The sequence below is a fragment of the Pseudonaja textilis genome, chromosome Z (assembly GCF_049901715.1).
Source record: "Pseudonaja textilis isolate UNSWEBS1 chromosome Z, rPseTex1.2, whole genome shotgun sequence".
NCBI lineage: Eukaryota > Metazoa > Chordata > Lepidosauria > Squamata > Elapidae > Pseudonaja > Pseudonaja textilis.
The window spans coordinates 103,769,121-104,057,478 of record NC_142008.1 but is presented as its reverse complement, the minus strand read 5'-3'; the positions used below and the strand labels follow the sequence as shown (position 1 = coordinate 104,057,478).

Sequence of the window (288,358 nt, the reverse complement as noted above, 5' to 3'; positions counted from 1 at the left end):
CCTTTATACATACAATGTTCTTGGCAGTAGAACAAATACTGCCTGCCAAGTCTGAAATGATAACCAGAAGAATTAATCACTAAAGCTTCCAACGCAGACCACAAGAAACAAAACACACCAAAGCCTGACAGAAAAGTAAAACTTTGTCCCGTACAGAGTTTCCAGAGAAAACACACCCACTTTTATCCCCTGTGGGGTGTGTCTCAATGAGTCAGCTCACTCTCTGATTCGCCCACACCTCCTACATTGCAGCTCACACCACTTCCTGTGACGCTGCCTAGGATCAAGCCAACATTCGTCCACTTGATCCCCTGTCAGAGGTTGCTCCGATATGCCCTCCTCCTCCTGATTAATCTCAGGCTGTCCCTCTCGGCTATCTGCTGAAACCTGAGGCATCATCAGGGAGGAAGGCATTGCCGAAGAGGAAGGTCCTGTGGAGGAAGGCATTCCCAATTCCTCCTCCTCATCTTCCGAGTCCTCCTCCTCTAACAACGCAGGCTCAGGAATCGGAGCCACAACATGTATATATGTATATATTTATATATGTATATGTGTATGGTATTCAGCTTTGTCCAGATATATTCCCACATCATTATAGTTGTGCTTTTAAAGTTGTAGCAACGTTTCAGCAGAATCTCATCTGCCATCATCAGGCTTCTGTATAGTGTTCGTCTGTGAGTCAGACTTTCATAGCCGTTTCTGTTTTAAATTTGGTGCTAGCCTATGCTGTGCCAGAGTGGTTTTTTCTTCATCCTGATTGGTTGGGAGTCTTGGTCTGTGTTTATTGGTCTTGGAATTTGCTGTGTTCTGCTTGATTGGTGTTTCTAATATCTTCTGTCAGTTTTGTAGCTTTTCTTGTCTTGATTGGCTGGCAACATTGTGTTTCCTGGATTGGAGTCTTTTAGTGCAGCTTGGCTCCAAGTAAACGGACGGCTACCATACATTAGGGAGCTAGGTTTCATCTGTGTGCCTGGTTGGGGTGTGTTTGAGCTGGAGGTATCAGAGGGAGTCTGTCTGTGCCCAGGTGTTTGCCTGGCTTGTGGTGTGGAGATTTTTTTGTTTGAGAGTTCAGGCTTCCAGATAATTGACAGTCTGGTGGAGTCATCTCTTCGATTCATGCTTTCTGGTCTTTTTTCAATCTCTATGGCTTCTCTGATAATTCTGTAGCTGGGATTTTCTATAGTGGCTAGGATTTGGTGCCATTAAAGTTGATGCTATAACCTATGGCTTTCATGTGTTGGACTAGTGAGGAAGTATGTTCCAGCTTTTTTATTGCATTTTTGTGTTCATCTAGGCAGGTACTGAAGTCTCCTGTGCATCATGCCCTGCCACATACATTGGACAGACCAATAGAAGAATAAGTACCCGCCTAGATGAACACAACTGAACAGAGACAACTTTTTAACAATTGGTATTTTAATATCCTTGAACTATTCACTTAAGAAGTAGGAATTACTTGCCCAACCTTATCTTCAAGCTAAGCGGGGTCAGGTCTGGTTAATGTTTAGGAAGAGGATCATCAGAAGATCAAAATGCTGTATACTGGATTCTGAAATAAAATACACAATATATACACTAAAGTAGGCAATGACATTCAAGGGCATATGATATATTGTTGCCAAGGAAATTGCATATATGCAATTTTGATTTCGATGAAGTCAGTGCGACATACACACTTAATTCTCCTATATCCCATTTTCTCCATAATAGTGACTCTGTGAAATTAATGGGGCTGAAAGAGAGTGACTAGCCAAAAATCTCCTACCTGACATTCATATCTAAGGGAGAACTAGAACTTAGAGTTTCCTAGTTTTTAACTAAGCCCCATAAGCAGTTGAAATGCAGCCACTGAAAAGAAGTAATTGTTCAACCCATGAAGCTATATGACATTAAATATTAGGACCATTGGAAATGGAAAGCGAAATTGTTAAAAAGAAACACTGAAAACCAAAAGAGGAGATGATGGCAAATTTATAGCTTATTTGTCGATTTCACAACAGAAAGGCTGTATTTGTTCATAGTGTTTGCAATGATATGTATAAATTCCACTTCCTTATCTTGCAAATAAGATCAATTTCTTAGCAAAGCTGCAGTGTTTGCTTTCTATGTCAAAATAATGACTTTGCTTTTTCTTTATGTGTTCAAGATGCCAAGGAATGGAGTTCCTCATTGCAGAATTACCCCTTGTGAAATGGGTTGGATAGTGCTTAATTTTCCAAATGTGAACCAATGATCTTCAGAGTGAGATAAAATTTAAACTAGGGATTCCTTGACTGCAATACACGTAATTCATGATTTATAACTTTCATTCAGTGACTATTTGAAATTACCATGGCAATGAACAAAAGGATTTACAATCCCTGCCTAAAGGTCCAACCATTGCAGTCCCATAGAGATGTGATCAGAATTTGTGTGCTTGGAAGCACAAACCATCTTTAGGAGCACTGCAATTCCTCAACAGAACTACTTTGGGCATCTTAGGAGAACAGGCAAAGGATTGGAGGCCCTTTATCTTTTAGACCAAGTTTTTTTCCATTTAAGCAACTTTAAGAGGTATGTGTCAAACCTGAAGCTGACTTGATCGAAGTGATTTTGCAGCTTCATTGTTGCCATACTGAAGCTGAGGGATAGGATGGGGGGATTTGAAACAGACGGGATTCTGTAGCCAAAACAAAATAATTTCTCTTGGGAACCAAGGACATTCTCATACCTGGTCGGAGGAAGGCAGAATGATGCTACCCAGTTGCCAGACCACATCCTGATGGGACCATGTGACTGATTGTTTTGAGAAAGTAGAAAATCTTTTACTTTTAATTAAGTGAAAACCACGGGGGCTTTCAGAGTCGGTTTTCATCATATGTGCTAATATATTTCCAATAAAGCTATTCTTTGAGGAATCTACTGGCTTTGGAGTTTTGCTTGATATGGATTCATTACTTGGAATCTTGCCAGTATGGACTTCAACTCCCAGAATTTCCCAATGAGGCTTGAAATCCACATATCTTAACACAGGGATCACCAGTCCCTAGGCTGTGGCCCGCTACCAGGCTGTGGCTTTTTTATAACAGGGCAATGTGAGTGGCAAACCAGAACACACATGTACACAGTTCACCTTACTCACTCACACAACCCAGTTACCCCATCCACTAGACCACCAAACTGCAAAGGTAGTCTGCTATCTGCTGTCTTAATGTTCCCAAGATAGAGAAACACTTTTTCTGATTAAACTTTGTATAATTCTTGTTTTGAAGAACTCAAATCCTGTCACAGCAGTTTGGTTTTCAGTCAGATCCAGCTCCTCAGTTTTGCTATATTGTAATGGTTCCCCACTGTCGCATCTTGCTGGTAACCTTCTTCAGGGATGAGGGAGACAAATGATGCCATGTAACAGATATTGTTTTCTTAGTCCTATTTCTTTTGCTGTATTCTACAGAAGTAATTGGCATGATCTTTTTGTGCCTCTTTTTGTATTGAGAATTTCACATGAATATTGCACCTGTTGTTAGCAAATTTGCTTCACTTCCCTACTTCTACTTCTGTCATATGATTGTCCCTGTTACAGAAACTAAATGGTTGCAATAGACATTAGGAGCAGCTGCATCTTCAACTAGGCATAATCATGCTAACATTATATTGCCTGAAGTAAATATGCCCCTTTTTCTTTTTTCATGAGGACTTCACAATGCCCATTTCATCATTTGGCACCTTAGTCTGCCTTTGTCCAATCACAATATCTATCTATCTATCTATCTATCTATCTATCTATCTATCTATCTATGGGTTAACAAAATATACTACACCAAAATTAAACATACCACATTTTGGTTTACTACGATGCATAATTCCAATATAAATATGTAATTATAGTTAATGTAGCTGGGCTACTGTGTTTCATACAGAATGTACAAAATGTAGTGGAACAATGGCAGCACAACTGAACAGTTGAAGTTACACATATTTGGTTGTGCATATTCAGGCTATAGTACCCAATATTTTGGCTTTCAGGGCACCCTCTACTACCAACAAACAGTAGCATTGTTAACTGGGCACTTTGATATACAGGGAAGGGAAGGGATAAAATAAAAAGAAAAGTTGGAAAGGAAAAGAAATGTGGAGATAGTTCAAAAATCAAGTAAAAAGACAGAAAGGTATGTAGAAGAAAGAAAGAAAGAAAGAAAGAAAGAAAGAAAGAAAGAAAGAAAGAAAGAAAGAAAGAAAGAAAGAAAGAAAGAAAGAAAGATAGATAGATAGATAGATAGATAGATAGATAGATAGATAGATAGATAGATAGATAGATAGATAGATAGATCTTGTGGCTATTCTGGTTGATCTTGTGACAAAGTATTGTTCCATAAATAATTGTGTCATTGTTCCATAAAAACATTTCATACAAGATTATTCTGAAATAAGTTTTTTTTAAAAAAATAATAATTTTCTTGGTTTTTAAAGACAAAAACAAACAAAACTTAAAAAACATCTTTCATAAATATACAAGCAGTGTGTCGGTTGGTTTACCAATTTTTTTGTGCATCCATTTCATAGTCTCAATTACAGTTACATTGCATGATAACTCATGTTATCAATCAAAAATTAAATACCCTAGTATCACTATTAAACAATCATTTGACTATAATTTTATTCATTCATACTTTGCGAGATAACTATAATTTACTTAGTTTATTTTATAACAATTCATATTATCCTACCAAATCTATCCTACAAACATTTTATAGATATGATATATATAAAAAAAGAAATATATCTTTATATATTCATTATTTTAAAAAAATTCTAGATATTCTATTATTGTATTTTATCATCTAACCATTGATAGAAAAGGTCCCAAATTTTATAAAATGGTTTATCCTCTTGTTCTCTAATTTCAAATGTCAATCTGCTCATTTCAGCACATTCCAATATTTTCTTAATGATTTCCTCCTGCGATAGTATTTTCTCATTTTTCCAACTTTTAGCAAATACAATCCTAACCGCTGTTAATACTTTTACAATCAGGTATTTCAAATCTTTACTATATGTGTCAGGTAAAATTCCCAATAAAAAAATTTCTGGTTTCAAATTTATGTGTTTCTTTATCATTTTTTCCAACCACATGCGGATTTTAGTCCAATATTTTCTAGCGTCCTCGCAAGTCCACCACATATGGTAATATGAACCAGGTATCTGATGACATTTCCAACATTTTTCGGATTGATTCTTGAACATTCTTGCTATTCTTGTCGGGGGGAAATGCCACCTGTAAAACATCTTATACAAATTTTCTTTATATGCTGTTGACATTGTTATTTTATAATTTTGAGACCACAATTTTTGCCATTTCTCTAAATCAATCCCATATCCAAAATTCTTCCCCCAAGCAATCATAGCTTCTTTAACTTGTTCTTCCTCTAGTTTAATTTCCAATAAATAACCATATAATTTTTTAATCACCTTTTCATCAGTACCTGTCAAAATCTTATCTAAATCAGTCAATTTATCATACAATCCTTCTGTTTTAGAATCCTCATCATACCTTGAGTGTATTTGCGCATATGAAAACCAATTCATCTTTATACCTTGTTCCTCTAAATTTTGCATTGATTTAAGTTCACCCTTTTCATCCAATATTTCCCCATATCTAACTGTTTGTTCCTTCTTGTATATTATAGGATAGGAAAATGCTTCAATAGTTGATAACCAAACTGGAATTTTCAAATAACATTGTCTTTTAATCTTCTCCCAGTTTAACCACAAAGACTCCTGTATATGATGTCTTCTAAAATAGCCCTGTGTTTTAGTTCCCTTATACCATAAAAAAGCATGCCAGCCCAACAACAAATCATGTCCTTCTAGTGTCAACAATCTAGTCTTTCTTAATGTTATCCATTCCTTGGCCCACATCAAATTTGCAGCTTGATAGTACAACTCCCAATTAGGCAAACCAAATCCTCCTCTAATTCTAGCATCTTGTAAAAGTTTTAACTTTATTCTCACTTTCTTACCTTGCCATACATACTTCAACGCAATTTTATTTAAATCTTCAAAATAGTCTTTTCCAAGCCTAATTGGTATTGTTTGAAACAAATATAAGATTCTCAGTAGGATATTCATCTTGATTGTTGAGGTTCTCCCTATTAATGACAATTGTAAGTTCTCCCATTTCATCAAGTCTAACACGCTATCTGTTTAAGTTTAATATAATTGTTCTCTTTTAATGTACTACATCTTGATGTCAGATGTATCCCCAAATACTTAACCTTATTCGTAACTTGAATTTTCAACAGGTCTGTCAGTTCTTCTCTTTGTCTTAATAACATATTCTTTGTCAAGATCTTTGTTTTATCTTTGTTTATTTTCAAACCAGCCACCTCACCATATGACTTTATGTTTTCCAATAATTTTGGAGCTGTGTCTAAGGGGTCTTCCAAAATAAAGGCCAAATCATCCACAAAGGCTTTCAATTTAAATTCTTCCTTTTTAATTTTCATTCCTTTTATACTTTTATCATCTCTAATATTTCTGTTCAACACTTCCAAAATTAATACAAATACCAAAGGTGATAGTGGGCATCCTTGTATTGTACCTTTTCTTATATTGATATAATCTGTAAATTCTCCCTCTATCATTACCTTTGCCATTTGCTTATAGTATATGGCTTCTATTGCTTGAATAAATTTTCTGGCGAAACCCATCTGTTCCAGTAATAATAACATAAATCTCCAATTCACATTATCAAATGGCTTTTGTGCATCTAAGAATATCAAAGCCATTGGCTTTTCAGGATGTGCCTCATAATATTCCAAAGTGTCCAGAATTACTCTCATATTGTCTTTGATTTGTCTCTTTGGCAGAAATCCATTTTGATCTGGATGAATAAAGTTATTTAAGTATTTTTTAAGTCTTTCTGCCAAAATTGAAGCAAAGATTTTATAGTCTGCATTTAGTAAAGAAATAGGTCTATAATTCTTAATTTGCAATGGATCAGCCTCTTCTTTTGGAATAAGTGTAATATAAGCTTCTGACCATGTTTTAGGTATCATCTTCTTTGACATAACTTCATTCATGACTTCTAGCAATGGAAGGCTCAGCGATTCTTGTAGTGTTTTATAAAATTCTGCCAGAAGCCCATCTGGACCTGGTGCTTTTCCATTATTTTGCTTCTTAAGTGCTTCAGTTAATTCCATCATTGTTATATTACTTTCTAACATTTCTTCAGTCTTTTTAGGTATCTTAGGTAGATTAGCATTCTGTAAGTACTGTTTGACTCTTTCCTCATCAATATTCTCTTGTTTGTATAGTTGCTCATAGAAGTCTCGAATAATTTCCTTTTTCTCTTTGTTGCCATAACAAATTTGGCCTTGGTCATCTATTAACTGTAATATTTTCCTTGATTCTTTCTCCTTTCTCAGTTTGTATGCTAACCATCTACCTGGTTTATTTGCATCTTCAAAGTAGTTCTGTTTAACACTTCTAATTTTCTGTGCCAATTCTTCTTTCTCTATTTGACCCATTTTATGTTTAATTATATCCATTTTTAGTTTGATGTCTTTTTTCTGTGGCATTTTCTGTAGTTCTTTTTCAAGTCTTTTATGCTCATCTTCTAAAACTTTAGTAGCTTGCCTTTTCCTAGTGTTCTTTTTCCTTATATAGTCTATTATCAAGCCTCTAGCATATGCCTTCATTGTGTCCCAGACATTCTGAATTGAAGTATCTTCTTTTTTATTTTCTCTGAAGAAAAAGGCCAATTCTTTCTCCATCCATTGTGTAAAGTCTTTTTCCTTTAAAATAGTATTATTTAACGTCCATCTCGATCATCTTTTTTGTCCTTTCCATTTAATTGTCATTGGATTGTGGTCTTCCCAAGTACTTGTTTCAATGTTTGTTTCTTGAATGTTAGGTATTAGTTCTGTTGAGGTCCAAATCATATCTATTCTGGACCATGATGAATGTCTATTTGAGTAAAAAGTATATTGTTTGATTTTAGCATTTCTTTCTCCCCATATATCTTTTAAATTTAATTCATCTATCATTTTAAAAAAGGATTTAGGGAGAGTCTTTCTGTTTTGTTTTGTTGTTGTTGCTGTATAGTCCAGTTTATTATCTACAATTCCATTGAAATCTCCCATTATAACTATATTAACATAGTCCAGTCCGATTATTTTCATATGTAATTTTTTTGTAAAATTCTTCTTATTTATCATTCGGGGCATAAATTGCAATCAAGAGTGTTTTCATATTATTGTCCATTATTGTCACCATTAATACTCTTCCATCTTCATCAGTATGGATCAATTTTGCTGGGATAGTCTCTTTAATGTATAAAACCACTCCTCTTTTCTTACATTGAGTCAAAGAAGTGAATATTTTCCCTAATTTTGGCTGTACCAACAATTGTTCATATTGTTTTTTTAATATGTACTTCTTGTAGACAAATTATATCAAATTTTAATTTCTCTAATTTATGAAAAATTTTCCTTCTTTTAACAGCTGAGTTAAGTCCATTTATATTCATTGTAATCAGTTTTTTCTCTTCCATAGTTATATTTTGTATTTAGGTTTGGCAGCTCTTGTAGATCTTGGTTCACGTTGTTCTTGGATCTCCACCTGTCCAACTACTGCGCCTTCTTCTTTTTCAGTCCCTATTTGGTCCTCTTGAAATTCAATTAGTGAAATCTCTTTTTCTGCCTCTTCCTCTCTCCTTCCAAAAAATTCTGCGTAAAATAATTCTGCTTTCTCAATTGAATCAATTCTGTGTCTCCATTCTTGTCATGTAAACATTAGTCCTTCTGGAATCAGCCATCTATAATTCACTTCTTTTTTCAATAACATTTTAGTCAAGAATCGATATTCTCTTGTCATCTCTCTCACTCTTCTAGGTATTTGTTTTAAGACCACAATCTCTTTGCCTTTGTATTTCAACGTTTTCTCTCTTGCCACTTGTAATATTTGTGTTTTAATGGCTTTTTTTGTAAATCTGATATGAACTTCTCTTGGTAGATTATTTCTCATCGCATATCTTGTAAAAACTCGGTATACCTCATCTACTCCATCCATCATCTTCTCCTCTGTTATTTCCAAAGCTTCAGCCAATATTTCTATCATTATCACAGCTAGATTTTGTCCTTTTTCTTCCTCTATATTTTGAAATCTGAGATAGAATTCTGATCTGTCCATCTCCCACTTCTGCATCCCACTTTTATCTTGTTCAACCACTGTTAATCTACTGTCAATGCTTCCAATCTTCTCATCTCTTTGTTTATCTTCTTCAATTTTTTGGAATCTCTCATTGTATTTCACCATCATTTGTTGAATATTTTCAATTTTTTCATCAGTCTTCCCTGTTCTTTGTTCGATGTTCTCTGTTCTTTGTTCAATATTCTCTGTTCTTTGTTCAATGTTCTCTGTTCTTTGTTCAATATTCTCTATTCTCTTTTCAATGGTGTCTGATTTTATTTTGAGATCTTGGATTCCTTGCATAATCATCTGTAAGGTCACTTTTTCTTGTTCTTTATCTTGCTTTAACATTGTCTGAATTAAACATTGTCCTCCAGCTGGTGGGGAGGCGGAAGTAGAAGTTGAAGCACCAGAAGGTATGAGTTTCCTACTCATTTTGAACATCGAAATCTTCAAATTCAAGTAGCCAATTATAATCCAAAATGGAAGATAAAGGTGGTAGAAAGTAAAAGGCCCAATAGTAGTGGGGGGAAAAAAGGAAAGAAAAATTCTTCAGGTTCTTCTGAACCTTAATCCAATTATGAAATGATCAATTGTAATCCAAGATAAAAAATAAAAATAAGAGGAAGAAAAAAAACCGCAACAATAATTAAAAAAAAGATGAGAGAAAAATTTCTTCAGGTTCTTCACACCTTAATACAATTGAGAGGTCTCCAAAATAAAAATTAAAAAACCATAAAAATAAACCAAAAATACGGATGGAAGAGGCAAAAATCTCAATGAGAAAAGAAAAAAGAAAAATTCTGAGGCGTTCCCTTTAAAATAAAAAGCAAAAGTAAAAATGTTACAAAAATAAAGATTTTTTTTTTAAAAAAAGGGAAAGAAGTACAGTAGAGCTGGTAAGGAGGGGTAACACAACTAAATAAAAAATAAAAAGAACACACTGCGCTTTGTTTAATTATCCAAGGCTCTTATTAAAACTCTCTTCTCCACAAGCTTCAAAGCCAAACTTCAATTGTTGATAGAAGTCCAGAAGAACACCTGTAATAACACTGTCCAATATTCTTCCCTCCATCTTATCAAGTTACAATGTCCTTGAAAGAGGAGTCTTTCACAATTCTCTCAACTTCAACTAAAATATTTTCATCGCTATCAACATAGTAGGAGCTTTTAATTATCATCTTTGTTATAATTGTTTTTACAGCTATCATCATAGTTGGAGCTTTTATTTGTTTATTAATAAGCTGCCCATCACACTGATGAAGCAACTCTTCTATATTCTATGTTTTGGTCATATTTTCCTCTCACCCTCATTTTGGGTGTATTACAGAGGGCCTTTTATATTCTGTTCATGCTTTATTCCCCAGTTTATTGCCTCTATTCTTTTTAGAATTGTATTAGTTTGTTTTTAATTGTACATCACCAGAGTTGTTTCTGAGTTGGGTAGACTATATATAGAATAAATATACTCACATTTGCAATTTATTTATACACTATAATTCTGCAATTAGTTTTACACTGTATAAGCATGTCATCATTTCTCAAAGATTAGTTCATCTGCTATATCTTGCAAGACCCTTATCATATTAATGAGCCTCGGTGGCATAATGGTTAGAGTGCTATACTTCAGGCCACTTCTGCAGACTACTGGCTGCCTGCAATTTGGCAGTTCAAATCCCACCAGGCTCAAGGTTGACTCAGCCTTCCATTCTTCTGAGGTGGATAAAATGAGGACTCAGATTCTTGGGAGCAATATGTTGTCTCTGTAAACTGCTTAGAGAGGGATGTAAAGTACTATAAAGCGATATATAAGTCTAAGTGCCATTGCTATTAGTAACCATTTCTTTGGTAACTGAACACACAGTGTATTCATATATGCCGACTGTGTATCAAGAGTGGTGATATAGAACATCAATAAAAAGTAAAAGATGTGGAACAGGGAATCTCAGACTGTTCTCAAATCTCCACTCTAATAGCAATTGTTTGGGATGAAGAGAATCAATGTTGCATATGGACACCCTGCTATATGCAGTACTATGCATTTTTATTTTGTTTATGATATAAGCTTCTTCCAAGTCCATATTAAATGAGATGGCAGAAAAAGCAAATATTTAGATTAAAAACAAATAGGCCCTTTTATCAATCTCCTTTGGTTGTAAAATGTACTAGGTACATGGCTCACTCAGGAATTCTGGGAGTTGAAGTCCATAAATGATAAAAGAGCCAAGTTTCCCTACCCCTGTACTAGATTAATTAATGATTAATGTTTCTCCTTCAAATAAACATACCCTTTCTTCATGTGATTGCTCTGTAAATAAAATTGGTAGGGGTGCCAAATATTTGCCTTCATTTTCTGCAAATGAAGAGGCAAATGTCCCATATTGCGATAAGCTTTCTAAATGGATGCCTTCCAATGATCTTATTTGTATCAGTGCAGTAATTCCATTTCTTAAATGCATTGTAGGACCGTTACAGCACACCAGAAATTCCAATTTGACATCCCTTCAGTAGATGATTGGAAAGACACAAGCCTTCCCATCGGAATTCCCTTCATATTCTATAGATACGGGGCACACAAAAATCAAGTTGAGAGATCTTATATATAGTGCTCATTACATCTGATAGTTTAGCCATTTAATTTGATCAGCAAAGCACTGATTGATCATGGATGATTTTCCTTCAGCCCTTCAAAGTGATAACATAGTCCTGCCTCACACAAACACCACTTTATTCAAGAAAAGTTAAATTAAGAAACCGTGGCATAGTTATCCAGTGCAGATTTGACACTGAATCTCACCACCTCTTCTCAATATTCCAAGTTCTATTGCTTTGTTCCAGGACAATCAATTTCTAGAAAAAGAAGAATTCATAAATATTTCATTCTTTGGATTCCATCAATCCATAAACCATGGAAAATCAAATTCCAGATGTAGCAAACCATGGATTTGCAGAACTCTGCAGGAATCACTAGTATATTTAAAGAAATTTTTTTTTGGGGGGGGGGGTCTTTTTTTTCTCCTCCCCCCTGTATCTCTGCCTCCTTCTGCTGCTTGGACAGATAATCAACTCGCCTGCGCTGCGCAGGCCAAACAGCCAACAAAGGGATTGCTGGGCTGCAGCTGCTGCCGGACACTGTCGACCTCTGTGTACTCACCACCTCTTGTGTGCACACCATGGGATGGGGCATCCAGCTGGCTGATCACCTTGATATCATGTTTGTGTTTCTTTAAAAATAAGCCCTAATGTTTATTTTGAAGCCCCCAAAAATATAATCCCCCCAAAAAATAAAATACAAGAATATAAAATAATATAAGAAATATAAGAGAAAACATGGTACTAATAGATCAAATACTTTCATGGACATATACTTTCCATTTACTATGCCTGTTATAATTAGTGGTTGTGGCATACCATTGTAAGCCATCAGAAATTAAAGACATAAGAGGAAAGAAACTCTAGCTAAATTTAATTTACACCAACAATATTTACTACAGCTTCCTTTCTTTGCTTTCCTACATCATAGATTAATATGTGTATTGACTTTTGTTTTTTTACATTTGTCATCTTCCTCTTTCTGAGAACTTCAGCCAATTCTAACCATCCTAATGAATATATGGTGTAATTGGCCTCAACGTTAAGACTTTTATCTATTTCCCAACTCTATGTCAAGTCATATAGACAGCAAGAAGGCTCTTATACTAATAGTGTAACACCTGTGAGCAGACATCTGTCTGTTGGTGACAATATAGTAGGGGCAGATCCCTAAAACAAAGGGAAGGTTATTAGAGTTGTATCTGTGTTCTGTGAATTAGAAGTGCTAATGAATCAGGGAGAGTTGTAAAGAAGATTCCATGAGGACAGAGGAATCTGCAACAACAAAGGTACAGAAAGATGATTTCTGTAGAAACACTGGCTGACAGAAAAAAAGTGATCTATTTGGAAGGATTAATCAGAAAGTTAGTGCCTTTTTCTTTCCTTTTCTCCCTTTACACTATATTTCTTTTCTTTTCCCCTCTCTCTCTTCTTAGTTTTCTACTACTTTTTTATTTTTCTTTGTATTTTTTATTTTGAAAAAACAATAAAATCATTACATATACGTGTTTCCCCAAAAATAAGACCAGGTCTTATTTTCTTCCCCCTCCCACCCCAAAAGCACTAGGGCATATTTTCAGGGGGTGTCTTCTACTTGCTCATGATGGGGCAGGAGGCTGTGTGGTGCTCCAGTGCCACCATGAGATGGGGGAGGCATGGAAGATAAGGAGAAAAGCTATCTTTTAATTGTTAATGCAGAGCAACTGGTAGAAAAATACAGATTTCACTTCTTCTCTCCAACACTGATGTTTATATGTAAATCAGGCGCTGAAGAAATAACATACTTACACTTAACTTTGTACATCGCTAGTATCATTCAAACTACCTATTAAATGGCTATGAATATATAGTACTGAGCAATATATGATCAACATGATTTAACTTTTTTGAAAATAAGAATCAGGATAGTTTTAAAAAACAGTACTCTTTCTAGTGGCAACATAACTCTTTGAAAGCTGGAAACTGAGGACAAAAAAGCACTAAAAAGCCTGAATGTGGTTGTGGATTAGGTATTAAAATTGTCTATTATAATTCAGGGTATCTCCTCCCAATTCCCATAGTAGAGGGAGGTAGAACCCTGAAGGAAGTTGGAAAAAAATGGTTGGAAGGAAACATTTAAAGGAAACATTTTAAAAAACTTTCTCCATTTATCTTGATTAATGCAGAACTAAAGAGCTTTACTTGGAAGTGAAGGTGCATGAAACTTTCAATCATTAATTTGCTCTGAAGATAAATACAATGCTTCAAGCAAATATTGGGAAAGAAGGACACACCTTAACTTAGCCTTGTCCCATACTGATGTCAGCTGAGCCGTCACCCAGTTTAAGACAACTCTCTGCAATTGGGCAGCTTTAGCCAGTTTGTCAGTTGTTCAGTCTAGATTACCTAACGCTGCCACTATACAATTCTCCTGCATGCCAGGAAAGCAATTCTCAATTTACTTTCTGTAGGTGGGTCTTATTGAATAAATGTACTTTTTGGAAAATTTAATAGTTAAAGCATTAGAATGAACACCTATGCACACACATCAACAATTTTTCCTCTAGACTAAAGGAAAAAATCTTTTCTCATCTGTTCCCAACTCCAATTTCCTATGTGTAATTGATACTCTCTAAATACTGCAGTAATACAATGGCTAGAGCATTTGCTTTGCATGCTAAAGACGCCTGATTGAACAGAGGAAATTTTTAGTAATTTTTATTTCCCTGAGCTATCTCCTTTTTAAAAAAAGTCAACATTTTATAACTTCCATTATCAGTTGAGAGAGAAGTCTAATCCTAGTCTTAACCCACCATTTCCCATTCCAAGACCTCCATTCAATCCCCATCTTACTCTATTCCTGCTATGGCTCTTATTCACCAAGCCACTCTGGTTCAATTTCCTTGTTAGTCTTTTTATACCTCCTTTTTTAAAGCAAAGTTTTTTCTTAATAAACTATTCTGTGCAGCTTTTTTGCTCTTGGATAAACCTTTGGAAAATGTTTGACTAAAATGCACTACAGTACTCCAAATGTTGTATCAGTATTCCCCATGTTATTACCGGTCACCTAATCCTAGTTAATTACTTCATATTAAGATATTATCCTTGTATCAGTCAGAGTTTTTTATTTAGCATATTATTTAATTCCTTGAAATATGTCCCCAAATACTCAAACAACAAATTAGGATTAGGAAAGATGATATAAAGTATTGTAAAGTTCAGCTATAACTTAAGATCACACTGCACCAAAAATGAACTTAAGCAGAGGCTTTGAAGAACAAAATCTAACTTTTATTGATCAATAAAAGAGTAAGACCTCTCATCTCATACACACAGATATGTGAGGAAAGTTACAAAGCATATAAGCAAAAGTAACTCTTCTTATACCTTAAGATTCTTTTAGAAGTAGAGTAATTACATTGTAATTACATCTTTCCTGCAAAAAGACAAATGTCCTCCTGGCACTTGTTTATCTTTCAGTATCCTTTCTTCTATTGTCTGTTAATCGATCACAACTGACCATTTAAAAGGGCTATTAACAGCATACTTCAAAAGGTGTATATTGCTCCAGATGTAGGGAGTTACGTTCCCAGGGAGTACGTTTAGTTCAGATTGATTTAGATAGAATAATCATGTGTCTTCATCTGAGAGAGATGTAACTAATTGCAGGCATGTGTTATTATTAGTTTTACAACATCAGTGAAAGGTTAAAGAAATATTTTCTACAACAGCAAGATAAGAAATGCCTATAGAGATAAATACTTCTACATTTATAAGAAAACAACTGCCTAACATCAAGATAAGACATGCCTATAGAGTAACTCTCTGCTCTCTCTATATTTTTTTATTTCTTTCCTGTATTTATTACCCTAACAGAATTTATTGTATATATGTTTTCCTCTACAAGTCAAAAGAAACCAGAGAAGTAATTATTAAAATGTCAAAAGGAAAGATAAAGATGCACACAAAGCAATCAGATCCACTTCTGATGACTACATCCATGCAATTATCTAAACATAAATGTTACATAAATGTTTTGCTATAGCCTTATTCTATTATGGGTGGGGGGAGGTGTTTTTTTTCTTGATTTTCCACTCTTACTAACAATGCTGGAATACATAGGCAGGCCTGCTGCAGGGACTTCTCCACTTAGTATCGAAGATCAGATCTGTTAAATGCTACCACCTACTGTACACTTAATGCATGATGATGCAAAGCAAGAAAGCAGTGTTTGAAAGATTCCTTTCAAAACCATCAAACTTATGCAACTAACTAACAACTTATGCAAAATGGACATAGTAGAAGATGGGAGAAAGCTCTTTCTTCTATGCAATTTTTTAGCATTTTTCTTTCTCCCATCTTCTACTATGTCCATTTTGCATAAGTTGTTAGTGATTTTCCTGTGGATTTAAGCAGCAAAATATAAATATTGGACATAAAAATAAAGATGTTACTAAGGCATAAATTTATGGATAACTACTATCATTCCTTATATTCATTTACATATTCATTGTGTTAAGTACCACTGAATCTGGATCAATTCATGACACTTTACAATGCAAAAGCCATACTTGAACTTTCCTTGATATTTATTTCAATTTATGCTCCTAATAACACTCACCAATGCCAGCCTGGATTCAGAAAAACGGTACCATTAATGGTTAACTTCTTGTTATTTGTAGGAGATAAGAAATTATATACACATCTACTCTGATCAGATAATATTAGTTATGAGTCAAGACAAATTAAGGGTCAAGAGTTAGGATAAAATAAAATGAAAACTTCAGTAGCTAATTCAGGTAGTCCTCAATTTATGATAGTAATGGAGCCTGCACATTGCAGTTACAAGTCATGATAGTCATTAAGGGAGGAGTGCACATGATCACCTTGCTTAATTACCTCAATCCATGCTCTTCCTGATGTGGTCATTAAGTGGCATAGAGTGCCTCAGATAGGGAAGGCCCTAGGAGGACTAACACAGGCCTAGAACCACAATTGAGGGACAAATAATACGGTTATTTGTTAACTAATATAGTTACTTTGTACTTTAATCTGATTTATATTCTTTTTTTAAAGTGATGTTCAAGATTTATTAGCTTTTAATATTCCTAAACTGATAAACAAGCTGGAGACTAGTTCCTGATAAGAAAAGTTTGTTAGTACAAATTGGGGTCTGACTTATCTCTTTTGTGAACCCTAAACAACCTTTCTCCTTACATTTTATTCTCCTTCCGACCTTATTTTAAGAAACATGTATGTTATTATCCTGTCCAATCAACTATCCTCTTTCAGATTTCTTTATTATGTTAACTATAAAAAATGATGTAAGCTAAAGATCGGGACCCCTTTGAGAGGAATCCCTTTTATCTGAATATTCTGATAAATTGTAGTAAAAAGATCTTCCTGTCTTGGTTTGCCTCATTGGAAAAATATGCTCACCAAGGCACAAGCCTGGAAAAAACATATTTGGCCTTCACAATGCAGCTCCAGCCCAATGCATAAGTGGCCTGCCACCCCCACACGCTGTACTTGGCTTCCTGCCTTGCTGGATCCCCAAAGACCTTTCTCACCCCATTGGGTCCCATACTGTCCCATCATAGTTTGGCCCACTTACATTTTACACAGATTTCCTTCAGGAAGCAGCTGCTCCCCCACACAACTTTCTTACATGAAGGCCACATGGCACCATTCCAGAAGTGGGTATCATTTTGGAAGCGCTGCAATAAACTATGGTCACTCCAAAATGACACTCACTTGTGGCACAGCACCACGTGGCCTCTGTTCACTACTCAGGCCAAGGGATAGATCAGCCAGCTGTCTTTCCCAAAGGTCAGTTACTCTATGTAGGAAGGCTGCATGACAGAGAGCAGCTGCTTTCCAAAGGAAATCAGCAGAAAAAGTAAGTGGACCAAGCTGTGGTAAGGGTGGGGGGAAGGATATGAGACTCTGCCAGATTGGAAGCAGGCCCCAAAACTGCAAGGACTTAGCAAAGTGAGAAACAGGCCCAAATATTGACAAAAGATAAGTGAGCAGATTGCTGCAGCATATCTGCACTCAGTATGGGCAGGTGGACTGCCAAGCACTCAATGTTTGTTCACAAGGCCACTGTAGTGGATGTAATTTTGGGCGGAGATTGTAAGTTTCTTTCTTCATTTTGAACAGTTCTTGAACATCAGGTTCCTGAGGGATACCTGTAGGCCTGAGTTTAATCAAAGTCAAGATAACTATTGCAACTACTTCTCTTTAGTTCTGATACCAAATTCAACTGGTGCCCCAGGCCAACAGGATAGTAACTGTGACACAAAGCAACACAAAGACATTTCTCAGCCTTATTTAGGATATCAAGTATCCGTTTTCAATCAAACCCAGTAACATTTTATTTTAGAAGTTTTCTTTAGGCGTATGTATGTGTTGAAAGGATTGCAAATGCCTTTCTTCCAAGGGTCCTTTTTTCCTGCTGGGAGTGCTTTCAGAGTAAGGACACAGACAGAGACAGCTATTTGAAAGCAAGTTTGCTTTAATTTTCAGGAAGGCAAGAGATAGCAAGAAGTCTGCGTTCCCGGGGCTAGCCAGCCTTGTGTAATAAACTCCTGATTTTTATACCTTTCCTCCTTTTGTGTGAGTGCTTAAATCCTGTCAGGGGGGGTTGTCTCCATTTCCGTCAGAGGGTAAACTCTGCGGGGTGGTTTGATTGGATTATTAGTTTCATTTCCCATATTTGTTTAGTGGCAATCTCCTGTCTGCTATCGGTCTTTTGTCTTATTTGTTTTGCTGATTTGGCATGGCCCTTTGTTTGTAAGGGATTTTGGTCCTAGCTTTAATTACCTGGCTTTTGTCTAGGGGGCTTCTTTCAATACCTTTTATCAAATCTCTTTTCCTATGCAAGTTTGCTTTTATGGCTAGCCTGATGTTCCCCTCGCATTTTTCCTACTTGGATGTCACCCCTGCCCTGGTGAAGTTCCCTTTCCACATATGTATGTATGTATGTTTGTCTGTCTGTCTGTCTGCGTGGGAAATTAGCACCCACCCCTCTCCTAGAAAATTGAAATAGCCTAGGAAATATTAAAAAGGCAGAATATTTCCTCTAAAAAGAGTAGAAACTCAAAAGCAGAAACTCACCCCAGAAGCAGAATCTTACCCCCACCTTCATTAATGGGTGGGCCATTAAGGCCTGGGCCAGAATACTTTACATAACAAGGAACTCCAGGTAAAGCTATAGCAATTGCCAAAAGCTCTTTTAAGGGCATAAATCATCCAGCAAGGCTAGATCAAGCCTGGAACTCAGGACAGCCTACAGAGTTGCCCCTGGGAGTCTGACAACCAATGGGATACATTTCTTACACAGGAACAGGAAACAATAAGGTGGGGCCCAACAAAGGATATAAAACCTAGGGACTCTCAGCAACTCAGCCCTTCTGGGCCTTCTCCTCTCACCCTTTTTATTTATCTCTTCCCTTTCACTCTGGAGCTCCAGGCCATGTGGTCCTGTCCACCATTAAACTTCCAAGCAGCCTCCATGTTTCCAGTGTTTTTTTCCCCACTTGGAACTGAACCCAGAAGGATATTTCTTTCAACAATTGGCACCCAAGAAGATGGGACTCCAAGCTAACCTAACCAATGGACCAGGCCCAGGTAAGATTCCCTTGCTGGCAAACAGACCCATTAAGTCCGTGAGTTTTCCTGGACCTTGGCCATTTGGAAAAAGGGTTTTAAAGGGGTTTTGAGTGTTGAACTCAAAGGTTGCTTGGAAGGAAGGTGAGTACCTCTAAATTTTAATTTTAAAGCATGGAAAAACGTGAGAAAGAGATCTTTCTTCCTCTGTGTGTTCTACCAAGAGAGCTAATATCAATTATATTACTGTTTATAACAATTATATGCTATTAATTTAATCAAGTTAATGTATCTTGCTTATATCACTGATCCTTTCATATATTTCCCTCTTTTTTCCTGTTTTTGTCTGCTGGCCATTGATGAGTCCCAAGGGAAAAAAAATCAGTTTCTTCCTTTTCCTTAATTGTAAGTGTTAGCTTAGTCTAATCACATCTTCATCAATTGGGATTTCTTCACTTTTCCATTGTTGTGCAAATACTATTCTCCCTGCAGTCAATACATGTAAAATACATTCCCTTTGTTATATCTGTCTGGTAGTACCGTGTTTCTCACAAAATAAGGCCGGGCCTTATTTTTTTTTTACCCCTAAAAAAACGGCGAGGCCGTCTTTTGGGGGGGGTGACTTAACTCCCCCCCCTTGCATTCTCGGGTGGGCAGGAGGCAACAGCTTGGATATTGACCTCAGCATTGGTGGGGCACTTCGTATCAGGACACCTTCCGTCACCGTTGCTTTCTCTTCTCCCTTGCTGCCATGGTGTTTAACACCACGGTGTTTGGCGCAGCCACGTGTGGCCAGCCAGGGCTCCTCCCTGCAACCAGAGCCCGGCGGAGACACTCAGCTTCAGGCACTCCTGTCTCTGCCTTCCCTTTGCCTCTGAAGGTAAAGCCAATTATTTTAAAAACGACACCCTACTACAACAAAGCCTCCCCTGCCTGAGAGGGCAGCCCAACCCCATGTGGGGAGGTGAATCTCCCAGGGCCGCAGCACAGGATGGGCCCACCCCGGGAGAAGCGCCCAGCCACCATCCCTGCCTGGCGCTGGGCAGAGCGCGAAGAGCTTCTCCTGGGGTGCCCAGCGCAGCTGACAGGCAAGCCCTCCTTCCTGGCAGCAGAGCTCTCACCAAGGCAGCGAGCGCCTCCCCGCTGGACCCTCTGCTCATCCTGCCAGGGGCACTCCAGAGCCATGCGGGCTGGGCAGAGCCAGGAAAGCGAACCGCGGATGCGCGCCCGCCTGCCAAGCAAAAGAGCCGGGCCGACCTGAGCTTGGCTTCCTTCCCAAGTCCCTCCAGCGAGAACCCGAAGGTGCCACTGAGAGAGGCTGCCTGAGGCAGTGATAGCACCCACCCATCCATGGACAGGGAGGTGAGGTGATGGCAGCGCTGCTTCCCTGGCCGTCGGAGAGAGCCCGAAGCCCCACATCCTTTCCACCCCTCGCCCAGCCCGTCACCATCCCCACGCATCTCCAAATGTGCCGGCAGCTCCAAACGCTGCAGCAGAATGGGCATCAGGCAGAGGCGCTGACTCAGCAGGGCTCAGCTCGGAGGAGGACGCGGCGCAGGCCGTCGCCTTGCCTCTCTGTCCATGGATGGGTGGGCGCTTTCACTGCCTCGGGCAGCCTCTCCTGGTTTAGCCTCCATGTTTCCAGTGGTTTTTTCCCCACTTGGAACTGAACCCAGGAGGATATTTCTTTCAACATATGTATGTATAAATTTCATTCTTTTTAAAGACTTTTTCTCCCTCGGCAAGCTCACATAGGATCAGGAGCCTTTGTTGGTGGAGCTTCATTTCATTTCTTGACTAAGGAACCCATGAGCCTTTCCTACGCTTGACTCAAGGAAAGACTGGGAAGAAGCTGCCGCTGTTCCTCCAATTGCACGGAGAAAGTGGGTCTCACACCTCTGCTCGCTTCCCCAACCACTCATTCGCAGATCCACTGTAAAAGTGAGGCCACCTTATTCTGGGCTGGCAAGGAGTTTCCGGTCAGTGGCATCAGGACCATGAAGAAGAAAAGAAGCAGAAAAGATGCACTGAAGTGTTGGCGGCCCATCTTGCATCCAGAAGGTTGGAGAATACTCTGGAGTGTTACTCTGCTGGCTTTTTATGCCTCCTCGAAGTGGTGGGTCTGACTTGAAATGAGCCCACTGTCCACCTTGGTCTGAGGATTGCATAAGTTTTCCGTGAAACACAGAAGAAGGACAGAAGGGGCGAAACGATTCCTGGGTTGGCGAGTTAGGCTGAATCCCTCCTGATGGATGCTAGTGAGATTTTTTCCAGATGTTTTGGGAAAGAGGAAGAGCAACGCGAATATGCATGCCATTTTCCAACCGTTTCTGGAACTTCTGGGAGGAACTCTTCCAGTGTTGCTCCCCTTAATCAACCAGTAAAAGAGCAAACTGCCTACCTTCCACAATTGCTTCTTTTCATCTATTAAGTTGTTTTTCCCCAATCCATACTATAATCAATTATGTGCCTATGTGTAGATTTTGTCTCTTTTTCCTTAATTGTTAATTTTGTTAATGAAAAATTCCTTCCAAAGTTACTTTGCAGAAGAGAACTCTGAAAGCTTTTCATGGTTTGTGTATGCTATTCTTACAATTAGAAGGAAAGCCAGAGGGAGCTTCCATTAAGCTAGAAGTACCATTGTCACAGCTAAGAAGAAAATCAAGTGCAACTGAGTTTTACCTTTCTACCTCATGGCTAATTTTTTTCCCCAGTCTCTAACAAGGCTGTCTACTTTCTAGTAAGCAATTCAAGTGAAGTCAATTAGTGTTTCATTATGTGCCATCAAGTTGTTTTCATCTCCTAGAAACCAAATGGATTTTTGGCATGACACTGAGTTCAGATACATGCAGTGATTCCGACTGATTGTCTGATCTTGGACTGATGAATAAACAGTTGGAAAGGAACTATGGAACACTGTTGTCTATATTATAACTGCAGCAAGATTACTGTATACACAAAGAGGGGGAAATTGGGCAATACCTACGACAGAAGAATGATGGATGAAGGTGATAGAAATTGTTGAAATGGCTAAATTGATTTGTTTGATGAGAGAAAAGACATCTACATTTACTAGTAACTGGGAACTTATTTATTTCCTGCTTTTATTATTTTTTGTAAATAATTCAAGGCAGCAATCATACCCAACTCCACTTCCTCCTCCTATTTTCTCCACAACAAGCACCCTGTGAGGAGAGTTGGTTTAGAGAGAGTGAAAGGCTCAAAGTCACCTAGCTGACTTTCATGCTCAAAAATGGGACTAGAATTCAGTTTCCTAGCTTGATACCTTAGTCACACTATTTAAAAAAGGAAAAGGAAACTTATGACTTATGGTTTTGATTATTAGCAGGGTGGGCTGTAGAAAAGATTGCCAAGATGTAACTTGAGAAAGATAAATATAATTGTGCTTATAGCTACTGTGAAGATTGGAAGCCATATCTTTATATTGCATGTTGCTTTATATAGCAATAGCATTTAGACTTATATACCACTTTATAGTGCTTTACAGCCCTCTCTAAGTTTTTTACAGAGTCAGCATATTGCCCCCAACAATTTGGGTCCTCATTTTACCCACATTGGAAGGATGGAAGGCTGAGTCAACCTTGAGCCTGGTGGAATTTGAACTGCCAAATTGTAGGCATCTGGCTGCAGAAGTAGCTTGTAGTATTGCACTCTAACCACTGTACCACAGTATGTTTGTTTTCTTCTCTTTTTTCTTCTCCTTTTTCCTTTATGTAGTTTTAGATTTTTCTTTTATCTTTATTGTTTATTTTATTTTAGTTTGCATTATTTCTTATCACTGTTGTCAAAGCTGTCAATAAATGTATGTGTGTCTATTTTATATGCTGTTTATCTCACTGTTGAAGCAACTTTATATTGTACATAAAGATTTTCTCCATGAAATCTTCTATCTCTGATCTGTTTTTTACAAGTCACCCAATGATGTATTCATTAGCAGGGTAACTGAATCCACTCACCTTGCTTCTGGTCATCCTCTTTCCTTTCACCTTTTCCAGAGACCTGTGTCTTCATATAATGTGTTTGGAATAGTTTATTTATTTACAACATTTAGAAACCCACTCATCTCCCCCATAGAGCAACTCGGTAGTGTACAAATGGACATAAATTAAACAATGATATATGTAAATATTATAATAGAAAACAGTCAAAAACAAGAATAAAATAATTAAAATTTAAAAGGCAGAGAGGGTCTTTGGGGCACCAGTTTTATGATTGTATGCTGTTCTATGGGCTCCAAGTGAACTGGCAGGGTCAGGTCTTTAGACATTCTTTTATTTATAAATGTTTATATATTTATACATTTATGAAATATTTAATTCATATATTTATTACATTTCTACACCATCCATCTCACTTAAGTGACTCTCACTGTTTACTACAACATAATAATTCAGTATAATCATCTAAATAAAAGCACAGATTAAAAATAGGATTAAGAACAAGTTAAAACTTGCAAGTTAAAAGTAAGAAATCAGAGTTAAAATTTTAGAATACTTAAGTTTCAGCCAGCTCCAGTGTTGCATCATACTCTTAGATCTTAATAGTCTTCTGGAAAAGCAGAAGAAGTGAGTGCTTGCTTCACCTCTGAGGTTGAGATGTTCTAAAGAGTTAGGGTACATACCAAGGTATCCTCAAATGCAGAAGTCCAAACCATCATATAGTAAATTCTTGATAACTCTGAATTCTTACTTACATAGGGAAATTTTTCCCAAGTAACCCAAAAATATTTCAGTTAAGCTATTCACTTTTCCAATGAAGCTTCTCTGTTTTTCACAGTTTACACCAATGTATATTAACCAAAAATTATAAGTCATGGGGGAGGGGAGAGAAAAAGCTGTATTTCCTTACTACCACTAACAACATACCAGTGAAGTTTCTGATATACTATGAAGGCTCAAACTCCCCTTAAACTCTTTTGCATAATCAAAGGTTTAGAAAGTTGTTGTGTTTTTAAAATAATTAAATATCTAGCAATATGCTGGAGTAAAAACATACTTTGTGAATCATTAAAGAAATGTAGAGAAGATACACACATAACCACATCAGTAGGGAGATATCAAGTATAAAGAGTTTAATTTTAAGAGTTATATCTATTTTATAAGTGAAGCTAGAAGGCGATTAATCAAAGTCTAACTCAGAACCCTATGCTCAGGCATTTAGTCTCATGTCAGCACTATTTTTCATATAACTAAAAGCCTAAAAACTAAAATGTTATTAGTGCTGATGTAAATCATCCACAGACATCAAGATCCAAGTGAAATACAGATCAGTGGCTTCTAAAAGATTTCACTTGTGGTATTAATGAAAATAAACTAGAACCAGAAGTAGATGGGTTAAATCCTGCTGCCAAATTAAAATACAGTAGAAATCATGGATGTCCAAGATATTGGTTGAATGATTTTGTAATCTGGAAAGAGAGGCAAATTGATCAGTCAGAGTTATGTATATACTCACATCTAACAGATAATAGACTAGTAAAGCAAGGGAGGCTAGTGATGTATCCCATAAACATTCCAAATGGCAAAGTTCTACCTTGCAAGTAAAAGACATTCTAGAATAAATCATTAACACCAGATGTGCATATTATAGAGTTGAGCAAAACAGGAAGAAATTTTCACAAGGATCCTTGGTAATTAAGTGTTGAAAGTTTTCATGAGTTGTTTTAATATAATATCCTGGTGACCCTCCCCATCCCCCCAATAACTGGGGAAAGGGGGCTAACAGGAAATAGAGCATGATGTGTTTAGAGAGAAATGTTTAAATATATGCATCTTTAGTGATATGAGCATAGAAATGTTTAAATACAGTATACCAGAGTTATATATCTTATGGTGCAAAACCAAACATTTTCATTTTTATTATTTAATTGATGGGGTGGGCCTTTAGTTTTGGTAGGGGGATTGTTTATAAAAATGGCATTTACTGATCTCTAGAAAAGCCAATATGAAACGTCTCTTCCCTCACTTTCTTATTTGTGTTGCATTGAAGCATTTAAAACATGGCATCTTTAAATGTAGTCCCAGTGTTCTACCACTATTTTTCAAATAGTCCCTTCCTTCTAGAAAAGGAAAGGAGCCTTGCCTACTTGCCCTTCCCCTGACACTGAGTGCCCCTTCTGCCCACAGCATTATTTCTGAGGTCTGTGGATGACTTTCTGTATTTTCTGTCCTTACATTGCATGGACCAGGGATGTCAAACTCAAGTCCTGGGGGCTCGATCTGGCCCACAAGGTGCTTCAATCTGGCCTGCGTGGCTACCCTGGAAATAGCGAAGGACCAGTTCCTGCAGGTCCAAGCTCCGTTTTTGCTGGCAGAGGGTTGCAGGAGGCCATCATAGCCACCCAAGCAACATTTTCGCTGGCAGAGCACTCGGGCCCCTGACATATAGTGAAGTCGAGCTGGCCATGCCCACTCAGCTCCCAAGTTTAAACACAACCCCAATGCGGCCCTCAATGAAATCGAGTTTGACACCCCTGGCATAGAGCTTGTGAAGTTTCCTTGTGAATGCCGTATTAATATTTAGAGTGTACCAGGTTGGGTTAACAAGTTCTGCCACATTTACCCTTCTGTGTGTTAAATGTACAAATGGAATTTTTTAATAATGGTTTTCATACAGAGGGCAACCTGCAAGCCAAATAGGATAGAAATGTCTACGGTGATTAGAATTTTCAGTTTGAAGAAAAGAAGATGTATAAAAATAACCCATGCTAGAGAAACTGGGAAAAGTTGATGTTTTTTCTCCTTGTCTCTCTCCATGCTACAGCTTGGATTAATCCACTGAAATCAAAACCTGAAGATTCAATACCAATCAAACGAAATTCATCTTATGTTGTATACATCTAAACTGGGATTTGCTACCAATTAAGCAGTTTTTATAGGAACTAGAAAAAGTCATGAAGGATCAGCTATCAATGTCCATCAGTTTGCCAGGCTATTTAGAGCTCCTGAATTTAAAGCAACTTTAATACTTCAAATACTACTGCTAGGAATCTTTGTCCCTTGCCAAGGATGGGAATTTTCTGAATATTCTGCTATTATGTGATACATATTGCCAGACACAATATTACTATTATGTGATCAGATCAGATTGTTGGACTGACTGGCCCACTGGCCTGTCTAACAGGGCTTTTCTTACACCTATTGAACAAGAGTAAAATAAGAAATCCTTTGTATCTACCTAAGTGACAAATTATTAGTTACTTGTTTCAGTCTTCATGGATCTTCACTTGGTAAATCTGTTAAGTGAAAAATAAAATTTGTGTGAAAAGAAGAGAAAGGAAAAGCATAGAAACAAAACTGTCCCATTAGGGAAGTGAGCAATAAACAATTATAAATGTATCTTCCCAGTTTTTATGTAGGAAGCCTTTTGCACTCATCAACTTTCTGTTCTTACCTGAAGGCTCACAGTACCTCCACTTGTGATCTGTATTATAATTGGCAGTGAGGGAGCACCAGAGTTTCCAGCCTGAGGTACCATCAGTTGTACACTCTGAGTAAAGCTTTTTTTTGTAAGCAAAAGGGAAAAAACAAGGCTCTTTTGATTGCATATCTTCTCAGAAAATTATTGAAGACAAATGCATGTGTGAAAGAAAGAGAAAAAGCATAAGATCAAACTCTAAAAGCAGAGGAATGCAGTTCCAGTTATACTATATTCACTTAAAGCTGTGCAGTACTTGATGGCAAAAATATACTGTGGAGAATATGAAGCACAAATGTAATTCCCATTCACAACTTCTTAAACATTTTTTTTCTTTAGAATTTTACAGCAACTGCCAAAGGAAGGTGCAATCTTGGAAAAAGTTGTGACTGCTTTAAGGAGATATAGGTGGGTAGTTTGTATCTCAAAAATCCTATTAACTTTCAACTTCAAAGTGCTGCACAACCGCCTTAGTGATTTTTTTTCCTCATGATCAACAAGAAACAAAATTTAAAATTCAGACTTTATTAACTTCATTTCATCTATCTTCTATTTCCTTTTAACAACATACACAACACACCCACAAAGTAATAACAAAATGGAGATCTTAATATTAAGTAATTAGTTCAAGACTGAAACTATTAACATTAGCTAAAACTTTGATATGAAATGCAGTGGTTCTTCTTTATCTTACGCTCAATGTTGCCTGAAAAGTTAAATAATAATATACAGTATTTGCTTGTAACATTGACATTCTAAATGGCAATTAATATTCATAAAAAGTTTATATTTCTCTTTTGTGGAATCAATAAGCAGAAGGTATGAGGTGGTGATACTAGAATTGAAACTGGCCTGAAGTACAAGGACTCACTTGTAGCTCTCATTGTCTAGCAGCCAAGTCAACATCAGAGACTGGCAATATTTGCCAAGTCTTTGGCATACTAGGAGTGCCACTGTTACATTTCTTAATATTACTTTTTGTTCACCTATTATCTCAGAATATCAGACTAAATGTGTTATTATAAAGGCTTGGGACATAGCAATCCTTAAATTCTTAAATACACTTTGAAAGGATATAGTGAAGATGAATGATTGTGTAAATCACTTGTGTAAAGAGAAAATGCAGCTGCATAAAATATTGAACCAATGGTCTTTTGGTTTCAGAATCAACTCCAAGGTAGCTTACTTCCAAATAAATGTAAATAAAATTGTGCTGTGTTCCTATACCCAACCATTTGTCACCATCTGGGTATCTAGGAGCTACCTGCCTTTTTTCTTGTTTAAACGTGTATCAGCACAGAAACTCCATTTCATGTCCACATCAAAATTCTCTGTAGTGGCACACCAAAATCTCCCATTCTTCTCATTCTTCTCATCCTCATCAATGCAAGTGGTAACTTCCTCTCCTTTATAGTTGAAAGGGAAGACACAAGGCTGGCCATTGGAGTTCCCACCATATTCTGTTGAATGTAGGGAAAATAAAGCAACACTGGGAGAGAATTTGGTTCAGTTGTTCAAGAAAAAGAAACACAGCAAGAACTTAGAACTCTGGGTTGGAACTTTATATTGCATCATAAGAGTATCACTCTGGAACATTTTCATTGAGCAGAGAAGCTCCAAGAACAGAAGAGTACTTGGAATATGCCACCATGACCTCACGAAAAAGAAAAGGCCTCCCTTCTTACAAGTTTGGGAAAGGGATTAAAGGAAAAATCATTATTTAATATGTCAATTCATATGTCTACCCAATTCATACTTATGTTTTCAGGTGGCTAAGCTAATTCATTAAAAAAGCCACAACAAACAAGAAATGAACAGCAAAAAACAATATAAATATAAAAAGTGCTTGAGGCTTATAATCCAACAAACCCAAGAAACACATTAAACAGGCCATCTGATATCCCATGCCATCCAGTACAGATCTTTCACACTTTGCAAAAATCAGACTTTCTGGGGAAGAATGGCACACTGAAATGTCTCTGCAAAAAGTGGAGCTGGTGGCTGCAACTGATTATTGCAACTGATGACTTTACTGTGATTAAACTGGCTCTTCAATAATTCCTCTAACACCAAGAGAGGATTTGAGATCACCCACAAGTGCTCCAGGCAATTGCTTCTCACTCTCTTACCTTGAAAGGAGCATGATTTCCACTTGCTGTCATTATCATAGTTTGGGGTTGTGGCACACCATAGCTGATTGTATAAAGCCCCCTCTGTGGTGCAGGAATAATAGGATTTGTTCCTGTATATGAAGGGAAAACTGCAAGGGGCAGGATCTAGAGAGGAAACCCAGCAAAGAGGAAGAAGCATTGATTGAAACAATATAAGGAAAGAGTTGATGTGACAATTAAGGATGAAGAGGGATTAATTTCATTCTGTAGGCTGAAATATTCTTTTCACGTATAAAGGAAAATAATCAAATGTTCAAATTATGTACATAATATACATTAGGAGCAAAATAGCAAGTAATATAAATAAAGGAATAGAAATCACATTACTTTCATATTGTAGCATGGAAGTGAGAAATACAACACTGAAGCAGCATTTTCCAAAGGGATATTTTTGAACAAGAAACCAACATATAATAACATGGAAGTGCAGATTTGTTTATTGACAAGTTCAGTACCCAAGGCCAGAAAAGTCTAAACAAGGGGGGATCGGAAACCTTAATAGATTTATTCAGATTTTTATCTTTATTTAATTGCCACATGACAATTACAAATACTCATTAATTATGAGATAGCCATAATGATATCACTCTAATTGATAAGGTTAACCTTGCCACTTTCCTATGGAGAGAAAACCAAAAGCCTAAAATTCTGTAATTGTTATTTAGTCACTACTTTAACATCTTCCATTCCTAGTGTTTACTCTTGCAATCTAGTAATTAGCTTTTTCACTTGTTAGCATATTGTTACCTTAATGCATTTGAATTCCAAGCACTTGACTTGCTTTCTGCTGAATTGCAGTATTGTTATTTGAATACTATATACAACTTAGGCCCAAAGTTGGACCCCTCAAATTTTCTTCTTCTGCACATAGAAAAGCAGCTATAAAAATAGGTAATCACTGGAACCAAAGCATATGAAGAATGGAGATTTAATAATAGGAAGATGATATATAATAAATGGATTTTTTTTACTACAACTCCTACAACCAAGAGATGGGTTGTTTCTTGACTATTAAACTATTCTTCTTCCCAAAGCTTGCCCTTTCTTCACAAAAGTTGGGTTCAAGTTACATCCGTACTTTGTCTGGTTATTTCCATTATTTGTTTTGCTTACCTGAAGGCTCACAGTATGTCCACATAGGCTCAAAATCAAAATTACTTGAAATAGAACACCAAAGCCTTCCGTCAGATCTTCCATCTATTGTACAAGTTGAATAAAGATTATTTTCAAAGATAAAAGGAAAGATGCATGGACTAGTAGGATAATTTGCATCAAGTCCTAGAAGAAGGAAATAAAAGGAGAATGATCATTTGCCATACTATTAAAGTTCATCAAGTAATAGAGTTAATATTTTTTTAAGTGTAACCCTCAGCATATCTACTCCATAAACCCTGAAAGTCTGTCAGTACTATGGATAATGGCATGCAAGGTTATATCCTATACCATTAATTATATTAAGGAAAATTTGAGATTAATGGGAAAAATATTTATTTTTAGCTGAACCAGGACCTTAATTGCTCTATACCCTTCTATTTTACACTGCACAACTATCTTGTGCAGTAATCGCCAACTGGTGGGCCGGGGACCACTGGTCCACAATAAAATTTTGGTGGTCCACAGAGAAATGTCCCCCCCAAAGCACTCCCCCCAAAGCAATTAATCCAGGTTGTGTGAGAACACAAGGCTGCACCGCCCACATGGCCCATCCACTGGCTGGCCTCTACGGTCAGCCAAGTTACCTTGAGTAGAGCCACATGAGCTGGAACTAGAAGGTAAGACCAATGGTGGGGGAGGGAAATCTGCCCCGAGGTGGCTTGCTGACATTGGTGGGAAAGTCGGTCCATATTCCAGAGCTGCAGTAGTCACAAGGCTGGCCCTTTGGTCATCCCAAAGCAGCTCCTCCAGTCCATGGCAGGCCAGTGCACTTGGGTGGAGGAGCAGCTGCTCTGGGATGACCAAAGGGCCAGTCCTGTGACTACTGAAGCTCTGGAATGTGGGACCGATTTTCCCACCAATGTCAGCAAGCCACTGTCAGTCAAAATTCATATTAGTGGTCCGCGGGATTTAAAATTACAAGTTTGGTAGTCCCTGAGGTCCAAAAGGTTGGTGACCCCTGATCTAGTGAATAAGGGATTATAAAATTCTATCTCCCAAAATAATTAAATCTACTTTACCTTTGATTTGCTTTATTATATATAGAAATAGTTGTACTTTTGATCTGTTCTATTTTATATACAATTTTCTGTTCTATTTTATATGCAAATTCCTAACAGTTGATGCTCAGAACAAACCAAAAAAGGGATATTCTGTATAAAAACTTTTAAGTTATTATAAACCATGACTTCTAATCTAATAGTCCTCAATTTCACTTACTGGTATCAGCACAGTAGCTCCATTTCTTATCCTTATCATAGTCCCCTGTTGTAGAACACCAGAATGGTCCTTTACGGTCAGATTTGCCTGCACAGGTGTAGTAAACATGACTCATATAAAGAAAGGGGAAGACACAGGGTTTTCCTCCTGAATTGCCTCCATACTCTAGGCAAAGAGAAGAGCAATATGTAAATAGATATTAGAGCAATGTATAAATATAAATAGAGATATTGCTGTCTTTATCTAGGACCGGCGTGAGCAACTAAAGTTCTCCAGATAGACTACTATCCCCACAGTCCCATGACATTGGCTGTGCTACTTGGGACAAATGGGTGTTTGAATCATGGAAACTTGGATTGCAGAGAAGTGTTTTTTCTAATACTGAGATTGTCACCAACATAATAAAGCATAATCTAAAATGAAAAGGTCAGAGAAAAAGCTAAATATTACATATAAATATAGTGAATTGCAAATAGAATACCCAACCCTGAAGTGTTTCCATCCCTTTGCGAATCCCATTGAAGACAACCTATGATTCTCTTCACATCTGCCAGAAATATATTATAAGTCAATCAATGCTCCCTTACTAACTGTTAATGGGACAATACAGAAAAAAATTCACTCTAGAAATATCAGGCAAGATGGTATATTTGGGTGTAAAATGCAGCAAAGAGATTTTTCTTGCATCTCTAATGATGTCTAACGGTCATTTGCATTTCTTACAGGCCAGATTTGTATACCTGTATAAACGGGATATCTCTTACTAACACTGGCATGTTAACATTGTTGAGAACCTGCCAGTATAGTCATGGGATTATAGGAAATTCTGTGATACAAACTAGAATTCTGCATACTTTAAAAATGATTTGAAAGATGTGCTTCAGAATGTGTATGAATAGACCTTGTGGCTGCTCTGAGCAATGAAAACATTGCCCAGCATTATGGAGAGAGTGGCTGATAGAAAGTGTTGTGTGGCCTTTCTTTTACATTTTCCCACTAGCCGTACTTCCTGCATACAAGAAAAGTGGCTCTGGGTTTGGGGTTTTTTGGCCCATAGAGAATTGCCACCCCAAACAGAACCTGTATGCAATCTGGGGGTTCTCCTGTACTCATAACTCCTGTTCAAAGAGCAGGTGGCAGTCATGGACAGGAGGACCTTTCCACAGCTGCAGGTTGTGTGCCAGTTATGTCCTTTCTTGGACTGACAAACCCTACTCACAGTCACTCATGTTCTAGTCACATCACATCTTTTTGACTATTGCAATGCACTCTACTAGGGGCTGCCCTTGAAGAGCATTCAGAAGCTCCAGTTTATGCAAACTGCAGTGGCCCACATGGTTTTATGCAGACCTTGGTGTACATATGTACTCCTCCCCAGCAGGAGTTGCATTGGTTGTTGATTTTCTTCCAAGTACAATTCAAGGTGCTGGTTGTTTAAAGCCCTTCATGGCTTAGGAGCAGGTTATCTAAGGGACCATCTCTTGCTGGTCACATCTATCTGACCCACTGAAGTGGGGAGGCAAGGTATCCCATCAGGTCTCCATGGTGGCTCCCTTTGTCTGGAACATCATTCCCCAGAGATTAGAATGGCCCGAACTCTAACACTCTTTTGGAAAGCATGGAAGATCTGGTTCTGCTAGTAGGTCTGGGGAACCAAGAGCAGGATGGAGCTCATTAAATGGTTGGTGTGATGTGTTGTCACTGCGGTACGGTGTGTGGTGGTTATTATATTATTTTATTAATTTATTATTTGGTTATTTTCTTTTATTAGTTTTATTTTTATATATATGATGTTTTATACCTCTTTAAGCCACTTTGAGTCACCATATGTGAATAGGTGGCAATATAAATGTTATAATAAGAATAATTATTATTAATCACATATATCATTCACAAGGCAATCCATGAAGCAGATGTGACATAAAATTAAAGAATTTGGGCAAGGATCCACAACATGAAAGAAAACAGCAGAAATTATGCAAGACCATAAAACTTCACAAGATTTTAGTATTCCCAAGACTTGTCATGTGAAGGCTCCAAAATTTTCCTTGATTTCTCAGAACATTCTAAAAATGTCTCTATGTTGCAGAGGGGAAAGAAGTTTCTGCTCCATTTTTTGTGGTTCAACCCTACCTTGCACTAATTGCAGCAGGTCAGAGTATCAAATTTAATTCAAGGACTTTCTAATATAGCTCCGAGAATGGGAGTTTGTGCAATAAGTGGTGTAGTATATAATTCCACATTTCCTAGCCAGCATACCTGTGGGACATATGAAAGGGGAATGCATATATCTGTAGTCCCAACACTTATGAAGAACCCATGTTTGAGAAGATTACATTCATCCAAAATTGCTGAATGTAGTATGGGATACCAGTTGTACTTCTTACCAGTAACAGCACATTGTTTCCACAGGCGTTTTTCATCATAGTTATCAGTTAATGCACACCAGGATATATCGTTGCTGGAACCATCTGTGGTACACGAAGGATAATATTTTCCCTCATAAAAAAATGGGAAAACACATGGTAGAGATGGTGCTGAAAAGAAAGAAAAAAAGGAAAAAGAAAACTGGACCTCTTTGAAGAAAATAGTGGTTAAAAATAAAGAAGAATGGGATGTTCAGTTCCACAAATTTGTCCTGGGAGACTAAGGAATTCTCAGGCTAACAGGCCCATGGGCCATCTTTTGGCAAAGGTTTTTGACTTGGGTCAGAAAAAATTAGAAGCAGGCGTGGCTTATGTTTGTCATCTTGAATTATTTAGAAAAATAATAATAGTGTGATGAAAATAAAATAAATAAAAATGTTTATAAGGGCCATCAATTGTTGTTCAACTGCACCACCATCTATAATGCATTTCCCACACCAGGATATCTTAAGAATATCCTGTGCTTGATGCTTATCCCGACTTTTTTATTAGAACTGATATAAGTTTATGTATTTCTTTAAAATTCTTTAAAGCAACCGTATCTTTTCCCAGAAACATTTCCCAGAAACCAAATTGAAACATTAAAAACAGAGCATTGACCAAACTGACTAGAATTATCTCTGATCGACAAGAAGGTTAAGCAAAAAATTCACTTTCCACATTAGATTTTCTTTATATACACATGCAGTACATGTATATTTATATTTGCGTTAATGAGATAAACAGAATTTAAAAGCAAGAGCAATTATGAGAGATTTTAGTCCTTACTTTTGAGACCCATAAGTAATGAGGTGAAAACCCATGTGTACATAAGGAACACTACAGAAAAGGGCATTTTCACTCTTGGTCAAGGAATCTGACAGATGTGGAAAAAATTCATTATACTCATTCTTTCTATAAGATCTGCTTAGCCACATCTTCTTCTGAAAACTGCAAAAGAAAGTGATGTTCAAACACTGTTTCAATTGGAAAATGAACAAATATCAAACATGTTAGCCCTTAGAACAACATGAAATTACTGCTCCTACATTCAGCCATGTGCAGTTAGCACGGTTAATTCAGTAAAAGCAGAGCAATGAGTATCCCAAGGATTGGCAAATTGTCAGAGGGCCAGGGTGGCAGCCGGCTACTTTTTATATGTAAGCTTCACAGGCAGAATTCCACCAGTGGAATATTTTGCAGTCTGCAGAAATTCAAACTTAAAAAGGGACCTCTTAAAATTACTGCAGATCAAATTTTTGCTACAGGGATGAGAAATTAGCTTAATAACTCCCAAAGAAAGGATCAGCCATGGTAGATTACCACATTCCCTCGGGGATCTGGGTAGCATACTTCCCAGAACTATATGGAAGTATGCTACCCATACTTCCATATAGTTCCTATACTATATGGATACTTCTTATGGAAGTAGAAGCCCTATCTTAATATAGAAACTCTGCCAATATGGATAGCAGTAACAGAAATCAAAACTTTTTGCCCAACTAAGATCAGCAAAGACCAAGAAGACCTAATCTCACCACATACCATTAAAAACAACTTGGACTTCTATTGCTTCTCTCTATACCTGTATTGACAACTATGACTGAACATCCCAGGACACACAATAATTGTCCCTCTATATATAAAAGAGAAAAGAGATAATCTTGCCAATTAGCCTGCCCAACACAACCAACAAACTTTATTTACATATAAAGAAAAGTCCAGGATTGATTGGAACAAGAAAACATACTTACCAAAGAGTAAGCTGAATTGGTTTTGATATTTTTTCATTTCTTATATAATTTTACTTTGTAATGTTTTTAAATTCCTTCTATCACACCTTCTTTGGTCTTTTACCATAATAAAGGTTGATTTAATCAGCTTAGTACAAACAACAAAGACATTCACAATATTTTTTAAAATTAATCACATTTATAATCTCATTAGCCTTTTGTGAATCACATTTCTTAGCTCACATTGCATTGGAAAAAAATGTTACATTTCTTTAAACACAGATAAATTCTTTTGGTTGCTTTGTAAATTACAATTCATTAATAACATCTGGAAGTGCTCTGGAGTCTGGACCCATGTACCCAATGCTGGTGGGGGAGTGCATTTGCTTTTAGGAATATATCTTGTTTACTTGTGTGATAAAGAAGGTTTGGGCTGGTTTTTTCAAAATCTTTTCTGTGCAATTCCTCACCCTTTAAAATAACCGATCAAACTCTGTGCCAGAAGTTGTTAAGCATTTCTGCTATCTAACTTGCAGACTCAGTCCAGGAAGATAATAACAATGACCAGAGATCATTTTAATAGATGCATGGAGTCTCTCATGCATACCCTCCATCTGCCTAGGGCTGACTGTCCAAACAATGCTTGCAGGGAAAGTGCAGGGAGTGAGGTATATAATCAGTTAATAATTCTGAAGGCCTTGTATGAAATCTGATGGAGTTAGCAAAGCTAAAGGAGTTAGCAAAGTTATATAACTCAAACTTCTACTTTAGTTTCACTTAGAACACTTATACTTATGATTTATGTTAAAAATTGATTCATTCTGAAAATCTAGTTTCCAGACAACAAACACTGAAAATCTTTGCCTGGTGTGAATTTATTGGTGATAGTATAACACAGGAACCCCAACTTGGTCACCTGTATGTGTTATAGTGACAGATTTCATATATCACAATATACCGTATTTTCTTTAATTATGACATGAAGAATAAAATACAATTTGTGGGACTGGACAACATTTTAATCTACCACTATAATTGAATGTACACATTATTTTTATTTAAGGTACAGTGAAGTTATTATTATAGTTTAACACAATAGATGAAATCTGTCTTGTCTGCAGTTTAAAAATCTTGTGGCTCATGTTGCAACCTACAGAGAAGTCAAGGAATCTAGTGGCTACACCAGAAATAAGTTCTAAATCTGGTTAGCGATAAATCTTGTTTTGTTTTTGTGGCTTAGTATGTTATGTGTATTCATTTTGTTATTAATGTTTTTAATTAATATATTAAATTTCAATTCATTTTACCATTTGTATCCCAAACATAGGTTAATTTAGCAACAAGGTTAAGCATACTGTATACAACCAGCATATGACCTTCAACCAAACATATATTCTCCCAACCTACTCATAAGCCTATCATATAGAGAAGAGTCAAAACAAAGAATAGTTCTTAGTATAAAAGGTGGGTTCTAATAAAAAAATATTCAGATTTGATATGCTTATGGACATTTGAGGGAACTCACTTTTCTGTTAGGTTTTAAACTTGGGAAGTTCTCCATCTGCTTCTAACTGTCCAACTGACCCTTAGAATTCTGCTATCCAATCAGATGTCTGGCTTGCAAAATGAGCCAATCCTGTGCTAACTTAAAAGCCAGTTATCAATCTACATGTTATGGTATCTTCTCTCAGGCTGCTGCTTGTCAGGCTGAAGCTTCTTGTGGGATATCTTTATGTGTTTTTTGTGTTGTTGGCTAGATGCCCCCCCCCCTTTTTTTTTTTGCTTTCCTTGTTTCTTATTTATGTGATATTTTGGTCAGTTTTTCTTTGAGTCTCCTAGAGTTGTTCTGGAGTCAGACAGTACCTGGATCAAATAAATTAAGATATACATGACACATTACAATGTAGACATTTGGAATATGGTTTCCGGGGGAAAAGTAAGAGACTAAAAATAACAGATGAAGTAATTTAAATGATATACACAATGATCTTCTCTCATGTTGAAGCCTGGAACAAATATTTAAATAGCACTGGGGTGTGGGGAGAGAGAATGAGTGGTGTACGTATATCAAAAGTTCATCTGAACTTTGGATTTCCGGATGCTCTCCAACCATTGATATTTGCTTGTGCAATTGTGTGGTTTCTGGGTAAGAATTCAAAACAAAGAATAAATTGTGGAAATTTTGATGCTCTCCAAACTTTGTTGTTAGCTTATAAATTTTCATTACCAAACTAGAGGACATCATTATTACACAATCACACAAGCAAGCATCTGGGCTCAGAGATTGTTAAGAACTCCAAAAATCAGCTTGGGGCTACAGATAATGTTTTCTCTTTGGGGGAATACATTATTTTTTCTCTTTCCCCCCTTCAAGTTTGATCTCATGCAATAATATTTTTTATTCTAAAATTTCTCTTCTGACTCTCTGAATCAACAGTTAATTTAATATAGCCCATTTGGTACATTGATGAAATATTGCATTTTTCTGTATCTTGTACAGAGGTGGAGAGAATTTCCTGCCTACTCTTGAAAAGGAAAAAAAATGGTAAGAATTATTTGACTTCATTGTAAATTTCTTCTTGACCACCAAATGGGAATGTAGACTGCTTTACTTGGGTCTGGTCAGTTGCAGGTAATCTTGGAACATTTGAATTAAATTGATTAAATTGTTCACAATAGTTTCAAAGGGATTTATCATTGGAGAAACACTCTGGTCAATCCTGAGAGACTTTGCAAAAAACATCATAGCAAGGGGGAAGATGCTAACTTTGCTTAAAGCATTGCTAGATTAAGTGTCTCTCTTCAGGGGGAAGGAATGTGCTCTGTTGCTTTGGAGACAGCTCTGGCCAGAGGAATGTTTATTACCGTGGCCTCTTTATTGCCTCTTCGAAGCAGCCGAGAGCAGAAGAAAGGTGAAGCCTTTCCTTTTAGCAATACAGGCAAGATTTCTGAAACTTTCTCATTGCGTTTGGAAAGGGTTTGTAATTGCATGAATACAGGGATGGATGAGAGATACTCGGTCCCTCCCTTGCTTTTACAAATTAGTTCTTTCCAGTTAGGAGTTGTAATTTGAGACACAACACTTCTTTTGCTGAAGAGAAAAGGAAGGGGAATTAGCCCCTTCCTGAAACTACGATGTATCTTAATCAGTTGTAAAGGCTTTGTCTCCCTTCCAGATGAGCATAGCAGAATCGGCTTTCTGTTTCCATTTAAAAACACAAACAAGAGTTCTCAAACTTTCCAACTGAGGTTTGATTATCTTTTGAGAACTGGGAAATTTCTAACTCTCCTTTTTATACAAATAGAGTCTCTGAGATAGCAGGAAGATAAATTGAGCAGAGAAGAGGAGGGTGGGTGGGTAGAAAGATCTCTTTGTTTGTAGCATGTGGGGAACTCCAGCCCCTCCCAACATCCGATGCTCACAGAGAGAGAGAGATGGGACATGCAGGTTTATATTAACGTTGCATATTCACTCCTGGCTTCAATATTTCTTCGCTTTATCATAAATCCAAATTATACAGTTTTATAGAGATGGGTTTCAGAATGATCTTTTATTTTTCTGTATCTTGTACAGAGGTGGATTCATAAACTGTACAGATGCAGAGAGATAACTCAACAAGACGTCCATAACAAAGAACATTTATTGGTTCATCGGGTATCCTCATAACTCACGTTTGTGATGAAGTTCTTCTTTTATGACCAATCCTTTGTATATCTGCCTTGTAAGTAAAAGATGGTTATCTCCTAACCCATCTCATAGCGGTAGAAAGGCTGCTATCAGTTCATGAGTCCAGGCAAGAATGGAGGGAAACCTCCCCCAACCCCTCAAGGGTCAATTTAGTGACCAATCAGGATTACAGATGTGGCCACATGACATGAACTACATTTCCCAGGATACCTTTAACTACATTTACCATGATGCATTCCCTTAAGGGGACAGCTCATAATTCCTAAGTAACTATCCAATTCCCATAGACTGGCTGGGACAGCACATGCATCATTGTGCTTTTTCTCAGAATTTCTGGTTTTGCTGATCTTTTCCCATTGAGCATCCTTTTTCCCCACAGAAAATCAAATAACATTTACAATTTCACATCCTGAATTGATTTATCACACAAAGGAAAACAAATAGAAACAGCTGCTCTTGATCTCCCTTGGTCATCAGTGAAAAACAGGAGTATTAAAGTATTCTCACCTCAAATAATCAGTATAATAGTGCTTGAACTTGCTTTTTTCCTTCTCCTTTCTTATCTCTTTCTTTAATCCTGTGCTGTGCCCTTTCAGAGTATTGTTGCTGAAGAAGAAATACTTCTACTAACTAGTTCCTCTAAGCCAGTGGTTTCCAAAGTGGGTGGTGGGATGCCTTAGGGGGCATTGAGAGGCAAGAGGGCTGGCAGGGGGATGCTAAGAGGTGGCAGGGGAGCGCTGGCGATGAATGGCAGGGCACAATTCAGGGGTGAGAAAAAATCCCGCCGCTGCCACATTCAAGGCAAGGTCCTGCAGGATCATCCCATTGACTTGCACGCTCTGGTGCAATGAGCTCTACCCCCTGAATGCAGCATTGGGAAAGGAGAGCAAAGTCAGAGCGGCTTTGCTCTCCCTTTCAAATATCCCACCACCACTGTGTTTGGGGCGGCGGGGCAGGACCCTGAATGCAGCATTGGGAATAGGAGAGCAAAGAAAGAGTGGCTTTTCTCTCCTTTTCAAATATCCTGCCGCCGCTGTGTTTGGGGCGGCCTTTGCTCTCCTTCTCAAACATCCCATGGTGCCCCAAATGCAGCATTGGGAATAGGAGAGCAAAGCCTTTTCAAACATCCCACCACCATGTTCGAGGTGGCGGGGCAGCACCCCGAATGCAGCATTGGCAAAGGAGAGCAAAGCCTCCTCCTTTTCAAATATCCCACCACTGTGTTCAGGGTGGTAGGACGGTGCCCCGAATGCAGCATTGGGAATAGGAGAGCAAAGCCTTTTCAAACATCCGCTGTGTTGGGGGCGGCAGGGAAGTGCCCTAAATGCAGCATTGGGAAAAGAGAGCAAAGCCAGAGTGGCTTTGCTCTCCTTTTCAAATATCCCACCACTGTATTCAGGGTGGCAGGACAGTGCCCCGAATGCAGCATTGGGAATAGGAGAGCAAAGCCTTTTCAAACATCCCACCACCGTGTTTGGGGCTGGCTTTGCTCTCCTTTTCAGACATCCCACAGCCACTGTGTTCCACCCCATTGAGCCCCTTGCACCGGAGGCACCTGCCCAAGCAAGTCCCAATGGAGCGGTGCACAAAGTCAGTGGGGTGAGCCTGAGAGAGGGAAAGAGAGAGGAAAGAGAGAGAGAAAGAAATAGAGAAGGAAGAAGAGAAAGAGAAAAAGAAATAAAGAAAAGGGGACAAAGAAAGAGGGGGGAATGGAAGGAAGGACAGAAAGGAAAAAAAATAAAGAAGGAGGGAGGGGGAAGGGAGGGAGGAGAAAGATAATGAGATATCTATTCTAGTCCAATCACCTGCTCCAGCAGGGTTAGAAGGAGTGTGTGCGTCTATGTGTTCTCCTTGTAATTTACCAGTACATTTTGGTTTTGCCTTCTTCAGAATTGGCACTGTAATACATTGGGGAAAAGTAATTTTATAGGGTGGAGATCTGGTCCAATGGATCCTGTTTAAAGCCTCAACAAAATGTGAGAGCTTCCTGATCATCTTGGCCATGTTTTGTCCACAAAACCTTTAATTAATAGAAGCCAAAGATGTTTCAATGTGCTGGCAAAGATGCCGGCAAAGATGTTTCAATGTGGAAAAGGGCCTCTAAACTAGGCCTCATTTCAATCTGATGCATCATCTCTCTCTCTCTCTCTCTCTCTCTCTCCCTCCCCCCTCCATGCCCCCCTTTCTTTGTCCCTTTTTCTTTCTTTCCCTTTTGTCTTTCTTCCTTCTCTTTCTCTCTTTTCTCTCTCTCTCTTTCCCTCTCCCAGGCTCACACCATTGATTTGGTGCACCGCTCCACTTGGACTTGCTTGGGCAGGTCCCTCCAGTGCAGCGGGCTCAATGGGGTGGACCTGTGGGGCCGGCACCTAGAACTGCTCTTATATGAGGTTGGTTTTTTTTTTGCCTGAACAGCTTGAGGCTAAATTGTTTTACATAACTGGATAAACTCTTAGCACTCAAGCACCATTTTTAAGAACAGCATTTTTATTTAACATGTGATCTTTGCAATCCATACTCTACAGAACTTAATTTTAATTTAGTTGATCCATGGCCCCTTTTAATTCTTTTTTCCTATGCTTGAAAACATGTTGGTTCAATTCTCCAAAGCATACTTTGACTCTAATATTTTCCCCTCACACAGGCTTTCCCTAAATCCAAATAGTATCATTTCCAAAGTTAAATCATTTGCAGTTCTGTTGGCCCGTGAGCCTTGAGTTTGACACTCAGCTGGGTTCCTTTGTCGCAGTATCCCATCCTCATCGCCAGTGTTGTGTCACGGGAAAGAGACTCTGAGACCCAGTTGACTTTTTCCTTATTTATTTTCTTCTAGGATTAAGCAATGGAGAAACCGTGGCAGCCTTTCATATAGCTGGCTGCTTGTGGCTCACGGCCAATGACAGCTCTTCAAATCTCCCACCGCCATGGACCAACCAACCATAGGTAAGAATGCAAATATATAACACCTCCCATGTTCTGTTTTGTGTGTGTGTGTGTGTTCCTGAGCCTTAGCAGAGTTTTAGGGGAGCAAAAAATCCCCTCCAGAGACTCTTCTGAGGCGAGAAAGCTTCCAAAATGGAGCTTGGAAGGGTGCTGCGTGCCCCTCCCATGCTCTGGTTTTTTCCTTCCTGACCCTCAGAGAAGCCTTAGGGAAGCAAAAATGCCTCCCCCCTCCCCCAGAGTCTCCTCTGAGGCTAGGAAGCTCCCAAAAATGGGTGGGGGTGGCAAAAAAGCAAAAAAAAAGTCACACCCACCCAGTCACATAGCCATGTCCACCAAGCCATGCCCACAGAACCGGTAGTAAAAAAATTTGAATCCCACCACTGTGGACTACCCAGTATACCCAGACTTTCTATCAACTTAAACAGGCATTAATGACACTGCTGGCTTTGGGCTTGCCTAGTTTAGAGAAACCCTTTTCTCTTTCTATAAATAAGCAAAAAGAAATCATGAATAGATCTTTAATTCTAAAATTAGGAAGGTGGGAATGCCCTGTGACATGTTTCAAAACAGTTAGACACTATTGCCTTTGGTTGGCCAGCCTGCCTGAGGGCACGTGCTGCCATCACCATTCTGATTGAGATTTGTCTTGGTGTCATAATTGGGGTCCAGCACACTGAGGCACTTATCTAGAAGCCTAATTTGGCCAACACTTTCAAATCTGTACAATCAATTTCCATCAAAAATACTTAAAAGCTCCTTTTGTTTCTTGAACAGTGGTCATCCCTTGTCCAGATGGACTGTTTCCTTCAGAAAATAAAATGTTGTTACATGGAAGTCCTGATCAAAAGTCTTTTAGTGATGTGAAGAAAACAGATTTCTTGTAAACAAAGATGTGGCATTTCTGAGCTTCTCTAAAAAATACTTGTAATTAACAAATTCTTACCTCATCCGCACCTATTAAACTACTTCCTTCATAACAAAGAATAGATAAATAATCATTTGATGACCTACTTCCCATATTTAAAACTACTTTAAGAACTAAAGCAGAACATTATCTAAGAACCTATCTTCCTACTTAAAAGTAGTATAGGGAGCCCCCACTCCCAGAGGATGAAATATTTTGGGGAATATTAAAAGAGAAAGAATATTATATTTCCCCTAAAGGAAAAATGGAGAAACATGCTCTTAGAGGCAGAAAGCACCCCCAGTCTTCCTGCATAGTGAAACAGTCTCAGAAAGATGCCTGAAGTCTTTAGAGGTGCATATTTTGTGGCCATTAAGAAAGACTGAGCCAATCTATTAAAAAACAGAACATCTTCAGCTCCAGTTGACGGGATTAAGAATTTACATTCACCTACCCAAATTCTAAGAACAGGACATGATCTTTAAGACATAATAGGATTATCCTACCACCATTAGAATAGCAAAAGATACAAAGCTCACTATATTGCACAAACCCCTAGACCAGTTGAGCACGTGGCAACAAAGACTGAGTGAGACGAAATGGCCAGAAACAACTTGCCACCCGCAGCGTTCAACCCAACAACCGAAGACTGGGAATCATACGTCGACCGATTCCTCGTGTTCCTAGAAGGGACCGACCTCCATGAAATATCAGAAAATAGAAAGAGAGCCATTTTCCTCACCCATTGTGGTCCCACAATATTCAAAATGGCAAAGGCATTAGCGGCACCCACCGATGTAAAGACAATGGCTTGGTCAGATTTAGAGAAATTATTGTGAACTCATTACACACCAACCGTTTCATGCCTCATCAAAAGGCACAAATTTTATCAGTGCGATTAGAAAGAAGACAAGAGTATCAGAGATTTTGTCACAGCACTAAGAGACATTGGCGGAGCATGTGAATTTCTAAACATGGATGAAGCCATGAGGGACTGAGTGGTCCTGGGATTACACTACAGGGCCAATTACTAACAAGACCCAAGATAACACTAAAGGAGGTGATAGAAGAAGCTACCACAGCTGAAGTCACACAGAAATCGGTGGCTACCATGCAACAAATGAATAAAATACCAACGGAAACCAAAAAAGCCACAAATCAAACACACAATAAGACACCAACAGAAACTCAAAAAGACACCACCACAACACACCACGAAAACATCGAGTCCCCATCAGAAGACAAAGAGGATGAAGAAGAGGTAAATCAACTCCGGTCAGAAAAGGGCAGATGGGAGAGGAATAAAAAAAAGTCAGAATTTCATTGTGCAGGGTGCGGGGGAAACCATCCATGTTCCAAATGCCATTTCTTCGATGCTATTTGCAGATATTGTGAATGGCGGGGACATAGAGCAAGGGCATGTCGAAAAAGAAATAACTATGGCCCTAGACAAAGATGGAACACCCCCACCCCCCCACCCCCAGAGAGAGGGAAAGGCAAACAGGGAGCCCTTGGAGTCAAGAGAACAGAAACAAGTGAGGAAAAGAAATAAACAACAGAAAAGAGGAAACACACCAAACAGTGGTGTGGGCACTGGGCACTCCAGTACAACCAATTCAAAAAGGTACATGTACAAGTCACCATAGAAGGCCAGCCATGCAAGGTGGAAGTGGACTCAGGCTTGTATTTATCAGTTGGTATCATGGAATACCATAAAAGGACTAATACCTGATATAAATAAGGGAGAACTCAAAATACAAAAGCTCACACTAAAGGACTACCAGGGAAACAGAATTCCTGCAGTAGGTACTGGACATTTCAAAATTAAATTCAAAGAACACACTAAAATTCTCCCACTAACGATAGTTGACTGGGACCGACCGAGCCTATCGGGACTCGAATGGTTTGCACCATTAGGAATAAAAGCTACCTGCCCTTTTCCCTTTTTTGGTTGTTTTTTTAAGTCTTAAATTCTCCATTCTCTTTCCCCCCTTTTCCCTTTCTTCCCCAGATAGAGTTACTTGTTCATTAAAGATGGATTCTTCTTTGTCCCAATCTTCTTGTTGTGCAGTCTTTCCTTGTTGTTTCTCATAGTTGCAGATCACCATTTCTAAGAATTGAAAAATGGAGCCAAAGGAGCCCTTCCCTTCTTGTGTCTCTTCTTTATATTTTTTAAATTCCATTTTCAGTTCATCCAAAGATAAAGCCATTGTAGAATTTTTTAAACAACCACCCAATTGTTTTTAGTCATTCAAATATAATATCCAAATATCCCAAAGTCACCAAGCAATCCAAATACACACAAGCTCTTTCTTTTTACACTTTCTTCTTTTTCACTTTCTCTTCCTGGGGTTACTATTTAGTTACAAAGTTCCAGTTAAAATGTATCTTTTAGAAGTCTTATTGAGATTTAACTTTAGATTCTTTTAAAGTCCAGGCAGTCTCCTCCTTCCAAATCCTGCCCTTATTCTTTTCCTCTCCCTTCCTACTTATAAAAAAAAAAAGGATTTTTTTAGTATCCAGAAATCTTTATTGTCCCTTTGGCATTTAATTATATTTTCAGCTTGATTATTGGTGCCAAAGTGGATTTTTCCAATTTCTTATTCAGCTCTCTTTGTTGTCAATGTGAGGAAGGAGAGTGAAGAAAAAAAACTTTCCCTTTTCACTTTCTTTTGCTGCTTCCAACTCTTCTTTGGGAGCAATATTATCTTTTATAAAATTTAAATTCCAGGGTACCTTAGTTGTTGCTTTTTATCCCAGTCAGCCAAAACTTTCACTTCTTATCTTCCTCCTGCACTTTCTTTTCTGGTTGAGTGCTTCTTTGAGGTGGCCATTTCTGATCACCACTCCTACCACCTTCGGGAAAGGGAGTTTGACCAGCTGAGGAGGAGAGATGCGGTTCTCCTTGACCCTGCTGGCGATCTCCCCCATCTTCACCACCTCTACGGGGTGGCTTAGCTCCCAAGCCAGCTGGCTCAGGGCGCTCCAGTGGCGAGCCTAGGCAGAAACCGTGCACGATCACGGATTCCTGCCTGTCGCCGAAGCCCTGCAAACCAGAAGTCAATTTGAAAAGTGGATATAATGTTGGAAAGCAACAGAAAAGGGGAATACAGAAGAGGGAAATGGAGGTGGAGAGACCGGGGGGGTAAAAAGGAGAGAGAGAAGAAGAAAGGGAAGAAGGAAAGGAAGAGAAGTTACAAAGGTTTGGAGCAAGATGTAAAGAAACAGGACTTATTCAGAGATAATGAAAAGGTGAAAAGGTGAAATGAAATAATAATGAAAATATTTGAAAAATAATGAAAAGGTGAAAAGGTGAAAATCTAACTGAAAAAGGGATTCTGTGAAGGTACATATGATGGTATTGTTATATTTGTAATAGAAATAATGTTAAAAAATTGGAAACAACATATGATTAAAAAGAGGGATAAAATAGTTAGAGTTCATGACCCTTATCAGCAACCCAGGGGTGGGATTCAAATTTTTTAACAACCGGTTCTGTGGGCGTGGCTTAGGAGGTAGGTGTGGCTTGGTGGTCATGTGACTGGGTGGATGTGGCTTGGTGGTCATGTGACTGGCTGGACATGGCCAATTCAATATCATCCACATCGAGGCACTCATCTCCTTGCTTGGCCTCTCATGACTGTGGGGATGCTGTAACAGTCATAAGTGTGAAAAACAGTCATGTCACTTTTTTCAGTGCCATTGTAACTTTGAATGGTCACTCCACACAAGCAAAGTATCAGCAAAGAAGGTGAAAAAAACTCCAGAGAAGTTCCTGAGACAGGAAGTCTAGTCCTGCCAAGAATGTAATAAGGGTTAATGGAGAGACAGTTTCTGTAAGCAACACCAGAATGTTTCCTTCCTGCCTTCCTTACAGGATTAGGCCAGTAATTTCTTCTAACAACCGGTTCTCCAAATTGCTTAGAATGTTAACCAGTTCTAGCGAATAGGTGTGAACTGGTAGAATCCCACCCCTGCAGCAACCCCATCTTTCATGCAAGAGGATTAAGATTTCTGCTTGTAAACAAATGGGAATACACAGGGAGAAGAAACTGGAAAGAAACCATAAAACAATTCTCTAAGGTACACTATATCCTCTTAAGCATTTGTTGTAAAATTATTGGATAATGACCAGTGGTCATCTTGACAAAGGCTCATATAAATAGAGCTGTCTTTTCCCCTCCAATCATTATTTGTCCTAAAAATGCAGAAGTTGAATCTACTGTTTATTTCAACTGCCGAACACAGTACAAATCCAATTTGACAAGCCATTCTGAGTTTTAGGAAACCAATTAAGACTGGACTATTCCGTCAAACATAGGAGAGCATGCTGTGTTTGACAATTCGATAGGAAGTAACACAGGTTTGTGTAGATTTTTTTTTCTTTTTGCAAGATGTTTGATACCTTATTAATGTAAGGTGAGAATTTGATACTTTATTTGTCTGAAGGAATTAAGTAAGGAAGGAGAGAGGAAAGGAGAGAGGGAGGGAGAAGGGAGAGGGAGGGAGGGAGCGGGTGAGGAGGGAAAAGAGGAATGCATTAAAAGGCCCATCACTTCCATGAGATAATTAAGAAGGTATGAGAAAGGATATGTTTTAAATCCCCCTTGACTACACCTTCTTTCCAGAAGTATAAAGTTTTGAAACCTATGCTGTCATCAGCAGCTCAGTCACACAATCCTCCCTAGTTAATAATAATTATGTAATGGTTTCAAATTAGGGACTAATTATTATGACTTGTTAAATGTAAAAACTTCCATTAGGGGAGGTTCCTTGGGGGACAGACAGTGAAAGTGTTTACATGGCCGTACAGCTGCAATTTGTGCAACTGACCTTTAGCTATTTCTTTTTATAGATGGGGATTGTGATGAGTACTGCTACACTCCTTAGAGAAAGAGCTAACTTTGGAAAAGAAATGCAAGATAAACATCCACTTAACTCTGGGAAAAGAGAAGAAATGAGAAAGAAATTCAAGATAACACCACCTTGACTGTCTTTAGTATAAGAAGAGGCAGTGGGAAAACGTCAGGCTTTCAAGATTCTGCTATTAAGCCCCATAACAACAGAATCCCCAAGTAATCCTTATGATGTCTGCTTTCTGGTCTAAAATATATTAAGGAATGCATATGTTTTCCTGCTTACCATCACATGACAATTACAACAAAAAATAATAATTCTGCCAGAGAGTTACAGAAAATTTTTATTTCCAGATCTAGAATTCATCAAAGCAAGGAAAAGTCAACTTCTTGATCCTGGAAGTTGAAAAATTCCAGCAAGGCCTGATGATCATCTGGTCTACCTTTGAGGACATGAGCTGAAAAATACAAAGGAATATTCAGTCAGTCTGTGTGTCATTGTAATGCAGGGGTCTTCAAACTTGACAGCTTTAAGATTTGTGGACTTCAACTCCCAGAATTTCTCCTCTAGTTGTGTTACCTCAGGAATTCTGGGAGTTGATGTCCAATAGTCTTAAACTTGCAAAGTTTGAAGACCCTGTAATGTGTCAATTCTATACAGAGTTCACTCTGGAAGATAGAAGACTGGCTAATTCAGGACAGAGGAATAAACTAAAATTCTTTAACATTTCATATGCAAGACAAAATATACCTTTTTTCAATGAAATGTACTGTAAAGTCATATTCTCAAGTCTAGGGGCAGAAAATGAGGTTCCATTTGGAAGTTGTCAGATGAAATCCTTGGCATTTTCAATGAAAGAATCCAAAACAGCTCATCTCAGCCAGGATATACTTTGACCAGGAGATTTCTGCTCATAACTATGAATTATTAATGGTCAGAATACCATTGATGATACAATTAAAGCAATTGCATACACTCATGGAGTTTTTCATTTGGTTCCTTCACTGCATTAAATTCCTATTAAAAACAGTGTTTCATAATTGTTTATCTCTTGTTCCTCTATCAATACTACATTAATAATATGAAACCACTATGTAGCATCTACATTTCCCAAGTCAATCTTTACCAGTCTTTTATAAGAAAGGTATATAAGGAGAAGGGAGAAGTTCAAAACCAAAGTCATGATCAGTATATTATAAGCACAGTATATTAGTAGAATATAGCTCTTCTAGCCTGATCAGTCCTCAAAGGTGAACTGGAGGAAGAATGGAAGGAGTCTGGCTTGTTCAAATATGGGAATTAGCTAATCAGCCAATGAAGACCAAGGCAAAGGAAGCATAAAATAGATTGGATGTCTTTCTGCTTTAGTAACAATGCTAAAAAGTCATAGCAAGAAGATGCTCTAGATTTTCCATAGGAAATACATGCAATCTCAGGAGCATTGTTTCTGTAATCCTGCTTTAATTTTTTAAAAAAATGCCATGAGGAAATTGATTTCAAAACATAGGTGCTATCCAAATGAATGGTACATTTATTTTCCACTTTAGACCTACAGCAGTGATGGCAAACCTTTTGGGCCCCGAGTGCCCAAAGCGCACACATATCCAAAAGACAAGGTATCCCCCCATGCATGTGCTCCCCATGCACACATATGCAGCCCTCCATGCATCTGCACATCCCCCTGCATGTTTCCCCACTCCCATGCATGTGCCCCACTCCTGCACATACACAGCAGAGACCCAAAGGCCAGCTGGTCGGTGGGAGGCACACGCACATACACAGCGTAGCGGAGCTGGGGCAATGGCACATGTGCCCACAGAGAGAGCTCTGCATGCCACCTATGGCATGTATGCCATAGGTTCACCACCACGGACCTATGGTATCAAACCCACAAACATAGCAGGATATTCATGGATAAAAAGTACATCTCCAACAGGTAGAAAATCAGCTGACAACAAAAAGCAATAAATGAGTAATGTCAGAAATTGCTGAAATGAAGATAACTCTGGTCCCACCCTTGTCCATTCCCACCTAATGAAAACTTTCTCCATCCCCACCTGAAATTATTCTGTCCAATTCAGCACAGAAGCCAACTATGACTGGTATCAGCATTGCCGGTCAGCGAACACCATCGTTCATTATCAGCACGCCCATCGCTGGTACAGTTGTCATATAACTGCCCACGAAAGATAAAAGGAAAGACACAGTCCGCTTCTAAATGACAAGAAGAATAAAATATAGAAGAGGCTTTTTTTTTTTAAAAAAAATTCTTGATCTACATAACTTCTTCCTATACAAAATGAAGAATTCAAACAACATAACATTTTTTAAAAAAATCATTTCCAAAATGTGGAAGCTACAAATCAAAAATAAAAACTAGCATAATTCAACTTTCTTTCACTCTTCTTACATTTGCCCACTTGTACTGATGGTCAGTTCAAATCACAAAATATTTGATATATGATGATACAGGTAATTCTTGATTTATGACTGGTCTTTTAGCAGATATTCAAAATTACAATGGCCCTCCCTAAAGATATTTACAACCCAGATATGAAGATCCAACAGCTATTACCACTACCACCAACTGCAGTAATGTGACCTATGTCAAGTGGTTGGCCACCACTTCACATTTGCAGATGTTTGCAGCATATTGCAGTCACATGACCACATTTTACAATGTTTTTGCAAAAAAATGGCATTTACTTCTGGTTTTCACCAAAATTGATCCATAGCAAACAATCTGATTAACAATCATGGCATTTGTTTAATGATCAAAGCAAAAGAGGTCATAAAATTGGATTGTGTATGTGAGTGACCCTCTATACAATTGTCATGACTTATCACTGTGATGGGAAAGCTCAGGTTCATAGGTTGAGGAGTACCAATATCTAAATGTGGAGTATTCATTTGAACTCTAAAAAATGAAGTGGAGAAATGTCTTACATTTAATTGCATAAAAAGCAATGCAACTTCTGTATTTAAAAAAAACCATATATTGCAAGTAAAATTTAAGGAAAAGGGAAGATATAATGAAAATGATTTGATTGTGTGAAAAGGAAATGAAGAATACATGCAGGAAAGTGAAAGTGTAGATTTAAAATATGATGGGAAGTGCTAAAATTGGCAGTGAGTATAAATGAAAATAAAAATAGATAAATACTGGTGGAATGGTATTAGGTAATGTGGAATCTGTTGGGAAAAAATAACATTTTTATTTTTAAAAAAGCAAGTATATATAAAAGTATGTTTTATTTTTTGATTATAGAAAGTTACACTTGGATATAGCAAGAACAGTATAAAAATAATTTCCTAGCATAGCCCTTTGGCTCACCATTGCATAATCTCCATTTCAAACCACTCTTGTAGTCCGGAGTGGTAGCACACCAAGTTTTTCCTTCATTGTGATCCATAGTGGTACAGCTTTCATATGATTTTCCTTTATAGGTGAAAGGAAAAACACAGCCTGTTTCTGAATTTAAAAACAAAACAAAAGAGAAAGGAGCAATCAGTATTTATTTGAATTCAGTCTTCACTTTAATAAATCACACGAGTTGTGCCTAAATGCAGCTTTAAAAACTGATTAATATTCTGAATTATTTATAGAAAATCCTGTTTTAGTCCAGATTGAGGATCATTTGCCACTAATGTAACCACACAAATGGAGGAATTTAAATATATATTTTATTCCATGACTTTGAAATGTTTATTTTGACATGAAATGTATTTTGTGTTTCTGTTTTTAACAAATTGCTCTGGAATATCCAAGAAGTGTATATGCAACATATAGCTTAAATTTCTATCTAAATATTAATGCATAAAATGTGTAGATTATATCACTTCATGCATTAATTTACAGAACTGTAGAGGTTATTTGTGGCAAGTGAGGAACTAAAAAGCAACACAGCTTCATATAACAAACTTTTTAGTCTTGATTAATCTTATTTTGGTCACTCAGGAGTGCAATTTAACCAGTATAACAATCGGTTTGGTGAGCATGTGTGCACAGTCCGCATTTTAAAAAGCTAATTCTTACCTTCAACTCCAGCTGAAAAAAACAGCTAAGGCGCAGCAAACCACTGTGCTGCATGATTCAGCTTGCTCTAACAAAAAGACATAAAGCACAGGAAAGGGCAGGGGTGGGCAGGCGGGCCCACTTGCTTGTCAGAGTGAACTGGTTTGGAGCCAGCTGATCCTCAGAACAAGGAGTTTGCCTGAATCGGTCCAAACCAGGAGAATTCTGCCCCTGTGGTCACCTAATGGTGGAACATCTAATGCAGCTATGCAAAATAGAAATAGCATACCTAGAACTCCAAGTCAACATGGTCCCAGTGGGCAGTAGTTCTGGCCCACTGTGGATCATTATATCTGGATGGTTTTAGCCTGGGAAAGTTTCCTTACACCCATAGTATTTTTTTCAGGTTCAGACTCACTGCTCATCATCTGCTGTATGGTGCTGGTACTGGGCTTCATTTCAGGATATTTATAAAGGTCACGGAAGGTCTTGAATAACTTAAAACAGGGGTGTCAAACTCAAGGCCCATGGCTCGAATCTGGCCTGTGAGGTGCTTAGATCTGGCCCAAAGAGCTGCTCTGGAAACAACAAAGGCCTGGCCTGCAGTGCCTCTGCCAGTGAATATTCTGGCCCTCCCAAGCTCTGTTTTCACTGGCAGAGGGTTGCAGGAGGCTTTACAGCTGAAAATGCAGCTCAGGAGCCCATTTTCATTGGCAGTGCGCTGGGGCCACCACAGGCACCTCTGACATGAGTGACATTGAGCTGGCCATGCCCACCCTGTCCATGCATACCCTGGCCTCCCAAGGCCAAACACAACCCGGATGTGGCCCTCAATGAAACTGAGTTTGACTTAAAACATTATTCAGTGTGTTAACAATCTAACTTCACCTAGTTCTTCTTATCAATGTGAAATAATTGTTGCAGTCAAACTACAGGTTGGTCCTTTATTTCTTCATTCATGCCATACTAGAAAGTAGTGGTTGAAATGTGTTTTTCATCACCCTTCCTGCCACTGAGAGATGTCAGAATTTCAAAAATAAAAGTTTTGCATTATGTTTTTTATAAAACGGTGGTGAGATGTTGATTGAGCATATTACAGCAATATTCTCAAAATACATTGTTTTACTAAACCCACTTCACAAATTATAGTTAAGAATATTTGGTAAAGATGGCATAATGTGATTTTTTCTCCTGTATTTTCATTCTGAACTTGGGGCATGCAAGCACTGGCTATCTCCAAATAAATGAAAACAGAATTTAGAAAACAGGAGAAAAAAATAAGTATCACTTCACAAATGATATAAGCAAGAAATGTAATTACTGTATGAAAACAAAATTACTTCGTCCAAAATCAAATTCTCAGTGTTTTTGAATGAATATGAACTAGAATTCTCACGGGTGAAAATCAATCAATGCAAAAGGTTGCTTCACTTCACCATTCCCTTTTCATTCTCTTACTTGTGATAGTACAAAAAGTCAGTCTCTTATCTACATCGTAGTTCTCAGTGATGGCACACCAGAGTTTTCCATCTTCTCGTCCATCTCTTGTACAGCTGTTGTAGCTCTTACCATTATAAATGAATGGAAAGACACATTTGTGAGTTTCCTCAGTTGTGCCTGGCCCTGAATTGAAAAAAAAAGAAGTAAAAGAAGGGTGAAAAAGCAAAATTCAAGAGAAAGATGTGCAAAATGTAGGAACTAATGAAAATGAAAGCTGCAACAAAGTGCCTTCCATTATTTAACTTTAGAATCTTTGTCATTCAGGTTTTTCAAAAATATGTCTCTTTCTTTTAGGCCAAATAAAACACCTCCATTATTCTTTTTGTACCTGTGTCATTGCAGCACATCCATTTTTTATCCACATCATAGTTGCTAGTAGTGGCACACCACTTCTTCCCATCCCTCATGCCATTACTGATGCATGTGCTATAGGAATTGCCATTATAGATGAATGGGAAAACACAAATTGGACCGTCTATCTCTGGATCTGGATCTGGATTTTAAAAGACCACAATGGAAAAATATTCATTGGATTTGAAGGAATAACATAAAATTGTGAGCGTTGCATACAGAGAATAAAATACTGTATCAAACAGTGAAAACACAAAATCTAAAGGAAAAATCACACCTAATTTTGCTGTAATTTTAGCTAACTGTTAGGCCAGAAATACTTTGATTTCAGCTTTCCAATAGTGTTAACGCTTTGGAATTGGTGCTTCCTAAGAGATCAGAATCCTTGAATGGCAGTACCTCTAGTCTTTTCTTTCTTCTCCAAAGCAAAAATGTATTAATTTTGGAAAAGATAAAAAGAGACAATAAAGAAAGTTCTCACCAGCAAACAACCTGGGTGCCTTTCTTGCAAAGAGGTTCAAAAAATTATTCCTCCCTTAGAATCATGCTGTGTATATTTTGCTAATTAGAGAAGCAGACCTTCATCCTAATTACCTACTGTAAGAAGGATCTCTAAAGTAAAAGAAATCAGATAAAGGTCCATCCAAAAATCTGCTGTGGTTTGATTTTTATGCATTTAATAAAGATATATCCTACTTTCACTTAGCAACTCAAAGTCTGTAGGAAGCATTCGTTGCCTATTTTCCTCCACAACAATCCTATGAAATAGGTTGAACCGAAAGAGAATGAACAATCCAAAATCACTCAGGAAAGTTCCATGACTGATGATGATCTAGACAGAATATAATCTCCTTGTTTCCAGTCTAGCAGTTTAACCACCACACTATACTGTCTCAAAAAACAAACAAACCAAGACCTACTGCCACCTACTGTCCGGAGGGATAGTTTTAAGAAACCATTTTTAAATTGTTTAAAAGTATTATTATATTTCCATTTTATAATTGTTGATGTTGCCTATAAACTAGTATTATAAGTTTATGTCCAGAAAACTGGTTGTTGTTGCAATTAGCAGTAGTAGTATTTTGCTACGGCTACTGCTTCTGTCCTACCTGTGATATTACAGTAGGTCCATTTCTTATCTACATCATAGTTGCTAGTAGTTGCACACCAGCATCTTCCATTTCTCATGCCATCTGCAGTACATGTTGTATATAATTTATCTTTGTAGATGAATGGGAAGACACATGTTGGATCTTCAACATTTGGATCTGGCCCTAATGAAAAAAAATCCATACAAATATTTGAAAAACACAAAAAATATCCTTGTTTTATTATGCTCCCTATACTAAAGACATGATAGCAGACTCTACATCTGCCTTTATTGAAGGGCAGTAGACACAACCCCCAACTGGAATGTACCTCATCTCTTGTAAAAGCAACCTGCTTTGATAGCCATCATGTTTGTTAAGAATAAACTATGCATGGACAAAAATAAATTTTATACAGGACTCCTTCCATATCAGGTGTATGCCAACTAGCACCTCCAGATATCTTGGGTTCTAATTCTCACAATCTCTTTCCATTGGTTATTAATCAAGCTGTGAGATTGATGGTACATGAAATTCAAAATATTTGAAGGGCATCGAGTTGCATACTCCTATCTTAAGCCCTATCATGTAAAGCAGATATGATTATAGTTCCTGCATAGTGCCCTAGCATTTCCTTCTCCATTTCCTATACTTCCAAAATACCAGAAACTTTCTAAAAGGAATCCATGGAATCAGAGATTAGAATTTATTTGTCAAAATCCTATCTAGCAAGGGAGAAGCCTGACATATACACATCCAGCCACTTTTTCCAATGAATGACATTTAATCCATTTCTCATGAGATCACCTGATTCCTCTGAACAGAACCTCCACATTTTGTCAATATTATAGTTACTGCTGGTGGCACACCAGTATCTTCCATCACTCCGGCCATTTGTGGTACAGCCAGTATAAACCTGGTTCTTGAAGACAAATGGAAAGACGCACGGTAGACTTTCCACATTCTCATCAGGCCCTGACAATAAAAACGAATTCATAGTTATTGCAAAACTCTCTCCAGTATATTCTTTCCTTGTTTGTGGAGATTCTCAATCATCCAGGTCATGATTGTCTCAAAGGTGCCTCTTTTCAAGAGGCAACTGGGCTTTCTGGATTTTCTTTGAAGATATTTCACTTCTCATCCAAGAAGCTTCTTCAGCTGTGACTGAATGGTGGGGAATGGAAGGATTTATACTCCTTGCAGACAGCTGGTTATTTGCATTCTTTTAGTGGGTTGTTAAGGTTACCTGGAGGTTTATTTGTGTCATCAGGATCACCTGAGTGGTGCAAATTGGTGTGGAACCTTCTTGGAACTGTTGAAACAATGGTGTTGTAGATTCGAGATACATGATATTGTATCCCTCCCCCTCAATTTTGACATAAATGGCCTCTTTAACCCCTCTTTCAAACCAGCGGTCCTCTCTGTCCAAAATATAGACTTCGCTTATTTTCTTTGCTTATTTTCAGAAATAGAAGTTCTTCTCTTTTTTAGTGTCTTAATTATAGTTACTTTACGCAACAATGCTTTACCACAATCCCTAGAGCATGGTCATGCAAATTCCATCAGTTCAAGACCCACACTTGTACAGCTTGTTAAGAATACACCCCAAAGTACAAACTCTATTATCTGAAGGGGCTACAAATATATTTGTAATACTTTAAGTATTTGCAATTTAAGATACTCAGTCTTTCCATGAGAACCTTCCATATCAAAATACAATCATAAAATGGATGCTGCCACATTTTATACACTCCTGTTCAGATGGTAATATAGCTATATATAATGTATAATCACATTAGGAAATGATGTGTTTTCCAAGGGTGAAGGATTGCAAGCAGTAGTGCATTTCTGATGTTAATATCTCTGTCACACAAGAAAGCCAAGCAAATTAGTATGTAACATTCCTAAATTAACATAAAAATTAATGCTGACTTTTCTTTGCATTTACTGAATATTCCTACATATTTTTAGTTTAAAAAAATTAAAATCTTCTTTGAAAATGCATATTTGAAAGAAAAATCATATCAATTGTATTTTGAGGTAAAAACACCTGTTCTAAAATGCATATTTAAATATATACCAGGTTGATATACAGTATCTGGCATGTAAGTGCACACACATAAAATTATCTATTTGTTCTTTCTTACCCCATAGAAGCATAGCACAAAAATTTTGGGAAGTCTGCATGAGAAAAGAACCGTACTCTTTTTTGAGTATGCATAGGGGACTCAAGATGATGGAAATATTCAGTCAGTCAAAGTTCTGGGGATGATTTACATGCACACAGGCATTGGACATACTGTCTGGTTTTTTTTTTGCTTCCTACAGATGCTTCACTCTCCTTCTATATCTGACCTTCTTCACAGCTCCTTTTATTCTCCTTGACAATTACTGTATAAAAACTAATCTTATTTATTCATTCTCCAATCTTTACATTGTATTTGAACATCTTATGAAGTCATTTGATGTTCTTTTCCTACCTGTGTCATTACAATATACCCATTTTTTATCCACATCATAATTGTTGGTGGTAGAACACCAGAATTTCCCATTACTCATGCCTTCATTAGTGCATGTACTGTAGACCTTTTCCTTGAAGATGAATGGAAATACACATGATGGGCTTTGTATCGTTGTATCTGGCCCTGGATTTTAAACAAAAATAAAAAAACCAAGTGAATACAAGGATATGTGATCCATTCTTATCAATAATGAATGCCAATTTAGATTTCATAAAAAGTCATAAATAAAACAAAAGTAAATCTCTATAATTGAAATAGTCTGCTCACACGCTTTCAAGCATTCATTTTTCTCCTTTATTTCTACCTCAAGCGCAGTAAGTAATAGCTTAAGTAAGTATTAATTGTGCTGTTGCTGGGACTGGAAGGAACCTAGAAAAGATGTCCTTTGTGGATCACATCCTTCCATCCATCCATCTTCTGGCTATTCTTTTTTCATTTTTATTATTCCATTTATCCAAAAGGGGGAAAACAACAAGAAGAAATACATTTATTCAATCATTTGATGAATAGAAATTATGTGGAACAAAATTTGAATACTTTGTTCTGTAGGTGTTCCGGGAACATATCTGTTATTCATTCTTAGCGATGCCACCTTACATATTATCAAAATGTTATATTAGATGCCATTTTTTTCTTTTCTTTTTTTGTAAAAGTTTTATTTGGGTTTTAAAGCATCATTTTTTGAGAACAGCATCTCCATACAGACATAATCTCAGTTACATATTCATCTTATGTATTCAATTTCATATCATTTTTTGAGTCCATCTTTTCTTAAACTCTCAGAGCAGAAAGACACATATATTACATTGTGTCATGCTTCTATCTATGGAGTTATAACTGACCTCATCAACCCCTCCTTGAAGGAGAGATTTCTCTATTTTTATCCAGTATATATCCTGTGGGATGTTTTCAGTTACACTGATTATAGGAGGCACTATGTTACTCATTTTTATCCTTAATAGAATCAGATATTGATAGACAGATATTATTCTATAATTTGTTGGTGGTGTTAAAATTAGTTCCCCATCCTTGGTTCAAGGTGACATTCTGATGGAGTAACAGGGACATTTTGTATTGTATTTGTATTTTGTATTTGACATTATGCCTACCTTTGGGGTTCACTGACATTTCCATTCTGTTTGGTTGACAATGTGTTCTATGTACAGTATGTAGGTATCTTGCCACATGTAAAATTCAACCAAACCATACACACTCAAAGTTACATCTTTGACTCTTTCTTGCTCTCCTTCTCTCCTGCCACATTCCTATGGACATCTACTGAGGGATAGTTGAAAATGAGCAAGCCTTTATTACAATGAGCTTCAGATCCTTAGGAGTTCTTATAGAAGCTATAGAAAGACACTAATGATGGATAATTATCTCTTGATAGACAGGAGCAGCATCAAAGACATCATTCCATTTTCTAGTTTACATATAGAATGTTCAAAACCATGCTTCAACTATCCCTTGGTCATTCAATTCAAACGTATTCCCTCATATATTTTATTATGACCTTCTATTTTCTTCTTGTAGCATTTAACTTTTTTACCTAAATCTTGGCAGAGCTTCAGTTTCCTATCAACATCATAATTCTGTGTTGTTGCACACCAGAATTTCCCATCTCTTCTCCCATCTGCAGTACAATTTCTGTAAAGCTTTCCCTGATAGATGAATGGGAAAATGCATGGTGGACTTTCCATGATCTCATCAGGCCCTGATATTTAAGAATACAAAAGAAGAAGAAAATTAATCAGAATTATCCTTACAACAAAGTAACTGCTGACCCAAGAATTCAATCATCTGAAGATAGAAGAATGTACACTAAAGCACGTAGTCATTCCATTCATGCAGTGGATTTATTAAGAGAGATCACATGCAGGTACCCCATTTGGACTTCTTTTGTTTTCTTGAAAAGTTTGGATGGAAGTTTGTATCCTCTTTCTAGAGGTCCTTTACTGTATATATAGATGGGAGTAAGAATTAGTTAGAACTATAGAAGATAATATTGGTAGCTCAAGGCTGAATTGTGGAGTCCTTGGTGCCCTCTGAACTTGGTTGCTGCTAGCAGTGATGATTTTACCTAGTTTGGTAATTAAAAGTCTGCAAGAAAACAACCAACCTCAGAGAGGACTGCACATTTCTGAGCAATATACAGAATCTCAATTTATCCCACACACTCAATAAATATATCATGACATGCATGCATAAACAAGATGCAGTGACTTCTACTATGTGCTTCTTTCTCTCCAATACCTATAGCCTTGTTTAATATAAAAATTATTTCAGCTTTTTGCCTGATATTTGCTCAGTTTTATATAATTTAATTCACTTTCGATGAAACAAGAAATGATAAATCACTGTAAAACACAATATTCTGACACAACTGTTTCCATAACAAACCACAAAGTTGTAAAAATGACTACACATGAGAAATGTGAAAATCATATAGAGTGCCATGTTGATGTACTATTATCACAATATCTGATGTAAGCATGCAATGCACTGACATGACAGTGACATCACTCATGTGTTTTCATCCCTCCTCATTATAAAAATGTTGATGCCCTGAAATAATGGAACTAGGAACATAAAATGCCACTTCATATTTCATGTATTAGTTCCTTTTTGGGCAACACAGAAATGATTAGAGTCATTTCCTTGAATATTTCTGAGTATTTCATTATTCATGTTCTTCATTTCTTGAGGAATATACTTTGAGTTGTGAAGAAAACAAAGCCCCACACTTAAAGGTTTTTAAAAATATCTCTTTCCCCTAGAAAACATTTACTAAAACAGAACTTTCATTCTGTGCTACAAATTCTCCAGACAGAAAATAGCTCCTCAGTTTGTAAAATTTGAGTTGTCTCATAAGATTTTGGAAGTCCCTCAGAAAGACACTGTAAAGGAAGTATCTGATTTTAATAGAAAAATGGCATGTATGTACAGACTATTTTTGTAATTTGTGTCCAGCGCGTAATTGGAGAGAAAGTTTACATTTAAGGATGTACTTGGGTGCTTGATATTGTTGTGAATGACTATTTTAATTTAAAATTGGATATGGTTTGCTATAAAACTGGGGCATCTTAATATTTCAACATAGGCAAATGCTATCATCAGTGTTTCATTTTATCCTTATGAAATTCCATACACAAAAAAAGCTTTTGCTTCTATTTCTGCACCATTTGATTCTCATCAACTTAAGATTGACTCAGCTTTCCATCCTTCTGAGATCAGTAAAATGAAGACCAGACTGTTGGGGGGCAATATGCCGACTCTGTAAACTGCTTAGAGAGCCCAGTAAAGCACTGTGAAGCAGTATATAAGTCTAGGTAGTATTGCTATTCTTCCTACCTGAAGGCTCACAGTAAGTCCATTGCAGGTCTGAATTATAGTTTTGAGTGAGGGAGCACCAAGGTGTCTTGCCAAACATCCCATCTGTTGTGCACGTGAAGTAGAAATTTTGGTTGTACAAAAAAGGAAAGGCGCACATTTCTTTGGGATCAGCATCTGAACAGAATATATGAGATAAAATTCGTAAAACCGCAGGTCATTCAATTCCACTGATGTGGGTTTTTTTTTAAAAAAAATGATTTACATTGTAGAACCAAAATATAGTTAGTTTATAGATTCAAATCTCATGCATGAGGTGCATTAGAAATTTTTTTTGATACATTGTGAAAGTAAACTTTAAATAAGAAAGCAAAGCAACTATTCACATATAGTAAGAGGAATCAGTTAATGTACTGTATATGCAGTAGGTAGTCCTTCATTTATGGCCTGTTCACTTAGCAACCGTTCAAAGTTAAAATGGACACCAAAAAAGCTACTTATGCCCCCCCTCCACGGTCACATGACTGCATTTTGGACACTTAGCAACCAGCCTGCACTCATGGCCATTTGCGGCATCCCACAGTCATGTAGCCATGATTTACAATGTTTTTGCTGGATTTTGCTATTTAGTTCCAATTTCCAGTAAAAAACATTCCATAGCAAACAGTAGGTTCACTTAACAAGGGTGACATGCAATTTAGGACTGCCACATTTAATGAACACTGTAAAAAAAGTTATGGAATGGAAGGGAAGGGAATGGAAGGGAACAGAACAGAACAGAACAGAACTGAACTGAATAGAGAGTTGGAAGGGACCTTGGAGGTCTTCTAGTCCAACCCCCTGCTTAGGCAGGAAATTTTATACCAATTCAGACAAATTATTATCCAGTCTCTTCTTAAAAAGAGATGATGGAGCATTTATAACTTCTGGAGAGAAGTTGTTCCATTGATTAATTGTTCTAACTGTCAGGAAATTTCTCCTTAGTTCTACAGTAGGTTGCTTCTCGCCTTGATTAGTTTCCACCCATTGCTTCTTGTCCTGCCCTCTGGTGCTTTGGAAAATAGTTCAACTCCCTCTTCTTTGTGACAACCCCTTAGATATTGGAACACTGCTATCATGTCACCCCTAGTCCTTCTTTTCATCAAACTAGATATACCCACTTCCAGCAACCATTCTTTATACGTTCTTTATATATCAGGCACAATCATAGGGTAACCCACAATCACCATCCTGATTTATTATTTTAATAGTGGCTCATTTACAGTCGTAAATGAATGACTATTTTCAGTGGTGGGATTCAAAAAAATTTTTACTACCGGTTCTGTGGGCTGGCTTGGTGGGCATGGCAGGGGAAGGTTACTGCAAAATCCTATTCTCTCCCCACCCCACTAACCTGCTTTCCAGGTCTGTTCTCCTATGCAGAGCAACAAAAGAAGACCCAGCCAATCAGCTGGGACTCAGGAGGCAGAGGATAGGTGGGGATGGGGCCAGTCACAGGTGGTATTTGCCAGTTCTCTGAACTACTCAAAATTTCAACTACTGGTTCTCCAGAACTGGTCAGAACCTGCTGAATACCACCTCTGACTATTTTTATTTGCTTGTTGCTGTGAAGTTAATTGGGCTCAATATATTGAATATAGAAACAACTACAGGTATGGCATTTGAATCTACTGCTGGTTGCCAGATACTGATTGTGTTCATTTTCTCCAATGATAACAGCACAGTATGATAAATGATAAATGCCCAAAGTAAATAAAAGCCCAAACTGGGACCTAGTAGTCTTGAATGGAGAATATGAATGCCCAACATTACAATGGTTTCTCCAAATCTTGGTAGATCTGTTTCAGCCAAAAGCATCAATTTGGAGGCCAACTCTATGAAAGTATAAAATAGCTGTATTAAGATAAAAGTTCAATAGTAGTAAGTAAGTAGTAAGCAACAAACTTTAGCCATACTTCTTTGGAGAACAGGGCTGTCTATCCCAGAATATCTGCCCTGGAACTCCTAAATGAGGACTGCACATATGACACCCCTTAGCCAATTGTGGGCTTCAGGTCCTTTGTTCCTGATTCTCTAGAGGCCAGTTCTGGCTCTAGGTGCTAAAAATCCAATGGCTTCATTTTCTTCCATTTGTTGGTAATATGATTCAAAACTTTTAGTGAAAGTCCTAAAGTAGACTTTAAACAACTATTTAAAAGCTAAGAAATTCATAATTTTTCCATTATAAAAGAAAGACTTGAAAGAACTAGCCACATCTAGTTTGCACTCTTATCCACTGTTGTTCATGGCCACCCAAAAAGTTTGGGGTCAGCCCTAACACATCAAAAGGAGATCTTCTCAATCATGGAAGTCGTGGTTGTCCCAAAGGTGATTTTTAAAAAGGCACCTGGACTTTCTTTGTTTGTTTTGCTTCTCATCCAAGAAGCTTCTTCAGAACAGAGTCCAGAGGAGGAACAGAATATTCCAAATTCTCCAGAATGCTCCATTCCTGAAATGGTTTGTTTTTCAAATCCTGCCAAATTAGGTACTCTCATATTGGCCACACTATCTTCTTTCTCATCATCAATCACTTTGGGAAAAATTATTTCCAACATATCAGGCAAAGACCAAATGTTTAAATGCTGTGTTTGTGGTTTATTTTGGCTTTTCTTTTTTAACAATTTATTTATTTTGGCTTTTTTCCTGAAGCTCAAGAAAAGATGGGAAAGGGATAAGAACAACTCTTGGCCAGAGAGTCACACAGAGAGCTAAATAATCCATTATCTAAAGCACTACATAAACTGCAACTGATTAATATGTTTATTTTCACTGTATTTAATACAATCCATATCTGCCATATTAAATATTCAAACAAACAAACAAACCTGGTCCAGGGGCAAAATATATGAACCTGGACCTATAACTGAAGTTGTATAGTTCTGTTTCAAAAATTGTGTTAATCCTACCTGTGATAATCTGTGTTAATCCTACCTGTGATATTGCAGTACACCCATGTATTATCCAAATCAAAGTTGCTCGTAATGGCACACCACAGCTTCCTATCACTCATACCCTCTGTTGTACATGTATTATAGGAGATGCTTTTGTAGATGAATGGGAATACACAAAGCGGATTCACTATTATTAGATCAGGTTCTGTATCTTAAAAGAAAAAGGTAAAATGAAAGTAAAGTTCTGGATACCTTTCACATATGATTCTACATATGATTCTTTCTACAATTTTGTAAATAACAAACTAAAAGGCTCAAGGTCCATCCGACCCCTGAAAGAATCTAATGGTAAAGACTGCAACGATGACACCATTAAAGCCAACCTCTTTAACACATTCTTTGGCTCAGTATTTGTAAACAGCAATGGATCATGCCCAGTATTTCCTAGTTGAACCACAAACAAGTACAATGATCTAATACATATCGATTTTACAGAAGACAATGTTGAAAAAGCACTACGCAATCTAAAACCATCTCTATCAATTGGACTGGATGGAATATATTCCTTCTTCTTAAAAATGTTATCCACTGCCATAGCCGAACCTCTAAGCATAATCTTTGAAAAATCTTTCAGGACCAGCTCCAAAACTATAGTCAGAAGCCACAGTCATCCCCATCTTCAAAAAGGGAGATCGCAGCCTACTTGAAAATTACAAACCAATCTCTTTATGCTGAGTCACCCGTAAAGTCATGGAATCAATTATTAACCAATCCATCATCCTCCACTTAGAGACAAACAACCTACTCTCTAATAAACAATTTGGTTTTAGGAAAAAACTATCATGTAACCTGCAACTCTTAGACTGCAAAAACATATGGACTACGCAACTTGATCAGGGCAAAGCAATAGATGCAATCTACATAGAGTTCTGTAAAGCCTTTGATTCAGTGGTATACGACAAACTACTCCTAAAACTAAAATCTTATGGTATCTCTGGACATCTGCATAACTGGATAGAAGCATTCCTGTCAAACAGACAACAAATGGTCAAAATTGGGAGCATCCTATCAAATTCTGTACCTGTCAATAGGGGTGTCCCCCAAGGCAGTGTTCTAGGATCAACTCTTTTCATACTCTACATAAATGACCTCTGTGATCATATCAAGAGCAACTGCATTCTCTTCGCTGATGATGTAAAGCTATTCAACACCACAGACAATACTGCTACCCTTCAAAAAGACCTTGACTATGTATCAGAATGGTCAAACAAATGGCAACTTTGAATCTCAGCAAATAAATGCTCTGTCCTACATATTGGCAAAAAAAATCAGAAAATAAAATACAGGCTGAATAGTCAAGACCTTGTTGATGATCCAAACTTTTTCAAGGATCTTGGAGTACTCATTTCAAATGACCTAAGTGCTAGAGCCCACTGTAACTACATAGCCAAAAAGGCATTAAGAGTTGTTAACCTAATCTTATGTAGCTTTTTCTCTGGTAATATTACACTAATAACTAGAACATACAAAACATTTGCTAGACCAATACTCGAATACAGCTCATCAGTCTGGAACCCACATTACATATCTGATATTAACACAGTTGAGAAAGTCCAGAAATATTTCACAAGAAGAGTTTTCCACTCCTCTACTCATTGCAGAATACCTTATCCCACCAAACTCAAAATTCTAGACCTAGAAAACCTAGAACTATGCCTCCTTCGGTCCAATCTAAGCATAGTATATAAAATCATACATTGCAATGTCCTACCTGTCAATGAATACTTCAGCTTCAACCATAACAACACAAGAGCAAACAATAGATACAAACTCAAGGTTAATCGCACCAAACTTGATTGCAGGAAATACGACTTCAGCAACAGAGTGGTCAATGTCTGGAATCCTCTACCTGACTTTCTGCAAACCCCAAAACCTTTAACCTTAGACTTTCTATTGACCTCTCCCCTTTCCTAAGAGGTCTGTAGGGGGCATGCATAAGTGCACCAACGTGCCTACCGTCCCTGTCCTATTGTTTCTTTTATTTTTTTATTTTTCTTATATGTATCCATGTATTCATAACTATGTTTTTACTTATACCTATTATCTTGTAAGCAATTGACAAATAAAAAATAAATAAATAAAATGATGTGAAATGTTTAGTCATAAATACATGCGCAACAAACACAGAGTGGAAAAATATTTATCTGCTTATATCCTCAGAATAATACTATTAGAAAACAATCAGGATCTATATTCTGCAATTTCCTTCTAGATACATTTTATTTAAAAAGATTACACTATCTGAGACTTCCCAGAAAACAACAACTGAATGAAAAACTGCTGGTGACCTTCTACCCAGGGGTGGGATCTGACCAGTGTAACTACCAGTTTGGTGATTTTACGTTTTGCTGCGCACACGTGTATGACATCATCAGCTTGCTGCCTGGACAGCTGGGCAGTGCTGTGCGCGGGTACGCAGAGGTTGGAAAAGCCCTTTTTTCCTGCAGCTGTACCACACAATGCTGCTGAGGTTGAAAAAGCAGGAAATAAAGGTCAGGTAAGAGCCCAGGCAGGCATGTTGGCCAAAACAGCAGCAGACATAGAACCGGATGTATGTCTGCTGCTCTTCAGAGCTACCGGTTCTACAGAGGTGGACAGAACCAGTAAAATCCCACCCCTGCTTCTACCGCTGCACCATAAAAAGTATTTTAATTTAGTGCACCTCTGTATGGTTTGCCAATTGCACAGTGGCAGATAGGAAAGCACTCCAGAGGGTTAATGTCATTGCCTAGAAGATTATTGCCCTCTCCCCTCTTTGGAAGAGCTTTATAGCTCCCACTGCCTTAAGAAAGTTCAAAACATTCTCAAAGATCCATCTTATCCTAGGAACCCTTTTTTTGAACTATTACCATCTGGCAGACGGTACAGAATAATAAAAACAAGGACAAATAGACTGAAAAACAGCTTCTATCCCAAGGCAGTAGCTCTTTTGAATTCTACTGTATAGTGCAATATTAATGTAATATCAGGGGTTTTCAATTCAATGTATAGAATGTGAAGGATGTGTGTTTGTTTTTATTTTCATAGTCATAATGTACACTGAAGATGGTATTTAAGTTCATTGCATGAGGTGCAATGACAATAAAGTAAATTAAACTAAACTAAATTTCTGATGAAAGACCAATTTGCTTTAATAGAAACAATAGGATATACTGTATAGACATACAGATTTCCTACGACATAGTTTCCAGACATTGTAACACAGCTATGACTCTATCAAATTTTGACAAGTCTTATGTTTCAGTTAATAATATCTTTCCCCATAGTCTATCTCAGTGGTGGCTAACCTTTTCATCATCACGTGTTGAAGTGCTCCTTAATGCAATGCACACATGACCCCTCCGCCCCCTGTTTATGTGCATGCAACCACCCCTACACCATGCACCTCTGCACCTCTGCACATGACACAGCCCCATGCGCACCCTGCCCCCTGCACATGCGCATGCATCTATTTATTTTTAATTTTTATTTTATTGTATTTGTCAATTGCTTACAAGATAATAGGTATAAGTAAAAACATAGTTATGCATACATGGATACATATAAGAAAAATAATATATATATAAAAGAAACAATAGAACAGGGATGGTAGGCACATTGGTGTGCTTATGCATTTCCTAAGAGGAAAGGGGTGAGGTCAATAGTAGACAGTCTAAGGTTAACGTTTTTGGAATTTGGGGGAAAAAAACCACAGAGTCAGGTAGAGTATTCCAGACATTGACCACTCTGTTACTGAAGTCGTATTTCCTGCAATCAAGTTTGGTGCGATTAACCTTAACTGATTAACTGCATGCACGTCTCCCTCATGCATGCATGGCAGATACCCGACAATCAGCTGCACGCATGTGCAGTGGATCTGTTCCAGGCTCGTGTGCCGGGAGAAATGTCTCTGCATGCCACTTCGGCATGCGTACCGTAGATTCGCCATCATGGGTCTATGCAATTGACTTCTAGATTATTCTGTATACTTTAGTATTAGTTAAATGATCTTCAGTTTTTTTGTTAAAGAAGTTTTTCTTAAATACTGCATTCTTTGTTCAAATGTAACTTTTGTGTTCCTCCATTTCAAAGTTTATAAAATTTAACATATAGTTATCACTTCATAATTGTCATGAAGATTCTATACTATAAATAAGAAACAAATGTACGTCGTCACTACCACACCATATGCATACATACTCACACACACACACACACACACACAAAGTTCCCATCAAGCAGTTTCTATTCCATATATTTGGTAGGATAACTTTTTAAAAACTAGCCTCCATTCCTTGACCCACTGCTTGGCCCACTGCTTGAAAATCCACAGAACAAAGCATTCATTTTATTGCTTACCTGTAACATTACAATATTGCCATTTCTTATCTTTGTCATAGTTGCTACTTGTAGAACACCAGAGCTTCCCATTATCCATGTCCTCATCAGTACATACACTGTAGAACTTGCCCTTGTAGATGAATGGGAAAACACAAGTTGGATCGTCTTGCTGTGGCTCTGTTCCTATTAAATATTAAAATAAAAAGCAAATGAAGAAAGATATATGGACTTTCCAGAAGAGAAAAAGTTACTGTTGTACCTTCAGATGGCATTTGGCCATCAAATGCCAATGTACAGATATTTCAGTGGCAAAATATGGCCACTGAATATAGAGTCATTAATTCCTGCATTAAATCATGTGTTAAAATAGCTTATTTCCTTAAAGGCGATTTGGAGAAAAGATTTTGTTTCTTTTTTCCCCTTATTTTGTCTCTCTTACCCAATTCCTCTGGACAGAACTTCCATTTCTTGTCAAGATCATAGTTGATAGTAGTGGCACACCAACGTTTCCCATCACGTCGTCCCTCTGTTGTGCAGCTGAAATACAGCTTGCCATTATAGACAAATGGGAAGACACAAGATAGATTCTCCATTTTCTCTTTTGGCTCTAATGTTTAATAGTTAAAACAGAGAAAATGTATAGAGAACATCAGTTGCCCAAAGATAACAGTGCAATGTACAAATTTACAGCCTAAACTTAATGTGCAATGAAGCCAAAATTAGATGTAACAGAAAGCAAGAAGTTGTGTGTGTGTGTGTGTGTGTGTGTGTGTGTGTGTGTGTCAGAGGTGATATTCAGCAGGTTCTGACCAGTTCTGGAGAACCGGTAGCGGAAATTTTGAGTAGTTCAGAGAACCAGAAAATACCATCTCTGACTGGAGATTTTACAGTATACGTCCCCTGCCACGCCTACCAAGCCACACCTACAGAACCACTAGTAAAAAAAGTTGAATCCCACCACTGATATGTACACAGGGAACACTTAAACAACACAATGTAACTCCAAGTTAATCACACTTCTGTGAAATCAAACTGTCCACTTAGGTAGCAACACTGATTGACAATCAATTTCACATGCTGTTGTGCAAATGGAATAGACAACAGGTGGAAAGCATAGGTAGTTAGCAAGACAACCCCAATAAAGGAGTGGTTCTGCAGGTGGCAACCACAGACCACTTCTCAGTTCCTATGCTTTCTGGCTGATGGTTTGGTCACTTTTGAATGCTAGTGGTGCTTTCACTCTAGTGGTAGCATGAAACGGGGTCTACAACCCACACAAGTGGCTCAGTTAGTGCAGCTCATCCAGGATGGCACATCAATGTGAGTTGTGGCAAGAAGGTTTGCTGTGTCTGTCAGCATAGTGTCCAGAGCATGGAGGTGCTACCAGGAGACAGGCCAGTACATCAGGAGATGTGGAGGAGGCTGTAGGAGGGCAACAACCCAGCATCTGGATGGCTACCTCTGCCTTTGTGCAAGGAGGGACAGGAGGAGCACTGCCAGAGCCCTGCAAAATGACCTCCAGTGGCCACAAATGTGCATGTGGCTGCTCAAATGGTCAGAAACAGACTCCATGAGGGTGGTATGAGGGCCCGATGTCCACAGATGGGGGTTGTGCTTACAGCCCAACACCATGCAGGACATTTGGCATTTGCCAGAGAACAGCAAATTCGCCCCTGGCACCCTGTGCTCTTCACAGATGAAAGCAGCTTCACACTGAGCACATGTGACAAGGTCTGGAGATGCCGTGGAGAACGTTCTGCTGCCTGCAACATCCTCCAGCATGACCGGTTTGGCAGTGGGTCAGTAATGGTGTGGGGTGGCATTTCTTTAGGGAGCCGCACAGCCCTACATGTGCTCGCCAGAGGTAGCCTGACTGCCATTAGGTATCAAGATGAGATCCTCAGACCCCTTGCGAGACCATATGCTGGTGCAGTTGGCCCTGGGTTCCTCCAAATGCAAGACAATGTTAGACCTCATGTGGCTGGAGTGTGTTAGCAGTTCCTGCAACACAAAGGCATTTATGCTATGGACTGGCCCGCCCATTCCCCAGACCTGAATCCAATTGAGCACATCTGGAACATCATGTCTCGCTCCATCCACCAACACCACATTGCACCACAGACTATCCAGGAGTTGGGGGGTGCTTTAGTCCAGGTGTGGGAGGAGATCCCTCAGGAGACCATCCGCCACCTCATCAGAAGCATGCCCAGGCATTATAGGGAGGTCATACAGGCATGTGGTGGCCACACACACTACTGAGCCTCCTTTTGACTTGTTTTAAGGACATTGCATCAAAGTTGGATCAGCCTGTAGTGTTTTTTTCCACTTTAATTTTGAGTGTAACTCCAAATCCAGACCTCCATGGGTTACTAAATTTGATTTCCATTGATAATTTTTGTGTGAAGTTGTTGTCAGCACATTCAACTATGTAATGAACAAAGTATTTAATAAGAATATTTCATTCATTCAGATCTAGGATGTCTTATTTTTGTGTTCCCTTTATTTTTTTGATCAGTGTACATATGGACATATATACATATTACACACACACACGCGCGCGTGTGTGTGTGTGTGTGTGTGTGTGTGTGTGTGTGTGTGTATATGGGAGAAACTTATTTATATCTTTTTTCATCCAACTCCAAGACTTTGTAGATTAATCCAGTATCAGAGCATAAGTAGTGATTAGATTCCAGTAGCTAATTTTCTTCTATTTGAGTGACCATTCAAGCAGAAAACTCTCATCATCTATTTTATGTTGGAATTATCTTTCTCCATGTACTTGGGTATTGAACAAAATAAATAATTCTCTTTTTCTCCAACTTACTCCCATCTCACTTATAACTAGAAGAACTGAATGTTCATATATATGGTGCACCTCTCCTAATGACCACAATTGGGACTCACAACTCTATTGCTAAGTGATATAGTTGTTTAGAGACTAATCATATGACTAAGCTGGACTTATAATGCCAGTTCTACTGCAGTTGTTAAGCAAATCATCCACAGTCCTTAAGTGGCACACAATATACCCATGGCTTTTGTCGGCTTCTCCATTGATTCTATTTGTGGGAAGCTGAGCTGTGAACTGCAGAAATGGCAATCATGTGACCATAAGGCTCTGCAATGGTCATAAACACTCACTGGTGTTAAAGGACTCAAATGTTCATCATGTGACTGCAGGAATGCTGCAACAGTTATAAATGCAAGGATCAGTCATAAAGTTATTTTTTCAGTGCTGCTGTGACTATGAACAATTACTAAACAGGGCAGTCATTAAGTGAGATCTACCATAGATCTACTGTATAACCTCTGTAGCTGAATAATTCCTTTATACGGGCACATAAAACTTGACATCTCAAGTGCTGATCATGCAATAAATATAAAAGTCAACCAAAAAATATATGTTCCAAGAACCACAGAAACAATATGCCTGCTTTCTCATGGCCCTATGTCCAAAGTAGCAACTATAATTTCTTATATTTTTAAAAAGTCTCTTATACAAAACAGAGTGTCTGCTTCAGATTATCCATTCATTTTTTAAGATCCTGTCTTAATGTTCTACTCCTTCTCCAACCCCCGCCCCCCACTATCCAACCTCATGTAAACATAACCTCACTCAGCACAAAGAAATAGACAATAAATCCTTTGCATGCCACCATCCTACCAGAAGGTTCACAATAGGTCCATTGAAAGTCAATATCATAGTTCTTGGTAAGGGAGCACCATGGCTTCTTATTAGAAATTCCATCTGTTGTGCATGATGAATAAGACGTGTGGTTGAAGATGAAAGGAAAGACACAGGGTCCCTTAGGATTGGCATCTAATCCTGTGCAAAAACAAATATTAGTTTCCTCTTAGAAGCATATTTAAACAGAGACAAGAAAATATCCCCTTTTTTAAGGGGGGGTTGTAAATTTCATCTAGCCTACACACACACACACACACACACACACACACACACAGAGAGTATATTCAGCATATACAGTGTATACAGTATATATATATATGGGTGTGTGTATATATGTATGTATGTGTGTGTATGTGTGTGTAATATACATATACATGCATACACACACACACATATATTTATATACATCATAAAAAAGAAATCCAGGGCAGCTAAAACATTATTTGCAAAAAGAAATATATATTGTTATCTTTTTCTATCTTTTCTAAAACAGATCAAGTAACAACTCAAATATTAATATTAAGAATATCAGCAACACATCCTTTCTGGGAAAAGAACTGGAAACCGGAAGACAATTAATCCAAAACAAATGAACATTCAGTCAAAATCTTTTGTGAAAAGTCACACTTTCCCAGAATATTTTGGCTTGATACATTTAATTGGACCAAGGATTCTGCGTGGTAGTTGTCATCATAAAAAATAAAATCCTCCCATCCACCTCCACCCCCATTTCCCCAGAGTCTATAAAGAAGGAAGGAGAGGGAGCTCAATGCTGCGAATGGAAACATATTTCTCTTCTTGGCTTTACAAGTTTATATCAGCATCTGAATTAACCCAATAATTAAATCTGGTAATCAGTGCAGATTATGCAAAATGGACATCATAGGGACCAGTTCACAAATCACACTTTACTATACAATCAGAAATTTCTTATATGGATTAGAATTATGAGTGTGGAAATTAGGCCACAATTTTTCGTTTGCTTTCACTTTCAAAACTCCATGGCTAAGCAAGATCCGCTTCCCTCTGCCATTATCTTATAATCTTTTCTGCAACTTTTATATATTGAGTTTTTCTGCTCTCAAATACCAGGTTTCTATTTCCTAATAATTTTTTAATTATTCTTTGTGTCCTTCATATCTAAGGCCAGTTTCTTTCTTTCTTAAAATTTCATGCCCAACTAAATTAATCCTTGCAACTGAAATATCTAAATCATTCTCTCTCTCCAAGTTATACTGTATTCATTTTTAGTCATATTCCTTTAGCAGACGAATTTTCACACATTGCTAAATGTTTTCTAGCAGACAGTTTGTGCCTCTTAGTATTCTCTTACTCTTGAAGAAACACTTAGTCTCCCAGGCCTGAACTAATAATGAAAAGAAGCTTTTGAAATTGGAGTCTTTAAGATCTTGATCTCTTATATCCCTCTGTAACACAAATAATTACAGCATCCAATATCTTGTTCTTACTGGTGTCAGCACAATAGCTCCACTCCAGATCCTTGTCATAGTTTCTTGTGGTGGCACACCAGAATCTTCCCTTCTCCTCTTTGGTACATGTGTAGAATGTCTGGTTTTTGTAGACAAAGGGAAACACACAGGATTTGCCTCCAGAATTGCCTCCATGCTCTGAAAACATGGAAAAAATAGACGTAGATGAAAAGAAAGGTGAACAAGAGATAGTTAACAATTCTGCTTGCTTATATATTTCCTATATTCAATTCTATATCTTGTCTTTTCCATTCATCATTGTCAACTGAGTGATCTAAAGGCAAATAAATGAATTTAGACTTATGTGAAGAAAAACTGATTTAAAAAAAACAAATGGAGTTGGTTAAGATCAAATCAAGAGTGTTATAGAAAGAAACTGAAGAATTTATTCTAGTGGCTCAAGAACAAGATTTGCAAACTAACTGTACTTCACTTAATGAAGGCAAAAATTCAACATGTAATAAACAATAGCAAATGTTGTTTTTGTAGTGAAATTGATGAAACAACTGACCATTTGATCAGCTGCTGAAGCAAAATTTCACAAACTGATTACAAATAACATCATGACCAAGTTTCCAAAATTATTTATTGACAATTTTGTCAGAGCTTTGGATTCAAAGGTAGCAAAAACTATGGGGACTGTCTGGTTGAGAAGGTTTTAGAAAAATTAGTGGGTTAAGATCATATGAGACTTTAAAATCCAAACAAAGAGACATCTTACTAATAATATGCCTGATAGCACAATTATTTAAAAGGAAAAAAAATCTGGTTCATTGAATCTGCTATATTGGTGATGCTAGGATTAAGGAAAAACAGTGGAAAAAAATACAAAAACCAAGATTTGCAGATTGACGTTTACAGAAAAAGAAATCTGTTGTTATACAAATCATGAGTGGAGCACATAGAACAATACCTAAAACAGTGGTCCCCAACCTTTTTTGTACCAGGGACCAGTTTCACGCAGAAACACTTTTTCAAGGAGGGGGGGGGGAGATACACTTTTTCGGGGAGGGGGAGGAGTCCGAGTTTGGCGGTTTGCTTGCAGACGTTTCATTACCTGACTAGATAACATCTGATGTTGTTACCTAGTCGAGTAATAAAACATCTGCCAGCAAACCACCAAGTTCAGGGAGGCTCAGGACAAGTCCCTGCAGGACGGCTGAGAAGCCCCGCCTCTCAGCCCTGCCTCCCTCAGCCTTATCCCTCAGGTGTCTGCCTCGTTCCTCTCTCAGTCGCTCTCTCGCTCCTCCACCAGCCCAGGTAGAAACTGCTTCAAAGAAGCCGGCAGGGTGGCTTTCCTTTCGCGCAGCTCCTCCGAAGCGCCCGTTCACCCCCACCCGCCACCCGCGGTTCAATCCAGTGCTCCGTTCTGCCTGCCTGCCTTCATTTCTAGTTGTTTCGGAGCAGCTTCGGCTGAGTAAAAGAGGCGAATAGTTATTATTCTCAGCCAAAGCTGCTCCGAAACAACCAGAAACGAAGGCAGGCAGGCAGAACGGAGCACTGGATTGAACCGCGGGCGGCGGGGTGGGGGTGAACGGGCGCTTTGGAGGAGCTGCGCCGACAGGAAAAGCCACCCTGCCGGCTTCTTTGAAGCAGTTTCTTCCTGGGCTGGTGGAGGAGCGAGAGAGCGACTGAGAGAGGAACGAGGTGGGAGGAAACCGAAGCCACTGAGCCGGAGAGCAGGACAGGCTTTGGTTGCTTCCTCCCTCCCCTTCTTTCATTTGTGTCCTTGATCCCTGATCCCAGCAGCATTCACCGAAGGCGAAGAAAGCCGCCATTTTTATTTTATTTTTATTTTCTTTGCGGCCCGGTACCAAATGATCCACGGACCGGTACCGGTCCGCGGCCCGGTGGTTGGGGACCCCTGACCTAAAAGACTAACTCAATATCTGAAATTATTGCAATTATCATACCCAAATCCCTAATTTTACAAAAAAAAACAACAAAAAACCTTCCACCCTGCTTGGAACTACTTATATTCCTAGATACCACTTTAATAATTCTTAGGTCCTTGGTTAGAATTAAATTATTAAGTTCCCATCAGTTTTAGACAGTGAATCTTTCAATTACAAACAACAACAATAACAATAATAATAATTTGTTAAATCAGTCCGGAAGTTTCTACATTTCGGGATTTTTCAGTTAGAATATTCCACTTCTCAGACTCTTGAATTAGGACAAGATTACTTGTTTTTTAAGGCCAAATTATCCTTTGTCTCTCCTGATCTCTGTTGGATTTAGAAATTACATGAACTGACTACTTTTGGAGGATTACTCTGGCACCTTTTAGTACCTGAGATGAAAGAATGATGCTGCCTCTCCATTTATTCATAAAAGTATTACACTCAAGCAGATAATTTTTCATTCGAGTGCTGCCAATTGGGCATTTTTTCTCATCAGATCTAAGATGAGTTTAGAGAACATAGTACAGACTCCTTGGCACATACCATTGCATTTTCCAGTAATTTATGGTGCCACTGATACCAAATCCCAGCATCTGTTGTAGAGGCAACTACTTTTATCTAATGACAATGTTGTTGCTCTTCTCTCCAGCCAACTATCATGACAACACTTCAGAACACTAGGGATTAGGCCTCTGGATGAGAGGCTTACAACAGTGCCAAACAGTAGCCCTATCTTCTGTGATGTTAATGCTATATTTCATACGTTGCTTAGAAGACATGAGCCAGTTGTTCAAATTTAACCTATAAACTATTGCCCAGAGAAGAAGATAGCGGAGTTCTGGATTATCCATTTCTGATTGGATTCTGGATTACTTACCTTGAAGAACACAGGGCTTCCACAGGCCATCTGTGTCATAATTAGATGTTGTGCTGCACCAGAGCTGCTCATCAATGGCTCCATCTCTAGTGCAAGATGAATATGGCCTCCCATTAAAGACAAATGGGAAGACACAGGAAGAACCTGGAGGGAGAAAAAAAAACTATGATTGAAATGAGGAAACAATCTATTAAAGCCTCAGAATCACAGAATAATAAATAAATGGCTAAAATTCAATTAATATGTTTCTAAATTATGACAAAAACTAAGAGAGGAAAGGGCCAAACCTATATTTCTTTCTGATTAAGTGTTCAGTTAATTGGGTTCATATATGTGCATCCTGAAGTAATATTCCAAAGAAAGAATTATCCAATAACGTTGCCCAGCAAATCCTATCATTTATTTTTTTATCTTTATTTCTTACTCATCCTAAGGGATTGATTCAGTTCCTGTTTTGAGCCCCCAGTTTGGAACTGCAAATCCTAGAAAACTAAAATACATATTAAAAATGTCTGGCATTTCACTGGATGATAAAATGATACAAGAAAAGTGATTGTTCATCTGATACAAGATTTGTAGTTATCAGAGCAGGGATTTTCAGAACTGCATACATGAATTAAATTCTAGGAAGGGTCTAGGACAATTGAACATAGATGTCTTAACATGCCCATTTCTTCTCGGGCACTCCAGCACTGCTGACCCAACATGGGTATTCTTACTCAGCTGTCTCCACCAGCGCTCCTCTGCCGACAGTGTTCAGCCAGTGCTCTTCCCCCCCACCTCTTCATCCCAAGCATTTCACAGGGAGATACTTTTGGCTATATGGGTCATTTAAACGCACATCAAATCTGTACACCGAGGGGTGGGTGGTCTCAGGCTCAGGAAGGCAGGGAATGTTAGTTTGATGTGTATGCAAGGAGAGGAGAAAAACTATAGCCAAGGTAGATGATGGTCAGGGGCAGGGCCTTTTCTTTCCCAGGCTTTCAAGAGGCTGCTTCCCCCACCCCCACCCCAGCAAAATGACAAGGTTAATAACAAGCAGATCTGGCTTTACCATATGATTGCAAAATACTGCACAGTCAATATTTACTTTCAAATAATAATGAGAAAAATTGCTACTGATTCCCAGTTTATTCAAATGATAGGTCTTCAAAGGGAGAATCTTGCAATCACAGCGAGACAAGTGAAGGGGCAAAAAAGCCTGGCTAATTTTGAGTAAACGGGTTAGACACTAACCCTAACCTCCACATCAGTCCTCTCAATAGCCTTCCAGATGATTTACACATACAGAAACTCATGGGAAACTGCTAAGGCTTTCACATCCCAAAAACTTCAGCATTGGGTGAGATGCGATAGGTGAGGAAAAGCAAGTGTTTTTGCTGGTCATGGTCAAGAAGTGAAAATTAGAACCTGATCCTGCCACGCACTGGGCAAAAGGAAGGGGGAGAGGATTTCTCAAAACTAAATGAACACAAGAGAGCTTTCCCCTTTCTCCCACCTCTTTTTTTTTTAACCTCTTCTCACTCCGTCTAGATGCTGCTGGAGAGAAAGAGCAAGGAGGAAAAAGCAGGAAGGGTGTCTGTGTGTATGAGTGTATGAGTGTGAAAGAGAAAGAGAGAGACAGTTGTTGTTGTGTGGATTTTCAAGAAGTGGGACCAGTTAGATCAAGGAATGGAGGCTAGTCTTTAAAAAGCTTCATTAAACAAACAAAAGATATTTGAAGGAGAGAAAGTCATATTAGAAATGTGCATTAGAAATCCCAGCTGCATTAAGATAATGTAAGATGAGATGAGATGAAGAGAAGAGAAGAGAAGAGAAGAGAAGAGAAGAGAAGAGAAGAGAAGAGAAGAGAAGAGGAGAACTTTGTCATTTTTTTACTACAAGCATACCAACCCACATTAAAAAATGAAATTCTATTGTCTGCTCTCAAGAGAAAGTGTATACCTACCCAAACACATACATAAGACACACGTACACATGCTGTATACATCCATAAATATATACCAGAAATGTATATATAGATATTCTTAAGTTTTCGCGAAGCCTGATGATGGCAGATGAGATTCTACCAAAACGTTGCTACAACTTTAAAAGCACAACTATACTGATGTGGGAAAATACCCGAACAAAGCTGACAGTAATGCAATATAAAAGGATGGTTACCATCGTCCCTCTATAGAAAGTGGTAAGGACTAGAGTGACACAGAAAATGTAGGCACTACTGAGCCCACTTCAGTAGTTTCTCACTGTTGAGTGACCAAGCTAACCTACTCATTAGTTGCACACCCAGAAACTTGATGCTGCTAACCACCTCCACAAGGTGAATCATTAATAGACGTATATAGCTGTGCTGCCTTTACTGAATCAACAATAATTTCTTAGTTTTTCCTATGTTTAAAATGAGAGTGTTTTTGTTACACTAGATCACTAACCATCTAGTTCCTTGTGGTAAGCAAGCTCATTGTCATCTTGAATATGGCTCTCTATTGTGTATCATCTGCATACTTCACGATATGATTAGTGGTAAACCTAGCACAACAGTCATGGGTCAACAGGGTAAACAACAGCAGACTTAGGACAAAGCCACGAAGAGAACCTGTGATGAAGCAACTTGTGTTCAAAATATTAGTCCCAACTTGCCCACATTGGCCAACTTGCCTATCAATAAGAAAGTCAAGATTCTAGTTGCACAAAGGCATACCGAAGCCTAAAAGGCCCAGTTTGTCTACTAGATGCTGAAGGGTGATTGTGAACTGAAGTCAACAAACAGCATTTGCCCATAAGTATTTCTTTCTTCTAAGTGTGTCAACTTCAGATGGAGAACAGAAGAAATAGCATCCTCTGCAGAGCAATTTAGATGGTTTAAAGCGATTTAGTTAATATGCTAAACTGCCTGGAAATAGATTATTTCTTAACTTTTCCCCATCTTTTAGTCAGCATGGTAGAAGTTGACATTTCACAGACATTAAAAATCCCCAGTACAAATACTTAAAACTTCTTTTAAATCCAATTTATCAAGTAAATTTCCAATTTTTGGTCCTTAATTTGTTTTGCTAAATATAAAACTTAAAAGCCTTTCACAATATAGACCGAAACTGAATCTTGATCTAAAGGAAAGGAAAGTAAGGTGAAAGAATAGGAGAAAAATCTTATAGAAAAAAAGAAAATGCAGAGAGATTACTATTAATAACTCCATGTTATACTGCTTGATTGAAATTTGGAAACTACAGTAGTCCTCAACTTACAACAGTTTGTTTAGTGACTGTTCAAAGTTACAATGGCACTGAAAAAAATGACATGACCATTTTTCACACTTATGACCATTGTAGCATCCCCATGATCACATGGTTTACATTTGGATTCTTGATAACTGACTCACATTTATGATGGTTGCAGTGTCTCAGAATCACATGATCCCCTTTTGCGGCTTTCTAACAAGCAAAGTCAATGGGGAAAACCAGATTCGCTTAACAACTAAGTTATTAATTTAACAACTACAGTGATTCGCTTAACAAATGTGGCAAGAAAAGTCATAAAATGGGGCAAAAGTCACTTAACAAATTTCTCACTTAACAAATTTTGGGCTCAATTGTGGTCATAAGTTGAGGACTACCTGTACATTCTTCCACTCTTAATTTGAGGTCAGCATTGCCCCTTCTTAGAACACACCAATTAAGAACCAACTAAAACCATCTCAGAAATGTACTTGCCTCAATTATACAATTCTTAGCTGCAGCTGTCTGAAAAGATAACTTGAAAAATATTTCCTGTCCTTAAAGAAATGATTTCATTAGGACAAGATGACTAAAGAGGTCTAATGTGGAAGACTAGTATGTTCAATGACATGCCAATACTATTAGCCGAGAAGAAAACAGTAAGAAATGACCAGGAGTGAGAGAGGAGATGAGGAGAAAGATCAAAGACCCATAAGAAAACTGAGGAGGAGAGACTGGAAAAGTTTTCAACAGCATATATGGGATCTAACAGCAGATTGCCCAGGCTCATTCATCTTCTAAAACCCCAGTATCAGTATTACCTTTGCCAGCCAAGAGGACTGGCAGAAGATTGCAGGCAAATAGAAGGCAAAGGAGGCAGGCAACCATTGCTTCTTGTCCACCCAATAATCTGAAGTGAAAGATAAAAATGCTTCCCTCATTATATAACTGCTGTCCCACACTATCTTAAACAAAGTAAAACATTTCCTCCCTTCTGGAGGCATAAAAGCAGAACATTTTTCTCTCGCTTTCTCCCCTGCAAAGCAGCTGTGCTTATTGCCATTATCTCCAGGAACTTTCAGATCACCATGCACTGATGATCACATGAAATCATGACATGGATTGTGATTCCATAGCTGCCCAGTAATCACATTTACTCCAGCCAGTTATTCCCAAACTGAGGCTTCTAAAGATGGTTATATAGGTGATGATGGGATATTTAATCCAGCAACATCAAATATCCACAAATTGCTGTAGACAAGTTCTGATTTCAAGTTCATATTATGATCCATTAATGGAGTGTTGGAAAAGCTATATGAGGATAATTCAGACTCCTGAGAGTCTCAAGATATTGTATTTCCAAAGTCTAATCAATAGATCATCCATTGAAAAAGGGAGCTGTTCAGAGAACAAAATAGCAAAAGGTCACCTCAACTTCAGGTGCCAAGTCAACCACATCTCCCATTCAGCAGACCAAAGTGACAAATGATCTTCTGAAATTCTACTTTCTTCCTGTAGGCTGCTATTGTTTCTTGGACTCACAGCTGACTCTGGGGCTTAATGCTCCATGGAATAGTTGGAATCCTCACAACTCCGCTACTACTTAATGATAGCCAACAGCACATTAGATAGCGGTATCAAATATCTTCCCAGACCCCTTGATTTTCCATGATAGACTTTTAGAGAAAAACAGATAAGATTTAAACCTAAACAATAGATTAGACAATTAACATAATATTTCTGAAGCAAATATTGGTCAAGGACTCAACTTTGCCTTAATATAGGTCTTCCTTTTCTTTACTTTTGCATTGTTCTTCTATACATGAGTATAAAGTAAACAATATAATATTGACTACCTTAATTCTATATTGCAGATAGTTAGACATGCTTGATACAACTGTATATTTAGGGAATGGTTAAATGAAAACAGTTCTCTGGTGGCACTAACAGGGATTTTGTTCCAAGGTAGATTGTATAGTCTACATACATGCATGTACATATATGTGGATGCACCACAAACACACACTTCTAGTCTGTGAGTAACAGAAGAAATGTTTATTGATTAAATCTTACTTTAATCAAGTTTTTTAAGTATATCAAGTTATCAATCTATCTAATAGATAATTGGCCTCCCACAAAATATTTAGCTAAAATAATCTAACAACATAAGCAGAGATAGCACTTACAGGATTTCATTGGTTTTATTATCATCATTTGCATAGCAGGGTTTTGAAGGTACAGAGTCTTTAAAGACTGAATACTTGTATTTTCCATGCATCCAAGGATTAAACTCCCTGCCTCAACTCAGAAATTAAACTTTTGGGGATCCTTTTCTAAATAAATTATTTCCATGATTTGATTCCTGGTTTGATCCTTGATTGCAAATATCAGTAACAGAGCACCTTTTATTAATTTGCAAGTGATAATACTTAAAATGAAAGTGTACATTATATAACATGAAATTAGAATCAAGATCTTTTAAATCAATTAACAGGTAAAAACTGTTAGATAATTTTCCACTTTACTGAATCCTGAAAGAGAAGTGTGCAAGTACTCTCCTGGAGTCAGCGGTCCATACGGAGACCCTCTCCCTGTTTTCAGATAATGGAGCTTCTGGCAAAAAGATTATCTTCAAAAGATATCTTCTGCTTTTTGAAATAATCTTATTTAAGTTACATGCAGGGTGAAGTAATCCTTCAGAATTCTTCTGACTGTAAGTGCTGAAAATTATTAATAAAGTTTCCCAACATTTTGAAGGAAAATGAAAAATATGTAACTATATGTTAGCCATGATATAGTTTGAAAATGAAAAGACAATATACCAACTATCCTCCCTCTTTGCAAAAAGGGGGGAAATCTTATTTGTGTGGAAATTATATCAACACCCAACTATTGACTCCCTCTCTTCAAAAAGGTAAGACTTGGCTATAAGAGGTTTACCCATTTTTGCCCTTGTCCTGTGTTTCGGTTCTGAATGCAGAGATGCCAACATTAAATCATATTTCTCATTTCTGTTTTGAACTGATACATGAGTAATAAATATATTTTAATCAGACTAAGTTTTGTATATGACAATGGCTTAAAAATCAGTTGCCCAACTGTTAGGTATTTTGCTAATGAAGACTGAACAATTACTGAACAATTCCTCCACTGGCTCACAATTGTTCCGCAGTAAAAATTTTGCATCTTCTAATGGTAATTATAGTCAGCGTCATTAGGATAATACCAGGATTTTTAGATGGAGAAGGTCCTCTTCCACAGGCCAATGATATCTTGTGGTCTGCCCACAACCTATAAATTCACTCTAAATATTTTTCTGTTACGGACTGTTGTGGACTATTTTCAGTTTCCATTGATAACTTGCAACTTTCTCTATTTGATCTCCTTTACTACAATTTTTGGTAAGAGGGAGATTTTTTATATACAGACACACATTCATAGAGACAGACACACAGACACAGACACATTTATATGTATGTGTGTGCATGTTTATACATACACACAGAAAAAGACAGACACAGACACACACGTATATGTATGTATGTGTGTGTATGTATATATGTGTGTCTGGGAACACACACACACACGTGTGTGTGTGTGTGTGTGTGTGTGTGTGTGTGTATGTAGGTCTAGGTGTGTTCGAGTCTTTTCCTGTGTAAGATTAAGAGTATCTTGGCAACGTTTCAGTGAGGTCCCACTCGCCATCCTCAGGCTGGTGATTTCAGCTTCATGCCAGTGCAAGCAGTGTGTGATCAGAACTGCCATCTCTCTATAAATACTGGTGGTGGGGGCTGGTGTGCTGGGCTGGTTGGCCGCACTGCTGCCTCTTGATTGGTTGATGGAGTTGATTTTGGTATAATGGGCTGTGTGATGGCCCTGTGAGTTTTGTTGTGGAGATATCCTGGATCTTGTGCTGTAATCTCCTGGGTCATGTTTTGTAGTGATCTTTTTTCCATTAGCCTCTCATGTTTTAACAGCTTGGGTAATGGGTTGTGTGATGGGCTTGCAAGTTCTTTTGTTGTGGTATCCTGGGTCCAGCATTGTAATCTCCTGGGTCGTTTGTGTTTGATCTCTTTTCCATTAGCCTCCTGTGTTGTAACTGCTTGAGTAATGAGTTGTGTGGTGACCTTGTGAGATTTATTGTTGTGGTATCCTTGGTCTTGTGCTGTGATATCCTGGGTCATTTGCTGTTTTGCAACTTCTTGAGTTCTTGTGGTGTAATTTCCTGAGTTTTCTGATGTGATATCCTGAACAGGTGGCTGTGATGTAGCATTCTGGGTTTTAGTCTGGCTTCGAGTTTGGGGTCTGGGTCTGTGTTCCTGGCATGTGTCAGCTTGTTTGGTTTTGGGGTCAGGGGTGTGACAGCTGGTGAAGCAGCCATGGTCTGGTTTCTGGATGGTGGTTGTCCTTCATTTATAGGATGGACTTGGGCCTGGGTCTGATGAGGGGGATTGGCGGTGGTGTCCCATGTTGTTTCGTGTCTGGTGTTGGTTTTCGTGGCTGGGACTCATTTGTTGGTGATGGCTAGCTTCCAGATGTCAGGTAGGCGGGAGGTGTCATCCTATCTATTCATGTTATGGGGATGTTTCTTCCAGCACCTCTTCCAGCACCTTAAAGCCACAGGACATGAAATTAATTTTGAAGGAACCAAATTAATATCCAACACTGAATACTCCAGCAAGAGAATAATCAGGGAAGCCATCGAGATAGAGAAACACCCCCATAACATGAATAGACAGGACAACACCTCCCTCCTACCAGATATCTGGAAGCTAGCCCTCACCAACAAATGAACACAATACAGAAGCCTGATGATGGCAGATGAGATTCTGCTGAAATGTTGCTACAACTTTAAAAGTACAACTATAATGACGTGGGAAAATATCCGAACAAAGCTGAATATCATACATATAAATACCTGTGAAAACTTAAGAAAAGATATGTGTGTGTGTGTGTGTGTTACAGTTAGGTGTGTGTATGTATCTATACACACACACACATATATACATACACACAGAGTAAAGCCATAAAGGACAACAGGAAAAAATAATCCTCCCTTCAATCAATGCCAAGCAAATATACAAACCTAGCTACTTATTTCAGTGTTATATGGCAAAAAGATGGTGCTATTGAAATTATATCATTTTTACCATGTAATCCCTAGTAGAGCAGCACAGCTTGTGAAAACTGTCTTTTTAGAACTAGAAGTACACCAGGTCAGGAGCCTCCTAAACACGTAATAGATAGCAGCAGAAATGACTCTAATGCAGGAGGTAGGGCAGCTCAAGGACTTCAGTAATTTTGAAACCCTCAGATATCAACCATTTCACAATATCTCTAAATATGCTGGAACTATCTTGCTGCCCTGATGTGCTTGGTGCTTTTAAGCTAACAAAAGAAGTCTCAAGAAAAATTATGAAAGAAATGCAGCCACCTATTTTTTATAAGCAGCTTCCCCTTTCATAACCACTGTTTCTGCATTACAGTGTAATTCCATTAATCCTCTTTCAAGAACAGACAGAAATCTCAAACTAAATTGGAAAAGTGCAAACACGTAGACTTAGAGCCATCCAGATATAAAACTGGAAAAAAATACTTTGGGAGCTACAATAATTGATGGCATTCATTATAATGCATGAGTTTCCTCAAAGTTCCCTGAACAAGAATGAATTTGTAGTTGCATTAGTTGTATTGCAAGAGTTAATTTCATATCTTTTGTGATCTAGGAACAATTATACAGGAACTGCTCATAAGCGCTATGTGCTGAGAGCTCAAAGCATTAGAGACCCCACAGACCCACTTCACAGTCTGGGTCTGGATCTGTTGCTCCCCTCTGGGAGGAGTTTCGAAGTGTTTCTAGAGTCTTTGCCTGGTAAACTCGCAAGATTTGTTTCTCTTGCCATGTACATGTATGTCTGAACTAGACTGTGCTATTTCTCCATGTCATATTATATATGTGAGTATATGCATAATCTTTATTTATTTATTTTGTCATGTTTTTAAAAGCTGAATGCAATGAAATTTCATTTTAATGTATGGCGATTAGTGTACATTCCAAGTGACAATAAAACTATTCTAAGTCTAATTTCACCCAAGGCTTGCAAGAAGAAAAGTATGTACAGGTAGTCAACAAGTTACAAAGCAATGCAGTCACAAAGCATGATGTCATGTGACTATATCACTTAGCAATAGCATCCCAGCACTCCTGTTGCCATTGTTAATTGAATTGCACCCATCTTTAGCTGAGGATCTACCCCAAACCAAGCTTTGGTAGCCTTGAGCCTTCCTAGCTTCAAGCAATGATTCTTCCAAGTTAAGTCCCTCCCAAATGCCTATCACCCCCTTGCCCCAGTATCTCTGCACCCTGAAGCAGTCATAGAACTGCAGAACTCTGAGGCTGCTTGCCAAGCTGTGGCTTAGCGGTTTCTTGGCACACTGCAGCCCTGGGATTGCAAAACACCTCTGGAGCTGTAGTGCAGCATGAACCACAGATGCATCTGGAAGCTCCCCCAACTTATCTCAACAGTACAGCATGATATGAAGCCTCAGCCACCTTGGGAAATCCTGCTTCCCCAGGAACTTCCGGCTGCCTCAGGGGTTGGTCCCACTCTACCCTCTACCACCTTACATACCATGTCAATTGACCTTTGCTGTCTCCGTGCTCCTGCTACTGATGAGGCATGCTCACCCTGGCCTTGGTGCAAGGCAGCTTCTGACCACATAGACCACCTTCCCCAGATCTTATGAGGACATGCACAACCCAAAGACTCTTGGGGCAAACAGCCACCTTGCAAAGGGCCAGGCCAGACATGCTTAGTCAGGAATGGGAGCAAGAAGATAGGGAAGGTCAGCTAGAGTAGCAGAGGCTATGGAGTGCAAGAGTCCAAAGGGGCATAGATGAAAAGGAGATAGGCAGGTGGGGAGAATTAAAATTTCCCTATGGTTGTAAGTGTAGGTGGACTTGTCAAGCACTTACATTTTGATCACATAACCGTGAGGGCACCCCAATAGCCATAACTCTGGAGGCCAGTCATACGTCCTTTTGTTCAGTCCTGTTGGGACTTTGAATAGTGGCCATAATTCAAGGACTATTTGTATTGATAGGGAATATATCAGATAAAAATAATGGAAGAGCATCCATTTACCTTTTAAAAGCACGGTTGAACTTTAATATTAATTTCTAAACTACAATATAATACTTTATATCACTGTTTTGTAAGAGTCCTTATTATAATTTAAGAATAGGAATATTATAATAGAACAGAAAAACAGCAGAGGAAGAGAAGATAAATGTCAAAGCAAAAAGAAAACCTAGGGAAAAAGATAAAAATAGACATATATAGTTGGAGGTCTGACCAATATTTACTTTTAAGGAATTAAGAACATTAATTTCAACTGAATTTGATAGTGATATTAGTTTAATGCTAAAAGTCAGGTTCACAAAACCTCAACCATTGTTTTTAAGATTACAGAGCTCAAATAATAAAACACCCTTCCTCTTGGAAATTTCTTTGCTATGAACAAATGAGCACACTTTGCATTTATACTGAATTTGTAATGTAGAATTAAAGCCTAAGAACAATTTCTGCTTTATAGCAGGTTCAGTTCAAAGGAACTCAAAGTTAACTGGTTTGTTTTACTAATACCAATGGAAGCTGTTCCCTCATTTTCTTGCCATTCATTTTCAACTCACAGCTGTAGTTGGGTGGAATTTCAATCTCAATTGATTCAGAATATGTGACTGATTCGCTATATGTATAACCCTTATTCCAGTTGAAGGATTTATCTGATGAAATGCCCCATGATCCTCCAAAGATGTCAAGTATCCCTGCTGTCATACTAAAGCTGACTGTCTGAGAGTTGGACATGCCAACATCCCCGGAATGTTCAGAAATCACAGTTCCTGATAAAGTCGTAATCTTCTTCATTGCTTTATAATCTTTGTTGATGACTTTGCTGGAAGCTAATGCTATGCCTCCCTCACTGTAAGATCCCTGCTTTAGGTCCTAATTGACATTGGAGATGCGCTGAGAGAGATGGTCTTTATTAAGGATCAGGACATCATAGTATTTATACTAGTTTTCCTTGCCATTCTGACTAATGAAGAAGGCTTAATGTTCTCTGACCACCTTGCTTAATCCAAACTTATTTTTACCAACATATACTCTTATATCTGAGCAAGTATTGATGGAGTTGGATGGGACATTACCCCATGAACCCAGCCACCAGCTCAATGATTCAAAGTAATGATCATTCACCAAAATCTAGAACTGAGAAGTGGATATTCTTTGTTTCCACCTGTGTAATAGCAGTAAGGACCCCGGCTAGAACTGTAATAACCAGCTGAACAGTCTGAAATCACGCAAGGATATTCATATCAGTTAGTGTGGCTGTTCCAGTAAGACACAGCTCCACGGGGGACATAGCCAGGAAACCAAGCCTATCTCAGGGTTGCTTCATGGGAAACATCAAGGCTTTTACTGGAAGTCTCCCTCTTCTGCTGGTTCCACTGCTCCCTCTTTCATTGCTGCATTCCTAATATTGTCTGGGAGAAGAAAATGGAATAGAAACAAAGGAAATCAGCTAATATTTCATAAAGAAATGGGGATGCATGGTTCTTTTCCCAATATAATTCCTTTGAAAAATTCCAGACAAAGCATAAATATCCATACATTCTATGCACACTCTAAAATTATCCTAGTTGGACAGGGGACATTTAAATTCATCTGAATGAAGACAGATTAAAGATTGTGACTCATACAAAACAATTGTTTTGGCGTTGTATCATGCTTTCAATGCTTTATAATCCTGATGGATAACCCACACAAATGTAGAATACTTAATTGGCCAAGTGTGATTGGACACACAAGGAATTTGTCTTGGTGTAATTACTCTCAGTATACAAAAAGAAAAGGTACATTTGTTAAGAATCAAGAATCATAATGTACAACTTTTAATGATAGTCATAGGGTACAATCAACAATCAAATCATACTAGGAAACAGTCAATATAAATCATAAGGATACAAGCAACAAAGTTACAATCACAAGTGGGAGTGGATGGGTGATAAGGAGTGATGAGAAGATTAACAGTAATAGTAGCGTACACTTTGTAAATAGTTGAACAGTGTTGAGGGAATTATTTGTTTGACTGAGTGATGGCTTTTGGGAAAAAACTGTTCTTGTGTCTAGTTGTTCTGGTGTGCAGTGCTCTATAGCGTCATTTTGAGGGAAGGAGTTGAAACAGTTTATGTCCAGGATGTGTGGGGTCTGTAAATATTCTCACAGCCCTCTTTTTGACTCGTGCAATATACAGGTCCTCAACTGAAGGCAGGTGGGTAGTAATTGTTTTTCTGCAGTCCTAATTATCCTCTGAAGTCTGTGTCTATCCTGTTGGGTTGCAGAACCAAACCAGACAGTTATAGAGGTGCAGATGATAGACTCAATAATTCCTCTGTAGAACTGTATCAGCAGCTCCTTGGGCAATTTGAGCTTTCTGAGTTGACACAGAAAGAACATGCTTTGTTGTGCTTTTTTGATGATGTTTTTGATGTTAGGTGTCCATTTCAGGTCATGTGATATAGTAGAACCTAGAAATTTGAAGGTCTCTACTGTTGATACTGTTGATAAATTGCACTGAATATCCCCCCCCCCCTAGTTTGTGCAACTGAACTGTAGCAGGAAAACAAAGAATTACAATAAGATTAATGTTTTCTGGGAACAGTAGATTCCTCAGACCATTCATACTTGTGAATATCTGCAATAGATTAGAGCCAGTCTGGTGTAGTAGTTAAAGTTGCTGATCTAGAAATTAGGAGGCTGTGAGTTCTAGTTCTGCGGTAGGTATGAAAGTCACTGGGTGATTTTGGATTCTGCCCCAGCTCAGTCCACGTCAGAGAGTTGTTATGCAGAGGGGGAGATATTCACTGGCTTATTACTTACAAAATAATAAAGGTGGGATAAAACTCTAATAAATATAATATATACATAAATACATATTTGCCAATGTCAAATTCATTTTTTAATCCATCAATCTATATTTTTAAAATGAGGAGTAACAATACTATATGCTGTCTAGATTCATTTTGAATTGGGTGACTTTACAAATCTAAAATTACATTAAATTAATTTAATAACTGTAACATGTATTTCTCTTCCCAAACAAAGTCAGGTGAACAGCTCCAATCCCATTTTTTGCCACAAAAAATATTGGCTTTGCTGCCCATTTTAAAGATTGAAACATAGATAAATTATTCTACCCACATCTAGATACCACAGTTTAGGAAGTTATTTGAAAAGGATTCTTTCTAGAGGACAGTAACCAATATGCTAAGTAGCCTGGAAAGAAAAAATCTGCAGGTAAAGAGAGGAAGCATTGCATATGTTTAGACTGTTGGTAAGAAATTATCTTCAAGTATCTGGGGGATTATTACATAGAAAAGTTGAAGACACAACAGTTTTTGTATTATATGGATGTATATTTAATTTTGATATGAGAAAAAAGTCCCATTATTGAAAAATAAATAGCCTTTGAGATGATAGACTCTCCTTTGCTCAAGTTTTAAACCCATCACTAGCTCAGATATTAAAGGAGGATCTTTCCATGGTGGCGCCCATCTTAAGTACTTAGAATGTAGAATGCTTTTCACCATCATTCTCTTTAGGATTTTAAAGCTAATGTTCACATCATTGGCCAATGATTCACTGATGATCAGGAAAAGGAGGAGAGCAGAAAGTAAAAGACACATCTGAAACAAAGATCAGAAAACTGCCACCATGTAGTATTCAACTTGTCCAGACATTTAGACTTTGAATAATTCCATGACATAAAAACAGGAAGATATTTTTTATATTTAATTCCAGCATGTGAGATCTTAATGTAAAATATGTGAATTTTCTCCAGGAAGTGAACAGATTATTATAATCCCTCCATGCTGGAAGAATCTTAATTCTGAGACAGATCAATTAAATCTGAGTTCATCTTCCTCCATGAAATTTGCAAGAGTTTTCTCCTGAAAGGATCACTTCTCACTGAATCTTTCAATATTTTAAAGTAAGATTTTAAAATATTTCACAATCCGTACCTAATATCTATAAAATTGTCTATGTTTCATTCACTCCTAAATATGTGCAGTGGTTCAAGATTGCATCACTTTTGGAGAAAACATCAAGGAAAGAAATCAGTTAAGACTATTTTAAAACCAGATGTTAATGAGTTTTTGCATGAACCCCTTTGCACTGATTTCCAACTTACCTGAGAATCCATTGCAGCTTTTTGCAGAACAATTCTTTAATTCATTGCTGCTTTACTCCTTCTCTCTATTTGTATCTGTTCCAGTAGAATATACAATAGAATTTGTATATTAAAGGAGTATGTGTCTTGTTTGTCTTTTAGAGGTGGGGTGGAAAGTTGTAAAAGTATTTAGAAAATATGAAGACTTGGATGATTCATGATGATGCTATCATGTAGCTGCCTCTAGTTTCTAAAGCAAATATTTGAGCAGATTTTGCAGCTGTTGCTATAATTTGGCTTTCCCCAATATCTAAAGGCTTTGTGGAAGGCTACAGCTGGGCTTTGGTGACTTTGACTGCTCTTTGATCCTCTGAGAAATATGAATCTGTTGTTTTTAGAGAAGTCAGATAATTTAAAGTTAGACAGAAAATAACTTGCTAAATAACTTGTCTTAAAGCTTCTAAAACTTCTGCACTGTTAGCTGTTCATATTGTTCCTAAAGGTTAGAAAAATTCTGGTTCTCCAGCTTCTTAATTCTGTGTAATTTTTTTTAAAGTTAAGCAAGTCCTATGTTAGCTCTTTAAATGGGATATGCTATAACTAAAGATTCTAGGCAAGATGCTGCTGATCTCAATCTGGTGACTGTAATTGCTCTTTACATTTCATTTCTAAGTCTTTGATGTTGTTACATATACACCCTTTATCCCACCAATAATATATTTCAAGGCAAGATTTCATAGGACCCAGTTTTCTTATAAGAAGATACATAGAGATCTTGGTATATCTGTAATCTGTGTTTAGTTATAAGATGAGTGTTCACAGAATGAAGATCCAAATGGATCTTTGTTCCCCATTTAGTTTTCAGGGAAACTCCACCTTGGTCTGGGGTCGCCATCAGAATACAATCATGACAACTGATTGTCCTTTGCTACCTGTAAGGTACCTACACTCATAGGTCAGATTAGAAATATTGTTTAAAAAAGGGATCTTATGATATTATATTAACCCATGTTCTACAATAAGCCAGTTTAATATAGTGGTTAAAGCATCAGGCAAAAACAAGGACAGTGTTGGTTCTTTCTGTCTTAAGCACAAAGCTAGCTGGGTGATTATGGTTCAGTCTTCCTGTTCATCCGTAGGAAGGAGGCAATAGCAAACTATTTCTGAAATCTTAACAAGAAAACTGCAAGAACTAATCCAGGCAATCTCCAGGAGTCAAAAACTGACTTAAAAGCACACAAAAACAAAATCAAACTTGCATCAGTGGTTTGCACTTTTCCATATGTAAGGCATCCAGAAAGAATCCATGATATCAATCCTCCAAGACATTTTCTCTCCAATTGATTTATTTAGAAACAGATCTGTCATGTCAAAGGCAATTTCCCAAAGTGAATTTTTTTTGCGTGTTACACAGAATCCACCTTCTCTCCTCTCACTTCTACATTTCATAAATCATGAGAACCAATTAACTGCCACTGGAATTTCCTAATACATCACACAGAATAACCTTGAACTTTTCAACTCCTCCAACTCTCTTTAAAAAAGATATGGCAGCTGAATTTCAAAGTTGACAGGCATCCCCCCTTGAAAACTCTTCCTCCTAAAAGAAAAGAAAAAAATAGATACAGGAGTTAACACATTGTCCTTCAGCCCCTCTCCTCCCTCCATGAGGACCCTTTGGTTTGTGTGGAAAATCCTTATGGAATTGGTTAACCAATTGATCAGCACAAACATCCCAACTCTTTACCCAACTAGCATCTGAGAGGGGGTATCCTTTCCATAAGACCAAATATTGCAATCAGCCACAGTGTAATCGAGAATCGAGAATTTTTTGAATCTTATAATGTGTTTCCCCTGTACCATTAACGGTTTAGGGGGAGCGATTGGCAGTGGAGTTATCTTTGATGTAGTAGCTGGTTTTAGTAAACTACAATGGAATACTGAATGAATTTCAATATTTGAGGAAGATTTAATTGGACAGTGACTGGATTAATTATCTTTGAAATTGGGAACGGACCCAAGAATTTTGGAACCAGCTTCTTACTGTGCAGTTTCAACCTAAGATACTTGGTTGACAAATATACTTTGTCCCCTACTTTAAAAGGCAGTTGAAGGGAATCTATGCTTATCCGCCTCTTTTTTATAATTTTTTGCAGCTTCGGTCACAGATTTTTTTGATCTTCCCATCCTTTCTTTAATGAGTTCATCCATTCTGTTAGGGACATGGATGAGGGAGGTTGTCTAGGTAACTCTGGCATCAGGACAAAATCCATTCCAGTGTTGATTTGGAATGGACTTAATCCCGTGCTGCTATGTACTGCATTATTGTAAGCAACCTCTGCAAAAGGTAATAACTCAGCCCAATTTTCTTGTTGATAATTTACATAGCAACTAATGTATTGTTCAATCATGGCATTAGCCCTCTCCACTGCTCTGTCACAAGCAGGATGGAAAGCTGAGGATAAGCCTTAAGAGGAACCAATGGATTTCAGAAATTCCCTCCAAAATTTTGGGGTAAATTGTACTCCTCTGTCTGATATTATTCTATGAGGTACCTCATGTAGTCTATAGATATGTTTCACAAACAGCTTTGCAAGTTTTTTCACAGATGGAAGTCCTTTGCAGGCTATAAAATGAGCCTGTTTAGAGAATAAGTCAATTATAGTCCAAATGATCATATTCTCTTCACTCGTAGGAAATTCAACAATAAAGTCCATTGCGATCTCTTTCCAAATTTTGGTTGGTTCAGTGACTTGTTGCAGGAGGCCAGGGATTTTTCCAGTTCAGTGTCTCATTGTGGCACAAACTGAGCAACTTTTCACATAGTCCTTGACATCAGGTTTCATTTTTGGGCACCAGAACTGTCTTCTCAGTAAACGTAGGGTTTTTAGGAATCCGAAGTGGCCTTCCAGCTGGGAGCCGTGGCTACACCTTTGTACCAGTAGTCTTACGGTTGTTGCTTATTCCCTTTCCAAGCTAGTCCATCATTCACTGTCAACTCAGTTTGATGGTCCAGGAACCAAGGATCAGTCAATAGGGCCATTTTCAATTCTGCAGTCAGCTTATCTTCGAGGTGTTTGGTTGGCTTGGGCTCAAGTGGTCACCTGACCTGCTGATTGAGCATCTGAAATTAAGGCTTGTACTATTTCCTCTTGATGGCTGTCAAACTGAGGTTTTCAGGACAGAGCGTCCACCAGTAAGTTTTTTCCCTCTGGGGATATATTTAATGTTGAAATTGAATTGCTTGAAATATTGGGCCCAGCAGACTTGTTTGGGCGATAATCTCCTAGGGGTCTTTAGAGCCTTGGGGTTCTTATGATCAGTCCATACCTCAAAGGCCTTTGGTGCCCCTTCTAGAAAATGCCTCCAAATCAACAAAGCCCATCATATGATGAATGCTTCTTTCTCCCAGACCACCCACCTTCGCTCTGTGTCTGTCAGCTTTTGGGACACATAAGTGCAAGGCATCAGTCGGCCTTGAGAGTCCTTTTGCAGCAAAACAGCTGCCACTGCTACATCACTTGCATCCATTTGGACAATAAAAGGCTTGGTTGCGTCTGGGGGATGAGCTCAGCTGCGAAGGGGTGTTTTAAGGCCTCGAAAGCTTTCTGACAGTCCATAGTCCAAGCCAGGAGTTGACTTGGCTTTGGTTTGGTGGGTGACAGGCCCGCTTTTAATAGCTCTGTCAATGGGAGGGCAACTTCAGCAAAGGATGGAATGAATTGTCTATAGAAGTTGGCAAACCCCAAGAAACTTTGAAGTTGTTTTCAGGTTCTGGGGTGTTGCCAGTCCAGCACTGCTTTCACCTTTCCAGGGTCCATTTCATTCCCCAGGTTGGATATTTGGTGGCCTAAGTAGTCCAGTGACTCCTTGTGGAATTCACATTTTGAGAGTTTCACATATAATTTGGTAGCTAGAAGTTTTTTAGAACATGTAGGACCAATTGAACATGTTCTTCCATGGTTTCGCTGAAGATAAGGATGTCATCCAAATACATGAGGACCACCGTGGTAAAGGTGTGGGTATAGCACCTCATTGATGAGCTGCATAAACACTGCAGGAGCCTCCTGAAGTCCAAAAGGTATGACTTTGAATTGGAAGCTACCCAGAGGGTAGTTAAAAGCAGTTTTCCACTCATCTCCCTCTTTGATACAGACCCCATAGTAAGCTTCTTTGAGATCTAGCTTGGTGAATATTTTGCCTTTCGACAGGTGGTTCAATAAGTCATTTATAAGAGGGAGAGGATACATGTTTTTGATGCATATGGCGTTCACACCTCTAAAGTCAACACAGAATCTCAACCCGCCATCTTTCTTCTCCTTGAACAATACAGGGGCAGCTAATCTTGATTTGGCAGGCTCACTAAAACCTTGTTCCAAATTGCTGTTGATGTATTTCCTTAATTCGGTCATTTCAGCAGGCGTCATGGAATACATCTTTGGTTTTGGTAATTTCACCCCAGGCTCTAATTCTATGGCGCAATCAGTGGCTCAATGGGGAGGTAATACATTACACTCTTCTTCACGGAATGCTCAGGCAAGTCTTTGTATTGGTCGGGTACCTGGGGGTTATCTGGGAAAAGGTGGGATGCCATGGATACTGGCTCAGGCTCTGGGTTCAAGCTGACTGGTGGCTTTGTAGTGGGTGGAAGAGGGGGCAATGTGCCTGGTCCAATGAGGATTTTTCTGAATCCATACTCCCATTTGATCATTGGGGCCCATTTGTCTAACCAAGCAAGTCTCAGTATGATTGATTCTTTTTATATATATAAAATTTTTATTTGGGTTTTCACAAAACATAATACAAGTAAAATTTCTTTTTTTGAGAATAGCATGGTCCCAAGTTATCACCTCTCCATACAGATACAAATTCAATTTCATATTCATCTTTGTGTTCTATTCCATATCTTATTACTATTTTAACATTTTCTCAATATTTTTCCCTTCCCTTAGTTTTCTCAATCTTACTTTTAATTATCTCATTCCTTTCTAAATTCAATTTTATATATATATATATATATATATATATATATATATATATATATATATATATATATATCTTTTTCTAAGTTTCAAAACCTTTCTAGTCATCATATTTATACTTTTGTCTGAACTGTTTCAATTTCATATTTTCTTTTCTCATTAAACAACATTTTCCCCTGTAGTTACTAATTGGAGTATGACACGTTTGTATCTTTTAATTTTTATCCATTTCTGACCACGCTGCAACTGCCTTCAAGAAAGGGAGTAATGGCAAGCTGGGGAGGAGAGATGTGGCTCTTCTCGACCCTGCTGGCAGTCTCCCCCCTCTTCACCACCTCTGCAGGGTGGCTTAGCCCTGAAACATCTGTCTCAGGGTGGTCCAGCGGTGAGCACAAATCGAAACTGTGCACAATCACAGATTTCGGTCTGTCACCAAAGAAGCTCAAACCAGATCTCCCCAGTATGATTGATTCTGACATCTTGGGGTCCACTATGAAACATATGAGTTTGCAATGGGGCCCTAATTCCATCTTGATCAATTCTGTCATTTGTGTGGTTGGGGCCCCCTCAATTAAGGTTCTATCCATTTGCTGAAATCTGGGCATTTTAGCGGGTTAGTCTTTATGCCCAGTTGTTCAACAATGGGGAGTCCAATAAGACATCTAGAACACCCAGTATCAATGAGAGCTTCTAACTCCCCGGCCTCTCCCGTGTTTGGTACCACTAACTTGACCTTGACTGTAAAACAGTGGCCCCCAACCTTTTTTGTGCCACGGCCCGGTACCAGCATCACAAAATGATCTGCAGCCTGGTACCGGCATCAGCACGCCTGGCAAGGCGAGCCGAGTGACCGGCCAGCCAGCCATCCCCTGCTTCTCCCCGCCACCTTCAACTCCTCCTTTGTACCTTTGTCAATGGGCTTTGGGACAGCCGCTTGGCTCACTTTGCCTTGGGTGCTGAAAGAATCCTCGCGCCTTAGTTTTGTTCGAAGCCACCCCCCCTTCGATGAAACTAAGTTGCGAGGATTCCTTCAGGACCCAAACGCCGCTTTCCAACCGGAAGAGCTCACCAGAAGCACTTTCTCATCAAAACAAGATGGCGGTGCCCAGCAAACCGGCAGCCCGGTAGAAAATGTTCCATGGACCGGTACCGGTCTGGGGCCTGGTGGTTGGGGACCCCTGCTGTAAAAGGTATGATGGAATCACTCACCATTGGGTCATCTTCGCAGGTCAGGTTCTTGGGGATGTGGTGTTGGTCTGGTGGTCCGTTGCTCCCATCTGCACAGAGGGGGCTTTCCCAGCTGTGTTTGGTGAACCTTCCCCTACCAGGAGGTCTTCCTTGATTCTTCCGACCTCTAACAGGCTTCAACTGCAGAGCTTGTGGTACAGGAGCAGGGGCCAGACAGTCTGCTGTCCTATGATCAGCTTGGCCACATCGGTAACATTTCAGCATCCTATTGGGTCGGGTAAGAGCAGCTTCAGCTGGTCTGGTTGGTGGTCTCCTCACCACAATTCTCTTAGGTAGGGCTGCTGTGGGTTTCCTGTGTGGGTTGATGCTGTGATCTAAGCTGAGTAATGCGACATACCACAATTGTAAGGTCTCTGGGATTCCCCTAATTTCACAGTCCTTCTTTACTTCTTGATCAATGGCTTTTTAAAAATAATGTAAAGTCATTCTTTCAGGTCAATCCATGAGGTGGCTTGCAAGCCTTCTAAAGTCTCAAATGAATTCTGACAAAGGTCGCTTACCTTGCCTCATTTCCATTAACTTCTCTTCTTCTCTGCTATCCTGTCTGGGTTTTCAAATCTGAGTTTTAATAATTGAATAAATCCATTTACATCGTGTAATTCGGGGGCTTGTTCATTGTGTAGTTGGGCCACCCAATCTGAAGCATCCCCTTCATTCATCCCATTTGTTATGGATGTAACCAAATCGCACTCTGTGGTGTATTGATCTCCAAATTGTTCTCTATGGGATTGGATTCAAGTGAGGAAGTAATTGAAATGTTCATGGCAGCCATCGAATACAGCCTTAAAGGGTAGGCCCCCTGTATCCTGGCTGGGTGCCTCTCTGGAATAGGGGTCCCTGTGGCCTCACTGCCAGTTGGGGCTGCATTTGTGGTTGCCAGGAGGAAGATGGGTGTGGCCTGGTTCCCTGCTCGGGTGGAGGGGAAGTGGCTGCTGCCTGGGCACCCCCCCTTCAGACCAGGGCTGTGTTGGTGCTGGCTGCTATTGGCATTGAATCCACCCCTGGCCTGGATAAAATCCCCACCCTGGAGGGATACTCTCTTCAGGGGGCAAATTCCTTCTGGGAAATGAGGGGATTGCCTGGGGGGCTGCAACATACCTCTGTCAGTTGATGCTTCTTTCTGGCTTCCACCAACTGGCATCTGTATAGTCTCCTCGTTCCTCATGATTCTTGGGTAAGTGAATATGGGTGGTCTCAAGCTTTCACCCATCCAAACAGACTGTGAGACCAAACCTTTCACCTTTAAATTCTGGAACTATTGATGTAAATCTGCCCTTGATGGACTTCCAGGAATAATCTTGGGGTTGTCTTCCTGAGAGAAATCTGACCCCAATTGTCTCTCTTCCTTCCAATCTGACAGAATAGCCATATGCCTGGGGCTAGAGAAAGATTTCTCTTCAGACAGCTGGGTTACCTCTGGTTTATAACAACTACTTGAGTTGAAACGCTTCGGTATAGCTCCCAAATCTCTTTCTCCTACTGCCATCCTGAAAGCATCCATCATCTCTGTTGAGGTAATTCCCTGTTAGGAGAATGAGCGCACACAGGGAGATGTAGTGAGAGTGACCAGCACACAGATACACTGAATAGTAAAATGTAGGTTTTACTTCCAGTAAACGGTTAAGCAAAATCCAACAAGCAGTCCAAGTTATACACAGTTAAAGCAGTCAGTTTTCAGTCCAGGGATAATCCAAAATCAAAGTCCAGTATCATGCACAGTTCAGTAACAGACTTACAGTAATCCAAAAATAACGACGATCAGCAACAGTTAATAGGGAAATATTCAGGAAACAGCAAACATGAGAACATCGACCAACTAGCAACTATCAACAACAGGACTAAACAACCCAGGTTTCTGGTTCCATCTTATGGCCGTTTGAGAAACCACAACCAATTACAATTTTAGCATTCCCTTAAAGAGACAGTATTAAATGTCTATCCTGGTTTATATATTTCCAAACAACTGTTAGGTGACTAGCAATTCCTAACATTCTCCCCTTTGGGTAGGACAATATATAACATCTTACAGTTTAAGTCCATAATCCTCACAGCAAGCCTTATGCTTTACAGAGCCTTGGGCTTTTGTAAAATGATCTGCGATGTTATTTTCTGACATACAGTATTCCAGCTTAATCATCTTACTTTGCACACATTGTCTTACATTTAAATATCTTAAATCTGTGTGTTTTGTTCTTGTCTTTACAGCAAGATTTGAAACCATCTGTATTGCTGATTGGTTGTCTTCATAAACAACAATAGAATATGTTACATCAATTCCCATATCAATCAATAGTTGCTTATAATAAGCTAAATCTGTACATAATAGAGATAAACATGAGAATTCAGCCTCCATTGTTGACAAATTTAGATGTTTCTGTCGAATAGACCTCCATCCAATCAATACTTTTCCTAATAATACTACAGTACCTGATGTAGATTTACGTGTATTTATGTCTGTAGCAAAACTTGCATCGGCATATGCAATTAGACTTAAGTTCATCCTTAGGCTCCAAATATAATGCATAATGCATTGTTTGTTTCAGATATCTTAACACCTGCTTAGCAGCTTGCCAGTGCCTTTCAGTTGGCTCAGTATTAAACCTCACTAATTGGTTAACACAGTATGCTATATCTTGCCGCAACCAATTACTGAGATAAGATTAGCTACCAATCAAGGACTGATAAATATCTTTATCAAAAATAGGACTTTGTACATCCCTGTGACTAAACTCCTGGCTCTTTGGTGTCTTAGCCAGCTTACAAAGTTCCATTTTAAAATTCTTTAGTAATTGGTTAATTTTATCTGCCTGTGAGATTTTGTATCCTCCCCTAGTTTTATCTATCTTTAAACCAAGATATTGTTTAATTTCACCTAACTGTTTTATTTTAAATTTCTTTTCTAACAGTGAAATTACTTAAGTAGCTTCTTGCTCAGTTTTGGTAATTAATGCTATGTCATCAGTAAACAATAGCAACAATGAAATTACACCATTACTTTCTCTTTTGAACAAACATGGATCAGCCATGCCAGCTACAAAATCTATCTTAGTTAATTCTTTAACTATACACTGGTTCCACTCATATCCTCATTGCTTCAAGACTCTTTTTCAATCTCCAGCAATCAGTTGTATTATCTTTTTTTTAATCCAAAGTTTTCTTTAAATATATAGTGCGTTGCAACTGTGCATGCAGATATGCTGTCTCTACATCTAAATTATTTATAATGTATTTCTCCTTAGCTGCCCACACTAATGCTGCCCTTAATGTAGTAGCCTTCAGACTAGGTGCAAACACCTCATCATAGTCATTTGCTGTCTGATTGAACCTTTGTGCTACTAACTGGCTTTATGGGTAACAGTCCCATTCACACCTGTCTTTAGCTTATAAATCCATTTACACCCTATGGCATGTTCACCTGGTGGTAACCTGACATTTTCATATACCTCCAACCTTTGTAAGGATTTCAGTTCCTCATCCATTGCTTCCTGCCAAGCAGTCTGATCCTTAGCAGGATACAGTTTCAGTTCATTATAGTTATTTGGAACTGTATTCACTTGGCATGCAACACTAGCCTGATATCTATCAGGTGGTCTTGTTACATGGGTTGAACATCTTGGTAGTACAGGGCTTACTTGTCGACTCACCTGTTCCACCTGCTCCTGTTCTTCTATTTCCTCCTGTTCTTCCTTTTCAATGGCTATTCGTGGTTTACTTATTTCATCTTTAGGGACTACTCGGGTATCAATTAAAAGATCATTGTTGTATTCCTGTGCCAGTTTTTGCCACCCAACGTTTTCAAGAAATTTAGCACTAGTGCTACAGTAAACATGAGCTGTGCCTGGATCCCAAAATCTAAATGATCTATGGTTGGCCTCGTAACCTATGAAAAATAATTTTCTAGCTCTATGCTGCCCTTTCGGTCTTACTTGTGAAGGAATATGCAACCATGCTGGAACTCCAAATGTGTATAGATAACTTAAATTTGGTTTTCTGCCATGCCACCGAGTGAATGGCAATTCACCAGTTGTTGTGTTAACCACATTGTTTAAACACATGGTTGCTACACATTATGGCCTCACCCCGCAGTGTTTCAAGCAAACCTGAATCAGATAACATAGTGCAAGCTATGTCTTGTAACCTTTGCTCTCTTCATTCTACAAATGAGTTATGTTGTGATCTGTAAGGTGCAGAATGTTTATGCTCGACACCAGCCAATTTTAACATAGTTTGGAATCTATTGTTAATAAATTTAGTCCCATTATCAGTAACTAAAATCATTACCTTATGTTTCATTTTTCTCTCAGCAAACCTCAGCTAATTAAAGAAACAGTGGAATGTTTCTGTTTTGTTTTTCATTAAATAGCAGAAACTGTACCATGAGTAATGATCCATTATACTCAAAACATAGCAGGCACCTCCCAAACTGGGTTTCTTAGGACCAATTATGTCAGCACACACAACTGCTAAAGGTTCTTTGGTCTTAAACCCATTCAGTCTATTTGCTGGAGTAACCTTGCTTTTCTCCTGGCTACAGACATTACAGTTCAAGTACTTACTACAGGGTTTTAATTTTACTCCCTCTGACAATTCAGCAGTTTGTTTCAACATTTTGAAATGAATGTGCCCCAGACATCTATGCAGTAAATGTATACATTCATCATGTGGCTTAACATTATTATAAACTGAGTTAGCCATCTGCAACTGGTCATCGTGTATAATATAAATCATTCTCTAAAGTAGCAGTAACACTTTTACCCTCTTTCTCTATTATATAGTTATCTCCCCTAAAGGTTACTACATAACCAATATTAACTAAAGCCCCTACTGATAACAAATTAAATTTTAGTTTAGGTACATATAACATAGATAAATGCTCATTTACCCATGACCAATATGCAGTACCTTCACCAGATGCTTTTATCTTCCATCCATTTGCCAATGATACATGTTGCTTATTCGTGGGCAACTTTACAAACCTCTCTCTATTTTTTAGTAATGCATTGCGATGCTCCACTATCAACAACCCACAGATCATGGTTTATAGTTGAATTGCTAGACATAGCTAAATTAACATTCTTCTTAGCCTTCTGGTGATTACCAGTATTCTGTCGTTTTTCCTTCTTACAGAATTTAGCTATATGTCCTCTAGCCCCACAAGAAAAACATTTCCTAACAGTATAGGCAGTTGAAAACAAATCCTCTTCTTGTGGTTGTTCATTCCTTAGTTGGTTCCTATCCAGCTGTCTTCTTGCTTCTTCTAACAACCTTCTGGTTATGTCAGTCAATGTCAGTTTATCTCTGGGCAGAACTTCCAGTGAAGATACATAATCATCATAATTTTCATCCAGTGAGGAAAGAATGATGTAAACTTGATGTAGCTCTGAAAATATCAGTTCATTTTCATGTAGCTCTTCAAAAGTTATTTTCATGAAGTTCAAATGAGCTAACGTATCTCCACCTTTCAGAAGATGTGCTCTAAACAGTTTACATGTAAGATGTATGTGTGCACCTATCCTGTCATGAACATAAATTCTCTTCAAATTCTCCGAACACCTAGGAGCAGACTCTTCTCCACAAATATGAACTAGCTGCTGGTCACTCAGTGTTAATCCAATTATACAAAGAGCTTGTTCATTGTTCCATTTAAAGTCAGCAAGCTTCTTGGCACTGCACTTCATAGACCAGGAAACATAGTTTGTTCCATCCAACCGGGTTATCAGTGATAGCCTTGTTGAAGGGTCTTGTGCCATCTTTATCAGGACAGTAAACCACAATTAAACAGTAAACAGCTGTCTGTATATGGTATTGTGTATTCATACCAACTCTCAGTTATCTGAGCCAGGTATGGCCTGGGTCCATAACCAGTGTGGAGGTAATTTCCTGTTAGGAGAATGAGCGCACACAGGGAGATGTAGTGAGAGTGATGTTGAATAACACATGACCAGCACACAGATACACTGAATAGTAAAATGTAGGTTTTACTTCTAGTAAATGGTTAAGCAAAATCCAACAAGCAGTCCAAGTTGTACACGGTTAAAGCAGTCAGTTTTCGGTCCAGGGATAATCCAAAATCAAAAGTCCAGTATCATACACAGTTCAGTAACAGACTTATAGTAATCCAAGAATAATGACGATCAGCAACAGTCAATAGGAAAATATTCAGGAAACAGTGAACATGAGAACATCGACCAACTACCAAACAACCCAGGTTTCTGGCTCCACCCAATTACAATTTTAGCATTCCCTTAAAGAGATATTTACACATATTTACATGCATAGAGATATTTACATATTTACACACTAGCACAGCACAGCATAGCATAGCATAGCATAGCATAGCATAGCATAAGATCAGAGGTGGCATTGAGCAGGTTCTGACCAGTTCTGGAGAAGCAGTAGCAGAAATTTTGAGGAGTTGGGAGAACCGGCAAATACCATCTCTAACTGGAGATTTAACAGTATCCTTCCCCTGCCACGCCCTTCGAGCCATGCCCACAGAATCGGCAGTAAAAAAAATTGCATTCCACCACTGACAATAGAATAGAATAGAATAGAATAGAATAGAATAGAATAGAATAGAATAGAATAGTATTCTTTATTGGCCAAATGGGATTGGACACACAAGGAATTTGTCTTTGGTGCATATGCTCTCAGTATACATAAAGAAAAAATAAAATAAATTCATCAAGAATCATAAGATACAACACTTAGTGATAGTCATAGGTTACTAATAAGCAATCAAATCATCATGTATTTATACATATGAATGTATGTCGGTGAATGAGTATATTTATATGTGGTGTGCAAATATTGTGTTTTAAAATTTGATTCTATCAAATCTCTAAATTGATTTTTTATTTTTTAAATGTAATAATTTTATTAAAGAATATAAAAGTCTGTACAAAAGTAAAACTAATGCAAACTAAAAAAGAGGAGATACACAGAAAACAAAAAGGAGGAAGAAATAGAAAGTAAAGAAATTAAGAATAAAGAAAAAGAAAAATATAAAGAAATAACTTCCCCCTTCATTCCAACAAGTATAAACAATTTTAATAATTTATCACCTTTTCTTAAAATACAACAAATAATGTCTTCTCTTCATGTCCCAATTTTTGCTTTACAAAAAAATCCATGAAATATTGTCATGATGTTAGAAAAAGTCTATTCAATGTCACCAGAAATTGCAACATATCTATTTTAATCTTGTTCAAATATACACTTTAGTCTTCCTTTTACTTTTAACAATTTTAATCCTTGATTCATTCAAATAATGTCATAGAATTTAATTTCTTTTTACTTTTTAATTATTCTTTCTTATGATATCCTTCAAAATTTTAATATCTAGTTCGTAAATCCAATATAGAAAAATTATCCAGGTAATTTTTAGTTTATTTTATTAGCCAGTTTCTTTTGTATGCCAGTATTGCTTCTTTTTCCATGTCATTTTTATAGTATATCATTTGTAAATCCAGTTTCAACTCAATTTCAGTCTTATTAGATATAATTTGTTCTCCTTCCACAATGTCTTTTAGATATTAGATTTCTTTTTCTGAGCTAGCTGATTTTTTATGTCTTAAAACATATGTAGGATTCTTTAAAACCTGGAGCTAGAGATTGGGCTTTTAAAAAAACGTTTCATAATTTTTCCAATTACTGAGATAGAACAGTTTTACACCTAGCTTCCAAAGAGCCACTATTTTACTCCAGTTCCCCTCTCTATATCATTTCTGATTTGCTTAAATAAATTCTACACATTGATCATATAATTAGCACTAGAGAATATACAGTTTCAAGTGTAGCCTTCAGAGGATAAAGAGATAAATTCATACTGTTATTTCCATTTAAAATATTTTGATCTTTCCTGCTCCCAAGATTATTTATTTTCAAGGGTATTTATATCTAAAACTTTCCACTGACTCACTTTTTAATATGTATAAAATTAACTAAAGATCACTCTTATATAAAAGTTATATAACCGTGATAAGTGCAGGACAGCAAAGGTCAAATTTTAAACAACGAGAAGAGAAAAAGTTTCTCTAAGGAAAGCTAGCAAGGAAACTAACGGCTCATTGCCATTAACAATTTTTATGCTTCAGACTATTTGTTGACTTCAATTCAATCAATATATATCAGTGATGGGATTCAATTTTTTTTACTACCGGTTCTGTGGGCGTGGCTTGGTGGGCGTGGCAGGGGAAGGATACTGTAAAATCTCCAGTCAGAGGTGGTATTTGCCGGTTCTCTGAACTCCTCAAAATTTCCACTACCGGTTCTCCAGAACTGGTCAGAACCTGCTGAATACCACCTCAGATATATATATGAATATATGATATGAGCAGAGAGGGTTTGGAGATTTTAATCCTCTGTGTTATTTTTTCTTATTCTGTAGCAAGGGAATTAATAAATCTAGCCACTGCCTCAGTAGCCCAGAGGCAATGGTGTTTTTCCAAGTCTGGAATTGAAGAAAGTTTTCAAGGGAAGAGATGGGCTGGACAAGTTTACCAAATCCTTGGAAAAGTTAAAAATGGCTTTGGAGAGGAAGGTGGATTGTGAGTGATCATCCAAGCAAGTCCTGAAAACTTTCCAAACAAAATACAAATACACACACAAAGGGGGGGGGGACCTATGTTTAGCACTAGCAACCACAAAAAGGAAAAGAAGATTGGTATACAAAAAAGAAAAAAATATGATTTATTTATCAAATAAACATACAGATTCCTTCCCTGCTGGAATTCTCCTCCCCTATTACATACATACATATACTTATACACAAAAATACACACACACACATATACATACATACACACAGATTAAACTAAACATTACACTAATATTAAAATCCATCTGTTAACCATCTGTTATTGTTTTAGCACATAGAAAGTCCATAAATGGCTTCCAATCTAATAAAACTGTCTAGTCAATTGTCTCTGATCAAAACAGTTTGTTTTGCCAACTCTGCTAATTCAGTCAATTTTAAAATCCTTTCTTCAATATTCAGCATCTCGTTGAAAATATGATAGAGATCATACAAATCCAATTCCTGAGATATAGCCTTGCTGTCCTTTGGTGTGCATATAATGTATCACATAGACTAACTATCAGAATGCTAAAATTGACATAGGGTATGGAGGTGTGTAATAATTTACCAGCCAGTTAATTACTCACTATGTTGGAATCAATTGATGTTATATAAGCTATCCATAGTATTTCTTATAGCTGATGGGTATAAACAAGCTTAATAGTTTTGTTCTCTGAAGACTATATAATATGAAATATTAGAAGATAAGTCCCAAAGGTGCTTTTTCAAGAGTTAACTGGACTTTCTTGTTTTTCTTTGAAGACTTTCACTTCTTATCCAAGAAAAACAAGAAAGTCCAGTTGCCACTTGAAAAAGCATTTTTGAGATAACCATGACCTGGATGATTGAGAATCTCCATAGACATTTAGCTATGGACTTTGGATGAACTCCCCTTCAAATAGTGTGGGAGTCTGAAACTGATTTCCAGAAAAATTGCAAACTACAGAAACCATTTCTGCTTCAGTTTGAAATGCAGACAACACAAGCTCATCCCCAACAGCCTGCTCATGTGTTCAACAGAGCAAAAAACATCCTGCAAAAATCACAACTCCACAACACAGTCCTTTCAGCAGCTCCAAGAAGCTTCCACACCAGTGGTGGAATTCAAATGTTTTTTACTACCAGTTCTGTGGGCGTGGCTTGGTAGGCATGGTGTGGCTTGGTGGGTGTTGTATATAGACATTTGCATACTCATAATACTACGTTCTGATTGGACAATCACTACCGCCTAGCGATTGGTGGTTAACAACAGTTTATGATTGGCCGCCCAAATGGCGGGAGGTTTAAAATAATGCCATTGGTTGCAAACCACAAGCAGCCGCTATAAAAGAGGCTGCCGTGGCTCAAGTTTAGTTGAAGTTACTGACAGTTAAATAAAGAGCTGAACTCAACTCCGATCTCGAGTCTATCTTGTTCTGGCGATAGAACACTGGCAACGAAGGTGGGATTGAGAGGACAAAGACCGTAAACACGTGGCGAAGAGAGCCAAGAAGTCAAAGAGATGGCCGGAAATAATTCGCCACCCACACCATTCAACCCAGCCAAAGAGGACTGGGAATCATACATCGACAGGTTCCTGATGTTCCTAGAGAGTAACGAACTACAAGGAATCATGGACCAAAGGAAGAGAGCTGTATTCCTGACGCATTGCGGACCTACAATTTTTTAGATGGCCAAAGCATTGGCAAAACCGCATGATGTCAAACAGATGGCATGGCCGGACCTGAACCAGATGCTGAGAGCCCATTACACACCTGTTGTTTCCAATCTTATTCGAAGACACGAATTTTATAAATGGGATCAACGAGAAGGTGAAAGTATCGGGGATTTCGTAGCAGCACTAAGGGACATTGGAGGAGCATGCGAATTTCTCAACATGGACGAAGCCATGAGAGATCGCGTGGTTCTCGGATTGAGAGACACTACCCTCCAGAGCAAACTACTAAATCGACCCAACACCACCATAAATGAAGCCATCGCTGAGGCAACCGCAGCTGCGGCAGCGAAAAAATCTGTGGTGAAAATGAAGCAAATGAATATGGCCCACAGTCCAAGCCAGAGCAGAGAAAAGAAAGTGGAAGGTACCCAGAAACACACTACCGCAACCACCCACCATCAAGACATCGAGTCATCAACTGACTCTGAGGACGAAGACGAAGAGGTACATAGACTCCAGTCAGAACGGAACCAGTGAGAAAAAAGAGGAAGGAAACCTGATTTTCAGTGTGCTGGATTCGGAGGAAATCACCCACATTCTGAGTGCCGTTTTTTGGATGCCATCTGCAGACACTGCGAAAAACAGGGGCACATTGCAAGGGTCTGCTGAAACAAAAAGAGCTATGGTCCAAAAAGACAAGGCAGCACCCCTCCCCCCCCAGAACTAAGGAGAAGCAAACTGGAAGTCATTGGAGCTGGGAAAATAGAAGTCAGCAACTCAACGAGAAGGAAGAAACACACCAGACAATTATCATTGGGAATGCCAGAGCAACTGATGCTAAGAAGGTTCGAATAAACGTCAAAATAGAGGGAGAGCCATGTGAAATGGAAGTGGACTCCGGATCATATCTGTCAGTGGTATCATGGAACATAATAAAAAGCTTGATACCAGGCATATGACGAAAAGAACTCGAAGAGCAAAGCCTGATGTTAAAAGACTACCAAGGAAACAAGATTCCGGTAGTTGGACTGGGACATTTCAAGGTAAAATTCAAGAAACACACTGAAATTCTTCCATTGGCCATTGTTGACCGAGACCGCACCAGCCTGCTTGGTTTAGAATGGTTCACGCCTTTGGGGATCGAAGTGACAGGAATCAGCAGCATCACCAAGACAGATTGGGAAGAAAGCCTGATGAAGGAGTTCCAGGACGTATTCGATGGGATGCTAGGCAAGTACCATGGGACCCCTATCTCATTTAGCCTAAACCTGAACATAGCCCCCATCCGGCTAAAGGCCAGATGCATCCCCTTTGCGTTAAAGCCAAAAATCAATGAGCAGCTGAACAAACTCATCGCACAAGGGGTACTAGAGCGAATCGACCATGCAAGATGGGAAACCTCGATTGTAACTCTCGTGAAACCAGGTAGGTCCGTGAACATCTGTGGTGACTATAAGGCCACCCTGAACCACGCATTACAGCAGAGCGCATACCCCGTTCCAGTAGTTCAGCACCTCTTGCACTCGTTGGGAGGAGGAAAATTTTTTGCAAAGCTAGATCTCATGCAGGCATATCAACAATTGCCAGTTGATTCCGAGACAGCAGAGGCACAGACTATTGTAACACATAGGGGGGCATTTAAATGCAACAGATTGCAATTTGGTGTCAGTGTGGCCCCCGGCGTTTTCCAAAGCCTGATGGAACGCCTCCTCCAAGGACTAAAAAGGGTGGTTCCCTATTTTGATGATGTATTGATATCCTCCGGAAATAAAAAACAACCAAAGGACTGGCTAAGGGCAGTCTTGCAAAGGTTTAGAGAAGCAGGACTCAAGGTCAAAAAAGAAAAATGCCAACTTGCCACAAATCAGGTCGAGTTCCTAGGATATCTTATTGATGAAGCAGGAATCAACCCCACCAAAAAAAAAAAAATACGAGCGATAAAAGAAGCACCCAGATCCAAAAACAAAACAGACTTGCAGGCATTCTTGGGACTCATTAATTTTTATAATGTCTTTTTGCCACAGAAGGCAACTATAGTGGAACCACTGCATAGACTACTCGATAAAAAAGCCATCTGGCAATGGGGCTGACAAGAAGAAGCTGCATTCCAAAGAATTAAGGACTTAATAACATCCAAATCTGTATTAATCCAATACAGTGACACGCTACCACTGACTGTCACCTGCGACGCTTCACCATTCAGCGTAGGCGCAATACTTAGCCACACACTACCTGATGGCAGAGAGGCACGGATCACCTTTTATTCCAAAATGCTGTCAAAAGTCGAAAGAAACTACAGCCAACTGGACAGAGAAGCCTTGGCTGCTATCTCGGGGGTGAAACGTTTTCACGAATACTTTTATGGTTGGACATTTTCCTTAATTACCGACCACAAGCCACTGTTAGGAATCCTGGTAGGAGACAGAGTCACCCCCAACATCCTGTCTCCGAGGATGACAAGATGGTCAGAATTTCTTGCAGCCTACAATTACAAGCTCGTCTATTGACCAGGAAAAGCCATACCCCATGCCGACGCACTGAGCCACTCACCCCTACCAGACCATGACGACGACCCAGGTCCCACCACACGCACCCTGCAAATTGAAATAATATTGAACCTGCCCATCACCACATTGGACATTGCAAGGGAAACCACAAAAGACGCACTAATGGCCCAACTCCTGAACTGGGTAGGGAGGGGCTGGCCGGAAAACAACAAAAACGAGACTTTTAAACCGTTCAGAACCCGGCAAACTGAGCTGTCAATTGAAAAAGGATGTATATTGTGGGGGGATAGGGTTGTTGTTCCAAGAAGATTACAAGAAGACATGCTGAACATGTTACACGAGGGACACCCGGGCATAGTAAAAATGAAGTCCCTGGCCAGAAGCTACCTCTGGTGGCCAGGAATAGACAAAGACATTGAAACCTGGGTAAAAACATGTAATAAATGCCAGTCGTCGAGACGTGCCTCCCCTTTAGCACCGGTCCTTGACGGAGACACCCAGAGGCCCCTGGTCAAGGATCCACATAGACTTCGCTGGACCCACAAAGGGATATACATTTTTAATCATTGTCGATGCCTACTCGAACTGGTTGGGAGTCAGCATCATGAGTTCAACAACAACTGAAGCCGTCACTAAACAACTAAAGAAACTCTTCGCCACTCATGGATTACCAGATGTGTTAGTCTCGGACAATGGCCCACAGTTCACAGCTTTAGCTTTTGAACAATTCCTCACAGAACAAGGCATATGACATGCCCTGACAGCGCCAGCTCATCCGGCGGCAAATGGATGGGCGGAATGCATGGTTCAATACAGGAAAGAAGCATTAGAAAAACTTGAAGGGGGCGACATGCAAGACAAAATAAATACAATGCTCACAATTCAACATACGTGTACATCAACAAACAAGAGTCCAGCTGAACTTTTAATGGGCAGAAAATTGTGAACATATTTGGACAGACTACACCCTACCTACAACCCCGAGAAGCCACCAGACTCCTCCAGTAAGTACCACACGTTTATACCAGGCGACCTGGTATACGCGAAAAATCTTACTGGAGACCCATTGTGGTTACCGGCCATGATAACACAAATAACAGGCCCCCGATCATACCGATTGGAAATGACAGATGGCAGAACCTGGAAAAGGCACATAGAACAACTACGATCTCAATACCTCAAACGCAACACCGACACACCCCGAAACATAGAGCAAACTCATAAAAAACAGCCAATAAATAATAATAAAACCAGAGAGGGGGGGACCCTTAAATAATAAAGAAAAGGAAGACCCTCCTTTAACACAATTAAAAACAGCCACCAACCAGCAACAGAAAGCCCAAGAACAAATAAAAACTACTTACCAACAGATGAATTCGAAAGAAGGGAGCTGGAGGAGAACCAGGGAAGAAGCCGCCGAGCCGACTCTACCTGCCCAAGTATGCCAGAAGGGAGAGGCCAAACCAGTTCAACCAACCTAACAAAGCACGGCGGAAGCGGCATGGCTGACACACCTTTCCAGGAGGTTCCTGAGACAAGGACAGGAGAAACATCGATCCCGTCTGAACCGATTGAAGACAACACAGAGGCTGAGCTGCGCAGGTCAAGTAGGACCCACAAAAGCCCCGCCTATTTGCATGACTACATCACGTAAAGTTGGACCGTACCAAGAGGGGAGGGGTGTTGTATATAGACATTTGTATACTCGTAATACTCTGTTCCGATTGGACAATCACTACCACCTAGCGATTGGTGGTTAACAACAGTTTATGATTGGCCGCCAAAATGGTGGGAGGTTTAAAATAATGCCATTGGTTGTGAGCCGCGAGCAGCCACTATAAAAGAGGCTGCCGCGGCTCAAGTTTAGTTGAAGTTACTGACAGTTAAATAAAGAGCTCAAGTTTAGTTGAAGTTACTGACAGTTAAATAAAGAGCTGAATTCAACTCCAGTCTCAAGTCTATCTTGTTCTGGCGATAGAACAGTGGGCATGGCAGAGGAAGGATATTGTAAATTCCCCATTCCCTCCCCACCCCACTAATCTGCTTTTCAGCTATGTTCTCCCATGCAGAGCAACAAAAGAAGACCCAGCTGATCGGCTGAGACTCAGAAGGCAGAGAATAGATGGGGTGGGGCCAGTCAGAGATGGTATTTGGTGGTTCTCTGAACTACTCAAAATTTCCTCTACTGGTTCTCCAGAACTGGTCAGGACCTGCTGAATACCACCTCTGTTCCACACCCTTTTGCATTATTCAAGTGACCCTGAGGATACAGACAAACATCCAAGTGGCATCAACAACTCTCTAAAAGAATGCAAATAACCAACTGTCTTCAAAGAATATAAATTCTTCCATTCTCGACCATCCAGTCAGAGCTGAAGAAGTTTTTTGGATGAGAAGCAAAATATCTTCAAAGAAAAACAAGGAAGCCCAGTTGCCCCTTGAAAAACCTTTGAGACAACCCTGACTTGAATGATTGATAATCTCCATAGACAATTAGAAAATAAGATTCTGTTAATCTCATTCTGATACTTCCACACCATTTAGAAGAACATGGGTTGCCACATTTATCTACAATAAAGCACTTTTCCCAGGCTGAGAAAATATTTTTTGTAGGAGAGGTAAAATTGTGAACTTGAGGAAACTAAAACAATATAGCATATTTTACTATACTGTACTTTCTGTAAGGATTTCCATAATAGTTAGACTTTGCTTCTTCTGTTACTGAAGCAACCTGGAAGGTCAAGAACAAAATATGCATTTACCAGAAATCCTCTGACCCCTTACCTTGCTTCTTATAGAAATATTGTGCAAAACCATGAAATTGCTGAACTAAGGAACTAAGGAACTGGAAGTAAGCATGTTTCAGTGAATAAGGATGGGACTGGAAAATAACAGATATGTACTTCTCCTTTTTGGCATAGTTTAACATAAGAAACGCCCCGGGCTAGGCTGAGGTTATGAAATGTATAAAAGTGACACCTCAGGAAGAGCCCTGGGTTCAGAATTTGCCATGCTAATGCTCTGAACCTTGTGCACAAATAAAAACCTGTATTCTCCAACCTTTCGTGGTCTTGTGTCCTGATTTGGAAACAGGATCTGCTGCAACATTACAATATGCAGGCAGAATGGTTAACTTCTTTGTTATCTTCTTTCTTATGAAATGAAAACTCATGTTACCAGATAGAGTTTTCAAGATGTCTGCGCACATGGATGCTGCGGCTAACCGCTCCTTCTTTCAGTATATGGTGTATATGATCACAAGATCATTGGTTGCCCTCTCCCCTCTTTGGAAGAGCTTTATAGCTCCCGCTGCCTTAAGAAAGTTCAAAACATTCTCAAAGATCCATCTCATCCAGGGAACCCTTTTTTTGAACTATTACCATCTGGCAGACGGTACAGAATAATAAAAACAAGGACAAATAGACTGAAAAACAGCTTCTACCCCAGGGCAGTAGCTGTTTTGAATTCTGCTGTATAGTGCAGTATTGGTGCAGTGTCGTGGTTTTTTGGTTCAATGTGTGGAGGGTGAAGGATGTGTGTTTGTGTTTATTTTCATGCTCATGGTCATGATGTGCACTGAAGATGGTGTTTGATTTCGTTGTACGAGGTGCAATGATAATAAAGTAAACTAACTAATAGTGGCAAAAAGGAGAATAGAGCAAAAACTCAGAGTGGGGGCAGTTCCCCCTATAATAAAGCGCTGAAATGTTTGCCATTTTAGAGCGATAATAAAACCATCAGTAAAACAACAATAAAATCATAAATTATGCAGAAGATGAAAAAAAAAAGTCAACCAGAATTTTCCTAATTCTTTCCAGTAACAGGAGAAGCTTGCAATAAAATTGATTTGGTTCAGATAAAAGAAATACATATTTAATTTAAGTGCTTTAATTAAGATGATTCTACAAAACAAGCATTTTCAGAACCAGTGTGGCACTGAATGTCATTGGGTAGACAAGCGGGCTGAACTCTTTGGGCTCCAGTTGTAAGCTTATGAAAAACATCTAAATGGCTTCAGTATGAGATGGAGTGGCAAAAGAACACCTGAAATTTCTACTCAAATATTTGTTTTAGAAACTGGAGGGTTCATGAGATATATTTTCCATAAATCATTCTCAAGGTGCCACTTTATGATAATCAGAAATGGATATTCTCAATTACTTATGAAACTTGCATCACTATCCAATTAGAATTTTTCTCTTTGCAAAACAAGTCCCACCCTGTAATCCTTTAATTTTTTTTTCTTTGTAAATTATATAAATAGGACAGCAACTGCCATATCAAAAGCCTTGGACTTCTGAAAGAGATCCCAAGGTAAGTTGACTCTATTATAAATATAATTAGTAAGAGTTCAGCATTTCATGCAGGTTATCTAACATGACTTCTAGATAAATGTTGTCTTTTAGAAGAAGGGCAGATATGTGACATATGTGATTGGTGACATTTTACTGACACTTTTCAGCTTAAAATCAGTGCTTCTATTTTTGCCATGTCTTTGTAGTTTATTATTTATAGTAGACTGACACAGTGGTTTGTCTAAAAGCCATCTTCTTGATGTAAAAATTGAGCTACATTTTGTATATGATAGACCCAAAAGCAGTCTCAAATGCTCGATCTTCTTGTGCCAAGAAAGGCAAACTTCCACTCATCTTTTTCTGCTAGAGATCAAAACGGCATTTTTAAAAATTATGTTGGCCTTAGCAGCCACATCTAGTACACCTTCTGGGCTTCATCCCATTGTAGGCAACTCCTCCACTCTAATTGGCAGCAAGGTTTGTAATGGAAATACTCCCTTCGCCCGAGCACTGCAGAAGGGGGGAGGGATGAACAAATATAAAGGTGCCTCCTCCACACTATACAATTCAGTTCAATCAATTATTCATCGTAAGTTACCAGCTTGGTCTAATCATTTGGTCTATGATTTTATGTACAATTACTTAAGATGAAATTGCATTCATGACTTATTTAATGGGGAATTGTTGTCTTTAAAAGTAGCCTATGCAATGTGCATTGAATCATTTTGGTTTGATGTTCAAAAGCCTGGCACTTTTTTCCCTCATTTCTTAATATTCAAATTGACCCCTTTTTTCTAGCTCCATCCATACTTACCTCTAGCTAAATATTTTAAAAGTGTCTGTATAAAAGTTTATTCGTTGTTCTTTAATATGTAAGACAATTGTTTAAAATATAAGGGACAAAGAGGAAAAGAATTACTAAAATGGCAGTTTATTGGCAATGTTTCCAAAATCTGAAATGGTCTCCTGATTTATGTTTCAGATGCATCTACTGTTCTGCACTCTCTTCCTTTCCCTGATCATAGATGGGGCCCTGGCCAATGAAGTCAACAGTAATCTTGAACTACAGAAAAGAACAGTGAAGAAAAGTCCTCCTCAATTGGTCCCAGGTATATAATGTGAGCTTCATCCATGGACAAATTCCTTTTGTCTACAATCTCTTTTATCTTGAGTTCCTTGTTTGAAGAAGTGTATTGAGTTGATCTCATAGAAATCCTTTCTACACAATTCAAATGAAATTGCACTGCGGACAGAAGCAAGGCACACTATGATGTTCATAATTTACAACATTCCAAGATGCCCTAAATATTGCAACTAATTTTTTAAAGTTAACTTGCCCAAAATATCTTACGTGATCACCAAGTCATCACATTCTGAGTTAGCATCACACAGCTGAGGAATTCTGGTAGTTGAAATCCATATAAGTTGAATTTCCATGTACCAATACCAGGTGTAGAGCATTTGGATAAAGCAGATCTGATAGTATTTCCTATAAAGAATCTCAAATGCTGAAATCTTCAAGACTGATTGGTTAACCATTGTGTATTGGCAAGTCTCTGTTAAGAGAGAAAGAGAAAGTACAAGTGAAGTGAAGACACTGACTGCCACCTCCTCATCTAGGGTATGGATTATATATTTTATGAATTGGAGTACAAATGTGGAGCAAACAGGACAACAAATACAACCCAAAACAGAATACAAGTAATAGATTTCCAATTGTGTGTGTGCATACAAGGATCATATACAAATTCTAGCCCAGAGTATAACTTTCATCCATTAAAATTAACAGAAACCTAAAAAAATAATCTCCAAAATTGCACTAGATCAGGGGTGTCAACATCACGTTGTCATGGTGGCATCACATAACGTATTAGGACTTTTTTCCCCTTTGCTAAACCGGGTGTGAGTATGGCTAACATGTGATGCATCCAGCCCATAGGCTGCAAGTTTGACAGTCCTGCACTAGATCAATGTTTTCAAAATCTTTTGTTTTGAAAAATCTTTCCCACTTATAAAAAATTATGGAGGACCCAGAAAAGAAGGACTTTAAATATCAATTAAAATGTTTTTCATTAAAAAAAACTATATATTTTAGCAAATAAAACTAATGAGGAGAGTTGCATTGTTTAATATTTTTACAAATGATTTTTCAGTTTTGATTTTATAAACCCGTAAGTCTTGGACAAAGTAGTTTAGGAATGCATTAATGCCTATATATAAATAAATGATTTAGTAGATGAATTGGAACTATGTTAGAAACCTACAGCAATAGACCCAAAGGTGCTTTCTTTTAAAAGGCAACTAGACTTTCTTGTCTTTTGATAGAAAGCATCTTTGGGACAAATATGACCTGGATGACTGAAAATCTCCATAGACATACAGTAACAGATGTTACTCACATGGCTGAGAAAGATCTCCAGAAAATCTGCTTATATTTCTTCATTAAAATTAACTGATTGACATATTTTTCTCTCTTTTCAGATGAAACCAACAGTGGTCAAGACCAGAATGATGATATCCAACATTCTAGTAGAAATGTTAGTGTTTTCTATGAAACTACTATGAGTTGGACTTTATTCCCAGGATCTACTCCCGCTGAAGCTGTGTCTTACTGGAATAGCTATGCTGGCAGATGGGAATATCCTTGCATTGAATTGCACTGTGCTGCTGGCTACTACAGTCCCAGTAAGGGTCCTTACTGCTATTATCCATATGGAAACAAAGAATATTCCACTTCTGAGTTCTGGGTTTTGGTGAATGGACATGACTTTGAATCCCTAAGCTGGAGAGGGGGTTCATGGGGTAAAGTCCCACCCAATTCCATCAACACCTGTGCAGGCATAAGTTTATATGTTGGCAAAAATAAGTATGGATTAGGGAAGGTAGATAGTAAAAATCAAGCTTTCTTCCTTGGTTGGAATGGTAAAGAGTACTGGTATAAACACTATGATGTCCTGACCATTAATAAAGACTATCGCTCGCAGAGCATCTCCAGTGTCAGGTACTTTCTAGACCAGGGATCATTCTCTGAATCAGGCATATCCATAGTCTCTAGCAAAGTTACCAATCATGATTGTAGGACAGTAAAGAAGTCAACCACTTTATCAGGAACAGTGACCTCTGAACACACCTGGGATGTAGGCCTTTCCTTCTCTCAGGGCATAGGCTTTACAATGACAGCAGGGATACCTGAAATCTTTGGAATATCATGGGGTATTTCATCAGAGAAAACATTCAACTGGACTAAAGGTTACACACGGAGTGAATCGATCACTTACTCTGACACTGTTGAAGTTGAAGTCCCACCCAACCACAACTGTGAACTGGAAATGGGTGGCATGAAAATGAGAGCAAGTATTCCCTTCAATGCCACCGCTACTCGTTATTATCATAGTGGAGCAACCCGAATTGCCCCCATCCAAGGTACCAGTCACAATGCAGTTGTGGCTCAAGTACGAACAGTGATCAAAAGGTGTGAACCTATCCCAGATGCACTTCCGTGTAGTACACAAATCCCAGAAGTGATCTTCTAGCCAGGTTAACGATTGTGTTCTCACACACTCTCAGCCTAGTTCATGAATTAAGCTAATTAATGCATTCTCTCACTACATTGAATTTATCAAATGGGTGGGCTTGTTCAACGTATTAGCCATTTAAAAAAATTAAAATAAAGTAGCATTTTATATGAATACAGCTACTAAGTCTTTATGACTATGGCTGACATCCTGAATAAACTATACTGGAGTAAGGTAATACTGGAATTAATATCTAGTTCCTATAACCATCAAAGTTTCACTACAAAATGTAGCTGTTCTCTTTTTGTGTTCAGTTTGCATTTTCTTGTACTCCTCTTCCAATGGTTGATCTTACATTGAACTCTCATTTCTAGTGAAATGCTGCTACTGTACAAAAGTAACATTAAAAATATTTCAAAAATGGTTTAAAGGTCTGAAGTGTAGCTTCTTAATGACTCTTTCAACTGAACAATTGGATTACACAAAAATGTTAGACTGAAATAAGTTTGTGACTCAGTTTTAGACTCTGCATGTTGTACAAACCATGACATCAACTTAAGCCTCAATTATGGTTTATAGTCTTTGAGTTTAACTTTAGCCTACATTCTTTACTGAGGTAGTGGCAGTTGGGCAGAAAGTGAATGCTCTCTGTGCCATCTTGTACCCTTAAATGAAAAAAGTTTAAATCTAATACATGAATACATTTATTTGATAGATTTATATGGCTATCCATTTCAAGTTGTGAAAAGAGTAGCCCATAGTGAGATAGGCAGCAAATAGATTTAAGAAATAAATAAATATGACTCTAAGCAGCTAATAATACTAAAAATTTGAAATCTCAGTTGGGAAATTTCAAACCATATTCCCCTTCAACATAGCCTTGAGAAAGTTTTCATTACAGTATTTGGTTAACTTTGAGGCACTTTGTGGGATCCTCGTCACTAATTCTATAGTTACTACTGCAACTGGAATTAATATCCTCATGTTGATACACTGAACATATTTGTATTCTTGTACTTTGAACATATTTGTACCCACAACTCCATTCCTAATATTTTTTAAAGAAGACAATAATTCCCACCACCAACATCCATATATCACCAGAAGTTAAGCTTTTCTGAATACTTGATTAAATATTTTTTAGAATCATTTACAATGTTATATTTTTGTTCCCTGACCACCAGAGGTCAGCACAGACCCACATTTAGAAAATAACAATCTATGAAAGTTAAATTTCCTTCTCTGGCCAGGAGTCAAAGGGGAAATGAAAACATGGCACTTTTATGTAACACACACTCTCCTGGACAAGTACAATGATGTTGACCATATGAATTCACACTGTCCTGCTTTATTTGTCTTTTTTCTCTCATTTCCTAAAGCTATTTTTTTTTACAATGTCCATTCTTCCAAATAATGGATAAGGTCAGATCAAATACATTCCAAAAATATGTTTCCTAAAGCTTTTGTTTTATTTATTTTATTTGGTTTGTTAATTGCTTACAAGTTTTCTCTATGTAGTCGTTGTTGATGATGATGCTATTTGAATGCCATTGAATATTTATATTTTCTCTTCAACCTTAAGACAAAGTTGTGCACAATGTTGGATTGAATTGAATACAGGTAGTCCTCAACTTACCACCACAATTGAGCCTCAAATTCCTGTTGCTAAGTGAGATATTCATTAAATGAGTTTTGCCTCATTGTACAACTTTTTTTGCCACAGTTGTTAAGTGAATCACTGCAATTGATAAGTTAGTAACCCATAGTTGATAAGCAGTTAATAAATTAGTATGAACATAGCTTCCCTGTTGACTTTGCTTGTGAGAAAGTTGCAAGAGGGGATCAAATGACCTTGGGACACAGCAACAGTCATAAATATGAACCAGTTGCCAACGATTCTGAATTTTGATCATGTGATCATGAGGGCGCTGCAAAGGTCGTAGCTGTGAAAAACACTCATAAGTCACATTTTTCAGTGCCACTATAACTTTGAATGGTCACTAAATGAACTGCTGTAAGTTGAGGACTACCTTCGTTAGCAATCTTTGCAGTACACATCCCTTTAACTATAGAGTTAAACTTCATGGAATGATAGTTCTCTGCATATGTCCCTGGGAGTAACTGAATTCAATCAGTCTTAATACTCAGTAGGCACGAAGATTTTGCGATGCTGCCAGATCCGCCCACGTAATTTGTCGATTAACCAATTTTAAAAATCCTTACATACCCAAAGACATCAGGGCTAAGCTATGAACACAAAGCCTCTTATCTCTCCTGGGTGGCATCCTTCACTCCTATAGATTAAGATTAAGATAAATTTATTGTCATTGTACTCAGAAACCTGAGAACAACGAAATAAGGTGCTCTTTCACAACATACAACTGAACAACACCAAAAGTCATATACAAATAACAATGTAAAACAAATTAAAACAAATAACAGTTAAAAACTGTACAACCAGGATATATGTATGTTAAGACCACCAGATTCATAACTCCTATAGATACAATGAAGGCTCTGGCCACAAGCCACCTGTGCTTCAAGGGCAAGGAGAGAAGGTGGGGCTGAAGGTCAGTGGGTGGCCTTGGGCTCTTCATCACGGCCTCCCAGCCCCACCTCCCTCAAAGGTTGTTTCGTAGGGGAGGGGAGAAGAGACTGCTCTGTCGGCCATCTTGAGCTCCTGAAGAAAAAGGGGCTACACCACTAATAAAAATGCAGAACAAACCTATGCATTTTTTTTCCTCATTTTTTTAATCTCTTTTTTTTTTTCTCAACTTCCAAATAAGTGTAATAACAATCGTTCTGAACTTTTTTGGTCAATCCTGCTATCCCAAATACAGGTATTCCTCAACTTGCAACAGCTTGTTTAGTCACCATTCAAAGTTACAACAGCACTGAAAAACGTGACTTATGACTGTTTTTCACAGTTATGACCTTTGCAGCATCCTCATGATTCAAATTCAAATGCTTGGCAACTGGTTCATATTTATGACCAACGCTGTGTCCCAAGATCACAGCATGTGATCACCTTTTTGTGACCTTCTGACAAGTAAAGTCAATGAGAAAGCCAGATTCACAATTGGGTTACTACCGTGTTTCTCACAAAATAAGGCAGGACCTTATTTTTTTTTTGACCCCTGCAAAAACAGCTAGGCCTTCTTTTTGGGGTGACTTAATTCCCCCCTTGCATCCTTGGGCGGGCGGGTGGGTGGCGACGGCTTGGATGTTGACTTCGGCATTGGTGGGGCACTTTGTATCAGGAGATCTTCCGCCACCATTGCTTTCCCTTCTCCCCGTGCTGCCACGGCATTTAGAGCAACACCGCAGCATTTGGCACAGCCATGCGCAACCAGCCTGGGCTCCTCCCTGCAACCAGAGCCCAGAAGAGACACTTGGCTTCAGGCGCTCCTGTCGCCACCTTCCCTTTGCCTTCGAAGGCAAAGCCAATTCTTTTAAAAACGATGCCCTACTACCGGTATGACAAAGCCTCCCCTGCCCAAGAGGGCAGCCCAACCCCACATGGGGAGGCGTATCTCCCGGGGCCGCAGGGCAGGACCGTGCGCGGTGGAGACAATCGGAGCGCCTGCAGCTGATTGTCTCCACCAGGCTCTGGTTGCAGGGAGGAGCCGTGACTGGCCGTGCGTGGCTATGTCAAATGCTGTGCCGTTGCTCTAAACGCCGTGGCAGCAAGGGGAGAAGGGAAAGCAACAGTGGTGGAAGGTCTCCCGATACAAAGTGCCCCACCAACACCGAAGTCAACGCAGGCAGCACCATATCCGGGTATGCAACAAAAGTACTTCCTAACAGCAAGGCCCCCTCCCACTATTCCCCCCCATTTCGCATGTTTAATATAGGCCTTAATTTGGGGGGAGGGGCTTAATTTGATTTTATGCCTATAAAACCTGCTGGGACTTCCTGTTGGGGGAGGCCGTATTGTTGGAGAAACACGGTAACTGTGGTGATTCATGTAACAACTCTGTCAAGGAAGGTCATAAAGTGGGGCAAAAGTCATTTGTTAAACTTCTTTAACAACAAAAGTTTTGGGCTCAGTTGTGGTCAAGGACCACCTGTACAACTCTTTATGCATAGTAGAAAAGTCTGGTGTCATCTGTCCGTCTCAGAGTTAACAGGGCATCACCACCATGCACCAAAATTCTCTTTCATATTCTCTTCTTTTTCCCCCCCATGATCTTAGCAACACTCAAACAGAAGCAACCAAACCTTAAAGATTCAGTCTGAGGCAGGTTAAAAGTTTATGGAAAATTTCACTAGCACATTCTCCCTGAGGCAGTCCCTGGTCTTAGTATCTAACCTTGCTTTCAGTGCTATGTATTAAAAGCCAGAGATCTGTTCCTCAAAGCATCTGAGCATGTGCAGAGTGGCACTCTATTCCCTTATAGAGTAATTCCAGCCTTCCGGTCTCTGTGTACAGTTGGCATGATAGTGGGATATAATGGGACCCCTCTTCCTCTTTAGGTAAATGTATGATTCCAGTCACTCTTAAATTCTCCATCGCCACTTCACCAGATGAAATAAGAAACAACATGGCCCACGGGCACTGTGTTATTGCACACTGCCCCACGCATATTACCCAGCACAATGTGTCCACATATTGTAACTGAAGCTTAGTCACTAACTGAATCCAACCCATTGGCTAACATAAGCTTCCTTTGGGATGATGGCTGGGGAGCCTGACATTCCTCCATACTGCTTCAGCCCTATTGATTATTCTGAATTTGTACACAAAACAAAAATTCCAAGCAGGCATCTGCTGATCACCTTCTCCCTATGCAAGCTCTTTTTCCTGTTTGCAGAGACTGGTCTCCTTGGATCTGACTGTGGCCATTTCCAGGGCAGAGACACCATCCATGCCCCCCCTTTCCCCTCTTCCCACTTAGCAGATCCATCCTCACGTGGGAGAGATGGTGCCTCTCCCAACTAAGCTCTGCAAATTAAACCAGGCAGTGCAGGCTGTTGAGGCATATCTCCCATACCCAAGATCCACCCAGCCAGCCTATCTGTCTACCCCTCCCGCATGACTGGTGGGCAGGGCTGCCTCCAGCCAGAATGCTCCTCGCTCCCCTTGATCAGGGCAGATTCAAGCACACAGACCAGAAACTGCAGCATGTCACAGAGTCCCAGCCAGCCAGAAGTCCCTGCAAAAGGACAAGGCACTCCAGATGCTCCCCCAGAGGAGCCCCCCTGTGCTGAACTGAAAGCCAACTTTGAAAAATGGTGAGTGGGGCATGGAAGATATCAGCTGTGAGGTATGTGTAGATTTTTTTTTTTAACCACCTCTTCTTGGACCTGGGGAAATGCTGGTGAAGGAAAGCAAGGTGATTTGGAAAAAAGAGGCAGGTGCTTCAAGAAAAAAGTTTAGTGGGAAACTGAAACTAATTATGGGATGTCCCGATTTCCACCCCCCACCCCTTGTTTTGACCATTTTGCCATATTTCTGAGGTGAGCCACAGTGTTATTCAAGGGTAAATAGGCAGTCATTTAACATGTGGGCTTTCATGCAATTCATGGAAGATGGCTTGGATGCCTAGAGCAGAGGTGGACTGGGAGTCGGGGAGAACATGAAGGAATCCAAGCAATTTCTTGAATGTAAGTCAGGGAGATTAGTCTGGGTGCCCAAAGGCAACATTGGAAAAACCTAGCAGGAGTCCCAGGGCTAGTTTGTGATCATTGGTATCTGGTACCTTCAGAAAATGTCATATGAAAGTCCTTCTTATTATTAGCCAAACTACTAAATACATAAACTAGGTCACTGACTATTGGCACCCATTGATCATGATAAACAGGCTTGGCCTCCCAAACAGCCCCAGGACTTTGACCCCCAGTCAGAACTGCTATATACCAACTTTTTTTTTTTTTAGTTCTGGAGCACTGTAATAAGTGGTACTAAAGTCTGTCAAAAGCTCCCCCCATTTTCAAGCAGTTTTAGCAATGCTCTCCCTTAATGTGTGCCTCTTTTAACATCCATTCTCCTGATCTTCCTTTGATTAAGTATTAACCTGAAAAACCACTTTCAGGAATTCAGCTTCTTTGCTCAGAAACAATTGCATTGCAAAACTGCATCTCTTTAGACAACACGGGAATTATTGGGTGAACAAAATGCAAGGCTTTTACTTACCTTTGCTAGCAAGATAAATCCACTCATCTCACCTCATAAACCCACTGTTTAGTTTTCAAAGGAAAAGTTGATGCAAGAACAGCTACTAAACAGTTTGGAAATACCAGCAGCTGGAGTGAGCAGATGTTAGCCTGATAAACATTCTGGATGGCTGATAACTGGAAGCTCCACCTAAGAATAGAATACATGAATTTTTTTTTAAAAAAATTATAATTATCAACTGTGGTTGAACTTCTCATTTTCATGGGAATTTTCTTTAAAGAGTAGAACTAGTAAAACAACTAACTATTTTTGCCCGTAACCTACTCTTAATCTAAATTCACTGAATTAAACGAGGTGTTAAATAAATATATTGGTTTATGTTATGTAATAGAGAGCACAGGGTATAAATTATAAATTACTGAACCAATCTTAATATCCTCTTTTCTGAATCAGTTTTATGTTCACGTCCACTATATATGGTCACTTGTTTTCTGAGATGGATGGTAGTGTACGTTTTAAAAATAAATAAGTAAACATGTGACCATTCCTCTTTTATAAATATGCAATTATTTATAGTACTATCATTATATCTAACAATTTATTAACAGGATAAGATCTTACCCCAGGAAGCTTACAGTCAAGATGAGAGAAGCCATAAAGATAAAAGAAGGAAAATCCATTTTGCACTGACTAGACTGAAAATCCATTCAATCAGCTGCATTTCAGGCAAAAAAAAAAAAGAGAGATGAAAAAAAATAAGCAAATGCACACACACACAATATGTGGCTTTTATGATCAAGATAGGCCAGTATGCATTAAGGACTCTTTCCTTCTTATTTGCTAAGTGACCTGGATAAATTTGTGTAGCACATTTCATTCTTAGTACAACATCCTGCTCTGTTGTTTTTTTTAACTTCAGGAACAATCTCTCCTCTTCATATATTCCCACTTTCACTGACCCCACTTTTCCTTTTTGTGACATCACAATAATTTCATAATCTCCTATTTATTTCCATCTACCAAACTAATCCTAGCGCTCCTAGGAAGAGGATTTGGTGCTGGACCTGTCAGACATAAGGTCTTTATCATTTCCTTTTTATTTTTCCCCATGATTGGCATAAAAATAGAAAGATCCTAATCGGGGAAAGCCAGATACCCAGTGAAAAATAATAGGGACAATGCAAAGAGTTATTTTATATAGAAACACCATTGAAACAAAGATTATAAATAATCAGATTTGTATGAAATCCTATATACTCTGTATAGGCCTATATACTCAGCCCTATATACTCAGATGACTCTTACAACTAAAGCCTGCAGTGTGTCATCTGAGTTTCTTTATCCCACAAAGAAAAAAATGCAAGCCATTGTTTTGATGATACAAATACCCATTGTCATTCAGCAACTATTATTTATTTAGTGAATTTCCAACCCACCTTAATCAATCCTGGTTAGGCTACAGCATAGCTATGGTAGTACATACAACTAAAACCATAATAAAATAAAATAAGTGATACCAGCACAAAACAGAGTTCAAACGACTTCTATATTAAAATAGTTTTAATCTGTTTCCTAACTACAGAGAAAAAGGAACATTCTCACTTCTGGTGGTAAGGTAGTGCAAAAAAGGGGGCCACCACTGAAAAAGCCTGATTCTTATCCCATGGAGTTTGTAAAAAAGAATGTCCCAGACAGACCCTTTTTAGGGATTTGAATCAGCAAAAACTGTTTCCTCATATAATTCGGTGCAATGCCATGAAGGGCCTCAGAAGTGATGATTTGCACATTGTCAGATTATTTGACCAGGGATAAAATGGGACGTTATTATTTTGGGTGGCTCTTTTGGGATTTATTGATATTGTAACTGGAAAATATGACATGCTGAATTTGATTATATGTTAAGAAGTTATCATTTTACCCCTTTATAATCTTCGCTTTGATAATACTTAATTATCTTTTTTATTCGAAGTAAAGAAATTTAATGAACATTTGTCTATAAAGGATAAGTTATTTCTCTTTGTTATAATTTAGTCTATTGTTTTTGTTAGGGTAATGAAATTAGTTTATATTTGTGAATTGTGGATTTGTTTATACAGTAGTTTATAGTTAAGATTTAGAAAGTTTGAATAGGATATGTTGCGTTTAGAGTGGCTTTTTTGAAGGAAGTTATTAGTATTTGAGTACTGGGGGTTTTCACATGTAAAGAGGAATGGTTTCTCTATGTTACATTAAATTGGGTTTTTTTATTTCGTTTACATTAAGATATTGGGACTATTTTATGCTTTTAAAATAAGATTGTGTTATAGCTAAGAATTAAGATGTGGAATGTTGACTTTATGTTAATTAAGCTAAATATTTTAGAATTCTGTCTTCCTGATAAACAGATTGGAGAAGTTGCTTAATTTGATTTGCCTATTGCTAAGAGAAGGGTTTGGGGATCAAGGGTTAAGAAAGAGGACACGGAGAGATGGGGAATTATTTATACTTGTCATAAACTTTTTAGGAAGTTGCTTTTGGGGGGTTGCTTTCTTGTACCCTTTTTGTTGTTTTTAGTATGTACTTTTTTTTTGCTCTTTTAAAAACTTCTATTATGTTTGGGAGGGAAAACCAAGCAATGACTAGTACTCAGAGCTGGGCCTGAAAACAGCCAGGAACCAATTCAGCAATTTCAGGATAGGTATAATTATATTCCAATGCAGCCATCCCATCAGAATTGGGCCACCACACTTCAAAACATCTATAATGGCATCAATGCTCTGTCTCAGTTACTCTAACAGTCACTCCGTGGGAAGAGATTTCTGCTCTCTCACGTTACAATCTCAGGCCTAAGATAACACCAATCATAATTCCTCCTTGGGAGGCCTCCTTCACTGCCACTGAAGCTCTGGAGAATGGAAGACGAGGAGAAGTAGTGCCCTGGCTGTTTCCTGTTCCACCTTCTTGTTTAAGGCAGTTACATCATGCTACTGCAGCCAACACCTGACACACACACTAATCAATGCCTTCTGTGCGACTCAAATTGAGACCTTAGGACAAAATTGAGCTAACACCAAATATCTTTATCATTGATTCTACTTAAGATGAATCATAAAGAACTTTATGCTGGGTTCCCTACTACATCTGAATTTCATCCAGGGTTACTTTGAAGTCAATCCATTTTTCCTGTCTCCAGCCAAAGATTAATGATTACGGCAGCTGCAGAATAACTATTCGGCAGCCATCTTTTTCTCTGTGTTTTTGCCCCTGCTAGGCTTTATGGGGCATGGATTTTAATTTTTTAAAGATATAAATATGAAAAACATAAAAAGGGATGAGCTGCTATGCAAAACATCACTCCTTATGAGATTGGATGACTGGATAAGTAACTTATCCATGGTTCACACCATGTGTGTTGCTAAGCGTATTGTGCAAGCATATTCTGCACGTCAGCTCCATTTCCAGATCAGGAAATGAACTCCACATGAAAACTAAAACTACTTTTACTGAGATTGACTAAAATAGCAGAATCTTGAAAATTTGATTGTGCTTACCAATTGTTCCTTATTATATAGTCCACTAAAATCAGGGAGGTGTCTGCATGAGCCATTTACAAATATTATCTCTGGACAACATCATCAGCATCATCACCATCATCTAAACTTGTATGCTATCCAGTTCTCATCAATTCTGGGTATTAAAAATGATTCAGTCTTTTTTACTTAAGTAATGGTTTCTATTTATTTCTGTCAATTCATCCTTTTCACTCTTTACCCTCTTCCTTACCTCCAACTCCCTAAATTCATATCCTTCAGAGATACTGGGAGAGAAAAATTCTACCCAGCATTCCAACTCTTCGAAGAGCATCAAGTTTATGGACAAGCTTAAGGTATTCAGTTGAGAAAAAGAAGAAGATTGAGGGGAGAGCTGATATCAGCATGCAAGAACATAAAAACACGCTGGCTGGGGAATTCTGGGAATTGAAATCTACACATTTTAAGTTGCCAAAGTCAAGAAACACTAAATTAGATGATATTTGTGATCTATGATGGCTCAATTCTATGATGGTTGTGCATTTTTGTTTCTTAATATTTACAATTTATATTTATAGCTGTTCCAGTAGATCAATTCTTGTTCAAGAAAGACTGAGAATTAAATCCATCTAAATGAATCAAATCAATGAATTAAGTATTGTGTTGCCTGTGCAACATTTCCCAACAAGTAAAATGGCTGTTCTGATTTGCATCACAGGAATAATGCAGGTCAACAGGAACACTCTGAGACCTACCATCTGCTAGGTCTGAAAGAAGCATAGAAGGGAATATTAATTTTTGCTAATGAAGCTACAGGCAATTTAAATTAGCAGTGGACAATCAATTACATAACTGAGGGAGCTAAGGACACTCTGCTAAATGAAAGATGACAACAAGGAATATGAGCTGCAGGGCCCAAGATAAGCCTAGTAGTGGAATATGTTGCTTAGAGAAGTTGTGGTATATCTGAGCCTGCTCCTAAGGCCTTTTTAAGATCCTCAGAGGCAGAGTAGACACAAAATTTTTGATACGCAAAAATACAATAGACACTTCCTTCTCACTGCTTCCCACATCTGGGTATTTTTTCTGGGTGAGGTTAATGCTGATGATGCTGATGCTGATGATACATATTCAGTGCATATAGGTAAACACAAACTATTGATATATCACCAATAGAAAATAATACAAATAGCTCAGGATTGAGCTGTGGGGTCTTTGGTGCTCTCTGAGCTTGGTTTGTTTGCAGAAGTTTCATTACCCAACTAGGTAACATCATCAGTAGAATGAATGTGGAGTTTGCTCCCTGTTTATATATAATAAGTTGCCCTACCAGCAAGGCCCACTCTTACTTGCACTGATGATGTTACCTAGTTGGGCAATGAAACAGGCAAAGCTCAAATAGCACCAAGGACTCCACACTGAGATGATAGATAGATAGATAGATAGATAGATAGATAGATAGATAGATAGATAGATAGATAGATAGATAGATAGATAGATATAAAATGGTTTGCTATACTATCTTGAATAAGAGGTAAGAATCTATTAGATTTTTTTAAATGATGAATTATCCTATGAGTGAAATTATGCCAGGTCAGGTCTGCGGTAATTGATCACTCATTCTCCTTCCTCAGAAGTTGTGGATTCCCCCCCCCCCAAAAAAAAATCTCTTAAAATGATTTACATACAGGATAGATAATTTCTGGTCTTGCAGATGTTGTTGAACTTTTACAATTCAATAAAACATTTGAAACTTTTGAGTGTCAATTTAGCAATATCTGTAGGACCATAGGCTTGTGCACTACATATCTTCTTGGCAATACAGTACTGTACTCTGAAAAACATTAATTTTGGGGGGTGGGAATCTGGAAACCATGAAATCTCTAGACACATGACAAGCATAGTCTGTGTCCAACAAGAAATGAGACTTGAAAAATAATGTTCAGATTTCTAAACTATTTTACTTACTCTAATTTATGCTTATTAATCTGCCGGCCACATTTCATTGCATGCTTGAAGAAGCCTGCATGTTTGGTCGTCAAATTATGTATTAACTGGGTTTTCTTTGGGGGTAAAAAGGAAATAATACCCAGAGGTCTATGGAGAGTCTCAGTCATCCAGGTCTTGGTTGTCCCCAAAGTGCTTTTTCAAGAGGCAGCTGGACTTTCTGGTAAGTCCAGTTACGTCTTGAGAAAATCCAGTTGCCTCTTGAAAAAGAACCTTTGGGAATACCCAGAGGACTCTTTCAGCTCTGTAGTTGAAAATGAAAGAATATTTGCACCAGTGGTGGGATTCTTTTTTTTTTTACTACCGGTTCTGTAGGCTTGGTGGGCATGGCAGGGGAAGGATACTGTAAAATCTCCAGTCAAGGTGGTATTTGCCGGTTCTTCAAACTACTCAAAATTGCTGCTACTGGTTCTCCAGACCTGGACAGAACCTGCTGAATACCACCTCTGATTTGTACCATCTGCACACAGCAAGGAAAGACATCACTGAGCAGTAGAAGCTAGGATCAGAAACTTCTTGTTTCATAAGATTATATGAACATTAAATGATATACAATCTAATATATAATCACGGTTTACCCATTTGTTTGAAAAAACTGGGCATGTTAAACTGTTCTGAAGAATACAGTAAACCCTCATGTTTTTTGAATGGCTTCCATACAGTTTGTGTGTTTTCCCTCTTAAATTGTAAGAAATCACACTGCATCTTTGAACAAAATCCTTATTTTTGCAAAGATTAGCCAAGGGTACAAAGTAGTCTGGACAGCAGCATAAAGGAAAGAAGAACGGGGTGCAATTTGCAACATCTTCCTGTAGGAAATACAGAGGTTAACATGGATGTTTGAACATGACTTCAATTCAGCTTGTTTGCAGCACAGTTCTGATAAGTCAGCTTGTCACAAGCTTCCAAGGAAATGATAGGAAGTGACAAGCTGAGAAAGCCAGCAGCTCCTCCTTCTACATGGCCCCTGCCCAGCCTGTCTAATCCATTGCCAGCAGCGTATTCCTGACCCACATTTGGGCTCTCCTGCTGTGTTGCCCTGGTAACTGGCCCAATTTAAAGCAACAAGCATGCGCTGAAAGCTTGTGAGAACCCTCTGTGGGCTGTTTTACGATTGTACTGATGAAGCTTCCTGTCCGACTAATTTGGTATGTTAGCGTGGTTGCTGTACAGAGCATCTGCTTTTAGAAATGGGAATCCCCAGCCATTACGATTTTCAGAGAAAGCGGGGAAAATATGGGGTGAAAATCTCTTTGAATCTTTTATTCTAAATCTTTTCTTCTTCATTCTTTTTCTTCTTCTTGCATTTTGGCATTTGTCAAGTTCAGGCTTTTCCTGTAGTGCTTTCAAGGCAGGATCCCATGATTCTGTTGCAAAGACTGATTCTGAAGGACCATCATCAAAACTTCAAAGGTTTATAAAGAACATGAGGTAATTTCCTCCATCTTGGACTCTTTCAGAAGTGCAGGCTACAACTCTGGGAGATCAGCATTAGCTACACTAAATGGGAGAAATCTGGAGAAGGCCACCATGTAACAAATAACCAAGTTGAGAAAGACTTCCCTAGGAAAAACCAGACATTGGATCCAGCTGGCACATGCCATGGCCATCTTCATCTTCATTTATTGAGAATTGCAATCTCATTAGGGGAAGTGGGAGGCAGAAAATCACTTCCTGAACTGATAACTTTGCAGACAGGGAACAAGAAAACAGAATGCACAGCCAACTTGCAATAGTTGAGACAATTGGTTTGGAATAGTGATTAAGACACTGGCCAAGAAACTGGGGGGCTGTAGGTTTTAGGCCTCCCTTAAACATGAAAACTGACTGGATAACGTGAGTCAATCTCAGCTCAACCTACTTCACAGGGTTGTTACAGGGAAAATAAGAGGCAGGAATACATTCGCCACCTTAAAATTGTATATCAAAAAAGAAGGGATAAAAATCTATTATTATATATGCAATCATTTGAAATCACAGCTGCCACTTCTTTAAGTGACATCATATTTCATTCATACTGAGTTCTTCCCAGGAACTTGGGATGTTATAACATCAGTGTTGTACATGTGGATCAAGAGAGTAGCCTTTTGTAATTGCAGGTAGAAATGTTGTCAGTGCCTAGATTTTCTAAATGAAGTGCCATTCAAGTTTTTTGACCTGGCACCGATAACTACTAAGATCATCACAGGTGGTATATTCCATAATCTTTCTATTTGATTTTCAGATCTTAATACTTTGTGATCTTCTCTAAATCTTTGTTGTTATTGTTGTTGTTATTACTACAGTCCTTAGCAGAAACCATTTCCCTGCCAGAGCCTCCTATATAAAATTCATATCAACCTGAGCCATAAATATTTCAATCTGGCTGTCCTGAATTATCCTGAACATTGTTTGCAATGTTATTTAAACTAGGTGCAATTTTAAACAAGTAAGAAATATGAAGGAGGACTATCCTAACTATTTCCTTGTTACCACATGTGATCTATAACATGTCAACTCACTTTATTAATGTAAGAAAACATTTCAGACTGGCAATCAGAAATGAGCTATATTCACAAACTCAGGATTCAAAGCTTTTTCAGTGAGTACATCTGGAATTTGGAAATAAACCATGTTTGCTTGTTTATTTATCTGAAATGGAATATGGTTTCCTTCTTGAGGTGGGGGTTGTAGTAGAAGAACTTCAAGGTCCCTTCCATCTGTTATTAATTCATATGTTTATTAAATTTCTACAGTGCCCAACTCCAATGACTCTGGGGCAGAGGGGTGTACAAGAAGTCGAAATACATGACAATAAACTAAGATAAAGGAGCAAAAAGATGGCAAACACACACACATTACTCAAAAGGGTTTGTTAGGGGCCTGGATGAGGAAAAACCAGTTCAGAGACAACTCATGCAAGACATAATGGCTACTTATTCAAAACGCTTCTAATTCTGGGGCTGTATCTTGGTTCTCCATAGGATGGTGTTTCCCAATGGAAATAGTAGTTGAAGTTTGAGAGTCTTGTGGCTCTTGCAAGAAAAGCAGGTGAAAGCACAGCCAGGAAGATCTTCATTCAACTTTGACTGGTGCATCATTGTAGTGTTATCTTAAAATGTGAAAAGATGCTCAGTCACAGCTTTGTCATCTTTTGTATGGATTATTCTAATTTGCTTTTCCTGAAGTGCCTTTGAAGGCTACGCAGAAAATTCAACTGCCATAAAATACAGGAGCCAGGGTGATTAGGGGATGTCCTTGTTACAAGGATGACCCAATGATGGGGAGGGGGATCAATTATATTGGAAATTGGAAATATGCATTGGATGAGTAATCCCATTCTTAGAACCTGGGTGTTTTCCTGGTTTTTAACTATTATCCCAATTAATAGATGTTCCGAGTAACAGTTTTATGGTATAAAACAATTTAATATTCAGGTTGAATAGATCATCTTGTGTAAGCTAGACTCAATCAGAATGAGATCTTGGGCTTGGTGTTACTGTATGTCATACAAGTCCAACCACTGTGTTAATTATTAAATGCTGCTTACACCTGAATCCAGCCAAAAATGATTTATTCAACAAACCAAGATTGACAATGCACAAGCTCAGCCCATGTGAACATCACTGGCTTCTGCCCATTTCTCTTCAGCCATTTGCCCACTTGCCCCTCCACAACAAGCACCATAAATTACATACTTTGTTATGATGGGACATGTGGAAAATGGCAGTCTAACACCAGCAGGACGTTGGGAGCAAGACATCTGAACTATCTCCACATTGTTTAAAAGTGGCTGTGAATGGAATAACATTCTAGATTCCAACTGCAACTCTGGGGCTCTTTTATTTGAAATGCATCCACCCATAGCTAAATCAGGAAAATGGCAGGCAGGAGGAATGCAAAGCCCAGGAAGGGGCAGAGAAATAGCAGGACTCCATTGGACTGGAATCAAGCCTGAGGCACTTTTGCAGAGCCAGAAAGGAAGAATGTAGTCAGTTCCAAAAACAACACAAGAGTTTTGCTGCACAATACAGTATGTGGCTCGGTGCTTCCATCACCACAAATAACCTCGCGTGCAGACAGAAGATGTCATCTACCCTCCTTTTTTTGTTTTGAGAATATAGAATGTCCTCTACTCCGGTAATTTAAACCAGGCTAAGAAAAAATATTGGGAAAACATTTAGAAAACAGAAATTTTCAATACCATGAGACTCAAAGTCCAAAACATTTTAAAAGCATGGAATTGCCTAATCCTCTTCAAAGGTTTTTTTTTTCTTTCCTTTTCTTTCCCCTGATTTTTTTCTTCCTATCTAGGTAATATAGGATTTATATTTTGTCTATTATATAATAGGTGTTTTCCTCACAATTACACTTTTATATAATATGTACGGTAGTTTATACGTATCACATATGAATATTTTTAAAACTCTTTTATCTGCAATCAAACCATTAAAAAAAATTATTTTAAAAATTAGGTTGTTTGCCCTTAAATTTGGCTACCACCCACTGGGGTCCAAATTTTCTCAGTGGCCACTGAATAATACTGGCTTACTGTTGGAAAGTAAAGGAAGAAAATCAAAAGGGAAGAAAAGTAGAATGCATTATGGCACATAAGGACAGCTGGCTGGACCCTGAACTGGAATGTTTAACCCCTCCCCCAATTTCTTGTTGCAACTCCCATTTGTATCCGCCCCTATCCTCAAAAATTAAAATAGTTATAGAAAAGAGTTGCTGGGTTATGTCTAACATATAGGTCAAATGGTGCTTGGGGGAAAAAACAGGTTAGAGGAAGAATCAACTTCAAAAAGAGGTAAATGAAACTGTGCCCTGATGAACTGAGAATGTGTAAAATTAAGAAATTTGGGTTATTTGAAGTAGATGAAAGAAAGTGAAATCACTCCAACTAATCCGATTAATTATCTACCCCTAAAATATTCAGGTTGTATAAGGGCAGGGAATGAATACTGTAGCCTCTTGCTTCTGCTCTTTTGCACACAAAAACCAATAGTTGGAAGTTTTTTCTGGCAGGGAGACAATGTCTATGTTCATCTTTAACCACAGCTTACTCTATTTACTGAAATCTGTGATCTATGAAGCAACCAGAAAACACACTTAGTCCAACTTCTCACAGCTGATAGACGGTTCTGTTAACTGAATAGTCCTTATGACCGATTGCTTGGTGACTATTTGAAGTTATAATGGACGCACCAAAAGCTATTTATGACCTGAAAGCCATGCATGCCCACACGTGCGCACAGAGTCCCATAATTGCATTTTGGGCACTTGATAACTGGGTCAACTTTATGGCTGTTTGCAATGTCACAATTGAAATGTTGCGGTTTGTTTTTGCTGATTTTCAGCATTTACTTCCGGTTTCCAGTTTAAAAAAAAACATTGGATAAACTGATTCACTTAATGACCATAAAATTTGCTTAATGACTGCAACATTCATTTAACAACAACAGCAAAAAATGTCATATAATCAAGTCCAGTCACATAATGTCCACAGAAACTATGAACCATAATTCCAGGCTGAGTTACAATTGTTATGTTGAGGACTATCTGTAAGATCATCCAATTATATCAATTGGTCAACGGGCACCCTCTGATATTTACAGCAATGGATAGGAAAACACAGAATCCTCCAGGATAGCCTTCACATCCCAGACATCTTCTAGATCAGTGTTTTTCAAACTTGATCTTTTAAGATGAACGTCAACTCCTAGAATCATCGCGGTCTGGAGTCTGGGCAACTGAATGGAACAGAGTGTTTACTGGCCGGATGCCCTTCCTGTCACCAATGCAGAGTTTTTTTTCAGCAGACATATTCTCAGTGTGTCCAGAGAGAGAGATATCTGCCTTTACCTATGATGGAATTCACAGCCTCCTGATTGTGAGGTGAGAGCTCCACCTCTAGGCCACCTCACCATTCATGTCAACTCCTAGAATTGTTATTTAAATAATGAAAAGTAGCATTTGACTTGACTTGTTTTTTTTAATGTGTTTCTTTGTATGTCCAGCTTGCTGCCAGAGTGCCACTTGCAACGAATACAAAAATTATGTTCCCTGACCTAGAACCATATACTATCTGGTATTGCAGAATTAGTTTCAAATCCCATTTCACAGAAGAAATTCCAAAGGTTCTAAAGACTTTTTGCTTCTTCTGAATGGACTGGACCTCTGAATCTCTCCAAAAGCTTCAAGTTGTTAATACATGTTCTACATTCATTCCTCTCTTCTGCAATGGACATCATAACCATCCTAAAAACCAAAATATAGGTCATCCTCCCCTCTGTTGTTTCAGTTCAAATGTGATTCCTCCCACTACAGGACACAACTGCTCACCCATGTGTGTTATTTACAAATGAATGTGAAAAACAATGAAACATTGGACTGGTGCCATTTATTGTTTTTTCAAAGCAGAAATAATAAGTACTTCAGGAAAGGAAAAAAATAATTTAAAAAAATCTTAAGTTTCATATTAAGAACATCATATCAAGGGCTATAATCCTTATGTCACTGAGCAATACCTATAACAGGAAAAGAATAGATCTTGGGAAATCTGGAAAGATGCAATACAGGATTTCATTATTATTTTTAATTGGGCATTTATGCCTGCCTTGGGGTAATGGAAGCTACCAAGTCACTACCCTCATTGTGGGCATGGCAGGAGTGTCACACCTTTGAAAGTTGCAGGGAGAGCTTCAAGATCACCAGGTTTCTGTACTGTTGTTCAATTGTAAGAGAAACCAGCAGTATTGTCATCATTGCTTTACCACTTCTTCACCTTTGCAGCGTTAAAGAGAAGGGAGAAGAGGCATGCAAGGAACTGCTGGAGACATATCATTCCTGCTTGCGGGCACTGGGCATAGCTCACCCGAATCTAAAAAACGGTCCCTAGGTGAGTGTCCCTATATTGTTTGGACTTAGGGGTAAAAGGTTTGGTGGCAGCATTCAATGGGAACACAGCTGCAATATAGAATAGCTGGGTTATGGGGAATTCACTTAGTCAGAAAGAGGGAGTGTGCAGCAATTATTTTGGAGGAAAGGATTTCACTCTTTTCATTTTATTTAAAAGATAAAAGGCATATAGAGGTGTAGCAGTTACTGCAATGAAAATTTTATCCCTTGATTCTATTTTTAAATGCAAGCTTTCATGATATCAGAGTGCTTAACAGGGAAAACAAGCTATAGAATGGGTAGGAATATCAGAATATGGGAAGAATGAGAATCTCTGTTAGCAGGGAATTTCTGAAGATAAACAGCACTGTCACTAGTGGGGAGGTCTTAACACAGGAGACTTTCTTGACTCCACACATATTTTCTATACAGGAAGATAAAAAGAGAGGCAAAAGCTTCATCAAGTAGATTTATGCAAGACAATGTATATTAAAGACATATGGCTCCTGCAAGAGAAAACATTAGCAATCCTTAACCCAAGCTCAGATATTGACACAGGAACCCCCGCAAAACTAAAGGAGGAAATATTCTTCCTAAATAATTTGGCTGCCAAATACAGTTGCCGTGTTCAAATGATGTTATATCCAAATAAACCACATTGGGTTATGTAATGACCCAATTTGGACAACACTGGAAATCAATGGTTGGGTTCCCACTATATACTGATTATACTGATACCGGTATACTGATTACAACCACATACTCCATTTTACTCTAGTTTGTAGAGTGAATCCAATTGTTTGCAAGCAGTTCTTCCCTCACCCCACCCTTTTGTCAGAAGAACTATAGCTTGGCCCAAGGGAAGAAGCATTACATCCCATAACAGTGGAAAGGTACACCTACATTACTATATAATTTTCCTTTATTATTTTTACAGCTTCCAAATCACTGGGACCCCCAGCCAGCCTGTTTCCTTTCCTGTAGGGACTCCAGAATGCTCAACGAACAGAAAGCTCAGCACTAATGTACCATTCTCAGCAGGCACCACAGAAAGAGTTCCCAGCTTCAATAAAGCCCCTCCATTTTATTCTGACTGGACATGTTAAATTACTAAATCATTGCTCTTTATTCAGTTGGAAGTTTTCTGGTTTTCCATAAATGGCATAATGTTCCCAAATTTTTGGGACCCTCACCTTTGCCATATTTGCTTTGTGCAGTAGCACTCAAGGAAAAATAAATCCTCAGAAGAGCTTTCCATTAAACAGCCTGCTGGACCCATCCCATGATCGGGCATCCTTCAGTATCACCATTTCCACCATCCCTGGGATATCCTGGATACTGTGCTTCCAAACAATTCAGATCTCAGATGACATTCCACATTGGATCCTGGGAATCAGAAGCACCCCTCCTCCGAAAATAGTAATTAAAAATAAAGACAAGGAAAAAGAAAATCAGCCTCATTGGATCATTTGCAGAAAGTCAATAGATATCAGGTGAACAAAAATGGAAGAGATCCCAGAAATTCTTCCTTCCCGTTTGCTTTCTAGAATGAAGTTAGGTTGGGATCGTCTATATACCCCAGGGCACATAGCATATGTTTGGCAGGCCTCACAAATTCCCTTCATCTTCTGATCAGCCCCAACTCTATTTGAGCATTTCTCTGGCACAACTGTATATACCCTCTTTTGGATTCTAATAAAAGCAAAAGCGTCCCTGCTAGATCAGCCAAACTACCTCTCATCCAGCACCCTGGTTCCACAGGAGACACTCAGTTTCCTATGGCATGCCCATAGGCTGGATTCAAGAGAAATCTTCCTCTCTTTCAGTTCTTTTCTGCTCCGATGTCTCCACACAGGATTGCTGGATTTAACATCCAAATTTATAGAGGACAAATTAATTCCCTTGCAATGAAGGTCGAAGCTATCACTTTATCCTGCTGAAAGGAATCTCACAGCTTAATTTTGCGCTATATAAATAGGTGTTTTCTCAGTGCTCTCTGCTCCAAACCAAATCTGTAGGAGTATTTGCTTTAACTGACCTATCTTCTCTACAACTTACTAACTGGGCCCATAGTTTCAAACATAGGTAGAGTGTAAGATGACACTTACAATGATCTTCATATACTCCCAGACTCAAAGGGAAATGTCTAGAACCAAGGCAATCTGCCTATTTTATCACATAACATGCCCAGTTCCCAAAAGTTAACAAGTGTACAACAGAGAGACAAATGTGCAGTGTTGGGACACTTAGGACTACAGTAGTCAGGGGACAGTTTCAACTGTTCCATTTCAGGGGCAAGAGCAGATGCCAGAGGAACTCTTAGTATAAACTACAACCTTTATTACAAGAGACAAAGAATCAAATGTGGAGGCCAGCCATCCTGCCTGCCTACCTGCCTCCAGAGGCAGGGTTTTATATAAAGCTTTACTGTGAAAAGAAGTCCTTGGCCAATTCTCAATGGCAGGGATATCAGCCAAAGTACCATCTGTTGTTCCCCCTTCTCTCCCCCCCTCAACCTTGCCATCATAACCAAAAGAACATATTGAGTAGGGAATGTCACCCACTCCTGCCCTCCCCACCCCCTTCAAAAGGAAACTTCCTTAAGATCCCAAGCTATCCATATCCTCATGGAAATGGAAGCATTTTCATGGTAGAGAAAAAAGAAGAAAATATTTTACCCTATAATTTTGCCAAGTGATGCTGAAAGTCTTTTCAAATTAAAAGGGAATATAAAAGCACCACATGACTTGGTTTAACCCTCCTTTTTCCCAGATTATGCCATCCACGGTCAACCCACACAAGTTTGCAAAGCTAGGGCTCCCTGCCACAGCAGAGTTGTAATCCTAACACCAGGAGTGGCTGAAGAGCCACCCATGCTAGGGGAGGGCAAGGGAGCTGGGCACTGCTCTTCTAGTCTCGCCGTAGGTTTTTTAACCGCTCCTCCAAATCGGCATCTGCATCGGCGAGGGCTGCTGAGGCTTCAGCTTTCTTTCCTCCTGCCACACTCAGAGAACCACCCGTGGAAGGCAAATCTGCAAGGAAGAGAATGAAGTCTGCAACAACCCAATAACACCATTCCCCCATCCATTCCTAGTTCTCTCTGCCCAAGACTGGCATCAGGATTACTGGAGGTGTGAGATTCATGCAGCACACTTATCGCGGTTAGGTTAAATGTGGGCAAAATGGGCAAAGTTTCACATATCACATTATATCATTAACCTTTAATCACACTTATGGATGATCTCTGGCAAGAGCAGGATGAAGAGGGTGCATCTTTGCTCCCCTTATCTCTCAGCAACTTTTGATATTGATTATTGATCTTGGTGTTAAGGGTTGGGAGTAGGGACATGGTGTGCTAATTCTCCTTCCAGAGACCAGTTCCAGACAGAATTGAACAGTGGAAAAAAGTCTACCTTAACACTCCCTACTCCTGTTTTCACAACTAAACAAAGTGCTGGATAAGATAATTCAGCATCACGGGGCAAGGTGTCATCAGTATGCTAATGATAGCCAGTTTATATATCCATTCCTGGACAACCAAGTGATCCTGGGGGAGATCCTGTCTTCCAGTGTCAAGAAGGTGCTGTGGATCTGGATAGGGAAGAACAAGCTTCAGCTTAACCCTAGCAAGACTGAATCGCTTTGGATTTTAGGGCTTCCTGGATCCAATGTTTTTTCCAGCTTTGGTTCTAGATGGGGTTGCGGTACCTCAAACAGAACTAGTGAGAAATCAGGGTGTCCTCTTGGATTCACATCTCCAATTCAAGGAGTTAGGTGGAAGCCATGGCCAAGAAGGCTTTTAAGAAATTTGTATTAATGCACCAACTGTGCCCTTTCCTGAACCAGGAGGTTCTCTCTCAGTCACACATGCCTTGGTCACCTCCCAGATAGATTAAAAAACTTCAAGCAGAATTGCTTGTTGTTCTGAACAGATTGAACTGACTTTTGCACACATTAGAGCTACCCTAAAAGCTGCTTTTCCTGCTCTGCCTGGAGAAGCTGATTAATCTAAGGAAGTATGATAGGATGAACGGTCCAGAACCTATAAGACAGGACTGGACTTTCCATGCATGAACCAAGGTAGAAACCCATTGCACCACCATTTGAATTGGAGGGATGGAGAAAACTTGACAATTTTTAAAATAAATCTCTCTGTACTTTCAGTGTCTTCTTTCTACATAGATACCAATCTATTTTATTTTGAGTTTTTTGAGTTAAAGCAACCAGGACCACATTTTCTACCATTAATTTTACAATTAAGAAATGACATTCATTTCAAAGGGGATCACTGCATTTCTCAAGGGTTTCCATTTAACTTCAGTTAAAATGGCATTACTTAGGGCAAATTTCTGAAGTTGTAGTATTATGGTGATTAGGAAGTTACAGTGCACAAGGTTAAAGAGCCCTAGTCTTACTAGCAACATTACCACTCACCATGTATTTTTAATCTTTGTTGAAATACCTGTTTTTAAATTATGGGTTGCACAACTATTCACTGTTGAATGTTTCTCTTATTTTTATTTGTCTGTATAGAGTAACCATATCCCATCTTGTTTTAGGTGTAATAGATTTTTATGATAATATATTGTGAGCTAGCCAGTCAATTGGATATATATAATGATAATTTTACCCATCTGAGATTTACAATCTGCACTACTATTACTGTTAATCTTGTCATCACTCCTTATCACCCATCCCCTCCCACATGTGACTGTATGACTGTAACTTTGTTGCTGGTATACTTAGAGTTTATATTGACTGTTTCCTAGTATGATTGATTCCTTATTATACCCTATGACTATCATTAAGCATCGTACCTTATGATTCTCAACTCCTGACGAATGTATCTTTTATGTATACTGAGAGTATTTACACCAAGACAAATTCCTTGTGTGTCCAATCACACTTGGCAAATGAAGTGTCCAAACAGTCCAAATAGCCCCAAACAAGAATCATGTGAGCAGCCTCTTTCCTATTTGTTTGGTCATTCAATTTCTAAGGCTGCTGAACCACAAAGTGGATCAAGTGCCTCTTTCCTAATTTTCATTTCATGCAAATACTTACTTGACAGCTCATCGGTCAATGTCAGACCTAGCTCATCCAGTACCTGGGAGACAACAGCATCACTATGAATAGAAAACAAAAAAGATGAAATGCACTTGTTTGCTTGGCTAATCAATCACTTCCCTTAATTGAATCTCAATTCTTATTTCAACTTCAGGTTGAATTAACAGATTTGGCTTTACTGTGCACAAATCTGGATTTCAGGGAGGGATTTGAAAGTCAAAAGCTATCATTGGCCAGCACTTTAGATGCCAAACTTTCTCTTCAATATGCAACCCTTATGAGCTTTCTTGTCCCCAATTCTAATTACCTTTCCTCCTCATCCTCTTCATCTCCCATCGCATCATCAATAGCATCATTCATCATCTCTTCCTTCATTTCCATGATCTCTGACTGCTTTTCAAATTCCATCATGATCTTCTGAATCTGAGGCAACTTGAGCTAAAAGAAGGCAGAAAATCTCAGAAAAGGAAACAAATCATCACTTGCTTTTCACCTTTTAAAAAGGAATGGAATTATTTGATACATTTATAGCATTGCCAATCTCACAAAAAGTGACAAGAGGAGGCTTGCCAGTGGAAAAGTTAAAATCATATTGCAATTTTTTAAAAAAGAAATAAATAAGAAACATAAAACATAAAAGCCTTCCAAGACAGCAGGACAACCATCATCTGGCCCCATTTACCACTTTACAGGCTCACCACAGAACCCCAGGCTGATGGAAGAACCCTTTTCAAAGTTTTTTGGAAAATTAAGAGAGATGGGGCTAATCTCACCACATGGGAAATGATGATACAGAGGGCAAAAATTGAAGCAGAAAAGGCATGTCTCCTGGGTCCCGTCACAGAGAATTCCTTAGCAGGTGAGACCCAGAGCAAACCTCTTCTGCTAGACCTGATAGGATGGATACATGAGACTGACAAGAGACATTCCTTCATATAACCTGATCCTGTGCCAATGTAGGCATTTAAAGGTCAAAAACGATACCCTGAATTACACCCAGAAGCAAATTGCACTCTGTTCCATAAGCCATCCTAAACACCCACATAACAGTCCACACACAGCTGCATTCTGCACCAAATAAAGCTTCCAAATGCTCTTCAAGGTCAGCAGCATGTAGACTGCATTACAGAAAACTATTCTGGAAGTGATCAGAGGATGAGCAATAGTGAGTAAAGTAACATCACGACAGTAGCAGATTACTGTTACTAAGAGATTTAATGTTCATTTTTTAAAAAGGATTAATTGACCAAGCGATAGTAAGAATAGTTCAGGACAGATTGCATCCAATCTGGAGAATCCTGTTAGAAAAATAATTCAGCTGCTGAACTGAAAAAATATATGTAAACTGTTGTGATAACTTAAGTGGCACATTCTCTATATTAGTCAATTTTAAAAATGCTTCTATTCTGTATTTTCTGCCAGACATTCATAAGATATCACCATTGTCTAGTTCTTCCCATTTAGCAGTTCCAATTTCCCTTCCTTTCTGAAAAACAAACAAAATAGATTTTGCAAGTAGTCCTCATTTAGCAACCACAACTGGTTGCCAATTAACTCAGTAATTAAATGAAGTGATCGCTAATAAAACCACTATATTTATGATCTCCAGGGCTGTCTTAATGCATTGCACTTGCCCGTGGGCCCCAGGAGCAGAGGCCCCATACTAATGTACCTTGTATCATATAAATACAGCAACTGTATGGCTTACTGAGTATTATTATGTTTTTCAAGCCTCATATATTGTTCAAATGTTTATCATGTTGATTAGTTGTTGCTTCCCAGCATGTTTTTAATGTTTCAATACCGATTTTGTTGGAAGTACCAATAAAATAAATGTCAATTTTATCAACCATTTACATTTTTATTCGTGTGAGTAGTTGTCTCAGGGGCCCTAGTACACTGCTTTGCCCGGAGCCCATAATGCTGTTAAGATGGCCCTGATGATCTCACATTCATTTTCCTTTGCTTTATAAACCTGCAAAAGCAGTAAATGAGAGGACTGCAAAATATCTTCATCAGTCTTCACTGCAAATGGTCACTAAAATGAGGCAGTCGCTAAACAAGCACTACATGTAATTTCTATTCAACAACCCACACCTACTATTAAAAGAAATAGCTTTTAGAAAGCTGTCTTTTGTCAAGTCAAATTATTTGGATTCCTAGTACCAGAAGCTTAAGCAAATCGATTTGAAAATGGACCTTCTAAATGCAACCAAATGCTCGGTCAGTGAGTATTGTACAGACTCAAAGGCAGCAGTTTAAAACACTTCTGCAGCTGAACTAGTATGCAGCTTACCCACCTGTCTGTTCATGGTAGCCATGGCTTTGGTGACACCTTTCATTGCTTGAGCCATGGAGTTGTTTGATTTGAGTGTCTGTATCTTAAGGGACACGGCCTGGATGTTAGCCCGCATCATGATGAATTTCTTGACATAGCGCCTTGTTCGCACCAGATCTTTAGCCATGATTTTCACAGCGTCCTAAGATGGGAGAACCAAGTTAGAAAGCAGATATGTAGATTTTCTTCTAATGGCTTTCAAAAACTGTATTTGTCTTTTCTTTCCAAACTCACCATCTGCCCTTGCTTGGCCATTTTCTTGATGTCAGCAATGATCTTTTTCTCCTGGGTCTCCAGCTTCTGCCGCTCACGGTCCAATTCTCGCATGGCACGGTTCAGAGCCCGTTGATTTTGCTTTAGCATCTCTTCTGGGGTCTTCCGGCGCCCAAATAATAGATCCATCCTGACAGAAAATGAGTTAGCCTACAAATCTTGAGGAAAAAGATAGATGTGGAAATATAAAACAAAGGAGCAAAGTATCTTTGTATAAAAATTACAAGGTTTGGCCAATACATAAAGAGAGTCTAATTTATTAAATATAATTATTATAGACCAAAGAAACCCCCAATCAGATTACTAAAATTACACTTAGAGTTTCATGATAAATACACTGCACTTCAGAGTGAGAACAACATGGAGAATGAAGACAGAAAACAATCACTGTTCTGGGAGACAAACAATTCTCTCTGTATGTGTTACTTCTATCATTTGGCAGCAAACTTAAGCTAGAGGGTTTTTTTTGCTGCAGTTTTATATCAACTTTTCTTATTTCCTTAACTATGTATCAAAAAGTCTACAGCACTACCAGTGTTCACTGTTCAAAACCTTGTGTTATATTATATTATATTACATTGTATTTTGTACTGTATGAATTATGTTAAATTTTATTTTATTACAATTTATATCAGTGGTTCTCAATCTTTTCTTCACCACAGATCCTCTTTAAATACCTTTTTGACCATGGCCACTGATCTCTAAGACTTAACTCAAGATTTAAATCATAACATTTCTTCAAGCCTTCACAGACTCCCCTGTGACAACATTGCGCCTTCCCCCAGGGTCTGCAATCCATAGGCTGAGAATCACTGCTCTACATTAAACACTCCTTCAGTATCTGATTTACTATTCATAACTCATTGTCTTCTTCTATGTAGTTTTCTGGTGAGCACAAGTTATAAACTGAGCAAATAAAAATGATCCAAATTAAGAGAAATCATTTATTAGACAGTAGGCAGAAGAATGAGAAGACAAGTCCAGTTTAAGTTTCCTGGCTAATTCAACCAGACTTATCCAGTTATCAGATATTTTGAAATTCACTGTTATTTAGAGAACAGCCTACACTTCAGAACAACCTACACTTCAGAAGGCAATGGGTCACTAATCCATATCGGTGCCAACTCCAAAACACAATCTGAATATGTGTATATTTACTGATATTTCTATGAGAGAGATCAAAAAATGGGCAGAGCTTGCTTAGTTACAAGCAAAAAAATGAAAATGCAATCCTTCCCTAAGAAACATCTGCTGTTTCAAAGCACCTTTTCTTAAGCCAGACGCCCTCCAAAGGTATGAACATGTTAGAAAGGAATTCTTGGTGGTAGAGTCCACTCATCTATATTCAGGTTGGACAAGGACCAAACTTCCTAAAAATCTACCATATTTCTATACAAATAATTTTTGGTTAGTCTTTATGAAAGGGGCATATTTAATATCAAGATGAAACTTTTAATACAGAAACAACTTTATTATTTTCTAAAAGATTGATCTCATAAAACCATATCCTTGGTTCTGCCCCTTTCTGTCACACTTCTGTACTTTTCCTAAATTAATGGCTTCTATATGTACTGGACTCAAACCTAGAATAGAGCCATTCTACCCTAATCTAATACATTCTAATCTAAATCTAGTAAATTTGAATGATGGAACAATCCAAATGGAATTGTATTTTTAATTACTCTCACTGAGTTCTAAAGACCAGAAGTCGCAACCTTGGAAATATTGAGAACCTGCCTGTCATAAATTAGATAGCATTAGATATGGGTTAAAGAGCTTGGTTGTTTGAACTAAAATAATGTAAATATATAGATCCAACAAAAATTTGTTATAATTAATGCACTCTCTTTTCTTTCAGAAATATATTTAATATACAGTTATCTATGTAAAGGCTTTGGGTTAAGAGAGTTATAACTCTCATGATGGGGAAACTTCAGGTGTTCTAATATGGCTGAAATACAACACCCAGCATTCAGTCATCATTAGATGAGCTAGAAAAGACTAGTGAGGATTAAGCAACTTTACATCTTTGTCATACAGAATATCCACCCAAATAAGTTACTGTATAAGGCATACTAATAATAATTACTAAAGATTGTGACTTGCCAACCATACAGTCTGGAAATTCTCAAATTTTCAATTGTCTTCAGAAACTGTTTTAACAAAAAAATAAGCATCATCATTTACACATAGGATAAGCATCAGCTAACCTAACACAGACAAAACAAAGAATTATAAAGAGAATCAAACCAAATCAATTTCTCCTTGGTCCAAAATAAATTTAAACATAAGTCACAATGAAGCTGCCTTGGCTAAGAAGCTTTTGACTACAAGTATTGAGCTATGTTACTTTACTTTAACAGGCTGCAGATTCATTTTTCAGAGACAGTAGGGGCTGAGTGGCATATAAATTTAATATATTATTGTAACAAATTAGAGTATTGAAAAATATCCTTCCTTACCCAACAGATAGCATGTGCATTCAATACATCATTCCAGTCAAATACCAGTCATAAAGACATCCAATGCAACAAACAAATGGAAACCTTTACAGCAGGGGTGTGAGACGATATTTCAGGGAGTGTGAAAACTTGGGTTTAGAAGTTTCAAAATTATAGTGTATATGCATAATTATATGCAAATAATTATTTATTTTTGTAAGGGGTGCGAGAATGCACCAGAAGCGTTCTAGAGGTGCAAGGTATAGAAAAGGTTGGGACCCCATGCTTTACAGTAATCTTCCAGAACCAGCCAATACTCCAGATGTGCTCTCCTCCTCTCCCCCATCACAGGGGATGATAGGAGAGGTAGTCCGTCACAGCTGAAGGACAGACTAGAGGAGCCTACTTTATACCACGGCAAAAATAGGACAAGCAGTATAAAACGAAGAGGCAAAATCGCCTAGAGGATGCAGGTCTGTACCTAAATTATAGGGCGGTGATGGTGGGCGGCAGGGAGTACTAGCAAGGGGAAAATAGGGTGGAAAAGAAGGAAGAAAGACAAAAAAGGACTCTCTCCCCGCCTAACAATGAAAGCTTCCGAGACCCCCGCTCTGAAACTACCCCGCCCTCCGCCACTACCACAATTTACCGAGCAAAACACCGTCGCTTCACCTCGATACTTCCTCTACGCTCTTCTTCCGCCTCAGCCCACTGACGTCAGGGGAGTGGCATTTTGACGTCATGGTCACGCGGCTTGGAGAAACCAGAAGTCCTCCCTGATTTGCGCAGACTAGGAGGTGGCCCGGACCGGAAATTAAAGATAGAAGGAAGGGAAAGGAAGGATAGATTAAAGTCTTATATGCCCTTCTCGGTACTTCCGGGAAATTTTACGTGCCAACTGCGTTGAGAGATCTTTCAAAAGTACAGAGGGGTCCTCCCTCCCCGCCATGGTTTCCATAGTTTTTATTCCCAACTGTCCATCAGAGGCGAAAGTGTTAAAAAAACAACAAAAAAACAAAAAACGAGTGGAGAGGAAATGCTATTTTTAATCATATTTTTTTGTTCAGTAGTCTCCCATTTCCGATGGATGATGAGCAAACAAGGACAGCATTCATGCTAGAAAAGAAGAGTATTAGCCAGTTTGGTTTAGTGGTTACTAGGAAGAAGGCAACGAGCATTTCCGAAATCCTGCTAAGAAAACTGCAAGGACTTCTCCAGACAGCTGCCAGGAGTCAAGACTGACTTGAAAGGCACCTCCACAAAAATTATAGATAGTACTATCAATGAACTGCTTTCTGAAAGAGAATGTAGAAGCCTTGGTATTTGTCCCAGATATTCACATTGAGCATATCTTCAGTAAAAGCTTATGTAAACTGTGACATAAAGACCATATGGTACAAATCGAACTGGATCCAGACTTTTCAGAAGAATGGGATTTGGAAATGCAAGTATAGTAGTGCATGGGGATATAGGAATTTAAATGAAGTGGTCAAATCAGCTTTAATAGTAGCAATAAAAATAAAATCACGAATCAGCAAGCTTAATTTGAATTTTTAAAAATTGAATAACTTATAGACTTTTCTGACAGGCTAATATGCATTTTTTCGATAACATGGCTAATTACATCGAAATACTGGGTGACAAAATAGTAATTCAATATTACTTTTCTTTAAAAAATATTTTTTTTCACAACTGCCACCTTGAAAAATAATGGTTGGTTTATAATTGAGTTTCTATGGTTGAAGGAAAACCAAAACTCTTACGTGTTGAAGACTTGAATTATTTTTTAAAGAATGGCACCAAAAATATATAGAAAGGTTTGAAGATAGCAATTCATTCTTATTCTTCACACTTTCATACTACCAGTATTAGTCTTCAGCTTTTGTAGTTTGGAGATTTAATATCTCCAAATTCAGCAGATAAGGACAGGCAGCCTAGAATAAAAACAAATGTTAACATTTTTTCAAACTAAAATGCCAGTCCTTAGCCATAGACTGGACTAGACAACTACTGTTTTCAAATGAACCTTCCACTTCCCTTATATGGAAATGTTCCTTGTGCACCTTGCTACACATTTCTTTGTGCCTCAATTGTCTACAAAGTTGTTCCTGTCACTTTTGCATACTAATTGACATTTGATTTTTGTGACAAATACTTTTGCCACAGTATATTTATTAGATGTCAGTGCATAAAATTGGCAGTCTGCAGAGAGCTTGGCCAGGATTCTTTTGATATTGTCTTGTTCCACAAATAGTGAGATAAAATGATACGTAACCCAGTTATTTTAACCCAGCCAAATTTCATGCTAGAATTAACTATATAAAAACTGTATCAGATGGTAGCACATAGCTAATCTTCACGAAGTTTTTTTTTTTTTAAAAAAAGCTAAGCAAAAGGTAAGCAGACTTAAATGCAGGTAGTACTTGAAAACAAACTCTCGAAATTAAAAAAAAATGTAAACCACCTCCATGATGCTGTGAATGATATTATATGGATTTATTTTCTTTGGACTGAAATTTCTCTGTTAAGTATGCAAAAGGACAAGAATATTGCTTTTCAGTCATTCCTTCACTTGAGCAGAGAACAAGGTGATCAGTGGAACATTTATCATTTACGTTGTAGGTCTGCTTGATCATAGCAAAAAAGCACATCACATTGTTCTTTATTTTGGAGGAAGAAGGAAAGTAATTTAACCACTCCAACCTTGTATTCAGGTCTTATTTCCCTTGAGCTGTGTTTTAAGATTACACTTCTTAAAAAACACTGCATTAAAAATATCCTGTGCGATAGCACAATATGGTTTGGATAGATAACATTTCTGGTTCCATCCTTGCTACTGCCAATTTTTTTTTTAAAGATGCCAGACTACAACTCTTCTAGTCAGCTATATTTCAGCTATATTGGCAACTGCGTTGGCTAGAGATGCTGAGAAATGAAATCTCAACTGCATCAGTCAGTCAGGCCAGGATTATGTATAAGATTACACATTTATAAATGCAGACCCAGTATATTTAAATAATAGTTGGTTCAAGCCAAGGATTCATGATGCATATAAGCACAGTGATCTCATTAGACACCATGAACAGGGGACAATGGAGTGTTTTGTATGACTTAGTACAAAATGCTCCAAGAATGATGTAAGAGCTAAACAGAAGCTCCTGAGAATTTTGAAACAAGGTGGTGACAGCTGACCTTCCCTATTATCTTCTTGGTTCCTAGTATATACCATTAAGACACGTGCTTTATACTATTACAAAGGAGGCTGTAAAAATAACAAATGAAAGAGGGAAAGAGTAGGGGAAAAGGCAGAAGAGTAGCAATTTGTTTTACCACCACCAATTAAGCACTACAGTGCTTTATTATGGTCATGGCCCATTGACGACTGAGACACTCCAAGGTTAAATAAAAAAGCATGTTTCAGTCTGTAAATTATTTTTATAGGCTTAGAAGTCTTTGCCTTTCTGCAATACTGAATCATTAACTATTTGCACATGAGCGCACTTCTCAATTAGTTGAAACAAAATTTAGTGATTCATGCAGGAGAGATTATAAATTTTCAGATCCACTGCCTGCACCTTCAGAACAGAAGGGTAGAAACTTCATAGACACACACACTCAGGATTATCTGTAGCTTTCTTTCAGCTATTAGTACACCATGAAAAATGGGAACGTATCATTCCACTTTTTCATTTGAACAATTTTAGAAACTGGCATAATAAAAGTGCCTGTACTGAAAGAAAAGAAAGTTGAGAAAAAAACCAATATTTACTAGAGTATGTGGTTCTGAAAATGACTTGATGGCATAGCATGCAGTTGCAAAATTAACCCAATCCAGATGCTACAAGGCATCATGTATTTTATTCCATAAATAGCACTAGTCCTTGACTTTTGACAATTTGAGTCCAAAACTTCTGTTGTTAAACATTTAAGTGAGTTTTGCCACATTTTAATACCTTTCTTAACAAAGTGAATCCCTGCAGTTAAATTATTGGCAAGATTGTTTAGTAAATCTATTGGTTCTGCTTAAGTCGCAGAAGGGGATCACATGAACCCAGAACATTGCAACTGTTGTATGAACCAGTTGCCAAGCATATGAATTTTGAACGTGTCCATGGGGTTGCTACAATGGTATGAAAAAGTCATGTCATTTTTTCAGTGCCATTGTAACTTTGAACAGTCACTAAACAAATTACTGTTAGTCAAGAACTACCTCTACCTTAGAAAATTTCATTAGCATATTGTTAACAATTTTAAAGAATTCTCAAAATGTAAGGAGGGAACTGGGAAACGTTAAGATGGACAAGGGTGCTAAACAGAACTCTTTTATTAGATTTTCTTACAACCTTCTTTGTATATACAGGCACTGAATATGTATTTGTATAGTGTGCTCATGACTTTCCTTTATGAATTTGGGAACCAAGGAAGGCTATAATTGGTTTACTTAGTTTTGCATATAATCAGCGTCTCCCCAATTCTAGTAAAAAGTGCAGTATATCGCATTAATTGCAGCATAGACCCAGACCAGGTTAAGCTCACAGCACAGGTACGCTGGATGTATATGCTTAAAACTAATAGGTAGCATCAGTAATTGATAGGAAAATGCAATTTTCTAGAGGCAGTTTGTGAAACGGATTTTATCAGCAAAGCAGAATTTATCATGGTGGAAGATTGGAATCTTTGTTCGATTCTGTATCATAGAACAGTCATAAAATCAATTCTGTTCTAACGATTACACAGAGATGTCCAAGTATGTAGGCAGAGTGTTCTGTATCAATTGTGGAACTGTACTTCCATTAAGGGGGAAAATGTGTCTAACTAGTATGACAAAGTCAACATTGTCAAAATGTTCCCATCACTTCTTTAGCACTCACCTCGTTTGTTCCATCTCCTGTTTCTCAGGATGGCACAGAACATCACTGTGACCACTGTCCAAACCAATACACATCACTTTCCTCTGCCCACTCCACCCCTGTACCAACCAGGGAAGATGGAAGCAGAAAATGAAAGGCAAGGGGCAAATTGAATGTGCTAACATTCCCCTTTAATAACCCGACACACTAGAATAGAATTACAGTGGCTTTTTGTTGGCCAGGGACTTGCAGGAGTCACTGGAGAGGCAGAGTAGAGTTCATTGTTGGGCAGGCCCCAGTAGACGATAGGATCAGCAATGTCCCTGTTACTTTTATTACTACTACTATTAGCATTGGTGGGTTTGATGGTGGTGGCTTTATTAGGTTTTCCTTAAAAACCAGACACCCAAATGAGTTGATCCTAGAAGAAATATCCCAAGCCTGGCCAAGCCCCTCCCCCTTGAGCCACAATGCCTGGGGCAGAGTGAAGGCAGATGAGCACCCCGCTCCAGGCTTCCACCAGTCCTCAAGAGCCTCCCCATTTAATAAATAGTTACGGTAAGAAGCCGTGGTGCCCAGCAGGAGAGAAAAGGAGAGGCAAGTGGCCTGCAGATCTCGCAGTTGAATAACACTGCACTTGCAGGAAGGAATGCCAGAGCACATAGGGAGCCTTCTGTTCTTAGCAGCAAAACCACAGCTCCCAGAAAGACCGATGGGGTCCCACACAGTCAGGAACAGGTGGCAACCCCAACACAAGGAGTGAGACAAAGAAGCAGCAGTAACCTCAGACCTCACCCCACAGCAGCAGAGAGAGAGCAGTGAGGGAGGTACAAGGATCTGGTGAGACAGTGACTGCTGAAGCTCCAGGCTGGCAGGGGGCAGTAGGGTGAGCAAATGGGGCAAAAAGGGGGAGAAAAAAGAAGATGGAAAGGGCCCCCTGCCATTTCTGACTCCTGTGCCCCCTTGAAGGCAGCAGTGTTGGCCGAGTCCCTTAAAAGAGCTAGAAAGGGAGATGAGGGGAGAGGGAAGGGGAGCAAGTTTGTGCCCGGAGCCAGTCAGTTTTATTTGAGACAGCGCTCAAAGTAGGTGGAACCAATGTAGCCACCCCGCATCGAGCGCTGGACGTTCTGCTCAAACAGGCGTCTGTTGTTCTGGAGTACTTCAGCAGCCTCTTTGTTCAAGGGGTCTTCAGGGTTTGGCTCCTAGAGAGGGAAGAAAACACCATTAAATTCCAGGGTTTTGTGGTTAAAGGCTTTCATGTACAAGGACTCCACTGTAATTGGGCTGCAAGAATAAGCAACAGCATCTTACCCCATTTTACTTAGATTATTTAACTATCTTTTTAAAAGTCAGTTTTCACCCACCATAATTTTGCCCTCTATTTACCAATAGCATAAGCAGGACTCCAAAAGAACAGACCCTTCCTAAAATATTAGGCTATTAAAATGTGTGGGCAAGAGAATTTTACATTGACGCTTGCAAGATTAATGTCAGTCTTACCAGGAAGACCAGACAGGAAGTATCAAATAAGCTAATTTTACATTATGAAACTATATTAAAACACTGTTACAAGTTTCAAAAGTATAATTTTCTTGCTGTCACTTTTATAGACTGATAACTTAAGAAGAATCCCTCCTATGGAGATCTTGCTCTGCCCTCTATATGCAGTTGTAGCTTATGGTTTCTCACTTCTGGTCATTCCCTAGACAGCTTTTCCTCTGATCTCCTAAGGCCATTCTCATATATACCAATCAATCAAAACTGTAAGATCAATCAGAATTCCTAATATCTATAACAATATATTCTATTGTTATATAATGGAACTGCTTTTTGGAAAAAATATTTTTGCCAATAACTAGAAAGTTAAAACCTCAAGAGGATTTTTTGTACTACTTCAGATAATTTGTGCAGGTCAGGCTGTCAAAAATCCAATTTAATATATTTAAAAATACATGTGTATTGCTTATTTTTATTGAAAAAAATCTATATATTACTTGCAAATTCAAAATAACCCGATTTTAATTATACTTCAGTGCTCTATAGATATACCACAAATAGCCAATTCATCCATCTTCTTCAAAATAATTAAACTTATTTTTGTAGATGAAAAAGGACAAAATGTTATTAATACAACAGGCTGTTAAGCATTCGTTACGATAGGTTATAGAGTGCCCTTAAAAATTTTATTCAGTGGAACATTCTGAATTGTCAAATTTATGATGCCATTTTGGAAATAGAGGGTGCCAAATATTTTGTTTTAATTTCTAACTTATTCCACAAAAATAAATCCACTGATGTAATGTTCCCCAAACAGCATTTTAGTTAACAGGCTCATAAAAAGACACTATACTGCAAAACAGGAGGGACAAAAGGGTTTTGAGATCACACTCTTGGATAGTACAGAAAAGTTCTATTTTGTTGGAAACAAATGCTTTAATTGTGAGTAGTCAAATTTATTCAGGAATAACAATATTAGAAAGCTAAAAACTTGATTTAAAGCACTCTACAGCATTCTCATGTTTGCCACAACCTATAAAGTCTTCCAACCATTTTATTTTGCAGTTATTATCAAGTAGGATCTTGTGTATTGGGAAATTCCCCTTCCAACTGATAGCACAAGAGATACATTTTCCCAAAATGTAATGATACAAACTTGCTTTTATTTCATTCACAATCCATCTAATCTACAGATTCTTCAGGAGCACACTGTGCTTTGCTTATTGTATCATTTCTCCCCAATCTTACATTAATTCTTTCTGCCCAGATCAAGCAGGAAAATAGTGCTCTAGCCTTAGTACCGTTGTTTCCCACCTCCTTTACACATATACTTACCAAGAAGAGATACTGCAGGCCATAAATTATAGAGTTTATTGTTAGTACAGGCTTCCAGTCCTCTCTGTGGGCCAAAAAATAATAAAAAATGAGCACAGACTCAGGAAACTTTGACCAAATGAAAAATAACAAAATAAGATTGATTTAACTTCACATTGTTAAAATAAAATTGCATGTAGTGTTCCAAATTAAATTATGTTCAATAACCTAAATCCTTAAAAAACGAAGTCAATTTTCATTTTGGACCTTTCAAATGTAAGACACTTTTAAATTACATTTTCATGTAATTAAATACTGACAATATCCCAAGAGTACAATTTTTGTCAAGCTTCTAAAAGGGCTTCCCCCACCCCTTACCCTTTTAATTGTGATAGCATAACAGGATTAAAACAAAACAGAAATATGTTTAACATTCCAAATACTTAAAAAAATCAGTAGGACTTAGAAATACAGCCGTTAGAATGGAAGACTGCCTAATCCATGCAGGCTGAAGCTGAAGGCAGTTCAATATACCCTGGGGGCATCAGGGTAGTGTAGTTGAATTCATAAACAGAAAACTATAATGAAATGTGTTTGGGTTTGCCTGTGTTACATGAATACAACCAACCTAGCTTAGCACAGAAGTCAACTGTTGAAATCTGGAAATCACATTTTATATGAAAACCAAGGACCTCATGGATAGGCAATGATGCAAAGTGGGTGATACGAATTATTTTTTGTTTGTTTGTTTGAAAGGATTAAAATAATGATTGTGATGAATTGCAGAACTTGCAGTAAATTTTATGTATTTGCATTAAGATGATGAAGAAACTGCCACCAATTTTCAGCAAATTGGACGGAGCCACAGAGTCCCCAGGCAAAGGTTTGCCCACCCCTTGTTTCCTATCATCTGTAAATCATGCTTTATTCAGTAAATGTAATTCATCAGTTTGAATACAAATTGGCTCAAAATGCATGATATTCATTTCAAAAACAAAAATATTTCTGCAATGTTTGTTCTTAAAACTTCCTTTAATCCTGCAAACAAGAATATATAGGAATGAAAAGAGAATATATAAGAACACCAGAACATGTTTTGCACCTGAGGATATTTAGGCAAACATTGCCTTCTAAATCTATATTTGGATGATACACCATAGTCTCACACTTGACTTTGGGAGGATCATGTGGATAACCTTGCCCGACCTGCAAGCAAAACACAAAACAAAAAGCACTGTGTCAGTTTTTTCATGTTTGATGTTGTCCATTCAATGTTTCAAAATTTGGGCCATCTACATAACTATCTGTGGCTTTCCCATTCTTCACTAATTGTTTTGCCAATAGATTTGGGGTTTTGCCATGTCTGAATGGTACAGAAGATAAATTATATTTGGAGCCATGCAATGCCCCAAACTAGAATGGAGAAACAGGAGAGGAGTCTTGGCTTCTCTATCAATGTACGCAATGCAGTGTGTCCAGATAACTGATATCCACTATTCAATCAATATTTCAATGTGAAACATTTATTTATAGGGCTGTTTTAATTACAGTTTTGTTTTAAGAACTTGATTGTAGAGTACTATGAAAACAATTGCTACTAAGTTGCTGACATCATGAGCTCCAAATCCTTATAAGTACGAACACTGACAAAGATCCAAATGATAACCGTAGAGTAAAATAATGAACCATACATGCTACTCTGAAAATCTGGAAGGATACAATAAAAATGAAATTGTTTCAAAGAGAGTAATATTTTTCATGAACACTTAGTGCTACAAGCATGAATCTTAAATATTTTCACTGAATTGAAAGTACTGAGCATTTTTGAAAACATTCCAAGTTGCTTCCCATAAGAGTCCTTCCCTCTGATCACTTTATTTAAAACTGTTTTAATATTTCATTTTTGCCACCTCAGGAAGGAAAGACTAATTCTCCCTGGAATTCTCAGCAGAAATGTAAATATTAGACCCTTTTCTGATAAACAGCCATAAAATTTCCTAATTTCTAGTGATAGTGTAGTTCTGGCTCTCTGAAAAGATTTTTTAAGCAAAGTTAAAACAGAAATGGCAGGCATTGCTACAGTATGAAGTTTCCTGGTTTCTTAATCTCCAACCAGAGAGTTTTCTAAAGTTTCTGTATTAACTTTATTTTAACCCAATTGTTGTAAGATTTTCATACTTACTTTTGACACAAAGGGAGGTATACATAGTTTATCCTAAGCATTTTTATTAGAAAAATTTGCAAAAGTTTTTCTAATATTTAAAAGCAATTCAAATTCAAGCAATTTTGGGTGTCCTGTGCTTTAACCAACCTAGGTATTCAGACATGTATTAATATTCATTACTGGATTTTCTTTAAATGAAAACTGAAGCTATTGGAATATCAATATACACCTAACAAGTATATGCTGAGCATATGTAAAACCAACTTATTGGAAGACAATGGAATATCTGTCTAGTAAGCCAGCCTAGATTTCAGACAGTTAATACATCATGAAAACAATTTCTTCAGGTATTATTTTAAGAAACAAAAATAATGGATCTAATTTCAAATCTCATGCAGAACGTTGTGAAATCACATATATGGTTATCATTGACTATCACATGTGTCCAACATGCCATTTTTGAAACATGTCATTTGAATCACAATGATATTTTAAGTGCAGCAAATCACTAACCAAATATTTGTCATATACAATTAAATTACAGATCATTTCAAGTTTCTGAAAACCCATACACAAAAACATATCCAGTGACCCTCAGACAATAACAATTAACAGTTGCTTTCTTCCGCAATGATTCAGGACTATTTCTTATTACTACTGTTTTTCAAAATTTCTTTCCTTCTCAGCAACTGATTTATTTTATCAACACTCTTTAACAGCCAAAACATCTAGGGCAAAATTAGTTGATGAGTTCTCATCTTTATCATAGTTCCAAGGATACTTGGGATTTTACACAATTGCTCATTAACTAAGCAATCTACTGATTGGAGACCCAAAAAATTGAGATTCCCCACTTCAGGAGCAAAACCCAGCTCAGTTCTAAGTAGAAAACAGTGAAGCATCAAACACATTTGATTTATGACAAACTACAATTCCCAACCTCTGCCCTGAATTAAATTGTCATGCTGACATTATTCAACCGTATATTGCTACCTAAATTACACAGGGATGGCTGAAATCCAATAATTGATATTATCCATGTTAAGTTATTTTGTGCGCCAAAAAGCTAGATATATAGTATTTGTCCTATTGGATGTCTTAGATAGCGAGCAGAGAAAGATTGCTTACCTTAAAGCTGAACACAAATTTCCCACCTTTATAAAACCCCTGTAAGGCAAACATTGGATAATTTAAGCAAATATCTTTCCAAACAGAAGGAAACAACTCTTATAAATTTCAGATGTAGGAAAATGGGAGGTGGACAGCACTAAAGTTACAACAAAGCAGTTCACTTCAAATCCCCCAACATAAACCATCAACTTCCCCAGATGTTTATCATTTTAAGGCATATCTCTTTAGTTCGCATTTCCAAATCCCAGAAATACAATCAGCTACTCAATCTAGAATAGGCCAAAAATATACGGAAAATAGAGAATTCTTAGCTGCTTAGCTTTACATGCATTTCTGCAAGTAAAGAAGCAAAAAGAGTAGCAGACAGGACATTGTACTCAGAAGAGGACAGAATCTTTATTTGCTAACATTCTGACTTCTGAATTGGATTGTGCTTCAATATTCTGGATCAAAGAGCAATCTGGGAATGTTTCCTCTCAAGGAAATTTGTCACAGAGATTCATCTTATGTATCTTTATATATTTGCTTTAAAGATATCACATCAGATTAAAAATGGAATGTTAAAATTCTCCTTATTGTCTTCTCATTCAACATTCTCCCAGCTTTAAAATAAGTTACTTTGCAAAGATATTTTACCTACCCTTGTACAAAATGGACCACATTGCATTCAAAATGTGAACAATTTTAAGCAATAATGGACTTAAAGCACAAAAGTAAATATATCACAGACAAATACTGATATGAATCACAGGATACATTGGTCTACTGAATCATCCCACACACAAGTTTCCCAACCAAAGTAACCAGTAACCAATCATTACTAAAGACCAGCATCTGAAGAGATAGAACACTCATGTGTGGCCAAAGTCATTTTCAGTTAATATAAAAAGACTACACACCTCTTTTAAAATGCTAGGTTTTTTGAGATGTAAAAAAAAAATCAAACCAAGATTTTTCAGATTCCCCCCCCCCCATCTTTAATATATGCTATACAACTTAACTGAAAAATGAACTGCAACCTCTTTTTTGGGGGGGGGGGGGGGGGGAATAATAATAATAAATGTATGGCTACATTAAGCATGCCCACTCTTATAAGTAGGGTGGTGGTTGTGTTCAGAATTAACCAATCACATTCAAGCTGATGTAGTAGTTAGTACACATCTGCCATCAGAATATCAAGGCCTTAGAAAGTTCAATTGTTCTAGTAAGGTTTTTCCGACATTTATTCAGTTGCCTTTTACAGCAAAAATCATAGTCCAAATAGAGTTTACAAAGCATCAAAGGGACCTCATTGTTGGAAGGTTTTTGAGATGTAAAAATATCAGCCCAGGATAAATCAAATCTTGGTCTGATTGTTTACATCTCAGAAACATGTTACATACATTTTAACATGTATGTAGACTTTTTATATGCTATATATACACATATATAAATCTTTTACTATAATTACCCTAAAAACAAAAAAATAGATTTAATACTTATGGTGTAGTGACAAGCTAAGAAAGGTATGTATAAGTACATAAAAATATGGCAGGATGTAATGAACATTTAGATAGAATCTCCCAGACAGTATCATCCCTCCATGCACTACTCTTCACAATTTCAGATACAAGACCCCTAATGATTAAAGCTATTTTCAATAAGTAGGTTTTCCCCCCCAAATTATATCAATTCCCCAAACAAATCATATCAGTCATCATTCCTTATACAGAGGAAAACACAAAAGGGAAGGTGGGAGGTCAGCCATGGCACAGCTTATTAACTCACTAATAATGGGGCTTCAGGATTCAAATAACATAGTACGGAGTAGCATGTACATCACTCACCTCATCAGGGCAGATAACTAGCTTAAAATTGAGAAGATCGTCCTGGTCTGAAAAGTCTATTTCGCATGTTTTCGGCAAATTCAGTTCATTTATATCTGTGAGGAAAAGCAGAAGAAATTGCCAGTTTAGAGAAGGCAGATGGTTATAAAGATTTGTGGCCAAATCAGTAGAAAAAGAAGTCTCTATTCCCAAACCAAAATATATAATTGCCTTTTATGTTGATCATTAAACAAAACTGATACATTTCTCTCAAAACTTTTTAAAAAAGGAAAGAAACCCAAGTCAATAGTTTCCTGACCACAAGACCAGAAGGTAAATTTGATCCAATCGCATGACATCCTAATCTTCCTAAAATTTACAGTCACTGCATATTGTACAAAATGAAACAAGAGCTTACAACTATTAAGGGACAACTAAGTTACTATAACATATGGAAGACAGTACATTATAGGCATGGTTTTAATTTGAAAGAGAAAATGAGTTATTTTAAACAGAAATTATAAAGCAGAGCACGTGTCCAAGATAGGATAATTAATAGAAAACACCCCATAGCTCATTCTAACTTCAAGGTTTATAAAAAAAACAGTAGAGTTGCTCAATAGCCAAAAATCTATAGACGGAAGGACAAGGAGGGTAAATCAGCAATATGCAGTTTGAGAAAGTATTCAGGTATCTACAAATTACTTTAGGCCGGTTATACTGTTGATAGCTCATCCTTTGAAGAAAATCAGACCACCCTGGTTTTGTGAGCCTGAAAATCCAGATAACAAAAGAGTTAAAAAGAATCAGGATCTTCCCATGAACTCCTTAAGCAGCCACTAAGCAGGAAGGGCTTTCCCGCGGCTCTCCTTCACCAAAGTTTGGCCTGGCTTTTAAGGGCTGCTGAATGAGGATCACTAGATAAGTGTATTGAGAAAAACCGAACCACTGAGGCAGGAGACTGAAACGAACAAAAGCCATTATGTCCATCAGCGGAGGAAGAGCAAGCCCTGGGTAGGCAAAGCAAGCCCTGGGTTAGTCCTGCCGACTCAGGTACCCACAACAACACTACCCAATGATCCTTGCGCGGCAGGAGGAGCCCTGCCCTCGCCGGCCTGGCTTTTGTTTCTTTCCTCTTAAGAACCAAAGGCAGCTGCCTAGATATCTGCCTCCCTGACCTTTCTGGATGCGGAGCTGAGCGGCAGACGCTTTCTTGCTGGAGCCTTTGGTGCCGCCCGCCGATTCCTCCTCCTTCTTCTGCTGTTTCAGCGAGAATAACTTGATCATCTTGGCTGGATCGGCGGACTGTTCTTTCGTCCTTCTGACCCTGGCCTCGACCTGTCCCCAGCGGCTCCCGCAGCCAGGCCCAGCTCAATACCAGCTCGGCTCTTGAGAAAAGAGAAAGGGGAAAAGAAGGGGGGGAACGGCGATTCCCGCGGCCTGGCCTGGCCTGGCCGGCCGAGAGAGACGGGACGGGAAGGGCGGGGAAGCCGGGCGAGGGGTGGGGGAGAGGAAAGGAGACGGGAAGGAGAGCGATCCAGGGAAAGGGCCAAGCAACCGGGGCAGCCCCGCCTCAGAACTCCGACGCCGCCGGCGCTGCTTTTTCTATTGCAGGATCCGTGTGTAAGTCGGACGGCAACGGATAGCCCTCTTCGGCCCTTCCCGGAAGAACGTCAGCAACTTCCGTCTCAAGCTCCGCCCACTTGCCCCCTCTCCGAAGGCACTCGCTTGGAGTCGAGTGACGCTTTGGAAAGCGATCGGCCTTTACGGGCAGCCTTCTTTGACTTTTTTTTTTTTTAAAGTTACCCTCGTGGTTCTCCGATTCGGTTTTCTGTCTCCTCGGGCTTCCGCCTGTGGAATCCGAGGCAGGGATTTCCGCCCGGCTTCGGCTCTCAACTTAGAATTCTGGGACTTCCAAGAGCCACAGCGTCATAGCGCTTTTTAAAGATGTCCGGTTCCCAATTGATAATGGCAATATGCTGGGTAATCATTGCGGAAGGGGTGTGGGGGTGGAAACAAAACCAAGCATCGAACTTTTTATTTCAGTATATAGTTGCTTAAAGCGTCGTCTCAGTAAATGTCCCGCGAATGCTGAAAGAGAAGGAACGAGGTTTCTCTCGGCCTTCTTTTGCTCAAAGCGTTTGAGCCTACCTAACAAAGTCGTCCACGTGCATAACGGAAATGAGGGTTTGCGAAGAAATCTCTCGTTTTGTCTCTTTTACGCTCAACTGTGCTCACCCCGCAGTTATCGGGAAACGTTTCTGCTTCAACTAGTCAAGCGTTTGGATCTCACAGGCACAGCAGAAAGTTTCCTCAGAAATCCGTATAGATTCCGCTTTCCTGCAAATTAGTTTCCCAATTGTTCCATATTTTAACATGCATGGGGGATAGTTATACTCTTGAGCCTGCACTAGTCCTTGCGTTTTGTCAAATATATTTAAATAGTAACTTTATTTTCAAGATTTCTTATGCTGCTTATACATTCTGTGGTTTTAAGGAGTCCCCCGCTATTAATGAGCACCCCACTAGTGTAAACATTTTGCAACTACATAGAGCTAATCCTCAACTTCTGACCACAACCGAGCCCCAAATTTATGTTGCTAGGTGAGACACTTGAGAATTTAGCCCCATTTTACAACTTTACCACAGCTGTTAAGTGAATCTGGCTTCCCCACTGACTTTTGCTTTCAGATGCTGGTCTGATCACATCCCAGGATACAGCAGCCTTCATAAATATGAGCCATTTGAGCTATCTGCCAAATTGCTGGATTTTGATCATGGGCACGCTGCAATGATAGTTAAGTGTGAAAAATGGCCATGTCACTTTTTTCAGTGCCATTGTAACTTTGGTCACTAAGTGAACTGTTGTTGAGGACTTACCTGTATTTGGTTTCTATGGTCACTCATTGCTCAGTTTGAATGGAGAACCAACTTTTGGGAACTCTTGTGCAGAAAATTAGGGGTTTTGAGGTGTTCAAATGCTATTTTTTTTCTCTTCTCCAAGTTCATTTGGGCCCCCAAATGGCAGCATCTAGTCAATCTTAACAGCTCTTGGTGCCAATCAAGTACAATAGATTTAGTACTTCTGAGTAATTACTACTTTAAATTAATCCCAGGATTGTAGGTTGGACTACGAGGTGACAAAACTAACCCAAAAGGCAACAGAAGTGTTGAGGAAACTGCAATACAAACATCTTTGTAGCCACAATAGATTTGACCAATTTTATTGTAGTCACGGTTTATTATTTTGATCCACTGGAAGCATTTTTTCTGTTTATGACAATTGGGAGCAGTTTCAGTTGTCAAGCACAGCCACTGAGTGGGGCCTGATTTTGACTTTTTCACCAAGTTTGTAAAAAAACTTACTGCATTTAAGTGTATATCTTTAAATCAATCTGGCTTCTCCCAACTGTGAAGGCCACCCAATAATTACATGACCTTGGGATATTGCAGCTGTTGTGAACACATCCCTGTTGCCAACGGCCAACATTTTGATCATGCGACTGGGCAGGCTGCAACAGTGGTTAAGTACAAAGATTGGTCATAGGTGTTTTTTTTCAGTGCTGTAGGCACATTGATCCACCAATCATCTGTCTTATAGTAGCATTCTGCCATTTTATCATTCCGTTTGCCCGCTTTTTTTTTTTTTTTGCATTATGATCAGATTTCTCCATTAAAAAAAATTCTGCACACTAAGCTTCTTTCAGCTTATTTGAATTACTGCCAAAATACATGGCAAAAATCCCTCTACACTTACAAATTTAACAATATTTACTCCTAAGTTTCTAAATATATCAAATATTTGTAGTTTCTAGGATAGCTGGAATTGGTAATTTCCATTTTGAAAATGTTCTCCACATTTGCTTTAGCAGTCCTTCATACTAACCTACTAGCTTATAGGGTATATTTTTAATTCTTATACAGTGTATTTTTAAGAATTCACAATATAATTAATGTATTATCTTTGAGGTTTTTTCTTAGAAACTACTCTCTTCATTTCCAACACTACGTCCATGTGTTTTAATAAATAACTTAAAAACCTTCAGTTAACTTTTTTTTACTCCCTTTCATACAACATATGAAATGTTTGTATCCTAAAATCATTGTTACCCTTAGCTCTTTCATTTCTACTTACTGGCGTATATAATTAAGGGTTCCATTGTATTTGAAAGACATCAGGTTGGGAAAGATCATCTCTACATCCAGTTATGACTCAGCAGTTACATTAACTATAAGAATGCTTGCTGGAGTTTTGAGAAAGCCATTCTTTGCTCACTTGACTTCCTTTTATTTTGAAGTCAAGATGGAAAAACAGCTTTTGTCTGTGTGCTACTTTTACACAATTGCAGTTCTGGCATATTTGTTGCAGTTTTTTTTTCACCTGTATGAATTGACCATAGAGGTCTTGAGCCAGGAATTTCAAGATAATAGATCTTCACTTTTTGATTTAAAAAGAAATCTTGTTGGTTTGCTGTGTGGTTAAATTAGTATGTTACTTTAATCTTTTAAGTAACAGGATGAACTTAACCAAAATAAAGTTAAGCCTAGCTCATGTCTTTAATCCAAATATGCACAGAAAAATCCTCAGTTTAAATTTTGTTAATTCCACAAAAGATGAGAAGCAGAAACACTGGAGTACACATCTCAGACATGACTGCATTGGGAAAATGATACGGTTAAACACAAAGAGTGATTTAATCAAATGTGATTTAAGCATGGCATATGAAGGTCTACTTGATTACACTTACAAGCCAAATCATTATCTCTCAGGTGAAAGCAACTCCCTTACATTAATCATTATGAAATGTTTCCAAACTGACAAAACACAGAAGTTGCAAACATCATTTATTTTTTGAACATGAAAGAAGTAAGTCTATACATAAGCAAAAAAAAAAAAAAGCACATTTCCATGAAAGCGTCTCTTCAGACAATAAAGAATAAACTACTGGGCCCAAAAGCTTTTTAAAGAAATGGAGAGCCAGAAAGGACAGCTACAAGGAAGGAACATGTGGGTTTAAAAAAATCTACAACTACCCTCACCTATAGAAACTGACATGACTCCTCGTGAGCAAACAAATCCAGAAGCAGGAAATCCTGTTTTCAAATAAAACAATTACCGCTTGAGAAGAAAGCTGTCATGGCGGGCCAACTGTTGCTTTTGTCAGCGGTCCACTTAGGCTTGTACCAGGATTAGGAAGAAGTTCACAAATTATGCCAAAACATGATGTTCTTTATCTTCTTACGAAAAAGAGATTAAGACTGAGCCTGATTCTAAAAACAATCCATGTCTTAAAAACTCACCAAGACTAATCCAGTATATTTGAAGGGGCAATGATTCCTTACTGGGGGATTCAATAACAGCTTCTTCCTCAGTGGTTTTAAAAAATCTCTATATTGTTCCCACTAGGAGCAAAAAGGAGTCAAATTGGAGAGCATTAATTAGTTCCATTTTATTGTTATAACCATATCAAAACAAAAAAAATCAGGAAAACGGCATAAATTCTGTCAAACCAAAAATGGGAGAAGACATTCAAATCTGTATGACCATTATCTAAGTAGACGTTTTAAGGAAAAGCAACTTAAAATGGAAATATTCAACATCAGTTTTTTTCCTTGGTGAAAATTTGAGAAAAAAGTGTTAATAAGGGGAACCTCTATACTGTTCCCATTAGGACTTGAAGGAAAAAATTCAACTGGAAAACATACAGACTTCTAGATTACCTCAGATTAATTAGTATTTCTGTGAGAATAAGGGATAGAATTTATCAAAAAAAAAAACTTTTCAGACCATTTAAAACATTATCTAAGCCAATATTTTTCAACCTCAGCAACCTAAGCCAATATTTTTCAACCTTCAGGTATGGACTTTAACTCCTAGGATTCCACAGAACCATGCTAGCTGGGAAATTGCTGAGGTTGAGAAACACTGATCTAACCAGTCAAGATCTACAATAACTCTCCAAAAAAAGCAGAGGTAAGGAAAAGGACAAAGAGGGATCAATAGAGTGGAGGGGAATGGGTGAGAGTAGGTTAAAATTGACAGCTCCCTCATTTTATCTCCATGGAATGGTGGTCCATTGAAAATAGTAACCTTTTAGATTGCCATTCCCTCATCCCCACTGCTGCTATCAGCCTTGGAAGACATGGCCTCACCCGGATCAGTGACCGGGGAGATATGGGAAGCAATAGTGTTTTCTTTTTGTGGTTCATCAATGTTGATTGGCTCACGTAGAGCTGAAAATTTCCTGTCACCAAAGGCAGCACTCAGTTTGGTTTCAAAGAAGCGTTGCAGGACAATGATGGACTGAACATCCTCCTTATCCTAAAAAGAAAAAAAAAAGGGGGGGGGGGTTTAAAACATTTGGAATCCTGCCCAACTAATACCACCAGCCAAGATCAGTGCAAGCGGAATATGCCAATGTTCCCAGATCTCTTAAATCCTCAAGTAGCTACATCATGTATATTACATCAAAATCAGTAGCTGTAGCTACTGCCAGAAATAACTGATGCACCCCCTTGCAAACAGATGCAGTGATGTATTTGATATTTTAATTCTTTCAGATTATATTCAACTGAATATTCTAAGTGGCCAACAAATAAAAAGATAAATTACAAAATAGTTTACATTAAAAAAGTGTAATAGGGATTTAATTACAAAAATGTAAACAGGGATTTTAAAAAAAGATTCGGAAGCAATTGGATATTTTCTTCTCTAAGGCAGGAGAAGCGGGAGATTATGTAGTTATGTATGGGAAAATACATTGCCAAGGAATGTTACAAGTAAATGTGTACCTAATCAATGGGCCACTAGCCTTTAAAAATTTCTAAGAGCCTTTTATACTTAATATTCAGACAAGCTCATAATATAACAGGCTATCCTCCAGGTAGTCTCAACAAACCTTAAATTAGATTTGGAAAACTGGCAACCAGAGAAGACTTTCAACATAGGAATCATGCAATACCATTATGATGCACTAAGTGATTGCCTACCTATTTTATCTCGCACCCCCTGAATTTTCAAGACACCTGTTTAGGATGGTTGGCTTACAGCTTGCCAGTTTCTCTTTAATTTCATGACAGAAGACTTTTGTACTTGTTCTTTCAAACAGAAGAAAGCCTCACCTCAGTCAGCTTGTTAAACTGCCTGAACATCTTCCAAACATCATCTGCAAATTCATCAGGAGATGCATAGGGTGGTGACAGCTTCCGCTGTAGCTTTGCTCTTATCAAAGTCAAATCAATTGTGTTCTGCCCCTCCTGGGAAATAAAGCAGAATGGAAAATTTTATAGTTTTATCCGAAATCTTTTCTATCAAAAAGTCTGCCAATCATATGCATTTTAGTAGCCCAAAGCTAACTTTCCTCAAAAACATGTAATGGTAATATGTGAAGATGATTGCAAAAACCTCTATTAAAAACAAGTGTTTTATTAATAACAATCACTCAATACATTTTTTAAAATAAATGTTTATAAAATATCCCATGATGCTTATTTAAGAAATCGAAGCTAAAAGCCCAGAATTAGAATTCTTCATTAAGAACTTTTTGGCATTAAGAAAAATAATTAATATTTCCCAGCATCTGTTAATTTTTTCCACCTACATAAATTGTGCTAGAATCCAAATTATTTAAATTTACCCTTCTAGCTCATAAAATACAACTCAATGGGAAAAACTTACTGGAGCATTGGAAAGCCGGTGAAGAGGCCTGCATGGTTCAGAACAAAGTAGTTCAAGGAGAACTCGTTCACATCTCTGTAGAAAACAAGATACAAAGCTAGATTATTGGGAAACATCTGGTCTTACCAATGAATGGAGATCACTTGTTATACTAAACACAACTTCCTTAGAATCAAACATAATTGCCAGCTGAATTAAATAAAAAATGATATAACAAAAATCCAAACAAGCCTCTACCCTAAGGTAGGTTTTTTTTATTTATTTATTTAAAGCTCTGACTTGCTTGACTTTTAGTCTTTCCACCTTCAGAGACACTACAGGAGATCTACAGATTTATCAGAATGTTCTCTTTTTCTTCTCTCGTCTTCATGGCTTTTGTGTATTACGTATAGATTACAATTAATATTCTAGTTAACAAATAAAATACATGCAATATATTGGCCAGGATTTATCAAGAGAATTTTGTAAGTTTCTTTTCTGTATGATGTAGAAAGCCTACATTCGCATTTGCTGCCCGGTATTTAGAGTAATTTGTGAGTGGGAGCTGGTGCTGCCATCTTTAAGTCATTCTTGACATGTAACAAATTTTCTGGACTGTCCTTGCAGTTCTTTTGGCAAAATTTCCAGAAACAATTTGTTTCTAGGGTTGAGAATGACTACCACAACTTGCTACACAGATTAGAACTCATGATCTCCCAATTTTCTACCCTTTTTATTTTCTTTCTTGCCAATGTTGCGTTGTCCCATTAGGTTTTGGGATTCGAAACAAAAATTTGACCTGGTTCTGTTAGCACAGACCTAAATATTTTATAGCCAAGGCCTTTCTTTGGCTATATCCTTGTCTAATATGAATGAAGTCAATTGAGAATTAGAAATCAAATGTAAATATGTGCCAGGGGAGGGAAAGCCACAGGAGGACAAGGAGAGAAAGCATTTTTCTGCTGGAACAGCTTGAGGACGCAGAAAAGCACTGACAAGGCCTGGCTGGTCTTAGCTGAGGGTTCCTCTTCCCTCAACATTTCAGTGCCAGTTGCTAAAATTATCAAGAAGGAGCTCAGCTCCAACCATGACTTGGCTGAGGAGATCTCCCAACACAGAAAAAGGAAGCAACTGAACATTTTAATGAAATACAGAGTGAAACAGACAAACGGAATGCTATTACTTTTTATATAAAATACTGCTGCTCTTTAACATACTGCAAAATACACATTTCCACTAGTGTTTTTGTGAAGGTTAAAAAAGTATGTTATGTTAAAAATAAACTATAATGATTGGCATTTTTTTTACTGCTATATTTGATCTACACCACATTTTCATAGCCTTATGGTAACATGTATTACCAATAGCAGCCAAATAAAACTATATACAGTAATTTACTCTTTATAAAGCAATAAAATCAATATTGAACAGTATTAAGTTCAATCTATTGGTTCAGCCCTCCACAACAGTCCCAGTTTCTCATGTCATCCCTTGGGAAATTTCCCACTCCTGCTCTAGAACTAAAATGTACTCTATTATGGGCAAATTCCACTAAGTCCTGCCTTGTTCTTTGGAATGTGTGGGCATAAAGAGGTTAGCTAAGTCTACCACAGCCTACTCTTCAGTTGATCCATCCATCATACTCCAATAAGCCCATGGATATGAACAGGATCAGGGTTTCAATACTTGGTGGCTTTTATTGTCTCAAACCAATTCTGAAGAGTGCATCCCACCTCTCAGTTAGACCAACCTTCTGATCAATATTTGACAGCATTTTTGGTTCTCCATCTTTGAAGACTGCAGCCAAGTCAGTCCCATCATCTCCAGTGGCTATTACTGGATCAGCACACAGTAGACATTTCCAATCCTGGCTGCAAAATGAAGTGCATGTTAAATATACAGATCACTTGCAGCTACAAGGCATGGGCATCTATACACAGATAGGCATACCTAATAATAACTGTTTGCTAAAGACTGCTTTAAAGTCAAATTGCCATCATTATTCTCCCAAGAATGCTTTTAGGCTCTCTATGTAAACCCAGATACAACTAGAAAATGATTCTATTGCAAAGAATTGTAGAAAGAGTCTTAGGTTTTAGGGGTGCCTGACTTATGTTCAGGTTCTTGAAGAGGTAACCTGTTCTTTTGCCTGGCCAATTTGATTTTCTATGAAATAAATTTCATTTCTACTGACATCAATTATTTTCTCAACTTAAAAATTAGGCCAGCGCTATATCTGTCATCGCTGTTGTCATTGCTTCCCAAATAATTACACTGACAGCCTATTCTATTCAGACCAAGTCACTATACTACACAATATTCAAGGCATAATAGTGGAATTTTAATACTCAGGAAGGTATGTATTTGCTTTTAATGGATGAACACTTTTTCTTTTTCTTCAATGTTACCCAAATAGAGTTATTCTATCATAATATTCAATCACAACTTTGCTGAACTTAAGATCTACAAAAAATTGTTTTTAAAAAATCTGAAGTATGTCACTTCTCTATTAGTGCATGCCCTGTAAATATTGTGCAAATGGATTTCCCAAAGATGATATGATACAATTCAATCAATCAATCAATCACTGTGTCTTCTAACTCTAGGGAGCTTGCCTTTACAAGAACCGTCCATTCTTACTTCATCTTAATTATTAACATATGTGAGAGCACTATTCCAAGAGTGCTGTTTCCTATCATATACCTCTGCAAGAATTGTACAAGATGAGGCACTCAAAGCAATGACCAATTTTTTCAATTGAATCTCCAAACTTTATAGCAAGCCATGACCGCACTTTTCCTCCCCATCACCAGGTGCCTGAGATCTCATTAGAACAACAATTCTTACATGTGTGAAAAGGGTGCTCTTGTTTCATTTCCAAATCTTATCTGCCTTAGAAAAAAAAATGAAACACAGAACAGCAATTGTAGTAATCTACTATATGAGTTCCTGTCAGACATTGTAACTTTGGAGCGTTAGACACAAGGAGAAAGAAGGCAATAGCTATAACCACACTGATATTGCAAATCATTTGGGGAGTGGGGGGGGGGGGTTGGTTTGCAATAGTTACAAGGATGAAAACACTGGATTTGCTGCAACTACATCTTCTACCCTTTCATGACAAGGAAAACTGCATATACAAAAGCCTGTACCCAGGGATTTCCTGAAGGGCAGGCAGGTGACAATCCAAGTGGTAGCACTTTTTGCAACTATCACACATGACTACAGCACCAGCTTTCAGGCAGATCCTGCAGCAAGCATTTTCCTCCCCATTAGCTGTGCCATCATGGCTATGAACAGACTGCATTTCCATGGCAGAGCTGGTGCTGCCACTGGGGGAGATCAGCCGGGGGGCTACAGAGCCTTCTGGAAGAAGGGCATCCTGGGCCAAGATAACTGGCTTGGTGTCTTTAGTATCTGAGGCAGAAGCAGGATGTTCAATGGCTGCCTCCATCTGCTCCTCCTAGAGGACAAGAAAAAATGACAATGCATAAGAAAAATAGGCAAAAAAAAAGGGAAAAGGAAAAAACAGCAAAAGGAAACTCATTAGGACAGATAATTTAAATTGCATCGCTGGCATAAACTTGGTCATTTTATTACCCACAAGATATCTATACTATCTTCATAATTCATTGTTGTAATTCTTCTTTACAGATAATTATCTTCAAGGTAGAAGAGACCCTAGAGAATCACAGCAAAATTCTATTCTTATTGCGCGAAGCCAAACCAAAAAAACTCATTTCTGGCTAATGGACAGAATTTAATCTAGATATATCTTGAGATATTGTAGAAAATTGAGGCTGCACCCTCAACCTCTCTCCACCATCCAGCTCAGGACCCTGCAATTTCTTAATCTGGGCTTCTCTCTGGCAAAGCTCTCTGCTGCCCAAAATCGGGGAAGAGGATTGCTTAGTACACATTCTATCACCATTATCCACACTTCTGCAAAACCCTCCAAAAAGCCCTTTGATCAGCTGTAGTTCAAAGGAGCTTCTTCCTTCTAGATAATTATTACTACCACTACCCATTCCATTTTAATTCAAGCTTATTTCTGGTGTTTCTACAAATTAAATCCCAGAACACCCTTAACACAATTTTTAAAAGATCTCATATGTCTGCTTCCATTATCATTCATTCTCACTCACTCCCACACACATATTGCACCAACCTTCATGGCCTATTCCTGCTTCCATATCGCAAGAGCTGGCACTTCAAAGTAATATGTGCAAAAGATAACCGCTGGCTTAGTTTTAAGACTTGTATCAAGCAACTGAGACTGCTACACATGGTTTCTGCTAACTTACTCAGAAACAGACTATTCTAAAAAAAAACAATGCTGACCTTCACTGTAGCACCTGCTTGTTGGGTAGCACTTTGCTGACCTCCTTGTTCAATCACAATGAGATTGTAATCTTCACGGGAATTGCCCGGAAAGACTTTGAAGACAGGTGGCTGGTTATCTGATGTCAAATCCACATCCAGTCGCTCCAGACTAACCCGGGGCACTTTCCGGACAAGACCAGTTTCTCCATCCTGGACACGGGTTCTGGGAACATGCAGGGATCATATTAGGTAACAGGCCAGAGATAATTCTAGCACAATAAAAACCTAATTCACAGGGCTAAATTAAACTACATACTGAAACATTATCAATTTTTTTGACGTTCCAAGACTTAGTTCACCATAGCTAATCCAAAATGCACCTCCAAGTTGGGATCCTTTTGCTTAAGACAAGTCATCTAATAAGACCTTTCTCCATAGAGAACCTTGCTTCCAATTCTACATGGAGGCTGGTTGTAGATTCTGATTGTACAGTTGCATGGAGTTCAGCAGTACAATATTTTTAGTACTGTTACCTTTTGGAGAAGGAGTTATATATATCTTGTTGATATATATAACTCTTTCCTATAGTTTGTGCCAGGCAAAGAAAAACAGTTTATGCAACTTAGCTCCATGGCAATGCAATTTACTATTCTCAGTGGCTGTCCGTCCCATTCCCCCCCCGCCCCACAATCTACTTTCGGGGGTGGGGGGGAAATGAACATTCACAAATTATTCTTCTCTATTTTCTGATCAAAGTATTCATGAACACAGACATAAAAGTGGGGGGGTGTGTGTTTTTTTGCCAATATCTACATGTCATGTTCATGTTGATGGGACCAAACCCTTCCAATGCATCCAGAGTAACTTCTACAATTAAGTCTTCTCTGTAGATAGCTCAAATGCTTCTTCAGTGGCATTTCCTGCATTCTAGTATATAGAGCCACAGGATATGGAATAAGACATGTTTCTCTGGGGTAAAATAAAATAATTTCAACAGTTCAACTAACCCATTTCAAGCTCCAATATAAATTTCATTCTCAACATAAAGGCCCTGAATGCCAATACTGTTATCCATAATCAAGCAAACTTTTTTTCTGCAGGATAAGACCTTGTTTCCTGTCACATAAATGGAACGCATGCTTAGGAATAAAAAACAAAACAAAATGGATGTTAACTCCCAGTACTCAAAAAAACATCTGGAACTATGGCAGGATGGCCTCCCAGCACCCTAAAAAAATATAGTAAAACAGAAATAAATATGATTTACCTTTTTATTCCAGACATTTCACCAGAATACGACCCTTCTGTTGTTAAAAAAAAAAAAAGAAGGAAACAAGTGTCAAGAAACTCATGAGTCATCCCCCATTCTAATCTCTCAACAAAATCCACTGTGATATTTTTGTCCAGGGCTGACATTTTCCTGCAGGGTGGATAAACTTTTTTTAAAAAATAAAAAAAAGGGATTTTGATTTAAATCTGATTTTTTATATAAATCTGTTTTTAATCATATATTTTGATTTTTAATCCAATTTATTTTAATATGCTTTTGAAGTAAAAATCTATCGAAAGATATTTTTCTATTTAAGATACATTAATAATTTAGTTTGTTCAGCATGAAATGGAGCTGCTTAGAGGCTGTATATTCTGCGTTAGGTAGCATGAGGCTGTATGTTCTGCAATATTTACATTTTTGTGAACTCATTCAATGAATCCAAGCTTTGCAAGCTAAATGGGATACCTTCATTCTGTTTGCAAATAATATTAAAGATTCTAACTACCAGCAAGAATGAGCCGTTACATTTAAAGAGCACTTCTCACTTCAGATCCATCATGGCAACACTTGTTAGCGGGCATCCACTCACTTGCTGCCCACCTCGTCCCTCATCTTGTTGTATCACTGCTGCATCACCAGCTGTCCCATTAAAGTGAATGGGACTGTCGATGAGTCAACAGCAGGTCAGAGGAAGAACCACTGAGGGACAGAGATGACAGTTGCTTTTTAAAAATGAGTTAAATCAGGTTGATTTAAATTAATCCTTTTTACCAGTGATTTAAATTATGATTACTTGATTTAGATCAAATCCACCCTGAATTTTTACTTCTATCAAGTCACAATCAGAGTGAAATGATAACTCAAGAATGGGCTTTCCCTGGCTTCGCTCTATAGATTCTTGTTGAACACACTACTTTCCCTTTCGTATTCCTTACCTACACCAAAGCCATCACCAAGGTCCATAGGCTGAAAGAAATATGAGAAAAATATAATATTAAATGCAATACACGGCTAAGTCCAAAACTGATTCCTTGCCATCTTTTAGCAATGTATGTTTAGTTGTTCTTGACCTTGTGTAAAACAAGGCCCCCGACTGCAGTTTTTCAATTTAATGTATTTCTCTTCTAGGAAGAATCGGTACCAGCTTCCATCTCATTTCATCAGTGCACCACCAAGCATGCTCGTGCATTAAGGAATCTTCCTTGTCCTGTGTTCTGCTCACCTGTCCAGCAGAAGAGGCACTGGCATCATTGATATAGCAGTCAGGGATGGCCTGCCGCTGGCTGTTGGAAGGCAGCACAGGCTGAAGCAAAGCTCCCTTATTCATTATGCTTGTCTGCAGAGACATCTGTTGGACACCCTACATAGAAAAGTGTACCACGAAGCCTGTAACTACCCTGTTAGCATCTCCCAGATTGTAGAGACGGGTTGACCAGCTGAAACTGCTGGTTCAGATGCACCAGGCTATCACTGGAGAAAAAACTGCACAAACAAGAACCAGTACCTGAGAAGGGGGGACAGAACCTTGTCTGACGGCCACTCCTGCTGCAGCAGAAGCAGCGTTAGTCCGCTGTTGGGGTGTTTGGGCATTTGCAGTCACTGGCAAACCACTCCGTTCTGATACAATCTGACCTGAGGAGGAGAAGAAAGATCTGAATGTGGCTGGCATTTCCAGTCCCACAATATCAACTTTCAATTAATGCTTTTGAAAAACTAAGAATTTTTCTACATTCTCTAATTTTGCAGATGCTTATCATTTCTATCCTGATGGCCCCCCTTGAAATACAGCTCAAATCTCCAAACATGCTCTTGAGCAGAAAAATATTAATTTCATCATCACTCACCAAACGTCTCTGCACTCTTGATCCAGGCATTTAAGTCCCACTGGAACTTCATGTCTCCATGAGGTTCCACTGGATCTACAATCATCTTTAGAGCCCTGTGCAGTTGAAAATAAATCTAAAGAAAGAAAAAAAAATGGGAGAGGATAAAAGAGAGGGATAAAATGCCAATTATATATGAAACAACAAAAATATAAATGTATGTTCTGCATTGCCATTACATTGCCATGAAAATAGTAAAACAGAGGCAGGCCATGTCACTTAACTCTTAAGCTTTGTCCCCCTCCCCCCAAAATCATTTATTAACCAAGGGACATACCAGTTTTTTCGAGAGCAGCAATGCAGTGTTGTTGTCACTCTCTAAGGCCCAATTAGCAAAGCGCAAGATATGTTCTTGGTGGCGCTGGAGCTTAGTCATGGCCCAATGTTGCCTTTCCAGTTTCTCTTGTTGGCCTTCAGTGACTTTCTGGAAAACAGAGAAAATTGGGTAAAGAAACAGAAAGTGGGAGGCACGCTCACATAATCAAGGCAGATAAGACATCCTTTCCCATTATATTACCCTCAAGATCTTTATTGTACCCTCATGATTCATTGTTGTCATTCTTCTTTACGGATAATAATCTTCTAGGGTCTCTTCTAATTATAGAAGAGACCCTAGAGAATCACTGCAAAATCCTACCCTTATTGTCTGAAATAGTTGTCAAGGCCAAATGCAGAGGGAAATTTACTATTTACTATTTAATTTTCCTATTTCCTCCACTTTACAGTGGTAGTATGCAACCTCCCATGGTTCTGTGCTATTCTGTCTTTTACAAACATCAACTAATCTTCCCCCCACCCCCAACTGAAAGCAGATTCTGAAAATAGGAAGACAGCATAGGTATTTATGATAGATTATTGGTTAGCAAGAGATTAAGCCACGGGAGAATAATGTAGGCTATTCAAGAGATGATGCCTCTAAACTAAAAATGAAATACCATTTCTGGAGATTTTGGGTACAAGGGATGATTTATACCTCATTTTACCACCAAATCAAAAGTCTTTAAAGATTTAATTGAGGGATGAGAGAGAGACTAATAAAGTTTGATGAATTCTTGCATATGGAAAAGACTTTCAATAAAGAGACGGTTTTGTGTAGTCAGCTAGTATTAAGATTATCAGAATTTAATATTCCACTTATTTTGCATGTTGCAATTATCTTAGGTGGATTCTGAGGTTCTGCGACCAAGACTTTGAGGAAGGGGAATATCCAATTCTTTGACTTTCAAAAAGTTTCTTGCATAGGGAAAGATTATTTAATACATAGAAAAGAGGCTTTTGCCATGAAATGGGAAGTGAAATGTAGCTGTGGGAATGTGCACTCACTGGAGGGCAGACCACTAGCCATTTGTTTGATTAAAGAGAATGAAAGTCAAACAAAAGGGGAAAAATGCTGAAACAATGCACTGTAAGCTAAAGTTGTTAAAAATCTGGAAACTTTTAAAAGAAAAAGAGTTATTTCACCATTAGCATCACCAGTCAAATAATGTTTTACTCTAAGAATAACTTCAGTGAGGAAGATTTAATCACTTGGGCCAGTATGAAATCTTCAGATGCAGGAAACAGATTAAAGACATAATAAGAACAAAGAAGGAACCTACAATAGTTGATGCATTTTTAAGTAATGAGCAGAAAATAATCTTTAAAAAACAAAGAGACCTTGGGAAAGGCAAAATAATTTAACATAGAAATTAAAGATCATTAATTAGATTGTATATTGTAACCAAAACACTACACTGATACAATAACAATACAAAAATTGTGACAAACTGGATACAAAACTATAAAGAAGTGCAGTGGATCAATGGATTCATTGGAAGGGAGGGGAAATCAATAAATTCTACCCCAAACTCTAATTTAAGAGATAACTGAATAACATTTTATATAGTTATATAATTCCATTGTCAATGGACAAATTGGACAAACCATATAACAATAAACAATGGAAATGTCTTTAAAAAGAAAGTGATTGATAGGCCCAAAAATTTTAATACTGGAAACAAGTCAAAACATTCAGGGAATTTTAAAATAAAATCTGAATTGAAATCCCATATATTTTCTTAGAAATTATTGAGAGTATAAATGCAAAGAATTATAATAGTGACCAGAAAAATATTTCAATTTGGGGAAAAAGAACCTTGCCAACAATACAAAAATTGAAGACTAAAATTGGGAGAATATACAACCACAACCATTAAGAAATTATATATATTCATAACAGAAGTTAAGCCAAACTCAAGAAGAAAAGTACTTTACAACAGATTATAGAGCAAGCAAACGAAGGTATTTGGAATGTAGCCTCTCAAAGATACTACAAACAATTGAAAAAAAATGACTGAAATTGATATAAACAACTATTAAAAGTTTAACATATAAATATCTAAGTAAGAATGCTTGACGGAAAAAATGAAGGGATTGAACTTTTTACATTTTACCTTACTTCTTGCATTTGAGCCACAATGGCTCAGTGGTTAGAGTGCAGAACTGCAGGCTCCTTCTGCTAACTGCATGCAATCTGGCAGATCGAATCTCACCAGGCTCAAAGTTGACTCAGCCTTCCATCCTTTTGAGATCCGTAAAATGAAGACCCAAATTGTTGGGGCAATGAGCAGACTTTATAAACCGCTTAGAGAGGGCTTAAAGCACTGCAAAGCAGTATATAAACCTAAGTGCTATTTCTATTTCTATTTTTGATCTATTTTTGTACAACCCTTTTGCAGTAACAAAACTAATCAAATACTTTAAAAGGAGAAAATGAAGACACTGCCAAACAAATTTATAGGATGGAAGGTATCCTGCAACTGTAGAGGTTTGTAGGTCAACATTACACTGTACTGGCCAATATTCTCATTCCTGTCTTACCTGTGCATCACTAACCAGCACCTTAGCACGTTTATTGAGCTCCTTCATAATTTGCAAGATAGACATCTTCACATCTACCTGCACACGTTTCTGCACATCTGCCACCTGCCGGATCCTGTTGAGGCAGTAACATAATTTTCTTACTCTACGATCACTTACAACTCGGGTATGCAAAAAAATAAAAGATGTTATTCTTGTTTCAAGCAGGCTACTGTTTAGAAAATGTTATTCCAGGTTTCAGCTAAAATAAAAGCCAAAGATTCTCAGGGATAATTTACGTACCTTTCTGTTCTACCTAACCTACACCTGCTGAGCCAATGTTCCCAGCATTTCTCTTTTCCTATCTTCCTTAATTTGCCAACACTACAGGTAATCCTCGACTTACAATCACAATTGGGACCACAATTTCCATTGTTAATCAAGATATTAAGTGAGACGTGTCCAATTTTACGATTTTTTTGCCGTGGTTAAGCAAATCACAGAAATAAAGTGAATCACATAGTCATTAGGTAAATCCAGCTTTCCCCATTGATTTTGCTTGTTGGGAGCCAACTGGGAAGGTTACAAATAGTAGTCATGTGACCCACTGCAATCATTGTAAATACATGCCTGTTGTCAAGTTCCCAAATTTTAATCATGCGACTGTGGAGATGCTACAATGGTTCTGAGTAGGAGGACCATTCATAATTAACTTTTTTTGTTGGCACTGTAACTTTGAATGGCCACAAGTCAAGTACTATCTGTATTGTCTGGAACACTATTTGTGTGCCAAATGTATTGCACACAGTGACAATCTTTTGCAGAAAAATTGCAATTGTGGCCTTTCCTGGACCAGGATTGCCTCCACCCAGTCATTCTGTCCCTAGTGATTTCAGGTCGGACTATTGTAATATGCTACCCTTGAAGATCATGCAGAGCTACTACACCTGTGCTAAGTGCAGGTGTGGGCAGTTTGGGGGGAGGGAGAATGGCCACTATAACAGCACTGCTCTGCAAGCTGCATGGCTTACCAGTCTGCTTCCAAGTGCAATTAAAGGTGTTGTTGAACACTTTTAAAGCCCTTCATGGCATGGGTCCAAGTTATCTAAGGAATCGTCTCACCCTACTGGGATTGGCCCATACCACTCATACTGGCAAAGGAGACGTGCTGCAGTTCCCATCAGCCTGATTATTCCAGCTGGCCGAATCCAGGATGGGAGTCTTCTCTCCTGTTGTTCCTATACTCTGGAACATTCCCTCCCTCCACCATGTGAAGTTGGCCGCAACCCTCTTATCTTTTCACAAGGGCCTAAAGTTGTGGCTTTGCCAGTTGGCCTGGGGATCCAATGGAGGAACAGGACAATGTGGGTGATTGATCAATCAACAACAGATACCTGCTCTTGGTTTTTAATTCTCACTTTTAATTTTACATATAGACTATAAGCCACCCAGAGTTACCTTATAATAAGATGGGACGCCAATAAAGTTTATAAATAGATAAAATGAAATACTTCATATAAGATTCTCTATTGTTTAAAAGATCATTCCTGTGAGAGCCCTAGAAAATGGGGTACTGAACGGTGGGGCATTTTTTTTCTCCTTGCTGACAAACAGCTAACTTTGCTGCCAAAGTTGGCTCTTTGGCAGCACATTTCCCAGATTTGAATGGGCGAAACTAGAGATGACCTATTACAACCTTTGTACCACCATGTAATTGCTTGAGAAATCTAGGCAATTGCAACTCTCAGTAAGAGTGGCTAGAGTTGGCTCTCCATTTTTTCTTGCAGGTGTTTGTATTTTTAGACATACTTCCATGTTTAATATCACTTTTTGAAGTTTAATTGTTAATAGCTTGGCTGAATGCAGATTTGCCTATATTCTTTTGCTTGATTACAAATGTAAAGTTTGTCTTACTTCATATTTCATATTCATATTTTAAAACATTTTCTTTCACTGCAAGGAAATCAGCAATCTAAGGGGTTTTTAGTGAAAATGATTTGATCTGATTTCTATTGGATTTCTATTCTAAAGATTTCGCATTTTACTTACTTTTTGTAAAAGAATTCCATCGCTTTTTATATATACTCGTCCTTTTATTACAAAAACGATGTGAACTTTCCTCCCCCATTTTGTTATTCTCTGCTGTGAGAATCATTATCTTAGCTAAGATAATGCTAGCTTCTTCTATGGTTATTTGTTATAGAAATCCACTCTCTTTGTCCTTGATAAAAGAACTGCTTACACTCTGTTGTGAAAGTTTGATTATAAAGGAGATTGGGATTATACTAAAACCAAGGTAATAATAAATGAAACACTCTGAATAGTATCCATTCTACATGTTCTATAATGCCCCCAAAAAGATATATAAAAGAGATGGGACTTAAGGCCTTCTTGAAAACTTTTCTTTAAAAAAAATGCTAACTTACTAGCTTTAAACGAAAAAAATCAGGTAGAAGTTTTGATGAATTTGTCACAATTTCAATCATTCTTAAGCGACATCCAGATAAAGGCAACAGTAGTTAAATCAGCCATGGATGAATGGGAAATAAATTGCTGAAAAGATTTGAAAGACAAAGAGTTTTGCTTGAAAACTGGAGATTTGCTAGGAGAGGCTGAAAGAGGCATTAATAAACAGGACTTTCTTAGGAAAATTGATGAACACTGTGGAATAGAACCATCATGTGTTAACTAGAAGACAACTGTCAAGAGACATGTTCCAATTTGCAGGGAAATTTACTGAACAAGTACTATGGAGATATCTTCAATGGAGATCCACATTTTTGGGGAGTGAGAAACAGCTGTTTGGAAAGATTCCCATTTCTAATTTTAAAGAAAAGCGAAGATGACCAGCTAGAAGTTGTTATTATAAAGAATCATTTGATGGCATTTGATCCTTGACAGATCAAAGACAATGGTTGCGGTGAGTTGATTAGAGCTTGCTTGTGGACTTTCTACAGTTTAAATAGAATAAAATTGTTGACAGAAGTCTTTGAAGTTTAGCTTGATTGTTGGAACTGTCTGTTACCTGCATTTTTGTAGTAGATAGTTGATCAAATGCATTAATTGATTTCTATATTTATTATGTTTTAATGATATATACCAGTTTTGCAAATATTACATGTAGAAGTTCATAAATGGTGAACCTGTTTTGCAAGAGGGGGAACAGCTATTGCCGAAATATATTTATTCAACCAGGAGACATTTTATGTGTATTTTAATATTTTGTTCTATACATTTTTTTTCCTTTGTCTTTGTTTGGTATTTATTTTCTTTCTCTCTACCTTTGCAAATAAATATAAAATTTTAATAAAAACATCTTTTCTGGGAATATAAAAAGCAGCAATCCAAAACAATGAAAGATGCCAAGTTAGAGAAGATTGACACAAAAGATGGCAGCAGATATAGAACAATATAACAAAATTTCTCTTTCAAAATAGGAAGCTTTCTTAGATTTACCTTTACATATTATAATTTTTATTTATTATAAATTATATAAACGGAAGTCACATTGTACTAGCTTTAAAGAGATATGCACCTCCTAAAATCTGTTCATGGATGTTTAATGCAGCACAAGACTAATGTCAGCTGGATCTCCAGCATGGGTTTCTTCAGCATGCTTGCTATCGGCTGCCATAGTAATGGGGAAGGGGGGGCCTGGGTACTTGGGATCAGGAAGCGAGTTGGTGTAGTCCCATGAGAACTGAAAGGGAGGTTTGCACTCATGAACTATGTGCTGCTGAGTGGAGTTGTTTACACACTGTCAAGGCCAACCTCCTGAGACTCCAGATGGGAGAAATATTTGAAGACAGGCTTTTCCCACAAGATCAGATTGGACGTTGACTGGACTTTCAGTGCTGGATCCTGTGAGGGGAGGGAATTGGGGTGACTTTCAACCTGTAACTTTTGCGCATTTTGAATCAGATCTTGCCTTGCTTTCGCTATCATTTCAAACTTAGTAAAAGTATTTCTCTAAATGAATGGAGTTGGGGGGGAGTTTCTTCCTTGAGTTTTGAACAGAGGTAAGCCTGACAACAATCTAAACATTGCCAATTGTGATTTATCCACAGAACACACCACTTAATAATACACTGTTATTCACAAACCACAATGATTATATTTAAACACTACGCTAACCCAAAGCTAAACAAGTCCATTTTATTAGTGTGGAGCATGTGCAATGAGAAAACTGAATCCTTCACATGAGCCACAATACAGGCCAGCTTCAAAAGGAGTTAAGAGAAGATAAAAAATAAAAGTCCTCATTGAGTTTGGTTATTTCATATATATGTCCTTGAGAGATATTGTTTCTTGCAATTGTCCTTTCCTAAATAAGGACCAGTGACATTCAGCTTATCCTTCTTACAAAGATCCATCAATTAATGTCACTATTTTATCCTCAAAACTTCAAGGCAAGATGTTAAGACTCATAACTCCAAAATGTTTTTCAATTGTATAGCCCAAACTCCACTAGAATGCACGAGAAGGAGTTGTCTTTCTCTTCCCTCAAGGTTTAGACATATCAATGGAAACACTTAAAAGATTTGTGTTTCTTAGCAAAGGACACTTACGAGGTGCGCACTTCCTTGGTTGACTTCTGGAGATTGGCATTTTTATCCCCAAGGCGCTTGACCAATGAAGCCAGCATCTTGCGCTGATTTTTGACTGCATCATCCAAGAACTGGTACCTACAAAGAAATTATTCTTAACATTTGTATCAAAATGTAGCATAAAAATGAGCACTGTATACAGTTAGCTTAGCAACCATAGGAAAAGTTTGACATTACAGGGACTTAATATTAATTGACAGCAAATGAGACCAGAATTGCCACTGTTAAATGACATAGTCATAAAAGTGTGACATCACGTCACCGTGCCACTTAGCAATGGCAATTCTGGCAGCCACAACTGCCTTTGTTAAGTGAGAATCACATGGGCAGTTAAAGGAAGACCTACATGACTGACTTCCTGCTGGCTTCTTCACTGACTTTGCTCGTGGGAAGCCAGCAGGGAGCATCAGAGATCATGATTGTGTGACTGCAATATCATTGCCATAGCTGGAACTTCAAGGACCTATCATAAGTACAACTTGGTGCAAGTCCAGCCACTAAGCAAAGGACTACCCGAATCAATACTCACTTCAACCGAGACCAGAGAAAGAAGAGTACTGCTAGACATAAAGGAGACACTGCAAGACAGCACACACATCTTTTTCAAAGTGTGAGAAGGAAAACTAAACTTATGAAAGCTGCTGAAGACAGAAACAGTCTTAAATTTTTATATTTATTTAAAGCATATTTAAGAACATGTAATGGAAAGTGCATATATATATTCTAAAAAGAGAACCAAAGTTCACTTGAAATTCTGTTCCCCAGAAACTGTAGCATTTGTAACGTCCTTAAACAGTACCTATCAATATTCAAAATTAAAATTGCTCAGAATCTCAGGAAATAGAACTAAATCTATTAAAATCACCACATTCTCATGCAGATATCATTACCATTTAAAAAAAATGTGTTGAGAGGAGAATTCACCACATGGCACAAAGACAGGAAGGAGTATCCAAGACCTGAAAGGGTTGCTAATCCTGCTGGCCCAAGATAATGAATCCTACATTTCCAGAAAACTGCAGAATCACCCCATAATTAACAGAAATATGATTATACAATCTACAGAAAAGCTTACTGGTGATCTTTGTGAGCATTCAGCTGACAGTCCCGGCATGTCAGGGTGTCACAGGTATCACAGAACAGAACAAGAGGCTCATGTTTATGGACAGAGCAGTAGATAGTCTTCTCTCTGGCCTGCGATTTGGAAGAGCCTGAACAGAAAGAGTAACGGAATGCTTATTTATGTGGATAGTTTGGCTCGCAGGGACTATATAGGAGATGCTAATATGTATATGAAAATAGCTCACTTTAGTGAACCAAGGTGTCAAACTTAAGGCTTATGCCTGGCCCTCAGGGCCGGCCTGGAAACAGCAAAGGACTGGCCCGTGGTGCCTCTGCCAGTGAAAACAGAGCTTACAAGGTCAATTTTCGCTGACAGAGGGCTATCAAAACAAACTTTTAAAAAAAGGAGAAATGTTTCTCCTTTTGCATTTGAGCATGCAAGAAGGGACAGAAAAGAAGAAAGACAAAGACAAAGAAGGAAAGACGGGAAGAGAGCAAGGAAGGAAAAAGAAGGAAAGGGGAAAAGGAAGAAGAAAGGAGAACGAAGAGGGAGGGAGATTATGAGAATGAGGGAGAATCTCAGGGAAGTCCTGCCTTAGCACTTGGCCACCACAGGTGCTCCCCCACCCTGCACAAGTGATGTTGAGCTGGCCACACCCACCATGGCCATGCCCCCCAGCCCTCTGAGGTCAAGCACAACCCTGATGAAATAGTTTGATTCAGTTTAGCATATCCCCCAAGTCAAGTTTACATTTTTGTCCATAGCAGCCTGTGATTAGTATGAGGCCTTCTCTTTGTGTTACTGCATACCTGTGGATCGGACTGTATGGTCCTTAGTGTACTTCACTCTCTGATGGGCCTCCACACATGTCTCACACAGGGGCTCTTGGCATTCCACACAAAAGCTGGTGGCAGGGGCATTATCTTCACAGCTAGTACAACACTAATAGGAAAATGCTACTGATTAATCAATTAATAAAAGAAAACCCAGGCCACATCCCCAGCCCTGGAGATGTAAAATAGACAAGTCACATTCATAAAGCAAATATTACCTGATTAGCATCTCTAGCATCACCGAGAGCTTCCTTGTCATCATCCCTCAAAAAGTAATTCTCCACAATGTCTTTTAGATAACACTGGTGCTTGCAAACTGGGCAATCAACCACTGGGGGATAAAAAGGAAATTTAAAATCTACAGGTGTACAGAAAAGCAAACACTTCTTTTCAAATAAGATTCTAGCCACATCTTAGCATCAGATGGCACCTGATTGATTTACTTGTGCGAGCTTGTTTGCTCACTCTAGGTGGATTCTTAAATGTAATAACATCTAGTGACTGATCAAGAGTTTTTAAAACATATAGTGTTAAGAAACTTTTATGTATTATGCCAAAATACTGCTCAATCTTTCCTCATGCCATTTCTTCAGCTTTCTATACATTTTGCTTATAAAAAGTCAGAGTAATATTGCCACTAATAGCACAATTATGTCACATTAGTGCTAGAGATCTCCTGCTAGAGATACCTGGCCCCAAAACCTGACTAAATAGTCAGGATAATCAGTTTCCACCAGCATCCTCTGGAGTTGCAATGCCGTCTCCTTCCCTAGAATGGGGAGATGGGGCACTGAAAAAAAATTGTAAAATGGTACGATCTAGCAATGGTTTCTTGAGTAGGAGTATTAGTCTCCTTTAAAAATCAGGGAACAACCCCTCCAACAAGGATGAATTCTCCATCAGATGGATTCACCCACACGTCACCTAACAGGCAGCTTTAAATAGCCAGGAGGGGTATAGATTAAATGCACCTATGGTGTTTGCATTCTATAGCACCATCTCCACTTCCTCAGGTCCAACAGAATTAGGTCTCCAAGCACAGACCAACCAAATGGGTCCAGCCTTCCTACAGATGTGGAACCTCAAAGCCACGCCAGGGGGAAGGGGGGGGACACAGGGGACAGAGAGAGACAGACTACAAAAGACAGACTACAAGAACTGCCAAGAAACCCAAATCTGGACATGGATAGGTCCTGAGTTAGGCAAAAAAAGATTCATTTTGCGGGTCCACTTCAAGGACCACAAGCTGAACCATGATGCTGGGGATCTCCATCAGCAATCCTGAAGTGACTTCCAACAGCTCCAGCAAGGAAGTTACTATGCAGCAGGGAGGCAGTTACACAGCAACCATCCCAGCTGCTCCTGTCACCTTAATTTCAGAAATAGGTTTTCACAACCAAAAACTTATGGAGCAGGTCCTCTGACAGCAACTATAGATTCCCAGATGACAAATGATATTTCTCCTCCCCTGCCATCTCATCTGGCGCCAAACCCTAAACCCAGTTAGGCATACTTCCAAGAGGGCAATCCTACTTGGCCCAGTCCAGCTCTCAGTACTATATACTATGTCAGCTTGCTCTTCCTGTAAAAGCCTTATTATTGGTTGACCTGCCATTAAGTAGCAACAGACCAAAACCTTATGCCTGTTAGTATACGGACCAAGGCCTTGACATGAGCAAAGAGGGCCAGAATATAGCATCAGTATTAAGTATTGAGGGTGCCTTCCTCATATGGAGCCCACTCTCTGGCTCCTGTTGAAATGTCCTGTCATCACCATTTGGATGTAACAACCTGTCCTTGAGACCCCAGAGATTTCATCCCCTGCTAACCTGGCCTCCTGACAGGTCCTGGTTCACTTACCTGGGGGGCGGAGGTGTTTCTCCCTTCCAAATATACAATTCAGATATTCACAGCCAACCTGGGAGTGGTGACAGAAGCTATAGTACTCCAGTATTTGCTCTTACCATAATGGGGTTCCAACCCACATATCTCCATCCAGCTGTGTCCCCACACTGGACTTTCTCACTGACTGGTGGGAGGGCACCCAACTCACAATTCCTCTTATCAGAAAAAGAGTGCCTAACATTAAGTACAGGTGCGCAATATTAATTTGATGATAAAGCTATGCAAGGTCAAATTATCCCTGCAATAACTACTCTCTTCCCTACACAGAATCTTGATCATCAGGATTATAATATTCACTTTGTTACACCTACTTTCACTTTCAGATACATCAGGAATATATGCACAGAATAAAAAAATATTCCATGTTAAAAAAAGACAATAGCCTACAGTGTAATTCTTCTCTTCTAAAATGAGCAAGTTGAGATTTGGCAAATAAAATAGATGAATTACAGTCACATCATTTCAGGATGGTTTTTAAATTGAACTGCTTCTTGTTGACAAAAAAAGAATCCTTGCAAATAGTTTCACTATTGTATTGTTATGAGAAATCCTTTTTCTCTAACTTCACAGGAGTCTTTTGATATAATTTTATCAAGCAAAAATATAACTTTCCAGCTATCTCCATATTTCCCATACTTTTGGCCTTGAATTAGTAGACATAGAAGCAGATGTCTGGATAGCTATTAGTCCTAAAAGCTAGTATTTCAGAAAAGGTCAAACAAAAAGGCAAGTTAAATAAATAAAAGCAATAAAACAAACAATATTTTCACTTAATAAAATTATATACAAATGTTCTTAAAGCATATTCGGAATCCAATATTTTTACTTTCTGCTTTCTGGCTTGCTTATCTGTTTATTAGCTTTCAGACCCCAGTGATTAACTTTTTCCATTCACCTCTCATTTATACACCTACCCACTGACTTACTGACAGTGCAGGTTCAAAAAAACAAATACTATTCTTTCTTATTCCTCCTCCTAGTCATTTCTTCATTCACTGACATTACTTAGTATCCAAAGTATCTTCATCATGTCAGACCCATCAGCTTGCATGAAGTAATCTTATTCTTAGCAATTTTACAAAAGAAATGTTTATAATAGGGATTATTTACATTCAAAAGAAATCCTCCAAAGATTTTTCAAAGGCACATTTCCAAATTAAAGTATAGCATCATAAGAATGAATGACACAGTTGCAATTTCCATGCTGTGTGTGTGTGTGTTTGTGTGTGTGTGTGTGTGTGTGTGTGTGTGTAAGTTTTGCTTAGGAAAAAACCGTTATTTGGATCAATAAATTATTACCCATATATCATTTGATATTACCTGATCTTGATCCAATTAAAATCATTTGGAATGTATTGAGCATAACAATTATTTGCTCCATAATTTAAACTACCTTGTGAAAAGTGCACAAGAAAAGTTTGCCTCAGACTTTTTTATATACTAATAACATTTACACACACATGCATGCATCTCAGTTTCATCTCATTGTAAAACATGGTTTCTTGCTCAGATATCTTGCACAGAAATTAGTAGTGGCCTTGTCCTAAATGACATCTTGTCCCCCAAAGGTATTATGGGGCAGAATTCAGCAAAGCACAAAGCATGTTTTTGATAGAACCAAGAAAATAAACACTGATAGGGTATACTGAACACTGCGTTTTGCCTTGCTGAATTCACATACACTCTCACACAAAATCATGTATACATTATAGATGTGTACATATACATTATGTATACACAAATCTGCCTACCATCAGATGTTGTACAGAAATCGTCCTATTTACATAGGATAGCCCCAGAATTAAACTTTTGATAGGATAGCCTCAGAGTTAAACTTTTAAGTACCACTACTTCACAAAATTAATCTGCAACAATTGGCGCAACTTTATATCCTATTGTAGCAATGCTTTAAAGGCTGAAACAACAAAAGACTGAGAAACAGGACTTCCATATCAGGAAAACTATCCAGAGGTAGAAGAGGCCCTACAGATGTCTTATACACCCATGCACCAATTAGACTAGCTAAAGGTTAGTGAGAAGCAGCTTCATATATTCAATGTAAGGAAGAAAGACATTATCCTTAGAAAGCAACCAAGATTTTCTATTTAGCATAATTCTGCAGGAGTATTTTAAGAGAACATGTACCAAATTAAAATCTTGTTCTCAAGTTTCAGTTCCAGATGATGTACACTATATTTTCTTGATTATCACAAAAATGGATAATTGCTTGTTAGCCAAGTTTCTACCAATTTGAATTGTTTCCCAATTAAAAGACGTTCACAGTTAACATAATATGAGAGGATAAAATCTCTTGATGTGTTTATCCTGTATTAATTCTGGAGACAAGGGGAAAAAAAGTTTTGTCTTTTTTGTGTGCTTTTAGAATAGGGGTGGGCAACTATGGCCCTTTTATGAATTATGGACTTCAACTCCCAGAATTCCTGAGCAAGCCATGCTAGCTCAGGAATTTTGGGAGTTGAAGTCCACAAGTCATAAAGGCGCCATAGTTGCCCAACTCTGTTTTAGAACCATTTACTCTCACTAAAATGTTTACTCCAGTGTTTTTCATTGTTGGCAGCTTGAACACATGTAGACTTCAACTCCCAGAATTTTCTATATCCAGAATGCTGTCAGAGGAATTGTGGGAGTTGAAGTCCACATATCTTTAAGTGGACAAAATTGATAAAACTCAATCCTACAAAATCCCTATAGAAAAAATAGTTAAGCCTTTACTTCCTTATTATCTCATCGAAATTGCTTTTAGCTAAAAGAAAAATGAGAAAAGGGCATGGTTTTTTTCTGCCATGTGCAATAGGAAATGGATACCCTTTTTAAAAAATTTATAGCCTAGCCTGCAGTAACATTCCCTATAGAGTAACTGCTTATCATTGTGTCTGCTAAAGTAGCGCTCTGGACAAATGAGCACATGATCTTTAAAATCTTGGCACTCTAACTTAGCCACACATATATTCATTGGGAATTTTGGGGGGAAATTTTGGAAACTAATGTCAGAATCGCCATCATTCGCTAGCTGCCAGGGGAGGGAGCCTGTTGGGAGGAGAGAAGTCTGGCAGGAGGGAAGGCTAACTACTCATCTTATCTTCTAGAGATACCAACTCAAGGACAAAAGCGCTAGGAATGAAATGCAAAGGGCCGTTGAAGAGACAGTTTCCAAAACAATTTATTCAATAGGGGAATTTCAAGGGAGAGGAACTTTAGTTTCCAAAACAGTTTATTCAAATACTCTTGGACAATAAGGGACTTGCAAGGGCAAAGACTTGGAAAAGAACCGAATGGGGAAAGTTAACTGCGAACTTCAGTTCTAACTTTGCTATACTGTAATCCACTTGGCCTTTAGTAAAGTAAACCCTTTACACCAAATGAGGGTCAAGGATTGTTCTTACTTAAGGGACCAAGCTGGCACAAGACTGGCAACCAGTTTGGTGTAGTGGTTAAGGCACCCAGCTACAAAGTGGGAGATTCAAATCATGGAATGTGTTTTGGATATGTTCCCCACATTGAGCTACTTATAAAAATAAAGGCAGGATATAAATAAAGCGATTTTTTTAATTCCACCTTTATTATTTTTACAAATAACTCAAAGGCAGTGAACATACTAACAGTCCTCTCTTTTTCCCCACAAACTACTACCTATGAGGTTATTGGTACAAAGTCACCAATCAATGACTAAAATTGAGATTAAAACTGTTTCTTGTTTTCCAACCAGTGGGCCGTGAGAAAATTTTGGTGGGCTGCATAGAAATCTCACCCCCAGAACTCCCTTCCAAAACAATTAATCCAGGCTGTGCAGAAACACAAGGCTGTACTGCCCACATGGCCCATGGGGAACCCTCCCCACCCACTCACTCCTTACCCAGCAAACTTGTCTGCTAAATTGCTATTTTTCCTTTTTCTGACTATCATCTGTTCTGCTGTACTGGGAGATTTAGATTAGCTAGGAAGCAGAAAATGGTTGGATTTCTTGCTTTCTAGCTAGTCTCTAGATCTTTAGCTCTGCTTTTAAGCACAGCTGAACCTCCCCTAGGGCTGAAGGTTTGCTTGCAAGCAAATTCAGTGCACTCACAGCAGGCAAATTTGAGAGACTCAGGTAGCCGATGTGAGCAACTCAATCTGCCTGCTTTTGAATAAAAGTTGCTCTTTTTTATAAAAAATTCAGTGTTTACATACATGGTATATTTTGAGTTAATTTTGTGAGTTTGCTTACTAGCAAATTTTATAAGTTTGCTTGCAAGCAAATTTTATGTGTCAGACTGAGCTAGCCAATGGCAGATAGATCTCTGAATGATTCTGTGAGCAGCTCAATCTGCCTGCCTACTTTGCCTGATTTTGGGTAAAAGTTGCTCTTTTTTTAAAATAACAAATTCAATATTTATATATTTATAATATTTACATACAAGTCATGCCCAGTCGTTACATGACCAAGCCATACCCACAAATTAGGCCATGCCCACATGTTAGTGGTCCCTGGGATCTAAAATTATGAGTTTGGTGATCCCTGAGGTCCAAATGGTTGGCAAACTCTGTACTAGACCAAACTATTCTGAAGACCTTCTGAGGTTTTTCTTCTCTATTTATAGAGCAAGCAATGTGTTTCATCCAGCAATGCAGATTTTTTTTCAAGGAAGCAGCATTTCAGCTAAAACATTACATCCTGTTTCTCCCCAACTCTCCTGCTGCCTTTCCACCTCTTTTGTCATAAGGAGACAGTGATCTGATTTATGAATAGCTGTTCAAGCATTTCTAAGTTAACTATTTTGGCCTGTAGTGTATTTGTTAAAACTATACAATTAGTAGGTACTTGTAAACCCACCCAACCACCCCTATTCTCTTAAAAATTAAGCACTACATTAATTATACTTGACAGGCACTTTTGGCTAGTAGGACATTTGTGTTCTTTTGATCTTCCTTTGAAAAATGATCTCACAATGGATTATCTTCCCACATGTTGCTTGGTTATTTCCTTTCTTTAGTAGCCTTTTGAAATCCTTCAGCAATTTACCTGACTCTGGAACAAGTTTTTTTTCAGCAGTTAAAGTTACTAATCTGTTATGATTTGCCAGCCATCACTTCTTCCTTTCCAAGAGCCTAAAACAAGGGTCTTCAAACTTGGCAAAGACTTGTGGACTTCAACTCCCAGAATTCCTGAGCTAATATGACTGGAGGAGGAATTCTGGGAGTTGAAATCCACAAGTCTTAAAGCTGTCAAGTTTGAAGACTCCTGGCCTAAAACTATAGCCAACTCTTCTTTGCCCGACAGCACAACACACCCCCTTTCCCTTTGTCTGTATTCTTATCCCATAATTTTTTTTGTGATGAAATTATCTATTGTTCTCCCAGCCTGCCTCCAATCTGTACTTATCAAAGTTAACCAATACAGTGCATGTCTTGGTGAAGGTATGGAAGGATTGTAAACAGTTCTCAGCGGCTGCATTCTAACTTTCTCTGTTACACATACACAAACACACAAAATTCAAAAGAATAAAAGAATAAGCAGGGTCAGATGCATGTTTATTGGGCAGATCCACTGCTGTCATCACCAGGAATTCTTTGATTTTCAGTGTTTTCAAATGAAGTTATAAGTAACTGTATAAAGTTCTATATGGCTCTGGGGCATTTATCTAGAAAATTATCTTGCCAGGCATATTCTGTCTTGTCTACCTTTTTGTCTGCTATAAATTATTCAAACAGAACATTCTGAAATACAAATCAGTTATCTAGCATCTGAATGTAAATCATGACATGGGGATGCTAGACATTGTAATTGTGAAAATGGCTGTGACTTTATGAATTGTGACTTTAAACAGCTACTAAATGAACTGTTGTAAGTTGAGGATTACCTGTATATCCAAGGCCAGTTTTCAAAAGGTTCCATAACCATAAATTTGGGAAGTTTGGGGATTTTTTTTTATTTTAAATGCCTAGATGAAAGTTAATCAGTAGCCAGATTAAACTGAAAAATGAAAAATGTTATAATGCAAAGGTGGGAATGCATGTACATATTGTGGTCCTTATTTCTGGCAGATTAACTTTGTGTTTCACTCAGGTTGCACTGAAAACTATAATTTTTAATACTATAATCAATACCATTAAACCAACAAACAAATCTTAAGATAACATCCTTTCAGTCATCAATAAACCACTAAAAGGTAGTTCTTTGATTCTTGTTACAATGAAATCATCTGTATTTGAAGAAAATTTCCATTCAGGAATTTGCTATTATGTGATTTTAGGGTGAGGTGGGTTTTTAAAAATTAGACGCTTTTTTTTATTCAACCGACATAACTTAGAAATGTTACCATAAATAATAGTGTCTAAGACTGATGTTGTTAGGGTTTGATGATACTGTCTCTCATGTGTCCAAAATACATGGTATTTTCCTCTTTAGGCCAACATTTTCCACTATAGGTTTGAGATACGTAAAATCTATAAAGGATACATGATTGTCATCCATATTTTAATAAAGATGAGGTGGACCTTGCCTGTGAACAGAGATATCTTTGGAAGTTTTGGGAAACACAGGTGTGTTCAAATTTATCTGATAATTGACCCTCTTCATTACCAAGACTTCCCTTCCACAGCAGTCTGCCCTCCCAATTATTTTTAGAATTCCTTACTTATCCAGCCATCACTTCCCCACTCCTTTCTTTTGATGCCAACTTCTCTCCAGGCTTCTAAAAGAGAACAGATATATTTTATTTCTGGAAGAGGAGACAAGTTGATACAATTCCACTTTAAACATTTTCCTGAAATGTATCTTTATCTTTATGTGCAATAACATTGTTTTGCTTGACTGCAATATGCAAAACATGAGTTCCTGTTATTTATGCCAGATTGAATCATCTCTCCAGAAAGTTTTGCTCAAAAAGTAATAACTTTTAATTGAACAGTTAAACAGAAACTAAATAAGATACGGCAGGATCTATCTCTCTTCTTTCTGGAAGTTAAATTTCCTCCTGAAACCACTCTCATTTTTTTTCTTTATTATGCATCAAATGAGAGATGGAAGGACAAACAAATAAACCATCTCAGTGAAGTCTGGCAGATTTCTGGGCAAAGACCATTCCTGCCCCTACGCTCTGAATCAGAAGACATCGAACTTGACAGTTTTAAAACAACTCCCAGAATTCCTCCTCCAGTCATGTTAGCTCAGGAATTCTGGGAGTTGAAGTCTACAAGTCTTGTTCTGAATAATAGATGGTTTTTCACTACCTGGAGATACGCTGAAAAGGGATAGCAGCTAAATTAGGAAGAAAACCAAAACAAAACAGCTTGTATAGAAGGAATGATACAACAAAAAACAGAACACAATTAAGCAACTTTTCAGCAGAAAGGCAGAAGACAAGGAACAGTACAACAAATCTTGGGTCTCTTAAGCTGGTACTTGAACACTGTAGTATGAAACAACCCAAATATTTTGTCAACTAAAGGTTTTTTGGTATGTGTGGGGGGGTATTATGACATTTTTCCCCCACAGAAAAATATGAGGTAAAAATTGGGAAAGAACTGAAAGATTTGTTTATTCATTCTTTAAAGCTCCAATATTTGTGATTAGGCAGGTGTATAAATTGCCCAAATCTACTCCATCTTTTTTTAAAAAGATTAAAAATAAAATACCTAGATCCAATATAAAATATACATTAAGACTCTTAAAAATAACATGAAATGCACATTTCTTATGAAATTGTAATTATCAAAATCCTCATAGTTAATTCAATTGTAAACTCTAATCTTCCTTGCTATAAACTGCCATCCGGATTTAAACTGCCTCTCCCCTTTTATAAACTATTATATCAAACTTTTTAAGAGACTTAAAAGTGGTGCGTTTTCCTTATAATTCTTTGACAATAATGTTATAACTCCACATAAAAACAAATGAACTGGATGTCCAAAATGCAGAGAAAGTCTCTATTCGCTTAAAACATTTATAGGTAATTTAGATGCGGTTTATCAAGCAATATAAATTTGAGAAGGGGGCTGAAGGGCCCCCAAATACAATGAATTAGCTAAAATACACGCGTTTGCGATTTTACAGCCCGCTTGTCGTGAGAACATAGCCAAGTATACGGGATTAAGGAAGCAACTTCCTTTTTAAAATGAAGAGCAGCGGATACTTGGAGAGGCTTTCATCTTGATAACAGCAGCCTTGACTATGTAAAAAAGGGGGGTGGGGTGGGGTGCTGTAGCGTCGTCATCCCCCCCATCCCCTCCCGGGCTCCACTTCTCGCGATAGGCGCTCCAGGGCTGAGCAAACTCGACTCGTCGGAATGCGCATGGCCACGCCTCTCCGGCTGCATCCCCGCCGCCATACATCCCGTCCTTCCCGCGGGGAAGCCAAACCATTCCCTCCCCAACCCCCTTCCTCCCTGCTTAACCAAAAGCAAGGTAATGCAAATTTTCCCCCTCCCTCCCCGGCAACAAGTTATCTTGCTAAGGAGCCCAAGCCGCACAAAAAGAAAGATCCAAGGACGGAACCCATCCATCCACCGCCTCGTGTCTGTTCCCCCTCAACCACCACCTCCCGCCTTCCTTCACCGCCCCTTTTCCTTCCTCCATTTTTTTTCCATACCAATCTTGTCCAAGGCACAACCGCGCAGGAGCACCCCCGCCACCCCCAGTAAACACACACACATCACCACGTAACCCAGGTCGTCCCTTTAGGCGCGGGATCCAACCCCATCCAGGGACAAACTCTGATACTGCAAGGAAACAAGGGGGAACATAATAAAAGCTCCCAGCAAAAAGCACGTTTGCATCTCCGCCCGTTGAAAACCTTTCCCCTTCTTTCTCCCTTTGCAAAGGAGGGCCAGCATTCCTCTCCGTGCTCTCCCCTCCCACGAGGCTCGCCATTTCCCAAGGTCTCTTCTTACCTTGTCCATCCTTGTTGTTGCCGCCCGAGACAGGCTCGACTTTGATGCACTCCTTGCAGACGGTGTGGAGGCAAGGGAGGAGCCGCGGGTCGCGCTCGGAGCGGAGTCGCTCCCGGCACACGCCGCATTTCTCCAGCAGGTCGATACCTTCCACGTTGAGCGGAGCGGAGGAGGAACGTTGCTTGTCCCCGGCGGCGCCGCCTCCGCCGGCTTCGGCAGGAGCAGAGACCGTTGCAGTCCCAGAGGCCGACATTGCCGTCCCGGAGCTTCTGCTGCTGCTTCTATTACTTTATTATCGCCGGCACCAAGCCGAAAAGCCGCGAAAATGTAGGCGCGTGGAGGACTTGGACCTCGCGAGCCTTGGAACCACTCGGATCTGGAAGGCGCCGCACGCGAGGTCGCTAGACAACGAAAGCAGCGCGCGCAGCTCACCGTCACAGAAGGAGTGGGACTGCTCGCTCGCTTCGTTGCCCCTCCCCCTTATGCCCTTCCCACTTCGCCGACTGAACCACGGGTAATTTGAGACGGGGGGGGGGACGGGACAGCGGCGGGGCGTTGGGGGCAAACTGTTTGAAGAGTCTTTTTCTGTCTTTTTACTGTTCTCTGCCCGATTGGACCGTATCTTTAAGAAAGAGTGTTGCGTTACAGATAGACGTTCTATCCAACCAATAGCCCACGTTCTTTTTTTTTTTTTAAAGGAAAGTTCAAATAAAGGAGAAAAAGATATCTATCCAATGGAATTCGAGAAGATTTGTCTAGATTTTATCGGAAAACAAATCAGAAACTGAAAAGGTCTAGGTCCGCCTTTTAGAAAAGGAGCGAATCAAACGAAAGAAGATTTAAGAGATTGGAACCATGGCAACTTGGAATTCATCCAGACTGAAAGGGAGCGAGATTTGGGATTGGCGGGAAAACAGCCAGTAACTGCCTCAAACTGAGAAGGTACCTGGAGGGTTGAGCCAATCATTGAAGTCCATCTGTGCGGCTGCCTAAGCTAATTCTTCTTAGCCTCCATGTTGGAAACCAAACTGCCCTTTTGCAGGCAAATGGCTGAAAAGGGTGAAACTTTTAGGTTACTATCCTGTTTTCTAGATGACTGCAAATAGATTCTCGGATGACACTAGTATATGGAGAGAGAGAGAAATGTAAGCAGAGACTAACCAGCTTTTGAAGCTAATTTTTAATGGCAGCTGAATTTATAAATTATGAATGCCATTAGACAAAACAAGCCAGAGTCCACACATTAAACTGAAATGGCTATTTTGAATCCACAGTAGCCGAGCTCACATATACACTGTAGTTTACAAACTGAGAGACAGTTTGCTGTTGCGGTTAATGCATCAAATTAGCAATGGGGAGACTGAGTTCTGGTCCCATCTTAGACTCAGAGTTGGCTACTAGCCAGGAGGCAGTAGCAAACCACATAAAAAAAACTTGCCAAGAAAATGCAGAGGCTTTTCCAGGTAGTCTGAGAATTGGACACAATTGAATGGAAGAAGAAATGTATAAACCAGTATAGTTGAGTTCACAATATATTGCCTGGTGGCTTGCTTGATATAACCTGTGAATGCAATACAGGAGGTGCTAAGTTTTGTTAAAGATTTGTATACCAGTGAAGATTGACCCACACCATATTTTTTATGTTTTGCTGATTATTGAGTGCTTAGAGAAATAAGGAGAAATAGTATGTGCTTTAAATTTTACAATATTTAGTAAATACATTTGGATGAAGTTGCACATTTTCATGACCTGAAAACTACTTTGCACAAGTACTGAAAAGCTTAATGAAGATCAATGCTTTATTATATATTTTTATATTATGACTCTTAATCAAGGTGGTCTACATAGCAATTACTATTTTATCCCTACAACAATTTGTGGTAATTCTCGCTGACAGAGTGATTGGCCCAAAGATATTCTTACGCTTTCATGTATGAAGAAGACTCAGATTCTTTTGGGATTTACACATAGCAGTAACTATGGTTTGTTAATTAAATAAGCCTAATGCCGTGTCTAATGCTAACTTAAGTTATGTTTCAGAAATCATAATGACTGGATTCCACAATATGTAAAACTGAATCCCAGAAGCTACGTTATGGCTTTCCTTGATACGTGAACCCCCGTAATTTTGATTTACTCAGTTAACAATGATAAACATTGACTTTATGCGGAATCAGGATAAATCTCAGGCAGTCTACAATTCAGGCTTTCTTTTGGTATATTACATAAAGCCAAGTTCTGGCATTCATGTATTTTATTAAAAATCTAGCCTGCAAAAGCTGAAGTTGCTTTTTGTGTTTAATATCACTTTTTATTTTGCTATCTAAGAATAGTACATAACAGAAAATAAAGGAAGTAGTGTTCAGTGGAGGAAAATACAAACCAAATAAAACATTCTGAGATTATTTATGAAGTATTTGACTTATTTTCAACCAGTGCATGGAAAATACTGTATATTATGACGTAGTCAAGGTTCTGTAGTGATATGTAGTATAATATACCTGAAATGAACCAAATTTAAAATTAGCAAAGTTTAGCATGTGTGAATGTAACTTACAACTGTGATTTCTTTTGGGTTTAGCTGAGACAGTTTACCTTGTAAACAATTCACATTGTTTACACAAACAAAAATTGCTTTGAACTATTTATTACATTGTCTCTGTCTTGCCAATATATTGAAAAATTACAAGATTGCAAAAAACACCTATAGTATAGTTGTGTGGATGGCAATTTTTAAAAGCTTATATTGAATTATTGGGCAAGTCACAATAACTTTCTCTATTTCTTTAGGTATGAACCACCTGCAGGGTAAAAGATAAGGCCATTTAGATGTTAATATAGTAAAGTGGAACAATCAGGATTAGTTTATGCTTTTGCATTGTCAACAGAAAGACAACCATTTCTCCTCTTATTTCTTTACTCAGCTGCTACGTAACTTTGAGAATATCTTAATGGGGATGGGAATAGAAAATGAAAAGGAAGATGGGCATTTAGTTATATAGCTTCTCCATCTACTATGCTATCCATTGTTTTTGAATTAATTAATCCTTGGGTGTCTTCCTGGTATTCTTCCATCATTCAGCTCTGTATTCAACTCTTCACATTTTGTTAAGTGTCAGAGGTAGATAAAACTAAAAACAGGAAGCCATAACTTTTATGTTTACCTCTATGTTAGCCACAGATCCTGGGGATGTGAAAAAAAAGGTAATGAAATGTCAGAATATGGTATTCAGTATGACCAACATTATATATTGAAGGACATTGATATATTAACAGGTAGTATGGATTCCAGCATTAATTCCAGTTAGTTTTTATAGATGGTGGACGTAAATTGTTCATCATTTCAAGTACATTAATCTGAGCTTATCTCTGTTGGTAGAAATATCCTTCTGGATTCAGTTCCAAGTGGGGAAAAAGACATTGGAAACATAGAGGCTATTTGGAAAGATGGTTTAATGGTGGACAGCAGGAGCACATGGCTTGAAGCTCCAAAGTGAAAAGGATGATCACATGCTTCAAGGTGAAGGAAAAGAGAAAAAGGGGCTCATGCTGAGAGTGCCTGGGTTTTATAACCTTTGTTGGGATTTGAATTTAAGCTTGTATTCTGATTGGGTGTCAGACTCCCATGGTGCCATGCAGGGGAACTCTGTAGGCTGTCCTGAGTTCCAGGCTTGGTTGAGCCTTGCTGGATGGTGATGCACTGAAAAGGGCTTTTGGCCATTGCTTTTCCCCAAGAAGTGGTGCAGCTTAGACTCTGCACTTGATAATGTAAAGAAACAGTGTTTTTAGACAATCCTATAACTTGAGAATGAAATAAATGAATCTTCAATTTAATAGACTAATGAAAAGTCTATTAAAATAGAATGTCTATTAAATCTCAATGGGCTTGCCACTTACATAAAATAACAAAAAGACTTTTAGGCATGCATATGTATAAAATAATAATTTATATATCATATTTTACCTAAAATATGGGAACGGATTTTACACATGCATAGAAGCCTATAGTATATTGAGGGAGTTTGTCTATTTCAGTTGACATTTTTTAAATGTTTACTTCATACTATAAAATTGCATTAGTGAATAATCAATTGGCTGCCCCTGACTTTAAAAGTGTTTTTTTTTTACAGATAACATAGCAGTAATTAAGACAATCTTGCAGTTTTGCAATTTGTTGGAAGAACTATCCATCTGGGTTCAGTTCCAAGTGGGAAGAAAGACACTGGAAACATGGCAACTGCTTGGAAAGATGGTTTTAATGGTGGACTGGACCACATTGAGGTCCGGCGCAAAAAAGCACATGGGTGAGAGAGGGAGAAATATTTATAACCTCTGTTGGGCTTTGAACTTGCTTCTGTTCTGTGGCAAGAAATGTATCCTGATTGGTTGTCAGACTCCTATGGGGCTATGCAGGGGTAACTTGGTTGAATCTTACCTCATGATGTAATCTTCCCAGGTGCCATGTGGTGAGATGGGTAGAGGGCTAATCCTATAATGTCTTGAGGGCCATGTCTTAATCCCATTACTCTGGAGCTGTAGGGGGGCAGGGAGCTGCAAGAAGCTGCTTTGTCTTTAAAACATGTTTCTCCTTTTCTCATCTAGGGAAATATAATATTCTGTCTTTTTAATATTTCCTAGAATATTTCATTCTTTTAGGAGAGGGGTGGGTGCTAACTTTCTACAAATTATAGACTACAATTTTATGATTCAGCTCTTAACTGTACAGAATTCAAAAGCAAAGCCAGGAAAGCCCTCAGGTTCAGTTCTCTGTACTGGCTGCTAATGATTGGTTTGTTATTTACCAAGCCATCTTCCAAAGTAGGTCTTAATTTCTTTGTCAAATTGTTTGGTTCATACAGTTTGCTGTTGGAGACAGAAGAACTAATTCTCCCTAATGCTATGAATCCATCTTATAAAATGTTTCCAGACAGCAAAAATGTTGATCTCAACTCAAGGAAGAGGTATTTGAAGGCTTATATTCTGGGGACTAGTATTGTTGGAAGAAATGGTCATCTGGTTCAGTTCCAAGTGGGAAGAAAGACACTGGAAACATGGAGACTGCTTGGAAGGATGGTTTAATGGTAGACAGGACCACATGGTTTGAGGTTCAGTGCAAAATTGAACAAATAGGTGAAAGAGAGAGATTTATACCCTCTCAGGCTTTGAGCTTGCTTCCTGTTCCTGTGAAAGAAATATATTCTGGTTGGTTGTCAGATTCCCATGGGGTCATGCAGGGGTAGCTTTGTAGGTTGTCTTGAGTCCCAGGTTTGGTTAAATCTTGCTGGGTGATGTAATGTCCCAGGTGATTTTGCAATGTAGTGAGCCCTGCTGTTAGATGGACAGAGGACTAATCCTATCATGTTCTGAGTGCCATGTCTTAATCCCATCACCCTGGAGCTGAGGGGGTGGGCAGGGAGTTGCTTTGTCTTTAAAAACATGTTTCTCTTTTTCTCATCCAGGGAAATATAATATTCTGCCTTTTTAATATTTCCTAGAACATTTTATTCTAGGAGAGGGATGGGTGCTAACTTTCTACAGTATATTTTCAAAGGAAGTCATTGCTGAAAAGAGCTGTTTCTTCCTTTGAGGATCTTATAATTTCTCCCTAGATAAATCACACATAGCAACAAGCAGAGTTTAAAGCAGTTTTCATTGTTGTCATTTTACATTAACTACCCATGAGGTTTTGTTGGTGAAATACAGTGCCTTCTTTGTAGCAAGAACTTATGATGTCATTATCTATCTCTGGTATCTTCCTTTGGCTAGGCAATTGGAATGACCTCTACATCTGCGGGAAATAAATATTCTTGGCATACACTCCTGAAATTCTTCACTCATCCATTCACACTCAACATCCATATGCCTTCCTGCCACAATAAGGCAGAACAGCTTTAGGAAGAGAATAACTGACCTAAAATCTAACAGTCTTCCATGCTGAAAGGAAAACTAGAAGTCATGGTTTCTTAGGTTCTAATCCAGCAGCTGAACTACTACAATAAAGTGATTCTCATATGGATAATTTAATTCTAACAGAAGGCACGTGACCAGATTTAAATCATTGTATTTTAGATACTTCAGGCAAATACCTATCTCTTTGAGATCTGTAATGCTGGGAAATATGGAAAGAAGATAAAGACCAGCAGCAAGGTGGATAGATTTAATAATCTGTGTTGATAAGTGCTGGCTTACTTAGCCACAGTTTATGAATAAACCACTTTTCACATGTAGCATTAACCATAAATTATCATTGCTAGCCCCAAGGTAGTTAGGCTCATAAATAAGATTAACTAAAAGTAAATAAATCACACTATCTTGTAGCATGGTTAAAGAAATTAAGTACTGTGTATGTATGTGAGTAATGTGTTGAAGGATATAGAGTCTGCATATGTTGGAAGATAGTCCCTGTTACCCTGACCTTCCTCTTCCCATGTTTTTCCACAATTAATTTGGCCCCTGATGTCAGTGGAGATAGTTCTAAAGCTAGATATTCCACCTTATTAATTGGATGCCTGCTACAATTGAATATATTTATGAGAATTGTATAGAGCTCAAAATGGGAAGACTGCGTTGTCTGAAAAAAAAATACTGTCTCATAATTGAGCAAAGGTAACAGTTCATGTAGTACAATAAAAATTTGCTTAATCATGATTAAATAATTACAATTATCTGAGCTCAAAAAAGTCACGGTATTCTTATCTAGATATGGCAAACATTGGGAGTACTTACCAAATCTAAGGTTCCTGATAATCATCCCCTATTAACATTACTCAAATGATACACAAGCAAAAATCTACATGTTTGGGAAGGACATCTACTGGGGGAAAATCTTCACATTAGCAGTCATAGGTGGTTTGTTTTCTGTGCACATCATAACTCTTGCATTATCCATCATCATGCATACATGGTTCCATACAAAGTCTTTCCTTTTGCAAAGAAATATGCTAAAACTATGGATATCTCTACGAGATTGTATAATTTGGATTATGTTGAATACAGATTTTAATAGGCATTATGCTTTTCTGTCAATTGATGCTTCTAATAGAAAAGATATTAAAATAATACCTGTAATGATTTGTTAAATATTGTGCAGAAAGGAAGTAAAAATCTTCATATTTTTGTTAGGAAGAATGTCTACCATTTTTTGTGTAGAATTATATATGACCTTTTCAAAATCAGTTTATGAAAACAATTTATAAGAAAGCAATTGATTAGGTGCTGATAATGTTGCTGTAAGGCATCCAGAAAGTATTCATGATATCAATTACTCCAAGACATTTTCTCTCCAATTGATTTATTTAGAAACATCTGGCATGTCAAAGGCAGTTTCCAAAGTGAAATTATTTTCAGAATCTCCCCTCCCTTCTCTCCTCCCACTTCTACACTTCATAAATCATGAGAACCAATTAACTGAAACTGGAATTTCTTAATACAACATACAGAATAATCTTGAACTTTTCCATTCCTCCACCCCAGTATCTTGAAATGTGACAGCTGAATTTTTCAAGATGACAGGCATCCCAAAACTCCTCCTCCTAAAAGAAAAGGAAAAACACAGATACAGGGGTTAACACATTGTCCTTACCCCCCTCTCTCCCCTCCACGAGGATCCTTCGGTTTGTGGGGAAAATCCTCATGGAATTGGTTAACCAATTGATCAGCATGAACATCCCAACTCTTTACCCAACTAGCATCTGAAAGGGGGTATCTTTTCCATAAGACCAAATATTGCAATCGGCCACAGTATAATCTAGAATCGAGAATTTTTTGAATTTTATAATATGTTTCCCCCTGTACCATTAATAGTTTAGGGGGAGCGATTTGTGGTGCTCTTATCATTGATGTAGTAGCTGGTTTTAGTAAACTACAATGAAATACTGGATGAATCTTCCCCAATATTCGAAGAAACCTTAATTGGACAGTGACCGGATTGATTATCTTTGAAATTGGGAACGGACCCAAGAATTTTGGACCCAGTTTCAACCTAAGATACTTGGTCAACAAATATACTTTGTCCCCTACTTTAAAGGGCGGTTGAAGGGATCTATGCTTAGCTGCCTGTTTTTTATAATTTTTTGCAGCTTCAGTCAAAGCTTTTTTTGTATCTTCCCATCCTTTCTTTAATGAGTTCATCCATTCTGTTAGGGACATGGATGAGGGAGGTTGTCTAGGTAACTCTGGCATCAGGACAAAATCCAATCCAGTGTTGATTTGGAATGGAGTCTATCCCGTGCTGCTATGTACTGCATTATTGTAAGCAACCTTTGCAAAAGGTAATAACTCAGCCCAATTTTCTTGTTGATAAATTACATAGCATATAATGTATTGTTCAATCATGGCATTAACCCTCTGCTGCTCCATTACAAGCAGGATGGAAAGCTGAGGATAACCCTTGAGAGGAACCAATGGATTTCAGAAATTCCCTCCAAAATTTTGTGGTAAATTGTATCCCTCTGTCTGATATTATTCTATGAGGTACCCCATGTAGTCTTTAGATATGTTTCACAAACGGCTTTGCAAGTTTTTTCACAGATGGAAGTCCTTTGCAGGCTATAAAATGAGCCTGTTTAGAGAATAAGTCAATTATAGTCCAAATGACCGTATTCCCTTCACTCTTAGGTAATTCAACAATAAAGTCCATTGCGATCTCTTCCCAAGGTTGGGATGGTTCAGCAACTTGTTGCAGGAGGCCAGGGGTTTTTCCAGTTCATTGTTTCATTGTGACACAAATTGAGCAACTTATTACATAGTCCTCGACATCAGGTTTCATTTTTGGCCACCAGAACTGTCTTTTCAGTAAATGTAGTGATTTTAGGAATCCAAAGTGGCCTCCCAGCCGAGAATCATGGCTACGCTTTAGTACCAGTAGTCTTAGAGTTGTGGGTACATAAAGCTTAGTTCCTTTCCAAGCTAGTCCATCATTCATTGTCAACTCGGTTTGATGGTCCAGGAACCAAGGACCGGTCAATAGTGCTGTTTTCAATTCTGCAGTCAGCTTATCTTCCAGGTGTTTGGGGTTGCGGTTGGCTTGGGGTCGAGTGGTCACTTGACCTACCAATTGAGCTTCTGAAATTAAGGCTTGTACTATTTCCTCTCAGTGACTGTCAAACTGAGGTTTTCTGGACAGAGCGTCCGCCAGTACGTTTTTCCCTCCAGGGATATATTTAATGTTAAAGTTGAATTGCTTGAAATATTGGGCCCAGTAGACTTGTTTGGGTGATAATCTCTTAGGGGTCTTTAGAGTAGTGGTTCCCAAAATGAGCAGTACCGCCCCCCGGGGGCGGTGGGATGTCTTAGGGGGCACTAAGAGGCAAGGGGGCCAGCAGGGAGGCACTAAGATGTGGCAGGGGTGTGTTCGAGGCGCTGGCCAGCCCTGCAGATTGACTCATTGACTGTAGCACCTCTCTGGAGCCGGTGCGTCCAATACGGAAGTGGTGGCATGTTACGTGTCGTCACGGCCGCGTTCGACGTGCTGTCCCCCTGCCACCTCTTAGCACCCCTCTGCCGGCTCCCTTGGGGATGCTAAAAGGCAGCAGGGGGGGCATTCGAAGTGCCAGCCGGCCCTGCAGGTTCACCCATTGACTAGCACCGCTACGGAGCTGGCACCTCCAATGTGGAAGCGTTGGCACATTATGTGCCACCGTGGCTGTGTTCGAAATGCTGCCCCCCCACCTCTTAGCGTCCCCAAGGGGCCAGCAGAGGGGCACTAAGAGGCGGCAGGGGGGGTGTTCGAGGCACCGGCCAGGCCTGCAGGTTCACCCATTGAGGCGCCGGCTCCAGAGCCTTGCTGCAGTTAATGGGTGAACTTGCAGGGCCGCTGCCTTGAACACTCCCCTGCTGCCTCATAGCATCCCCAAGGGGGGCGGCAGAGGTGCGCTAAAAGGCATCGGGGACGGCACATCAAACACGGCCGCGGCGGCACATAATGTGCCACCGCTTCCACATTGGAGGCGCCGGCTCCGGAGCGATGCTAGTCAATGGGTGAAGCTGCAGGACCAGCCAGCGCCTCGAACACCCCCCCTGCTGCCTCTTAGCACCCCTCTGCCAGGCCCCTTGGGGATGCTAAGAGGCGGCAGGGGGATGTTCGAGGCACCAGCCATGCAGGCACATCAGGAAAGCAGAGCAAAGCCAGTCTGGGAGGGAGAGAGGGAAAGAGAGAAAGAGATACATCAGATTGTATGAGGCCTAGTTTAGACTGAGGCCCTTTTCCACATTGAAAACTCTTTGGCTTCTATTAAAGGTTTTGTGGACGAAATATGGTCAAGACTATCAGGAAGCTCCCACATTTTGTTGAAGCTTTAAACAGGATCCATTGGACCAGATCTCCACCCTAAAAAAAATACTTTCCCACAATGTATTACAGTGCCAATTCTGAAGAAGGCAAAACCAAAATGTACTGGTAAATTACAAGGAGAACACACACACACACACACACACACACACACACACACTCCTTTCTAGCCCTGCTGGAGCAGGTGATTGGACTAGAATAGATATCGCATTATCTTTCTCCTCCCTCCCTCATTTATTTCTTTTTCTTTCTGCCCCTTCCTTCCATCCCCACTTTCTTTGTCTTCGTCTTTCTTTCCCTTTTCTCCTTTTCTTTCTTCTCTCTTTCTCTCTCTCTTTTCTCTCTCTCTTTCCCTCTCAGGCTCACCCCTTTAAATCAGGGGTCACCAAACTTTTGAACCTCAGGGACCACCAAACTCATAATTTTAAATCCCGGAGACCACTAATATGAATGTTGACTGATGGTGGCTTTCTGGTGTTGGTGGGAGAGAGAGAGGGGGGGGAGGGAGGGAAGGAGAGAAAGAGAGAAATCTGATCCAACCTCTCTCTCTCCCTCTTTCACATACACACAGTCAGGGGTGGGATTTAGACCCCTGATCTAAAGTTGTCAAAACTCCAAAAACAGGTCAAGTAGCTCTGGGGAGGCCAGTCATAAATTAGAACACTTGCTAAACAACCGGCTATTAAGTGAGGACCACTTGTATTTGGTTTGCCAGTTCACCTGGACACGCCTACCCAGTCACATGACTAGCAAGCCACACCCTCAAATTAGGCCACGTCCACAGAAATTTGAATCCCACCCCTGGGTGGAGTGCACTGAGGATGAGTTTGTAGCACCAAGGGGGAGGTAGACTTAAAACATTTGGGAACCACTGCTTTAGAGCCTCGAGGTTCTTATGATCAGTCCATACCTCAAAGGCCTCTAGCGCCCCTTCTAGAAAATGCCTCCAAGTCAACAAAACCCATCGTACGGCAAATTTTTCTTTCTCTCAGACCGTCCACCTTCGCTCTGTGTCAGCTTTTTGGACACATAAGCGCAAGTCATCAGTCAGCCTTGAGAGTCCTTTTGCAGCAAAACAGCTGCCACCGCTACATCACTTGCATCCGTTTGGGCAATAAAAGGCTTGGTCACGTCTGGGTGCTGGAGGATTGGTTCAGCTGCAAAGAGGCATTTTAAGGTCTTGAAAGCTTTCTGACAGTCCATAGTCCAAGCCAAGGGTTGACTTGGCTTCGGTTTGGTGGGCAATGGGCCCATTTTTTAAAATTGGTTTTTAAAAACAAACATAAACAAAACATAAAAACATCAAGCTATCTTCCATATGTGTACATACAGTGTGCCGGTTGGTTTACAAATTGTGTTTTTTCTTTTTAAAACAATTTTATTGGTTTTTTAAAAACAAACAAAACAAACAGAACATAAAAACATCAGCTCACTTCCATACAAATAACTGGACTGGACTATGCCAATATAATTATGATGGGAGACTTTAATGGAATTGTGGACAATAAACTGGACTATACAGCAACAACAACAAAGCAAAATAGAAAGATTCTCCCTAAATCCTTTTTTAAAATGACAGACGAATTAACCTTAAAAGATATATGGAGAGAAAGAAATGCTAAAACCAAACAATACACTTTCTATTCAAATAGAGATTTATCATGGTCCAGATTAGATATGATCTGGATCTCAACAGAATTAACATCTAATATTCAAGAAACAAATATTGAAACAAGTACTTGGGCAGACCATAACCCAATGACAATTAAATGGCAGGGACAAAAAAAAAGATGGAGATGGACGCTAAATAATACTATCTTAAAGGAAAAAGATTTTATACAATGGATCGAGAAAGAACTGGCTTTTTTCTTTAGAGAAAATAAAAAAGAAGATACTTCAATTCAGAATGTTTGGGATACAATGAAGGCATATGCCAGAGACTTGATAATAGATTACATAAGAAAAAAAAATATCAGGAAAAGGCAAGCCACTAAAGCCTTGGAAGATGAGTATAAAAGACTTGAAAAAGAATTACAGAAAATGCCACAGAAAAAAGATATTAAATTGAAATTGGACATAATTAAACATAAAATGGGTCTAATAGAGAAAGAAGAACCGGCACAGAAAATTAGAAGCGCTAAACAGAACTACTTTGAAGATGCAAATAAACCAGGTAGATGGTTAGCATATAAATTGAGAAAGGGGAAAGAATCAAGGAAAATATCGCAGTTAATAGATGACCAAGGCCAAGTTTGCCATGGTAATAAAAAGGAAATTATTCGAGACTTCTATGGGCAACTATATAAGCAAGAGAATATTGATGAGGAAAAAGTCAAACAGTATTTACAGAATGCTAACCTACCTAAGATATCTAAAGAGACTGAAGAAATGCTAGAAAGCAATATAACGATGGAATTAACTGAAGCACTTAAGAAACAAAATAATGGGAAAGCACCAGGTCCAGATGGGCTTCCGGCAGAATTCTATAAAACACTACAAGAATCATTGAGCATTCCATTGTTAGAAGTCATGAATGAAGCTATGTCAAAGAAGATGATACCTAAAACATGGTCAGAGGCTTATATTACACTTATTCCAAAAGAAGACGCTGATCTACTGCAAATTAAGAACTATAGACCTATTTCTTTATTAAACACAGATTATAAAATCTCTGCTTCAATTTTAGCAGAAAGACTTAAAAAATATCTAAATAATTTCATTCATCCAGACCAAAATGGATTTCTGCCAAAGAGACAAATTAGAGACAATATGAGAGTAATCCTGGATACTTTGGAATACTATGAGGCACATTCTGAAAAGCAAATGGCTCTGATATTCCTAGATGCTCAAAAGGCATTTGATAATGTGAACTGGAGATTTATGTTACTATTATTGGAACAGATGGGTTTTGCCAGAAAATTTATTCAAGCAATAGAAGCCATATATCATAAGCAAACGGCAAAGGTAATGATGGAGGGAGAACCTACAGATTTTATTAATATAAGAAAAGGCACAAGGCAAGGATGCCCCCTATCACCTTTGCTATTTGTATTGACCTTGGAAGTGTTGAATAGAAATATTAGAGATGACAAAAGCATAAAAGGAATGAAAATTAAAAAGGAAGAATTTAAATTGCAAACCTTTGCAGATGATTTAGCCTTTATTTTGGAAGACCCTTTAGAAACAGCCCCAAAACTATTGGAAAAGGTAGAGACGTATGGCGAGGTGGCTGGTCTGAAAATAAATAAAGATAAAACAAAGATCTTGACAAAGAATATGTTACTAAGACAAAGAGAAGAACTGGCAGACCTGTTGAAAATCCAAGTCACGAACAAGGTCAAGTATTTGGGGATATACTTGACATCAAGATGTAGTACATTAAAAGAGAATAACTATATTAAACTTAAACAACAGATAGCCTTAGATTTGAAGAAATGGGAAAATTTACAATTGTCATTAATAGGAGAATTTCAACAATTAAGATGAATATTTTACCCAGAATCTTATATTTGTTTCAAACAATACCAATTAGGCTCGGAAAAGACTATTTTGAAGACTTAAATAACATTGTGTTGAAGTATATATGGCAAGGTAAGAAAGCGAGAATAAAGCTAAAACTCTTGCAAGATGCTAGAATTAGAAGAGGTTTTGGCCGGCCTAATTGGGAGTTGTACTACCAAGCTGCAAATTTGATGTGAGTCAAGGAATGGATAACATTGAGAAAGACCAGATTGTTGACACTAGAAGGTCATGATTTGCTGTTGGGTTGGCATGCCTTTTTATGGTATAAGGGAACTAAAACACAGGGTTATTTTAGAAGACATTATATACGGGAGTCTTTGTGGTTAAATTGGGAGAAGATTAAAAGACAATGTTATTTGAAAATTCCAGTTTGGTTATCGACTATTGAAGCATTTTCCTATCGTATAATTTATAAGAAGGAACAAACAGTTAGATATGGGGAAATATTGGATGAAAAGGGTGAATTTAAATTGATGCAAAATCTAGAAGAACAAGGTATAAAGATGAATTGGTTTTCATATGCTCAAATATACTCAAGGTATGATGAAGATTCTAAAACAGGGATTTTATGATAAACTGACTGATCTAGATAAGATTTTGACAGGTACTGATAGAAAGGTGATTAAAAAATTATATGGTTATTTACTGGAAATTAAACTAGAGGAAGAACAAGTTAAAGAAACTATGATTGCTTGGGGGAAGAATTGTGGATATGGGATTGATTTAGAGAAATGGCAAAAACTGTGGTCGCAAAATTATAAAATGACAGTGTCAACAGCTTATAAAGAAAATCTGTATAAGATGTTTTACAGGTGGCACTCTCCCCCAACAAGAATAGCAAGAATGTTCAAGAATAAATCTGAAAAATGCTGGAAATATCATCAGATACCTGGTTCATATTACCATATGTGGTGGACTTGTGAGGACGCTAGAAAATATTGGACTAAAATCCATATGTGGTTGGAAAAAATGACAAAGAAACACATAGATTTGAAACCGGAGGTTTTTTTATTGGGAATCTTATCAGATACATACAGTAAAGACTTGAAATACATGATTGTAAATGTATTAACAGTGGCTAGGATTGTATTTGCTAAAAATTGGAAAAATGAGAAAATACCATCGCAGGAAGAAATTATTAAGAAAATATTGGAATGTGCTGAGATGAGTAGATTGACATTTGAAATCAGAGAGCAAGAGGATAAACAATTCTATAAAATTTGGGACCTTTTCTATCAATGGTTGGATGATAAAATAGAATAATAGAATATTTAGAATGTTAGATAACAAGGAATATATGAAAAGATATCTTTCTTTTTTTTCCTTTTGTTATTTGACATCATATCTATAAAGTGTTTTTAGGATAGATTTGGTATGATTATATGATTCGTTATAGAATAAACTACCTAAATTATAGTTATCTCATAAAGTATGAATGAATAAAATCATAGTCAAATGATTCTCTAATAGTGATGCTAGGATATATAAGTTTGGATTGATAATACAAGTTATTATGTAATGTAACTGTAATTGAGACTACGAAATGAATGCACAAAACTGATGAACCAGTCGACGCACTGCTTGTATATATGTATGGTTTACAAAATGTTTTGTGCTTCCATTCCGTATTCTTCAATTACAATTACATCCATATAATCTCATATTTTCAAAAATTAAATACCTTAGTATCATTATTAATCATTTGACTATACTTTTATTCATTCATGTTTTACAAGATAATCATAATTTACTTAGTTTATTTTATAACAGTTCATATTATCATCCCAAATCTACCCTAAAATCATTTTGTAGATATAATAAGAAAGAAGTACATCTTTATATATTTGTTATTTTCTAAAAGTCTACATATTTCATTACTGTATTTTATTGTCTAACCATTGATAGAAAAGATCCCAAATTTTATAAAATTGTTTATCCTCTTGTTCTCTAATTTCAAATGTCAATCTACTCATTTCAGCACATTCCAATATTTTCTTAATGATTTCCTCCTGTGATGGTATTTTCTCATTTTTCCAGTTTTTAGCAAATACAATCTTAGCCGCTGTTAATACATTTACAATCAGGTATTTCAAGTCTTTACTATATATTTCAGGTAAAATTCCCAGTAAAAATATCTCTGGTTTCAAGTCTATATGTTTCTTTGTCATTTTTTCCAACCACATGTGGATTTTAGTCCAGTATTTTTTAGCATCCGCACAAGTCCACCACATATGGTAATATGAGCCAGGTATCTGATGACATTTCCAACATTTTTCGGATTTATTCTTGAACATTCTTGCTATTCTTGTGGGGGGGAAATGCCACCTGTAAAACATCTTATACAAATTTTCTTTATATGCTGTTGACATTGTCATTTTATAATTTTGAGGCCACAATTTTTGCCATTTCTCTAAATCGGTCCCATATCCACAATTCTTCCCCCAAGCAATCATAGTTTCTTTAACTTATTCTTCTTCTAATTTAATTTCTAATAAATATCCATACAGTTTTTTAATCACCTTTTCATCAGTACCTGTCAAAATCTTATCTAAATCAGTCAATTTATCATAGAAACCTTCCATTTTAGAATCTTTATCATACCTTGAATGTATTTGCCCATATGAAAACCAATTCATCTGTATACCTTGTTCCTCTAGCTTTTGTATAGATTTGAGTTTACCCTTTTCATTCAATATTTCACCATATCTGTTCGTTCCTTTTTGTATATTATAGGATAAGAAAATGCTTCAATAGTTGGTAACCAGACTGGAACTTTCAAATAACAGTCTTTTAATCTTCTCCCAGTTTAACCACAGAGACTCCCGTATATAACGTCTTCTAAAATACCCCTGTGTTTTAGTTCCTTTATACCATAAAAAAGCATGCCACCTCAACAACAAATCATGTCCTTCTAATGTCAACAATCTAGTATTTCTTAGTGTTATCCCACATCAGATTTGTAGCTTGATAGTACAACTCCCAATTAGGCAAACCAAATCCTCTAATTCTAGCATCTTGCAAAAGTTTTAATTTTATTCTCACTTTCTTACCTTGCCATATATCAACACAATTTTATTTAAATCTTCAAAGTAATCTTTTCCAAGCCTAATTAGAATTGTTTGAAACAAATATAAAATTCTGGGTAATATATTCATCTTGATTGTTGAAATTCTCCCTATTAGTGACAGTTGTAAATTTTCCCATTTCACCAGATCTAGTGCTATCTGCTGTTTAAGTTTGATATAATTATTGTCTTTTAATGTACTACATCTTACTGTCAAATATATCCCCAAGTACTTGATCTTACTCGTGACCTGAATTTTCAATAGGTCTGCCAGTTCTTCCTTTTGTCTTAATAGCATATTTTTTGTCAAGATCTTTGTCTTACCTTTATTTATTTTCAAACCAGCCACCTTTCCATATGTCTCTATCTTTTCTATCAATTTTGATGCTGTTTCTAAAGGGTCTTCTAAGATGAAAACCAGATCATCTGCAAATGCTTGCAGCTTAAATTCTTCCTTTTTGATTTTCATTCCTTTTATATTCTTTTCATCTCTAATATTTCTGTTTAGCACTTCCAAAGTTAACACAAACAACAGAGGTGATAATGGACACCCTTGTCTTGTTTCTTTTCTTATATTGATAAGAGTCTGTCAGTTCTCCCTCTATCATTACCTTTGCCATTTGCTTATAGTATAGCTTATAGTAGTCTATTGCTTGAATAAATTTTCTAGCAAAACCCATCTGTTCCAACAGTAATAACATGAATCGCCAATTCACATTATCAAATGCCTTCTGTGCATCTAGAAATATCAGAGCCATTTGTTTTTCAGGCTGTGCCTCGTAGTATTCCAAGGTGTCCAAGATTACTCTCATATTGTTTTTAATTTGTCTCTTTGGCAGAAATCCATTTTGATCAGGATGAATAAAATTATTTAAATATTTTTAAAGTCTTTCTGCCAATATTGAAGCAAAAATTTTATAATCTGCATTTAGTAGAGAAATGGGTCTATAGTTCTTAATTTGTAGTAATCGGCCTCCTCTTTTGGAATAAGTGTAATATAGGCTTCTAACCATGATTTAGGTATCTTTTTCTTTAACATAACTTCATTCATAACTTCTAGCAATGGAAGATTCAACGATTCTTGTAATGTTTTGTAAAATTCTGCCGAAGTCCATCTGGGCCTGTGCCTTTCCATTATTTTGCTTCTTGAGTGCTTCAGTTAACTCCATCATTGTTATATTGCTTTCTAACATTGTTTCAATCTCTTTAGGTATCTGAGGTAAATTAGCATTCTGTAAGTACTGTTTAACTCTTTCCTCATCAATATTCTCTTGCATATATAATTTCCCATAGAAGTCTCGAATGATTTCCTTCTTCTCTTTACTACTATAGCAAACTTGGCCTTGGTCATCTATTAATTGCAATATTTTCCTTGATTCTTTCTCCTTTCTCAATTTGTATGCTAACCATCTACCTGGTTTGTTTGCGTCTTCAAAGTAGTTCTGTTTAGCACCTCTAATTTTCTGTGCTAATTCTTCTTTTTCTATTTGACCCATTTTATGTTTAATTATATCCCTTTTAGCTTGATGTCCTTTTTCTGTGGCATTTTCTGTAGCTCTTTTTCAAGTCTTTTATGCTCATGCTCTAGGGCCTTAGAGGCTAGTCTTTTCATAGTATTCCTTTTCCTTGTATAGTCTATTATCAAGCCTCTAACATGTCTTCATTGTATCCCATACATTCTGAATTGATGTATCTTCTTTTTTATTTTCTCTAAAGAAAAAAGCCAATTCTTTCTCCATCCACCGTGTGAAGTCTTTTTCCTTTAAAATAGTATTATTTAACATCCATCTAGATCTTCTTTTTTGTCCTTTCCATTTAATTGTCATTGGATTGTGATCTGCCCAAGTACTTGTTTCAATATTTATTTCTTGAATATTAGTTATTAATTCTGTTGACATCCATATATCTATTCTGGACCATGATAAGTGTCTATTTGAATAGGTGTATTGTTTAGTTTTAGCATTTCTTTCCATGTATCTTTTAAGTTTATTTCATCTGCCTTTAAAAAAAAAAGATTTAGGGAGAGCCTTTCTGTTTTGCTTTATTGTTTTCTGTGCTGTATAATCCAATTTATTGTCTACAATTCCATTAAAATCTCCCATCATAACTATATTAGCATAGTCCAGTTCAATTATTTTCATATGTAATTTTTTGTTGAATTCTTCTTGTTTGCCATTCGGAGCATAGATTGCAATCAGGAGTGTTTTCATATTATTGTCCATTATTTCCACCATTAGTATTATTCCATCATCATTGGTATAAATCAGTTTTGCTGGGGTGGTCTCTTTAATATATAAAACCACTCCTCTTTTCTTACATTGTGTCAAGGAAGTAAATATTTTCCCTAATTTTGGCTGTATCAACAATTGTTCATATTGTTTTTTAATATGTACTTCTTGTAGACAAATTATATCAAATTTTAATTTCTCTAATTTATGAAAGGTTTTCCTTCTTTTAATGGCTGAGTTATGTCCATTTATATTAATTGTAATCAATTTTTTCTCTTCCATGGTTATATTTTGTAGTTAAGTTTAGCAGCTCTCATAGATCTTAGTTCACGTTCTTTGGCTTCCACCTTTCCACCTACTGCACCTTCTTCTTTTTCAATCACCATTTGGCAGTCCTCTTGGAATTCAATTAGTGAGATCTCTTTTTCTGCCTCTTCCTCTTTCCCTCCAAAAAATTCTGTATAAAATAATTCCGCTTTCTCAATTGAGTCAATTCTATGTCTCTGTTCTTGCCATGTGAACATTAAACCTTCTGGAATTAGCCATCTATAATTCACCTCTTTTTTAAGTAGCATTTTGATCAGGAATCGGTATTCTCTTCCCATCTCTCTCACACTTCTGGGTACTTGTCTCATGACCACAATCTCCTTGTCTTTGTATTTCAATGTTTTCTCTCTTGCCACTTGCAATATTTGTGTTTTAATTGCTTTCTTTGTAAATCTGATGTGAATTTCTCTTGGTAAGCTATTTCTCAACGCATATCTTGTGAAAACTTGATCAACCTCATCTATTCCATCCATCATCTTCTCTTGAGTTATTTCCAAAGCTTCAGCCAGTATTTCTATCATTATCTCAGCTAGGTTTTGTCCCTTTTCTTCCTCTATGTTTTGGAATCTAAGATAGAATTCTGATCTCTCCATCTCCCATCTTAGCATACCACTTTTATCTTGTTCAGCCACCGTTAATCTATTATCAATATCTCCAATCTTCTTGTCTCTTTGTTTATCTTCTTCTTCAATTTTTTGGAATCTCTCATCATACTTCAACATCATTTGTTGGATGTTCTCCACTTTTTCACCGGTTTTCCCTGTTGTTTGTTCAATGTTCTCTGTTCTTTTTTCAATGTTCTCTGATCTTGCTTGAATATTTTGAATTCCTTGCATAATCATCTGCAGAGTCACTTTTTCTTGTTCTTTTTCCTGCTTTAACATTGTCTGTATTGAACATTGTCCTCCAGATGGTGGAGAGGAAGAAGTAGAAGTTGAAGAACCAGGAGCTGTAAATTTCCTACTCATTTTAAGCAATTCAAAATCTTCAGGTTCTTCTAAACCTTAATCCAATTGTGAAGTAACCAATTATAGTTCAAAATAAAAATAGTAGAAAAAAGAAGCCCAATAATAATGATTTTAAAAAAGGAAAAAAAAGGGGAGGACAAGATTTCTTCAGGTTCTTGTATACCTTAATCCAATCAATAGTTAGATGAAGAAAAAGGCTTGAAAAAATAGGTGGGGAGAAGGAAAAAGAAAAAATTCTTCAGGTTCTTCAACACCTTAATCCAATTAAAAGGTCTCAAATAGACAAGAGTGCATAAGAATAAACCAGAAAGGTAGATGAAAAAACAAAAATACCAGGAAAGGGGAAAAAAGGCTATTCCGTTAAAAAAAATATTAATACTTAAAGGCTTTCCCTTTAAAATAAAAATCAAACGTAGAGATTGGACTTCCAAAGAAAAAAAGAAAAACAAAGACAAGCTCCAACAAAGCCAAAAACCCAAATAGTTATTACAAAAAAAGATAAAATGAAATACAATAAAGCTGGTGCGGAGGGATAGCACAACTTAGAAAAAGTAAAAAGAGCACACTGCACTTTGTTTAATTATCCAAGGCTCTTATTATAGCTCTCTTCTCCAAAAACTTATCTTTTTTTCCCCTAGGTTTCAACACCAGACACCAGCTGTTGATAGAAACCCAGAAGAGCACCTGCAATAATACTCTCCCATGCTCTTCCCTCTATCTTATCAAATGGCAATGTCCTTGAAAAAGAGTCTCAGTTCTTTCTCAGCTTTGTCTGGTCACAGGGAAATAGAATATTTTCAAGCCTCTACTTGGCAGTGTTACAAAGTTTCTTTGCTCTCACTTTCCCCCTCCTTTTCCAAGCAAGGTATAATAAGAATTAATAAAAAAAAGAAAAAGATATTTTAAAAAAAGAGATAACTAAAGTGAGCCTCTACCCTAAAATATTACAAAATTAAAAAGGAGAAAAAGAAATAGATGTAAACGAAAAAACCAGTCCAGTTTCAAAATACAAGATCGTGTATAGAAAATCCAGCAATGAGAAGAAAAAAACCATTATTTTGACATTGCTGTTTAAAATTGCCGCTTAATCACTTCTGTCAAAACTTTTACAGATTCCTTCTTTTCCTTAGGGTGTCCTTTCAGATCTTAGAATAAAGAAAAAGTTCTCACCAAACCGGCAACTCTCTCTTTCTGTTCTCTTCCGTTTCGGAGCTGTCCCAACTTCAGCAGCTTTAATGGCTGCCTCTTTGCTGCTGGCAAGAAGAGCTTCTCCTGGATCTACCAGGGACTTTGCAGCATCCCTGGGATCGACAGGATGCGCTCTTCACTTTCACCGTCTCTTCGGGACGGTTTAGATCCGATAGGACCGTCCAAGAGCAAAGATATCGGCAGCGATCTCAGACCTCCGAGATCGCATGCCGTATCGCCGCGATGCCAGCTCCGTCCTTGCAATGGGCCCATTTTTAATAGCTTCTTCAACGGGAGGGCAATTTCAGCAAAGGATAGAATGAATTGTCTATAGAAGTTGGCAAACCCCAAGAAACTTCGAAGTTGTTTTCGGGTTCTGGGGGGTTGCCAGTCCAGCACCGCTTTCACTTTTCCAGGGTCCATTTCAATCCCCAGGTTGGATATTCGTTAGCCTAAGTAGTCCAATGACTTTGTGGAATTCTCATTTTGAGAATTTCACATATAATTTGGTGGCTAGAAGTTTTTCTAGAACTTGTCAGACCAATTGAAAACATTCTTCCATGGTTTCGCTGAAGATAAGGATATCACCAGGTACACGACGACCCTGCGGTAAAGGTGCAGGTATAGCACCTCATTGATGAGCTGCCTAAACACTGCAGGAGCCTCCTGAAGTCTGAAAGGCGTGACTTTGAATTGGAAACTACCCAGAGGGCAGTTAAAAGCAGTTTTCCACTCATCTCCCTCTTTGATGCGGACCCAGTAGTAAGCTTCCCTGAGATCTAGCTTGGTGAATATCTTGCTCTTTGACAGGTGGTTCAATAAGTCCTTCATAAGGGGGAGAGGATACATGTTCTTGACGCATACGGCGTTCATGCCTCTAAAGTCATCTTTCTTCTCCTTGAACAACACAGGGGCAGCTAATCTTGATTTGGCAGGCTCACTAAAACCTTGTTCCAAATTGCTGTCAATGTATTTCCTTAATTCAGTCGTTTCAGCAGGTGTCATGGAATACATCTTTGGTTTTGGTAATTTCACCCCGGGCTCTAATTCTGTGGCGCAATCAGTGGCTCGATGGGAAGGTAAACATTACACTCTTCTTCACTGAATGCTTCAGTCAAGTCTTTGTATTGGTCAGGTACCTGGGAATTATCTGGGAAAAGGTGGGATGCCATGGATGCTGGCTCAGGCTCTGGGTTCAAGCTGACTGGTGGCTTTGTAGTGGGTGGAAGAAGGGGCAGTGGGCTCGGTCCAATGAGGATTTTTCTGAATCCATCCTCCCATTTGATCATCGGGGCCCATTTGTCTAGCCAAGCAAGTCCCAGTATGATTGATTCTGACATCTTGTGACCACTATGAAGCGTATGAGTTCGCGGTGGGGCCCTAATTCCATCTTGATCAATTCAGTCATCTGAGTAGCTGCCCCCCCCCCCAAAATTAAGGTTCCATGCACTTGCTCCAATCTGATTGGGTGTTTTAGCGGGTTAGTCTTTATGCCCAATTGTTCAACAGCGGGGAGTCCAATAAGACATCTAGAACACCCAGTATCAATGACAGCTTCTAACTCCCCGGCCTCCCCTGTGTTTGGTACCACTAACTTGATCTTGACTGTAAAAGGTATGATGGGATCACTCACCATTGGGTTGTCTTTGCAGGTTGGGTTCTCAGGGACATGGCAGTCTGGTGGTCCATTGCGCCCATTTGTGCAGAGGGGGCTTTCCCAGCTGTGTTTGGCAAACCCGCCCCTGGCCAGAGGTCTTTGTTGATTCTTCCGACCTCTAACAGCTGGATTAGACTTCGACTCTGGAGCTTGTGGTACAGGAGCAGGGGGCAGACAGTCTGCTGCTCTATGGCCGGCTTGGCCACATTGGTAACATTTCAGCACCCTGGTAGGTTGGGTACAAGCAGGTTCGGCTGATCTGGTCGGCGGTCTCCTAGACACAATTCTCTAGGTGGGGCTGCAGAAGGGGTTTCCTGTGTGGGTTGATGCTGCGATTTAAGTTGAGGGATGCGACATACCACAATTATAAGGTCTCTGGGATTCCCCTAATTTCACAAGCCTTCTTTACTTCTGGATCAATGGCGTTTTTAAAATAGTGTAAAGTCATTCTTTCAGGCCAATCCATGAGGTGGCTTGCGACCCTTTTAAAGTCCCAAATAAATTCTGACAAGGGTCATTTGCCTTGCGTCATTTACACTAACTTCTCTTCATTCTCTGCTACCCTGTCTGGATTTTCAAATCTGAGTCTTAATAATTGAATAAATCTATTTTACATTGCATAATTCACGGGCTTGTTTGTTGTGTAGTTGGGCCACCCAGTCTGAAGCATCCCCTTCATTCATCCCATTTGTTATAGCCATAATCAAATTGCGCTCTGTGGCATATTGATCTCCAAATTGTTCTATCTGGGATTGGATTCAAGTGAGGAAGTAATTGAAATGTTCATGGCAGCCATCGAATACAGCCTTAAAGGGTATTTGGTCCGGCCTGGGTCATGGTTGCGGAGGTGGCACTGTCCAGGCCCCTGCAGGTTGTACTGGAATGAAAGGAACTGGCCTGGTGGCATACGTAGACTGGGTAGACCCGCTGTATCCTGGCTGGGTGGTGCCTCTCTGGAATAGGGATCTCTGTGGCCTCACTGCCGGTTGGGGCTGCATTTGTGGTTGCCAGGAGGTAGATGGGTATGGTCTGGTTCCCTGGTCTGGTGGAGGGGAAGTGGCTGCTGCCTGCTATCTGTGCAACCCCCCTTCAGACCAGGGCTGTGTTGGTGCTGGCTCCCATTGGCATTGAATCCATCCCTGGCCTGGATAAAATCCCTACCCTGGCGGGATACTCTCTTCAGGGGACAAAATTCCTTCTGGAAAATGAGGGCATTGACTCAGAGGTTGCAACATACCTCTGTCAGTTGATGCGTCTTTCTAGCTTCCTCCAACAGGCATCTGTATAGTCTCCCTCCAATCTGACAGAACAGCAATATGACTGGGGCTTGAGAAAGATATATGTTCAAACACCTGGGTTACTTCTGGGTTATAACAACTTCTTGAGTTGAAACGCTTAGGTATAGCTCCTAAGTCTCTTTCCTCTAGTGTCAATCTGAAAGTATCCATCATCTCCAAACAAAGGCTTGCAGATCCAATTAATGTTCTGGAGGGAGGACCCCCATACTCTCCCCCCTGCATATCTCCAACTTCAGCTGATTGTTGATCTTTCTCCATCTCTGGGAAAAAAACTCCGGGGTATCAGCCAAGCCCCTTCAAAAAATAAAAGTGAACTTTGGGAAATAAATGTAAAGCATCCAGAAAGTATCCATGATATCAATCACTTCAAGACATTTTCTCTCCAATTGATTTATTTAGAAACATCTGGCATGTCAAAGGCATTTTCCCAAAGTGAAATTATTTTCATAATACAGAATTCATATTACACAGAATCTACCTTCTCTCCTCCCACTTCTACACTTCATAAATCACGAGAACCAATTAACTGCAACTGGAATTTCTTAATACGACATACAGAATAACCTTGAGCTTTTCAACTCCTCCACTCCCTCTTCCATGAAATGTGACAGCTGAATTTTTAAAGCTGACAGTTGCTGTAATATAGGTAGTCCTTGACTTAAGAACACAATTGAACCCAAAATTTCTGTTTTTAAGTGAGATATTTATTAAGTGAGTTTTGCCCCATTTTATGACCTTTTTTGCTTCTGTTGTGAATCATTGCAGTTGATAAGTTAATAACCAGGTTGTTAAATGACTCTGGCTTCCCCACTGACTTTGCTTGTAAGAAAATCACAAACAGAGTTCACATGACTCTGGGATACAACAACAATCATAAATATGAACCAGTTGTCAAGCATTTGAATTTTGATCACATGTTCAAATGCTTGGCAACTGGTTCATATTAGTGACTATTGTCATAATTGTGAAAAACGGTCACAAGTCACTTTCTTCAACGTCATTGTAACTTTAATGATCACTAAATGAATTGTTGTAAGCCAAGGACTACCTGTATTAACTTTGGTGTTAAACCAAGGACAGGTGAAAACAATATTTTCTGCAGACTGAAAGAATCAGTTCCTAGAATTATTCGATATGGAGATGATTGCACACCCCATATTGCCCATAGTTCAATGCAAAATGCTTCTGATGAAGCAACAATAAATGAATTACTAGGGCTTATGAGTGCTTCCACATTTATATGATAACAACTTCAAAGTTAAACATTTTATGTCTTGATTTGAATAGCAGCAACAAGTAAAACTAAAGATTTTACAATACCTGCAGTAGACAGGATGTTAAAAGTTTTTGAAGCTTTCTTATGTTCTGACAACAACTAATCCAAACAGCAATTGTTACATTCGTAGATTATCCTTTTGATGAAAAGTGGATTTTATTTCTCTCTATTCAGTACTACAATCAGAGAAAAGGATCAATATGAAATTGAGAAATATGAAATATGGGTTTGTAAAAAAACAGGGAGATGCCTGTTTCAGGTTGCTGCAAGTCCAGACTTTTATTAAAGAGTAAGGAACACTACAAGCATTTCAGTTTGAGAAAGTTGTCCGTGATAGGTACATTAATATTACAAAAGGAAGTATAATGGCAAAATGTTTAGGACCCCTGTTCTAGAGAAATAGGGCTTAGGGGCACATTCAATGAACTATATATACCCTCATGGACTTGCTAAATATGCCTGAGAAGTAATCAGTGAACAGTTGTTTTGTTTTGTTTAGTTTATTGTCATTGCACTTCATACAATGAAATTAAATGCCATCTTCAGTGTACATTATAAAAAAACACAAACACACATCTTTCACATTCTATACGATTGAATTGAAAATCCAATATTGCATTAATATTGCAGTATACTGTAGAATTCAATATAGTTACTGCCCTGGGATAGAAGCTGCCTTTCAGCCTATTTGTCCTTGTTTTATTATCCTGTACCATCTGCCAGATGGTAATAGTACAAAAAAAGGTACCCAGGATGAGATGGACCTTTAAGAATGTTTTGAACTTTCTTAACGCAGTGGGAGCTATAAAGCTCTTCCAAAGAGGGGAGTGGGCAACCAGTGATCCTCTGGGCAATGACGTTAACCCTTTGGAGTGCTGTCATATTTGCCACTGTGCAATTGGCAGATCATACTGTGCTGTCCAGACAGTATATAAATAATTGGGAATTGAGATAGTTAAGCTAGAATTGGAAGCTGCCCCCTTAAAGGAATGCCTCATGGTAAATGTAGTTAATGCATCATGGGAAATGTAGATCATGTCATATGATCACATCTGTAATCCTGATTGGTCACTGAATTGACCCTTGGGTTGAGGGAGTTTCCTTCTCTTTTGCCTGAACCCCAGCAGTGTGCTAGTATCTCACCCCTTGCTCCATCATTGTGGGATGAAAGATCACTATGCTTTTACACTATGAAGCCAGCTGTGTAAAGATTTGGACATTAAGATGAATCTTGACGTAACTGTGAGTTAAACCTTGAGGATACCTTGTGATTCCAATAAAGAAACTTTGTATGGAAGCCTTTGTAGAGTTTGGCCTGTCTGTCTTTATACTCAGCCAGCTATTTAAAAGATAGAACAGTAAAAGTATAGTGAGATCTGAGATCCCACAGTAAAAGTATAAGTGCAATCTAATTCCTGGAAGAGTAAAAGTATATTGAAATTGGAACTCCCAAAGTGAAAGCATATTGTTAAAAGATAAGTTCCATCTCCTCTTAAGCTAAGTGAAGATATAAGTCAATCAGATTGCTTGTGAAAGAGTGGAAAAGTCAGCATTCTGATATCCTAGGAAAGTAAAGAGGAAGGATTTAAACTGAATTCTCTGAAGTTACCAAAGCCTGTTTGAGTCCCCCATTTCATAAGAGACAAGTAGAATCCTCTCTGGCTCTTTGTATTTCTGTTTCTCTGCTATCTCAAAGACTGTTCTGCAAACAAGAGAGAGAATCTGGGTGAGAATCTGTAATATTTCCTGAGTCTTCAGCCACAAAGAAAAAAACAGTTGATTCTGTTCATTGAGAGGAAGAGGGTCATAAATGGGCCCAGTATACCAAGTTTATGACAGTGGTCTCCAAGCAACAGGGTCGTAAATTCTTTAGTGCTGAATCATCTCCATAGAAATGGGCCACATATTTGTTTTCCCTCTTTAGGGGGAAAACCAAATCCAGCCAGTAATTTAAAGACAGGAACACAGCTTGTCCTTCATCATTCCTTTACTGGAGTTAAAGGCAATCTCTAATCAAAACACACCAGTATACACTGCTCAACGAAAGGAGGTCGCCTGGTCGTAGTTTGCCCCAAGCAATTAATATAAATCATAGGATCCTTTGATGACTATTCTTCATAGCATAGCTGTCTGCAATTCATCTAGTAGCTCACAGCACCACCTTGTGGTCAAGTAATGAATTTCACATAAATTTCCTAAATTTAGCTAGGCCTTTGAACGTAGCCCAAGGGTCAAGCTCCACCTTGTAGTCAAGTAGTGAATTTCACAGCTAAACTCAGCTATCCTCTTACAGCGCACCTTAGAGGTCAACCTGTGTACTGCACCAGCGTCATCCAGACCTTGCAACGCACACGTCTAGTAGTCAACCAGTGAATTGCATCGGAGTCTCCAGAATTCAGCTACCCGCTTGCAGTGCATCCTAGGAGAAAAAAAGAGGAAATGCATGGAAAACTGCTAACTTTTCCAAAATTCACCTTTTGCCAATTTGAAGCATGGCAGTGTTTTCAGCCATGACAGATGTCTATGATGTACCAGAGGACTCGAACCCTCCACCTACCCTTGATGTAAACGTGGAGCTTGGTTCTCTAAACCCAGAATTGAATGTCCAACATTCTGAAGAGGCTACGATACCTCAGAAATCGTATGACCTCAGACAGCATAGGAAGCTTATGAACCCTGGATTTATACTTGAGGGAGGATTGGGACAGGCAGTATCACCGCTATGCACAGACAGAGCTGCTGAGGATCTGCGAAGTCCCCAAACACAAGCTGTCTGTTGAAAGAATCTGCACACTTCAGGATGAACTAGATGACTTTCTCGCATAGTGGAGAAACAGCTAAAGTAAACTCAAGTCCATCCAGTCGAGGCTGGGTGACTCAAAGCTCTGAGAACACATTCAATGCTTCAAGGAGCTAAACATGGAACACGAGGACTACATTCAGAGAGGCAAAGACTCCCTACGGGCTGCACTCCACGACGTGCTACAGCTGGAAGAAATGTTGAGGGAGAGGCTCACATCTGACATAGCCCCTCGATCACATGTGGAATCCTCCCACTATTCTAAGAAAGCCTCATCCTTCCATCCCAAGCCAGCTAGATCTCAAGCAGGCTCCAGTGTCTCACAGCAATTCTCTGCTGCTAGCTCTTCCCATCCTTCCAGACCATCTTCCCATTGCAGCGACTCATCTAAGGCTTCTAAAGCAGCAAATTATGCCGAACGAGCTGCAGAAGCTCAATAGAAGCCGCAGTAGCTGATGCAGATCTATGAGCAATAGAGGAAGTGATACAACAGAAGGGGCAGTAGTAGTTCAAGCAGAAGAAATGGTGAAAGCTCAGGCCAGCCAACAGGCAGTAATGGCCAAAGCTCAGGCCAAATTAGAGTTACTCAAACAACAAAGGGAGACGGCAACAAAGACCGTATGGGTCACAGCATTGCAGAACTTCAACCTTGAAGGGTTAGAAAGAGAGATCCCAGATAAACGAGTCAAGGCCTATGTGGATGAGCAGTACTCGCTACAACATGAGCAAGCGGAACCAGCATGGTTAGTTAGCAATATCCTACAACCAGGGATCAAAGGGGAGAATCTCAACCACAGGATCTAAACGCTGGTCAAAAAATTGATGTGGTAAGACCTAAGACTCGAGATTCCTTTCCCAAAAGCAGCAAACCTACCTTGATGTCTCACGGCCTGCTGAGCAAGCAACTTAGCCCACCAGTAACAATGAAGACTCCTCAACAGGTAGGCATGCAAGCAGCCACAATTGCTACACTCAATTCACAGGCAAAAGGGTTCTTGCCACACCCTCAAGGCAACTCTAATACAGATATATAGTAAGATGCATGTGGTACCCACACCCGGCAGCAGAGAGACTATCTGCATATGTGTTAACAGCTCACAACCTCCTCATAAAGTACTCTGTTGATAACCATGAACTGTCCACAACACTCGAGCCAGTACACCATGCTTATGAGGACGCTATGTCAAGAGATGATCTGCCATCACAGAGAAGAAACAGAATTCTTACTATGATGGGGAAAACTGTACGTAGCAGCTAATAGCGTGTATAAATTTAATGGCAAGCCAGGCAGAGAATACCTACTGTGGAAGCTTGTTTTCACAAGTACCATTCAACAAGAAAGGCCGCATTCTGGTGAAGAACTTAAATTTCTGTTGGCATGGCTGGGACCATGGTCTGAAATAGTAAAAGACATTTACTCATCCATATTAAACGACCCAGCTACTACCCTGAAACAAGCGTGGGATACTCTGGACCGAAGGTACAGTGATACCACATTGACGGAATATTTGCTGTTAGAATGACTTGACGGTTTCCCGCATAACGCCATCAATGAAACCCAAAGACTGGAGAAATTTTCCACCATTCTTACGCAGTTGCGAACAGCCAAAGAATGTTCTGACTTACCAGGACTTGCTTGCCTCAATCAGTTCATAATCCAAGAAGCAATCATTACCAAACCACCAAAAGAGATACTGGAACAATGGATTGTTTTGTCTGATGCCTTCTTGGCTGCGAACCAAAACAGAGAACCACCCTTTGCCCTTCTCCAAGAATTTGTTGCCCGCCAAACAATGTCCTGCAACAGCTTTTGAAACCTCCGCCTCAGAAACAGCTATCTCTCTACTGACAAAGAACACAATCAAAACTCTACACCTTTCAAGAGTATAACACAAATTGCTAGAGAACACAACCTCGCAACAACACATAAAACGGAGGTTGCAACCTAAGACATAAAGAATTTGGGCAAAAACCCATTGGAAACAGCCCAATTTAAGCCTCCGACAACAATGAGTTCGGCTTTGTCCATTACACAACACTCGACACTCGCTGAACAGGTGCCAAGCATTTGCACAGAAACCTCTGCACCAAAAAAAGGCTTTGTTAAGGGAATTCAGATTCTGCTACAAGTGTTGCAAATCTAAACACTCTGCCATAGACTGTGCAGCCAAAGTGCAATGTCATCTATGCAACAGCAACAAGTACCCAACTGCTCTGCATCCAGACTCTGAGCCACCACAGCAGACAACACATAACCCTTCCTCGGCCAAGGAGCCTCAGTGTGCTATAGAGGCACACCCAGAGCCAGCGGTGAGTGTCAATTGCATGGCAATGTGTGATAACACACTGTCTCCTCGCTCATGTCATCAGATCTGCTTAGCCAACATCTATCCCAATGGACACCCAGAAAAAGCAGTGAAGATGTATGTAATAGTGGATAATCAGAGCCAAGCCCGCATAATTCGCTAGCCAAGCCCGCATTCTTTGACCTCTTTGCTGTTCCAAAGGAAGAAGTGCACTTCACAATATCAATGTGCACCGTACTATGAAGTACGGCAGGGAGGAGAGCTACTGGACTCTGTATAGAGTCATTAGATGGGAGTTCCCATAGCCAAGTGACCTCAGCCAGATTGCAACACCTGAGGTAGCAAGCAACATACCACACCTGAAGCACATGCTCATCACTTTCCCGCTCTAGATCCGGAGGCAAAGATTCTCTTGCTGGGAATAGATGCCCCTGATGCTTTAGCTTGCATTGAAGTAGTCCGAGAAGCTTCCCATTTGCCTTCAAAACAGACCTAGAATGGGGAATCTCAGGAATAATCTGTGGCGATTTGGCTGCAGGCCCAAACCGAAGCAAATGTCTTCGCAACATCCATCCCAACAGCTTGCCAACACCCTGTGGAACCGTTGGAAGCAAGAATACCTGTCTATCCTACAAGGCCGCCATAAGCAACAGCAGACTTTTACCAAGACGCTCTATACCAGACCAGTCACTGACCTAGTGTTGCTGCGGAGAAAGACTGAACTTGAAGATTGAACCTCAAGCTTTGCATGCTTTGCTTGTTTGAGGCTATATTACTGTTTACTGTTTATCTTAGTTATATAGTTAATTGATAGTTGTTGTGGAATTTATAATTCCAGGTGGGGAGTGTGCTGTCCAGACAGTATATAGGTAATTGGGAATTGAGATAGTTAAGCTAGAATTGGGAGCTGCCCCCTTAAAGGAATGCCTCATGGTAAATGTAGTTAATGCATTATGGGAAATGTAGTTCATGTCGTGGTCACATCTGTAATCCTGATTGGTCACTGAATTGGCTCTTGGTTGGGTTGGGTCCTTCTCTCTTGCCTGGACCCCTTGCTCCATCGTTATGGGATGAAAGATCACTATGCTTTTACACTATGAAGTCAGCCGTGTAAAGATTTGGACATTAAGATGAATCTCAACGTAACTGTGAGTTATACCTTGAGAATACCTTGTGATTCCAATAAAGAAACTTTGTATGGAAACCTTTGTAGAGTTTGGCCTATCTGTCTTTATACTCAGCCAGCAATTTAAAAGATAGAACACATACAGAGGTGCAGTAAGTTAAAATACTTTCTATGTTGCAGCAGTAGAAGGTCACCAACAGTTTTTCATTCAGCTGTTGTTTTCCTCAGGTAGTATAATCTCTGCTGGATCCTTTTGACCAGTGCTGAAATGTGAGTGCCTCAGGTCAGGTTCTTTTTTATGGTAATACCCAGAAACTTAAAACTGGCTACTTGCTCCACTTGGTCTCCATTGATAAGCAAGGGCCGGATGTCTAATCTATTCCTTCTACAGTCCACTAAACCTCCTTAGTCTCACTGGTGTTAAGGACCAAGTTATTGTCTCCACCCCACGAAAGCAATCCGTCCACCTCATCTCGATAGGCATACTCATCCCTCCATCCCCAGATTCATTTGATAAATTGGTGTGTGAAACGAGCATCAATTCATTTGGAAAATATGACCATTTCTTTTAAAAAATAATGTTTTCCTGTATATAATTTGTCATGTATCCTTCTGCAATTACCTATATAACAGTTTTCTCTATTATGAATAATAATTAGATATGAGAAACTAAAACAATTGGCAATTTCAACATCACTGCTTATGTTGAAGGTCAGCTGTCATAAAACATATACAGAATTCCTCAATATGTTCCATAAAAACAAAATGAAAACATTTATTTTATAAAACAATGAGTTCTACGTAGAATAGTTTAGAGCAATGGTTCCAGGCTTTAGATGATTTGGACATCGGGAAGTAATAATTTTTTGCTTGAGACTTGAGTTGTGCATTAATATTCTAAAATATGTAAATGCATATAAATTAATTTTCTCCAATCTTACTCCTGGAAATCTGGCATTCAGGAGTCTGAAAGAGCATACAGGTATCCTTTGCTTACAATTAATTTAGTGACCATTTTAAGTTACAACAGCACTGAAAAACTAACATGACCATTTTTCATATGACCACTGCAGCATCCCCATGGTTACACGATCAAAATTCAGACACTTGGCAACTGTCTCATATTTATGACAGTTAGTGCCCTGGGATCATGTGATCCCTTTGTCACCTGACAAGCAAAGTCAATGGGGAAGGCAGATTTACTTAACCATGCTACTAACTTAATAACTGCAGTGATTCACTTAATAACTGTGAAAAGAAAGGTCATAAAATGGGGCAAAACTCACTTTAAAATGTCTAACTTTGCAAATAAATTTTAGGTTTAATTGTGATTGTAAGTCAGGGACTATGGTATCTGCATTCTGTTCTCTTTCTGGACAGCAACATAATTTCTCATAGCAGGGAAAAAAATTTAAATTACTTCTTGTTACGGTACCCCAGAATGTCTCATGCACGGGACTGTATTTTGAGGGGACAAGATATAACTCATATATACATAAATAATTTCTTTAAGGCATGTGTTCGGTTCTTATCTTAAGAAGTTGATGTTATCTCAAAATTAGAATAAGTTTTTTAAAAGTTTGATGAAGGAATATAAGGTGCTAGCCTCCATTCTTTCTTGCGGCTGCATTTTCCAAACCTCCGTGTGTGGCTTCTTCGCTTTTTCATTTCCAGTTCAACAGCTTCTATGGGAATCTGGCATGGCTTTGTGGTTGGTAGGAAGAGGGTTAAAACCATCGAGTTGGAGCTGTCAAGCAAAGCGGAGGCGGGGGACAGGATAGATTCGAGGGGTGCTTTCCTGTTTGAACCCGCCACTGCCTACACACAGGGACGGGAGTGGCTCTTTCGTTACCAGGCCTGCATAGCGAAGGCGTGCAAAACCCGCTTGGATTCCTGCAGGGAGAATGAATCGGTGAGATTCCTCAGACAGATCCAGTGGTGTGGAGACCGATTTATGGGGACAAAGACGGGCAGCCCGTAACTCAAAAACATCCATTTCTGGGGGAACGCCTGCAAGAAGGGCAACTTCATCCACCCCACCCACCGCCTCCATTCACACTCTTCGTCTCCCAGAGTAGTTCGCAGCGGGGATGATCTGCTGTAGAAAATCCTATCTATATTTCTTTTATATTTCTCCCACCCCCTTTTATTTTATCTATTTCTGCGACAGAAGTATGATTGATATTGAGCATGATCCATTACTGTACTGTGTGGTGTAATGGACAGTGCTGGCTGTTACCTATTTCGTCTAGGTTGTAGCTGTAAAGCATACAGTACCTAGAATATACAAATACTTTATTTCTTTGTAAGGATGTCAGCGTTGTTCATAGAAATGTTTGATTTATTTCTGCCAAGTCTTTTCTCATTAGCCTTTAAAATTTAATTTACACTATAACGTTTATTTATTTGCATATCAAACCTTTATTAATTTTATAAGTAATCCAAGAAGGAGGACACCCCTCATCCTATTTTCCCCACAATAACAAACCTATGAGGTGAATTGGACTAAGACAGAATGACTGCCTCAAAGTCACTCAGCTGGCCTTCATGCCAAGACAAGACTAAAATCAAGAGTTCCCCAGTTTCTGGCCTGTGTCTGAACCACTAAATAAAAGGTATTGAGAAATGCCTCTATTAATTTACGTAACTCCTTATAAAGAGAAGGAAAGTACTGAAATCAGGCCAGGACTGTTTGTCTAAGCAATAATACTGAATGTACTGAATGTGCACATTTTTCTATTTGAAAACTTTGAAACGTACAACAAAAATATGTTGAACTTCTAATATCTCTAACAATACTGTATAATGTCAGAATAAAAAAAAAATCAGTAGAAATATAACTGTCAAACAAAGTGGTGCCAAATTAATCGTAACGGTGCAATATTCCAGAGGCTGGTATTGCAGATGTTTAATAGAACATAATTTTCAATATATTTTCATAAGAAATTCAATATACCTTTCTAAAAGAAGTACATTTCCAACACAACACATAATAATAAATTTTTGCTGTTCTAAAATTTTGATTGAATCATGCTGGCAACATAGACAATATCAATATGCCTTCAGAAGTAATTCCTAATTTCCTCCATTTAAAATGCAGAATTTAATTATAGTAATCACTTTTAGAACTAATTTGGTTTTAGAAATATACTAATGCAATCAGCTGCTCCTATTAATCAAATTTTTATACTCTCAGCCAACTAAGTACTTTTTTTTTCCCTCCTAGGAAAAATTTCATAGAACTGTAAGTTTTCTTTAAAAAAAAGCCCATTCAATTATTCAAAGGATTTTATTTTCAGATGGAATCGAAAACTATCTGGCATATCAGACTACCTGAGTTATAACTCCAAACATCTATTGGTCATGCTGCTGGGAACAGCTTTTTGCAAATTGGACTACAAGTACCTTACCCTTGCTGTCAGACAAGTATGTTAAGGACAGTAGCCTATAGAAATGATCCAGAAGAGGTGGCATATGACTTTCATGCAGCCATAGTCTTGTTTATTTTGTGTATATTTAAATAATACACTAATTTGGAAAATACACTATTTTAAAAGAAGAAAAGTTAGTTGAATGAAAGATGAACCACTTCAGATTAATACATCTAAATTTCACTGCCTTGGCTCCAGACTTAGTCATGCTTAGAATAAAATTATTAGACTCAAGAGGATACCCCAGCCACAGATCCCACTGATTTCAGCGAGCCTACTAAACTAACTAAATCTGGATCCAATCAGTAAAAACAAATAATCGGGACCATTTATATTGATATTAATCATCATTTTTTAAAATTTACAGAACTTTCATCCTCAAAGAGAATATTCTAAACAAATAGAACCGCTGCAATATATTTAAAAAAAACGATAATGTCTGGATTGTGAATATGTGAATTACAGACAAGATATGAATAGAATATATATTTTAAGCTCCATTCATATATTGTTTCTTTTTCACCCAAGTTACTCAGATTTTGTCAGGAGTTGTCTCTTCTTTCTTTTTCTCTTTTTCTAAAATTTTGCTTTTCTCCCCAGCAGGTTCTGAAGGCAAAGTTATATACCAGGATCTCAGAGATGTTTATCAAGATTTAGAAGAAAGCCAAAAGCCAAAAAAATCATAATCACTAACTCAGTTCAAAGATTGGAGGAGTTTTTTGAGGTAGACTACTTTAGCCTCTTGCTAGAGGAGCTTCAAGAGTTTCAAGACAGGATCTTTTTTTTCCTGCTACTACCACTCTTGCCAGGCTGGCAACCATGGGGGAAAAGTCCCATACTTGCCCTTACTGTGGGAAAGGTTTTCGGCGAAACTCACACCTTACTCGGCATTTGGCTACCCACTCTGGATTGCAGCGCCCTTTAGGTGGGAAACGTCTGGGACAGCAGGTACCAGAGGAAGACCGTCCCTTCAGCTGCAGTTACTGTGGGAAGACTTTTGCCCGCAGTGCCCACCTGGCTCGGCATCAGGAAACTCATTCTGGGGAGCGACCCTACAAGTGCACCTACTGTGGCAAAGCCTTTGGGCGCAATTCCCACCTGACCCGCCACCATAGCACTCATACTGGAGAGCGCCCCTATGAATGTGGTGTCTGCGGCAAAGCTTTCACCCGCAGTGCTCATGTCACTCGCCACCAAGGAACTCACACTGGAGAACGTCCTTTCCGCTGCACGCGTTGTGGAAAATGCTTCACCCGCAGTGCCCATCTCCAGCGCCATCAGGGCATCCACAGTGGGGACAAGCCCTTCTCATGCAGAGACTGTGGAAAGGGGTTCACCCGTTATGCACATCTTGAGCGTCACCGTGCTACGCATTCAGGAGAGAAACCCTTTAAATGTGCCAGCTGTGGTAAAGGGTTTGGGGCTGCCTCTCACCTTGTAAGACACCAGAAAACTCATAAAGTTTAACAGCTGGATTTGTGCCTGCTACCATCCAACAAGTATGAGAATTGGCCAGTATGAAGTACTTGGGCTTATCCTTTGACTTTATATCTCTTTTCTCCATTCTAAAATCTACTTTTAGAGGGAACTGAGTTCAACCCATTCAATAATATTTACACCTGGCCTGCAGACAAATTGAGGTACATTGAGCTTTTGCCGCTTCAGTTCAGCAGCACCTACCCATAGCAAAAAAAAAAAAAAAACAATTTTAGATGGTAAAACAGCAAACTATTCTAATTTTTTTCCCTTTGGGAAAAAGAAATCTTAGAGATGCCAGTCATTTGTGGTTTTGTGTGTGCTTTTACTCAGTTATATAAATAAATGCTGTATTTAACTCCATCTTTTCTGGTAAGAACTATGTCGGACTTATGCATTTATGACTCTCAGGCAAGTGTTTCAAAATCCCCTGCCTTGTCATCCAGCATTATCTACATTGCACAGTTATGATGAAACAATCTGAATCAATAGAAGCATCTTTTTGGCAATTCCCTTGAAATGTAATTGGATAAATTATTTCATCAGCTTTGGATTTTGAACCTGTGGCCTGATCATATTGTGTTAGAACAACGTGCCATGCTCACCGAAGAGACTAGCATTGGAATAGGGAGTCATTATGCCTGCATCTTAAGTTCTTCAGTAGCCTGTAGCAGCAGAAGGAAATTTTGTTGAATCTGAAGCCAATTCTAAAGATTTGTCTATCTCTTCCATGCCTCTCAAGACGTTGAGGCTTGATTTGCAATCGTCTAACTACAAGTGGTACCTGCAACACCATGTTGCAGCATAGTATATTCCTAGACCATGTAGCCATATCATCTTTCAGAGATAACTCAACTTATTTTTCTCTTCATTTGACCTGTTTCGTTTAATAGCATGCTGGAGCTCCTATTTATGCTCTAACGTTGATTTTCTTTTTAATTTTATTTTTTGAAGGGAGAAAATTACTGCCTTTGGATTTTCCAATTATTTTTCTATGTTTTTGCAAATTTTGGTATTGGGACATGCTGATAACTTGCCTCTTATTTCTCAGTAGCCCTATTTGGGTTACATAGCCATTATAAATGTACATGTTTTACCAGAAATATTGATAATTATTCATATCCAGTACTAGATATCTTTTGTGGGAGAAGTAAAGAATAGACCAAGACTTTTATCAAGTGAAACTGCAATGTGAAACTACAAAAATTTCAAGACTTTTCCATTGGAGTATATAGTTTTTACATCTTACTTGTCTTGCATCTCCCAATCCTCCAACTTTAGAGAATCGGAACTATTTTTCTTTTTTATAAATAATAATAATTGCTAGCAAAGTTACACTGATAAATTTTCTTGCCTAACAACAGTGTGTTCTAGTATCGGTAAATAAATTAGACTCAAATTCAACAAATCAAATTGTTGAAAAACATACTGTAATTTTTAGTTTATTTAAACTCCCATTTTTAATGGAAAAGAAAATTTTAAATAATTGCTGTCTCAACAGAAAGGGAACTGTAGAAGAAATGTATGGAGACAGCTGGAACCTTTATCAGAAATTTAAAGTATAACTCTGAATGTCCTGCTGTTCTGAAGTGCATCAGAAGACTAGAAGAGGCAGCAGGTAGTTTTTTTTATCTGGAATTCCAGATAAACTATGGTTATCCAAACTTGCTAAGCTATCACAGCAATTTATTGTCTATTGCTGATTTCCGTCTGCCTCTTGATATGTGGTTCTTTGTGGAAGTGGGATTCCCAGAATGTTTAAAAGCTCTGATCATGCAAGAACCTGATGATTTTCTTACATCAAGGATGCTTGTACAGAGTGCTGACTATGCCAATGATTTGAGTTATACATGGCATTTGGATCCGTAAACAGCTATAGGCAACTTGTATGGACTGGTAATAACTTGGGCTGCTTGAAACCAGAAAAATTCAGCAGTAAGACTGAAGTTATGCAGCGAAACTGTCAAAAAGGATTTCCAAAAAAGAAACAAATAATAGATGGGAATAATTAGAAATAAGAACTAATCACAACTTGCAAAATATACATGATTTTACTTGATTGCCAAATAAGCAGGGCTTTTAGCCGAAGTGAATTATATTTGAAGGAGCCTTATACAAGATATGGTCAGCTATTCTGAATTCATTCTAGTTACCAGATGGAGGAATCATTTCCTGTATATTCCAGCACTTCTTTGATGATTATCTTGCTCCAGCATTAGAAAAAACATTTTTGAACATTTTAATCAAGGATTAACTGTGATTGCCATTCCTCCATGCTATTGCAAATCTTTGTATTCAACTTAAATTCCATATACACTACATTAATTCTGTAATACACCAGCTCTTTCTTCAGAATATGAAAAGCAAATGGCAGTACATTTTCTTTTAATTTTCTATGATTTGAAAGCTGCATTAAGTTGGACATTTGTTTTTCTTTCTTTCAAGTTGATAGAACAGACACTACTTTATTTGCATAGTATTCTATGTTGTAAAAATGTGTGATCATTGGTTGCTTTTTAGCATTCCAGGAGGCAGCAGTTGCTGAACTGTCTTGAGATATTCTCAAGAACTTTACTAAGACAGGGAAACACTTCCTCTCGCATTGGTGGGGACTACCCCAAAGATGCATTTTCAAGAGGCAACTGGACTTTCTTGTTTTTCTTTGAAGATATTTTTGTTTCACATCCAAGAAGCTTCTTGAGCTTTGGGGGGAATATTTGTTTTGCTAAAGTTGGAGCTGGTCAATTTAAAGAATATAAGTCAAGAATTTCCAGTCTTGCTCTAGTAAATGACAATGATATTTTTTTCCAAATTGGGATTCAATTTATTTTATTGTTGATAGCTCCTATTAAGCTACTGTAATATGCCTGGTTTCACATATTGCAGTAAGTCATTATAGCTCTTTTGTTTATTCAGGAGAGGTAAACATGTTGCATGAAGCCAACCATTGTGATTTGTAAATTATGGTTTATAGTGTAATATGTGCAAATTGTCAGGTATAGTTCAGTAAAGCATCATTAAACAACCGTGGCATAATGGAGTCTGTGAGGCTAGCCATTGCCTCCCATTAAACATTGAGCTTAGGAATGGAGTAGAAAGTTACTTACATGTAATTCAATCTGATCATAGGCAATTTTTTATCTTCTCCATTTTATTCATTCTAGAACTGCATAGAAGAATCCAAATCTCTCTGTCAAAATGTGACTGTGTGCAGTTTGTGTTTTAGAATCTTAACATCAGTAGGGCAAGTTTGTCACAGCTATCTTAAATTCCATGGCTTTCAGTGGCACTAAAATCCCAATCAGATATTCTTCAAATAATGTTGGCTTATACTTATGTAATCCTCCAGCTTGCAAAGATTATACAGGCTAGAAGACTCAGCACCCCTGAAGGATATTTACTGAGAATAGCTGAACTGGAAAAACTTTTGACAGATTGACTACTATCATTATTCCATTAAACCCTTTTCCTGATATAGCTTAGCCATGCCCCATATTATGGATGTAGATTTCTGCTTAAAAAACAACAGTTGTTAAAACTTTAGTCAGCATATTGATGGCACAGAAGAGAAATGCAAGTAGTCTTCACTTAACAACCACAACTGGGACCAGCAATTTTATTATTAGGTAAGACAGTCAAGTGAGATATTATGTCACTACAACTTTTGCTTTTATTGCCAACTTCTCCATTGACTGTGTTTATCAGAAGTTACCTGTGAAGTGTGCAAATGGCAATCACATGACAGTTGTAAATGCCAACCGGTTGTGAGGCACTTGGCTCTTTGAGGGCAGAAAAAAAAAAACAAATTGAAGAGTAGAAGCGCCAATGGGTTAAATGACTTTATAAAAAGCAGCAGCCTGTTCATTCCCTAGTCTGTCCTAAAAGATAAACTATCTCTTGAAAAAAAAATCTAATGAATCTTTCTTATATAATCAAGTTGTTTAATACTGAAAGGAGAAAGAGATAGGGGTTTTTAGTCTCAGCTGATATTGTGGAGATGTTTGGGGAAAAAAAGAAGACAGAAAGACATTGATCTGTTGTTTTATTAATCTGTCTTCTTTAAACATTTTTCATGTGTATACTGTGTTTTTCCTGTTCATAGTCATATGAATGTCATATTTTAGAGAAAACAGAAAATAGTATTATTTCAAATAATAGGGGTATAATTTAGAGTAAACAATCAGCCAAGAACCAACTGATGTCAATGGAAATTAGAAATACAGATGAGAGGGCTACAGGGAGATATAACAGAAAGGAATGGGCTGAGTTGGTCACTTGATGATTTCCCCCTCCCCAAAATAAAAATAGAAAATGGTTGAAGAATTTGGGTGGCAAAAGAAGGTTATAAAATATTTTCTGTTTTGAAATGAGTGAAATAGAAGATTTATTCAGAGTGTAGTATGAATATTTTTATGTAAAAATGCACAAAATTGGAAGTTGATTATGTAATAGACCAGGATAAGCAACCTGATACTTTCAGATATTATTGGCAGACGTTGATGGAAATTGACAGCTAAAACGTCTGGAAAGCTCTTTTTACCCAAATGCATATCTATATTTTGAATACTGCCACCTTTTTGGTAGAAGTCAAACCTTTTTAGTTAGGAATTATGAATTGTTTGCTGATATGCAGTGGTTTTGGTTTGCAAATAATCAGAAACAAATATTCTGCAACTGTTGATCTTTTGCATTGATTCTTCTGCATGTGAGTTAGATATTTTGTACAAAAAAAGGAAAAGATTTCAAGAACTTTCATGTGATCTCTTGGAATCCAATAACTTCATGGAATTAGGGGTCTTGGCTCTGAATACATAAGCTTAAAATTTCTCAGTAACTTTCTTAAGCAATACAATTCCATGGCTTTAGTTATAAATGATACTTTTTATGTGTGTTTTTAAAAAAAGCAAATACATGAGAAAATCTTATATTGCATGGATTTCAGGTTTTCCCAAATTTTCAAATTTTATCTGGAAAGAAACAACTTTGTTTTTCTTCAATATCAAATTTTTGACAATATTACAAAACACTGGTACATATGTCATTCTGTCCAATATTTATATTTACACAGCATCCCAAGACTGGGTACTGAATTATAATAATTTTTCTGGATAAGTATAATATGCTAAACTATGAAATAACCCAATAGGCTGGATTCATACAATACATTAATGTTTTTGAAAATCCCATAATCAAACCAATGATCTGGTACAGCAGATTACGTTTGGTCTCAGATTTATCTAATCAGTGACTGATCATATAAAATATATATGATAAATTGCAAACCAAAAGTGACATTCTAAAAGGCTCTATACAAAAAAAAATTCATAATATGTAACAATGTTGTAAGACTCATTTTTAGGGTTACACGCTTTTTTCCCAATTTTATAATTTTTAAAAAAACGAGGTGAGTTTATGCTGCCTTCCAGCAAGATCTAAAAAAAAAGCAAAGGTTAATTCCCACTATCTGGCCATTGCTATTGCAGTAGATGTATGCACACCTGTCAGGACTGTTCAAATTTTCCCTTGCAAATATCTGCTCTCAGTAATGGATATGGGTCTTTCTCACTATCCTCATTATTCTAATTCTGTGCAGCAGCTCCAGCTAGTTATAGTTAGTGATAACAATTCCCAATTAGAATAGCCAGCTATATATTGCCAGGAAAAAAAGAATACATCATCAAAAGAAGACACAGACCTAGGTGATTAAAATTCAATACTGTAGGAATGCAGTGGATTCTCAGTGAAACAAAAGCTAATATGGTTGCACTAAATTACACATCACATTTCAGAGTGAGATGGACAACATATAAACTTAGTAAATTTTAAAAAAATGTATCAAGCTTTTCACCCAACTGTTCCTCAAGTTTGAAAGCTAGCAGTAGGGATTCAAAGAGACAAATGTTTGATAAAATGCTTTTATTACAGATACTAAAAGGGCAATAATAGAATAATCAATAACTGCCAGTTGCATAATACATGCCATGTGTAAATGTAGTAATCCCGAATTTCAAACCCTACATCCAGCCTGAGAGCAGATTTTCTCTCAGTGGAAGGGATGGAATGCATCTGTTCATTGATGTTCATCCACTGATGCTATGGGCCTGTCTGATGTTGGGTCTTGACCTCTGATCTTGATGATTCTGGCTCTCACAATTGGCTTAGTTTTGGTTTGTAGCTTGATATATCTTGTAAAGCTCTAACTGTGATCTGTTCAATAAAATGTGGCTAAGCATACCATGTCTGAGCATAGTGTGTGACTGCAGTCAATGACTAAGTGACTTTTATGCCTACATCAGGATGTTGCCTTGGGAAAGTTCATCAGCAGCCTTCATGCTTAGATTGCTCTTCCTTCTGGATGGTTGTGATTAACCTGGACTTCTGAATAGAGTTGAGGAGGGACTCTTGTTTCCCAGTGTTTCTGAACTTAAATTTCCATTATTGTTCAACTCAGTATAGTTTAAAGTGTTGGTAGGATTTATTTATTTTTAGAATAGTTGTATTCTGTAGCTCAAGCTTCTGGCCTCCTACAGTGCAGAATTGCCTCTGTAGCTTCACTTTAATCAGAAGATTTCCTATTTTAAAATAACTCTTCTATCCTTCAAATTTGGGATCTTTTTAAACCACCAAGTTTTATTACATTTTAATATTAGTGTACTATCTAGTCTCTTTAAAATAAATATCTATGTATGTGTTAAGATTATAGTAATCCATACTTCCGAACAGGACAAGATACATAACATTCTCCTGGAAAACATCTATAAACTTGTTTATATGCTAATTGATCAACTATAATTGGACAACTAATTGATCCCATATCTGCCTGCTTTTCCTTAGACTTTTCCACTGAAATATTGTCACTTCCATGTGAACATTCTGTAGGTTCTTAAGAACTTTAATTATACTATAACTCAGATATTTAGGGTGCAAATAGTTCTAAATGTAGACCTTGACATATAAAAAATGTCTCGTAACAGGTGACAGACAAGAATCTGCTTAAACTACTGAAAACCCAGCTGATGACCAAATTACATCCCATTAATGTTCTCTAACATACCTGATGGATTTATATAGCAGTAAGTCAGAATTTGATTTTATCTCTTTTTTTACCTAATGAACTGTGCTTTGCAACTTGTAGTTAATTGCTGAGTGTTGTATATGTACCCAGCCATTTTGGCTTATTCAGCTTACTGTGATTAAAAAAATCCATAGGCTTGCATGACTGTACTTTCCACTCCAATATATACCAATACACTTCATTGTTGTGCAGTTTAATGCATTGCATATAATATACTTTAACATTTTTGAACCTAGTGTCTTTTTGGTATATTAAGAGTGTAATTCTATTTCCTAACCAACATAGTTATGAGCTGTGTTGTCTGAGAGGGCTTGAAACAGTTAAAAGTCTATGTTTCTCAACTTTGGGAACTCTTAAGATGCAGGGGAAATCTGGGAGTTGAAGTCCACACTCTAATATGTGTGGACTTCAACTCCCAGAATTCCCTTGCCAGCTGAAGTACAGTTTTAAGTTGCCAAGGTTGAGAAATACTGGTCTAAGACATTTAGAAGACCAATGAAATTAGGCAGTAGTCTCCTCAAATAAGATGAAATGCTGGTAATTACTAAAAGCATATGTACAGCCCAGACCATGTGACCGCTTATTTGCTAGTTACTAGTGGGCATATCTGCTGCAGCGAAGAGAGTTTTATCTTATGGGAAAATACAAGCATCTTCACTGCAGGAGAAGCAGTCACAAGGCAAACACTAGAGACATAACTGATCTCTTCTTCCTCTCTGTGGCCTGTGAAATACAGAGATGTATTTAAGGCCCATTCTCTTAGATGAAATGGAGAAGAGCCATAGAATGGATCAACTCAAACTGGGTGGCACAATCCAGTTGTGAACATTCTATATTAAAAATAATCATGCACTTATGCAAACCTTTATGCATTTTAAAAGCCCAGCAGGAAAGAATACTTATCAATCTCTGCTAGATGTTTTGTTTTTCTATTTTTGTGTACATGCTTTTGAAACAGCTAACACCATCTGCAATTTCTACCCATTCTGATTCTCCCTGACCCCATTATTGCTATATTCTGCTTTAGTGCAAACCAGATTTCATTCTGAAGGCATTGGTTGCCCAATATCCTGTTGTTTTTAGTTCTTATTTATATATTCTTTCAAGTTACTGATTCCTTTCCCATGGTAGTTATTTTCTTAAACCATGATAGTAAGGAACATACAACAGGAAAACTGAAGGCATAGGACAAAGGTCATTCTGGCATATTATAGGCTTGGGATAGCTGTTTTGGCTAGAAAGAAAAGTTTTGTTCATAATGTATGCTCTGAATGTAACCAGCTATGGTACATTTTGAGTAACCCATTGTTAATAAACCACTTCTCATGATGGTTCCCATCCTAAACATATTTTTCTCAGATATTATTATTTTGATAGCATTGGCTTTCTAGCAAGCTTGATTTAAGACTAACTTTCAGCCGCAAGCTTACGATTTCATTATGGCTTTTGCTGTGTGCAAATGAAGTTGTGTTGTTGGTTTTTTGACTAAGGAATAGTAATGGAAAATGTGCTTTATTTGACATAAGATTGTCACAATGAGGAGAGGTAATTTGTTGAGGGACACACCTTCCCTATTCTCAATTGGGAACCAACCTGGGAGTAGTTTCACTAGGCCAGACCTTCCCAAGATGGTACCAGTTCAGTTAAAGCTGGAGAACACCAAGCCTGGAAAGATACCCTCTGTGACTTTCTTCAACATTATAAATTAATTTTTGGCTTGCTGTGGCTTGGGTGCCATCTAGAAGATAAGAGTACATTTGTTTTGCTTGTACATTGCTTTGAGGCAGAATTAGACTTGGATTTATTTGGCAGACTGTTTGGATTGTTCATATTTTCTCTTTATTTGTAATAATGCCAAGGGATACAATTAACAACAGTTTGTAAATGGTGTTGCAATTTACCAAAACTGATGTCTAAGTTTCCCAATACTTTAGTTTTCCTTATATTGCCTTTAGTATATTTCTCTGTTTTCCTATTTTATTAATAATATCTGTCTTTTCTCTGTATGAAATAAATAATTTTTAAAGAGATTCTGGGATGTCTTTTTTTTTTAATCTAATCTAGCTGTGATGACTATTTTTACAGGAATTGGGGATACTTCTAGATTTATTTAACGAAATATAAAACACAGCCATCCTTCATAGGTGGGTAAATAAGGAATAAAACATTTATATTCTAGAACTGATATACATTTTCTTCATATTTTGACTCTGATACATGGAGCTGGTATTCAACAGATCTTGACATAGATGAACTTGGATCCTAAAAAACTCAATTTTTATTTTTAACTTTATAACATTTAATACAAATTTCCCACAGCCAAAGCTCTCTGGGCAATAAGCAGTTTAAACAATTTTAAATTGCAAATCCAATAAAATATTGGAGCTGCTACAACTAAAAAAACCAAGAAGTTATAATTAAAATCAATAGATTAGTCTCAGGGTAATAAAATATATCAACTATATCAAAGTACCACAAATGCAACAGATAAAGTGTTCAAGAGATGTTGTCATAGCAAGACTTCCTTGCTAATATTCCATCAAGAATATAGGTTATTTTGTAATGGAATATGTCAGTAAAGACAAGATGTTGGAAAGCAAGAGAAAACAGTGTAAGACATGAGAAAATTCACCTCTCTTCTTCATTCCATGTTAATTTCCTGAATTTATTTCTCAGAGGAACAAACTGATGAAATAAATAAGTAGAAATGGAATGAAATGTTGCCTGAATGTAATAAGGTGATGGTGCAGTTATTTTATGGCTTTTCTGGATATGTCTCAGCAACTGGCCACTGGACAATTTACCAAAGAATCTAGCTAATACATGCAAGAATATCACTATCTTACTCCTATCATATCCACATTTTAATCAAACTTTGAGGCTGGAGCATGCAAGTACAAACTACTTCCTGGAACCCCAAGACACCAATGCTTTTTGTTAAGACAGACACACCATAGCCCTTAAAACTTGGTTGAAGTGTAGAGAATGAATAAACAGCCCCAGCCCCATTGATTAACAAACTGTAATGATTAATTGGTCATCTTCTATCGATGCAACCAATGACTAGATTCCCCCATGAGCCCCCCACAAAACGCAACCTTTTTGCATCTGGCTTCATTCAAAGTTTGGATAGGCGCCGTTTATCGCGCATGTATGTGAGAGGAGCAGGCAACAATAGCGGCAAAGAGTTTGCTTCAACCCTTTCTATGGGATTTCTCTCACACACACTCTCTTCTTGAGGGGGTTCCCCAGACTGGTCGGAAGGCCTCCGGCCGCCCTGCTTTGGGCTTGTTCCGCATGCAAGGCAGAGGCGATGCCGCTAGAGGGCTCTGGCCATTGTCAAAAAAGAGAGAGAGAGCGAGAGAGAGAGCGAAGCGGCTGTTCTCCTTTTCTTTGGCTGCCGCTGCTGCTGCTACTGCAGCTCCCGTTGCCGCTGACGATTTTGGGGGCTGAACTTCCCAGGTCAGAACCAGAGAGAACGAGTCCTGTTGTTGCTGTTTCTTCTGCTTTCGTAGCAGCCTCCCGGAATCGACCCAGCCCGAGCGCCAGCAAACCGCTGAACTGTACCAAATCGGGAAGCGCAGAGTCTCGCCTTTATTTATTCTTCCTTTGATAGGCGAGATTTTTAGGTCGGCAGCTCTAGGAGTCAGATTCGTCTTGGTAACTCGAGGTGATTGGGAGTGGGCACTGGCCAAAGTCCAGCCAGGCAACTTCCTCGGTGAGGGGGAGGGAGGGAGGAGAAGAAGAAAAAAACCTATCACAAACGAGAGGAGGCAAGGCATGGCACTTTGTCCAGCGCCTTTTTCAAACAACAGTTGAGTGTGTCCCCCCATCCCTTCCCCTTTCTTGATGGTATGAAAATCCGAGGGCTCCCTAGGCTCACAAACAAGAAACCTGGGTTAGGAGGGTGAAGCTATAACAGCACCAAAGCTTCGAGGACGGGAGAATGCAGATCTTAAGGATGCATGGATGAGCAGGGAAATCTCTACACACTCCTCTTGAAAGGGCTTGAGTGTTACTATAGCCCACATGCTTTGCAGAAATTCAGTTGATGGAGTTTTCCTCCTAACAATTCTTCCAGGGCCAGGAAAAGCTTCACCTGTTGAATTTCCAGACGATCTTAACAGAGTGCTAGGAAGTGCAGCAAGACAGGTAAGTAGGACTGTTGTAGGATTGGCACGGACTACAATTCCCAATATCCCTGGCCATCAGTAATGCTGACTAGGGTTGATTGGAGTTGGAATCCAACAACTAGTAGTACGTTCTTCACTTTATAGGGCTGGCAAACCAAAGGCCAACAGATGTGAAATTAGGCTTTTTAGTACTGTGACTGAAAGGCCCATCTCATTATAGGCCAACAGAGTTAGTTTTGACTTCTGAGCAGGGAAAATTATTCTTTCAGAGGCCAGAGCCTCCTGCAGAAGTGACTGATGTATTTTGCTGAGATACAGTGGGCCCTTCTGGACCCATGCCAGAGACCTGTCTACAGGGACATTGTGCAGGACAATTTTGGGACTCTACTGTCGCTAGGTAAGGACTTTTATTTTTCTTTCTTTTCTTTTTAAATTAAAATATTGAGGCTATTTTGAACTGAGAATTCCAAAATGAATTAGCATATTGCATTAGTTTTTATTTATTTCAGAAAATGTTAAGCCTTTGAAAAACAGAATTATTCATCAGGCAGGACAGAGTCTTGTAACCTGGAAAATTGCATTATACTATGTCCACAAATGTGTCTCCAGTAAAATCATCTTCATGTGCCTGTTTATTATGAGTAGTTAAAAGAAACTAAGCTCATGGTTGTCCTATGTGGTGATAGGAGAAAAAATAAACATGAGCATATTTTTTGCCCCTGTATATTTATATAAGTTCATAGCTTCTAAATCATTTCAAGCACGCTGGTGGAATTTAATAGACTTCTGCTGGTTAGTTACCAAATGTCAGAAACTGGCAAAAAGGGTTAGCACTTTCTGTTTGTGTCATCTTCTGTGACATCTTCTGTGTCATCTTCAGATTTGGATATGAAAGCCTATAAGGTGTCTACATGATAACATTAGCAGAGGAGAGGTATTTTTAAATAATTTCTGATCCAGTTCTTCCACAGAGCCTGGGATGGGCAATACAACTAAAAAATAAACCTGCAGCCTGGTAAAGTATCCACTTAGAATAATACAGCATGGATAGCTGTAACTTCCCCACCACCACTGCTCGCTTCACTCTCTTTCTTTTGGCAGACGGAGGAACCATGAATTCAAATTCACAGCCGGGAGGGCCTGAGGGTATGCAGAAGCAAGTCCATGGGCGGCCTGAGGGCTCTGCTTATGGGGGACAACCTTCAGCTGGACAGCTGAGTGAAGAGGCAGAAAAAGGATGGGTCAAGCCACCTCTTCTTCCCCCAGTGACAAAAGACAACAACACCATCCCACCCCGTGGAATTCATATAGGGCCTGGGCCCAGCCTGTGCATCCAGTGTGGAGAAAGTCTTGCCCAGACTCAACAAATCCTTGCCCAGACTCAGCAAACCCTTGCCCAGACTCAGCAAACCCTTGCCCAGCCTAAGAGATCTCTCCTCTCTGCTGATAAGCAATATCCCTGCTCTGATTGTGGGAAAAGCTTTGGCGTCAGCTCCCACCTCACAATTCATCGGAGAACTCACACTGGTGAAAAGCCCTACGAGTGCAACGACTGTGGAAAAAGTTTTAGCCAGAGCTCCACACTTGTCCTCCACCGCCGCATCCATACAGGAGAGAAGCCATACAAGTGCACAGATTGTGGGAAGAGCTTTTCCGTTAGCTCCCATCTGACCAAACACCAACGCATCCATACGGGAGAGAAACCCTATGAATGCCAGGTGTGTGGGAAAAGGTTCAGCCAGAGTTCCACCCTCATTCTTCACCAGAGGATTCATACAGGGGAGAGGCCTTATAAATGTGATGAATGTGGCAAGACCTTCAGTGTCAACTCACACCTCACCATCCACCAGAGAATCCACACAGGAGAGAAACCGTTCCGTTGCATGGATTGCGGGAAGAGTTTCCGACAAAGGTCTGGTCTTAGCACTCATCAGAAAACTCACATGATGCTTGTGAGACCTTATAAGTGCCCACCTTAGAAAGTTGGACCCACAAGCCTATCTGCAAGTACCACCAAAATTCTCCACCTCTCCTTCTTTCACACACACATGCACATAGTTTTAAAAAAATCAATACAGAGAACAAATTGACCACGTAGTTTTGCACTGGGAAGGCAGACTTTAAGAACTCAATTTAGATTTTTGTAATTATAATCAAAAGAAGTCTTATACAAATGTGCATATTTTGCCTTAACTTGCTTGCTTACTGATAGACACACTGCTGCATAGTGAATTTTGATATGACACTTGAACAAGTGAAAAGTAAAACTCTCAACTAAATAAAGATCCAGAATGTATGTCTATATGCAAGAACAAGGATGAATCAGGCCTACCTGGAAGTTATATTACTGGATTAAATCCCTGTTCTCTGATATGCCTCTACAAGTCCAGCTTCCCAGCACCGATGGTCGATCTTTTCCATCATACATTCTGCTCCATGAAAGACTGTGGTTGGAGAAAGAATCTTACTGAAAATTATGGGAAGGTTAGGGTAACTGAGTTGCAAGGATGCTGCCCACCAGGCCACAATAAAGGTACAGAATTATGTATCTTCAAAAAAGCAATTCAGTTTCCACAATGCTGAATATTGAATTTACCAAGTACACCTACCGCAGTTCATCATTTCTGAGTTCCTACTACTCTTTTCAATGTTAGTTATTTGGAGAATGCCTGAAACATGATTACACATCCTGATATACCAAACAGACAGTACTAGTGACATTGTGGAATCATCCTCTCATCATTTGTTCTCTTTTCTTGGGCAAGTAATTGGGCTAAGTAATTCTTAAAGATTCACAAAGCATTTTAAAAGTGAAAGAACACAAGATGGGGAAAATGTGGATACCAGCAACTCCTGATCTCTTCATATCAGTGCTCTGCCATTTTGTAAACAATCCCTTTAATCTAGTTGTTTCCCATTTTTACTACCATTTTTAAGTGGCTGTTACTGTAATTGTTAGCTATTTTCTCTGTTGTATGACTGTGAGCCTCATCTGGGCCTGTGGTGTTAATTAGGAAGTGGGATAGCAATTTAAGTCATAATTAATAACTTACTTCTTTTTGAAATGTTTGAAGGATATACCCCCTCCTCGGTTCATTACCCAAAAAATACATTTCCTCTGTGTTTTAATTTAAGAGAAGAAAAAAGTGTGGGCTAAAGCTTACAGAGCAAGACATCTGAAGTCTGGTCTGTCCTTTTAAAAAACCCAGAATTATGGGATATTAAAGTAGTATCTCCTGTGCTAATTCGGCTCCTCCTGATTTATCTTCAGTTTTTTGCTTTAGCTAAGTGGCATTCTGAATAGAAAAAATGTTGAACATGTCTACGTTTATTTAGGGTTAAATAGGATCTCTGAATATGTCTGCAAAGCCTGTCTCTTAACTGCATGAGCCACATGTAAGTCATCTTTTGTCAACATAATGCAGATTATTTCTTCCATGTTTTTCCAAAACAATGATAGCTGGAAATTACGGCAATTAAAATTCAACATATGTAGAGATCATCTCTTTGAAGGTAATTTACTAAGTGTAACTATCAGAACTAGCAAAATTAAATAAAGTCCATTCCTGCTTTGTTTTATGTGATAATCTATTGTACCATTTTTGTAGCTTTAGAAGCTTTTCCCAATTATCAGCCATTTATATTTCTTCATCAATAAATCTCTCGCTACAATCTGACCCTGTGTCTGATTTCACTAAAAAAAAAAAAAATCAAAGAATTGCATGAAAGCATTTTGTAGACTTGTTTTTAAGTGACGGCCTGCAGTATTGTGTGTGTGTATGTCTGTGTCTGTGGTTTTTTACAAGATTTGTATCTGGATTTTCTATCCAAAGCAGTTAGCAATCAAATAGACATAACTGAAAAAAGCCAGGAAAAATAGAATATGAATGCAAATTACTCACATCATCAAAGTATTGCATTTAATTTTCTTCCTCATCTGAAACAAATTATTTAGAACAAATTATTTTTAAAAATGCCTTGTCAAGAAGTTCTCTTTAATGGCAAAAAACGAAAGGACTTTGCACTGATTATTCTGTGAGCAATATTTCATAAAACATCATAACTTAAGAGATATTCCTGCTCTTTGTAGCCATTTAGTAAGTCTGGCTTTTTGAAACTCAGCCACAATTGAGATAAGAGCTGTAATTGCTGTTTTTCATTACTTAACACTTTCTGTACTTGTAATGAAGATGACAAATCTCATCTTAGTATATATTAAATATAAATTTTCTTATTTCTCTTTCTATAATAAAACCAACTCTGTAAATAATGTGGAGTGTAGTTTTAATATTTTGTGTGCTGGGACAGCTCTTTTTTCTAATACATTGTGTGTGGTGAGATAAGAACATGTGATTATGTGTCTTTAAACTCAAAGGATAAAAAATATATGCCGTTCACATGTTTTGAAATATACCACCATCACCCTCGATCATTAATTTAATGGTAAGATTTGGTCAGAATTTTAATCCAAAGCTTTAGGAATTCATAAAATAACCTCTCCCAATAAAAGTAGACTCGTTATTAATTCTGATGTGACCTACTCCAAAGCAATTATGCATACACAAATGGGGGAGGTATCCAACCTGGATGGTTGAGGAATTCTGGGAATTGAAATCCACAAGTCTTAAAAGTAGTCAAGGTTGGATACTTCTGCTGTAGGAAAATAACTATAATCATTGTCAAAGTACTTGGTTATGGGTGCGTAGGAAAAAAGTACATATACTAGATTTTTTTTCTCCCTCTTTGGAATTACTTGTCTTTTAAAGAACAGACCATGTTTCCATGTTACCTGCTGACCATGTCAATTTCCACAATATTCTGCAGCCCTTGTCCAGGATCTCAGTTTGGGAAATAAAAAATATTTATTACTTGTTGATCCCACTAGGATGGCTGGACTTAGTTACAATGGAGGGGTGGGGGACACACTGTGGAAGCCATCGCTCTGTAGAGAGATATTGTTGCTAAGAGTCAACTCTATGCAAAATAGCTATGGGTGTATGTGTGTATTCATGTATTAAAGGTGAAGTTTAGTACTTGTTTTTTTTTCAAATATAACATATTTTTCTATAAAACCATGATTACCTTCGAGTAAATACAACACGTCCGGTGAAGCAAAAGCAAACTTTATTGCATTCGTGGAAATACTATAAATCGCATGGGTCAAGAAACAAATCTGCCATTTGCTCAGGAAGTTTTTTTTTTAAAAAAAAATCCCAAGTTTTTTTTTTAAAAAATGCTTCCTTTTGCTCTGATGCTTCAGGAATAGGCACACGGGTCGAAGAAACCAGGGAAACAAAGAGAGTAAATAGAATCCGCTTATTCGAAAAACAGTTTCCCAATCTGCAAATTGGGAAAGACAACTTGCTCTAGTCGCATCTCTAGATTTCCTTGAAATATATTTATGGAGAGCAGCAAGGGTTAAAACCATGGATCAACCCAGGTTCCGCTCTTGCCTGTAGCTAGAGCGGTTTGCTCTTCCGATTCTTGGCTAGAAATGGTTCAATTCCCGCCATTTCCTCTTGCGGTCCCTCCCTAAATCTTTTCCAACGCAGATTCTGAGCGAAACCTGACCTCCCCTGGTGGTTTGGAGTTAGGAGGTCTCAAAACCAAGCCACCTTTGAACGGAGAAATAAGGCTAGAAGCGGAGCGTTTGGAGGAGGGGCCAGATGTAAAATCTTGTGCGTACGCTCTGTGCACTCAAGGATGGATAAAAATGTTAAGAACAGAGGATGCAGGGCTGTCGGATCTATAATAGCAGAGAAAATCACCCTGCATTGAGATGGGATTTCTCAACCTTAAAAACTTCCAACTCTCAGAATTCTCCAATATGAACACTGGTTGGGGAATTTAGGGGGATTCTCTTTATGAAGACCACACATCATAAAGCTGGTAAGATTGAGAAACCCTACTTTAATACAGGAAATTCTTCATCTTTCCATCACACTCCAGAAACACTTGCCATTCATCAGCTACAGAGCCTTTAAGCTGTGGCCAGGAAATCAAGCTTTTTTAAAACAAAAAAACTGCTGTTGAGTGAGTGCAGAGTCCCATCTTTTTATCCCATCATTACAAATTGAAGGTAGCTTTCCCTTATCTCAAAGGAAATCAAGGTACAGCTTTAAAGGCAAAGATGAGGCCCAGGGCAGGTTTATGTCCAAATCCTATGACTAAGTGTTATATCTTATGATTTATAATGAATGTATCTTTACAATGACTATGATCATGATTTATCACTTGTAGTTCTTATATACGCTGAGAGCTTATGCACAGAAGACATTCCTTGTGTGTCCAATCACACAGCCAATAAAGAATTCTATTGTATTCAGATGTCCTCTCTTTAATCCACTAAATGCATCCTTATGTTTCTAATCACAATCATTTCAGATTAGGACCAGATAAATTTCTGGATCCAGAGATGTACTGTGTGTAACCTCCCTAATGTGGTAGCTTGCCATCAGTTGAACGGGAGCCAGGATTGTTTTGGGGAATCCAGGGTTGAATTAAGTACAAGTATTACTTGACCTCAGCAATTTAGTGATTATTCAAAGTTAAACAGCACTGAAAAAAAAGTGACTTGTGATGATTTTTCACACTTATGACCATTACAGCATCCCCGTGGTCACATTATCAAAATTCAGATGCAATCTGGCAATAGACTCATATTTATCCCAGAATCATATATCACCTTTTACTACCTTTTGACAAGCAAAGTCAATGGGGAAGCCAGATTCACTTCACAACTATGCTACTAAACAACTACAGTGGTTCACTTAATAACTGTGGCAAAAAAGTGTAAATAACTGGCAAAAAAGGGTAAAATGGGGAAAACTCACTTAACTGCCTCTATAAAAATGTCTATCTTAGCAATGGAAATGTTGGGCTCAAAAGCTTTACTACTTGTAAAAGGTTTACTTCTGATTCCATTTTGGTAAAGTTCAGGGAGTGGCATGAAGTCTAATAGTGCTTTTATCCTGTCCCATTTGTGAAACTTTATGCAAGATACAGATTTTATCCTCTTCTTAGCCCTTCTGTGATTTCTTGACACTAATATTTTCTTTTAAAGATAATCCACAAAGAAAGGACAGGCAAAAAAAAAAAGCACAAAATTTGTCCCTAGTAGGACTGGAAACCATCAGTCTGAGAGTGGCAAAGAAAGGGGAATTGATGGATTCCTATTCATTTAGATTAATGAAACATAGCTGGTAGTATGTAATCTTTGTCAAAATCTTTCACCCAGTTCTTGAATTTGAATGAATTAATTGCCATAATTTATATGATACTATTTTTGATTTTATGAAATATTATCCATGCTATCTGGATACTAACTACAAATCCATTTGTAGGTAACACTTCCTCTGTAAATACATAAACTCACTCTTATCCATACTTTCATTTAGGCCCAGCCTTTTATGCCATTGGAAATGCAGAATCCCTGCCTTGATGGAAGGATATCATGCAGGATGGACATTATACAACCCCCCTTTTCTTTGGTAAGGTAATCTGAATTCTAAGTTTTTGAACTTGGGAAATTTTATGTCTTTTGGATGGTTCTTAATCCATATTGGTTTGGAAGTCTGGTTGCAGCGGAATGTGTTAAAAGGAAAGTCATATCTTCACATATTTAAAAGGAAGACATAACTAAAACAATCAAATATTTCTGGATTTTTTCCCTATATGTTCCTCTGGAGAGATAAAATATTTGGGAAGGGGGCACCCTACTTTTTCATTTAGCTATTTTTGGTTTTAGATTTTTCATAAAGTTTTGACATTTTATTCCATTGTTGTTAGTGGTTGTTAACAGATAATGATAAATGATGTGCTATGTTGACTAGTTAAAGAAGGAATTATTGCATTACCATTGTTTTTCTCATATAGTATTATAGTATAATGCTTTGACCCCTCTAAAATAATTAATGATTTTTTATGGCAAACTCCCCACCCCAGGAATTAAAAAAAAATTAAAGAATTTCAGACTGCATTCTGATGGATCTGTCTCAGGGTGAAATTCAAAATTTTTCCCCTCCGGCTCTGTGGGCATGGCTGTGAGCATGGCTTGGTATAATAGTAATAGCAACCAGGGTCGATTTTTTTGCTGATTCAAATCGTCCCTACCCTCTCTCCTGAGCTGGGCTAAGGTGGTTGAATTTCACCCCTGGTCTGCCTGGACAAGCCACAGTTGTATTTTCAGGTAGTGATCCAGAAGTAAATATGCCAACCAGTACATCTAATTTGAATTACTATCATAACTTATTCTCTGGACTTTTAGAGCAGGAGTGTCATGCCCAACTCCAGTTTAGCAAAAGGGAAAAAGTTGTGATACATCACATGACAGCAATGTATGGTTGCGAGTTTGACAACTCTGCTTTAGAGGCTTTTGCCTTCTTCCTGGGCCATGTTATGCTAAGTCTTGCTGCTGAGTCTGGTCTAGGCAGTCTGAGGGTTGAACCTCTTCTACTTTTTGGAGAAAGGTGACACCTCACATTAGAAGGTTGTCATGCTCAGGATGCCTGGAATCGGCCCACAGGCTCTGTGCTAGGATTCAGCATAGCAGTCCTTCCCTTCCACAATGACAAAACCCTGGAAAAGTGGGAAGATGAAAGTAGGCATCACAATACTTGCAAGGCCAAGTTAGGGAGTGCTCCAGAATTCAATGCTACAACTGCAAAGCTCACTGGCCCAATGCTTGTCTCTACTACAGGCCCCAATTCAGCACCAGAAGCGTGGCAAAGATGTTTGGTATCCTGGTGAAGGAAGTGCAGCTCTCCTCAAAATTGAAAGTGTGTCCCCTGTGGAATTCATTGTTTGAGAACCTCTGTAATAAAGGATGATTTTTTAAAAAACACATGGTGAGGTGATTGGGCTAGAATTACAGAGGGGGTGAGTAGATGGCATTTTGGCATGTGTCTGATTTAGTAAACTACTGGCAACAGACTTTGGTTTACATCTAATTTTCATAATTTCAAATTATGGTTAGTGGGCTTCCATTTAATCTTATGGCAAGTTTCCAATTTGGATGGCATATAGAACCAAACCAAACCATTACTACAAGGTTTCCTCACTTTTTTGAGCCGGTGGGAATGTTTGAACTTTTGAGAATGGGTCACAATACTCTCAGCAGTTGCTATGTTGGCAGATGTGAGTAAATTACCCATTTAGACAAAAGACAAAATTGTAACGTTATTTTCGGGCACTTTTCTTGGGATATTTCTGCTCTTACCTAAAATATTTTCAGTCCCATTGTCAGCTACAACTTTTGTTTATAGTTTCATAGCATTTTCTCCCATCCCCCCAAAAGTATCATTTGGATCTCTATGGGGCCCAGAATTGACATGCATCTTGTACTACTTAATTTAATTAAACATATTTTAAAAAAGAAAAAGAAAAATAGTTGGAGATAAGGCAGATGTCACCAGGCACATCAATGTTTAGAGCAATCACATTGCAGGTACTCTGTATAAAGTAATGATATTTTTCAAATCCAAAGTTCTTTACCACTTGTTGGCAAACCAGGCTGTTTTGGTGCCAACTATTGCCATTACAAATATGCTACTCTCCCTATGTCAATAGTCCTGCTTGGTTCTCAGTTTCAATGTGTAAAGTTCTACCACTTTTGGGGTACAAGCCGTCCATTTCTATTAAAGAGAGAAGTGGACAGATTCTCAAAATATTAACTGCGAATGCAATTGTGAGACTAAATCTTATTTCAAATGAGACATCCACATAGGCCAATTATAGCTAGTGGTTTATTCTTACTTGAGATTAATTAACTGAAATGTAATACTGCAGCATCTTATTCACGAGTAATTGAAGTTGCACTCATTCTAACTAAGTATGACCCAGTCCACTGAATCAGAATATTTACCAGTGCATAATGCTGTGACTGCATTTATACTTTGACCTTGCCATTTAAATAAATCACTATTGTTGGATTTATATTCATGGTTAAGCCAAAATTAGATAATGGGTTGATGTTATCTATGATAGTTTCCCCCTCCTCCGTTCCACTGGTCATTTGTAGTTCATTCATGAAGAGAATATTTTTTGTTCTTCAATTCATCCAGTTTGTGAAGCAGTGGCTGTACTGATTGAAAGAATCTGGAAATTGGTTCCACATCTGACAGATATTCTCGTGGAGAAAAGTATCATTATCTCAGTGATTGGATTAGCAGAAGCTTAACTTGGTGAGTTATTTTTAACTCATTTTCTTGATCTGCGCAATGCTGAGATCCATAAATTAACCAATTGACTCTGTCTGCTAGATAAGGTCTGCATTAGAAAGCTCATTCTGTTCAAGCTTATCATATAGGTAGTTCTTAATGACCATTCAGCAAGCATTTGAAGTTACAGCAGCATTAAATTAATAGCACATATGCCCACTGGCTGAAATTATGGCCCTTGCAACACCTCCATGTCAGGTGATTAAAATTTGATCACTTCGAATCCTGCCACACTTACAACTTGCAGCACTTCAACTCATCCCTGCCACTTATTTCCCCCTGATCTCTGTTCCATTGGCTGCTGGGTACACTGGTCTTCCTTGGCAGCAGGGGCAGTGAGGATCATGGCAGCTAACTGAGGCTGCTAAAATCCCCTAGCCTCTACTTTAACCCCGGTACTAGTACCACCACTGATGCCAAGTGATACCAATATGCAAGGTGTCCATAAGGACAGAGATTGGGGGTGGGGTGGGGGGAGAGAGACAGGTGTTCAAGTGGAGGCAGTCCCTTACCTTGTTGAGGCTCAAGACTGGGAGGGAGTATCCATGAATGGTTTGGTTCAAGTTGGATCCTTGCCTAATGGCCAGTGGGGTTTGGTTAACAATGGCAATTGATTTCTGTCACTAAGTGATGTGGTTATGTCACAGTTTACAGCTGCATTGTTTAGCAATGGAAATTGCGGTCCTAATTGCTATTGCTTATCAAGGACTATCTGTATTATAGCCAATGCTGGTCTTAATTAAGCAAGTGTACAAATCCAAAACATAAGTGGCTATTTGCAGGCTATGTTTTCATCTAACATTAGCAATAAATGAATTTATCTGCCGTTGCTTTCATAAGATTCCTTTTGTTTTGCTGTTACTTTTGGAACTTAGATGACACACCACACGAAGCCATGTTTGTTTTGGGCATAGTGCTATCTGTAATTCAGGCTTCATTTTAGTAACCATGGTTTATGGATTAACATTATGCAGGCCACTTATGGTCTGTGCAGTAAATTATGGTTAAAAGTAGGGGGTGCAAAACTTTTCAAGTCTAACAATTCTGATTGGAAATGACCTCTTTCACTTGTAATATGAGCTAGTTCTATCACTCTAGAAATATTTTAGCATCTCTGAAATTATCAACTCAGCTGCTTCCTACTCAGAAAAAGGATGTTTTGAAACCTAATTTGAAATATTTGCAGCTCTAGTTAAAATGGTTGGTGCAATCCCTAAACCACTGTCTTGTTGTAACAGATGCCAAGAGAAAATGTGGGTAATGAGCCTTCCTTGTCCAAAAGGTATTATCAAGAGAAGAACCCGAACAGATGGTGGCCGAGGGACCTCCTCTGAAACTGGAGCATGACAGACTCAGAGTTGGCAATTTTGCCCTGGTACTTCCTGCCAAACCTAGCCCCGTCTCCTCAAGCAGGGCCCAGCAACCATACAAGTGCATGGAGTGTGAGAAGGGCTTTGGCTAGAGTTCACACTTCATGCGCCACCTGGAGAAACTTTACCAGTGTCCAGGCTTCCCCAGGGCCTTCACCCAGTTGTCAAACCTGTGGCAGCAATGAATGCACACAGGGGAGCGTCCCAGTACTTGTAATTTTTGCAGCAAATGCTTCTTCTGGAGTTCCAACTAGCTCAGCACTGGTGCCTCCATATGGAGCAAACACCTTATGCTTGCACACAGTGTGGCAAACATTTTTGCAAGAGTGCTCAGCTTCTGGAACACCAGTGCACCCATACACGTGAAAGTCCCTATGCTTGCTCCCAGTGTTGGAAACGCTTCAGCCACAGCTGTCACCTGGCCTGCCACCAGTGCCTGCACACTGTCATTATGGAAAGACAGAGAGGAGGAGGGTTAAAATGGCTCTTCTTTCCACTTACCCCTGCAAATAGACTTTACCAACTAGTGGAAGTGATCAAATTGGGGGAAGATGCTTTGTAACATTTCTTTTATTCCTTTATCACAAACTGTGGAACCTGCTGGCAATTTCTAGTTTATTTCTAGTTAATTTCTAGTTATCTACAAGCTTTACCTTGCTTGTGGATAACAAGCCATCCTCAGGAAGAATAAATTTGGTACTCCATTTTTCCCATTCCAGTGCCAGTTTCCTGATGCAAAATATTGCCTGCAAGTAATAGCTCAGGAAAAAAAAACTTTCTAGAGGTGGCTAAGCCACTAGATGATTTGAGTGCTTGCACAGGCTTTGGTAGTTTGCAGCTGGCAGGTTTGGAGCCCTGGGTGCAGGTCCTGGGTTAGTAAGACAGCCAATCCATGTTTGTTAAGACTCAAATTGAAAAGAGGTGAAATCTGATCTTGCAGTGCTTCAGGTAATCTAAAGCAACAGCCTGCTCTGCTAGCAGGCTGAGCCTGTTCATTGTACAATATGGAAGGAAATATACAAATGTACAGAAAGGGCTGCACTATGACATTTGTTAAACTCTGAAAAAGCTGCAGGAGGAAAAATGCCATTGTTGTTGCAAATTCCTATAGTGTGGTCTCTGGGTAAGGTCCTCTTACGTTACATAGGTTTAGAGAGTTGGCAGTGATGCTGGTTTCCATAGTGTGGTCAAGGGAAGAAATGAGCACTTGTATGCTTGGAGGAAATACCCAGGCAAGCATAAGTCTTCTCTGTAAGGCTGATATTTCCTTCTGACATGGGACATGACTTGAGATATTTTAAACATCAGCCAGCCATAACATTGTTTTAAACAGTAAGTGAAAGGTATTTAAGATGAAAACAACATGCCATCCTCCTTGACTTTTGATCAAATGTTCTGCAAACTGATGTGGAGGGAGAAAACCCTAAAACAAAGAAATCAAAAAAAGCTAGATTGATTATTTACCTCTAAGTAATTATTGATTCGTAACAAACATGTAAATAAGGTTTTCTCCATCCATCCCTGACTTGTTCTTTCAGGTCATCCAGAGACATACTCATTACCACTGTAACGGAGTCCATCTACCAGGCTACTGGTCATCTTCTTTCCTTTCACTTTTCCAGCAGCAGAGCCTTTTCTGCTGAGAGCTGAGCTGAGCCTTCACATAATATGTTCACAGTAGATTAGTTTGACCCCTGGTCATTATATGCCTACAATAATCCCCACTTCTTGTTCTGCCTACAATGACATTCATACCTCAAAAGACATTATGTGAAGCATTTTGTTATGCATGATGATTTTTTTAGAAAGTTTAAAAACAGATCCAAGGAATCTGATGAAGAGTTTTATTCTTTAGTTAACAATAAAATATTGCATTAATAATGCAGCTGCAATTATTTATTCATCTTCAGAGGCACATTTGGACATAAGTATATTCAAATTGTTGCAACAATTTATGTTCCTACTTGGATTCATCATTTACTCCAAAGTAACTAATATCTATATTTATGCCTTTTTGATTCTTCCACTCAATGTCATCACTTTTACAGAATCCTGATCTATCTCTCTAGAATCAGTAGCTATATTTTGAATACTTCTTATTCTGGTTCTTTCCAAATAATAATTCTAGCTAGCTGTATAGCTTTCTAATTTTTACAATAAATATTGTTATTAATCTATTCTACACAATATATTTGCACATTGGTCTTTTCTACCACCCTAACTGTATCATGTTTTTTCCTTATAATGTTAGATTTTGTTTGTGTTTCCATCTCAGATGTTCTGTCAAATTTCTTTGGTCACCTTCAGTCTGTGACAAAACTTATATGTGTAGTATTGATGTTAAAAGTCTACCTATTAAAAATCAGGTTAGTGATTTGCCAACAAGCATTGTATTATATTATACAATAGTATAAGTCAAAAACAGTAATATACATCTGATGTTTAACTTTAATTTTTTTAACACTATTAATTGTTTGTGATGTTCCATTGGCTGGGGATAATAAGCACTGCAAGTATCATGCTTGAAATTCCATTTCTTTGCCCTGTTCTAAGAACTATTATTGTTTACAATTTTCATATCTGACATATATAAATTACCAGCAAGCCTTTCCAAATGCATATTTCAAAGTACTAAGAATAGTAATCCAACAGCACAAATATTGTTCACCTTGAAATTAAAATATATCAGTGCCTATTTTCTGATTGGTTGATACTTTATGCTCTTCCAATGTTCTTTGAATTTTTTATTTTCATTATGTTTGACATACTGCACATATTTGAATTAACATACCCTTATTTAAGTACATATATCTAGCCAATAGATTACATATCTGTTTCCTAATGATCGTCAGAAATGTTAACATTTCATTTAATATTTATGACACTATTTTACAATCATTTGTAAAATTATATCAGTAAATAATTTTGTTTTTAGTTCTAATTAGGTTACATTTGTTTTGGAAGATACTTTTTCCCCTGAGAACAGTTCCTTAAAATAGTTATTTCTTCTAAGAAACACTAAAATATCCTCAAACTCTCTCAATTTATAATCCAAAAACAAGCAAGCTAAGTATCAAAAATACTATTAACTGAGCTTCTCCAGCATGAAACTGTTTCCCATGTTTAGATAAATTCTGGCTAAAGTGTCAACTGTTACTAATTCCCTATAATGTGTTATTTCTACAAGGTTTAGTATTAGTGTTTCTACAAGTTTAACAACTATTTTGCATTCTAGGAGGGATTCTATGTATTTGTCTTTAGAAATGGCTTCTAACGTTTTACAATCTGTTCTCCCATTATGACCTTCCCATAAATGAATTGTTGAAATCTTATATAGCTGAGACCTAAGGCTAACCTTTCCTTTTCAATTTGAAAATAATTCTGCTTACAGCCATTATGGCTTTAGAACAATATTCCACTGGTAAATTATGTTGTATCAATTCTATGAACAAGCCCAGCATTAACAGAAACATCCACCATTCTGTCAACATCTTAATATTTTAGAACTTATAATTCAATTTAACTAAAATGTTTATCCCTGACATTTTAATTTCTACCCATCAGTTGCAATCTGGCATTAACATCCAAGATCCGTTGCTCTGTTTTCTGTGTGACAATTCTTCCAACAAGTAGGGATCTACGAAAGCATGCAACTCCAGGACCACAGACAGCCTACTTGTCTTTTGGCTACAAACAAGTTCTCTTCGCTGATGATGTAAAGCTATTCAACACCACAGACAATACTGCTACCCTTCAAAAAGACCTTGACTGTGTATCAGAATGGTCAAACAAATGGCAACTTCAAATCTCAATAAATAAATATTCTGTCCTACATATTGGTAAAAAAAAAATGCCCACATTACGTATCTGATATTAACACAGTCAAGAAAGTCCAGAAATATTTCACAAGAAGAGTTCTCCTCTACTTGTTGCAGAATACCTTATGCCACCAGACCTGAAATTCTAGACCTAGAAAACCTAGAACTACGCCGCCTTCGGTCCGATCCAAGTATAGTATATAAAATCATACATTGCAATGTCCTACCTGTCAATGAATACTTCAGCTTCAACCATAACAACACAAGAGCAAACAATAGATACAAACTCAAGGTTAACCGCACCACACTTGATTGCAGGAAATACAACTTCAGCAACAGAGTGGTCAAAGTCTGGAATACTCTACCTGACTGTGGTTTCTTCCCCAAAGCCCCAAAACTTTAACCTTAAGACTGTCTACTATTGACCTCACCCCTTTCCTAAGGGATCTGTGGGGGGGGGGTGCATAAGCGCACCAACGTGCTTACCGTCCCTGTCCTATTTCTTTTTTTATTTTTCTTATATGTATCCATGTATTCATAATCATGTTTTTACTTATACCTATTATCTTGTAAGCAATTGACAAAATAAAATAAATTGGAACACTTCCAGAGTTGCTGCCAATCTGGTAATTTTTAATTTTAATTTTTAAGAAAAAAGCAAAATAATAGTAATACTAAGGGATTCTGTATGACAAGCTTAATTGGATTGGTGGTGAAATGGTGGTGATCATGATTGGCTAGTGTGGGAACACCAAAAGAGTAAACTTGTTTAAGCATATCTATCTTCCTTTAATAATTGGCACTACAAATCACAGTGTCCCCTATTTATGCCTTTTAATGCATTTATATTCGAATATAAAATAGAACAAAATATGCAGTTGCATTGGTAAGCAGGAAAATGAAACTATAGTTATTAAAATTTAGACATTGGGAGGGAAGTTTTTAGAGATTAGCTTTGACTGGTGGTGAGGTCAAAGAACTACATCAGAATTGCAGGATATCTCTCTACCACAGTCAAAACCACATCAACATAATAGTTGCATTATGTGTGCTAAATGGGTGGCAAAGACCATCTGTGGTCCTAGCCACCATCCCTATCCCTCAGTAAAATTAGGACCTCCACCTGCAGCACACTACATTTGTAAATATAGTTAACATCATAGAATTGGGGAAATGTTTGAGATTGAAATTGTAATATGTGTAATTTAGCCATTAGAGGGCACTGAATTGGAGTGTACACACAAACTACATTTGGAAGGAGAAAATAACGGTCAAGAGTGTTTCAAACTTTGTAACTGTAAAAAATGTGAACAACTGCCAGAATTCCTCAGCCAGCATACTAGTAGAGGAATTTTGGGTGTTGAAGTCCACTGATCTTAAAGTTGCCAAGTTTGATAACCAATGGTCAAAACTAAAGCTAGAAGGTCCTTCATTGAGAAATCAATTTAATCAAGAAATACTTAAGTACCGACGAACCCACAGTGGAATGTTGAGCTGCTCTATACATAGTGGGCCTCTATTCTTTCTCCATTCTACTATAATAAGATTCTGCTTGTCCTAGATCTCATATATTACCCAATATCAGAAATCACACCAAGCCCACACTGATGCAAGGAAAGGTGACCTACGGGTGATAGATTTGGCCTGTCATATAGCAACAATGGATAAACTACAACCCCAGGATTATTTGTCATCTCCAAATATCAGTATTGCTATTGTTCTGGCATTTGTCTAGTTATTCCAGTAAAATTTTGTGGTGTAATTCTATCCATTTTTCAGATAAGAATTTAATGAAAATTGAACTGTAATTCCTAAAAGGTCAAACAATACTTCATTACAAAGAGAAAATAATGAGAACTCTTCCCACTTGCCTACCAGCCCTTTTCTGTTTATATCTTCATTTTGCCCTCTATATTCTTCATTTATTCAAAATGTTTACTTCAACTTCTGCCAGTTTAAAGATTGCCTCAATCAATTTCAGAAAATAATAGTGAGATTGAACTAACCAGTAGGATTCAGTAGGATAATATGCCTGAGTACACAAGAGAAATGAAAAGAGCAACAGACCGAAAGTTTATCAAATCCGGAATGCAAGAAGGCCAGTGAATGAGCAGGTGCTTTCTGAAAACTCCTTAAGAAGGTAAAAAACTTTTATCTGCTCCTACAGTCACAGCAACGGATATGTGCACTGCCTTAACCTTTGCAACATCGAAGATGCATTTACCTATGTGATATTCATTGACAAATCCTCCATGTATTTTTTAAAATACAGCAAAAATTAGGGTTACTACATCTGTTCTGCAAAATGCAGATGACCAGTAGATGACAGCAAAGTCACAGGATATTGTTCATATGTTTGCTGATAATACTAAATTTATAACCCATGATTTAGCAATCATTCAAGATTATAACAGCTGCTCCCCTATGGTCACATGATTGCATTTTGAGTGCTTAGCAACCTGTCCTCTTTTACGACTCTTTGCAACATTCCATGATTGCAGTATGTGCTTCTGCTCTTCTAGATATGACAGGTTTTTTTGCTGGAAATTGGCATTTACTTTTGGTTTTCAGCAAAAAAATGCCTAGTGTGGACAATGGATTTGCTTAATGACCACATTCTCCATAATGTTCACTATATGATTGCTGTAGTCGCTCAATGACTGCCACAAAAATAATCATAAAATTGGGCATGGTTGTATGGTTACTTAATGACCAGCACAACTGAGAACGGTAATTCTGGATTCAATTATGGTTGTATAACAAGGACTATCTGTACCGGTTGTCTCAATGATTGCATCCTAGTTCTAGAAGCTGTAGCAAACCTAGAAATGGCTTTTCAGAAAATATAATTTCAGCAACTGCAGAAATATCAGCCTCAGAAGGATGGAAGGCTGAGTCAACTTTGAACCTGGTGAGATTCATACTGTCAAATTGCAGACAATTAAAATATTCTTCTGTGCTCAAAGAGCTTTTAAAACTCCTTATTTTTCCATTTGTGTTTTCAACTTCAGTTTCTTTACAGATAATGCTGTAATACTGCTTCTATTGCACAGAAATATTGTGTATCTCCTTAGCTTTAGGATTACACATAATGGTTTTAAACAAGAGCCATTTTAGGAAAACCAAAGAAAAAAATGTAGAGTCAGTACCTGCCATATGTACCCTTCCAACATCACCACACATTTCCTTTGATTGCAAATGATTTTGCAAATGAGCCAAGGAGGCACAGTTGTTAGAGTGCAGTACTACAGGCTACTTTTGCTGACTGCTGGCTGCCTGCAATTTGGCAGTTTGAATCTCACCAGGCTCAAGGTTGATTCAGCCTCCCATCCTTCCAAGGTCAGTAAAATAAGGACCTCAGATTGTTGGGGGCAATATGCTGACTCTGTAAACCACTTAGAGAGGGCTGTAAAAGCACTGAGAAGTGGTATATAAGTTTAAGTGCTATTACTATTTGCTGCCCAATTAATTGGGATTGGGCTAAACATATCACTTCCCTTATCTATCTGTTCTGACCCATGCCCTTTTCCAAAAAATCAAACACAATCCAAAGGGAATGGAAATCTTTTAATGCTTCTGAAAAATAATTAGCTGTGATAAGCACAAGACTTGCCAAACTGTGTGAGACTGCCAAAAAATAACAGAAACAATTTGCAATACAAGAATCTTCAAATACAAACTCAAACTCACGATACTGGAATGTCCACGAGGCTGGAGTTTTAAAACGTCTTTGCCTTCTGCAAAGAACGTTCGTTTCACAGCTGGCTTTTATCTTCTTGAAGGAGGGGCCATTACCTTGCAGCCTTATTCCCGAGTTGCCCAGGCTGTTGTAGCTGCTCTTTCCTGTGAGCAATCCTGCGCGCATGTGCACTTGGCACAGGCTCCTCTGGAACCTCCTCATTGCTGCTGTCAGCCCCCATAATCTCTGAAGGTCCTAATGGTCCTGGCCCCTCATCTGAGTCCTTGCTCTCCTCAGCCGTCCACACCTGCTGCTGGCTAACCACAACACTATCACACAGAGAAAGCCTTTTCTTAAAGTTAATAGTATTACAAATAGTATTACAAGTAGTCTTTGCTTAATAAACATTAGTTCAGTAATATTCAAACTTATAGTCCAGCTGAATAAATATAGTTATGTTGAATCTTTAAGGTTATGGCCATCGTAGCACTTATATGACCAAGCTATCAAAAATTTGGGCATTTGACAGGCCTGACCATATTTATGATTGTGGTGTATGCTTCTGCTCCTCCCACCTATCTTTCTCTGAGCTTTTGGCTAGCTTACACTCAACTGCTATCACCTAACTTTGCCATACTCTTCCTTCTGATGCTTATGAGATATGTCCTGGCTAAGGGTGCCGATGGCCTTGTGCTGGGATCAACAGGTGCTTCAGCCTTACATGCTTTGTCAGCAACAGAAGGAAGACAATGGTGAAGGTCAGCTGGGGCTGGTAGGATGATGATGGAGTGCAAGGCAACCAAAAGAGCAGAGATGCAGAAGGATATAGGCAGGGAAGTGAAACCAAGGCAAAAATGGTGGGGCAAAAGATCCTGAACATTGGCTTACCTGAATGTTCCTTTTCTTCTGTGGCGGAGAGATTCCAGATAGAGTGGGTATGATCAGTTCCTGCTCTGTTGGACTGAGTCTGCTTTATAACTGAAGCTCCGCCCTCTGCCATAGCCACACCCCAGCTTTCGATGAAGCACTTGGCAGACTGGACATGATTCTATAGTTGCGTGTATAAAAAGGACATACATTATTGCTTCCCCCAACTCACACCCACACCAAACAAGCATGGGGCTGGACACTCCACCACAGAAGAAAACGAACATTCAGGTAAGCCAATGTTTGTTTTCCTATCTGTGGCTCTGAGAGTCCAGATAGAGTGGGACATACTAAAGCTGGATGGTCCCTGGGAGGACTTGAGTCTGGTCCTACTCACATTGGCGCTTGTAGAACCCTCCTGCCATAGGCTGCATCAGCCAATGCAAAGGCATCTAAGCGGTAATGTCAAATAAAGGGTGATGGTGAAGACCATATAGCTGCTCAACAAATTTCTTCAATGGGTGCTTGAGTAGCCAATGCTGTAGTCATTGCCACACTTCCAGTAGAATGAGCCATCACCCCTCGAGGCACTGGAAGAGACCTGCTATGATAGGCCTTAGAAATGCAAGCCCTAATTCATCTGCTCACTGTCAATGTAGACACTTTCAACTCCAATGTGCCCAGCTGGAAGGACACAAAAAGTGCCTCTGACTTTCGGATTAGACATGTTCTCCAGATGTATATTTTCAAACATCCAGTGTATGCCACGTCCATTCCAAATGATGGATAGGATTGGGACAGAAATTTGGGAGATTAACCTCTTGTGCCCTGTGGAACCTAGAATTGATCTTAGGGATGAAAAATGGTCTATCTGGATGGAAGAGACACATCTTCTCTATACCTTCTTCCCTAGCTGAAAGAGCCGCCATCTCTGAGATCCTTCTAGCCAAAGTGATGGCTACTAGAAAGGCTACCTTGAGAGATAGAAGGTGTAAACTGATGGAGCTGAGAGGCTTAAATGGGTTACTACAGGCAGTCTCAGGTTGGAGGCTCCTTTAAGAAACCTCTGGATGGTTTGGTTCTGAGACAAGGACCCCTTCCTATATAAGTACAATAATGATGAGAGAGCAGCCACCTGTATGCATAGGGTGTTGGCTGAGAGTCCTTTGTCAAGACCCTCTTGCAGAAAGTCCAATATGTTGGCTACTGAAGCTGAAGTGGGAGAAATCTTAGTCTTGAAGCACCACTGACAGAAGACCTTCCATGTGGCTCCATAAATGCAGTTAGTTGATGGTCTCCTAGCCACTAGTATGGTATGGATGGACCATTCTGACATATTTTGTTCCCTCAGTGTGCTCCACTCAACTGCCATGCAGTCAGTTGGAATCACTGAGGTGCTGGGTGAGATATTTCCCTTTGATGTAGAGACACCTTGTGAGAAGGAATTCTCCAAGGTTGGGTAGTTGAGAGATTCACCAGATCCACAGACCAGGGCCATCTGGGCCACTAAGGAGCCAGAAGTATGACCTCCTCCTCCCTCAATATCTTTCTGATAACCAGTGGCAGCAGCAGAAGAGGAGGGAAGGCATACAAGAGACCCTGAGGCCACCTGATCTTGAGGGCATTGGTGCCTTCTGTCCCCTGGGTCACGAATCTGGTGAAAAACCTTGGGAATTTGGCATTGTTTAGAGATGCAAACAGGTCTACCACTGGTAATCCGAACCATCATGACAGCTCCTGAAATAAAAGAGGGGGAATACTCCACTCTGAGGGATCAATCCTGGCCCTGCTAAGCCAATCCGCTTGCACATTTTCTACCCCAGAAATATGTTCTGCTCTAAGAGACAGAAGATTCCTTTCTGCCCCAAAAAACCAGACATTCAGCTTCCAACATTAATGCCCTGGGCCTAGGGCCACCCTGCCTATCAATGTGAGGCTTAGTGGTGACATTATCTGTCAAAATAAGTGCATGTCAGTTCTATGTACTGTTTCTGAATTTCGTGAGAGCCCATCTTACCGTTCTCAATTCTAACCAATTATATTCTTATCCCTCTCCAAAACAGACCATTGGCCTTGAGCCAACTGTGACTGCAAATGAGCTCCCCAGCCTGAGAGATTGGCATCGGTGGTGATTACCCATTTGGGGTGGCTCTTTGAATAAGTGACTTGCATTCAAAACCTCAGAAGCCCACCATGATAAGGACTGCTTGACTAACCTGGGAACTGTGACTTTGAGAGAAGAGCGACTTCTGCCCACCTTTTGGCAGGGCAAGAGAAACCATTGAAGCTTTCTGGAGTGTAATCTAGCCTAAGGCACGATGGAGATGCAATATATCATCTTTCCTAATAGTTGTGAGAGATGTGCCAAAGGGGACTTATCCGCCCTCACGACCTCCCCGACCACACTCTGCAAACTGTCCTCGAGTTCCTGTGAAAGGGATACCTTACAAGGCATTGTGTTAATATTTGCTCCCAGATGCAATAAACATCTGGTTGATGAGAAATGACTTTTCTTATGGTTAATAGAGAAACCATGGTCTTGCAACAGGGAGATTGTCACTTGGAGATCCTTTAAGGCCCAGTCACATGAGGATGATTGGATTAAAATATCATCCAGGTAACACTGCACCCTTACTGGGATGGTTCTCGAGCAAGCTACCAAGGCACCCAAGACCTTAGTAAATACCCTGGGTGCAGAAGATAAACCAAAGGGCATAGCCCTATATTGGAAGTTTCTCCCAGCATAGCCAGACAAATCTTGATGTGCAGATAAGCCTCTGTCAAATCAATTGAGATGAGGAAGTCACCTTCCTTCTCTTGCAGTGAATGCATCCGGAAATCTTGTAAACCAAAAATTTATTGAGCCTTTTTAGGTCCAGAATAGCTCTCCACCCCTGAGAAGACTTGGTGACAACAAATAGCCAGGAGTAGAAACCCTTACTCTGCTGAGTCAATGGAACTGTCTGCATGGCTCGAATATCCAGGAGGTGTTGGATGGCCTGTTCCATTAGGTTCCTACGGGATGCCTCCCTGGAAACAGGGCAAGGCACATAAAATCTGGGGGGTTGTGACCTAAATTCTAGGAAAAGGCCATGTTGATGGTGTTTAAGACCCAAGCGTCAGATGTAGTAACCTCCCATTGGGCCACAAAATTAGGTAACCTACCCCCAATTGGAGAACTACTGCCACATTTAGCGGGAGCACTGGAAAAAGTTACCTCCTCCCCCATGAAAGGGCCGCTTGCCTGAAAATTGCTCTTTCCTGGGGGGACTCCTGGTGATTGAAGGCCTGCCTCTGATGCCCTTGAGCCCTGGTGCTGCTCTCAGCTCAGAAAGTTGACCTGCGGAAGTAAGGTACTGCCCTGAAACTTGAGCACCTTGCCAGAGAGGGAAGGTATTTCTTTTTATCTCTGGTCTCCACCAGATGGGGATCCAAGACCTCCCCAAACAATTTATCCCCTTTGAGAGGGCAGATGCCACCTTCCACTTTCGCCACCCATCGGCCTGCCAGTTTTTAAGCCAGACCATTCTGCGGGCAGCTACAGAAGTGGCAATGGCCTTGGAAGCAAAACTGGCACTGTTTAAAGTGGCATCAGCAGTAAATTCGGCTGCTGCAACCAGCTTATGGATGTCTTGATGCATTCGGACATCTGTGGAGGGGACCCTGTGTTGCAGTTGATGCAGCCAGCATAAGGAAGCCCTCATAAAGAATGAGGCAGCTGAAGCAGCCTTGACCACCCAGGCAGCCACCTGGTGAGTATGTTGGAAGGATTGTTCTATCCTCTTGTCCTCCACCTTCAATGCCTCCTCTGGATCAGCAAGATTCAAAGAAGAAGAAACTAAAGCTGCAACCAGATTGTCCACTAAAGGCATCTGTAATGAGCTGGTAAGTTCAGGCCCCATATTGAAATAGTGGCGTTCGTTGGCCAATAACATGGCAGATGTGCCTGGGGATTCCAGCTGTTTTTTGATTATGTTCAACAATAATCTAGGAGATGGAACCATTTCAGGCAAAACGTTGGCTCATCAAAACATTGGTCTGGAGGAGCAGTGGTACCACCTTCCACTACCCCAACATCTGCTTCTGGCCCCAACTAGGCTGTCTTCCTAGCCTTGAACAACAAAGCCTGGAACTTTTGAGAATCAAAGAGTCCAGTGAAGTAAGGTCTCTCAGGGGCCAAATCCTTATCTGCAGAGAAATCAGATTCCCTCTTGTCTTCCTCTGGTGCTCTATATGTAACACTATTTATTGATGGGTCAGGAGAAGCCCTGTCCTTCAAGGACTCTCTGCTTCTATCATGAATGGAATGCTCAATGTCTGAGTGTTCTGACACCACCAATCCAGGCCTCTGCATTACTTGGAGGCCTTCCACAATCCCTTGCCTTAGGGCCCTTGAGCCTCCATGTGTGCAGATAATGCTATTTCTGCCCCTTCAGGATCACGCAAGCTAGCAGCTGTAGGTGTAACCACACCTGGTCTGGTTCTCTTAGGACGAGATGCCCTAGTTTCATCCTGGCAGACTGCTTGCGGATCTCCTTCGTAATCTGAAACTCACTCCAGAGGATGTGGATCAGTGATAGTAGATAAGTTATCGGGTGACCAGGTTTGTAAGCAAGGTCCACTAGTGGAGGTAGAAGGCCCAGGCTCCATTTGTACAACTGGAGATAAAGCAGAAGAATCTGATTCCTCTGAGTGTGGTGAACTCCGGCTCCTCCCACCAGCAACACGTTGCTTTTCTCCACCTGTTTTTCTAGAGCCTTCTGTCTTCTCAAGGCATCCTGTTTGTTCTGTATATATATTTGCCTTCTTGTAAACCTGCACTTCTGATTGGCTAAACGCACAGCACTTGGATTGGTGGAGTGTGCGTCACTGATTGGCCGTTACGAAGCAACCACGATTGGCTGAGCTGATCGCGGGTGATTCGAATGGCTGTCATTGGCCGCGGTGCCAGCACCAGTTCAATATAAGCCGCCGCGCTCCAAGCCGGCGGCAGATCCAACTTAAATAAAAAGAGCTTTAACCCACTCATTGCCTCGCGTCTTTTCTTGGGACCGATCAGCTGACTTAACACTGTTCCTCTGCTCTGGAAGGTTTTTTGGAGTTCAGGGGCCTTTTTCTTTTGCCTGCACCTAGATCTACCTCAAGAAGTAGAGGGACGGTGACCACTTCCTGATCTTTATCTGTCATCCCACTGGGAGAATAGGATTAACAAACACAGCCAGAGGGAGAGGATGGATCCTGGTGGGGGAGGGGATGAGGAGTTAATAACACATTTACTGCTCACCCTTGCTAATAAGGCCCCATCCAGAATAAAAAAGATCCTTTTACCTCTGAACTAGTGAAGCAAGCCTAGATAGGCCTATTGCTGGGCTGCAGCCTCACCCTGCCAGTCACCACAATGTACAAATGGACCTGTGTACAGGTCTACTGGCACCCACACGATCATCTCAGTGCTGGAGCTGGAATCATAGGACTGGCAACGTGGTCGATCTTTGCCCAGTTGAGGTCAATACTTCCTTCTCCTCTCTTCTGCGCCAACTGCTGCCACGCGGCTGCAGCCCCCAGCTGGGATCGGGCTGATTTCCTGATCAAGCAGCTGCTTTGCACGCCGATTGCCCTCTCAGCTGATGCTGGATGTTGCTGTGCTGAGCACTTCACAGCCAAGGTGATCAAAAACAAAAGCAAAAACATGATCTGTTCACCTGTGCTACTGCTGCACTACTGCACAAAGCAGCTGATGGCTCTTATTAGCCCAATCACCTGGAGCCGCTCCATGTGGTCACGGCTCCACACGCTAGGGCAGCTGGCCAAAGCGCGATCGCCAAGATGGAGCCTAAAAGCCTCTCTCACTTGGCTGCAGGATCCTCCAAAGCACTATCCTGCAGTTTAAAACATTTTTTCTTTTGCAAAAAAGCCTCCACTTGCTATGCAAGTGGAGCCCCAGCAACTCACGTCCTGTCCTGGCTGGACTGAGCCAAAAACTGGGGTGTAGCCTTGGTGGAGGGCGGAGCTTCAGTTGTAATGCAGACTCAGTTCCACAGAGCAGGAACTGATCATAGTCACTCTCTCTGGACTCTTGGAGCCATAGATAGGAAAATTGCCTAATGATGGCAGAGCCCTCATAATGATCCACAACAGGGACTATTGAAATTGCTGTCATTAAGTGGTGTGGTTTCAACCTGTTTCCAACCTCTTTCTGGGACATTAGTGCAATGATTCCAGAAGACATCAGTTTTGGGGCAGCCTTGCTACCCTGTAGAGTGAACTTATGCACTTTGTAACAAAAGGTAAATCTCCAAAGATTCATTGAAATCATAGTCATTAGCACTTGAAGAAGGAGCCTCCAACATTAAGAAAGCAGTAGTAACTTCAGTGTTGATAATGTTGATGATTATTCTAAACACACTCAAGTAATTTTTGGAGCAGAGAAAGCAAAACAGTATATGAACTTTACACAAAATGATAATGTTCTGTTTCTCAAACACCTATCTATTACAGACCTATCAGTCTGACCACAATACCTGGGAAGACTCTGGAAAAGATAATCAAGCAATGAATCTGTGAACACCTAGAAGCAAACAAAATCATAACCAAAAGCCAACATGGGTTTGTCAAAAACAGGTCATCCCAGACAAATCTTATTACAAATCTTTTTGACAAAGTGACAAAATTAATGGATCAGATAAACACTGTGAATATAATTTACTTGGACTTCTGTAAGGCATTTGATAAAGTAGACCACAATATGCTACTTGATAAGATAGAAAAATGTGGGTTAAAAAGCATCACTACAAGATGGATTTGTAACTGGTTGATCAATTACACTCAATGTGTAGTCCTCAATGGAACTGCATCTACATGGAGGAAAGTATGCAATGGGGTACCCCCAGGGTCCATTTTAGGCCCAGTACTCTTCAACGTCTTCATCAATATGTGAGTGGGATCTTGGAATCCTACTGGATAATCACTTAAATATGAGCCAGCAATGTACTGCAGCTACCAAACAAGCCAACACACTTCGAGGCTGCATAAACAGGGATAAATTCAAGATCACATGAAGTATTAATACTACTTTATAATGCCTTGATAAGGCCATACTTGGAATACTGTATCTAGTTTTGGGCACCACAATATAGAAAAGATGCTGAAACTCTAGAAAGAGTGCAGAGAAGAGCAACAAAGGCTGGAGGCTAAACATATAAAGAATGGCAGTTGGAATTAGGTATGTCTAGTTTAATGAAAAGAAGAACTAGGGGTGACATGATAGCAGTATTCCAATCAAACTATTCTCCAAAGCACCTGAAGGCAAGAAAAGAAGCAATGAATGGAAAATAATCGAGAAGCAACCTAGAACTAAGGAGAATTTCGTTAATCAGCAGAACAAATTGCCTACATATTTTGAATGCTCCAACACTGACAGCTTTTAAGAAGAGATTGGACAACCATTTGTCTGAAGTGGTATATGGTTTTCTTCCTGAGCAGGGGTTGCACTAGAAGATCTCCAAGGTCCCTTCCAACTCTTCTATTCTATTCCATTTCATTCCATAAGTAGTCCTCAACTTATGACCACAATTGAGCCCAAAACTTGCATTGTTAAGCAAGGCAATTGTTAAGTAAGTTTTGTCCCATTTTATGATCTTTTTTTATCACAGTTGTTAAGCGAATCACTGCTGTTTCTAAGTGAATCATGCAGTCCTTAAGCAAATCTGGCTTCCCCATTGGCTTTGCTTGATGAAAGCCAAGGTTGGGTTTCAAATAGTGATCACATGACCCCAGGACAGAGCAACTGTCACAAATACATGGCACGATCTCATCTGGTATGCACTGCGAGATCACGGCGTGCCTGAGCTGCTCGTACAATGGGTCCAACTCCTATACAGATGTCACAAAAGCCGTGTAAAAGCGGCAGCTGGGATATCAGAGGAGTTTAATATCACCGTCGGCGTACACCAGGGCTCTGCTCTCTCACCACTGCTGTTCATTCTGGTGATGGACACAATTACACACGACCTGTACATGCCCGCCCCATGGACGCTGCTCTACGCCGATGATGTGTTCCTGGCTAACCTGTGCAAGGCTGAACTCGAGCACCTAGTCCAACAGTGGCACGACCGCCTCGAGCAGTTCGGGCTCCGGCTGAACCTAAAGAAGTCCGAATACCTGACCACTGACAATGAAATGACAGGCTCCATCCACGTGAACGGGCAGGAGCTACCGCGCGCCTCTACCTTCAAGTACCTGGGAACTATTCTTGGGGAAGAAGGCCTACTACAAACTGAGGTGGCAGCCAGGATCAACGCAGCGTGGGGCAAATGGAAGTCCGTCACGGGCGTCCTCTGTGACAAGAAGATGCCGATGCGCCTGAAGGCGAAAATCTATAACTCTGTGGTGCGCCCGTGGCCATATACGGCGCAGAGTGCTGGCCGGCGACCAAAGAAGTCGAAAGCAGACTCCAGATAATGGAGATGCGTATGCTCGATGGTCGGTAGGCCTCACCCTACTCGATCGCGTCCAGGAACGAAGAAGTGCGTAGACGGTTCAACGCCGTGCCCATCTCCACGGTCATGAGGCAGTCCCGGCTACGATGGTTCGGCCACGTGAGCCGCGCCAAGGAAGAATCTATCATCAAATCTGCAATGAAGGTGACTGTCGGAGGAGCGAGACCGCGTGGTAGACCTAAGCAACGCTGGATGGACACGATCAAGGCCGATCTAGAGATCGCGAAGGCAGACCCGACATACGTGGTAGACAGAGAGGTGTGGAAGCAGTACTTAAGGACATTAGCGGACCTCGCCCGAGCGCGAGACAAACGCTGAAGAAAAAGAAGAAGAAGAGGCAGTTGCCAAGAGCCTGAATTTTGGTTATGTGACCATGGGAATGCTCCAATGTGAAAACTGATCATAAGTCACTTTTTCAATGTCACTGTAATTTCAAGTCACTAAATGAATGGTGATTAAGTCCAGGATTACCTGAATATGTGCTATAGAATTATTTTTTCCCTCAAATATGCAATATTTCATTAGACAGCTATCCCTGATCATTGTCTATTGAATTGCTTCCTATTTATTAATCTGGTTTAAAGCATGATTACAAATCCTGTTAGATTTCAGATGGACATAAGAACTAAGGTATAGTTGCAAGGTTTATTTTTTGGTTTTAGTGGCATGATCCTATATACATTTCTACTCAAAATTCCCATCAAAGTCAATGGAGCTTTCAAGTATCAAATGTCAGCTTAAAACTGCCTCTAGTATCTTTTGGCAATGCTTAGCTGATCTCAAAATGCTAAACAGAGTCAAACCTAATTAATATTTGGGCGGGACATTATCAAGAAACCCAAGAAATGTAACCTAAGCTGAAAAATTGGAAACTATTATTTAAGGAGGCAATGACAGACACGTTCATAGAATTTTTTTTCCAAATAATTTTAATAAAGATTATAATTACAATAATAAAAACTGATGCAAACTAAAAGAAAGATAGCAAAATAGAAAGGAATAAGAGGTGCATAAAAATAGAAAGAAAAATAAGAACATAATAAAGAAAAAATATAAAAAAGTGACTTCCAACCTTCATCACAATTATAAACAATCATACTAACTTATCATCTTTTCTTAAAATGTAACAAACGATCTTTTCTTTCCCAAACCCATCTTTTTTCTATTAACAAATCCATAAAGTGTATTAAGGGTTACCAGAAATAAAAACATATCTATATTAACCTTGAGCAAATAAATCAATTTTATATTCCTTTTGCTTCTTACAATCTTAATCTTTAGTTCATTCAAATAGTGTCATAGAATTTGATTCCGTTTCTTCTTTGTCCTCTCGCATAAGAGTCTTCAGAGCTTTAACAAGTTTCTTTTGTAAATCTAATAAATAAAAATGATCCAGGTTGCTCTCATGGTTTATTTTTTTGTGTGTTCCTTTTAATTATTGAAACAACAGTCAGTTTCTTTCATACTTCCAGTGTAACATCTTTTTCCATTTCATTCATGTAGCCTATCATTTGCAAGTCAATTTTCAATTCAGTCTTGTCAGATAAAACTTGTTATTCTTCGATAACATCTTTTAGACATAGTCTAATGATAGAGACAGATACCATTGTTGATATTAATAATATTAACTTCTTTTTTGCATTTATTAGTTTATCAGAATATAAAATACAAAATATAAAACTAATGAGAAACTAGGGAAGGAGAAAAGAGAAATTGAGAAAGTGTGAGGCAGAAGGGGAAAAGGAAAAAAGGCATTGATTTCTGACTCTTTAGCACAGTAGTAGAAAATAACATACCCGCAGCTTTTTACTTCTACACAGCAATGTATATACTGGACATTTCTATAACAACAAACTTATCTAATCAGCAAAACCAAAGTTTCATTTTTCCCATCACAAGCACAAAATTGAGAAGCAGTTTCCAAATAGAAACAATTATGTTCATTTCTTTAATAAAGAAATCAATTTAACCATCTCTATTTTTTTCTTACTGTGGGAAATACTACATATTTCTGTTTGCATGTATTAATCTTTATAAACTGTCATCATTTATATTAAGAACATTTACTACGCCCTCTCAGATTTTTTAACCTAAAATCAATAAATTCTAATACAACTTTTTTTACTCCTATTAACATTCATATTTTCAAATTCACTTTCAATATTTTACAATTTAGGAATTACTACAGCATCATTTATGAACAAAAGCATTTTCAAGCCCACAAAACTACATTAGAGCTTTCTTTAATTACATGTATCAGACTTGTAAAAATCCATCCTAACTCCGATTAACTCCTTAAATTTAAATCATTCTCTCCAGATTATCCTCATAGAATAAAATATCTTTCTTCTCCGAAATGTCTATTAAATATCTTTTTCCTAAGGAATTCTCAGCCTTGTTAATATCCATAAAGAAAAATCCCCCAAATTTGTCCAAGAAATGAAAAAGAAAAAATCTCTTTAAAAAGATTCTAACATTTATACTATATAATATCCACCTTAGTTGAGTTTTCATAGAAAATTTACCACAGCATCAATCACAAATCCTCTCAAATAGTAACCCTAATTAGTTCTAGATCAAATATTCATGTTTGTTTTTTAATACCATCTCTTATCAATTGCTGATTGATTGTATACAATATGTCCAATCTTCAAAGCCAATCTATCTTTCCTCCCAAGAAACAGATAAAATTATTCCTCAACTAAATATAATAAGTCTATTTCCGATACACTTTCACGTCTCTTTAAAAAGAAAAACCCATATGCCGCTTATGCCATATGTCCGGAGAGTTCTCTTGATATTATATAAAAGCACAGGATTGAGTTTCAGGAAGACACATGAAATTCACTCTGCTATTTCTGAGTCCATGTTTCTCTGAATCTTTTTCATACTGTGTTGTTTCAGAGTCCATATTTGCTGCTTTGAAAACAAGTTCCTTTTGTGGGTTTAAAATATTTAAAGTCAGTTTCTAATTAATGTTTTTCAAAGTCTTTATGAGTTTATCAAACTTTTAAAAAAAATCAGCTAAAAATTGCATGTTGCTAGACAGTTTCTTTCCTCCCTCCTCCCCTCAAGTGTCAGCCTCCTCCTTCTCTCTGTAATCTGATATGTTGTTGCTCAGTGGAGTAGATAAGAAGAGCAGAGAATACACAAAAAGAACAAAGAAGTTATTTTCTGACTATTTTGATCCAAATACTTTTTGCAGGTTAATAAAATGCAGATTGTCTACCGTGAATAGTCGATAATGTATAATTCAAATATAATCACTTTCAACATTCAGAAACACATGCAATGTTTCTATACAAAAAAGCTGAAGTTGATGAAGCCAGCCAAATAAAGAGAAGCAGAAAAAAACAAGATAAAATCCAGCAGGGGTTGAAATAAAACAGCATTCAGCCAGCCAACTAACAATTAAGGATAAAGAACAAAAGCAAACGTTTTAAAAGGGAAATCAAAAGTCCTTGGATTGCTTACAAAAACTTTCTGCCTGTAGGAAGAGATGTAAAACTATTATTGACTTTCCGGCTGCTCCCACAAGAAGCAAGGTTCCCATTCCTGGGTGGGTCCACAGTCATCCAAAGGTCATCTTGGATCATTCCTAAGTGCCTCCATTCAAATCCAGGGTATAAGATTGCCAAAGAACCAGCTCTGGCAGCAAATGCAGCAGATTGTAAGAAGACCTTACCCTTCAACAACCATTTTGAGAAAGACTCCCAAACTTGTCTTCTTGAGAGTTGTAGATTTGCTAGGAGCTCTTTTGCACTGGGAGGGTTAAAATTAAAAAAAGATACTCCACACCTCCTTATTTTAGCTTGCCTCCTTACCTCCTCTGTGTTGTTTAGTCATAAAGAAATCTGAAAAATGGCACAGATCTTCAAAAAGGAGTAGCAGACTCTGGCTAAAGAGCCTTTTTTAGCTAATGAACCCATAGGATGAGTAAAAAATGAAAGGGGTAACTTATTGTCCATTTGAAAAATAAATTCCAAAATCGCTGCTTTTTCAACAAACGAAGTGATTGCAGCTCCATCTCCCCAACTGTGAATGGCTTATTAGCTGCTCTGAAACACAACTCCAAGGCTTCCTGCAGACGGCTGCTATATGAAGGATCTTGGCGGGGATTCCAGGACTTAACCCTGGAGAACCATATAAACTAAAGGAATACCTGTTCCTTCTATTAGTAAATGGAAAAAGACATAGTCCAGAAAAACAAGCCTTCCTAGGCTTGTCATCAGTGAGCCATCTTCATAGGAAGCCCATTATTAATTTCTGACCCTGTATTGAAAGTATCCTTCAGTATAACCTCTAATTGAAATTTAGCTTTCATTGTTTTGACCTTGAAGACTAATAAAACAATATATGTTGCCTATTTGTTATACTTTAACAGTGGCATTTGAATCAGGGAACTACCCATCCCACAGCTCCAAGGACATTCTCTTCAGCAAGTAGGGATGGTCTCAAGGTGAGCAGAAGACAGACTGGTGGGCAGATCTTTGCCAGTGCGCTTCCTTGCTCCAGTGATGGGGTGGACTGGCATTCCACCCAGAGAGAGGGAGTGGCCTCCCACCTGCTGGGGGAAGAGCAGCTCGCTACCTGGCCACAGGATGGAAAGGTCTTTTGCTCTCCCTATCCCAGTGTTTGATGAGTTATCCCATGTGGCTAATGGTCCTTGCGCAAGATAGTTTACAAGGAAGATTTGTTTTGTGGGGAATCGCCTGGTGCAAGGCACTGGAGGATGAGGGGTGGGGGACAAGGGGTAGGAAGGGCCAACAGCAGAGGGACACCCAGGTGTGGAGCCCATGGCGATGGGCTGGGGGCACAGGGCCCAAGAGATGGAGGGGGATTAGGTAAATTAGCTATATACTTTTAGTTTCATCCTGGATAATCACATCACATTTCTGCCCACCGTTAATTTCATCTTCCACAAGAGGATGCTGATATTTGATCCTGAAATTTCTGCCTTAGGACAGATACAAAGACTAGCTGTCTATCTTTTCAGTCATATATTAGTTACTTTCTGGACTACAAGAGCACTGGTTTCATAGATACTTTTATACCAGAATGTAAATGAAAGAAAGCTAAGCAAATATGAGTTGCAAATGAAGGTAAACATTTATACCAAATTAAAGTATGTATCCAAATTGGAACTCTAGATGGTTTATGACAGCACTGGCTTCCCATCCTAAGAGTACATCAGAATCATAGTAAATGGTAAAACTGGGAGAAATAAGAATTTTGCAGATATACTAAAATTCTCAGGATTGGGCCATATATAGCATGCAAGGGTCATCTTGTGAACTGTGCCAACTTTCCTCATTATTCTTAGCATAACAGAAGTTGAAGTCCTGTTCTTTGAAACATTATTTTCCTCAGTCAGGTAACTAAGCAAGTAGAATTCAGCTGACTTATACAAAGACAGCTACAGTTCCCACTCCCTTTGATGTTTGATCAGGGGTATCCATAGGCAGGGATCAAAAAAGGTCTCAATGTATATCCAAAAGGGGGAGGGCTTTGAATGCATGGCTATAACCCCCTTGCATTTTGACCCCCTTTCAAACAATTCTGTCTGACTTCAAAGGAGGATGAACTGTATACAGGCTCTCTTCTCCTCTTCCAAAACTTTCTTTGTGTGTAGAAAAGCCTTATCTGGTAGTTTTCCCAGGCTTGGTTATCTACAAGTTGAATTTGAGTGCTTGGTTGACAGATGGTTATTTTCTTCATTTTCTATCATACCACCCTTCCCCTTTTAATGAAGGATTGGCATGTCTCCAAGCGTTCCACTGGGTTCTGATACCTGTTTATCAGATAGAAATGTCTGGATCAGTTCCATAAAGACTGAAAATCAGCAACTCAATGCTGTTGACCTGACTAGTGTTGAATTATACATCTGAACGGGTGTAACATAAGGTATCAGTGAATGAACCTCATACTACCATTTCTGGTCTTTTCCAGTCAAACTAATGTTTAGCTGTCTAGGATTACAGAAAATTCACTGTCCCACAGTTAAACCTTGAGACTTTCCATTATTCACCTTTGGGCTTAAGTTTCCTTTCTTTGGTGCTAGGAAGAAGGGGTTTGAAAGATAGTTGAATGCTCCCCACTTTCAAATGCTTGCATAGGACTGCTCCCAATTCCATATCAAGTGAAGCAACATATAAAACAAATAGAAGATTACAGTTTGGTTCTCTAAACATGAGCTGACTAACAAAAGTTTCCAATTCTTGGAAGCCTTTTTGGCTTTCAGGAATCCAGGGAACCTCGTTAGGTTTGTTTTTTGAGTTAAATATGTGAGAGATTTTGCTTTTGTGGAACAAAAAAATATAGAAGTATAGACATACATCAGTATCTGGGAAGTCCTAGGAACAACTCTAGTTTCTTGATTGTTGAAGGTTATATCTCTTTGAATGCTGGTACCTCCTCTTTTAATTTAATTTGACTGGTTATGTTGCCAAACTAAGTGTTCAGAATTATCCAGTTTGCAGGATTAATACATAAAATAACTTCTTTAAGACTAGAAATAAGAGTCTTTCATTGCAGCAAAATTTTCTACCAAAAAGCAACGTAAATTGTATCACAGTCCAGATGGCTTCATAGTACACTTTTTCCCCCTGCCTCGTAGGATTTTATCTATTCTCTAGAAGTGTCATGATAATCAAGAGATTTTTATAAATTGAAACAGTGCTTGAAATGTTGGAAAGGCTTTCTTCTCTGTAGAACTCATCTCCAATTTTATTTGCCAGAACTCTTTGATCAACTATAGACAGATAATTGGAGCCACTTAACTGATCCTATAAAACTTCTACTCTGGAAAAGGGGCAACTGTCACTATGATAGGTTCATAGTTCAATGATGCCTAACAAAATCTTACAGGGTATAATTTGCATCTTTTTCAGTGTGTATAGCTCTTTCTGGACTACTGAGTATAGCTCTTTCTGGACTTTTTCTGGACAAGTGATATTTTGATCTAGACTTTGCATTTCCAATGCCTGCTCTGTGTTCTACCAGGCACAATCTGGCTTGCTTTCCTCTAAAAACATTTTTTTAAAGTTTTCTTTATTGTCATTGCACCTCATACAACAAAATCAAACATTTCTGAGATGGCTTTGTGTTTTGGAATGATTTTAGGACTTAGATCTTCAAAACTTTTTTTAAAAAAGTTGTAACATAAGTATATATGGTCTAGTCAAGACCAGCATCACTAGCATGTATGTGAAAGGAAGTTCAATTATCTCCCAAATTTGTTTTTTTTTTTAAAGTCACCCCCCACTTGTGTTGTGTTGGTGACTTTATCATACAAACCCATCCTAGAGAATGTAGAATAATTTTCCTCCTATAAAAAGGCTATGGAAAATAATTAAACTTATCCCTATCCATATATATGCTCCTAGACTTCGTTAGCCACTCTGCCTTTTCATTATTGTAAAATGAAAATGAAAATCTACTGACCATGTTTGCATAATATGCTAACATAGTTTGTTTGGTTTTAACCTCATGCATTATGGGAACCCATTGTACTTGCTTAGCATGTCATATGAATCCAGCCAATTGTACTTATTTAATGGTTAAGCAAATATTGTATGGCTTAATGCAACATGCAAACTCAGCTATTATAGTTTCTATCCGTTTACAACACTATATAAAATAAAAAAGTGTATAATACCAGCTGGTTAAATACTAGATAACCTGACTTTTATTTCCCATCGTTGTGCTCATAGGGCATGCTAAACTACAAATTAGCCAGCCATATTAGTGTGTCAGGCCAACCAAGTCTGTTATGTAGAATTGAGCTATTGAATGGTAAAATATGGGTAATTATTTAATGGTTAAGCAAATATTGTGTGAACACAACCTGGAGGGGCTTTTGTTATCTTTTTGCAAATTGTTTGTTGTTTCTTATCCCAATGCTCTATCTTGTAAAACCACACTTGAGAGATGGCTAGGCTGCAGTTTTATGGCCTTTATTCTTCCTATAAGCCTCCCTAAGGATGTTCCCAAAAGGGATATGATAATGTAGAGAATTGAGGATGGTGAGCCCTAATTGTCACAGCTTGCTTGGGGATTAATTAAAAAAATGACTCTAGATATTTCTTAGCCTGGAGTGTAAATAAGCTCCAGGGGAAGACTTTTCGTACATGCTTCCCCTCCTACTTAAGTAGCAGTTCATTAATTAACTAAACTTGGATGCTATTAAAAAGTTAACACTTTCTGTTGACAGCATCAGACTAATCAGGTGCATCCCTGGAAGCCCCAGAGGCAGTTGGTCTTCAGTTGCCATTGTGGCTTCTCCTCTTTATAAGTATAGCTTTCAAAGCAAAATCATTGTGCATTGCTGAGGCAGGAGAACATGAATTAAGGCCTACTGGCATTCCTCACATGCTTTTCCTGAAGAATCTGATGGGATGGGCAGATATAACTGGGACAAGGCAATTGCTTACGTAATTAGGTGCCCATGCCAGATAAGGCATTCTGAACATTACCAACATCTTTAATTGAACCCAGAAGCAAACTGATAACTAATGTGACTTGTAGAGCCAAAGTGTAACATGCACTGATCTAGATATGCACATAAATACCCATGCTGTCACATTTTATGCTAGCTAAATATTCTGAATTATCTTCAAGGATAATCCTTGTAAAACACATTAGTCACCCATGAAAAAGTGACCAGGCATGAGTGATTGAGCTAGTGCCATATGATCCAGAATGGGCATAATTGGCACATAAGCTTAAGTCACGAATGCCATCTGCTCATCAAGCAGGAGTCATGAGTTCAGAAAGACACCAATACTTTACCAAAAGGTGGAGATATACAGCTGGGTACCATCAGCATAGTGATAATACTATACCCTATAGCTATAGATGATTTCATCCAGAAATTAAATAGAAGTAGAAAAGTAGACAAAATACCGAACACTGTGGCACCCCACAATGTAGGAGCCAGGGGCATCTCTCACTTCTAATGAATAGTGACTGAAACCTTATAATACTATAAGGCAGAAGGAGAATCAGCACAACATTGTTTTGCCTAACTCAACCATGCAGCCAGCCAAGAAAGATATTATGGTTGATGGTACTGAAAGCTACCAAGGTCATGAAGCAAAGATGAATGCACCAATTATTAGATTTTTAATCCCACCTTTATTACTTCATAAATAACTCAAGGCACCAAATTTACCTAATACCCCTTCCTTCTATTTTGCCCACAACTACCTGTGAAATGGGTGGGTTGGGCTGAGACTGGCCCACCCCACCAACTTTCATGACTAAGGTAGGACTAGAACTCATAGTCCCCTGGTTTTTAGGCCAGCATCTCATTCTGTATGCCAAATTGGCTCTCCAATGTCCAAAAGGTTTAGAAACACTGTTCCATGTATTCATTCAACTGCCTTTTAAAGCCATCTGAGTAATTGGTCATCACTATTCTAACATACCACTAAAGTCCATAAGCACACACAGACTGGGGTTGGCTAACATCCAATATTTAAAATGGACCAGAGGTTATTTGATAAATCACAATTGGAAACTGTTTTACCTCTACTGACTGAAGCCACAGTTCTGAAATGAATATATGAAATGAAACCATGTAGCTTATTTGTACTTTCATGAGTTTGTCTATGGGCCATGCGCCAAAACTTTGCAGAATTGCAAAGCCCAGGGAGCTATAAGCAAATACATCAGAAGTTGGTAAAAAAACAACACCTATGATTATGTTGCTTCTCTGTTGGATCAACAAACTAGGGATATAACAAGCTATGGTTTGTGAGATGTGTGAGCCAAAACATTATTGAACTTTGCTGGTGATTGAAGGATCTTGGAGTGCAATGTAGGGGATGGATGGTCTGCAAAATATTACTTTCTGTTCCAGTAACGTTTTATTATTGACATACTTCCTGACATATAAATCTTCTGTTAATGGAGCAGATACTCAAATATGTTTGTTTTATTTTACTATTATAATTACCTAAACAAAATCAAGATGCCTCCATTTGTTGAGTACGAAGCCAAGAGCATTCTTCTCTGCCTGCTCAATCCATTGTTTCTATAATTAAGCACTGAATCTGAAATGAAAAACACCACCACCACCAACCTCTCCCTTTGGTGAACTGAAGAACAGCAAGCAAAAGGTGATATGACTGACAGAACCCAACCATTGTTTGTTTGGAGAAACAGGTTGCATTTTTCCATCTGCATGGCAGGACAGTTTCCCTAGAAAGAAGCTCTCTGACTCTCCTGTCAAGTAAGCGAGTTTTGATTCCAGACATGCAAACGTAAGACACTACTTTACATCAATTAACATATAAGACATTTGGGATCTGCCCAATGTCACTGAATTGCCAGCAACATGAGCCATGAGGTATATTGAGATCTGCAGTTTATATACATGGTTAGGGAACTTCTATCATCGATGTAGTCCAAATACCATATCTTATTACTGCCTTCCAGGATCTCAGGTGCAGATTTCCCAACCTCTGTTCTTTGATATCCCATTAAGTGGAAATATAATAATTTTTCATGCTTTTCCATGCTACAGAGGCAGTCCCCAACTTTTCACCCCAAGTAAGCCCAAAATTTCTGTTGCTAAGCAAGAGAGTTGTTAAAGGAGTTTTCTCCCATTTTATAACTTCTCTTGCCACAGTTAAGCAAATCACTGCGGTTGTTAAGTTAGTAATAGTTAGTAAATGAAATTTGGCTTATTTGACTTTGTCAATAGATCACAAAAGGAAATCACGTGAATCACCGTGAATGTCATAAAAAGATGCCAGTAGCCAAGTGTTTAAATTTTGATCACATGAATATGGGAATGCTACAACAGTCCTAAGTGTGAAAAAAGATCATAAGTCACTTTTTTCAGTGTTGTTGTAACTTTAATGGTCACTGTATGAATGATTGTAAATCGAGAACTACTAGTATGTGTGCTCAAAAAGCCACCGTTATTTTAAGAGTCCATCTACAGCAATTTCATCACAGTCTTACTACTCTAAAATTCAGACCGATTCACATACTGCTTTATTTCTAGATAGAAAAAGAAAACAAAATGAAAAAGGTGTTGGTAACCTTCTCAACAAAATAAAACCAAACTGGCTTAAAAATATAAGTCAGTAATACATTAGCTACAAACAGAGAATATTGTGCTTTCAATACAAGAGAATATTTGTAGATCAGGGTTGAACTAGGGGAGGGGTGTCCTCAGTGCTCTCTTAGTTTATTTTTTTGCCCATCTGCAAGAAAACAACTAAGCTCATAGAGCACCAGGGACCCCACAATATTGTGCTTGTTATTTGTTGCTGCAGCCTTATCTAAGAACTGCCTTGTTGGGAAAAGCCAAATGTTAATGTAGTGTCCCGTATGTAGTCAGATATTTCTGGGAGATTATATCCCAGCATGCAAAGCATATGCTGTACTATTGCACTACAGGCAGACTAGAGGCAGCCATTGGACACTCTCCATCTGTGTCCTTCTACATCAGATTGTATGGTCTGCCTGTGGTGGCACTATCCCTTGTAGAATCACAGTGGTACCCAGAAAGCAACTTTCTAGTTTGCAAGATACCACAGCAGACATATTTCCAGATTAAAGGACTCAAAGTAAGCCTTGATGCCACCTATCTCCATAAGCCACAAGGGTTGGATCAAGCAGCAAAAAAGGCCCAGATGTTCTAAATAGTATGAGGCTGCATGGAGGTTTCCGAAGTAGGATCTCCTTTCCAGGCTGTAATGGCGTTTTCCCCGGTAGCTTCTCCCTTCCAGGTTACTAGGCGACTTTCTGCCTGGCTCGGATCTCCTGCCTTCCAACCACTGATGGTGCTCTCAGCAGACGGCTCCCCTGCTTTCCAGGCCACAGGAGCAGGGATGATGCTTGCCTCTGCAGCAGGAGTAGCCGTGGTGGCAACATTCGGTTTCTCCTTCCAGTCTGCTGGGGAGGAGGATGTGACAAGAGCCCCGGGGGCATCTGATGGGCCCCCTTTCCAGGCAGTGTGGGTGGTCATGTGACGCTCCAGCAGAGTACGGTGAGAGAAGTATTTGTTGCAGATGCAGCACTGGAAGCGTTCAGGGCGGTGGGTGCGCATGTGCACGTTGAGGGAGCTCTTCTGGGTGAAGCGCTTGCAGCAGATGGAGCACTGGAAGGCACGCACACCAGTGTGGGTCACCATGTGCTTGAGCAGATAATCCCGCAGTGAGAAGGAACGCCAGCAAATGCTGCACTGATGGGGCTTCTCACCTAGAAAGGGAACAGCACAGCAGGCTAGTTGAGAGGGCCAAATTTTTCTTTCTTAACAAAGAAGTTGCTCCCCAATGGGAAGAGGGAGGGGAGAAACCAACCGATACCCCTCCTTTTATAATCCCAAAGCACCCCCAGATTATGGAGGCCTGTTAAACCTTCCTTTAGTTTATCACATCTATTTTTTAAAAACTTAGTCCCAGTGCAAAAGCAACACAAAAAGACAAAGGCCTTCTTTCCAAGAATTTCACTGAAATCACTGCATTACTCTTTGCAGTTCTTGGGGTCTCAGAAAAACAAGTTTTCTTCACAGCTATAAAGAGCTGCCTTGTCTGTTTTGCAATGCAGAGATCATTTCACTGAATAGAGTAACAAGGGAGGCACTGTGGTTATCTAGGACAATTACCACGACCTACACTGTACAGTATACAGATTGTCCCTCTACCCATCACAATTCTGGGAGGCCCAGAATCTTGGATGCCGAGTGAAGCAGTTATTAAGTGACATGCCACATGACCACTTTGCTCAATGGTGCAATCCAGATTCTCCCAGTTGTGGTCATTAAGCAGCCATGTGTGTTTTAAGTGGAAGAGGGCTTGGGTCTCCTGGTCACTGTGGGCTGGGAAAAGGGTTTGTGCCTCCCACCTCCCCTGGGAGCCTTGGGCACTCTCCCCATCCCATTGGGGATAACAATCACAAGAATGATGGCATTTGCTAGTGTTTTTGCCATATTTGAGCTCCATTCTTCTAGCACTAGGTTGTCAAACTCACATCGCCAGGGCAGCGTCATGTGATGTATTAGGCCTTTTCCCCACAAACTGATTTAGCTAAACTGGGCATGAGCATGGCCAGCACATAACACATCCAGTCCACAGGCTGGAAGTTTGACAGCCCTGTTCTAGCATGTTGGATATGGGGAAGAAAATCTACCCACGCATATAATCCTTTGGGGATTGTAAAACGGCATGATGTTTCACCGTCTAAGGCTGTTTTGATTGTATGAGGTCATTAAGCAACTGATCATTAACTTGAGGGCTACTTATATTGCCCTCAGGTAATTAAATGGTTATTAAATGGACAAATTTTCTTGGCAAGCCATTGCTTGCTTCCTAGGGCTGAGAGTGTCTGGTTCAAGGACACCCATGCCTAATAGGTTTCCTCATTCCTCACTTATTAGATCAAGTAGGCTCTCTAATTATTATAATGATCTGGATTAAAGGCAAAAAAGAGTCTTCAGAAAATTTTGAGATGTAATTTTCATCCCTGTCTGCAGCTCAAAGCAGCTATGTCCTAGTGCCGTGATGGCGAACCTATGCCATGCGTGCCACAGGTGGCACACAGAGCCATTTGTGCCGGCACTCGAGCTGCAGGCAAACTTACCTCACTGAGCATGTGCGCACCTCACAGCTGATTTTCGGCCTGTTTGAGGCCTTTTTCGGCCTCCCAAAGGCTTGAGGAAGGCTTCTGCAGGCTTTGCAGGCCAAAAACTAGCCCTGTTTCATCAGTTCCTGTTTTTTCGAAAATACCGGAAGTGACGAAACGAGGCTAGTTTTCAGTCTGCAAAGCCTGCAGAAGCCTTCCTTAAGCCTCTGGGATGCCGAAAAAGGCCTCAAATTGGCCGAAAATCAGCTGTGAGGCATAGTGCAGGTAAAGGGGCAGCAGGAGGTGTGGGGGGGTGGAGATTGCGTGTGCATGCATAGAGAGTGTGTGTGTGGGAGGGAATACATTGCCTTCTGGGTGCTGGCATGCGAGCATGAGCATGCCAGCGCACGCACAATTTTTGGCACAGGAGCCCAAAAAGGTTAGTCACTACTGTCCTAGTGACTGTAATGCTGTGTTTGTAGCGATCTGTGCTAAGATTCATTTGCATTCTAAGACTGGCTTCTTGTAACCAGAGCTGGTATTTAACTGATTCTGACTGGTTCTGGCAGACCAGTAATGGAAATTTTGACTGGTTCGTAGAACTAGCAAATACCACCTCTGCCCCTCCTCTCCCCTTGCAGAAATAGCCACACGCCCCGTTTTGGCTCCCTAGTAAGGAGGCTTACTAGGCCCAAAATGGCCTGCAGGAAGTGCAGGGTCCCCCATGCTCCATTTTGGCTCCCAGGAGGCTGCAGGGTGGTCTGCTAGGCCCAAAACGGGGCACAGTGGTATGTACGGTGTGCCCCCCAGTTTTGGCTCCAAGAGGCTGCAGGGAGGCCTGCTAGGCCCAAAATGGGGCACGAGGGGTGCAGCGCAGCCCCCTCCACACCCTGTTTTGGTTCCCAGGAGGCTGCAGAGAGGCCCTCCAGGCCCAAAACGGGATGCAGGACAGATGTGGGGTGGGCCTGTGTCCTATTTTGACTCCCAGGAGGTTGCAGGAAGAGCTGCTAGGCCCAAAACGGGGGGCTTCAAGAAAGAAAGAAAGAAAGAAAGAAAGAAAAGGAAAGAAAGAAAAGGAAAGAAAAGGAAAGAAAAGGAAAGAAAGAAAAGGAAAGAAAGAGAGGGGGGAAGAAAGAGGGAAGGGAGAATGAATGAAAGAGGGGAAGGGGGAGGGAAGGGAGGAAGAGGGAAGGGAAGGGAAAGTGAATGGATGGATGGATGGATGGATGGACAGAAGAAAGGATCATAAAAACCCTGGCCTAGACGCAGATTCAGAGGATGCTTTGAAACAGCACAGCAATCCAGGGCTGGAAGGGAGCTCGGAGGTCATCTAATCCAACCCCCTGCTCCAGCAGGAGAGACCTTATATAATCTTGGTTATTTTGGTGCCTCTAACACAGAGGAGAAATTCCCAGAAATTCCCAGGCATTCCCAACCTCTCCTCCCTAGTAAAAAAAAAACCCTAGAGCAAAAACTTCATTAAAAAGAATAGAAAAGTGGACTGCTGTGTATTGTTTAATGGACTGCTAAATTGGCCATGCCCACCCAGTCACATGACCACATAACCACACCCACCAAGCCATGCCCACAGAAATGGTAATAAAAAACTTTGAATCGCAATAACCATGCTTGTAATCATGATTATTTGACCCAGTCATACTGGCTTATCCTAAAATCAAACAAATTCCATCAACAGTAGTCACCAAGTTTGTCCAAAGTTAATTGAAAATTAAATGAAATTACTACGTTTAGTTAAAGTGGTGGAATTGAGAAAATTTAGGAAAGGGTTTTTAGCCACACACTGTGTTTTATTTGGGACTCACTCACTTTTTGTTTTAACTGTACCAATTTTCCTTTTGCCCCACCCCTATGAGGTTTGCTAATATGTTCCACTGATCCATGTCTGATGGCTCTCAATTTAAGGAATTTGTGCACAAAACAACTAATATCAAGTTGGTTTGGCTTCCCTAAGACCCAAATATTTCAATATCCAATACTGGTTTTCCAACAGGAAGTCAGCGGAGAAGGAAATTGCAAAACTTTGACAGGAAAAGACATTGCAGCAATTGCAAGAAACCAGATTTTGTCGCCTTGAAGCTTCTTGCATCAAGTTTCTTGCATTTCCTCCATTCACTCAGCCATTCCCCTTAAAACATTTATTATCAAAACAGCCAATCCTACTTTCTTTCCATTATCATTTGTATTTCAACAGTAAAATTTGAGTTAGGTGTGACTTGGGCAATTTAGTTTGTTTTTATTTTCTAACTTTCATCAATCTGCACATTATTACAGGCAGTCCTCGACTTACAATCATAACTGAACTCAAAATTTCCATTGCTAAGCAATATAGTTGTTAAGTGAGTTTTGCCACAATTGTCCCAAAGGTGCTTTTTCAGGGGGCAACTGGGCTTTCTTGTTTTTTCTTTTGAAGGCGTTTTGCTTTGCATCCTTTTTAGGTTATTGAAGCATTTGTAGGTTTATCTGTGTCCTCACAGTCACCCGAGTAGTGCTCCTGGTTCCTGTGGTCTGTAATTTTTCCTCTGGAAATCCATTCCTACTCCCACACCATTCAAAGGATGTTCACCCCAAATTGTATAACTAAATGTTTGTAGGATTCTCAGTCATCCAGGTCATGGTTGTCCCTCAATGACTCGCTAAAAGAACACAAACAACCAGCTGTCTTTAAGGAATATAAATCCTTCCATTCCCCACTATCCTGTCAGAGCTGAAGAAGCTTCTTGGATGAGAAGTGAAACGTCTTCAAAAGAAAAAACAAGAAAGTCCAGTTGCCTCCCAAAAAAGCACCTTTGGGAAAACCATGACCTGAATGACTGAGAATCTTTACAGACTTTTGCCACAATTGTTAAGTGAATCACTATGGTTGTTAAGCGAGTAACAGGGTCATGAAAGGAATCTAGCTTCCCTATTGACTTTTATTGTCAGATTGCAGAAGGTGGCATAACGCTGGGACAATGCAACTATTATGAATACATGCCAGTTGCCAAGTGCACGAATTTTGATCACGCGACCATATGGATGCGACAATGATTTTATCTGTGAAAAACAGTCATGAGTCACTTCTGTCAGTGCCATTATAACTTTGGTCATTAAATGAATGGTTCTAAGCCAAGGACTACCTGTATTGGTTCGACGGTTTGCTTTATTTTTAAATATCTGTGGCTCTGTTTGTATTTTTGTGTGCATTTTTCCTGGTTGCATGTATTTACTTACAACTTTTTTGGGAAACCAGCAAGAAATGTTCTTTTTTTCTAGTGCAGTGTTTCTCAGCCCGAGTAACATTAAGATTTGTGGACTTTAATTCTTCGAATTCTCCAGCCAGCACATGCTGGCTGGGGAATTCTGGGAGTTGAAGTCCACACATCTTAACTATCCAGGTTGAGAATCATTGCTCTAGTCTAGGGCCAGCTCCTTGTGTCTGCCTTCATTTACCATTCCCTCAAAATAGTAGGAAAAACATGACCTTGTTCAACCACTGAACAGTGATATTTTCTGAGGCCCAGCCTTGTTCTTCCCCAGCACTGGCAACCCACTTCCCAAGCTTAATGATTTCATTACCAGAATGGATGAACATATGCTTGGTGTAGTTCTTCCGAGAGCTGAATGTTTTCTGGCAGTGGCTACATTGATAGGAAGGTTCCAGGCAGCGGGAGGTTCCAGGCTGTTGACTCTGCTGCTGCTCCCCAGAATGAAGGGCACTGGTGACCATTGTGTTGGGGCTCAGCTGCATCATATTGCTGGCACCTGACTCCTGCTGCTGCTGCTGCTGCTGCTGAATGCTGTAGAAGGTCTGGGCTACGCCACCAGGCTGGGGCAGATGGAACTGGAAGATGCTGGTATTACTGGTGACTGTGCTGGTATTAGTGACTTCTGCCTTGAGCTCCCGCTGGATGCCTAGGGAAGAGACAAAGGTCAAGCCCTCAGCCCCACCACTGCTGCTACGGGGTGGAAACCCAGAGGTGGAGCCACTTAGGTCTTGCTTGAATTCTCCTGTTAAGTTCCTCAGATTGGAAGCCTCCACATTGCAATCAGGATGGAATTTCTCTCTATCTCGAGTGGTGGAAACTGTAGCCTCTTCTCCACTCTCTTCTCCCTGCCAGGATGGGATGAAGGACTCGGAAAAGACATCCTGATTTCCAAAGAAATCCTGACCTTCTGGGGTGGCATAGTCCAAGTGGAGGCTCTCCTTCCGGTCTGCTCCACTGCTACCCCCAGAGTCCTTTGCCTGGTCACTGAAGTCAGCAGCAAAAGGGCCGCTCCCACTGCATTCAACAAAGCAGCTCAGTTTGGCCTCTCTTTCTGTCTCCGACCCCTCTGGGCCT

The 288,358-nt window shown here is 38.7% G+C and overlaps 9 protein-coding genes, 3 long non-coding RNA genes and 1 pseudogene across 29 annotated transcripts in view; 5 read left to right on the top strand and 8 right to left on the bottom strand.

Annotated features, from left to right (window-relative positions):
• Window positions 1-24,385: 24,385 nt before the first annotated feature.
• Window positions 24,386-34,595, bottom strand: LOC113450809 (epididymal sperm-binding protein 1-like). Its single transcript, XM_087917211.1, has 9 exons — window positions 34,529-34,595; window positions 33,722-33,871; window positions 31,335-31,499; window positions 30,075-30,239; window positions 28,920-29,066; window positions 28,059-28,250; window positions 26,767-26,922; window positions 26,551-26,608; window positions 24,386-24,781 (listed from the first exon to the last, which is right to left on the bottom strand). The coding sequence occupies exons 1-8, from the start codon at window positions 34,593-34,595 to the stop codon at window positions 26,586-26,588; spliced, it is 1,065 nt and encodes a 354-aa protein (XP_087773337.1). The 3' UTR covers window positions 24,386-24,781; window positions 26,551-26,585.
• Window positions 34,596-37,729: 3,134 nt separating this feature from the next.
• LOC148124190 (uncharacterized) lies at window positions 37,730-48,880 on the top strand. Its single transcript, XR_015740152.1, has 3 exons — window positions 37,730-38,017; window positions 41,991-42,100; window positions 47,860-48,880. It is a non-coding gene; the product is annotated as an uncharacterized LOC148124190 (long non-coding RNA).
• LOC148124189 (uncharacterized) lies at window positions 48,269-68,552 on the bottom strand. Its single transcript, XM_087916654.1, has 13 exons — window positions 68,417-68,552; window positions 67,996-68,160; window positions 63,638-63,808; window positions 60,689-60,844; window positions 58,887-59,051; window positions 57,296-57,460; window positions 55,623-55,790; window positions 54,837-55,001; window positions 53,705-53,869; window positions 53,335-53,499; window positions 51,196-51,333; window positions 49,919-50,075; window positions 48,269-48,318 (listed from the first exon to the last, which is right to left on the bottom strand). The coding sequence occupies exons 2-12, from the start codon at window positions 68,072-68,074 to the stop codon at window positions 49,939-49,941; spliced, it is 1,674 nt and encodes a 557-aa protein (XP_087772780.1). The 5' UTR covers window positions 68,075-68,160; window positions 68,417-68,552; the 3' UTR covers window positions 48,269-48,318; window positions 49,919-49,938.
• An 18,221-nt stretch (window positions 68,553-86,773) lies between these two features.
• On the bottom strand, window positions 86,774-97,123 carry LOC113450807 (natterin-3-like; annotated as a pseudogene).
• Window positions 97,124-114,485: 17,362 nt separating this feature from the next.
• On the bottom strand, window positions 114,486-131,397 carry LOC148124188 (uncharacterized). Of its 2 annotated transcripts, XR_015740151.1 has the most exons (4): window positions 131,301-131,397; window positions 123,302-123,472; window positions 115,002-115,206; window positions 114,486-114,893 (listed from the first exon to the last, which is right to left on the bottom strand). It is a non-coding gene; the product is annotated as an uncharacterized LOC148124188 (long non-coding RNA). The 2 variants fall into 2 exon arrangements; XR_015740150.1 differs by having other exon boundaries at window positions 114,486-115,206.
• LOC113450801 (natterin-3-like) lies at window positions 116,177-117,535 on the top strand. The gene has a single exon (XM_026722103.2). The coding sequence runs from the start codon at window positions 116,212-116,214 to the stop codon at window positions 117,181-117,183; it is 972 nt and encodes a 323-aa protein (XP_026577888.2). The 5' UTR covers window positions 116,177-116,211; the 3' UTR covers window positions 117,184-117,535.
• On the top strand, window positions 121,944-135,766 carry LOC113450800 (uncharacterized). Its single transcript, XR_015740149.1, has 2 exons — window positions 121,944-122,400; window positions 135,574-135,766. It is a non-coding gene; the product is annotated as an uncharacterized LOC113450800 (long non-coding RNA).
• On the bottom strand, window positions 135,160-146,510 carry CHMP2A (charged multivesicular body protein 2A). Of its 4 annotated transcripts, none has more exons than XM_087916650.1 (7): window positions 145,819-146,510; window positions 145,446-145,509; window positions 143,318-143,514; window positions 143,046-143,225; window positions 141,053-141,183; window positions 140,743-140,804; window positions 135,160-138,710 (listed from the first exon to the last, which is right to left on the bottom strand). In XM_087916650.1, exons 3-7 carry the CDS (start codon window positions 143,483-143,485, stop codon window positions 138,589-138,591), a joined length of 663 nt encoding a protein of 220 aa, XP_087772776.1. In that variant the 5' UTR covers window positions 143,486-143,514; window positions 145,446-145,509; window positions 145,819-146,510; the 3' UTR covers window positions 135,160-138,588. The 4 variants fall into 4 exon arrangements, with proteins under 4 accessions (XP_087772776.1, XP_087772774.1, XP_087772775.1 ...); XM_087916648.1 differs by having other exon boundaries at window positions 146,447-146,510; XM_087916649.1 differs by having other exon boundaries at window positions 145,463-145,509; window positions 146,447-146,510.
• A 3,919-nt stretch (window positions 146,511-150,429) lies between these two features.
• On the bottom strand, window positions 150,430-160,227 carry UBE2M (ubiquitin conjugating enzyme E2 M). Its single transcript, XM_026722120.2, has 6 exons — window positions 159,737-160,227; window positions 158,580-158,674; window positions 156,751-156,789; window positions 154,561-154,664; window positions 153,480-153,543; window positions 150,430-151,849 (listed from the first exon to the last, which is right to left on the bottom strand). The coding sequence occupies exons 1-6, from the start codon at window positions 159,843-159,845 to the stop codon at window positions 151,709-151,711; spliced, it is 552 nt and encodes a 183-aa protein (XP_026577905.1). The 5' UTR covers window positions 159,846-160,227; the 3' UTR covers window positions 150,430-151,708.
• Window positions 160,228-163,386: 3,159 nt separating this feature from the next.
• On the bottom strand, window positions 163,387-194,122 carry TRIM28 (tripartite motif containing 28). 2 transcript variants are annotated; one of them, XM_026722118.2, is made up of 18 exons: window positions 193,829-194,122; window positions 183,254-183,366; window positions 183,012-183,144; window positions 182,215-182,350; window positions 181,101-181,217; window positions 176,554-176,668; window positions 173,972-174,118; window positions 173,656-173,770; window positions 173,316-173,443; window positions 173,034-173,171; window positions 172,747-172,777; window positions 171,806-171,842; window positions 170,557-170,761; window positions 169,368-169,678; window positions 167,966-168,086; window positions 166,237-166,311; window positions 165,681-165,815; window positions 163,387-164,880 (listed from the first exon to the last, which is right to left on the bottom strand). In XM_026722118.2, the coding sequence occupies exons 1-18, from the start codon at window positions 194,079-194,081 to the stop codon at window positions 164,653-164,655; spliced, it is 2,538 nt and encodes an 845-aa protein (XP_026577903.1). In that variant the 5' UTR covers window positions 194,082-194,122; the 3' UTR covers window positions 163,387-164,652. The 2 variants fall into 2 exon arrangements, with proteins under 2 accessions (XP_026577903.1, XP_026577904.1); XM_026722119.2 differs by lacking the exon at window positions 173,034-173,171.
• Window positions 193,953-239,888, top strand: LOC113450820 (uncharacterized). Of its 4 annotated transcripts, none has more exons than XM_087916652.1 (3): window positions 193,953-194,342; window positions 194,527-194,770; window positions 229,911-239,888. In XM_087916652.1, exon 3 carries the CDS (start codon window positions 230,127-230,129, stop codon window positions 230,772-230,774), a length of 648 nt encoding a protein of 215 aa, XP_087772778.1. In that variant the 5' UTR covers window positions 193,953-194,342; window positions 194,527-194,770; window positions 229,911-230,126; the 3' UTR covers window positions 230,775-239,888. The 4 variants fall into 4 exon arrangements, 3 of the variants coding, with proteins under 3 accessions (XP_087772778.1, XP_026577908.1, XP_026577909.1); XR_015740148.1 differs by lacking the exons at window positions 193,953-194,342; window positions 194,527-194,770 and adding an exon at window positions 227,642-227,788 and having other exon boundaries at window positions 229,911-230,947; window positions 232,285-239,888; XM_026722123.2 differs by lacking the exons at window positions 193,953-194,342; window positions 194,527-194,770 and adding an exon at window positions 227,628-227,788.
• Window positions 239,889-241,170: 1,282 nt separating this feature from the next.
• On the top strand, window positions 241,171-245,668 carry LOC113450819 (zinc finger protein 688-like). 7 transcript variants are annotated; one of them, XM_087916645.1, is made up of 4 exons: window positions 241,171-241,320; window positions 241,940-242,010; window positions 242,261-242,388; window positions 243,093-245,668. In XM_087916645.1, exons 3-4 carry the CDS (start codon window positions 242,289-242,291, stop codon window positions 243,968-243,970), a joined length of 978 nt encoding a protein of 325 aa, XP_087772771.1. In that variant the 5' UTR covers window positions 241,171-241,320; window positions 241,940-242,010; window positions 242,261-242,288; the 3' UTR covers window positions 243,971-245,668. The 7 variants fall into 7 exon arrangements, with proteins under 7 accessions (XP_087772771.1, XP_087772768.1, XP_087772770.1 ...); XM_087916642.1 differs by having other exon boundaries at window positions 241,310-241,528; XM_087916644.1 differs by lacking the exon at window positions 241,171-241,320 and adding an exon at window positions 241,327-241,487.
• A 35,678-nt stretch (window positions 245,669-281,346) lies between these two features.
• The window catches only part of ZBTB45 (zinc finger and BTB domain containing 45), a 10,756-nt gene continuing 3,744 nt past the window's right edge, over window positions 281,347-288,358 (bottom strand). For all 4 annotated transcript variants that reach the window (XM_087918096.1, XM_087918098.1, XM_026722108.2 and 1 more), the window contains 2 exons: window positions 287,595-288,358; window positions 281,347-282,656 (listed from right to left, as the gene is read on the bottom strand). The exon at window positions 287,595-288,358 is cut by the window's right edge and continues 865 nt beyond it. In XM_087918096.1, the coding sequence (XP_087774222.1) occupies window positions 282,094-282,656; window positions 287,595-288,358 (1,327 nt within the window). In that variant the 3' untranslated portion in view covers window positions 281,347-282,093. The remainder of the gene's footprint in view (window positions 282,657-287,594) is intronic.

What these genes read in the sequence shown, in the direction of transcription:
- LOC148124189 (XM_087916654.1), bottom strand. Translation starts at nt 68,074, where the DNA reads ATGGATAATGGGAAGCTCTGGTGTTCTACAAGTAGCAACTATGACAAA. An exon ending in GCAATATTGTAATGTTACAG is followed by an intron (nt 63,809 to 67,995) that starts GTAAGCAATAAA and finishes TTTTCTTTTAAG; the next exon opens with ATACAGAACCTGATCTAATA. An exon ending in GACTTTTTGTACTATCACAA is followed by an intron (nt 51,334 to 53,334) that starts GTAAGAGAATGA and finishes TTTTAAATTCAG; the next exon opens with AAACAGGCTGTGTTTTTCCT.
- LOC113450801 (XM_026722103.2), top strand. Translation starts at nt 116,212, where the DNA reads ATGAGTTGGACTTTATTCCCAGGATCTACTCCCGCTGAAGCTGTGTCT.
- UBE2M (XM_026722120.2), bottom strand. Translation starts at nt 159,845, where the DNA reads ATGATCAAGTTATTCTCGCTGAAACAGCAGAAGAAGGAGGAGGAATCG. An exon ending in TCAGCTCCGCATCCAGAAAG is followed by an intron (nt 158,675 to 159,736) that starts GTCAGGGAGGCA and finishes TTTTCCTCACAG; the next exon opens with ATATAAATGAACTGAATTTG. An exon ending in GCCTGCAGTATCTCTTCTTG is followed by an intron (nt 151,850 to 153,479) that starts GTAAGTATATGT and finishes TTCCCTCTCTAG; the next exon opens with GAGCCAAACCCTGAAGACCC.
- LOC113450819 (XM_087916645.1), top strand. Translation starts at nt 242,289, where the DNA reads ATGTATTTTGCTGAGATACAGTGGGCCCTTCTGGACCCATGCCAGAGA. An exon ending in TGGGACTCTACTGTCGCTAG is followed by an intron (nt 242,389 to 243,092) that starts GTAAGGACTTTT and finishes TTCTTTTGGCAG; the next exon opens with ACGGAGGAACCATGAATTCA.
- CHMP2A (XM_087916650.1), bottom strand. Translation starts at nt 143,485, where the DNA reads ATGGATCTATTATTTGGGCGCCGGAAGACCCCAGAAGAGATGCTAAAG. An exon ending in TGGCCAAGCAAGGGCAGATG is followed by an intron (nt 143,226 to 143,317) that starts GTGAGTTTGGAA and finishes CTCCCATCTTAG; the next exon opens with GACGCTGTGAAAATCATGGC. An exon ending in GAAGAGGATGAGGAGGAAAG is followed by an intron (nt 140,805 to 141,052) that starts GTAATTAGAATT and finishes TTCTATTCATAG; the next exon opens with TGATGCTGTTGTCTCCCAGG.
- LOC113450809 (XM_087917211.1), bottom strand. Translation starts at nt 34,595, where the DNA reads ATGCCCTTTTCTGTAGTGTTCCTTATGTACACATGGGTTTTCACCTCA. An exon ending in GAGCTACTGTGCTGATACCA is followed by an intron (nt 30,240 to 31,334) that starts GTAAGTGAAATT and finishes TCCTTCTTCTAG; the next exon opens with GACTTGATGCAAATTATCCT. An exon ending in ACGTTTAAACAAGAAAAAAG is followed by an intron (nt 26,923 to 28,058) that starts GCAGGTAGCTCC and finishes TTTTCTGAGAAG; the next exon opens with ATATGCAATCAAAAGAGCCT.
- TRIM28 (XM_026722118.2), bottom strand. Translation starts at nt 194,081, where the DNA reads ATGTCGGCCTCTGGGACTGCAACGGTCTCTGCTCCTGCCGAAGCCGGC. An exon ending in ACCAAGGAAGTGCGCACCTC is followed by an intron (nt 176,669 to 181,100) that starts GTAAGTGTCCTT and finishes CTGCCTCAACAG; the next exon opens with GATCCGGCAGGTGGCAGATG. An exon ending in ACCGGCTTTCCAATGCTCCA is followed by an intron (nt 165,816 to 166,236) that starts GTAAGTTTTTCC and finishes TTTATTTCCCAG; the next exon opens with GAGGGGCAGAACACAATTGA.
- LOC113450820 (XM_087916652.1), top strand. Translation starts at nt 230,127, where the DNA reads ATGGGGGAAAAGTCCCATACTTGCCCTTACTGTGGGAAAGGTTTTCGG.